Below are 228,607 nucleotides of genomic sequence, written 5' to 3' on the forward strand. Positions count from 1 at the left end.
GGTATTCGTGTCGGGCTGGGAGGACCGAATACATTTTACAAATTAACTTAATGGGACTAGCTTAAAGGACGCATACGCACTCGATCTAGATCATATAGAAACGAATTCTTTGTTTGGTGCCTGGATATTGTAAGAGAAAGGGTCAGGTCGCTCCAGAACAGAGCCAAAGAGCGTGATTTCCTGTAGTGGACAAATGCACTCTATCGTTACTCCCATCATCCCAACAAGTTCCCAAGCATAAGTTTTCCTGGCCAAACGCTCCAAAAGCGACTCAAAAAAGGCTACGAAACATAGGCGATAGAAAAACGATTCCCGTTGCACCGGTATGGCAAACCGGACTCAATACGGTGGATCTTCATTAGCAGCTCGGTAAAACATTACCAGGCACACTTTGAAACCGGGCATAATAATGTAAAAGAAAGAGCTGACCATTCAATAGGTACTTATGCCGCATACGGGCAACATATCGGCAACCCGCTTCCCGCACTCGGGGTGGATTCGATTGTAGGCCAATTGTAGGGCAAATGATGCGGCGTCGATACGAAGACCCTTGTGCTTGTCCTTCTTGTGAGCATCGAACAGGCGTACGAAAAAAAAAAACCGGTAAATCTAGAACTGTACGGTGCGCGATTACTGCGAGGCGTAAAATCCCGTCCTAGAGCTGGCCATAAGCAACTCCTGGGGATCGGAAATGTACGTGAGGAACAAATGATAAAAAAATAAGGACAGCAGGAAAAACCTCAGGCTGGCTTTGATGCGTCTGTGATAGAATAGAAGCACAGCAGGAAACTTGCCACGTTTGGAGATTGTGTTTGTCCATCGCCGACGGAAGCTTCTTCTATCGATTGCTGAAGAAAGCAACAACAAAAAAACTCGACTGGAACGATGATATCACACTGAGGTAATTGTTGAAGATTAGAAAAGTTCGATACGTGCACCATCGTCGAGCGCGTGTACACACGGATAATTGTTGGCCAGCAGCCGATCTGGTATGTTGCTTTCGCGCTCCCTGGTGCTTCCAAACGGTCGAAACACATTCATCGCTTAGCGCGAGAGGTGAAATGTTGGATGAAAAGGGAAAAATAGGGATATGAAGAACAAAAAAAACAAAAACAAAAACGTTCCAATATTCTACGTGGCAAACAAGACCACTACTCATGGGTGGATTATTATCGTCAGCCTGAATCGATAGAATAATCGCGCCAGACGAAGGGCGTACAGAAGGACTGGATTACGAGTGTGCAGGAGGATCTCACTCGTGCCTCACCACTTATCGATGTAATATTTTAATCTTTCAATAAACTAGATAAAGATAGGCCTTTTACGCTACGTTGAAAGGCGTGCGTTTTGCACTTGTTTTGAACGTCATAATTTTTTTTGCTTCACTCCACTATAAACCGATGTAATCAGCAAAGAAACGGTAAGTTAGTTATGGTTGTTGGCGATTGTAGTGAATGGTACGTTGATAAAATACAGTTAAATTGTATACGTAATAGTTGGAGGCTGGTTGTTGCAGATGATCGGAGAACTTTTGTTGAGAGAATGTTGGAGCATCTGGGATATAAATTGTGAATGAAGCATTTATGAGAACGATTGTTGCGGTTCTTCAATAGTTTATCGTTTAAATGTATTGAGAGTCATAAGCGATCGCTTATGATTTTGATTCTAATTTCTAATTTGAATTTGAATAGCATTTCTAATATGTCTCATAAATTGAATTATGATGCAATAAACTGTCTTTTGGGCTGCACGGCGATGTATGCGACCCTGTTTTAGTTGATAATATGTACTCTTAACTAACTTTATTCCAAAGAAAAGTAATTCAAGATATTTCTGTTGCATTGCTTCTTTCTTGCAATTACTTGCAACAAAGATTCCTCCAATGACTAATTCCAATTTGTCTTAAGCAATTTTAGCCTAGAAATTCCAATGCTATACATAACTTCAACGCTGATCTTGCACAAACAAACCTCCAAGACATTCCAATAATCAACGTACGCGTAACCGAGCACACACAATTCATTTTGAAAATGCCATATCCTAGCGGTATGTTCCGCTTCCCCTAACAGCAGCTGATATCCGACCGGGGAATCGATTTGTCGTGCTTCCTCTCGCAGCCACAGCAAGAATAGCACACAATTAATAACAATTACTTTTAATTACGACAAAACCCGAGCCGCTAACGGGATAATCGCTGTTTGAAGATCCAATAAAACCTACCCAATAATTCCACACTCGGCTGAACGTTTGTTTCCATTAATCGGTCGGTACGGTACGGGTGAGTCTAGCTGCTTCATGATGTTTGCTGCCTGTAAAGAAACAGTGCAATCAAACCCCACCACAACACCCAATGCGATGAAATCAATCGCTCACAATCGACCACGCTTGTCACCGGTTCTCGCAGCAGTTGACCGATTTGTGCCCGGTTTTCGAGATGATCTAAAAGGAAGCTGTGTGTGTGTGTGTGTGTGTGTAGAAAATACCGATCAGCCGAACAAGCGGAAAATCGAAGCCACCATATTATACCGGCATCACGGGTTGGAGACGCACCAACCTGACCCTTTAGAATCCAGCCGTCCCACCTTGAGGAACGGTACGGAAGGAACCTGTTTCGAACCTGGGCGACGTCCTCGATTGATCTAATTAACTTTATTCAACGGAACATAAAATGACGATCAAAACAACTTGATATGAACGGGACGCGATGGAACGAGAGGCCAACAAGAGTACAACAACAAGTGGCGTCGTTGGGGAAGGTTTTTTTTTTAGCGCACTGGTGCAGTTCGATTCTGCGGCGATTCGCGCTAGTCCAGGTTTATAGTCAGCTTAATCGGAGCTGACGGACCGTTGACAATGGCAGGGTGAGTTTGAGAGGCTTACCCGTTTCTGCAACGGCTAGAATATAAGCTGATGAATTTAGATTGATTCTAGGATTTGCGAAAAGAAAGGCAAGGTTTATGTCTTATTCAATCAACGCAAGCGGATTAACGATTGATTCGTAATCTTAAAGAATTGTTCCGGAAATAAAATAAAAAATGTGAAATTACTTCAGCATTATTTACTTTTTATCTCTAAATTTGTTGTATCATTAAATAAATCTTATTTAATTTAATGTATTTTAATGATAACTTTACCAGACAAAAATATAATATTTACTGCATTCCTTTCCCGAGCACTTAATGACAGTTATGAAGCAAAACCCCATTAGCAATGCCTGCCTTCGGTAACTATATTTACTGACTTCAATTCTCGCCCAGCCAACGTACCCGCTGATGCACTGATCTTGGTGAGCAATTCTGCGCGTCGGGCTGAGATTGATGTCGCTCGAAGCAGGTGACTTAATTATGCAAAACTAGTCTTCAATATTGCTCATTATCCTGCAGAAGGCAAAAACAACAGCCCTACTCTGGCGGGAAGCTTCAGCCCTATGGCAAACTGTTGCGATAAAACTGGTATCAGCTAAACCAGGGGAAGGAATAAGGAATTTTTTCATAATTACATCTTGCCGGTGTGTGTTCTTGTCTGCGCAAACATGTACATAGCAGGACAAAAATATGCAATACGAGCGAACGAACAAGAAGAAAGGTATGTGCTTAATTGCTGTTTATCGTTCAGGTGATTATGATCATCGGGGGCGATCAGGAGTGACGAACTCGCCTTAGTCAAAGGGGCAATTTTCACTGAATTTTTTATCCCAGAACGTCACACATCGTGTTAATGTGACGCAGCTCACATCGATGGCAGTTGCTTAGAACAGAGTAGAACACATTAAATGAAGCATTTAAAACAAAAAAAAAAAGGGTTTAACTAAAGATTTAAGCAAGACAAGCTCACAAAATGGGACATGCAATCAAACCAATATCGCATGTCTAAGCTGTCAAACGACGATCGGGAAATGGTTTGCATTTTCGTATCCATGTTCGGTGACAGCATAATGGTGGTGGACAACAATAATCCTGCCAAAGCAATCGCGTAGCACATCTGACGTCCCGTGCGCTGGACAAATTTATGCGTTGTCGGCTGTTCAATGTGCGGGTCCAATGTCGTCAACTCAATCATCTCAATCTCAGCTGTGCGGTGGTAGGCGAGAGCAAAAAAACAGCAATAAATACCGATAGTGTTTGTTTTATTTCGTTGGAAGCGAAATTAAAATGATCTCAAATGATTTTGAGGTGTAGGTTACTTGCAGAGGGTGAATGTGAAGGAATTATCTCATTGGAAGGCCAGCGAATTCGTTGGGTAAGATAAGCTGAGTCCCCTTTATTCTATTTCCTGTCTGATGTTTTGAAAAGTTTAGTCACCCTCATTTGATCGTACAAAGATGATCATTAAGATAGTTTTTATGAGGGAACCTCCCAAATGCTAACATGAACACGATTTTAATGTTATAGAGCTGCAACACATGAAAACCAGACCTAAACTTTGGATATTGCTTTGGCTAGGAATGATCAGAGTTTAATTTTTAAAGCAACAACCAATTGGATCATTTGACCCGTTGGTATTATTGTTGAACAGATAAATGTTTCATTTACGCCTCATTTACCTTTATTCATTTACCTCTCTTTAATAGCTTCTTTGCCTTTGGGGTGTAATTGAACGATTGAAATGTAATGTCCATCAAAATTTATGTTCATGAGTTACAGCGAAAAAAAGCTTTTTACTCGTAAATGTGGCAAGCGTTAACAACTCTGAGAATCGATATTTATTTCCCTCCTGAAGAAAGATGACTTTAACCGAATCAGATATTATTCGCAAAAACATATTTCCCTTCGGGCATAAGTGTATCGAACCCCGGTATCAACGGGGTGGAATCTCGTTAAAACGGCAAGAATTCATTACAACCGAAATTAACGTAACTTCAACCAACCAAGCACACATCGAAGGCGCCAACATGGAATTAAAAGATTGAGATGCTAAGATAGCGAAGAAGTCTCACGACGGTTTTGCCGATTCCGATTCTCACACAATGCGTCGAGCTGTGATCAAGCTTTTGAGGTTACGGTCGTCCATCATTTGCTCACTGTTTGCTCGCACGAATCAGTAGCGAGCAAAAGGGCGTCGTAAACAGCAGGCCCCCAAAAATGCGTTAAATCAGATGTGAACCAATTTAAATGCTGACGGTATAACTGCTGCTGATGATTTCTTGTGTCTGATGCTGGATTGTAACGCCTCGCTGTGCGTTTGCCTCAAAAATACTAATTAATTATGCTTGCTAGCCGTTCCGTTTCGACCGATTGGTTTGGGAACAGGTGAAATCAAGCCGCTGGCAATCATTCAATAATACTTAGAGCGGTCAAACACATCGGACGGCTGCAGAAAACATGAACGTCCGAGGCGATATCCGCGACATCAACGATGTAGTGCAACAGTTTCTCCTTCGCATCCTTTCGGTACTAGCGGAACCGATTCGTGTGAGGTTTGACATAATTTAATGGCTTCTTATCTTCACCATAGCTTGCGGATGCTTTTAGTGAACGTGCAATGTCATCCTGTCGGGTTTATAGAGAAAATCTGCGGACAGCTTTTTTGAAGTTGTAGTCGCCAGCGGCACCGCTTGCTTATCGGACCCAAAGATGTATGGTGGACGTACCGCTTAATGAGGAGAAATTATGCAAACGGTACTAATCGGATGATAAAAATCTTGTTCGCGCATACTATTTACTACAATTTGTCAACTTCTGGTTGTCAGATTTATCGCACTAATGTGCATGTAAGCAAGGGCCTGTTTTTGATAATTGATATTGCTTTATCATTAAACGTGAAGCGCTGTGGCCAATACATTTTGTTAACGAACGTATATGAAAAGAGGTACAGACCAGAAGGTTATTATCTGGTTGTTTATCTTCACTTTTTTGTAACAAGACTTTAAATAATCGTCGTTTATTAAAATTGTTTTGTCCTTCAACTTTCTTTCATTTTTTAGGATTGTTCTTTGTCTTTCATTTAACGTAAACAACCTACATCTTAAATGTCCTGTCAATGACGCAACTACTTCCAATCCTTTAAAAAAAAATTCTCTCACCTTCCTAAACCCTCCTTCTGAATAATAAGTAAATAAAGCAATCAGTCCACTAGTTATTGTTTTCAACTGTATACTTAATCGCATCTGTCTGCCATGCAAACAAATCGTAGCTTGTGTGAAAAGTGACAGCAACATGACATTTCCTAGTTCATTCGTCAATCGCAAGTAAACATCTTGGCACACTTTTGGCGCTCGCCAACGCACCGCAGTCGCACAGATTGACATTCCAACATTGAACCAAAAAAAGTAAAACATAAATAAACTACAAGATGTCTTAAACAAGACAGGTGTTTTGAATTTCTTCCAACAAACCTTTAAAAAAACCATTCATCCAGTTTGCTTTACGTGTTTGTTCTGGATCTTCATGGCTTTTTTTCTCCCTCGCTCCCAAGTGGCATCAGAAAGTTCGACCAAAGCGCAACAGCATTCACTTGGCCCGTTCATTAATCAAACACCTTGGTCAGACGGATTTAATGTGGGTTTCTTTGGGAGGCCTAATTTAATATTTACATAATCTTAATTGATCTAGATCTCGTACAGCTCGGCGAGCGTTCTAAATCTGCATGACAATTTAATGCCTGTGTGTGTGTGTGCCTGCAGCAAAAAAAAAGATGCCATGGGAAAAATGATATCGGCGTCAGATCGATCACATTAAAATTGGAGAAAAGAGATGCCAAGAAGATGGCAGATTGTTACGCTTGGTTGGTCAAATTTACAAGTTCATCAACCATTGAGGGATGTGTGTTCGACGGGAAATTGATGACTCTATAAAGAGCGTTTCGGTATTTCCCATCCCAGGGTACAGAAGCGCACAAACACTTTTGCCAAATCATCTGAGTAATTACGAACGGTTACAACTGGGCTTTAGGGCACGTAAGCCTCCAGCAGGACCGACGGGATTTTGCGTTCATTAATCAAATCGAACCTACCGGTACTGACGATGAACTTGGCCCTCCGACCTGTGCGGAGAGTGTTAGGGCCTCCCGTACGTCGATCCTCAGCCGGTGTAGGCATCCGCAGAAGCTGATGGATCTTAAATTATCTTCTCAAAACGGTATTTAGTGTCTTTGGTAGGCATTGTTCCGTTTATTGCTGTTTTGTCGGCTTTACTTTGTGGTGCGCTCCTCTTCCCTCTGATTACGTGAATTAAATAGATGTGTTATAATATTTATTTTACAATTGAATATGACGGTCCAGTGCCGTATTGTAGATGTGTTATAATACTGAGGAACAAATTTCTGCCCATACCTGTTTAGGCACCCCCTTCTATCCAATGCTTCCTATTACTGATCGTTTATTTTTGCGTTTTATCTCTTTTCTCTTTGTGTACAGCATTTGCAGGATTTTGCACAGTAAAGGATCAGCTCGTAATACATCGGTGGTGTAGATGAATGATCACCGGCAAGTCAGCGAACCATGCAACAGCCGCCACCGCCGGCAGCAAACGGTTGCTGACCATGGCGCGGCAGATGATCCTCGCGCCCAAAAGTAATGCCGAGGGCAGTACATACCGTCACCCGGTCCGGGATGGACACCCGGACACCGATGGACGGTCGGAACCTGGACGTGATAATTACACCGCATTACCGACACGTACGACGAAAGTTGGCCGATGTCTGCTGTTGGCGCTGTTGCTGGCGATCAGCTGGACCGGGTTTGGATGTGATGCGGCAGCAACACCGGCCAAGAGTCCAATGCCCGGGTACGGTGGGCGAGGTCCACCAATGTTTAAACGAATGGGTGGCCTAACCGAGGCGAGCAGGATCTCCAACCTGACGCGTCTTCACAGTGGTGATCTGTTTTATACATTTGGTAAGTAACATACCACCGGGATGCCCTTGAGACATACACATACGATGACACCCTGCCATCATGCTGTCACCTTAGCAAAGTTGCGTTTTTATTTAATGCTTCTTTTTATGTTGTCGGAGAGATTCGTTTGTCGCTCGGATCTGGCTCATCTAGCTAATGGTGCACGCGATTCGGTGCAAAATGACACGCAACTCTTCATCAGGAACGCTGTGTATCCGGTCCAGTTTTTTTTATTTGAAGAGTTAAGTCGCCCGCTAGAGGTCGCTAGTGATGTGACTAACGTGGGAGCGTTTGTTTGCGTGAGAGGGGATCGTGTTGATGGCGTTGGAAAAAGTAAATTGATTTATCTGAAATGCGACCAAAGTGCACGCAATGGTCACGATCGGTTATGCAATATTGGCACTGGTGATGGTGTGGCGTTGTGCGGTACACTCAGCATCAAATGCTTCGATCGAACTGGGCTGGTTTGAACCTCATTACATATCAATTTCCAAACGCACTTTCAACACAATGAATGGGAGCTTTCTTACCATACCTCTATAGACAAATATTGACTCTTTACCAACTGTTTGCTTCACAATAATAGCCCCATTTTTTGGGGGCATCATCAGCTCGATTCATCATCGAAACCCCGATCAGAATTGTACCGACTAACACACGACACCGACGATGACAATATACTGAACGGTTAAAAATGTATCGTTTTCCCCCGTTTCAGAATCGGAAAAATGTGACACAGATACGTGCGTGGGGTTGTCGAGCGGTACGGCGGAACTATCGATTGGTGGCGATCGGACCGGCACCGGTACGGTCAACGGACCGCACCGTATCCCCGGAAGTACGGACCACATCAAAGAAATTGGTAAGGCGAAATGACAGTTTAATTAGGTTTAACAAAATCCACCTGATGGGCGGGGATGGGACCGTGACGCACTGTGCCAGCCCCGTTAGGTGTGATCTATTTGGTTCCCAATTTTTATTGGTTCACTTCCGGGTTAGGTGTTGTGCGACACCAGCGAGTGTATTATTAGTACAAATTGTTTTTTAATCTCGTGCTATTTTGCTGCCTCTTCCAACACAGACATGTCATCGGATGCGGGCATCGAGTGCAAGTGTCAGTGTTTGCCGCACCTGAGCACCTACCGGGAAGATCTCGGCATCTGTGTGGACGATATTAGAGGTAAGTGGGTGGGAGATGGGTGTCGTTTTTGTTCGCTGGGCCTGGTAGCATTGGACAAAACGATTAGGGAGTCCACCGTTCTATTATGAGGCTCATTTTTCAAAACTGTTGTCGTTCATCGTTAATAACTATAATCAGTCTTCCTTTTCGGGTTTTCCTCTTGGCCTGTGCGTCCGTAATCATAAAACGAATAAGCTAATGTTACGGAAGGAACATAATTGTTTCCAGCCTCCCTACAAACCCTCTGGAAGCCGACCCGACAGTGCATCTGCATTCCAAATTCCACATTGAACACCCATCGCGCAATGGTTTGCTGCATGGTATGGAGGCGGGTGCGCATCATCAGCAGTAGAGTGATTATGATCGCTCGGTGCGCATTTCAATTGGAAGTTTACCGAGCGAAACGCGCCAGAACGGTTCTGAAATCAATTACAATTCTCCACCTCTGCTCCGCCTGCTACCCGTCCCGAACACGGCTACAGCTTTCTCTGCCAGCATTGCGCAAAGTTCAACGTCAGTGGTAGCCGGTGCAGCATTGGCGTTGGTCATTACATTCCTGTACGCTTCTATGCATGCTCAGGGTGCGCGCTCTAGTCTACAACAAAAGGGAGACCGAGTGAAAAGCGAATTGGTAAAAAAAACTGTGAACCATGAAGTGTTGTTGGACTTGCATGAGATTGCATTCCAGCTCCAGAACACACGTTCGTGCATATGGGCGCCCTCTATTACGCCCATTCCATTACAACACGCAATCGTACTATTTGCTGCATCTCCCTCATATGCCACCGATGCTGTTCAATGGCTAGGATGGTCTGCAAGACCTGTAGAGATTTAGGTTTGCACACATATTACTCTTAAAAAATGAATCATCTATAATATAGCTCCGTAATTTGCGATCCTTATTCCAATCACTATCCTCATCAGGTTGGAATTTATTTCCATCTACGATCTACGAACGTGGCGGTAGCAATTGAATGTCGACGTGTGGTTTATGCCTCGAATAGCTTACCGCGATAATCGTATGAATAATTTGTCTTATTAGATATAGATTCCGGGCGAAATAGATGTTCGACGCACGCGACTTTGGTTGGGTTGTGTTGAGATAGAATAATGGTGTTAAATGTACCACCATTAGAGTAGCAATTGCGTGAGCAATTCATTTGATATCTAAATTGGAAAAAAGCTCATGTCATGATAGAAGAGATCCAATTAGGTTTTGTTAAATCGATATGCAATATTCTCAATTATTTTTGAAACGCTTAAATTTGAAGGATCTTCAGATTATTTCAGGCAGGACTCCACATCATTTGCTGTCAATTTGAAAGTCAATTAATTTCGTGATTGACGACCAAGTAAAAAAATATTAAAGTATTTTAAAAAAAGAAAAATAAATTGACACCGTTTTTTTTTAAATTTTCTAGCTAAATATACGTTACTTGCTTCAGAACAAACTCTTCCAAACCTTCCCCATGTTTCGGTACGCAGCAGTAACAGTTCGTCTACCTTTCCTTCCGTCGGACAACATTTGACATGGTGCGAAGACGTTAAATCCACTTCGTTAACCGCATTAAGACAACCAAACAACCTGCCCGCCCGCTGGATACGCACAGCTGCACAGCTCGACGAACAGACGAACGGCATTCATAAAAATAGAAGCCACCTGAAGCGTCCAAAAACAAGGATTGTTCGGATCCATACCGTTGCCGGAACATAAAAGCCACAGCTTAAATCACATTAATCGCCACATTACCCGAGTACACGGTGCCGTACAATAAGCCATTACCAGGCACCGTTTTTTGGATAATCTGCTATTTTGGAAGAAGCAGCTACATCACCTGGACCTGCTTTCCACTTGTCTCGAAAACGCGCAACAAAAGCGATGGAACTTTTAACTATGACGGATTAACGTGCAAAGCGCCAGCTCCGTTGGAGAATAGCACCAGAACGGTCCATATACGTCTAAATTTCCGAGCCAAAAGTACACACCGAGCCGAACAGGCTCAAATTGTTGTTATTAATCCAAAGATGTTGTTTTTATATCGTGCCTACTTCTCTGGTGTGCCTCTAAGCGAAATGGCCCATTCCCTTCGGGGAGGGTTCGCTTTTTTTCGGGAATGGAACTACATTAGCTGAGGCGTTTTGAAAACGAGCTGAGCACACGGTAGTCGTAATTAACAATCTTTACTTCCAGTGCCAGACAATGCTTATCGGGAGTTAATTTACGGAGATCCTTTCTAAGGTTGAGCAACTTTGAACAACGAACGGTTGCAAATGGATCCGAATGCATATGTGCGTAAGCAAAAATATCCCGTTCTTGTTTTTTTTTTGTTTAACGTCACTACATATGAGCCTGTATTGTAGCATAAAGTGCCTCATGATTAACCGTACCACGAACAATAAGCGCTTTGATTGGGTTAATTATGTTATCATGTTTATTGCTTTCCACTTTCCAAACCAGTGGTTTGGCTGAGGCCAGTTTGACCTGAACTTGGTTCCCTTTGAAAGTGCCCGTACCAGAACACCGATAATCCTTCGATAAATTAAAGGCTTTGGATATCGGAGCGAGCCCGTTAGCGAATGTTGAACCAAGAGCAAATCCTTGCCCACTAGCTATCTCACACGCCCGTCTAATCCGTCATAGGTTTTATGGGGCTTGAAAACTGAAAAAAATAAACTCACAAGAGAACATACTCTTGCGTTCGTTCCTGTACCACTAAGGGAAGAAGCTCAAATGAATCCCCGCTTGTCACTCTGCTGCTGGGAAATTTATTAATTGAGATAATATTCAGGCGACTACACGCAGCACCTGAGCAGCAACGGGAGAATGTCTTTAAGCGAGATTCGCACATCCAGTGACCTTCCGCGTTGCGTTGAGATCGAGGTTCGAGCTCGCTTTGCCACTCCAGAGGAGAAAGATACTTGATCGAGTGGGTACTTGTGGTTCAAGTCTAGCCAGGGTCCGAGCGCCCGCTATCAAGGGTAATATGAATTATGATCCAGCTGCGTGCGTTCTCGTACAACAGCCCGGGAGGTTTAAGTGGGTAAGCATTAAGAAACGTTTCTTCTAAGGTAGGAAAGGAATGTTCTAGCCTTCAGGCTCGGGGAAGTAGTTACCACGTAAAGTGTTTGTAACATATCTTCCTATCCTTGCAAAATTTATTCCCTCCCTATAACTGTTCTGTTCGTCGCTTGTTTTATCGTTGAAGTCATTTCTCGAACCGGGCACGCATTAGAACCGATAAGTAGATGTTGATATAAGCCTAAAGACTGCAGGGCTCTGCTAGAACACATTTGTTTTGCGTACTAGAATTGCACACCTTAAGGTCTCGCTTCCTATCAGGCTTAACCGGTGTGAACTCCTTGATGGCTTTATTCTGTGACATGATATATGTGCTCAGATAGTTTGCCAGTCGATTACGATACTGTGCGTTTCGAGCATTCCAATTTGAAGCGATAAATTTTGCGCCCACAATGTACTGCTTAAGTAATTTTGCCTCTTAGCACCAGCAATCGCTATTTATCTGTTTTTGGCTCAGCTCAAACTGCTCGTCTACAGTCTAATTGCCATCATCGAAAAAGCATCACACCTCACACACGGTGAGGAAGGCTCAAGTTTTACGGCTCTATTTATGGTGCTTGCGTATTACACGCCTGAATGCGTCCCCGACCTCAACGACGTTTATGAGCATGTGGCTAGATGACTTGCATCGCTCTATTGAGCTTGCAACGGCTGTGACTTCTTGCACAATCATCGGTTGGGGTGGACTGTTGAATCCGTTCAGGCTACTGGTTGTTTGATAAGCGGCACCACGGCCCGACCATCGCCCGGTGTAATTGGGCGTTAGCGAAAGCGTTCGTTACGCGGCCAATGATGTTTACCTGCCTGCCGATGCCGGTCGGAACGGTCTGTCATTGAGCGTCATCTGAAAACGATCGATTGGATCGCTCGGCCGATCGGCAATTGGCTAGTCATTTCGCAAAGCATCAGTTAAGATTCCGTCAGCGTACGGTCGGTAGATACTGTTCTGCAATCATCGGAGGTGCGTTGAAGCGTGACGTGATGCGTACGCATGCAGACGCTGATGCCTTTCGGTTCAGTAGAGCGTACGCTTAAAGCTGGGGCGGCAGGTTCTCCGCCGTCGACCTGTAATGAATTCAATTTATTAAGACTTCCGACTCGAAATGGTGTTGATGGACGGCTGAATGACGAAGGTACACCACCTGTACCTAATGAGGTGTCTGAGCTGCAAGAACTTTTCTTCTAGACGGTTTAGCATAGCATCAAGTAGTTGGAAAAGAATTGGCCCGTAAATGGGCATTCATAGGGCCACCAAACGGGTGCCGATATAAAACCTACGAATTAGATGCGTGGCACCGAGGTTCGGCGGGACGCAAGGATTCTGAAGAATTTCTTTCCAGTCTCCAGTCGGGTAAAACGATGTTTGTTTGCTGGATCGTAGCTGGATCGTGCAACATTGCGAACACGGAGAAATCGCGTGCATGTAATTATTGCTACACAAGTGAAAACTGCTACCCCAGAACCTGAAGAAGCGTGGCCACTTCGAACGAGTTCGCGTAGTCTGTCGTCGACCGATCCAACGTCTGTCAGGCAGAACTCCGCTCTGATCTGAACCTCGCTACCCTGCTGCAGGGAAAAAGCACTACCATTAACCTTCACCCGGCCGCCAATCACACCTGCTCAACGACAGCGATCCGAAGAGGTGAGCTACGATTAACCTTGGCTGGGCGAGTGAGGACGGTCCTGATTTAAATGCAGTCTGTTTCATTGCTATCAATCAATTTGCCACGGTGCGTTGCAACTGCGGAAGCCTTCGCCAGTCAGAAACCACCAGCGACATAATGAAAGTGTGCGGAAATCGACAAGAAGTGTGTCCTGTGTGTATGCACACGCTCCACATAAGTTTGTATGCTTATGGTAATTAGCCGGGAGCACCGGATGGGACTAATTATATAGGTTTACTGTGGTTAGCCCATTTCGATCCTTCTGTGCGCGTGCCACTCAATCAGGGCCCTAGGTTGGCTGATCTATATTTAATCGATCGGACAACAACACATGGTTTAGCATCCTCCGCTACTACATCGACACGTTAGCGGTGTGATCCACGTTCCAAAAATAATGCCTAAACTGTCCCAATCTCTGCTGCCGGCTCGGTTGGTATAATTTCTCAACCCGAAAGAGACGAATCTCCCAATGTGATCTCGTTAGGGTGGAGTCACTAACGGACCATATTTAGAGAAAGAATAAAACGATCGGTAAGCGATAAAAAGATTGAAAAGGGAAAAGGAGGTTTTCTAGATTAAGACATTTTCTTAGCACCGTAATCAAATAGTAATCTCGGACGCTAGACGCTCAGTCAGTTTCTCTCACTAATGTGTGAGCTGCATTCACACATTATAAAAATCAACCGAGAAGCACAGAGAACTTGACATTTTTAAACAACCTCCACAGGCTGATGACGGCAGTCATCTTGTGAAAGGAAGGTGTCAATTTTTCTACCAGAAGGAAATCTTTCCATTGCTGCTGCTGTACCATTAATCGAGAGCTTCATCGGAATGGGATGCCGTTAACGAAGGGTAAACAATGATCAAACAAATGGTCTCAGCGTTTAACAATTTACGACTTATTGGAACAAGATTTTTCTTCCCTCTTTGCTGGTGGGAGAGAGTAGCAGAGCTTTACCATAAATATGACGATCATTTAGCTGTTTCTCTTGAGCATGATCTGCATAAAGAAACGTTTAGTAGCTGATCAGCGAATAATGAACGAAATACTTTCTTACTCATAAAGGGGTAGCATTTGATTAGACACAGTAATTTTCTCTTGCATATCATAATTAGGTATGAAATTATGAACAAACTATTGATTGCTAACTGGTTTAGGTTTCATAAATTGAGATATGCTTTATAAATTTGATGCAATTAAAACATCACTTCAAGCTGAGCCCTTAACGGGGTTTTACAATGGAACCGTGCAGTCTCCTGACGCTGACATCATCCGAAAATCGTACAATCTAGGCCTCAACCACGTCTGAAAAAACGTAGAGGTAATTTAATCTCGCACACGTTGCTTGTTTATTTTTCGCGCCTCTTCACACTTTCTTTTGGAAACCTAGTCTTCCTAAGCAACAGGAAATAGCAGACACTAAATCCCGTCTCGTGTGATGCAATGCTCATTCGTGCACAGTTTTTCGCTGAATGTTTTGTTTTATTTGTTTGTTTTTGTTGCTGTGCGGTATATAATGTTTTGCTAGCAGCAGCAGCAGCATTTCAGTGGGCGGTTGATACGAAACATATGAAAAGTAAATAAATGTTTGATTTACAATGAAAGGAAGAAGGATGAGAACTAGGTAATCGCTGTTGTGGTTGATGTAATGGGTGCGATCATGTATGTAATGGAGATGGGGTTTGTTTTGGTTTTTGAAACAATGTTTATACACTGTTACAACACGATCTGTTTCTTTACTTAGGTATTTTGGACACTTCCATCTAGGGTCGTAGTAAAGTATCGTATGCAAATGTATTCAATGTGATCGTTAGTTTTGCTTCTTGCTCGTGTGCTCCAGATATTTTAACCGCCGTTGTTCTTGGGTAATTATGCCTTTATACACTAAGTGTAATAATTATAAGCTTATGGTGCATCACAGTATTATAATTTATAGTAAACATTAAAGCACATCGCATCAAATGTTTACATAAAAAAGATTAAAATAAGTTCTTAAAAAGTATCGGTTTTCTAATCTATTAGCTCATTTTCGGAATATAATTTTGCTGTAAAATAAAACTTTTTTTGAGAAATAATCGACATAAACTTTTACCGAGTTGAAAGTTAGAACAGTTAAAATTTTCTTTGATGTAACGAACGACTAACAATGCTGCTAATTTAATTCAAAATTTCTTGTTTGGAAGATCCCAAATATTATGCCCATCGTGAACAAAATGTTGTTTATCAAAATACTGATACAACCCACGTGATTTTTATTAAATTCCACTTTAAATTGTTGAACTAGCATCAAAATATTGCCCCAATTCAATATCGAAAAAAAAAATGTGCGTTTACAAGAAAATCGTTCGCTGTAACAGTAAGGCAAGCCATCTTAAACGACTTACAATCTCGTCCACTCGAAAGGCAACTGGTGTACTGCACCGAACGCTTGCTTATACAATTTACCTTGACCGTTAATGTGCTAAATGTGTATCACCAAACGTTCGTCTCAAGTTCTAGCTTTCTCTCAACCCCCAAACCCCAGCGGAAGTCATTGGGCCTACGCAGCCCGTGTACGGTCTGATCGGGAAATTTAATCCACCTTTGCTTACCTTTGTTGCTAAAAGGTGGCTGCTTCTGCATAACAACATGACACTTGGATCACCGGGAGTTGCCGCTGCCCGAACCACCCCACACAGTCCCGAACACAGTTAGCATGCCAATGTGCTATTATTTTGCGACGCCAACGAAGATAGAACGCTAGACAACGACGCTATTTATGTCGTCCGATCACGAGAGATACGCTGCTCTACGCCCTAGTTCGTTGCGGCCAGTTGCGGATCGATTTGCGTTGTTAATGCGATCGTAAATGGCTCCGAGCACGTTGTTGTTTCGGTGTCCGGTAAGCTAGACCGCATCCCACTGGTGTGTGGTTCGTTTGCCGTCCGTACACGGTTGTTAAGGGTTATGTAGACCTAACAGCTTAACCAACGCTTAGGATGCAGGATTAAAGCTAAAATGTTGCCATTCTCGGTGACGTCCGATGACCCACTGAAGACACGGCGTGCATGTTCTTGTTGCAAAATCGATACAAAACGGTTTCAATGGCCCTGGACTATTGCAACTGGGTTGTTTATTGGAAAATGATGCGTGTAAAGTGACTATTTTATTTGACTGCTCTGCTTGGTAGGGATCCCATTCTCCCGGTGGGTTCAAGGAGCGCTACATAATCGAATAATCAGAACACACACACACGCACACAGACGCCCTTCTTCGCCTTTATTGGGCCGACTCATAATCGACCATGATCGTGAGCGGATCATATGTGTTAATCTGGTTTACGTCGATTCGGTAACACGGACAGCCATGCGAGAGGCTGGAAGTGTAAGGTTGTTTGAAATTTCTTTCTCAGTTGTTGAGGATCGAGCCGTGATCGCGTGTTTGCTTGTGGATACTGAAGTGAGGTCTTCTCATGTTTCGCATATAATTGCATATAAATGCACCCTAGTTGCAGCATGAAGTAAAGCGCAGCTGGTCTGGTCACTAAGTTCATTCAGCAAAAAAAAAAACTCTTCCGAAGGTGGAAAAACATGCTACAAAAAGCCGACAGGGGAAATAGGAGCAACACAAAAACAAAAAAGAGCACATGTTTACACAGCGATCCGCTTTATAATCCGCGAAATGGGCGAAAGACCTACAACAATTTGCGTTCCAATGCGCGAACAGAATCGCGGTACGTGTTCTGGGTCGAACGGGAAATTGATTTTCCAGCCGAAGAATACGAGCGTTTCAGTGTTCCGGACGTTCGCGTGTACTGTTGCAAGAGGCGACCTAGACTGTCGGTAAATGAGATGAGTCTTGTGCAAATGCAAGCAACTCGTGTGTCGTCTAGCAAAAACTCCGCTTCTGTCGATGATAAATGTTTGCCAGCCGTACGACGAGGCGGACACACGATTGACGCGTGTGGAATGTGTGCTCATACGCGTGACCACAAGGAATGTGTTAGCGAAAAGCCATGTTACCTTTGCCTAATTAAAGGCACACATCCGCATCTCAGCGCTAAATTATGCCCCACGGGAGGAGACAAGCGGTAAAGTGAGCCATAGAAATCAATACGCAGCAACTTATTTCAGTATTTCTTCCTGAGGGTTCAAGTTATTGGAAACGAATTTACCCACTTGTTGGACGCTGGTTATTAACCATAAAGGATTAATCTGGACATGAAGACGTGAAGATGGGCGTAATCACCATACTTGTGAAGATCCTAGAAGTCAGATCCAGGGTTAACGTAATGGGGAACAATTCTTCTTCCATTCTTAAACAGCAATCAACGCGCATCACAACCCGGTGTGCCGTTACGCTCATTAGTGGTAACAAATTGTTCAACAAATAATTTTATTAGAAGCGTAGAAGATGCGTATTGACTGGTGCCGAAAAAAAATCTGGCTCCATAATGAGATCTTCTTATTCCCCGGGGGAATAAAGGCCAGCACGTTTAAATGAATCAACCTGCCAACACGCTGCGATCGAATCGAACATAGGCGCCACGGTGTCGGTTTATGAGTGGTGTTTATGAACTTACACTCATCCTCTCGGCCTCCGAACACTCGTTTGGACACACAATAATCCACACGCACACACATCCGTTAATGCTCCATCCAACAGGGCAGGTGTGAAAATTCTCATCGGCTCAGCCGATCTCTAATGATGTGAGACAATATGCTCCAATTACTTTACGTCCCATCCCTTCAGATGTGCGCAGAGTTGCCCTTCAAAATTACACTTCACCACAGCTTGTTAGTTAGTCTGGGGGGTCATAACCCGCAATCGACAACGGGTGAGATTCTTGACCATAGGTAGAAGTTTATTAGACGTCAGGCGGCCCTAACCTCCGAAGGGGTGATGCGCGAAGTGGTCGAGAATAGACGCGAGTGCCGACTGGGGCGAGCTTTTTCACACGTTTATTAAATCGATCGGCACGATTTTCCTACTAGGGCTTAAGTAGGCAACCACTGCAGGTAGGAATCAAATCGACAGGTGATTTCGATGTCCGAAGTTGGAACGAAATATTTGCTGGAGCACTGAAGTACCAGATCCACTTGCAGGCTGGTGGTTTCAACGAAGAAGTGTTCAAGTTCCAATTTCTCATTCTTAGTTACTTTGTGGCTCCTTCTCTTACCTCAACAGCAAGCTTTGCGCGGTGTCGACCGATGGAGCCACCGAAAAACAATACCTAACCATAGGCCAAATGGACAGGAATTTCCTTTTCGAAAAGATCACCGCACACTCTGAAACTGTCGATTGCAACGAAAGGAAACGAGACGGAATAAAATGCTCACCCAAACAAGTACCTTTTGGAGAGGTTCATCAACGAACAAACAACTGCCTGCCACTCTTGATGCTTTCCCAGTCTTGCAGGTCATGAGAAAAACATTTATTATACAAATCTCCTACTGTCTGTTCTCTCTTATACCTCCAAATCTCTAAACCATTTTTAAAGTGTGAATTTTCAAATGATTATTGCGATTTTGGCCATATGCGCCTTGTGATTTTTTTTCCACCTGCGAAGTAACTTAACACAATCCATCGAAAAATAAGCAAAGGCAAAAAAGGAAAACTTCTAGTCACCAAGTGAGTAATGATTAAATCTATTGGGGAGGCATTTTTTCATTTCATTACTTACAACCGGCTGTGCTGGGTAAAATGGACTAGACAGCAATGAAATTAAATAAAAAAAAAATGGGAGCAAAAAAATGAGCTCGTTCCACGCCCAGCTTTTAGCCGAATGCGAGATTCATCCCAAATGTTTAGGGCGAAATGTTTTGACGCCTTTCAGTTTTTTTTCCTCTTTCTACTCTACCTCGCTTTATTGGGACCCAATTCCCAAAATTACCTTCCCAACTTAAAGAGGGAGGGATAATGCTCTTTTTTATTTCGGAACTGAAAAATGGAACAATTTTGCATCGATTACCACGCACAATGCTGTGTAGGTTTGGGGTGGCGTGTGTCTGCAGTAGTAGCAGCAGCAACATCGAATGCAACATGTATGCGCCTCCACCTCCCAGAAGCATTTCTTCGTTTGACCAATTTTGTCAAACGCTCAATAATGTACCACCCAATAAAATTGGGTCAATCTCGGTTGCTGAAACATAAAGTGTCCCTCCATTTTCCCATAATGTGAGTGCACTGCACTGGTGAAAATCGATTGTCAAATAACCGAGAGTGGAGACAGAGAGAGAGAAAAAAAAAGAAACAAAAATACAGGAGCGATCTTCACGCACCATTACGGGAGTAATTCAATTTTGTATCCCCATTCCAGCCCCAGTTTCAGTTGGCCGATCTACCCCGGCATCATGTCCGGTATGTGGGTCCCAAAATTGAAAACTAAAACCTACGCTTGAAGCGTGCGCGGCTGCAGATTTTAAACGCTCTCGGAACGACTGCACAAGCTACATCGGCTTACCGTTCGCCTGCGCTAGTGTTAGGGCATCGAACGAGGCAAACACTAGTTTTCTCGTTAGCTACGGCTAGTGAGTGTTGGTAAGTGCCGCATTGCCGAGAAGATTCACCACAGAAACGGCTTAATTATGCAGAGAAGCGTAAATTTCGGTACGTGTAGTACAGCGAGTCTTGTCTGGTTGTTCGCCCTCGAACCAGCAATCCCATAAGGTCCATCCTGTTTTTGAATCCCTTCACCTAGGCTGCGGGATCGACCGGTAGCCGTGAAGTCTGGGTGAACACGAACTCTAGCGGTTCTTTCGCGATGTTCATTAAAGCGAGCCCATTTACGATGGACTGTAGTGCTGCTGCTGGTCCAAACCAGAAGCGTACAGCGCAAGGAAATGAGATTTTGCTTAACGCATTTAGCGCTTTCTTTTGCCTAGATTCGGTGATTAATCCAAATATACGCATTTGGCCGCCCCAGACTGCTGGTGGTGCAGTAGAAAAGTTCATCTAATTCGTTTCCATTTCCACGTCTCTCTTTCACTGCATTACTCCGTGGTTAAAAGCAACAAATTTCGGGAGGTTCCTTTGGTAAAAGGTTTTCTGGATATAAACTAAAGAAGAAAACCGAGAAGAAACAAGAGCATTGTTTATGAGGTACGAAATTAATGCCAATCATTTCGCACTGCTTTCCATCGGGTGTACAGGCCCGTACAGGGTGAAGCTGAATATTCCCTAGCTTGAACAGTGAGCCGGTGGCTGGTTAAGTTTAAGGTTATGGACGTAAAGCTTTTATTGGTGTTGAAGTGGGCGAAAGTTACTGGTCACCTGCCAAATGACAGTTGTATGACAGTTTTGCGTTGTTTTTTAGTGCTCGCTTTTTAATGGAAATGAAAAATGAAGCAATAATAGCGCCAATTGAGCACTGTCACCAGTAATAATGTTTAGAAGGGGAGGACAGAATTAACGAAAAGATGGATCGTTTTGAAAAGTAAATTTGGAGAAACGGTGCAACAAACAATTGTGCTGATTGCGATAGATTTATTGAGTGGAGGATGGTGGGTTTTTGTTTGGTGAAAACTTGTTTTTGGTAGAGAAATTATGCAGAAATTGTGAGTGTAAATCATTATCTGCATGTCTTAAGACCTATTAGAGTAAATAAAGCTTTAGGAAAAATAAATGAATATTCTTCTTTTTGGCTTAAAACGACCTGCTAGGTGACTATCCCAACTGCAGTGGGATAGTCAGAGCTAACCCTCTCCAAATAACTCTTGAATACTAGCAAAAATGTGGAAAAATCAAATTAAAAACGTAAGTTATTCAGACTGACCAAGCCTAGGGCTGTGTTACACTGCTCAACCTTCATATTTTACTTGCAACCTCGAGAGGAATTCTGACTTTCCTTGGCATCATTTACCCGTTGCTGAATAGTCGACCCTGCTTTGGATTGCCTCTGAATTCGAACAGGATCGATATCTCGGTCACCGGACATGCTAATATTTTTAATTATTTGCAATTTGTTTATAAAAACATTCTAGCATTCGTTTTTTTTGTCTGTCGTTAATATACAGCAGCAAATTAAGGACACATTTCTGGTAAGACCACCTTTACGCCACCCAGCACAACGGATGTCATTGTTTAATGCACCCTGTGTAAAACACGTTTTCTATTTACCCATTTGTGTAAAAGCATTTGCACTTCCTCACCGAACGAACGGTTTACCACGTACAAGACGTGCTGCTCTAACGAATCCGCACTTTCCATTAGACGGAAGCCACACATCTGTGTCGAAAACACGACACTTTCACATCCACCAAACAGCATCCACACAGCATCGCGATCGCTCAATATTCGGAAAGCTCATCGTACGATTCGCTCAAAATTGACATGATCCGAACCAGCTCGCCATCGCTTCGGGGCGGGAACGGGCGTCTTTCTGCTAAAACATCCCAAATCGCTATGCAAACAACCGGGCCTCAATGTGTACCACCCAGGTGTGGTGCGCAGCTCGATGACGATGGTCTTGACTTCCTGGGGACTTACCTGGACCCTCGGATGAACTCTTGCGTTTCGTTCGCATCGATAGATCCGGCGAGATATTTATTCAATTCACCGTGAACCGCATCGAAATCGAGATGCTTGCGAGACCACGTTCGGTGCCCGAGGAAATGCCCCAACTCGAAGAGGCAGCATCGGGTTGCAATCCACTCTGCGATCTGCTTCGCGTTATACCATCAACCGGCGGAACTGATCGTGGGTTTGATCTGCCTAACACCATCCACCCACCAACCACGGTCCCGTGATATAGTTCAGTCCAAGTTGGTTTACATTGGAAATTCTGCTCATCATTTTCGCTGTGCATTATCGTCGTCACCGCCACCAACGGCTTCCACCGACGTTTCACCGTCAACCCAGTCCACTTTCCAACCTTCTTACCATATTTCCCACCGATGACAAGTTCGACTCATCGCTCACCGACCCACCGCCACCGGTCGTGCAACAAATTTGTGTGAGAAAATTAGTTCCCACCACGCTAGGGCGTGTTGTCGGGTCAGCAGCCAACGTTACCGGTTAGGTTGTGTTTTGGTTGGCTTTTTTTTCGTTCAAAACCATGACTTCCCATAGCCGCTCTATCTAGCTCGGCTCGTTTTGTTGGGCAGCATATTAGCGTTTGATGGAAACGGTATGAGAGCTAGGACCGAAATAGAATGATGGAAATATGTACATTTCATTTGATTAAATAGTTCCCCGGTGAAGGTGAAATACACAAAACAACACGATTCACGACGCTCGCTTTAACTCACACTGCGAATCACGTTTGGTAGCTTCCGGGTTTGAGTTGGAAGTTTGACGGGATTTTTTTCTGTCTCTCTCTCGTATTAAAAGCTGACCATCGTGTGGCCTTTCGTGGGGGGTCAATATTAGTTTCGGTGGATTTTAAGCTACCATACAATGGCGATGAAATGGAAAGTATCCAACTCACCAGCCTTATGGAGACAACCAACGAACAAACGAACCATAATCGTTTCAAACTGTTTGTGTGCCTTTACCAGCAAAAATTCTTCCCCCGGTAGAGCGTTTGGGGTAAGGTTTTTTGTTTTGTAAATTCACAATCAAAGTGTGTTTTAAGAAACAAAACAATGCATATTTATGCTACTGTTAAATAAATATCAGAGCAAGTGCATTTGCTTGGATTTATTATTTGTTTGTCTTTAAATAATGATAATGATTGCTAGTTTTGTGTTAGTTTTTGTTTCTGACCCACTCATGTTTCTTGCGCTTTTTTTAGTGAAAGTTTTCGATACGTTTCTCACACATAAATCACAATTTATTTAGCTTTTTTATTCAAATTTAATCTTTCTTTTTACGTTTTATACATGAAGGGTTAATGTTCTTATAAGAATTTTAGGCGTTTTACAAAATAAAAGACATTATTTGTATGATTTAAACGGCTTTCCAGTTGATTTTCTTAATTTTACATTATGTATTTTACAATTAATTTTATCCCTTTTTCTACAACAATTTTATACCAATTTACATAGTTGTTTTGCTGTTTTTATTTCAATTTTGTATTTTTACTTCACTCCTATAATTTAAGTCTTTTCATTTAAACCTTACATTTTTTGTATGTTCGCTATACAAATTCTAACCTGTTCTTTTTCTTCTTTACTCTCACCCGTACCGTACAGAATGCACTCTAGCGCCGTTCATCAGCGGATCAAGCTCGGAGAAGATACCGTTCGTCTTTTTGCCTCACCGTGGCCAAATCGTTCATCCCAGCCGCGAGATTGGATTTCCCGGTAAGTCGCCACAGCATCCCAACTAATCTTCGATCTCGACCGTCTTCAGTGAAAGATTCTTTTCGTCCATTTTTCGCTCCTCCTTCCAACCCTACCACATCTTTCCCTTTCAACTATCCCTCTTGAAAAACAGCACAACGGCACTTGACTTTAATTTAGCAAACAATTATTACACCTCACTTCCACGAGTGCCAGGAGCAGCATCACGCTGCTGTTCGACAAAAGCTTTCATGCTGGCCTTTTAAATGGGCCAAAGATTTGTTAGAACACCAAACAACACGAACCTTGATCCGTGCAACCCCATCCCCATTTTACTGCGCCACGAGTGTTTAGATAAATTTGCTAATGGTTGTGTATGGCGGCTGTCTAACGATCGCGGCCGACCGAGGCGCACACACACACACACCTGTTCGCGAAAGGTGCGAAGTGTTGGTGCACCAATGCAAGACTTTCTGACCTTCTGTCAAGTGGTGCAATTTGTCGAATGGTGCGATGCGTGTCAATGCACCGCTGCTGTTGCACCGTTGGGGTGGTCGGCCAAGTAGCTGGATGTTTGCCTCCTTTGCCCCGTGCTCTACCGGATGCCACCGAAATGTGTGCAGTTGCCCACCGTTATAATACACTTTCCGGAGCTTCCATTTGCTGCCCTCTTACGCGCATGCGTGAAATACACACTGGAGCTGCATCTCGGAATTAAGACCGTTCCAGACGACGCGTGACAACGGTGGCATGCGTGTACAATTTAGTAGCGCAAAAAATCGCTAAGAGTTTTCCTCCGAGAATTATAAACAGAAGGAACAACAAAAAAAAGGTAAATTTTTGTCGCTTCTGAGCATTATGTTTTGTATGCTCATACTCAGTCCAATACACACTCGGCACGAGGAATGTGAAGCACGAGCGAACGGGGCAAACACCGCATTTGTGTGGCCTGTCTGGCCGGACACAATGTATTCCCGAACGAACGACCCCATTAGGCGGGTCAGTAGCCGGGAACGTGTCGTATTTGTCGGTTTGTTCGCACATATCTGTACATAAAATTACGCGGCAAAAAGCAACATTAGCTTCTGTCCCGGTGACATTAAGTCATGCTTTTAACGGGTAACGCACTGAATCGCGAAAAATATAAAACTGACTGGTTAAGGATGGTGTATGATGGTTGAATGTTGTTGGAGAGATTTTTATGATGCTTGTCTTTCTTTTGCAGAATGCAGTGATATGACTCATAATTCCCCCTGCACAGTTTTGAATCCAGAATATTAAAAGTTTTGCTCAAAAATATATTTCACGCTTTTTTTTTGTAATGCTATCTTATTAAAAGGTAATTTTGGACATAATTTACAATAACTTGAAGGAGAACAAAAGGAACATTAGAAATCAATTCGTATGAACCGCAAAATGAACTTTTTCTTGTTACAACAATTTAGTAATAGCAAATGATGAACAGGGTAAAATGAATTTAAAGAATAAAACGAATAATTTTATAATAAAACATCATCATTGTAGCGAGTAGCGAAGTACGAATGAAAATTTATTTTTTCGTTGAATATATTCATAAAAAGAAATTGAAAATATTCGATACAACCATGTTTCTCAAGTGGTTAACCATTAAAAAACTTAATGTACTTTCAATTAACATCCTTCTGGCAATTGAATGAAAAAATGAAGTGTACACTTAAAGGTTGTTTTTGGTTCTAAAAATATTTAAACTCCTATACCAGCAAAAGGAAATAAACCAAACGAATCATAAGCACGATGAACATCATACGAATTTTGAACACCAACAAAAATATTGCATACAATTGTCCATTTTGAATTCTTTAAATGATCATAAAACAATAATCAAAAAATCTTTTCTTTTCTTCTATGCTAATGGACAATCAATTCGAATACCTCTAATGATTGAATTAGGAAATGCTCAGTGAAAAGCATAATTATTTTTACAGTTTTTTTGCTATGTTTATGCATTCGATAATCGAAAAAAATTTAATTTTTATGAGTACTAATCGCCCATGTAGCAAAAGTATGCAAATTGCAATCTGTTAAACTGCAGTTATCTATCACCGTGGTGTGATGTTTTGTTGTTGCAGAAAATCAACAAAGAAAAATTTTTGCCCAACATGAAACTTTGTGTTTTTATTGACCTTTCCTCACTTACATCTGCATCTAATACGGTCAGATACGGTATTTAAAAAAAAACCTTCATTTTACCGTAAAGCTTAACGTTTTAGGTATTTAATTTGCTTTTATGGGAAATATGCTCAACCGAAAAAACGATGCGCTTTCCAGCACAAATTGCATCCCGAAAAGCAGCATCGAGAAAACACACGGTTGAAATAATTAAAAGCTTCGCTTGCGATGAGTTTATAAAAGTTTCGCCTTTTTCCTTTCCCATAAATTAGCACTGGTAGAATAATGAATGCTCCGATGTTGTAAAAAAAATCCTTTTCTGAGTCTTCGTTCGAACAATAAAACGATCATGTGCAATAAACTGTGAAAAAAAAGAACTGTTTGTGCGAGAAGCATAAAACCATTTCGTGAATTTCGGTTTTGCAAATCCGCGCATTAAACACGGACCTTTCGTCGATCAAAAGGATCCGCATTCACCGTTCGGAGTACAATCCTGCGAGAACCTGATTTTAACACCTCTCCGCTTCTTTGCTCGCGAGTTTTGTTGCGCATGTCGTGAATGTGGTGGACATTCCATTTGGAAGAGATACCGCAATTTCTGTGTATCATTGCTTTGGTCAAAGTTTTATTCGGATTATCACAAACCGGTACAGTTCTATTGTAATTTTCTTCCAATCTCTTTTTGTCTAACGCCACACACAAACTCGAGAGTAATAAAATGAACCTATGATTTATACCCTCACGGACACGGACGCACGTCAAAAGAGCAGGGCTTTGGCGAATCTGTATGATATTGTCATAAATTCGTCTAAAAATTGATTCGCCTCCACTACAGCAAACGATGCTCGTCTCCGATAAACAAACGGAGATACTTTTGTCAGTGTGCCAGGTGTGTAGATTTCGTAGGCCCATTGTCTTGATCATTCTGTTTTTCGTTGTCCCGGAAAATCTACATCACAATGTAAAACGCGCCAGACGAGAGCGCTCTCAAAATTAAGCCTTAAACGTAACTTTTGAGATGCAAAATTTGCCCGGCATTCCCAGCACCGGCAAACAGGTTCTTCTTCTCACTGTAGAGTAAACAGAAAACAAAAAGCAGACCTACAAATAACAGATCAAACACGCACTACCCTTGTGCCCTGATGGAGCCTGTAAACATCGCCCAGAATCTTAAGACAAATCACAAATCGGTCAATCGTTTGCTGGAGATCAAATGCAAATTGAGCTATACAAAGCGAGTGGCCCTTCCCTTCAGGCCGCGAGTGAAAACTTGACTCAAAACGGTACAGCTTGGAAAACGTGAAGCGACTAATAAAATAATAACAACCTTCGGCTCCCAGTCCGCCCTGCTCCAAACTGCTGCCCTATCTCCCCGAATGGAAAACAGTAATTCTATAATAGCAATAATCATGCCGTATCGTTCAGTGATAATCGCGCCCAGAACCGCGTCTCTCGCGGCGGCGCGACGTGCCGTCAATGGGGTGTATTGGAATGATGATGGAGATAAACATAAAAGAAGGCAGCTCTGGTCGCTCTTCTGGCGATCGAACCGTCGTGGAAGGGTTTGAAGAAGCGACCGACACCGGGCAGTTTAACCGTTGTACCGTGTCAGGTGGAATTCGCTTCCCGGTTTAGCTCTTCTCCGGCAAGAAGTTGCGATACGACACTTAAGAATTTCGCGCCCGGCCCTTTTGTTGCTATCGCTTGACAATGGGTAAACCGTCGAGTGCTAGTACTCGATGAAGTTGAGACCCTACTCTTGGAAAACCGCAAGCTCTTGAGATGCTAGGTATCAGAGGATCGAATGAAGACTTCAACCTAGGAAAGGAGGTACCTTACCGGGACACGAACAAAGCAAAAAACAATAACGATCAACAACATGTTTAGAAAAGCAACAAAATCTATTGAATTTTGAAGTTGCGTGATTGGTTTCAAGTGGAGTAGATTGCCGTCAATCCTTCTATTAGGCGTTAACGGATACCGCGCGATAGTTGTTTACAAACTTTCCACTCCACATACACGCAGTACCGGCGTGGGTTGAATGAAAACACAGCGAACAGGTTTAAGGACACCGAAAGTATCTCCAAACTTTGGTGTTATTGCCGTCGTCAAAACTGTCCCTAAATTATGCCATGCGATCCACAAACAAAAACCAGTTCGCATTTTCGTTGTACCTTTCTCGTGAATGCTCCCATCCCCAATTTAGTGTACCTGCGTGTACAGGATACGCGTTCAATAAAGCGCCAGACTTAAATTGGGACCCATAAAATCGATAATGAACGTAAGCAGGCAGACCGATCCACTTGTTTGGTTGACCGTTTTACGATCTTTAGCGGAGAAGAAAGGATTTACAAAATAGCATTCCAGCCACGAAAAGGAGGTGCAAAATACACACCCCGAGCTTCCAATTGCGGTGTGAAACATAATCAAAAGTTACACACACACACGCACGCAGAAGAACACGCACATAATTGTGTTTCGTTTGTTTGATCCGGTCCTATAAAGTGCACTTTCTAGAGTGCACTTTTGGTGGTAGAAATAAAAATGCTGCAGTTTAACAGACTAAAAGGAACGCGATCGATATTGTGGATAGTTTCACACGTCCCGCGATGTGTGTCGTATGGTATTATTTTGCGAAAGTGTACCGTTTTTATTGCTTTCCAACGAGGGGGGGGGGGGGGGGTATTTTTTGTTTCAACGATGTAGCTGCAGTCGCTGCCGAATAATGATATTTAATGTGTTCAGCTGTTCGATTGTGACAGAATTCAATTTACTTCTTGCGTGGAGAGTGAGTGGGAAAAAAGGGTTTGATGATGCTGTTGAACTTTATTGCAAGCTTCTCTCAGGAGAATAACTGTCAAAAAAGTCAATTTATATCTCTATAAAGCATCGAGAACTTACTTATTTATAATGCAGGTTCAAACTTGAGAGCAAAATTTAATTTGAAACACGTTGAAAGAAACACAAAGTATTGTAAATTTCAACAACATGCTTTTATTGTTTATTGTTATTGTTTTATTTACAAGATTTCATAAAAGATAAATGAAGAGCTGCAACATTTTAGATTAAAGTATTTCAATATAAATATCTTATGAAATGAACAAATACACCATCACGATTTAATAGAATGTAACAAAAATTGAAGCCAAAATTTTCTTAGTTTAAACTATTTTTGCTAATTATCTCTATTTATTGTAAATTTTGTATTCATTTCAATTAATAGTTAATAGTTTTTATTTTCATATTTTATTTATTTGAAAAATGCTCACCGTTATCACAAATTAATTTTTAACTTCATTTAATTGTTTCAATCATTCGTCATCTTCCCTAACTACCGATCATTAACGATCGTTATAGCTTGTTTATCAAACTAATCACCTGTTGTGTATGTTTTTTTTTTGTATCTCCACCCGTTCACTGTTTTGCAGGTGTCAAGATGCCGATGTGTGCCGTATCCGCTGCCCAATACCTCACCACCAACGGTTGGGCAGAGCTGCGGAACCCGATCGACACGGACGTCCCGTTTCGGTTGTTTCGCGACGAGGGCCGCATCTACCTGCAGTGGCTCGGTGAACCGGAGCTACGCCAGCGGATGCAGGGCCGTCTGGTGCTGGTGCATCTGATGTGCCGCGACATGACACCGCGCCTATTGCTGGAGGATGGCCGGGCCGCTCTTCATCACGGTACGTTACGATATGATTCCAAAGTTATGCTCGTTTTTTTTTTTCGTTTCGTAATTATTTACCTTTTTTTGTGTAAAAAAAGGCACACAGCCTAGAGTTCTTCACCCTCGCGTAAGGTTCCCTTGATTAATTCTACAATTTCCAATTCCAACACGGTTTGCGTTCCTAGTGCCGTTCCGGGCGGCTAGCATTCCGTTGCCGACTGTTACAGCCCGGTGCGGTACACGGACACGTCTTCAGGCCGCACCGGTCGGTGTTACAATATCGCACGCTCGCCTGAGCATGAGCTCTGATGGGTGAGGAAGAATAATTAGAACCGCTTGTGATTTTCCACTTCTTTCTTGAAAAAAAAAAAAACGGAGTGAAACCCTTCTCTCGGGCGGACACTATTGTACTATGTTCTTCCCTTCGCCGCAAGCGAGCGTGCGCGCGCGCGCGAGCTCATGTCAAATCTTAATCTTAGACAATGGACGCACCACAACGCCTTCCACCCTGTTGACTTGCTCCAGCTGGATCCCGGTCACCTCCCTCGGCGCACATGGTGCGGAAAGCGAAGCGCGATAAATTTATGATGAATCACCACCTCACCTCTTTCGGTACGAGTAGCAGAGGAAGGGCACCTGTATTTTGAACCCTACCCAGCCATGATGGCCTTTTATTCTGGTCAAAGTGCTCGCTTATTTTGGGCTCCATAAATTCATTAGTTTGTTGGCTTTCGTGTTGTCGGTGGTGCTGAGTGGAATTTGTTTTCAACTCAACGTTTGGCACGGGCACACTCGTAAATAGGTTACACATTTACCTCGCTTACTGGCCCTGTTGTTGTTGATGATGAGTTGCTGGACGCTTATCGCTGCGCGGGTCGTCTATTTATTTATTTTCTCGTTCAATTTCGCCGGCTTTTGGGGGCTTCTACTGTTATATATATTTTTTTAATTTCTCCACGTTTACGCTCCACACGTGCCATGCTTGGTACTCGTGTATTTTTTCGTTGTTGTCTGCGGGTTACTTGTTGCGGCTTCAAGCAGCGTTGATTGGTCGACTTTTATCCGATTGCGCTAAATCGATAAGAACAGCGTGCCGGATTTTTATTATTTCGGAAGTTCAAAGGCAATCGGTTGTGGTTGGTAGGTAATTTTTCTAATGCCATATTCTATGCGATCAGGGGCAATTTTTTCATTTGCTCTGACAGTAATTGTTAAGAATAGATCGTCCGAGAAGTGGTTACGGTAACCACCGTACACCGTGGAGCTCGTAGTGCCAGGGTTCAACGCATTGCCATGGTAAAAGGCAACCGGACGCTAGATAAACATCAGCACCCTCCGTGTCCGATGATTTCCCGCAGGGTGCGCAATATTTCACCCGTTTGATCGTTTTCTATCATTCATTCCGTGTTCTGTGCTTCTTCAGAGTCGCCGGAAGTGTTAGAGCACAGTCCGGAGAACGAACAAAAAAAAAAGCAAGAAGAACAGATCACTTTGGCACTTCAAATTAGGGATTTCTGGATGGTGGGCGGCTTTGAGCAAAAGCAAAATTATAAAAGCATAAATCAATGATCAATCAATTTGTGGTTCACAGAAGATAAGATGGTTCTGATTTAAGATTTCGATTAAAGGATTTAACAAGAAGTGTTGTTTTCTTGTGATGGTGATGAATGTTAGCGTTGAAAAATCATGTTCAAGCATTGAAATTTTCATTCATTGCATTTCTATTGTAGTCGATTTTGACGCATTTTGATGTTATACAAGGAGATATGATAAAGAGCCTGAGAAGACTCGGAAATCAGGATACATTTTTGATAGGCTAGTTGGGAATTCAAAGAAAAATGTTGATATACCAGACTCATCTAGACCTCCTCTCCACAATTTTCAGGTGGATATTGGTAATTTATTAAACCACTAGAAATCACGCTTTAACCAGATTTTATAAGAACCTCCTCTATCTGCAAGATATAATTATATGTTCCTGCTAGATGTATGTACTATCAAACTAGATCCCGAAGAGAAAATTATCGTTCTCTTCAGAGCTCCTCACTGTAGAGAATACTTTGATCATAGGATTTTAGATCTTTACCAGATCAGTAGATAGAGGCATTTTAGTTACAGATGTTTCTATATTAGAATGCATCCGAGGGTTTCACAAATAATCCTATAAACGTAAGTAATTTTTAGGTATCTCATTGTCCTGTCACAATCCAGAAAATATTTTAATTCAAACGCACCAAAAAATCCAAACATCTCACAAATAAAGCCCACAAAGTTAGTATCTTCAAAGGCTAATATCTTCAAGAATAATTCAACAACCCTAGATGGAAAAGACTTATTTGCATGTCTTTGCATGACTTCTTTCATATGATCTGAAGGAATGAGCGCAATGTGCCTATGAACTTGCTTGACAAATTTAGTGATTTTATTGAAGATTTTAGCAAAGTTTTTTCAATTAAAATAATGCTCTTAAAAGTATTTTTTTTTTTGCATTTTACTCCATTCACCCGACATTACTAATTTAGTGATTTATCGGGCACGATTGATTGCGCGTTTATAAAATAATTCTCTCTTTCAATTAGATAACTTCTAGTATGAGTAATCGCTTTCCGCCTTCAAGCACTAAAATAACGTTTATCAAACATAAATGTATCATACTGTTACCCACACCCACACACAAGGTCAATCAATTTCCCCATTCCAATTTCCAACTCGTATCAATTTCATCATAAAAAACCTACACACTTTCATACTCTTGCCCGCTTTAGGGCTTACAGACTTACACGCGTACATACATCTTTTTTTCCCGGTCAGTTTCCATTTACTGAAAACCACTTCAAATAAATGGTGCGATAAAAACGGATGACACCGTTGATATTTTGTAATCAGTGGCGTAAGTTAGTCGCGTGAAGGATGCTGCTAGCCCGAAGCGAGAAGCCATACACATTGCACTGCTACTAAGTCTTACCTTCGGCCCTTAGGGCGATAGGGGAGGATGATGGAAAGGAAGCCCATTTCCCCCTGCGGGAGTCGTTACGGATCCGAGCAGCTCGTCAATGGTCAGCGTTCCATTGGAGCTGCCAGTCGTATCGAGCCTGTGCAGAACGGCTCGGCTTAGGTGGAATGCAAATGTTAGGGCATTGCATATGTTGAGATGGTTCGTAGGCGGCCTCCTTACGGCGATATGCAATCCGTTTCCGAGGTTGCTTAATGGCATCGTAAGTTTTTCTCTTTCTTCTGTTTGAGGTTTCTTTGTGTGCAAAACCACTAGGCTAGTGGCAGAGGTTTTCCTTTTATTGCCAGCGTCTTAGATCGCACCGAGAGTTTCCCTCCTTCCTTGAGGTCTAATCAAGGTAACATATTCGCAGCAAACGTAACATAAAAAATGCCGGAGAGCCAGCATGTGTGCACCAGCAATGCGAAACGCGATGCCCCTCTACTGGTTAGGGCGATATTAATTTTGCTCTATTTATTATCGCTCGTGTGGGTCCACTGTCCAGTATGATGCGCCCCTTCCGATTGGGTTCATTTCAACCTAGCTCTAGTGGTGGCGATCGGTGATTTATTACTTGCAATAGCACAAACATCCCTCCCACATCGCGTATATGCAACGAGAGAGGATCGTGATTAAGCTACACGATGCAGTAGCTCGTTCCATACGCATGTACTGTAAACTTCTGGTTTTTTTTCTGTTTGGTGCATCACCCTCCCTTATCTAGCGTCTTAATTTCAATTTACACTGCGCTCAGCCCACTCAGGAGAGACACGCAAAATTAGCAGAAATTTATTGCAGCGATGAAGAAAATTATTATTTATAAGTTCTCTATCATGAGCCAAAAATCTCAGCCGCCACCGGTCAACTACTTGCCATTAAGTTAACCTGTACAAAAAAAAAACTGCATTTGATTGTGCTGGTAAATGCAGTTGCATCGTGAACGTTTTTACCACACCATTCTCAATTTAAGACTCCGAAATATTAAAAAAAAATGAACAAGCACTCACCCTCATTGCAATCATGGCGCAGAAGCATGCAGATCGATACGATCGCACTCGCGCCTTCCACCGAGGATACACACAATTAATAAAACACCAACGCACCTCGCACCGTGGTGTCGGTTGCGGGTGTTGTAGTAATAAATTCAACTTGTCCTGTTCTTCACGATCTTACCACTCTACACCATCTTACTCGCCGCAGCCACATTTCTCGGTGGCTCTAATTTCGCGATCGTTGGTTTGTTTGTGCTTTTATTTGTTTCTTCATCGTCGTTTACTTTTGCATCGCTTGCTTATTTCTTCTCATTCTGCTTTCTTTCCACTACTTTCAGATGACATGCAGATGCCGAACCAAAACATCTTCACACCGTGCATCGCCTTCCGCGTCGTTGGGACACCGATCAAATACGTCACCAGTGAGTGTTGTTGCTCGTTTGTTCTTTTGTTTCCGTATTTATTTTTGTTTTATTTTGCTTTTCTTGGTTCTGGTTGTGCTTTTGTTATGAGTTATTTTGATTGCTGCCTGTTTGCACACACAAAGTGGTTGTTTAATTTATTTTATAGCTGGTGTTTTTTTTACTGCTTCTTATGTAAATGTGATTTCTTTTCCTTTTTGCCAACTTCTTTCTATATCTTCTATATCTGTCGGAAGTTATAAACATTTTCATGGTTTGTTCTTTTAATGTGAAATTAGTTTGTTTCCTCTTTTTCGTTCTTTACTGTACCAACACGTTTGTTGAAGTGTTTTAATAATTAGTTAGAACAGTTACCTGTACTTTTTGTAATTTGGATTTTTTTTTATTTTTCTTTAAAAAAATTAAATCATTTTCGGATGTTACTAAAACGAATAAATTCAATTCACGCACCCATAAATCACGATTAGCAATAGCTTAAAGCCTTTTCTTGACTTCCCGTGAAAAAAAAAAAAAAACATCTGCAATTGTTCAGAAAAACTGCACTTTATCCACTCACCCAGCCATACCGAAAGCGAAAGCCACACTCATCGAAAAAAGCTCGCTCGAGTTCGATTTGTTTCGTTTGCCGTTTGTTACATTATTTATGTTTACGTACGTTAAAACAACTACCACCCAAGAGGAAAAAAATCCTGCGTTAATCACTTCCTGCCATATGAGGGAGGGAGGAAAAACGGCCCACAGATGGAGTACACAACTCCAGAGCACGTCAAAATACATAATAATCATTCATAAAAGTTCATCGGACGGCTCAGTGCGATCCACGCACACCCATTCAGCACTGGTAACATGCTCACTGAATCATGTAATTGATATATTTGCTTTGAGCATTGGCGTTCGTGCTGCGAGAGGTGGCCGTCGCCACCTTCATCCGAAACCGAATGGAAGCACACGAGATGAAAACCAACAGCTCTTCAGTTGGAAAATAATAACATTGTATGCAAATATCCTCCCGCATACCAGCAGCAAACAAAAACACACATCGAGCCATCTCCCTTTACGTGGAGCTTGGAGGCTTTGCTTTAGGCCATATGACTGCTGGATGGTGGATGTACATTAGCGCGAAGATGGCTACAGCCTCCTTACGCAGCATATGGTAATGTTTTGTGTGCGCTCGGCGTGCTTTGGAAGATGTTCCCTTGCGCTTGCGCTTGCAAAAGGACGTCGTAATGAAAGTGAAAGAAACAAAAAAATCAAACACCCCAATTAAAGGAGAAAGGGTGTGTGTTTTTTTTTTCGTGTTTAACTAATTATGCAGTGGCTAAATTAGGACCGTAGCCCAGCTGTTCCGGCTTTGAACCCAGCTGGTCTATTTGCGCACGTTTTATATGGTAATAATAATATGCGTGCGTACGTGCGCGGTTCAAACTATTTTAACATATTTCCCTTTCAAGCAGTTAGGTTTTTCATTTTTCTTTCCTTTTTGTGAACGATTCTTTGCGAAGGTGGTAACGATGGCTATCGTTTAGGAATTAAAGATCACGTACCGGCATCGAGGGGGTGTGTGTGTGTGCTTGGGTAATGAGCAGTTGAGCCTTTGGTGGTTGAAAAAAGATTTCACTTATTTTGTGGTTTTTAGTTCGTTGTTAGCTTTCAGAAGAAGAAAAACGTGGATCCTCCCTTTTTTTTGTGCTGATGAGCTGAAGAGGAAATGTGTTTGTGAAAGTGGAGCGATTGGTGACGTACAGAAAGCGAAACCAAAAAGTGATCGAAATTAAAGTACGCAGATGTACGGCCTCCCTTTTTTTTTTTTTTTTAGGGTCGAATAATTCATTCATACCCTTTTAACCCGTTGTTTGTAAGCTTACAAATAGTGCGATGAGGAAGCAAAAATGCTACCGACAGAAAAGCTGTAGCAAAACGAACACATCGTTTCATACAGTGACAAAACGGAGCACTTGATCGTGTTGACCCTGCCGGATTCGGCATGGAACTGACCATAAATTATGAATGGATCGCTCAACGCTTCCTTCCAATTCTCCTAATGTTTTCGTGCGGTTCGGTGAAGCCGTTTTCTGCTGTCCCACCTACTTGGTTTCATATTTCAAACGTACGGAGCAATTACTCGCACCACCACTGGTACCGATGAATATATGGCCGATCATTTACACACAAATATACGATCGAGAAATTGCTTGAGTGGAATAAATCGGGAAAGGGGAAAGGGGTAAGGTAATTGTGAGAACGATTGTGACCAATAAAGTGCGATTCTATCACGACAAAGCCCGCAAAGCGTCGCGCCGTATACGTACGTAGAAGGTGATTTTCATCCGAGGGAGACTTCGTCTGCCGTGAGCAAGCGACGAACCCGGTTCTTTACTTCACACGCTCAGTACAGGAAGGTGATTTGTTTTCTTTATTGTCCCATTAGTGTGACTTTATTAGCCGCCATTCTAAACCGACGGCTCAATTCGTTGAGACCACATTCTAAACCATTTCGAGTGCGTGAAGAATTTGTTGAAAGAAAGCGCCGTTTAACACACACACACACACACACAGGCGAACAACCGGGAATTCTAATTCGGGTAGCAATGGTCCAGAAAATTTCCTACTGGAGCGTGAATAAATCAAACAAAGTGAGTTATTTTGATGTGTAGAAATTTAGATTTTCTCGTTTTTCTGCGCTGCATGAGTGAAATGAGTCTACCTTTGGGAAGATTAAAACATAAAATTCCCATGTAATGCAATACTCATTAGTTGATCTTTGCTGCCTTTAGCGACCAGTGCAATCATGCGCGAATGTACACTAAAACAGTTGCTATACCATCAACAAATATAGTGCTCGCAAGCAGCATTTCATTTCAAGGCGAATAAAACATCGATCATAAAAAAAGATCGTTCACGATCGTGTAGCGTTCACACTGCCGCGAGACATTTATTGAGCACTCAATCGCATCCGATTGCCAATTAGATTGCTTGCTTTTCCGGCAATGCACCTGGTGTAAAGACAGTGCATCCATACTGTACTGGGTCGGGTGCTATAAATTTAGCTATTAATTTATGGTATCGATTTGCAACCGCTCATCAACCGTGTTAGGTGTTCTATTATTTATGTTGCAATCCAACCCCCGACAGGAGGAAGTTTTATGCGCATCGTAGGGTGTAAAAGTACACACTACTTAAGGTGAGAAATAAAATTAAAACATGTAGAAAGCTTCCCTTTAGCGACGCGACTAGGAGATACCGTTCAAGCGGATGGAATCTTATCCAGAAAGCTAACTCAGTGGTTTATGCCATGATCAGTCATTAGACGTCTCGCAACAAGAGCGGTCGTAAATGTATGCTTTACTGGACTGGTTCCGATCAGGATCTACGCAGGGGTGTTATAAATTCCACTGCTGCTATGATCTGGCAATCAAAAATTTAGATCAAATCGTTGAATTTTAAGAACCACGTAGAGAGAGAAAGACTGATTGGGAAAGACAAGAAAGTGGTAGGGAGAATGTTTTACGACTCACGCAACATTGATGGGTTGTGTTGAAGGTGTTGTAAATCCGTCCCGTAAAAACTGGAAGGTTGAACGAAAGCATGAGATAACGGCCTATTATGCGCAAGTCGGTGTTTAGGTAGCTTTCATCGCACGCACTTCTAATCCTTCCTTGTTAAACCGGAGCAACGCATTTGAAATTATTCCCAGCCCAGAACGCATATCAACAGAGCTGCTGAACATCCAGTTGTGTCTTAATTAATAATATTTGATGGTGCTCATTTGGGCATCCGACCAATCAGACACGAATCCCTCAGTTAACCCGAGACGAGGATGATGCAACCGGTCTAATCTGGAGCATGCAGAAGCAGCATTTGCATTTCGATATCGGTTTTACAAATTAAAACCCGTGCAACTACAACCATCATAATCAGGTTGAATTCTTGCTCTTCTGCTCGGTTACAACGTTTAGTTCTTCGGCCTGGTTTTTTTTTTTATGGAAGCCAACCCGGTTTTCTTTATGGCACCGATTTATTTGTTTATTAGGGCGAGCACGGGTATCGGATTGTTCCATCCAACAAAAAACAACTTACGACCCGAGAGAAGTTTTCCGTGGTGGGAAGCAACTTCGTTGGCCGCAATTAGACGCGTTGTTCTTGGGTGAGCTAAAACATCGATACCTTACGCTTGGGTCAGACTGGTCTGGGGCGCCCGTACAGGGGTCAGGTAGGAAACGTTAGCTAAATACTGTTTTCCGCCTCTTTCGTTTATTGGGCGTTGTTTTGGGGAGAATTTTATTTTTTCGGGATGATTGCAAATTTACACGATCAACCGGTTGTTGATTTGATGGTTGATTTCATAACGATTTCCGTTTTTGTGTGTACTTTTTTAAGTGTTTTTTTTTTTGGAAGAATCGCTTGCTAAATCGGGGCAGTAAATATACATTTAGCTTAGTAGCTGTTTTAGTGATTAGTACCGGTGAATGAGGTTATAATGAACGAATAAAGAATACCGCTTAAGTGTTTGGTATTGACACACGTTGGGTTGTGCTTTAACAGGGGGTTTTATTTTGGGAAGAAGTTTCAGTTCACAATATTGCTTCACACTTAATTATTCTTTTTTATTAGTTTTATTTTCGTAGTTGTTGATCTTTCTTTATTATATTTGTCTATTTGATCGTTTCATAATTTTATAATTTTCTTCTTTTCGTTTTTTGTTGGCCTATTTTCTTTTATTTGAATGGAAAATCCATCGCTCTCTACATGTTTTTCATTTAATTTATACTTTTATCTTCCGTTATATTGAGTTTTCATGTTTTTTGTTCATGGTTTCGTTACTTTTCCTTTATTATTTTTGATGTTGTTTATGTGAGATTCTTCTTCTTATTAACTTAACGACCTCTAAGGTCATGCCGGCCATCGAAATGACTTACTAGTCTGCAATCAGCAAAAATCATAATAGCGAACAAGAATAATTGCATCGAACCAAAGCCTAAGCAAAACAATAAAGATCATTGTCTTCTTATCACAACGCTAGTAAATGTTTTGCTCCTCCATTCCATTCCATTCCTTGCATCGTTTGCATATTATTTAATCTGCACCGGAAGAAGCACATGAATTACAAAACGGAAGATCAGCCAAATCGTCGTGATGCAATCAAACTTTTTTTTTCTACCCCATTTCCATCTGTTTCTTAATTTCGTCTTTCATTTTTCGAAGTGGTCGGAAATGTTTTGAATATCTGCAACCTCTGTGGAACCGAAGCCCAAACCAAAACAACAAAACATATTCACACGCACACACAATCTACCTTACACTTTTTTTTTTGTGGCTGGTCAGTGTCTAACGCTTTACCATTCCCACCCGGCACACGCTGGGAGAAGACAAAAAGCGGTGCATATTTCACGTGCAATTTGAGCACTTTTTTCGTGTAGCTCATGTACGAACATGCGGTGGTGTAGGAGTGTTGCGGGTGGAGAAGAAGTTTCACTTTCAACGGAGAGGAAAAATGAAAAGGAAATTCACCTGTGACAACGTGCTTTTCGCTCTCTTTTTAACAAACATCCAAGCTTTTCTTACAATAGGCTTCGGACTGGGCTCAAAGCAGATAGGGTCGCGAATGTCATAATTCATCCCGGTAACGATGTGTTCCTTTGCCGCCAATTTCAACATACCGCCCAAACCCCGGTCAGGGTTCCTTTTTAAATCACAGATTATGCTAATTGTGTGAAACGATCGCAGCTCGGTGTGCGGTTCGTTTGCTTTTTGTACCGTTCGCGCCCGGTCGTCTCATGCTGAGCTCGAAGAAACGTCACCGACAGAGTGGTGTGAGAGCATAGGGCAATTCGCGATCGTAAATCACACACCTTCAAAATAGTGTCGTTTTTCCATTCCACCACGGACGGGCGTTTCGCAGTGCTTTCGGAGGGAGTCATGGCGATCTATTTAAACGCGCAAGTGATTTTACTGTCCAGCTGACATCGGCGCTGACCTGTGTGCTTTGTGTGGTCACACTTCTAAGCTCACGCAATAGAAAGGGAATTTTCCCAGCGACAAACACCTGCGGGACCGATTGCAAGGTGTGAGTGTGAAAAATTGAAAGTGTTTGACTGGACCGGAGTGGCGCTGACCGGATGCCAAACGCACCGGCGCACTGGTGTTTCAGTATTATCACACAATTATGAATATTATTACTCAACTGGCCGCTGGCCGGTTTGGAAAACTTTCACTTTTCGCTGTGCTCTTAACGGCGCGCAGACACGATAACGTTATCAGCGGGCAGGGTAATGAAATAATCAGTCCACGCGTAGAAGGGTACATGTGCGTTACGGTGTCTGTAGGCGCAACGTGATGCAATCATCTTTAAGGCGGTGAGGTGTATCTCTTAGTCTTGCTTTTTTTTTCTTTCATCTGCTCGAATTTTTTTGCAGACCAATGGCGAAACCAATGAAGCACCTACGGCGATTCATAATAATGGACGCCTTATCTGAAGTGCAAATCGGAAAAAATGGGTGGAAAATCGGTAGGCAATAATCGACTAAACCATTGAAGCCCTTTCAAACTTTAACCTTTTGCTCGGCGTTTGAAGGGAAGACAATTCCTAGGTGCGTGTAACATCGGATCACTAGCAAGTGATCACACTTTTCCGACGCACCTTACGGGAAAGTTGGGAAATGATTTTTAATGAGTTTGCTTTCAAGCGTACAATGATGATTAGGATTTAATGAGTGGAAAATCATTTGAAACAGTCAATTCCTAGGAGGTGATTAAGTGTATCATTTTATGGGCCATTTCGATAAGGGTGTTGGTGACATAAGGCAAGGGTTGAATGAGTGTGAAATTCGTAAACTTCGAAATGGTGTAAGGCAAGCAACATTCAATGTCTTTTCTTTAGTATTTATGCGTTTGATAGGGTAATTAATGTTAGATCACAAAATGCACTGAATAGAAAAGTGTATAACAGTCGCCTTAACATTGTATAACACTTTTAATTCTGTTGGTTGGATTAAAAATGAATAAAAACAGTAACTGAAAAAAATGAATAGAATTTAAATCTCCCCCTCCACGTCTTCCTACAGATGTAACTGAGGTTTCGTTCGCTTCCGAGACACACATCGAGCAACAGTCTGGCCTTTCCACCAAGGAGTACATCGTGATCGCGGTTTGCAGTTTGTGTTTGGGCCTGATCTACATTGCTTCGGTTTTTCTCTACATCCACATGAAGAAACGGAAGAGTAGATCGGGCTCGAACGATGATGGCAACGGGTTAAAGAATGACTACTCCACCTACCAGCAGAATGATCAGGTAACGTTCGGTGTCGGGATGGGTGCCGCCGTTAGCCCTTTCGGTGGACAGGCTCGGGCTAGCTTCATCGGACGCAATGCACTCGGTGGAAGCCAACGGCAGGGCGGTGGACCGACGATCGGTCCGCATCGGGGCCTGACGAGCGTGGGCTTGCACGCGGAAGAAATGGGCATCGTAAAGAACAATCCGCTGCTGAAACACTTCCCGAACCTGAGCGACAATTCGGGCTTCATTAGTGACAATTCCAATTCGGTGTCGGAGTTTGAGGATGATATAACGACCGACGTTGAGAAGCAGGTAGGTAACACAAGCCGGGCAAAAAAGATTCAGCATGGGGAGTAATCATGTTCTGTTCCGCTAATCGCAGATGCAAACCGGCAAACATCAGCCAAAAAACTTCTCAGGGCGTACCGAAATGGATGGCGAACTTCGCCTTCAGCAGCAGCAGCAGCTATCCCAGCAGTCCGCCCTGCTGCTTCATCATCACCATCATCTACAACAACAGCAGCACCAACACCAGCAGAATCCGCTGAGTACCGGCGGCCAGGATACGGAGTGCCTGCCCGAGGAAAATGTGTCCATTGTCGAAGAACTGAACAACGAAGAAAAGCTCGAAAGCATGAAGTCCATCGTGAACGGTACGATGCGCCGGAAGCTATACTTCAATCCCGCTTACTTCGAGCCACATCTTCTAGTTGTAAGTATTCGAGCTCGAGCTTCCCTTTCGATTGCAATTTTACTCACCGTATTTCTCTCTCTATCTCTGAATCTCCCGCTTTCCCTCAGTCACCTCCACCGGCAGCTATCGAATTTCTGAATAAGATCCGGGAAGTGATCACGATCGCCAAGTACAAGATGTCCTCGAAACGGTTTCAACCTTCGCTAAATATTATACCGGAGGAGCAGCAGCATGCAGCCGGATCGGAAACTTACGCCGCCGTACAGACTGCACCGGCTAGCCGTCGTAGCAGTTTGATTAGTTCCCGCAAGGATAGCTCACGGAAGAGCGCATGTTCGGGATGTCCCGGGTGTGAGAAGAAGGTAGCAACGTCCGATCCAGTTATGGTGCCGTCAAGCAACTGTAAGAATTGTGGCGACAAGCAGAACAGCATTCGCAAATGGTTGGAAGATGTGTCATCCACCCACGGAGACGGTATTGCCGAGGCAGATATCTATGATAGCAAATCGAATCTGCTTGCCAGTGGAGGAACATCGGAAACGGATGGTACGACTCCAACACCGAAAGCGGATGGAGCGGGCATCGCAAACCCTGCTTTCGTAGGTGATCAACCGTCAATGGAGTCACTCAAATCGCAAGATGATCGAACGGCCGCACCAGACTCTTTGCCGATTCGCCCGGACATTAAGAAGCAACCGAAAAGTCATCGACTATCGAAGGCGGGGAGTTTGCACAGCGACAGTTCGTCAACGTCGGACAATGAAACGATCGTAGCGAACAGTGTGAAGGAACGATCCTCGGTAGTACGCATACCGTCCGCCAGCAAATCGGTACGCTCGGACACTAGCTCAGCACCTAAAATTGTTTCTCATAGCTTGAAGACGGATTTGGTGAGTAAGATGAGTAAGTTCGGCCTGCAGGAAGGTGGTGGCGCGTTGATGAAAAACAGTAGTTTCATCTACGAGGAGAGTCGATCGGTTCAGTCAACAAACCAGGATCTGTACATCAAGAATACGAATAATTCGGTTGCGAATCTGGACACGAACAAGATGTACGATAAGCGGGATCTTTATAGCATCGCCGGAAGTGAGATCTACAACAATCCTCAGTTTGAGGCGTCACCGGTACTGTCACACAAGAAGTTATCGGTAACACACCCGGCTCATCATCATCATCACGGACATGACAAGAAGGCTCCAGCACAGAATGGTTCAGTAAGAGCACATGCCACTCCACCGTCAGCAGCCTTGGTGCCCCTCGCCGCCTCTTCCAGCAAGCGTCGACAGGAGGTACTGGATCAGTACGCAAACGTCAAACCGATGAAGCTGCGCAACATTAATCAGATGCCGGACATGGTGTACGAGGCACTTGCCATGGATCAGCGCAAGATTCGCTCGTGGTCCGAACGGCATGCTGATCGATTGCCAATGCCACAGCTGGAATCGATGGACTACAATGTCGACTCATCTGATAGCCGTTTTAGCAGTATCGATCGCCACGAACGCTACCGGAACGAGAAGTTCTTTCATGACTTCCTAAATTCGGACCAGGAATGCAATACGCTCGGGAATCGGTCCGGTAAGAACTCATACACCAAGTATCAACCGGACTCGCCGATCTATTCCCGCAAATCGCCCCACTATCTGATCGTGGATTACGAAACGGATAGCTTGGAGCGAGTTACCTCCAAGACACCGATGAGCTTCAATACCTCGACGACGAACAGTAGCGATCCCGGTTCGCAACCATCGCCCTCGCTCAGTACCGCTCTCCCACTGGAGGAGGAGGTCGAAATACGCAACGCCATATACGATCGGGTGGAGGGTTTTAGAAAGGATACTGACACGATCAAGACGGAACGCGAAGCCGTCAGTATCCGGTCCGATGAGTATGAAGACGTTCCGCAGACTTCGTCAGTGGGCAACGCACAGCTCAGTGTCGGTGGCAAGGCGAAGAAAAAGGTACCGAAGATCAAGTGTGACACGCCATTTCAGGGGAGCATCACGATCGAGGTGGAACACAGTCCCGACGATTGCGACTTGTCGGCGACGGACAGTGATCAGTTCGAGCCGGACACACTGGACCGTAAGCCGAAGAAGAATGGGCAAACGAAAGCTGCCGTAAGCCGTCATCGGAGCAATGTGTGGGAGAGTGAGCGGAGTGGGCGAGGTGAATGCGTTGGGATCGAGTCCAGTCTAACCTCACTGCCAGCGGATCTGAACAGTCACTTTGTGCTGAAAACTACCGGTTCGTTCAAGCACGAAACAAGCTTCGGTAGTTTGCGGGAGATCTACGAATCGAAGAACCCAAAAGCCACCGGCCCTCCGGCCATTCGAAGTTCGCTGAGCAACCTGTCCGAGTTGGATGTAAAGTCGGGGAAGTTGCTTACGCTCGAGACGAGACACTCGCGCCGTCAGCGTACGAATGTGGGCGATGCGTTAATACCGGCACCCAAGTTAGTCCCACCGGATTTGATCCCACCGGACATTGCCCGTCAGACTACCGTGTACGATCATCCACGGTTACAGCTGAAGAAGGTGGAGGATTATGGTATTGCACCGAAAAATTTGGCCTGCTGGAGCAATAGCGAGAAGTTGTCTAACCCACCGACGGGTCCGGCACCGAAGCCAAACTTCTGCACCCAAACCAGCGAGAACTACGAATCGATCAACAGCTTTACGGCAGAAAGTGACTCCACGCAGTTCACGGGTATCTCGGATAATGATCGTACGGCTTCTGGTGGTAGTTACGGTAGTAGTACGAGCAAAAATCGTAACTCTTCTTCGGGTAAGCTTCCCAACTACAGCCACGTTCACAAGAATCCTACCGAGCAGTCGCTCTACATCACGGAGAAGACGGAGTACGCGAGAATCGACGAGAAGCAGCGATCGCAGGAGGAGTTGAGTGGAATTTTAGAAAGCTACATGACGCTTGGAGAGATGAATAGCAAAAACTTCTTGCAGCAGGTGGACAGCAAGATCTACGATCTGCGCACTCGTCAGTCGCAACAGCAGCAACAGCATCAGCAGGTGATGAGCAAGGCAAAGTTCATCGAGGATATCGATAAGATCGAGGTACTGTCGACGAAAACGCTCTCCAACTACAGCTATCCGATCAATCGAAACGGGCCCTCGATCAACCCGAAGGATGCGGAAGATGAAAAACCATCCATTTACGACATCAGTGGACCGATTCCGATCGGAACCTCGCCCTCGGGTTCTCCCACCACAACGAAAGTTTTCCGAGTGGAGCTGAACCAATCCTCAAACGGTATGCAGATCGCTATGGGTCTAAGGGATCGCGTTAAAAAGTCGAAAGATTTGAAGAACGCATGGAAAAAGTTCATCGGAATAGCGACGGCTAAGTTTAACGGGAAGTCAGGTGATCCCGATCTAGAGAAGACATCCGATTCGTCCGACATACTCGAGAAGGACGAAGGCATATCATCGTTGATCGATGACTCATCCGGTAGTGGTGTGTATGGATCGCACTACCAGCAACAGCAGCAACAGCTGTTGCGTCCTCATCATCATCATCACCACCGGAAGTATTCTGTCCAGAGGCCAACTGCGGAGGACGGAGAAAAGCCATCAACGTCCAATCCACGCAACATCACGATCGTGCGGAGTAACTCACGATCAAGCACCAAGGAACAGGACAGCGGTTACATGAGTGCCGATTCGAGTGAGTCAAAGCTTAACGGCAAGAAGATCTACGAGCGATTTAACTTTAGCTCCCAATCCCCGGACGGCCCGGGCTCAGAAGGGCCAATCCTCGAGGAGAACAAGTACGAGATCTGTGCACTGCAGGAATCGAACGAAAAAGCTCCAGGAACTCCGGATGCTACCGGCACCAATCGTAGTGGATCGTCCACGGGTGGCTCTACTGCAGGTGGGTCCCGTGCGGACAAAGCAATCGCTCGTCCACGCTCACCACCACCACCACTTCCTCCACCGAATCCACCGCCACCACCACCACCAACGGCCACTATTCCGACGAAGAAACCATCCACCGGCGTACCGGGTGTCGCTGTGAAGGTGATCGAGAAACCTCACAGTAAACCACCACCACCGCCGTCACCACCTTCCACCTCCTCGCCCTCCTCATCGTTAACGACCATCGCACGGACTGTGGCCATAAATCGGGGCGAGATGGAAGCGGGTCCATCACATCAAAGACTCCAATCGCCTAATGGCGTGTTCTTCAACACTTCCGACGCGATCAGTGTCCGGGTGTACTCGTCCGATGATGAGAAGTTTGACGCTAGTGACGATGCATCCTGCATCTCGGATGATGACGATCTTGACTCCCATCTGGACGATATCTCCGAGTCTGGGGCGGAGAGTGTCGAAACGCATTCGGTCTTTTTCAAGAACATACGCAAACCGGCACATCTGTCGGTTGCCCCGAGTGGGGATCGTGCAATGGCAGCAGCAGTTCATTAAGGGAACCGCTGAAGCTTTTATGTAAATGCAATTCTTTGCTGCAATAGTTCGTGCAATAATGCTGTACTGTTAGCTAGTATTTTTTTCTTCTCTCCTCTGATGTAGCTTCAGTAGTAAGTAAGATTCTAGGCATTCTGTAAGGCCAACTCTGTACATTACATTCGACCCGGGGGGACACAACTGTTTGGCAGGGTCGCACACCGTTCGAGATTATTGAGTTATTGTACCTCCACAAGTATTGAGCTTATCCTTGAAGTCTGCTCGCTTCCTCACGTTTAGGAGTGCAGGTTGTGCATCCTTTCGATCGAAGCGGACACGTTGGATAGCCGTCTAGGTTAGGTTTTAGCATTAATCAGTAGACTAATTCAGTGGCAACTGTGCAATTTGATTTTAAGTATATTTTGTATGAATATTTATTTTTGAAGAGTGTGTGAGAGAGTGTGAGAAGGAATGTACGTTGAATTGAGTGTTGTTTGAGCAATTTTTCTTTCACTTAACTACTGTTGAGTTACTGGTGCATTTTCGCTTTGCCGTTTTCATCTTTGTTGTGTTTATGTTTTTTGTTTTTTTTTGCATTTAATTTATTTGTTATTGTTTACTTACTTTTTTATTTTTTACGTATTTTTAAAAATCCTCTTTTTGTTTAAAACATATTTAACTGAATGTTAAATATGTTTTAAACGGGTTTTAAAATTGAAAGCGAAAATGTAATCTGCTGTAGCATCGAATGTGATACGCGACCTGCATTTGCACGTCCTTTGCAATAATAAATGGCAATGTAAGTTTAGTTATGAAGAAGCAATTTTAGGTTTAACAATTCCGCAAGGAAATTCGTAATCGTAGAACGGATCCCCATCCAGTTCGGGTTGTTCGGGTCTCGTCTACATTACACACTAGGCCGGATATGTGCAATAAACTACAACAATCCGTGTTAAGGTTTACTAGTGTTAAGGAACACAGTGTACGCACGCAAGTCGTAACTGGAAGCGATACAATTGAACCTAACTCATAAGTCGATCGCTGGTGGGTAAGGTTGTGTTCTGTAAGTATGGTAAGGTATGGTAGTTGTAGCTTACATCACGGCTATAATACCAAAAATGGCTTACAAAACTGCTTTTGGCTATTAATATTGTAACCTTCGCCTAGCGTCTTTGCAACGTTGGCGAATAATCAACGTAGGTATAGGAGGTAGCGTTTTAAGTCAATTTTAACCCATCCGTGTTTTAATGGTTTAAGATACACTCTTTCAGTTAAGCGATTGCAAGCCGATACTCTATTCAAAAGAGATTTTCGGGCGACGTTAGCTTCATAAGTACCTGCCAAATTAAAAAAATATATATGTAAGGCGACCTGAGGTTTCCTCAGCGTTCCTTAACGCAATAGTAGCGAATAGTAGTTAAATTTGATAGCAATCTTAATATAATGCATATTTATTCAAATTTGTAGCGTGTCTTAATCGGCTGTTAGGAAATATCTTGTTAGAGTATTTAGATTTTTGTTCATAAACTGTTTCTTTTTCCTCAGTTTTTACTGTACTGTTTGTTTATCGTGAATGCCTTCTGTTTATAATATTATTGCAAACCAAGCAAGGTGCATTATTAGTGTCTGGTTAAGGTATAAAATTTATATAGTTAGTAGTACCATTGAGATGTGCTGTTTATGCAATGGAGAGGTGAAAGACAGGTTTTTGAATAGTGTCGTTTCCTGTAGTTTGTAAGTTTAGCTAAAATGCCTGAAGTTGCTCATCATTTCGACATTCGTAAGCTTACGGGCCGTGTACAGTGCTGGGCTCGGAGAACGAACGTAAGCGTTTTTTTTCCTTCTGATTGACCAATTTGTGTTTTAGCGAGTAAAAGACTTCTCCCATACGACTGTAATTGATTTTATGAAAATGAAACGAATAAAGAACTGTTTTTAATCATATAAAGTGTTTCATTATTTAAAAGCAACCTACATCCGAAGAGATATTGCTTTTTGATTCTGGAAGGATGGCCTTTTCCTCATCCGTGATGAAGAAGTAGTACGGCAGAGTACACGTGATGTTTAGTAGAACCACTGGTAAGCACTTCGTATATATGCGCTGCGTGGCAGCTAATGTAAATTAATGGGCGCATAAGTTCGAATTCAAGGCTCTGACTGGTGTTTTTGCAGTGATTAATTTTTTGACAATAATAATACAATAATAACAGGACAACATTGTTGCTATGGTTCACAATAGATTCACTCACCTGCAGCCACTTACCTTCTTACACAGTTCAGTTCAGTATTCTGTCCCAGGGCACCAAGCTAAGACGCGTCGCTGTGGTGTTTGATTCTCCTGATGTCAACAGGAATGCAAACATTCGCATCACCGGTGTTTGAGCTACATCCTCGTCGAACACCACACACGACACTACACTCAACACCGGCCACCACTTTACAACACACGCACACCAATTCCCATCGATCACCGCGTGCCCCAATTCGCGCGCCATTTTCACCAGCTCTTGCACAGAATTTCATATAATTTCATAGAACACAACGCGATCGCACGCTGAATGATTCCACCGTCATACCGAACCTAACGCTCGTTGAATTCACTAAATTGCACTATTGATCACTGTTGAGCTGCATTTAGCCAGCGACACATTTTTCACAGTTTTTTTTCACAAATAGGCGCCGATCTGTTCCGCCCAAGCGACAATATCCTCGCTTCTATCACGCTGAAATTACGCTTGGGGCCGCAAGTACCACCTTCGCTCTTCTATTCAAAACGGGCGAGGACTGCGCTCGTGTACCGATGAATTTTGACTACCTGCCATCGGGATCTGATTTCGATGTAGTGGTGCTTGCGGAAACCTGGCTAATATGGTGCTTGGCGTCCTCGCTATTCTTTGACGATAGTTTTTCGTGTATACCGCTATTGATTGATTGCCTTCAGTCTTTGGCGTCATGGTAATTCCTATTGTTTCGTTCGTCGAAAGAAAATGCTCGGCTTACAAATCCTCGACTTTTTTCTTATCATCGTGGCTTGTTTTCTCCCGCTGCATGCAGCAAATGTATCAATGCTTCGTGAATTGTAAGGCAGAGTCTATTCACTATGCTCGCCCAATCATTCTGGAGACAGTATCATACTCAATGACGGATTGGCCTATGCGCGGAGTTGGCGGCCGCCAGCAGCCTCGCCGGTAAAAAAATCCCTGTAGCCTTAGACTGATTAAACCAAATCTGTAACCCCTTTATTGGCCTCGATATCCATTGCTTTCTAGGGCCTCCGAAAAGCTTCATCCAACACTGATCATACTGCTTGGGGACTTCATTCAGCTTCGTTATGCGTCTCAATATCCCGTTTTGGTATTATGAGCCACGTACGAACTTTGTACGCTCCGATTTTTTAGAGCAGTGTTGTTGCCTCCTCATGCTCACCGATAGCCGTTTGCACCAAAAAACTGCGTACTGTGACTAACTGATCAGGTTCAGGTGATCCTGTGCCGACACTAGTAATGGGAGCTCCGAAGTGGAGTAATGAATCCACTCCGACACCGACGCATAAAAACAGGAGTATACTCTGGAATAAATCCGAGGAAAATTCGGAGTCAACTGCTGATTTCACTTCGGATTTAAAACCAAAATCGCTGTCAATTCCGGAGTGATCCCGCATTCTCCCAAACAAAAAAGTAATTGTTCTGTTACACAAATTTGTTTATTTGTTGATAACATTTTTTCCGGACTACTCCGGAGATTACTGCGAAGTAAACTCTGAATTACTTCGAAGCAAACTCCTTACTCCGGAATGTTCCGGAATATGTGCATTCTATTACCCATTAACAAATGAACGAATGTAGAACAAAATGACTGCCTTAAGGAAGCCATGTCCCCTTTGAATGTGAAATTAATTATACAATTATACAAGCACATTTACACATAGAGAAACGTTTAAAATTATATTTATTCGTCTAAGTTTTTTTTTTCGCAAACCCTGGCATCCACTCGCTTTCACACTAAACCTTGGGCTTCTTTGGTAGTGATCCGAACGCTGAAATAACGGTCCCTTTCGTACCGGTAGCCGTGGTTGTGAGCGTCTGCGGTAGTATGCCGGCTGGTTTCAGTGCATTCACCATAGCGACCGCAGCCGCCGCTCCCAGCATACCAGGTGCCGCTCCCAGCACGCCCGGCTGATCCCATTTTGATTTGCGCTTTTTCGACTCGTCCGGATCGACACGCTTGACGCCGGTCTGTATTTCCGTTTTGGTTGCTTCCTTGCGCGCTTTTTCTACCTTTTCCATTTCGATTTTCTGTGCCTTCGCCAGTTCCTCGTAGTATGACTCTTTGCCCCACTGGAAGGGATCAAATATTTCGGGCGGATAGTTTGTGCCCAGCTCGTTGATGTCACAGAAATGGATCAACTTTTCGTAGATGCTCGGGTTGCGAAACTCTTTGCGTTCCTGAATGATGCGGTTCGTGTCCATGTTGGAATTTTTCATCCGTTCGTGCAGTGCGGCAATTTTATCCTGCAGCTCCTGCGAACATTTGCCTTTCGGTTCGGGCGGCAAGCTAAAACCGTACAGTTTCGCCCGGTCTACCTTTTCCGGCGAAGGGCTTCGCTGTGGTTCGGGTTCGTGCTCGGATTCTACTGGTTCTTCTCGATCGCTGCGGGCCGGCGAGTTGTTTTCTTCGTCCGTATCAACTATCGTATCGTCGATGTAGCTAACGAGACGGAGGGCTTTCTTGCGCGGAGGCCCGGGTGTTCCATTGTCGCTGGCACCGCTTGGTTCAGCGGATTTGAAGGGAAGGCTAGCAGTGTTTGTTTGGGTCACAGGTGTGCCAGAGCTTTCGGACATCTCCCGCAGTGGTGTTTGCTGGCGGGAACGGATCTAGAGTGGAAAAAGAGCAAGGTTGTTACATCTATATACCAGACACTTCCTACACGAGACAACAAACCTGTGACACGGAACTTCCTCCTTCGGATTGAGGAGAATCATCGTCGGAACGACGATCTTCTTCATTTTCGGAATCTGTATAAGTGGCGGTAAGTGATGCAAGGGCCGAATTTTTCGAACTCATCGTGTAAAACTATTTAAATACTCTATATTTTAGGATTTTTCGTTTTCAATGCACGGAATGTTTTGTTTGCACGCACTGCTTCTTTTGTTTACAGCATTTTATTTTGACAGTTCCGTACAGTTGACGGAACACCAGAACATTACAACAGTCGTATGTGGTTCTAAAATTGGCTAAACCTAGAGAATGAAATTATAAAACGAAATTAAATATTAAATTAATGCTTTAAATGTACTTAAAACATGATTTACGATCGGTCCAGCGTATACAATAATATACAGAGCTCGGGCCACGGAAGATTTCAAAATGAAGATTTTAGGTTCTCATAAATGTTTTTTTTTTGTCAAAATGCGGTCTCAAAATTTTCGCTTTTGAGAGCCTGGCGCAAATAGAGTATCGATTTCTACAGTTTGAAATTTTCCGTGGGCCTTTTCGTGACCGATTTATTATACGCTTTTGACAATACGGCGCAGGCCGTCATACTTAAAATATATAAAAAGACTAATATGCTTTTTATTTGCAATTTTAGCTAAAACCAGATATTCTTTCAACACAAGAAAGATTATGAAGGAGTCATTCAGACAGCGCACATTAGATTAACTTTCTTTTATTTGATCAAGAATTACCTGGATATCGTGTTTCATAGTTGACTATCGTCCGGATGATACAGCTCTCCTATCAAACGGTAGATGTATGAAGGAGCGTTCGAGCCACTAAAAAAAGGATAAATGATTAAAGTCTATTCTCTATCTGTCTAGAGCTCTTGGCATACTTATTCGTCACAAACAGTGTCACCAGTTCCGGTGGTACGTAATCAAACAGCGGATTGTATGCTTTTGTGAACCTTGAAGCCAAACTTTTGAACGGTAGTACCGCTTCCGTATTGCCCAGAATGTTGAAATCACCCTGCTCGTAATTGCACAGATGCACCGGAGTTAGTTTGTACGTCGGCGCAAGCACAATCACGGGCACAGAAAAGTGTTTCGCCGAAAGTGCTAAGCTGTACGTGCCACAAACCGCCTGTAGTCCACCATTAGCCAGCACCGAATGCGTACCGATGATGATCTTATTGATGCGTGACATGATCGCAAAGATTGCCGCATCGGAAATGAGTGTTGTTTGTATCTTGGCCCGTCCCAGGTTAGCTGCCAACTGTTGACCACGACAATCCGGTGCACACTCCACCACTACCACCTCGATCGGTCGAGTTTCGGCTGCTTTACGCAAGAATTTTTCAACCGCACGCGAGTACCCGATCGTCATGATCAGTTCCGCTGAATGAATGTGTTCAGCTGCTTGGGCAGATATCGAATCGCCCGTCGTTTCTAGCTCCGTTTCTATTTCCGACAAATGGTCCACTAGGGCATTCTTTAACCCAGGCATCGGTTTCGAGTAATCGTCCCGTTCCGGGTCGGCTGCCTGTGTTACCAGCTTGTGAAGTGAAAGGATACTTTGACCATCGTCGAAATGCACCACCCGAGAGGAATCATACTCTTCGCGTACTATTTTCATCACGCGCCGAATGCTGTTTGCTACGACGATATCGTGCGGGAGTGCCTCGGCCAAGAAGCGACCTTGCGTGCGAATGAGCGAGAGTAGTTCTTCAGCCGTGTTCCATTGTTTTTTCGACACCAGATCCATCAACAGCTGGAGGGTTTTCGTGGCAAGCTTAAGCGATCCAGTGATTTTGCTGTTTGGTGAAAGCTATGATGAAGTTTAGGTTAACAGAGAAACGGGTTTGGGTTCTTACCGGAGGCGAACATCCTGAATATATTCAGCAATTCCTTCGACTGGGAAGACAGAAGAATCCTTTCCTAATTCCTTCATTTTGTGCGGGTTCTCTTTTCCTCTGTTTTTGTTCTGCAGCACTGTGCTGTGGATTTTGTTGACGTTTTCTTGGAAGAATAAAGCGGCCGTCTACACGGTGCCATTTCAAGAAGGCTTCAAACTGTCAGTTCAGCTGTCATAACATTGAATCGTGTGCACGAGGCTTAAGCGCGCTCTTGCGTCTCAAATTCATAACAAAACACAAAGAAACAATAATCTTTTTTAGCAAGAACTGCTCTTTCGGATTTATAAATCATTCTGGAGGTTCTAAAAACGATTAACTAACAAACACTAGCAGAATTTCGGTTTTCACTCTCATCGTGCACGTGTTGAAGAAGAAACGGTACTACTAGTGATTCACGAAAGCGAGACGAAAATGTCCGCCTCTGGACCCACATCGTTGATATCGACGGCTGGTGATGAATCGTTTGATTTCCTGTTTAAAATCGTACTAATCGGAGACTGCGGCACCGGCAAAACATGCATCGTGCAGCGATTCAAATCAGGCAACTTTATCGAAAGCCACGGCAACACGATCGGCGTCGACTTCTCGATGAAAGCCGTTTCCGTCGATGGGAAGAAGGTTAAGGTAAGATAAGAACGGTGCACGCTAATCCCACCGGAGGAGGCCAAAGGGCAGTTGCAGCAATATTCATCATACCACGCGACGCATTATTCTTAATCACCTCGTTTTTATTTTAGCTACAAATATGGGACACCGCGGGCCAGGAACGTTTTCGTACGATTACGCAAAGCTATTACCGATCTGCTAACGGTGTTTTAATTGGTGCGTAGCGTTATCGAAAATGGAACTGAACGAACAGGTGTGCAACAGTCTCATTGTTCGACAATTTTCTTTTTTCTTAGTGTACGACATCACCAAACGATCATCGTTTCTCAGTCTGCAACGATGGATCGACGAGGTGCGAAGGTACACGGCCTCCAATGTGATGATCTTCGTGATAGGCAACAAATCGGACCTGGACTCGATACGGGAGGTGGAGTTTTCCGAAGCCCAAAACCTGTGCCAGTACATCCCCGAGGTGATGTTCGTGATGGAAACGTCGGCAAAGGACAATCGCTGCATCGATGATGCATTTATGACGCTGGCAACTGAACTAAAGGTTCGAAAGTTCATCTTTTCGATGACCCTACACACCTTCAGGGACACTTTAACTTGCAATTACACAATTCGCTTTGTTCATTACAGAGGCGCCACGATGGAATCAATGCAACGGAGGACGAAGAAGGCATTACGCTAGGTCAGAGCAAAAGCTTATCAACTAATTCGTGCAACGCGCTGTGCAATTTGGCGTGAACAGCGTAAATTATCGCCGAACAAACGCTACTCCGGTACCTGGCCAATGCCCAAGGACCATTGCGAACCAGAACTGTTTGACGGCCGAGCAGTTGAAACAATTTGAAGCTAATTAATCCATCCTATAATTTGAATCAACGATTGAAATATGCCACTGTTAATGCCATTGTTTTAAGCAATTCAGCAAACCACAACATCAGCAGCATGGTGTCTGCGTTAGTCTGTAAGGTACCTTAAACTAATCTGTTGCTGTTCAATGGCTATGTTTTCAAAATCTCTTCCTCCCTATTCTTTCGCAGACCCGTAGGCCATTGAATGGCGACGAAGGTGACACAGTTTTCCTGTACATAATTGGCATGGTACATGTGTGTTAACTAATGAGTAGTTACATTGACATTAAACATTAGCTTTTCATCTAATTGCGCCCTATTCTCGAACATAAAGAAACTCTCAGCAAGTAAGTGAGCGTCGAGTTGAATACGTATAATTAGAACACAAGTAAATATTTTATATGATCTATTTATTTATTTGAAGAACTCTTAGAATGAAACTATTTTAACAAGAAAAAAACAGTTATGTAAATATAAAAGCTATTTTAACTGCTCCCCTTCGGTAGCGAAAATCATTTTTGTTATTTTTTTAGAATATAAGCTGTACCGCATGGTTTTTGTAATCGCTGATGACAATTTCCCAATCTTTGCTAACACAAATGCCCGAAATCCAGTTAAATTTACCCGCAGAATCACCCCGTGAACCGAGCGCGGTAACAAATTGCCCGTTTGGGCGATAGACCAGTATCTTTGCATTACCTCCATCACCCACAAGGATGAATCCGGCCGGATCGACCCCGATCACCTCCGGATACTGGAACTGTCCGTTGATTGTACCGGTTTGGCCGAATTCTTGCAACTGTTCGCCGTACTTGCTGAACAGCTTCACCCTACGATTGCCAGCGTCCAGTACCAGTATGGCGTCTTTCTGCACGGCAATGTCGGTAGGATTCTTCAGATCAACCATCCGGGAGGATATCTTCGCCTGCGATCCCTTAACGAGCTGATCCTTTGTGAGGCGTCCGAATTGGGAGTGGACCTTACCGTCGGTACTGCTGAGACACTGTGTGAAGGTAAGACGAAACCCCATCAGCTATTAACTAGGATGTTTATTAACTCCTCTCACCTGTATTCTATCGTTGCCAGTGTCGCACACGAAAATGATTCCATTCGTGCAGAAAGCGATCCCTTCCGGTGATCTTAGTTGACCAGCCTGATCACCCTTGGAACATAGTTTTCGTAGCAGCTGACCTTCCTGGGAAAACACAAAGATGCAGTGCTTCCACTTGTCCGTTACAAACAGTTCCTTCCGGTCTGGATCGAACGTGATTCCTTGTGGATAGCTAAGGTCTTCGTTCGTTATCTTCTGCACGATGTGGCCATTAGTTCTGGTTAATAAACAGTTTTTGTATCGGTAAGTATTAGTAATAGAAATTTAAATATAATTACCGCCAGACATTACTTATCTATTCCGAAAATGATACGACATTCGGATCCTGCGACATAAAGCAGTGGCTTCTCCAACCCTTCATGGTTCCAGGGAGCAAAACCAACACCGGTCGGTCGTTGACAGTGATTCCACAGTAGTCTGGGTTTGTACACGTGGCCTCTAAAAGTTTGGAAAATCAGTCCAGAGTTAATAGCGTCTATTTGACACTTAAAACATAACCTACTTGTAAAACTGAGTTACCGAAGCCTCAGATGAATTCGGATGCAGCTGATGCTTGGGCGTAGATTTGATACTGGAACTATGCTTAACGGTTGGTGTAGTTTGCGTGTCATATATCGACTCCACCTTCAATGTATCCTGTGGAAGAAAGCTTCTATAATTACAACGCATCCTAACCCCTTTCTTCTGACGTTTTTACTACCCGATTAAAAATGACACGCTCCCGTCCCCACAGCGAAACCTCCTCCAGTATAACCGACATGTCCTTGTGCAACTTCAGATACAACTGGACTGGATCAACTGATCCCACAATCGGCCGGCAAATCGATACCAGTAGCTGGTCAATTTTCTCCCTCACCAGTTCGTGCGAACAAACCGCATCGTTTAGTATTCCTTGCGATGAGTCTTTGGGCGATGAGTTGGGTGGTTCGTTCATATAGATTGACGTATTCGCGTAAATCAGTAGCCCGCACGGGCATGACACATTTGGTGCGATATTTTGTTGTGGCGTGAAATGAAAATGCAACAGCAAAAAGGGACAACTAATAATGAGCAAAAGCACAGTGTAGAACGTGCGGCGCATCGGTAAGGAAGCGTCTGGCAAGCATTGCACAAAAGCGATCCAATTCCGGTAGCTACGCATGACTCCTGGAGAAAGGGTAGTAGAATGGCAATATTCACAAAAGAAAGTACAATCAATTTCACCTAATAGTTTCGCTTGTTGCTGTTGAAGGGCGTGTATTTTGTCGCGAAAACAAACCATTATCTCGTCGTTGATCTCGGAAAAGCGGCTCTGAAAGCATGCGAGAAGAGTTATTGGTGAAGATGGGGGGCGAATGTGTGACGTACATTTGCATAAATGATTGTTTGTTCACTTGTGTTAATATGTTAGTATTCTAAGCCAGACCTTCCGAACACGATGTTGCTGGTAGAGAACGGCTCCAGCATTGTAAAGCGAACCGTTCACTCAAAAAGCTAAATTATGTGTGACTCTTGCATTTGTATAGCGAACTAAAACTGGAGAGTAAAGAAAACTTGAAAGCAGCATTCGAGATTTTACGCTGAAAAATTCAAAAATGGCGCCAAATATAATTTAAATATTTCATCGAGAATCTTTGCTCACGTGCGCTGAAATTTAAAATGCTTGTGGAATTTCGAGACTCCGTTTCAAACCTAACCTAATTTATTAGCACATATCATACGGCCCAGTTTGTACGAATTTTTTTTAACATTCTACCCCACGGAGTAAGTCATCCGCCTTACATTGATTGGAACAATTTCACCGCAAAACAATCGATCGGAACTTTCGTTTCGGTGGAAGCATTGTGGTTTTGCAACCATTCCCCTATCGACAACATATGGCGCATTTTTGTGTCCGGGCCACGGTCGGAAGCAATACTTTGCATTCGCAATGAGTCAATCGAAAGGCAACGCCGAAAGTAGCGCCCGCATCGATAGCAAACGGATCAAGCAGCGGTAGATTAACGGTCATTTCCATGCCGCGCACGTGCGCGACTATTTTCAAATTCACGCGCTACCAGAGCTACGAACGGTGGGGACCTGCAGCTACTTTAAAACTCACTCATTGACCAAATATGAAGGAAAGTTAATTTCTTACATTAAATAACCACCGTTTGCAAATGTGCGCCTGATAAGAAAACACATGCGCCACTCGTTTTTGACAAGACATCTATTTTTTTTTTGTTCACCAATATGAAGCCTCTGCTACAAATCCGTCAATCAGATCCGCCTGTACCTACTTTCTTCCGTTGCAGATTTAAAAAAGATAGTGCTCGTGCGCGGTGCATTCGAACGATCATCCGTGACCGGCTTCAGCGTTTGTACTGCTTGACGATCGAATGATAAGACAACATTTTTGTCATCCACCGTGACCTTATTTTCACTCTCGATCACACGAATGGCGTGTGCACACTTTTGGCCATCAAAATTGCTCTATTCGCAACCTTACGGTTGTCCTTTCTTCCAGGCAAGGTTAAAGCGGTGCCGTGATGTTTGATTCCTTTTTTTTTTGGCGGAAGAAGACGCGTTTTGATGCTTCAATCTCCGGCAACACCAAGTATTAGTCCTGGCGTTTGATTTTTGGACTGGGCACGCCACCCAACTTTGCCCAGGGCATGGTGAGCCGGTTTTTTATTTTACCTTTAATTTCACTTACCTTATATTCGATCATTTTATGATTCAATTTTTGGATGGCCGACTTTAGCTGACCCTCGAGCTGGCCGACTTGTCGCCCCAGCTCATCCACGTGAGCGAGCCAACAGATTGCGCACAGCATCTGCAAACGAAAACGAAAATGGCGTGCATTCATTTTCGGCCGTGCTAATGATACGTGTTCTCGTTTTGTTATCAATTTTGTGTGCGTTTTTTTGTTTGATAGCTGAAAGATCAACACGCAAGAACTTGTTTTGTTTGGCAATTTTCTTTTAAAGGGTACACCCGAAGTTTGCAATCCAATTAAGAGGCCGCATACCTTCTACGGGATATTAAAAAGACACGGATCGATTCGTGCTGGATGGCATGCGATTCCGGTTTCAAGAATTTCTTTAATTTTTTTTCAATTTACTTATTACTCTTTTCGTGGGAAAAAAGGTATTTATCAAACAAAATTTTGTTTCAAGATAGGAATAAAAAGGTATACAAAAAAAATAAATTTATAAATAAAAAAGTCAAAACATAGTTAAAAGTTTTTCAAATAACAAAACTTATTTTTTTTTTATAATTGATTATGACGTTCCAGTGCCATATTGTCCACACCGCTTGTGTTGAACAAATTCTATAATCATATCGATAAGGCATTTCCTCCTTATTCCTTGCCTTATCCCGTGCATACTTGGTTAACTGAAAATTAAATACTAAAATACTAAATAAAGCAAACACTACGATTTTTTAAAATAGATAAAAAAAATTAGATAACTACAAAAAACCATAACCGAGTATGCCCGGGATAAGACAAAGAATAAGGAGGAAATGCCTTATAAATCTGTGAAAATCTATTCAACACAAGCGGTGTTGACAATACGGCACTGGACCGTAATAATCAATTGTAAATAAATAAATAAATAAATAAATAAATACAAAACAACTTCAAACTTCAAAGAAAAGAACAAAAAAGTCAACAGCAACTCACCGACATACAGTGATCACATTTGTGGAGAGCCGTTTCCGAAACAGTTTGACACTTGGAGCACTGTAGAGTTGGGGCCACGTTCTGAAAATGCATAAGAAGAAAAAATACCAGAAAAACATCATCATTCTGGATACAAATTGCGTTCCGTGCCTTAGATAACGGGAGAATGTTTTCCTCCCCATCATTCCAAAAAGCATGATAAGTGACCAATTAATTGGTGGTCAACATAATGTCGCTGATAAGATGAACGCTTACATTCTCCAACTGATAGCTCCCGACTGGTGTTGGAGGAGCAAGCGAAGATGGACAGGAAGGTGCTGGCTGCATCATCTGCAGCATGTTGTCGATGTGCAGGTTCGATGGAAGGGCGGTTAGATCCGGATCCTTGAGAAGTTGCTTAGTGCCACAGGTAACACATCCGATGTAGCCTGTGGGTAATGAAATTCGCTAGAGTTTGGATAATCAAATCCTAAAGTTACATAGAGAATTCTTACTCTTATCGGCTTGTCTGTGAAGATTCTCTTCCAAACATTCAAGACAGAATGTATGCTGACAGTTTAACATCTTTGGCACCGTAAGACGAAGCTCACAAAGTCCACAGATCAATAGTTGTTCGATGGTTTTGGACATGTGTTCTCTAGCGATAAAGAAGGAAATATGAAGTTCATGTTCAGGGCAAAAACCACCATTTAAACTCACTTCCTACTGACGGGTTCAAAGGAGTTCCTGTACGCAGATGTTTCCGAAATTCGACTTCTATTCGGCACTGCCATTGGCGGGCTTCTAGCAGTGTCATCATAGGAAATAAGACGACTAGTACGTATCCCTCGATTCATTTCAACTGTTTCCTTCCACTGGACACTTTTTAACGATCCAAAAAACCATTCACCTTAGAGCACTTCACAAACGATACTGACTCAATCGAACCAGGAACTTCTTTACAATGTGGAAACCTATCTCGGAGATCGGCGATCTGATAAAGAATTGTTATCTGGAGGACTTGTTGTTGTTTTCCGCCATGTCTACAGAAGATATCATGCTGTTTTTATGGACACTGACAGCATGACCACAGATAGGCCAGTTAGACTATTTTAATTTTCCCTTACTTTTTTTAAATTTTATTTTATCACTTCCGATGTATAAATAACAATTCGCAGTACTGATAAGAAGAACGAAATATTTAAATCTCCCCCACAAACTGTGTAGAGCTTTCACTTATCGACCAACCCACAACGAGAAGCCATGTATCTGCTCCGTGTCAGTAGTGCGGAAGGATTCTTGATTCGCTCTCGCGTCCACATCGTCATTCTCCGGGGAAGATGCGCCCATCGTACCCGATGGTTGCCAGGTGTCGTGCAGCAAAAGTATGCAGCCAAGAGAGTGATATGCAACTACACAATCAGCAGCAGTACACCCTAACCGGTCCGTAGCACCACCATTTGCCCATTTCTCCTTCCAAGGGGGGGAACTGATTCGCATTCGAACGTTGGGCGGACGGTCAACCAGACCAGACTCCCCGGACCACGGGAGCCAACTTAAACTCTTTTTTCCCGCCGTGACGCGCTTTAGTCGAGCTCGGAGCGCATAGCGAAGCGGCACGCCAGTACGTACGCGGTTACTTGCGGCACAGTTTGTGGTTTTTTGGTTTGGTGTGTTTTGTGTGTGTTCATGATCACTACGGGGCCCTTCCGTTTTCGTGATACGAGTGCTACCGGAATCGAACCGTACGTTTCGCTCGATTGATTACTAACCGTCCTTCTGTGGAGTCTTATTTGGTAGTTGAGTGGCGGTGAGAAAAGGAGAGTAGACCTGTGGTAGAAGCAGCCAACGGGCTTGCAAATTGATGGAGTCTAATTTGGTGGTTGGTGGAGCCACGACGTGTGAAAACGATCGCGAAATAATTGAATGTTTGCTCAGGAGTAGCTCGTACAGTGGTGGCGTGCTGTAGGGAAGGAGATCACGGTGTGACACAATTTGACTTGAACATCGGTTTAATAAGCTCGATAGATATCGATGAGATGAGTGAGAATTTCTGGAGCTAGTGTCAGTTTCACAAGGTGACCCAGTTAAGCAAAGAGACCTTAGACAAAGTGTTCGGTGTTTGTGTGCCAATGATAACATAGTTTCCGTATGTTTGGAGGTGTGTTTTTCTTGATCCAGAGAGCAAAATCAAGTGGGCTAAAGCATAAAGAAAAACAGCGACTCTGATAACATCCGACACATCCTGAGTCAAGAAAGTGTAAGTGTTCTCATCCTACGATGACTCCCTCCGCTTAGCTGAGTTATTCAGAAAAAAATGCGTGTATAGTATACGTGTATGCTTGTAGAGTCTAAGAGCAGGAATCTTCCCACTTTTGCGTCGTATTTCAATATCCGGATAATGTTATCTTACTTACACTAAAAGATGCTCTGCGCAACAAACTTAACCAATACATATCCGGACCACAGTGTGGATTTTCCCATTTTAGACAACTCTTTTCCAATCACTCGCAGTCACACATCCAGTTCCTGATGGCGGATTCACGACAGTTTTCCAGTAAAACTCGCGCGACCAATGGGGTGAAAAATTGAATGCTCGAGGAAACGGCAATGTGCACGTGTATGTGCACAGTTTTCCTATTCCGCACTTTGTCACGTATCCGGAGAATCTAGTCCTACCCCCTAGGACTAGGGGGCTCTGGATCTGGTGCAACGAGAGTGAAACCAATGTCGGCCATCACCAGAGTGTCGCTTTCGTTCACTTGATTGTGAGCACGGTGAAAACGGCCAGTTTGTTCGAGCTCGAGAATCAAAAACACATCGCGTTAGGTCATATCGTGTTGCTGATTGTTTTGTGTATTTTTTTTTTTGTGGAGGTTTCGCGTGTAATGTGGCATTGAAGTCTTTCGTTTTGAATGAGATTAGATCTTTGATTAAATTTATTTCTGTATGTTTGTTACTTTAATTTATTGTTTTGGAAAATTGCATATACATTTATAATGCCCTATAACTGTAAAAATTAAAGAAAATGTTTAAATAGAAATTGTTTGTCAAAAAACATAAAAGATCGCTAATTCAATTCTCATAATAATGTTAAATTTAAAACATAAAAACAAAAGATGAATTAAAATTGATAAAAAGTCATTTTATAAGTGAAATTGTTAAAAACAAACTTGAAACTATTTTTTTACTACGTCAACATAATCCTCCATGAAACATTGCAATCGTTTAGGAAGGGAAATTAAGCTTTTTTTTCGGAATGCAATAAATCAAGCTTCAACAAGATGGGCATCAACCGATGGGGATGAACGTAAAGTGGGTTTTCTCTCAACTACGACACACATGTCCGCAAGTGCAAGTGCAATGAGGCTGTGGAATGAGGCACAACAAAAAAAAAAAAAACAAGACGCATGATCCGATGGTTGGAAAACTCGTTTCCGCCCCAAACCCGAACAAGCACACGCAACGTCTTGCTGCGCTTCACCGTTGTGCGTCCTGGTGCCGTGATCTCGTGGTCACTACCGGTAACCGCCAGTGTATGCCACTCCCTCCATCCCACAATTCTTGCCGGCTTCCGGATCGATCGTCTGGCAACGGTGCGGTGTGGCTCGTTAGTCACTTTCCTTTGAAGCGTTTCGTTCGGGCACTGGTTGGTGGAAACCTTGACCCACACTTTGGGCCGTCCAGTGATCCAGTGACTTCAGGAGGTGGCATTTTATGCACGCACACAAACACACACACGCATATGCCATACGAAGATATTAAAACACCGCATGAGGATGATGATGATGATCATAAGCTACACGCCTTTGGTGAGCATCCCGATGCGCCAAAACGTCATTCTTTGGCGTTTGAGACGAATGCGTGAAAGTGCGAATACCGATGGGACGCGTGAATTGCATTTGGAAATTATAAGCGTGCCCGTCGGAGGCTGGTGGGTCATTGCGCCCGATTTGGTGCTAATGTTTGCCTCATTAGCGTGTGGGTATAGGTTAGGAGGAAGGTTGGTACCTACATCCCATACGGCATGGGATAGCTAATTGCTCTGAGGCTTCGCTAGATTAACGCTGCATCAAGCGTAATCAATTAAATGTGCAGTTGCACCCAGCACCAGCTTTGTGCGGATATTTACATTGATTGAAGTTAAAGTGAAAACTGTGTCCGTACACTTTCAACTGATTAGATCATTGGGTCATACTCGATACTTTGTTGGACATTTCATGGCATTTTTTTTTTTAAATTGTCCGGTCTTGTCCGGTGGCAGAGGCGATAGCGGCATTAGCCTTCATTCAACTTTCAGTCTCTAAAGTGGTATGGTTTCACACGGCAGTAACGAATGTAAAATCCCGTCCCTACCGTCTCCCCGTACGCATGGCTAACTGCATACCATGACCTCTATACGTTGAAGAGTAAAAAAATCTTAGGGGCTACTGTAACTTTGTTTAAACTATTTTAAGCCTACTGCAACTGAGAATTTTAAGAAGAAGATCCTCGATGAAAATGACTTCCAGATCGTTCAGAACTTTTTGATTCCTAAACTTCCTAGCCGACTCAGGGGTTTACAGCAGTCCTTAACTGCTGTAGAAATTCGAGAACATGAAATTTGGCTTATGTTTCGACCAGATTGAGTTGACAAGAGTGGCAAACAACACTGTAGACGCTTTTTAGTTATAACAGAATCTCCCAACTTCTGCAATCAATAGATTTCTTCTGCAACCTCAATTAATAGACCTTTTTGAATCACAATGAATTCATGACGGAGGAGGCGGTCCTTTGGCATGGCGACAGTGAAACCGATCTTCACACGGCAAAAACGGGGATCTGGATATCCAACTACGTGGTATCAGCAAGTCTAGTTAGTCATTAGATGGTCAGCGAGACCTGGTCGTTTGGTCAAGAAGATGATCTATAGCGATCTCTTAAACTGATCGCTGTAGTCTTAGTGAGGGACTGATGAATTTCTTAAATAATTTATTTACGTGACCAGCAAAACAGAGCAGATAATTTATATAAAATGCTGTGCTGTTTGAGTGACATATGCTGAAAATAAACCTGATGAAGGTAACATCTTATTAAACTCATACAGTAATCTCGACTAGGCTAGACCATTATTAAACTGAACAGAATAATTGGTTGGCTTAACGATCCACTGTAAAAAATTTTTTTTTATAATGAGTAACTGAACCGAATGACAGTTTATACCGACCGTTTACAAAGGAAAGAATAGGCTCTTTAACTCACCGTTAATGTTTATACACTTACAAACCAACTGCACATTTGTTCAGTGTTTAAAATTCTTGTAAACAAGAATTCCTTTGCGATTGCCAAAGTGCTCAAAAAACGTACGCTTGTTGACACAAAAAAAGGAGAAATCAAAATATGGGCGAACCTCGAAAAGCCCCAAACTACGAACCTTATTCCTTCATTATCCGGTTATTGTTGTTTCTACACTGCAGCCATCCGTTCATATTCTCAGGTGCATCACATGCGATTTCGCACACAGCCCATGCAATTTATCGTCTCATTTCATGCTCAATCGGATTAAATTGATATCGCTCCGGGAAGCACACAGTCACGGTGGACGGTTTCTCTTTTTTTCAGCTTCTACCGTGCCTTTGGCTTAAAGTCTTGTCTGATCCGTCTTGCTCATGGATGTTGAGGGGTGGCCCGCCAGGTAAAGCTGAGTTCCGTTCCCTATATATGGAATCATTCCTGCGTCATGTACGGAGCGCGGTTTTACGACGAGAACATTGTATGGTGGCGTGCGTATCAACTGCGTGAAAAGTGGAATAAGAAGCTCATCGTCAATTGTCCATAATTGATAGGCGCGGACAATTTATAGCACGCCAATAAAAGCCCCAACTAAAGGCTTCAGATTCATGCTCAGTTTTTGGGTGGCGAAAGTGCATGCAAAATTATAGACTTCCGGGCTAGCAGCAAAATTGCATGAAACCAATAAAGTGATCCACAGTACCAGTAGTGCCAAGTTCAAGGTCGATAAGTGTTGTTTTTTTTTTTGAGGAAGGGAGAATAAAGATGCTTTGCCAGTTGGTGCGTCACAACGAGTTAAGCGATCTTTGAACTCCTCCATAGCGATCTTCGGTTGTAGTTTTAACGCACGCACGAAGACGCGGTGAAATTGTTGTCCGAAAATAAGGAGGTCATCCAAGGAGTTATTGAGCGAACCACCCCATGCTGCCGGGGCGTTGTCATCGGTCATTGCCTACCGTAGTGGCATTCGTCCTAAATTTCGAATTTCACCTCCAAGAGGACCATTAAAGTATGTCACTTGCAGGATGTACTTTGACCGAAGTACGGAGCAAGATAATTCTTCCACTGATCCAGAAGTTTACACATGAAAGGGGTCGTGAAAGGGGTCGAAACATTTTTAACCAGGGGAACCACCAAAAAGTAAGTAAAGAAAGCGACACACTAGAGAGATGACCCGGAAAACGAAAGTGCCCACGGTTGGTCGGTGTCATAGATCATACACACGGAGGTAACGATGGATGCCTGAAAGGGAAAATGCCCGAAGTTACCGAAGATGAAAGCGTCTGCTCGTCCTGGACGGTTCGGTACGGCGTTCCTGTCCATACACTACCGGCTTGGTAGACCGACACGGTGCGGAAAAAGAAACTTTCGTCTTCACTTTCGTTCAACCTGGATTGTGGAGGGTAAGAACAAGAAGACGCCACGGTACATCGTATCGTCTTCTTCCCCCCGTTCAAGCTTTGTCACTTGTGTGGAAAGGCCTGGGAATGTAGGTTCTGGCCGACTGTATCGAGTGTGGGTCGTTTAGGGAATCGTGACTGGAAAACTGGTTTTTCCGGACATATTCCACCGGTACGATCAGAGCCGATAGCTCTGGACCCGTTCTACGGAGACTAGGGATGTTGACAGGGGGGCGGGAGTTTGCAAAGCTAACTTTATATGGCATACTAACGCGAAATGCCAATGGATGATTATATCGATTCGGGCTTGCGTGAAAATCTGGTAGCAAATTCAAAACGGTGGGAGGTGGCTTACTAGACAGATGCCAATAGCTCTGTACACCTGGTATGATCAATGAGCCTGGATGCCGACTTGGAGGTGGACAGTTTGCGCGTTAGCGGGTAATTGAGATCTTAATTTACGGTTTGTTACGCGGAAAAGGTGTGAACTGGAAACGGCAAATGATCCAGATAACTGTTCTGATGTAAGATGATGATCATGCATAAGAGACGGCTAGTTATGTTATTTTGATGTTCAGGTGATCGAATATTACTAATGAACGAGGTTTTGCGTTGATATTTCTTTTGTCAGTGATTGTCGGTAGCTGTTGCTTGGAAAACCTCCCGTTGCACCTTAATCACCTTTCACAATGGAGATCCGGTGGATGTACAGTATTCAGCTGGTACTGCTTCTAACCCTCCTCACCATTCCTATCATCCGAGCGTCATCGAAAGAACAAAAGCACCAAGAAAGCTTAGAAAACAGTCGTCCCACAGCATCCACCCCGTCAAGCAAATGGGACTCCTCTCCCAGGGTAGAAAGCGACACGCATCCCGATTCCGGTCACTTTCGATTGGTAGACGACGAGCTAATTGGTGCGCGTGCGGCTGCTACAGAGTCGTCGCCTTCGTCGTCGTTCACGCACAACACCCAACCGAAGAAGCGCCTACTGGGCAAGGAAAGCAAAAAGTACCGGAAAAAGTACGTGTCCGAAGATGATTATCGAAAATCGATGCCACACGCCGATGACCAACAGTCGGCAGGGACGGTGGCCGGCGGTGATACCAAGGAAAAGCAAACGAGTGGAACAGCAGCCAAATCCAGCGAACCGCACAGCAGAAAGAAGCGCCTGATCTGGGTTACGGATGATGGTCGGTTAGCATTGCCGCCCGGTACGTCACTAACGATTGCGCCGACGATCGCGCTACCGTTTGTGCGTTACCCGCCGACCGGCTTTCTGTCCAACATCTCGATCAGTTTGCCCATAACGAGTGAGTAAGCTAAATCTGGATAGTAGTTTCATGCATTTGCAATCGTAATGACACGCGGTACGCCGTCCGTTGTCCATTTCAGTTGACTTCGATAAGCTGGGCCTGACGGATAACCAGAATCCGCTCGGTGTGTTACCGCCACTATTTGCAAGATCGATGGGCCAGGCAGCCGGTTCAGTACTGGCGGACTATGTGTCGGACTACATGCGATTGCAGAGACGGAAGCGTAGCATTTCGAGCACGGCGAATGATCACTTTAAGATCACGACAAACCGGTTGGATGATGAGGATGGCGATCAGTCAGTGCCACAACTTCCGGCAGAACATAAGCATGCCTTCCATGGTGGAGAACGGTAAGGGAAACGTTTCTACTGGGAGAATTATGATCTTATCTGTTTTTTGTGGGATATTATCTTCCCCAACAGAGCGCTCCTGTACGTGGTGGTGGAAGATTTCATCGCAAACTTTGGTCTAGATGGGAGAGCATGTATGCTTCGTGCCATATGTGAGGTGCATTCGAAATCGATCGAAAAGTTTGGCCTGATCGGAGAGATGTTGAAGCTATTCTTTACGTAAGTGGTTCTCTTTCGGGTCAGAAGTTTCATAACTTAAAAAAAAAAATCATCAATTTTGTACTCCTATTGTACTGACTACTTCAGAGCCTCATTGTCGCCATATTCCGAGCATTTAGACGAGTACGTGACGGCGGAAAAGGTCGGGCGGGGCCTGGACGGGCCTGGCGAATGCTTCCCATACTACAAAGACTGTCCGCGAAGCTTATTCCGTTCGTCAAATAACCCCCAACATATGTACCAGCAACCGGAGCAACGGCACCGTCCATCGGACATTGATCGTGATGTAGACGATGAGGAACACTTCGACAACGAGATTCCAGGTGATCCAAGGGATGAATATCCGATGCGTGAACCACGTGCCTCTAGTTCGCTAAACAGCAACACCAAAGAAAACACGATCGTACAGCTGGAGCAGCGCGATCTAGCGGAGATGGCAATGTAGTGAAGTAAATGCAGAGACAACGCAATCTGTAGGCAACCATATCTCGGGGGTTTGTAGTTTCTGGTGCTACAAAGCAGGTGTTCCGGTTGGGATAGGTTAAGAAGAAACATCCGACCAACAAAAGGATATTAGAGTGGGTGAGTGGTAGACACGTTCGAAATATTGAGAGTTACTGATGTAAAGCTTAGTGTAATAGAAATCGAGGACAGAGATCATGAAATGCTCGGTCGTTTAGATAGAATAGTAATTTATTCCTAATTGTTAGGCCCGAACGTTGTTAGCGGGTGCATGTTGTTGAATGGACGATTGGTTTTCGCCGAGCGTATGGACGACAGAATGTGGTCAAATGTAAGCTGTCGTACGATGAATAGACAGTGTTGTTTTTATTATTTATTGTAACTATCTGCAGCAACAGGTGCCCATAATTTTGAATTAGTCGCTAAAGCTAAAACAGGGAGTACGACGAAGCGCAATAAAGTGAACCGAGTCGTGTAAATATCAGCAAAATGTGTGACTTTGTACTGAATAAAACAATTTACCTCTTGAGAATAGCATCCAGGTGAATCATGTTAAGATTTTTGGTAAGTAATCTGTAATCGAAAAAAATATATATAAAAATTTGAGTAGCCTTAAATCAGCTTTTAAAGAGCGGTTAAAACCATTTCGGTGAAGTGTTGTCTGTTTTGTAGTCATGTACACCAAACTGACCATCTTAATTGGGGTAAATTAAGTCAAAGAAGGCGGAAATGGAAGGCAACGATCTTCCGAAGTTGTAAAGCCAAACAAAAAAAAATTAGAAAATGGATAATGAGAACCTTAAATAAGCTTTTAAAGAGCGATGCTTCCCTCACTAAGCAACAACCGCTTTTGAATACCTTCTAATTATTAATAATTAAAGTCGCAAAAAATTTAACATGAAACTACTTATTTATTCTCATGACAAAAATTATTATAATATATGTAGATAATTGTGTCCACCTTACCAGAGCATAGTGCTGTCGAAAACAATTCTTTTCGTTAAATGTTTGACACCGTTGATGTTTTCGTTCAGTTTTCCACTGCCAACTGTCAGCGGCTGTCGTTAAAAGCAAGGTGGAAACTTCTAAACAATAATAATACCGCAGAATCTAATCTTCACGCAAATTATTGCTAGCCAATACGGTCCAGATGTGTTTGCCAGCACATCAAACCGTGTGAAACCGATTTGCGGGTTACCGAAAAGTTTACCCTTCGAAAAGTAAGAAAAACAGTCCGCATAGTGCCGTTGCTCCTGCCTCTACCAACGCCGAGTGAGCAAAGCCCGATTCGGTAAACGTTTTTGTTTTGTTTCTGCTATTTGCACTGGCCGGGCGTACCGCGTAACTAACGAGCAGTAGCAGCAGCAGTAGCGAAGGAAGGCGCCCAGGGTTGGCATTACTGATAGTGGTGTGCGGGCTAGCGTACACAAAACACAGACCGTGAGAGAAAGTTGGCTGTGGAAAGCTAGGTGTTTTGGGGGCTGCTGGATCTTTTTTGGCGAAAGTCTTGGCCAACGAAGCGCAGTGCGAATCGAGCGAGTGTGTGTTTGTGGGGAAAAGCTGCGTGAAAACCGCTCTGTACCGCTATAGCCTGGGACGCATTGTACTGAACGATGGCCGACGATTACTACGGGCAGAACAATTCCAACAGTGATGACTCAGAGGTAGAACTGAACTTGCGGAGCCTGGAGCTGCAGGGTTATTTGAGCAAGTGGACAAACTACATACACGGCTGGCAGCCGCGCTTTATCGTGCTGAAGGATGGGACGCTGTCGTACTACAAAAGTGAACAGGACAGTGATTTTGGATGTCGCGGTGCGATCAGCTTGCAGAAGGCAACGATAAAGGTGAGTCAAAGTGCAATTGGTCGTACGATCGGGCTGACCTCGACCGCATCGAAACCGATAAAGGTTGAACGGGCATTGGCTGTTGCAAGTCACCGAAAATTCTTACTGATTACAACGTTGGTCGAGCATCGTAGATGGAATATTTATCGCCGAATGCAATTGACTCTATTAACCCCCTGACACACGTCCGCGCGGACGATCTTCTTCTGTGGAGGATGTAATCGTGGACGATGAAATAATTCTTCTCTTCTTTTTATTTGTTCTCCGCATTATTTCACAGTCTCACGAATTCGACGAATGCCGGTTCGATGTGGCGATCGGCCAAAACGTTTGGTATCTGCGTGCCGAAACACCGGAAGACAAGGGGAATTGGATCGAGGTACTACAGTCGTACAAAACGGATATCCCAGAAACGGTTAGCTTAAGGCGCCACGGAAGCACAATTTCACTGCAATCGAACACTCTGTCCACGGCCAGCGGTAGCAGTCTGAAGCGAGTTAGTCGCGGACTGCGAGAGAAGCTGCACGAAATAGAAACCTTTCGCGATATCCTTTACGGACAGATCGACACACTGCAGCGGTAAGATGGTCTGCTCTACGTATGAAATCATTAAATCTTACAAATAATATTCCGCTTGTACTTTCCGCAGCTACTTTGACGCTCTCCACGCCAAAAACGAAGATCAACCGCCGCTCGATTTGGGTGACGGGCTGAAACCGATAGATTTCCGCGGTGAAGCAATAACGTTCCGCGAAACGACTGCCGGCGTGCTCATTACGCTGCAGCACTGCCACGATATTATCTCGCAGAAGGAGGAAAGCTTCAAAAAACGGCTCGAAAAGGAACAGGAACGGCGAAGAAAGGCGGAAGAATTGTACAGGTGGGTGTGTCTGGTGGAAAAGCCGAGTTGAAAGCAAGTTGAACACGTGTAACAATATTGCTTCTCATTTATTTGTTTGCAGAGCTTGTAAAGATGAGCTGTCGAAGAATAGAAACTCTGTTATTCCTGGTCCAGATTTAGAGGTAAGTGGTGACGATTTTCCTGGTGGGACTGTTTTGTTGTTCCATTACTCATTCGCTGCTGGTGGGTGGAACAAAAATGAGGCACGTTTTGCGATAGCGGTGTTGCAACGTGTTCCAGACAGAAGCGGATGGCGTGTGTGTGATTCAACAGCATTCACGACGAGGCGTTCAATTTGTTGCTTTAGAGCGAACTGATAAGCGGCGATATCGTATGTTGGACCTCCTCTGATGGTGTGTTGTTTGACCCATTATCAATGGAATTTTATTCCTACTGTTCAACGGTATTCTTCACGAGATTTTGCTTTTGCGGATCAATGATTCAATTTTTTTGAGAGTTTAAAAATGAAATTGAATAATTTCAACACTCACAGTCACGGTAACAAGATTCTTAAAAACTATTTTCCCGTGATCATCATCACAAGCACTCCATGAACGTATGTTTACAGCAGAAACACCAGGAGCAGGAACACCTCGCATATTTAAATAAAAATATTAACATTGACCCGACTTCCACAGAAATGAGAATATACTCGTCACTAGAAGCGACGAATGAAGCAGGGACTTCACCCAACTAATAGGACTCACATACGCCCTACTGAAACATGTTTGAATGTGACAAATTCCTTTTAACCGCGATGGAGTGGAAATTGTTCAGCAGAATGTTTGGCCCCCTATATGTAGAAAAGGAACAGTCTGCTTAGCGTAACGAGCTGTTCGGTGATCTTACGATCCTGCAGAGAATTGGATTCTCCAGGCACTCTAAAACGAGCCAGTGCGTAAAGTCTTCAAGACCGTCCACTAGGACCGAAAAGGCGTATTAGTCCCAGGTTTTGAGATAGAGTGTTGGCGTTAATACGTCCACCGAGAAGGTTGCGATATTGGATTCGTAGGGAACATTACTAGACTGTGAGCGATTTAGAGGTTTGCTGCAGCAGGCCAAGAATCCCGTAGATAGTAAAAATGGTCAGGTGTCACATTTAAGATGGAATGAACTGTAGTTACGTACACGTATTAACGGCTTATTTTTGCCACACCATTCGCTGATCAGTAATTGATTTTTTGTTGTTGTTATTTTTCAACCCATGGCACGTTAAGCATACTCGACTGAAGGGCACATTTACGTAGGTAAATCTCTTTCCCGTACGAGATGGGGAGAAAAAAGTACCTTTTTTAGCATGGCGCTTCGGTGGCATTCAATAGCCAAATAAGCAATTTACCGTTTGAATGTTCAAGTTCAAATCGACACTAGATATGGCTTATCGTCTTGTTCGATTGAGTTTAATACTCGCTGAATTGCTCAATTTCTCAGGAACACAACGATAAACCCTTCTTTTACGACCTTCCAATCATCGTTTTAATCTTTTTACATAAATTTAACCACATTTACGTGCTTCGTAGGTGCACCGCGTACTACCAGCGGAATGTAATTGGGAATTTTCTCACCTATTTCTTACCCTTCAACGGCTTTGACCCTGTACCGTTTGTGAGTCAGCCGTTTCAGAGACGAGTTCAGTGAAGATCGGACTGCCAAAAGGTTTGTTCGCGATTAAGTCAAACCCCTGAAAAACGTTACCAGTCATAGTCTTACTTAAGTATGCGCGTCACCCGATAAGCGAAACGGGTCCTCCGGGGTGCGATAAAAGCTGAACACACAATTAACCCTGAGCCCCCGTACCGAAACACTGTGCTTTCGTTAGCTTAACAGTGGCCAACGATGAAGCAAATGCGCAATGCATTGGTACGTTTTCCCCCCTTCTTGCTGTTATTGTCACCAAACCGGGCGGGCGTTTATGTTGGGGTGTGAATTGTTTTCGACTCTTGCATACAACGTCGAAGGGCGATGGCACGCGCGTCATCAAGAGCATCATCGGAAATGAACGCACACTGTTCGTCGACCTAACGGAAACCTGTTCCCAGATTATAGGTCATGGTTCCCGGTTATGGGCCAACGCATGCCGAAGGGTAATTTTTTAAGCAATCGATAATGTGTGTGTTTCGGAGGAGAACTCACGCCCTAGATGTTGCCCTTTCTTTGCACCCACCCACTTTTTGGGAATGTGGAAAAACGTTTGCTACTCACTGGATGGATTTTTCAATCGTAAATACGGGTTTTGGAATTGCACTCTGAACAACCGAACCAAACCTGTTTGTCATCTCGGTTGATGCGCCGCCGCTGCTATCGTACGATCGTAAGGCGATCGATGACCGTCAAACTTAAAATTCACCTAACGCTCGTAGCCTCGTTTCGCTTTCGTTGGGTTTGGTCTCGCGGTCGCTGGACGCATGGGGTCGCACGCGTAATCCACGTCGTGCGGGGTTGGGGTTTTTCAGTGTAAATGTGTGTATGCTGTTGCGCTTAAGGGTAGTTTTGGGTTGGAATGTCTAATAGTTCGATCACTCTTCCCGTGTCAGTGGCATCTCTAGCATGTCCCGCCTTTAGATTGTTCGGTTTTGGGCTAGTTTCGAACATAACTAAGTTTTGAAGCATTCGTTCCACAATTGTCGGCTGTTGAGGAATCGGTTGGAAGGTGTCGGAAGTTCCTCAGTAGCTCGTTTGTGGATGCAATAAAGTGAGGCACACATAGAAATGAATTATGCATTGTTGATTGTTTTTTTTCGCGGTTTTTGAAGCAGTTCCTTGAGCTTTTAGGTTACATGAAATATTTAACGTCGCCACCCTGTTGTCCAGTGTCTGTCTTGTGCTTTCCTAACCTAACCTAACTTAACCTAACGTGCCAGTTTCCTATGCATGCATGCATTAAACTTTCTGTATTATCTTTTACATCGTGTGTTTTACGTTATCAGATGATTCAATTGTAATTAACGAAAAAAGTAGAAGCACCACGTTTAAATATTTGTTCGTATTATCAGCTCTTCCCATGACCAACAAAGTTTGAGATTGTGAAGCTTTTGTTGACCATCGTTGAAAGGTTTTTGAAACATCTTATCTCTTGTAAACAAAAAATAGAAATATTTAAAGGTACCAGAGACTGACAAACCAACACTATTGTAAGATCATAATATGCACCACAAGTTAAAGGGACTTGATGAGAAGAATCTAGGACCTATTGGTCTTGTTATCTCTGACAAAGTCCAGACGGCAGGTCTGGGAATCAAATTCTGACTTTTCAACTATGTGGTATCGGCAGTCTAGTAAGCCATTCGATGGCCGGCGTGATTTAGTCAAATATCAAATATCAGTAAACTTCCGTGAAATATGTCCTAGCAGTGGAACTTCAGGCAGCATTTTTTATTGAAAGGCTCTCAAATTTAAGAAGAATTTTTTGAAATATTTATGTATAATTTATATAAAATATTCATATTATGATAATATCTCATAACAGAAGTTATCGTACAATTCCCTGACTTCAAGGAACAACTTGTCCCGAAATCCATCTGGTCATCTTTTGAAAGTGAAAGGATTTCGAAACAGGCGCAATGTAGGTCAAAGTAAGATATGTTGGATAATTGTTTCGTAGTGTTTTACATCTACTTGTTTTGCTCGATTTTTCCAGTGTGCAAAACTCGCCTTTTTTATTTATACATGCTTACATGTTAAAGTAGAGATGGAACTTTCGTGAAAATGCTTTAGCGCATCATAATAACGAACCGTAGGTAATTTGCTGCTTTTTTGCAAACGGTTTCCCAATTTGCCACACTGGTCCGCATAACTCTGATCGGTAGCCTAGGTCAAGTCGGCGCCCTTTATTACATCGCCCCTTTCCACCGCTGGTCGTGATCGCGATCGAATGAGTTCGAGAGGAATCCAGCAACCATTTCCCATCTCCTCCTGCCATGAAATGGGAAGGAAAAAGCATGCCACCACATACACAATATTGCTGCAACCTTGAACGCGATACGTACGTGTGTCCCAAAGTTCGTTTATCTCACGATGGCGGTGGGACACAATCCAGCAGTTGCTGGCTGGATGGTTGTGTCCCCTATTGTTTGCTCTCTGTCTCTCTGTTGTCGGGGTCTGCCGGCTTGCTGCTTGGCACATCTCGCTATAATACGCTATAATACGGACGCGTTAATACATTCATTTTCTCAATCTTTTTCCCCGTTTTTGTTACCTACCCGTCGATTTCGGGTTATAAACAAACGTTACGCAATTTTGTTGCTGGATGGCATCCATGCAGAAGTAAGCCAAAGACTTATTTTTTGTGAGGAGATTGAGTATTTCGATTTAGTAATCATACTTTCGTTTTTGATAGTATCAATTATGAGTGGTCTTATATCACCGTAGAACTCATACGATAGGTTATTATCATTTTCTTTTGTTATCGTTTTTTATTATACCGTCGGATACCAAATTTCAAATTTATCTTGATCTACTCCTTTTCTTAACGATTGTATGATCATTTCAAAGACTTTATATACTGATCATTCTGGCAGAAAGAATATCCATTGTATGTTACCTACTACCCAATGGTCACTTCAGTATTCGATTCCACACAGCGGGGAAACATATTTCAGTAGCGTAATTACAATTGGTCAATGAGTTTATATCATTTCCCAACATCCAATTCGCGTGTGGCGAGCTATCCTTCAATACAGTGTCCAAGCTTTTCTTCCTTTCTGTTGTAATAAAACTTATTAAAGGTTGGGTGAACTGTTGATTGATACTTTTGTCATAAAAACCGACCTGCAAGCCAACCGTACTTTAACGCGCGCGCGCGCTCGCGGATCTAATTGCTTTACAACCGAACTACACCGAACACAGGCAAGCACCGGCCAAATCTGCACCGGCTAATGGATGTTTTACAGTACGAAAAAAGGGGGCGCGTCGTACGATTGGACACACGCCTGCTGCTGCTACCGAGACGACGGTTGTAATGAAAGTGAAGCTGGCTGGTACGATTTATTGTGCAAGATGCATGCCGAATTGTTTACAATTGTGTTTACATCGCCTGCTGCTAGTGTAGTTGAATGTTGTTGAGCTGTTATTATTAAACAAATTTCTTTTGCAAATTTGCTGTGGGTCTCCTACAAAACTTGAAGAAATTTTTAGGTTAGGTAGCTATTCTTAGGTAAGCAACACAAACTGGTGCAAACTTACATACGCTTCCAAGAATAAAAGGAAATTAAAGAATCATGATGAAAGTGGGAAGTCTTCGTTCGGTTAAGATTCGTAGCAAGAGGCGGACGGCCTAGCTTAAGTAATCGAGTTATGTCCAGGGAAATTCATTTTCCGATTTCATTTGGAGATCAGTTCGTGGGAGCGTAGTTGATTGAGCGTTTTCTGGTGCTTCATTAATTATATAACGGATAATTGGAAGTTTTACGCTAGACTATGTTAAAAATCTTGATATGTAAACATTTTGATGGTTGAATTATCAAAATATATCACAATTCTTTAATGAGAAAGAAATTGCTAATGATAAATCAATACATTTTCGTGGTTGCTCGAATGTAACGCACTGTTGTAATAATCGGCCGTTGCCCCACTTAAGAGATCTGTATAAACCATCGGCACCAAATGGAATGCGTCTCAGCCCGTGCCAAGTGGCATACGACAATGCTAAACTTCCCGAACTCTTCGAACGGTCTGCCTAATCTGCCCTGGTGCCGCCACAACATGCCGACGATCTCGCTTGTTCGCGCTGTGAAGTAGTTGTTTGGGCAGAGCGACGCAACAGCAACTCCGTCACCAAGCCAAGCGCGTCAACCGCTGGTTGTTGTTACGATACCCCACTGTCACTTTCGATCGTACCGTCGTGCGGAACAGACAGGCTTGAAAGCTCTCTCTCCAAACCGTGAATTCGCTGTTCAAAGTCTTCCAAATCAGACCCGGGACCGTTATTATTGCGTGTTTAGTGTCTTCTTGTACTATTCCAATCCGCATGCTCCGCATTGTAAAGTGCAGTTTCCCGCTCGATTATCGACGACGATACGTGTGTCTCTTTGCCAAAACTTCCAAGGCCGGGTACCTTTCGGGCACGGGTACGCCGAAACGTGTTTGGGAAAACTTTTACCCAAAACCAATCTCTTTCTCGTCGTAACATTTATCAGTCGGGGTCGAACCCCTCACCAAATTATCAAGTGTGTAACCTGATCATCCGAGAGTGAAGTTGTAAAGTTGTTGCAACAATTTGCGAATATTTAAGTGCAGATCGTGGTGATCGTGGTGTGTCGATTGTTTGGAAAAGTTTGCAAGTGGAAGCTCGGCTGCAACTCGTGCGAAACATGCCTTCGCTGACAACGGCTCGATTGTTTAAAGGGCTTCTGAGGAAGGAAATAGTAGGTGTTTTATTTAGAGTGTAAATTATGAATGTTGACAAAGTCAACGGTGAACATCTGTTAGCTACTTATTACATAAACAAAGACAAGGACTTTCACAAGGTTTGTCTTCGACTGTGAACTGCGCGAACTGTCAGGTTTTATGTCGACATGTGAATTTCTTTTACAAAATGTGTCTCAAAAAATAGTTTACGCTATAGTAATAGTAATACCACTCGTATTTCTAATCTTGCATCGGGCAAGATTAGAGACTTAACGTTCTCCAGGTCAAATATTCGGCATCTATGTCACTTAACAATGATGAAAGGTTCCGCTGGCCCGAAATGATCACCGCCAATCATTACTTATGACTTCACAGCGTATCGAAACATGCCATTACCCTTTTTGCTACAAAATTATGATCCATTCACTGCCGATACCCGCCCCGGACGAGGGAAGAAATCGAACATGTCTTTACCAAAATGTAAACAATTGTTTTCGACAACTGTGGCCCACCCGTAACCCTGGCCCAGTTGGCGTCGTGCGGGGTATCCATTAAGGTTCAGTCCGGTGACGATGTGTCTGTTGGCTTTGGTCGGTCAATTTTATTTGCCCGCCATTGCCATTTGGCTCAATACACTTGCTGACTGTTTCGGATAGCGTACGATAACAGTGTCTAAAATGTAAATTCGATCTCGATTTTGACGAAAAAGGAAGGCCCCGATCAAGTGCGGTTGCGTTGTTTATTGCGAGCTTCGGTTTCTTTTGTTTAGCTTTTTATCCGGTGCGTTTAACCGCGCGTGTTGATATTACCCTGGCAATGATTTTTCGTTCCTCTCATATGTCTTCTGTTAATGTGCGTTAATGGGTGTTTTTTTCGTAGGGAAATCATGTAAAGAAACGGGAGTGAGCGAGGGCTGTATCGCTGCCCTTTTGAAGAAATTAAAGAATATTGGATTTAAAATAATTCAAAATTTGAAATCATACCAATACTACCAGGCCATTGTCACGAGATATCTTCAAAAACTTCGTAATTTCTTCAATTTAATTTCCACGAATTTTGAGTTGGAATTGCATAGCAGTTGTGGAGCTAGTTTTGCTCAAGATCGTTGTGCAATGTACAAGGGACTCATTATATAGTTGCGGGTCTAGCAAATGACGCGTCAAGATCTCTATAGTTCATAACAGCAAATGATTAATAAGAATTCGAAGGGATCGAACGATTTGTGATCATCAAAAGACTCTGTTCTAATTTTTATGAGTAATATTAGGGAAAAACATATTTTAATCAGTCTATTGTTAGCTATTATTCTCGTAAAATGTTGTTGAATTGGTCCTTCCAAGCTCACAAATTTTTCAAAACGTCATATTTGTTTGAACCTCGTTAACTGTTGAAAATATAAAAAAATACCATAAAATGGATTGAGACGTTTAGAATGCTAAACTGTCCAAGTGTTGTGTATTTTATGTAGCTTCCGTCATGATCGTCCATATGTACTCCACGTATTGTTGATCCTCTTTACATGCGCCTTATGCAATTGTTTATGTTTGGAATTTCAATGATGAACCTTGAGCTAATGTATTTTTGACGGAAATTCTATGTTTTAGAGGATTGTCGTAAACTAAATGTTTGTGCTGCAAATACGTAATTTCATCATATTTCAATGCGTAAAGAACGGCCTGGTCGTAATGCTAGCTTCAAGACTTATCTTCAAAGAAAATATCTTAAGGACCCATTCAAACCGACTATCAGAAACCTGTTAACGATTCAACAGAACCAAGTAATATTATTCAAGTTCACTTTACTGGCATTCGGTGGTCCGGAACTTGGAATGATATGCAAAACGTCACTTCTTGCTTTCGGTGTGCGATATCTTTAAAAAAACGCAACCAATAAATAAATGTGTCGGTCTCCAAAAAATCAAGCCAAGGCTAAGGTCATCAAACGGTGTTGCGTTTTCTCTGCCAATGGTGGTGGAGCACTTTACTGGCAATCCTCGTGACATCGAAGCCACTGAAGCATATTCGGAAGATCATCCGGAAAGCAAACGTGCAACTATCACCCGGCCCGGTGCGATGTGCGTGAGTGACACACCGGATAGATCGCTTCGATGGTCACATTTTGGTAGAAGTCTACTGGACAGTGTAGCGACTAACTTTTGCACTAGACGCGTTGCCGTTCGAAACGTTTTGTTTAGCATTAGGAGAGGGTATTTTGACAGAAAATCATCCTCAATTTGACAGAGGGGCATACAAGGCTAGCGTCAGGCTAAAGAATTGATTAATTAGTAGCGTCCGAACTGTTGAACCGCGTTCGCTTTGCATTTCGTGTTGAAGGTTTATGTGAAGATAATTTTTGGTGATTAGTTCGCTGCTGATATATCCTTCCAAAGTGAAGCTAATTGATTGACAGGGTTATACGAAGGAAGCCCTCTCAAGATCAGGATCCGTGTTAAATCACTCATGTCTTATGTGTTTCTGTTTAAAGAATTTGAGTCTAACATGGAAGAAAAATAAAACCTACTATCAGCTCTTAAATTTTTTAAGCTTTGGTTAGTATTTAATATTCCTCGTTTGCTCGTCACTTCGCCAATGACGAATGCGTCCACGCGATTCATGCCCATGCTTGGACGATCGATGTCGTCACCGAAAAAACGTGCGCCCGGTTATGAAAGCGATTAGTGTATTAATATTTTCGCTTCGTCCCAGATGAAATAGAAATTTCATGGTTGCAGGTTTCGGGGACAAAAAAGGAAACATTCTTTTTGCTGTGGGATTGAGTCTGGGCGCTACTGTGCGATGAATGCTTAATTCACTGTAGCATTTCTTCGGGCCGAGATATGGAGACTAGCTGTGTAAAGAATGTGCAGATGCGTCGATATGATTAAACAATTAGATCCGGCAGACGCTCGGCACATAAGGGTGACTCATTTGTTAGTCGAGAACAAGAAAAGTTGTGAGATTCTTGTTGGATGATGCTGTTTGCAAAATTGTGATGAATTATTTTTGAATCTTTATCGTTTCTTAGTTAGTTAGTACAACAAAAGTTGATATTACAATGGGAACTCAAATGTAGTTTGCATGATCTCCCTAACATTACTAATGACTTGATGTTTGCTTTATCTGTTCGCAACTCACTTAGGAAGGGCCTCATTCGACTATCCCGGAGGATGAGTTCTTCGATGCGGTCGAAACGGGATTGGATAAGATCGAGGAGGATCGTCAGCTGCGCGTTCGACTGAAGTACCAATCGCAACAGGTAATGCAAAACATGTCTATTTAAGGCTGACGTACGATATGTTACTAATGTTCCCCCAATTTTTCTCTCCCCAAAAATGTCCAGTCGCAGATAAGCACCGTCAGTTCGCTGCACAGCCCGAACGCCGAAACGGAGGACGAGATACCGCAACTGTCGGAAGATTTCGGTACCGGTGCCCAAGCGAAGAGTCACAAACTGTGGCCAGAAATTGATCGAATCTGTACGGAGCAGCTAACGCAAGCCCGACAAGGTGTCGGCGAGGATGGGAACGGTTGGCAACTGTTTGCGGACGAGGGTGAAATGAAGATGTACCGGCGGGAGGAGGAGGTCGACGGTATGGTGATTGATCCGCTAAAATCTTGCCACGTGGTAAAGGGTGTGACTGCTCGCGAAATGTGCCATTACTTCTTCGATCCGGCGTACCGGAATGATTGGGAAACGACGCTGGAGGATGTACAGATAGTGGATAACGTTGCACCGGACACGCTCGTTTTTCTGCAGACGTACAAGCGAATCTGGCCCGCCAGCCAGCGGGATGCCCTGTTTTGGTCGCACATGCGCCGAATCACCGATAATGTGGATGCCGGTGCGAATGATGTGTGGATCGTGTGCAATCATTCCAATCAGAACGAAGAGTATCCGGTAAGTTGTTGTTTAGTTCGTGGTCTATATTTTGTGTGATCGTTGGTTACATGTTATAATTGCCACATAGCGTGCGTTGTGCTATTGTGGGATTTCAGTGTCTCATATGGGTGGGTGGGTTTATTTTTATGTGTGTTAATCTGGTTCGCGTATCTTGTGCACTCTTCCGTAAAGTGTTTTGATTTTATCTGCTTTGGACATCTGTTTCGTTATATAAAAATGCACCTATCGTTGCGTTGGAATGTGTTATGGAATGATGCGATCTACTGGCGTAAGAAAGCTATTATTTTGCATCGACGTTATCCAATCACGTTTTTATCGATATTAGGAATATACCGGAGTTAGTTTTTTTAACTTTTATAATTTTTTATTTAATATTCCTGCTTGTAATTCAACTTCAAACTATCACTAATGCACATTCGAATTAAAAATCTATGGAAAATCAAAGACAAAACAACTGCTGGACGAGGTCTAAACATAAGGAAAACGTCAAAAAATCTTGGGGAGAAAACGGACATATTTGACCATGGGAAAGCGTCAAAAATTCTCGGGATACTCTGTAAACACCTGAGCAACGTTGGTAATTGCTTGATTATTTCGAATGCTTCCATCTTTCAGCCCGCTAACCAAGGCAAATGTGTACGAATCTATCTAACGGTGATATTAGTATGCCAGACCTACCTGCCACCGGGCAAGGACAGCAAAACGGCAACACGAGACGATCTGACCTGCAAAATTACCTACTGCTCCACTGGTATAGCATCATTTTTTCACTGATTGCTTCAACTCCATTGAAGCATTTGGTCCACTTTTCTACCCCAGCTAATTATATATGTGTGTCCATTTTTTCTCCTTTTCTCCCATGAAACAGTAAATCCTGGCGGCTGGGCCCCAGCAACCGTGCTGCGCGCTATCTATAAGAAAGAATATCCAAAGTTCCTTAAGCGTTTCACCGGTTACGTTGTTGATCAATGTAAAGCAAAACCGATCATGTATTAGAATCTTCGCCCAGGATAGGTGGTTGGCTTGATTGTTTTTTTTGTTTACTATTATGATATGTTTTCTTAGCATTTAAGGAAATCTAGATGTTGTTATACATATGTACACATACATACAGAAACAAAAAAAGAAAAAAGAACGCAATCAACTGTTTGATTCTTTCCTTTGTGCTCGTGTGCTGCGTTCTGGTTACGCAAAATTTAAGCGAGAAAAGTGAGATAGAGAAATTTAGCAGCAGTGACGATAAAGGAAATTGTATAAATTTTATCCCGAAATAATTTCGGGTGTATTGTTTGTTTGCTGTGCAGCTAGCTCACGTAGTGGCAAAGGATATACAGGGGTACAGTTTACCCCCTATCTACCAGAAGATTTCCTTCCGGTTGAATCTGTCGAACATATCTTGATGAAAGCGTTTAGGGAGTGGTTGTTAGAAGTTAGGTTTGTAAAATAGAGATTGATTGATGGGTTTGCCATCTACGGGCTGTATAGTGTGAGCGGAAAGAAGATTGTGAGATTGTTGTGAGACGTGAAAGGTACTGCCTGTGTTTACACTTGTTTTCCAAAGTATATATCGTAAAGATTCTCACACTAGAGTTTCGGTTTTATTGTGACTGCTCCTCGTTTGCAGCAGAGACAGATAGGACAATGCAAACACCTACAAAAAGAAACATACAAAATAGCAACAAAAGTTAGCAAAGAAACATAGAAACAATAACGAGCAAAAACCGGCTCTGCGGTGTTTTGAAGCAGCGTGAAACATTTCAACTAAACGAAAGAGTTCGGGCGAAATATTTCATTTCGTTGCAACGCATCGCTTTTGAACCGGTAGCACGTGGTGGGGGGCTTAGAACGTTCAGTAGCTCCTACTGCGCGGCCGATCAGTCCCTTCCAGTGACATATACGGGTGTGTTAGAACCTTTTTAAAGATCAGATATAGATAAAAAAAGGAAACATTTTGGAAGATCTGGTACAATGGTGGTATAAGCGTATGTAATGATGATTATTACGTTATTAGTGTTTACGTTAAGCTAATCTCGGTGCAGCCTTATACTTCTCGTAATATCTTTCTTTCCTTTCTCTTCCGAGCGGCACTATCCGTGTAGTGTAGTGATGAAGCAAAACCTGTGAGCATTGTTAGATATTGTGAAATGGAAAAAATATATATATTGCAAAAAAAAAAATTATCTAATGTATGTCACTAGCTCGAGTTCAGCTTCTTACGCCACTGATGGGGAAAGAAAACGCAATCGAATTTTAGGTTTTAATTTTTTTTATTCATTCGTGTCTTTTTCTGTATCGTTCTTTATTTTTTATCAATTTTGCTTCAGTAGACTGATATTTGTTCTATTGTTTCTTTGTAGTTTTTTGGCTTTTTTACTTTTCCACCAATCCCATCCATCCATTAAAATCGATTCCTTCACCTCAATTATCGCTCAAAATGGCACGAAATATAGCATTCGTTCTTTTTTTATGTTTTATTTTCTATTCGTTTCAATAGTTGCTCGTTTGGCATCGCAATCGCCGTACGATCTTCGATTTGGTTTTAATGGTCTGTTTTCTCATTGTTAAGAGATGTACATGCAAGTTGTTTTCCCTTTGTTTTTCCCATCGCTTTCGAATAACTTTACAAGATTTGCAGAATTTCTGTACGATCGCAAGCAGTCATCGCCGGAAAAGGGTTTTTTCTTCTTTGCTATATGTTAGTGTGTTAATGGTGAATTTCTATTCGATGCATTTGTGAATGATTGGATCAGAAACAAAAATCAAAGTGTTATCAAATGACGTTCATACCTTGCTATTTTCCACCTGTTTCGCTTGGTTAGTTTGCAATATAGTAGTTCGGTGTTGAAGAGTCTTTCGCTGAGGTTGACAATCTGTTTATTGTAATGGTTGGGCTGTTTATCTTTCCTAACTCTGCACTATGTTTTACGGTACCAAATCCTTCCAAAAGGCTTCATTATAGATCTGAAAGTCCAGTTCTTAGTGCCCTTTTTAAGTGTGTTGCTATTTCCAACGTAACCTTCATTCGGCTAACCGTCCTCATTCGAATCATACTCGTGCCGTTTTAACTTTCGTCCTACGTCTCTCGTCATTCATCCTATAAATATATGTATTTACAAATATAACACGTATCTTATCATATCGTTTCCGATTAAAACACAAACGCAAAATGTTTAGCAACTTAACGAAAACAACGATCGTTCAAAACAGTCGTTCCGTTTTACGATGTATTTATGCATTTGGTTTTACGCTCTACACACCTGGAATGGGTTCATTCGATATTGTCTCATTGTTTTTTTTTTCATTTTACTTTGTTTAGCCTAGTTTTCTCACACAACAGACACAGACACACAAGTATGTTGCGTAGCAAACTGCTCTGGTCTTTCGTTCTGGTCTCTCGATCACGTACAACACTTACTGGCTACTGTTAGCAGGGGGAGCTCAACAGGCACCTCACCCCGCACAGTTACTTTCTAGGCTTTTAGTAGTCTGCTTTGGAGTTTACATTTGGTTGTATTGGTATGTGTCAGGGGTGCTTTGGAGTGGTGAATTACTATTTTCTTTTCTTTTTATTTAACTGCAACACCAGCAGCGTGTGCAGCTGGTTTGTTTGTGAAAGCAAAAACAAAACTCAAATTGGTTGATAGTTGTAGAATAGATAAATTAAAACAAAAGGTTTATATTGTAATGAATTTCCATTCTTCTTCTACACGACGGGATATGTTATTTTCGGAGTAAAGGGGTTTTTGGTGTGTATTTGTTTTTATTACTTTGAGTTTTGCAGATGGATTACTTATAGCATGTTTTTGGTTCAAAGTTGTGTCAGTTCGAGTGTTTCTGTTTAAATATGTTTGAAGATCATTAGTTAAAAAAAAAACGGAAGTGGTTGAAGAAGTCGTTAAACAAGTCAGAAGTAATGTAATTGAAATTGAACTCATAAATTTAAAGTCGAAGTAAAACGAACATACTGTGACAGATGTGATGGAAGATGTCTCCATGAACAGCCGAGAATGTAGTTTAATTAGCTTTCTATTGAAAGTGTTCAGTTTAATGTAACGGTGACGATAACAGCCTTATCATTGCCCCACCTTAGAATGGTATAAGAACAAGAAAAAAGCGAAAGTGCGTACAGCAAATCAGCTGTGATCGGTTTTTCTGGTACAAGGCACTGCTAAAACGTTAGATAAGAAAGGAAATGTAGTAATTCACAAAAGGAGAAACCAAGAAAAAAACGAGGTGATAATTGGGCTGGCATTTGTGTATCGTAGTGACCTTGGTGATTTTGTTTGTTTTGTTTTGCTGTTTCCTCTTTTTCGTGCTATTCATTACTCAACGTCAGTTCCTTATGTACACAGTAATTATGCTCTTAAAGAAAGGGCCAATTTTAATCGTTGTAAACAGAAAAACTTTAATCTTTTATCATTTTTACAAACAAACAGGGTCTTGCTTTTCTTGAGCCTTTAAGTAAACCTCGTAAAAGTTTAGTTTAAACGGTGATTGAAAAACATTTTTCACATGAGCCTATCATAATGTTTCTTTCTTTTTTAGGAATTTAATATTATTTCCAATTCATAACGAGTGCTTTCCATAACAAGCGTGATCCATTCGTTCGCCACCAGACTTGCTTCTACATGCAATTGAGGAAATGGTTTGCTCGAAGCTTTCAACACATACATCCACGTTGGGAAACCCTGTAAAATTGTTCATCGATCAACTAACAGGCTAGTTATGAAAGGGTTTTGGCAAGTACTCGGAAAATGTAACTTACAAAGATTGGTTGGTCCAGTTTTGTTTCATGTGAAGCGAGAACAGAGAACACATTGCTGTAGTTAAACTATGACGGGACAAGATTCGTCAAACGTAACAATGCATAATGAAGTTGAGAAAGTACGAGGATAACGATCTGATCAGTAAAAGTGAGTACAGCAACAGGCTGTAGCTGTCCTTTGAAAACGAGATTGTTGTGTACTTCATTAGTCTAGTATCTCTTTTAGAGCTAAATACGTTTTGTTTGTGAATGTGTTGTATGCGTGTTTTTTTGTTTCGTTTAGTTATAATTTCTAATCAATTTGTTTGTTTCAATTTGTTCTCTTTTATTTCTTCCAACAAGACTATCTAGTGGGGGATTTTTCTATTTACGTTTTCTTTTCCATTTGTTGTTGATAAACTCTTTCATACCCATGTTTGTTATCATGTTTCGTTTGGCTGTTCATTTGTTTCAATTTGTTTCTCTTCTTTACTGGTCTTTTCAGTTAGTTTAATTTTAACTAACAATAAAACTAGTGATTTTGGATCGTTTCTTCGTTTGTAATGTGTATGTGTGTGTTTTCGCATTGTGAATGTTTTTTGTTATCTCTTTTTATACGATTTTTTGTTCAATTCGCTTATTTATAAGTTTGCTGTTTTTCGGGTTTTTTCTTTGACTATATGGCTTTTGGGGAGGGAGCGTAAAGCAAAATGAGCTCTAGTGAGATGCATTGGTTGATTAACGGCTTTCTGTCTGAGGTGTACGTATGAGAGTCTGTGTGTTTCTTATGCGAAGAAATTTCGTTAATATTCTATAAAAATATACGTATAAAACACTCATTATCCAAAGTTGGCTGGTGATCCAAATGGCGTCCATTTTGGCTTTTCGTGTTACAGTAGGTCTCGGGAAGCGTGTTTCAATGTATAGTTCTGCTGGTTCATAGTCCGTTGTTTTTCGATACACTGGAGCGAGTGCGTATGTGTTTTTTACCGACGTTTTTAGCTGGAAGATTTTATTAACTGGCACCAAAGGCTAATAATTTGTCGGCTTTTATACGTCGTTGTACTGCTTTGAAGTTACTTTTTGCCGGTGCAGTTCTAACTGCACCTTTACACATTAATCTGAAACGCTTCCCGTTGCAGTTTCTGATTGGCACGTGGTCGGGGCGAATGGTTGCTCGACTTTTTGCCCACGACGTTGCTTCCGATCTCCGTGGCACTGCCCAAACTTGATGGATTTACGGACGATACGGCCAGCGTTGCATCCCGGCCGAGCAGATCCGAAAAGCGGGCCGGCGGTGTTATGTGATCGGAATAGTTAGGATAGTTCGATATACTGTTTTGAAAAGGGGGAAATGGATAGAATATTAGTAACAATGATGGCAAAAAAAAGGAAAAAAGTCAGAACGGTGGCTGAAAAGTCCTCCGAACGTAACTACTTACCTGAAAGTAGTTTCTTCGTTGTGGCTAGAGTACCCGCTAGAGCTACGCACGTGCCGCTTCGGTAGGTTTTGCGACTGTGCTTTGGCAGACTTTCTCGGTGGATAGGGTGGTTTGGATTTTCTCGATATGCTCGAGGGAGAGTTTTCGGAAGACGAAGACGTTTCGTCTTGCGTGTCTGTGCAGGATAGATTAGTTTGAAAACGAAAACGAAACGAAAGGATGGAAAACATAAGAGATAAAACATAGTGAGTAAGAAAAAAATGCAAAATAGTGAAGAAAAACAATTAGACATAAATATAACAGATTGAAGAGGAAATAATGATACGAAAAAATTGAAATAATGAGCAAATTTTGAATAAAAATGTTAGAAAAATCAAAAAAGGTTTAGAAAAGAGAAGACAAATTGAAATTGAATGATGAAAGAGATAATGAAAACCAAGTAGGAGGAAGAGAAAGAGAGAGAAAGAGAGAGAGAGAGCGTGTTGGTGTGAGTGATAAAGCAAAAATGAAGCATTTGCGCGGTGTATATTATTTATGTACTCTTTTTTTAATTAGCAGAAAGCTATTTAACAAAAAAAGTAATTAAGGAAAATTTATTTGTTTGCATGACTGGGCGCATCCTTTACAATGCGTCACGCTCAACAACGATTGAAAATACAACACGATTTTCGCACAGATTGCCAATGTTACGGAGCATCGGAGCTGTAAGTTAAAATACGCGTAAACAATTTTGGAACCGGAAGTGGTCAGGGAAAAAAAATGCGAAAATCAAATAGCTTTTGTACAAACTTAACCAAACAAAATGAAAGCAAAAAAGCTTTTTTTTTTGGGTTTCAATGAAAGTTGCCCTGTATTGCATACGTACCACGATGGTGACGGTAGTTGGACTGGTTGGAGCGCGAGGCAATATCGTTGTCAGATTCGGAACCGAGTGTATCATATTCTGTAATCGGTATATGAAGTGTTAGTATCTTCCTAACTTCGGAATCTGTGGATCCGGGATTGTCTGATTCTATAAATTGATTTATATCTAGAAATGGTCGGCTTTATGGAGCAAGACAGCGAGCAAAACATCGAATCGGTTAGTCGGTGCGAGCGTACTCACCTATTGGTTCCGAGGTGGCCGGATCTCGGAGCCGAGATCCGCCCTTTCTGCGTACTTTCGTGTACTCGGGCTCTTTGTTCTATTTGGAGTTTGGGTTTAGTTTTGTGGGTTTGTTTGTTTTGGCGCATAAAATAATTCGATGTTGTGTGAGTTTCGTATTTTTTTGGAGTGCGATTAGTTCGATTTCCGATTGGTTCGATTTCAGTTCATCCAACGGGGAAGACAGCAACAGGCAGGATATATTTTGTGTAAAAACGGGAAGAGACGTATCGTTAAGAAGATGGGAACGAAACACCAGGTACGACGACACACACACACACACACAGAGCACCATCACCACCATCAGGAGATTATGTTATTTTGTTTTTCCAAAGACCGATCAAGTGATCGAGGGAAATATTGCGAGGGGTTGATTTGATTTGGATGGGCAGAGGTTTTTCGTGTTAAATTTTTGATTGTTTCATATCGTACGAACAGCCACAGAGAAAAAAGAGAGAAAGAGAAAGAAAGAGAAGAGAAGAGATAGAAAGAAAGAGAAAAAAGAAAGAAAAAACACCATTTGGGACATTTGATTTTCTCGGTATATAGGGTTCGGCGTGCTCGTCTCGCCCGTGGTATATGTTGGTGAGCGGTTTGTTTTGGTTGTGTGAGTTTATTGTGTGAGAGCAGTTCGAGATACTATTTAGCTAGGCTAGCAGTAGGCTTGTTGAGTTAGTGCGATAGTTAGCATCGCAAAACGCTCAGATGATCGTGAGATGTGATCGTAACGAAAGCATTAAACTCTAGTGCCAATTGATGAAGGGATGCGATACGATCGATATGGCATGAATCAAAACAAGTATGAGATGGGATCGAGACGGAGAGCTTGAAGAGCTTAAGAAAGAGATTAAGAAAGAGATTCTTATTGATGCCGGTAATTGGCAATGAAGTAGCTTAGCATTCTTGCTAGAGAAAGAATTAAGAATTGATAGCTCTGGACATTGGAAGAGAGACTCAGAAAAAGGTTGTAAAAAGACAACGAGCAACGAACGGAGAATGAACCAACGACGATGGATGAAGTCGACGATCATGAGATGAAGAGATGTGCGTACACTATTAACGAACACAATGGCTTCCCTTTCTAGAAAATAGAATGAACACAGAGAGATGAATATGAGCGCGCAACGGAAGCAGTAGGAAGTATTAACACATTGGATGATGGATGGCAGGATAATTGGCAGGAAATGGATGGAGGTGAGAGGCATACAAGAACAAAAACAAATGGCATCGATGGATCGATCGGTTAGTATGTGCGCTCGAATAGTCGTTTGATATGATACCGATACAAACAGAAAGTATGGCATGTTTAGAAGAACAAACGAGATGGCATAGAAATTAAACTTACATGATAGCTTTCGGTTTTAACATCATGATACACAAATGATCCTCTTACCGAGTGATATGGTCCACTGTAGACATTTCCACTGTATGAACTTTCGCTGTACGTTTGCTTGTTCAGCTGAAAGGTTGCATACGGGCAAATGTCTTCAATATACTCTGCAAAATTGGAGAAGAAACATGGTACAGAGTACTGTTTTAGATGAAGCAAAAACTGTGATCAGAGGGTGAATGACACCGTAAGGGATGTGTTTGGAAAAGGGCACAAAGCAGACAAACGATTACCATTTCCCTCGGCTTTATAGCTGCCCGAGTCAACGGAGTTACTGTTACGGCTTGCTTGTTGGGCCCTCACCGCCAGATACTGCTGGTCCCGGTTGTGCTTATTCTGGATGTTCGCGATCGATGGAGATTCCGACATTGAGGTTGATGGAATACGGTTCTGGTTGTTGAGCTCTGGGGAGGTAAGAATTATGGAAATGATAGTAGTCATATGAACACTCCAAAATCTACCCTTCTGTATTACTTCTCTTCCGTATCAGGAGTGCCGCAGCTACGAGGGCAAACAGTATCAAAATCGATAGGCATAGTGGTAGGATGACCTTAAAGTTGGCATAGAACGGATTCTCACCCATGTGCGGGGAGACTGGATTGGTTATGTCAGGATACACCATCACTAGAAATAATCGATGTAGAATTAGAATCTGCTAAGAACCTCGTCCATTCCAAGAATTGGAGAACTTTATCCTTACCACCCTGTGCGGTGAGCGTGGTGTAGTTGTAAACAGCCATCGTTGCCCCAGCATTATTGTAGGCCGTAACACGTAGCTGATACTTTGTCGCTGGTTGCAGATCCGTTACAGTAAATATGCGCTCGGTAGCTTCCACATGGCTAGCGATCATATTCCACTGCGCCCGCCCATACAAACGGTTCTCGATTGAAAAGTGCAGTATGCCGCATCCGCCATCACCCCACGAATCAAGCCAACAGGTCACACTGGTCGAATTGTTGGTGATCATTTGCGAATGTTTCGGCTGTACGGGTGGCAATCCCTTTGTGTGCGAATGAACGATATCACACGGCAGTCCAGTGCCGATCTTGTTGTAGGCCGTGATGTATAGCTGATAGCGTGTACCACACCAAAGATTCACCAACAAATGTGTGTTGGTTTTGGAATCGATCTGTAACTCTTCCCAGTCACCGTTCTCACGCTTGTAGTTAATGACGTACCCAAGCACCGGTGATCCTCCGTTCCGATTATCCGTCCACTCAAGCAACAGGCTATCGGTGTACGTGTTGACGATCGTTAGGGTAGGAGGATCTGGTGGCACTCGGATCCGAATGCGATACACAATCTCATCCCGGCCCCAGGTGTTTTCCACACTGCAAGTATAATTTCCCGCATCCGAATGCTGACAGTCCTTGATGTAGAGCGTTCCATTCTTTGCGATCAGTTTGCGAGTTCCGGTGTCCATCGGTTGATCATCCTGTCGCCAGATGGTAACCGGTGCTGGAACACCAACCTTCCGACAGGGTAGAATCAACGTTTCCTTCCAAGGTGTTACAATCTCCTGGCTGAAGGAAACTATCCTTGCGGGTACCTTGTTGTTAGGCGGTACGGTGATTACTTCAGACTTTTCACCTTCACCGACTTTCGTAGAAGCTGTGAGCCAAAACTGATAGGTGGCGTGTTCCTGCAGCCGAACCGTTTCGTGGCTTTCGGCGTACGGGACGAGTGAGCGTTTGTGAGTGCCTTCGTCACGGCCCCCATCGACCAGAGACATGTAGAAGGTGTAGCCGGTGATGAGACCATTCCGATGGGCAGGTGGCAACCAGGAGATAATGATCTTGGTGCTCGACGATGGGACCGCTTTCAGTGCACTCGGAGCACTTGGCACTGGAAGTGATATAGTCAAATATTAAATAGGGAATTTAATTCTATATCGCTTGTCCACTTACCATCCTCCTGAGTGATACAGTGGAACGGATTCGTTCGCACACCGTCTCCAACTTTCGTGAATGCTAACACCCAGAACGTGTAGTTGGTGAACTTTTTCAAATTCTCCAACGTAAGGTACTGATTGTTGGTTTTCGATGTGTACGGTTCTTTCTCTGTAAGATAGAAAGCTGTGATTACTACGAGCTGATATACCTTGCTTAGTCGGTCACACACCGTAAAGATCATCCATCTCAATGTAGGACACTTTATAACCCCGAATCTTTCCGTTCTGTCCATCAACCGGCGGTGGAGACCAGGTGATGTAGATCGAGGTCGAACTAAGCACATCACACTTTGGACTGTCCGGCGCACTGGAAGGTACATCCTCCAATGTTCCGAGCGAGATCTCCTTGCTCGGAGGTCCGCTACCCTGGCTAGTGTACGCCTGCACTACTATATTGTACGTGGTACACTTGTTAAGGTTCTGAAGCGTTGTCTCACCACCAAAATGACTCCGCACCTCAACCGTCTTAAAATTAAATCCTTGAGTCGGATTTATCTCACGATCGTTCGGATTAGCTGCCACCTGATACCCGACGTAGTAACCCAACAGGTTCCCATTCCACTGATCCCGATCGGGTGCTTCCCAGGAGAGAAAGATTTCGGTGGAACTCTTCGGTTCACCCTTGATGTTAAGCGGTGGCCCCGAAGGTACTTCTTCTAGCGTTGTAACCTGAATCACTTCCGAGTACTCCGAAGCGCCAAGTTTATTTTCGGCCGAAATGCGCAGATGGTACGCTTTAGCGGGTTTAAGGTTTTGCAGCGTGATCACGGTTTGTGTACCGGCGACGGTGATGTGTTCGGCCGATTGCCACGGTTCCGTTACCAGCTTGTACTCCACGTTGTACTTCTCGATAGGACTGTTACCAGCGAACGGTTGACTCCAGGATAGTTGTAGTGTGCGTGATTGTTGCGAGTTGATGCGAAGGTTCTTGGGTGCTTCAGGCACTTCCTGGATAACCAGGTGGATCGACATTTCATCTTGACCGAAAGCGTTCGACGCTTGGCATATGTAGACGCCGGTATCTTGCCGATAGGTGTGAGAGATACCGAGCTCCGACACCATCCCATCGTCCAGCACTTGCTCCCGGATGTTGTACCGATTGTCGAGCGATTCATCTAGCTGCTGCTGGGAGCTTTGCATCTTCCACTTGATGTCGATCGGGTTGTCACCCTGCACATTGCACTGGATGTGGATCTGTTTATTGCGCGGTGAGGTGATTTGCTTGTTTTTGGTGGTAAAATGAGCAGGCACTGCAAGGTAATTAGACATTCGAGGTTAAGAATCTAAAATAGTAACCAAATACATATAAAGGAATAGCAATTTCTACCTACCATTAACTTTAAGGAAAATAACCTTACTAACACCGGTCCCGATAGAATTTTTCGCCTCACACAAAAAGTGACCCTGCGAATCTTTGGCTATTTTACGAAACTGTAACGTCCCGTTCGTATGCAACGATACGTTCGGCTCATACAGGAAATCCTTATACTCGCCCGGCGTATTTCCGATTGCTTTTTTCCACGTTACGGTCGGCTGTGGATGTCCACCAGCTTGGCAATGGAGCGCCACATCTTGTCCCGCTTGGGCACTCGAATCCTTAGGCTCAAGAATCCACTTGGGAGGAACATTAACCGTAAGTGGCACAGTGAAACTCTCACTGCCAGCAACATTACTCGCGATGCACGTATAGTTCCCCGAGTACTCCGACGTAATGTGTTCGATAACCAAACTCGTACTATACTCATCTAACCGTCGGATCACCTCATTCCCGGTACCGAGTACCGGTTTCCCGTTCCGTTCCCAGCGAAAGTTAACCGGCAGGTCACCCTCCAATATTTGGCAAGAGATAGCGGCACGCATACCCTCACGCAGCATGTTTGTCATTGCCTGTATAGGCATAATCTTCGGTGGTACGATCACCTGTATCTCGACATTTCGCCGTGCCGTTTGTTTCTGCTTATTCTGGGCCATGCAGGTGTAGGTGCCGGCATCTTCTGCTAGCTGAAGCTGCTCAATGATTAACGTACCGTTGTTGTAGGCTCGTTGGCGTCGGTTTATTGGAAGCGTTTGACCGTCTCGCTCCCAGTGGATCTTATCGATTGGGTAACCGGCGACCGGGCACTTGATGATGAGATCGTGTCCCGAGACGCCAGTTATTTTTGGCATCTCGCGTATATATGGAAGCCCATAGATGTTCACTTTGGCACTGTGTGACACTCTGTTTTTACGGGAGAAAAGCACAAAATGGGGAGAAAAATTGTTAGAAAATGTTACGATTCTGTGTGATTAGTCTGATGCATCGAATATCTCCGGGGAAGAACCCTACCGAACCCAAAAACCCCGACCAGTCCCGATCACCCCGGCTGGCATAGATTGTGTAATGCATTTTTCATCATCTTCCATCCATATGGTGTGGAATTCCTTCGGGGAGTTTTGCAAACATTTGCCCACTTCCATCCACCACCCTATCTATCACAGACTGTTAGAACGGTCGGGACAAAAACCCCTTGTCAGCTACTTACTTTCCTATGCTGTTCTGTGCCACGCACGTATATTCGCCACCGTCCTCCTCCTTCACGTTCGAAACGTTCACGTGACTGATGACATCGTCGTGGATGGTGACGTACTGACCGACTACAAACCGTGGACTATCGGGAATCTGTGTGAAAGTGGTAGAAGCATGCGGTACGCGTGTTACGAGATTTTTTTTCCTACTCATTATGCCTTCACCAACATGTTTCGGTTTGTTTCTTTACAAACTCGATTTATATCCCACGCATATAACGGATTCGCACACGGTGGGCATCAAAGTGGGCAATCCGATGCTTCCACTACTTACCGGAAATCCATCTAGCTTCCAAGTGAACTGAGGTGGCGGGTTGCCGGTACCCACGCACTTGAGCGATACGGTCGGTCCCGGTTGTAGCGTTTGTTCCGAGAACCAGTAAAGTAGCTCGGGAGTTGCATCTGGGAAAGAGGGAAGAGTGTGCACGACGTTAAGTACTTACTCGAGGGGATGACGCTTTTCCCTGGGCACAAATGATCAAACGAGGGGCATTTTTTATGGTGTACTTGCTTCTTTTTCTGTTCTAACGCTGGCGCATTTAAGGTGCAAAATGGAGGAAGCGAAGTGAATGGGAAACGGGGCAAGCAAAGGGGAAATAATGTTCCCTGTCCTAATTATGGACGCTGGATGATGAATATTCTTTCGGGAATACATGTGCAATATGGGGGATTTTTTTTTGCCTGCTCTTTTTTACTTCCTTCCTGTAGATGATGGGGTTGCATCATGAGCTTGATGCAAATTCACTTTGAAATTGACACAGTTTTCAGATGAATCTTAAGATAAAAGTGTGGCGTTTTTTAGGTGTAATGCGAAAGTATGATGAGCTTCATTTTTTATTTTTTATTGTTTTTCTTTAACTGTGCTTCCATTGCTTTTATTGAAGATTCAACGTAAATTCGTATCATCGTATCATTGTAAATCACACCACCATAATGACACAGCATTGGTAGAAATTTATTTCAATCAATATTATTTCAAGTTGTGTGACTTTTTAGTAGTATATCTAATAAAGTATTTGTAGTAAAAATAGTAAAATAATGAAATGTATTGTCCCGGTGACCATACCCATAAAATCCCGGGGTTTCAAATTCAATCAGATCATGAAAGCCAAATATCGGTAAGCTGAGACCTTTCAAAGTTGTAGTGCCAAAAAAAAGTATTGTTTGCTACTCTTTCTGGATTTGTTGGAAATCTGAATAGGCCAGTTTGAATGCCTTCGAATATGAGGCAAAAGCTCCTCCGTGAAAGAGTTCTCATGAGTTCTCCTGAAAGTTCTAATTGATCTCTTGGGACGGTGTGATCGATCAAAAGACAACTTATTTGTTTGCTAGCTTCTTGCAGGCAATAGTTTCCGTCATGTAATCCACACTCGATATGATACTGATATCAGCATTTCTTGGACCATGAAAACAGGCCTCTTTAAAGCGAGCAAAACGAGTTTCGTTATTAAATGACTACCCAAGCGATTCACGCAACAGAACCGCACACAGCCCACGATGGACAACCTGAGGTAAAGCGTCTTTTTTTAAGGTTCTCTCCTCATAAAAAAATAGCTACGAATACGGAAGGCTGTCAAAGTCAAGTTCCTTTTTTGTAATTTTAAATATAATCTTTTGTTTATTTTATTTTATTCACTTACCCCCAAGCTGCAGCTCCGCCGTTGACTGTATCTGCTCCCATTCGTTCGCCACAAAGCACTGGTACATGCCCTGATCCTCTTTCTGTACACTCTTGATCACTATCCGCGGCACATCGGTATAAATCTCGATCCGGCTGTCTCGCACGATCGGTTTCCCATTATGCATCCACAGCACCTCATGTGCCGGAAAGCCCGATATAATACACTGAAACTGCGCATCCTTACCAACGTCCACCGTCTGCACCTGCGGCTGCAGGTGTGCCGTTAGCGGTGCCGTCACCGTCAAGGACACCTGTATCGTTTCCTCCCCGGCAGTATTATTCACCCAGCACAGATACTTCCCACTGTCCTCGAGCCGTGCCTTTGCGATCTTGAGCAAACCGGCCGACACGATGCTGATGCGTTCGTTCAGCTGCAGCGGCATGATCTGGTCCTTTACCTCCTTGAACCACCGGTAGGTGGGCACCGGGTGGCCCTGGGCGACGCAGGGCAGTGTGACGGGTGCGTTCACTACCACGTGCTTGAGTGAGTGTTTTTCCACGTTAATTCTAGGTTGTACTAGTCCTTTCGGTTCGGTCACTATCACTCGACCTGGATATGTTGATATTTGTATTTCACCTTGTAGGAAGAAAAGGGAGAAGGAAAAAAAAAGGATATTATAACAGGTTGGCTCATAAGTCCCCGGTCTAACAAAGAAAAACATATTTTTTTGTCAAAATTCGTTTTTATTATTCAACATAGTTCCCTTCAAGAGCGATACAACGATTATAACGACCTTCCAATTTTTTGATACCATTTTGGTAGTACTCCTTCGGTTTTGCCTCAAAATAGGCCTCAGTTTCGGCGACCACCTCTTCATTGCAGCCAATTTTTTTCCCTGCGAACATCCTTTTGAGGTCTGAGAACAAGAAAAAGTCGCTGGGGGCCAGATCTGGAGAATACGGTGGGTGGGGAAGCAATTCGAAGCCCAATTCATGAATTTTTGCCATCGTTCTCAATGACTTGTGGCACGGTGCGTTGTCTTGGTGGAACAACACTTTTTTCTTCTTCGTTCTTTTTTCGTTCGTCAAGCAACTAAAAGTTGGTTGACAAAAGACGCTCTGTCTCACAAACTAATTGACATACAGATGTCAAATTTTGACACGAATCATTTGAAGGTTGGTGCTATATAAAAATAATATGCATTTAATACAAGCGGTGCATTCTATGTGTCAGACTGGAGACTTATCAGCCAACCTGTTACGGAGAGCAATGGAAATCGCAGCTGTATATTATGCGGCCGTGCTTTTAATCGCCTTTGAACTTTAGGTCCTTTTGAGCGAACCCACAAAAGACAAAAAAATTTGCTTCAAACGTTTAATTTAAAATAAAGATACATTTTACCACACGAGCAAACATTCTCAAATCACCAGCGTAACGTGTAAGCTTTCCATCCGGGTTTGCTTTACAAAAATTAATGCGCACGTGCACTCACTCACACACACACATAACAACAACACTTAACTGCTTTGAAAAACTACACGAGTCCGGGGTTTGAGTAGGTAACAGCTTCTTGTAATGCAATTTCAGCGCATTGTTATGCATGGTGCTACGAGCTTTTACTGCTTGTAACTGGTGCATATTTGCACCGCACACGTACACGTCCATCTGGCGAACCGTGAAAATGAAATTCCATTTACCCACTCGGGGATGCTGGGAACGATTGCTTTGGTAGCTTTTAAGCAACAATTCAGCCACTTGGCCAAAAACATTCTTTCTCGAAAAACGTGCAGCCGGGTGGAGGGTAAAGGGAGTCGCGATGCATGAAGGAAATATCCCTTAAACACCAGCATACCATTGCACACCTCGTACACATCGTGCACCGACACGATCGATCCCGCATCTCCACAGGGAGCGGTAGTAAAAGGGGTAGATCTTGAAGGATTTTCGATTGCTCGCCACGCTCACTACAAAGCGTGGAAACTCACCGCGAGATTCAGATAGTTGTGTGTGTGTGTGTGTGTGTTTGTTTTTTATCATTATTTTTTACAATTTATCGTCCCGGTGTGCTCCGTATTGTTCTAGCGAGCTTTTGCTTTCCACAATTCCGTTCACACATTCTTTCTTTCGTGCACCGCGTTCAAGTATGCGCATTGTTCTGTTTGGTTAGCTTTCGGAGGTGGACCACTGGGCAACAACCATCACTACCACCACCATCAATCGCCGGGCACCAGCATAGCCTTTCCTCGTTCCTTTTGCTGCCTTTTCGCAGATCGATTTCTGCTTCGCTTGCGGCGGTAATTACTGTCGCTCGGTAATGGACGCTACGTGACTGCAATGCTCGAATGGAACGCTCGCGCACACACACTCGGCAAAGCTTATGCATATCAAACAGCAACGGTAACCGGGCCAACCGTGCTGTGGCGCAACGGCAGGACAAAAGGCTTTTCTTGCTTTCGCCTCGAACGAAATACGATATTTTTATACTGCGTGGTGGAATGGAATATGGTGCCTGGTCCGGTTCGTGGAAAAACCCTGGCATGGGGAAAAATGTACACACATACACACTATTTTGTAAGCTGTTGTAATGCGGTGTGGGTTGGAGAATGTATGGTTCCAGCGAAAAATACCTTCGGACATGCATGCATATCTTGCAATTAACGAATGGTGCAAAATGGGTGAAAATAGATGTTGGATGTTCTTGGCAGTGTGCGAGAACAATGCAAATTTTGAAGTAGGGACAATGACATAAGATATCGTTTCGTGATTCGTTACACACCAATTATGAGATGCAATCGGGTACAAACCAACGTTTTATTTCTTAATTTGTGATGGGAGGATTGACAGAGGATTGAAATATTAGCTAGAGGGTGTCCAGGGAATTGCTCCGGTAAGCGAAAACAACTTTTGTGAATTTAACATTCTATAGAAGCTGTTTTCGGCGATCGCCGGGGCAAGTAGCAGCGCTGGTCTTCAGACGGAAGGGACGGGGAGCGGTAACTACGAGAAATTAACAATTCTAGTTTGCCAATCGATAAGTTAATCGTTAAGAAGCCAAAAAGAAGACACATTAGCCAAGAAGAAGAAGTAGACGGTAAAGTTCATGAGAAAAGTCTTTTCCGTTAGAATTGTAGAACAGCTTTTTTCATTTAAGCATATATTTGAAAAAAAAAAACATTTATTGCCGAAAATAATAATTTTATCCATTCTGACTGATTATTCTGCCAATTATTTACTCGATTTCTGGAAAACCATAGACACAAAACTGTTGATTGATTATTATGTTTGATTGGTCGGACCTGTTTTACTTGTCCACAAGGAATCAAAATGTTGGTGCAATAGACCTCAAAGAAAATTTTGAGTTCTGCAAATCACTCCAACAACAGCGAGTAGGGTGCGGTAGTGTTTAACGGGTTCAGTATTCAGTCTCTTTTATTTGCCTCAAATTTACCAAAATAATAACAATAGCCCATCAGCAACAACACCACCACTAAACTCAAATATTTTTTACCGAACATGTCCGGGATAAGGCGACAAAAAGATGGAGGAAATGCCATGAGATTAATGTAAAATATCAGCGTGTTATAAGTGCCGAAAGGTGCATGGTGCTGTGCTGTAATATTTAAAACTAAATAAAATAACCAGATAAAGAAGTCAGCATATGAAAATTGTGCTCATTTAGGAGCGTTTGCTTTGTGGAGACATGGCAGACAATTATCGTTTTCTTAAAATTAAATCTTCGAGTCAGAAAGTACGAATTTGAAATAGCAGAGTGTGTTCCTCCATTCTTCGAATGGTGGTTGGATATACCCAGTAAATCGCTTACCTGTTAGTCTATTTACAGTTCTGCATGAGTACGTTTTGTACGCATCGCTCGCACCGGCATTGTTGATGTACAGATCGCCATTCGACAGGACGATGTACTTGCCACCGATGTCCGTGTTCGGGTAGAGATGGACGCCCGAGTCCTGTACCCAGGCCGTTACCACCACAAAGTCCTGTATGTAGCTTGGCACCTGCAATTGAAAAGGAAATATGAAAAGATTGATAAAATACGTATCCCTTGTTGATGGTTCTGTGCAACAATCTTCAACACGTTCTTCCATCTTATCGCAAGTACAATTTCATGGACGAATTAATAATATTTAAATAGCTGCTTCGCTGCGTTCGGTAGAACGCAACGTGCCCAATTACGTTGCGGTACGTCAAGCAATTTCTACACACCGCAAATAACATTTAATTACTCAAAATTGCTGTGCGTGCGTGCATACCATTCGGAGACATGAAATATTTTCCTCGCGAGACATTTATCCGCTGCATACCGGTTCTTGTAAAGCCCACAGAAGCAGCACCCCGGCAGAAGCAGCACTAAATCTTAATCGTGATCGAAATTCCAGTACATTCTAAACGGAAACGAAAACACAATGATGAGTATGAAAACTAAGCTTTCCTGTCGCTGACAAAACAATCACGAATGGTAACTAACCACACCATCTCATCCCACAGCGTGTGGGACAAGCTTCTGCATGGTGGGTGGGTGTGTACGCTTAAGAGAATACGTGTGTGGGTAACCGGTGTGGTATGTGGATTGTTTTTCCGAGAAAACTTTCATCAAACAAACACGTGTCACTGAAACTGTTGCGCGTAATGGGTGTTTAAGGTGGGCGAAGAAGCAAGTAGGAATTTCGTACTGAAAGTTGCGGTTGTTTGGTGTAAAATGGGTGTGTGAAGTGTAAATCCCTTCGGGTGCTAACAATTGTATTGACACACGAGGGAATTTGTAGTAGTTGTTTAAAACAAACCTGGTATTGATGGACATGAACGTTTTAAACAATTATGGCGAATATAGCATTCAAAGAATTTCTGAATTATGCCCTCTTGAAACTACTACGCTTTACAGATACAAGATACAGATAGATATATATAAGATAAGGTAGATAGGTAGATAAGTATAAGCCCGGTATAAGAGAGCCTGTTTTGTTTTATGTCATCAAAGACCTAGGTGTTTGATTCTACTCTGGTCTTACTTTTTTGCACCATATCGTTGCTGTTCTAGGCAGTGCCTGAAAGATGCTTGGTTTGTTAAAATCACGCACCCTCGATTTCTCTGCATTTCTCTGCCCGCGAAGTCTGCAGGTTCTGTTCTGCTAGTTCATCAGATCATTGACGGAGTACTGCTTTGATTATTACACATCAACCTCCTTCAGCTCCCACATAAATAATACTCTGTTAGCTTAGCTATTAGACTAGGATAATTAGTTACTATCCCAAAAATTGAGGGCAGCTAGTCAAATAATATGTGCAGTCAGTCCCAACTTGAACGAAAAATCTTGTAAATATTTTCAATGTCAGCAATACGCTAGACCGCAGAATATAAATAAAAATGTCACGTATATTTCAAATAAAAATGTCACGTACTTCAAGCATTTGAACACGCTTTGAGAATAATATGTTCTTTGGCATACGCAATTACAAACGATTAGCAATATTTCTCAATCCATAAATCATCTAAAACCAACAACCTTTACTGTACAAAATTTTTAGACATTTAAGGGTTGGCTCATCATCACCGTTTATCTGTTTTCTGACAGTTTTCTTCAGGCAATTTGAAGTACAAACTTTCGTTTTTCCCATTCGCGAGGAAATCAAACTCCAGCCAGATATATTTTCCCAACAACATCCAACCCATTCGACAAGTGTTTGAGTAGGTGTGTCTGTGTATGTTTCCAACCACTATCCGTTTTTACTCAATCGAAGGACCCCCCTTTTTCCCAATAATCCCCTACAACGGCAACGAGTGTTGAAAAACCTTTTAATTGCACTAATTGTGTTTCGCGTGTAGTGCGAAGTAGCGAGAACCGAGTGGAAACGGTATGGAAGAGGGTTTCCTGCCATCTTGATGGGTTTTGCGGTCATCTTGAAAATGCTTCCGGCCAACACCGTTGACAGTTGCAGCAGCTGCAGTACTCAGTATCGGGAATCGATGCATCCCAACGAACGAACGTGTGTCGTTAAATGTCTAATGCCATGTTGTTTGCTCGTCGTGGTTGTAACGTGCGCGGTATCTGGTGGCGTATATGTTGGAGCGCTTTGCAGCGCTGGTGGAAATTTAATTATGAAGCAATTTTGCGGTTAACACACCACTTTTTGCTGCTAATGGGGATGTCGTGATGAGTGGTGATAAAAATGGTCATCGTTCGATTTGGTCGGTGAATGGTCGGATGCGAGCATGTGTTGTACGTTAAAGTTGTTTTCCACACTTGAGATAAAAATTTGATAATTACGGTTTTTTTATAACAGTTGAATTTTTAAAAAAATATTTTACAATTGACACCAATCTGACAACACTGCAAATAGTTTATGTTTACCTGTGTTGTTAAATAGACAGGGAATAATTTTGCTTGCACATCCGAAACGTACTCAATACCCTACTCTTCCACACTAGCTTCCCACCTGCAGGATGAATGAACAACGTAAAGTAAATGGCTTGGAAACCTCATAATTCATTACAATCATCATCGGAATTTCATCATCAATCCCATCTCCGGCTAGCCGTTAATGTTTTCCAATGGTTACGCGTCCGAAATCGGTCGGTTTTCGGGCTTGTAAGGCACGGGTCCGAGCGAACTTTTGTTCTAATAGCGGAAGGAGTTTAGCGAGAAATTTAATATTCAAACCGAGTTGCTGTTAGCGACGCTTATCGGAAACACGCTGCGTCTGGGTGTGATTTGGGTGATTTTATTCCACCGAACAAAGCTATCGATTACGGTACGGTACGGTAGAAATAATAATTAGACGGGTTTCAAGAATTAGGTGGTTTGTACCCTGCTGAATTTAACGCTTCTTTGATAATTTTGCGGCGGGAAAATTAAGGATGATAATTATCGGTTCAAAAAATAAGGCCTTATCTGGGTACAACGTTCTGCGAAAAGTGATATGAAATCGGAGTAAATTCACTTTTTGCATTATATCAATAAACAACAGTCTGAAATTGATCTTGTTGAGTCTTATCAGAAGCAATTGAGGTGAAATCATGTCATAAAATTATGAAAAAAGGGTCGGAAAAAGAAATTCAAAATTTACAATTGAATATGACGGTCCAGTGCCGTATTGTCAAAGAAATTCAAAATATTCAAATAATTTTATATGATGCAACAATTTGTCTTATTTGAAGCAAAAGCATTTCCAGGTGGCTTTATAGGTCAAATAAGATTGCCAATTGAGCAATTTTTTTATTTCAAACAGTAAGTTTTCCTACATTCTTTTCAATGATTATCGTACTTGACAACATAACTGCAATTTTTGTTCATCAGCAGCCAATTACATGTAATTAAATAATAGATAAATTTACAAGAATCTGGATATAAACTCACGTGTATTGCATCACGTGTTCAACCGTCATCAAAAACGTTTGACATTAGTTATAATAGCATTCAAATTATCATAAACATAAACATCTGATTACTTTACGATCGAGCTCCCATTACTGCTCACTTACAACCTATACAAATAAAACTGCTGCTCACTCTCAAATGCTAACTCCCACTGTCAGTTCAAAAAAAAAAATGCTTGTTCTACTGTTCACAGTTTCACCAACTAACAGTTTCATTTTCTACCCATTCGCTTGCTTAAAAATTAATTAATTTACCGTCTACCCCAATCATAATGCGTACCATTTAAGCGCCATTCAATTCTTTTTTTTACCGTTTTTTGCTGGATGCTAGAAAATGGCCATCACATTCAAGTCAGGTTCATCTTTCCGAAGAAATGCAAAATTTAACGAAATGAGCCAACGTCAAACGATGCTTAGCTTCCGGGACGCGCGCGTGCTGCTCGACTCGAACCATCGGCCTGGCGCGCACGTGGACCTGAGAACCGAAGGGCCAATGTGGCTGGGAGGTTGACAGGTTTTGTGATGAAATTTATATTACCTATCCTTGAGACGTGATGAAATTATGTAAATTACAGCATTATGAAACGTGACATCCGTGCCCGTGGCAGGGGAAACGTGCGAACACGCTACAAAAGGAATGCTATCTGCCGTGTGAATGGTTCTCACCGCGAGCTCTTTCATCTCAACCCGCCCCGTAGGATAGTGAGGTTCTTTGCTGGTAGGTTGAGAAGTGCGAAGACAGTTTCCCTAAAAATGTCACTCATAAATTTCGTTTTCGTAGTTGTCATTTTTGTATGTGCGGGTGTGTGCCTTTTGCTTGTGCTGTTCTGCAGCTGCTGCCCGTGCAGATCACAAAGTGAAGTTCATGCATTGGCGGATGAAGTTTGCTGCAGCGAAAGTGCAACCTTTGGATACCATTTTTCGGTGACTATTCGGGTGATGTTTCGCTGGCTTGTCATAACAAATGTCAACCGACACCGGTCAAATGTCGAATAGCAACAAAACCGAACGGCTTGACCCGGGATGCAACCCGATGGAGTGATATGTTCAACGTTGCACTGGAACGGACGCAGCCAACAACGGTTTGCGATGAATATTTATTTCCCTTAGACATACAACGTGGTGTATGTGTGAGCTGCTGAGCAGGGGGGGGGGGGGGGGGGGGGACAGCAACATCATAAATCATCCGACACTTCGTAAGCTGTCGCACTGTCCATCTCCGACCCGGGTACAAGGGGGCCACTCGGTCCGACCCGGCTCGTTTCTAGCCAATCCAGTCAACGCCTAAATGGCCTCGACATAGTGAAAATGATGAATGGTTCTCAGTTTTCATTCAATTTCCTCACATTTTGGCATCCATCGGTGTGGGCTCGGGAGAAAAAAGGGGGAGCGTACGTTTTTACCCCCTGGGGTAGGCTTTTTGGGGACAAAGATGAGCTCAGTTTGTCTTGCGTAAAGTTAGGTAGAAAAGTAGCTAATTTTCCTTTCCCTAACAGTTTGTCCCTTTCCGGGAGGGTTTTTTTTTTTTGTTGAGGCCACTTTTTGTCTCGATATCGGGAAGAAATATTGAGAGTTGTCTCGGGATGAAACATAAATTAAGCCACTCGGACGATGAAAAATATGCTGCCGGAGGTGGTAATTTCTTGGACGTACAGTGGAGTTCAAAGTAACACACTACAATGGTGTACCATTTTTTAAAATATAACGCAAATCCATCATTAATGCATAAATTGAATAATCCTGTTATTTAGGTAGCAGAAATAACAATCAAAACGCATGATAGTTCCCACCAGAAAAGAAAAAATTCCTGTTCATTTTTCAAACATAACTATAGTAACTTGCTTCAAGTACTGGGCGGCTCCATACTTGTATTTTAATTCAACCAAAATCTAATGTTTCTTTTTTAAACACATCATACATCATCAAAGTATTGTATCACAGCTTTAGTGTTTATTAAAAACTCTTTTGTGTTACAATTGAAATGTCAATAGTCATAATGATTATTAATAATGAGCCGTAAACCTTTATATTGCTTATTTGTTTAAAGTACTAGGCGCCTCCATATTTTTAGTAAGGTCTACGTAAAATAATTAGTCTATTTAAATATAAGAATTAGGTATTTATATATACACTTTAATTAGTAAAAAAATGTTTAAAATTTTAAGCTAACATTCCACAACCCATGTACCCAAATATTTGCTTTTGCTAACGCCATTATTGAATCTTGGGCGACTCTATGATAGCATCATGGATTGAAAGATTCAAAATCAAATGTTGTTTTTTTTAAAAGCATTAGAAAGTAGCGGACTTTTAGAAAGTTTTTTTTCTAAAATTGGGACTGTCATTGCTCTTTGATGTAATATAATTTTATTTGTTTAAAAATCGAACTTTATGAGTCAAGCAACAGTAAAAAAAACTTTCCGGATTTGTGAAACGATGTCAAACATTAACTCTTATACTTCTGCTACCTCTTTGGCCATAACTGTAATGGTATGGCATTTTCAAACGTGGAATTCATCAAGGACACAGTGTCCGGTTGATGGTGAACGAAGTTTTGATTAATACCATCTAGTATCTTTATTGAGCAGCCACGTGCAGCCAAACCTTAGCAGTTCGACGAAATACTTTACTGTCTTAAGAGGTGAAAAATATTCCATCATAAATAAGACGGTTTAACGTTTGCCCGAGAGGAAGAGAAGCGATGTTAACGCTCTGAAACATTAGACGGCGAGAAAATCAGTTACTGTTGTTTGCTGCACAACGAAACTGAAATCCCCTGCTTACCGTAGTCGTGTGGCAATTATAGTTGGTGCAATATTTGTACCCTTAATAATTACCGGAAGGTAATTATTAACACAGCCCGTTTATTAAATGAATAAAATGGATATCAGCATTGCACACAAATACAAGCAAACGAAGTGGAGATTTGATATAATTTAACCTGAATGTACAAAAAGCAATTGCCACATTCGATTAAATCAAGCCTTCCACGAAGCTATCAGCGATGAAAAAAAAAGCTGAACGGGGAAATACTGAAAACGATTACCCTTGACGTGCTGATACCTTCTGGGAAGTAGGTAAATGGCCTCTCTTTTATTTGTACACCATTTTGTACGTGGAAAGGCGTTTACTTTTCATGGTAGCACCATTTCCGTTTTTAATTCGTCTATTTTTAGATGTTCCTTTTTTGTGTTAACTGACTGCACTGAAATGACAGGCAATCTGGAGACGATAAAATTTAATTTGTTGCAAAAAACGGATTTACTGTTGTGATGAAACTATACGATGCTATACGGTCACACTCACCTGACACTTCAAAACGGCCGTGTTTCCCGACATCACATACTCATCGTGCACCTGAATGTTGTACTTTTGGTTCACAACTGTAAGGAAAAGAGAGGGAAAGAACGAGAGAAAAAAATGGAATTATTAAACTAGCACGGAGCGAACGAAATGGTACGGTTAAAGTAAATTGTGGTACATTCAATAGGACAGCGTTAGCGCTAAAGAAACACATCATCAAATAAAGCATTACGTCTGCACACACAGCATTTGCCGAGCGCAGTAACAATTAACTGCTGGAAGAACATAAGCTTGAAGCACAACGTCCAACTTCCGTCACCGAGTGTACGTAACATGACAGCTTTAAGCTCTGCTCTGGTTACTGCCGAGAAGACAGCAGTCTGACTGACACAGTAGCTTCGCTGTTGCTTCCCGACTCCGACTGGTTTCGGGAGCAGCGAACAAAAGTTCGTAATCGTAATTTTATTTCGAAACACAAATCACACCATTAACCTACTCAAATCGAGTGTGAAATTAAATTTGCTTCCCAGAGTAGACGGCACAGAACGACGTCGAATTCTATACCGTTCGGTGCTGCCTTTGCTAACTGCTTTCTCAAGGGCAGAGAGTGAAGTTTTGGTAAATGATTTGGAAGTTGGTTTTTCGATTTCAGTTTGTGTATATTTAGTTAAATAGTGAACGGTGAAGGTGTTGTATAAGGAATATTTTTTAAAAGCAAACTTGAAGTACATATAAACCTTCAAACGCATATCAGGACATCATCAGATAATTATCATATTTGAAATATAAATAAATATTTATTATTATTTTAATGCTTTACATTTGTGTAAATACTTACAAAATGGTATTTAAATTACACTTGTATTTTCTATCATAAATTTAAGTAAATTTCCTTTGCAACGCATTGGAAAACATTTTACGATCTTTTTCATATTTATCTTTCAAATTTTTGATATACTTAGCAAAAACTAAGTGTAACATTATCAAAATTACTTTAATTACGTTTGGTTAACAAAGTTTTCTTTTTAGTTTTAGACAACTTTTCTTTGCCGAATTACTTTTAAATGAGAGGTTGAATTTAAAATTATTTGTATTCTTCCGTTCTTCATGAATAGAAAAAAAGGGCAAAAAGAAGGAGTGGTCAGCATTTTTATCGATTAGTATTTAATCAACCGAGAAATAATATTGCAAATGACGCAAATTAAAAATTAAAACGCTTTCCTTAATGCATATTTCATACATTCTTTATGCTGTATGTACATCAATAGAGTCACTTAAGTACATCCATCAAAAGCTATCACTTGCAGTAGAACTAAAGAACACAAAGCCCTTTCACTCATCTGCTCACTGTCTTCCGCTTGCCTTAATCTCACCTGCCAACGGAATTTCGATGCGATTGTTATTTCAACCATATGAAACTGTGCAATGAGTTGAGTAGAAAATGAGTCTTCTCGGCCTGTTCGGACACACTTTCGCTTCCGGCACCAAGCAGAATGCACCAGACTTTATCCGAAACTTTCGCAAGTAACTTTCCACGTGTGTGTGTGTGTGTGTATGTTTCCAGCCTCATGCTGGATTGGGGATTCGTTTTTCCCCAATGGAAGCCGCAATCAACTGATTGCTGCAATCGAGCTCATCACATTTGGTTCGTACCCGTTGGACGCCTCGAAACTCGGGAGGAAAAGTTTAAATGAGTCTTAGACGATGGGCTATCTTTTGATCGAGACTTATGACAGTGTTGGTGAAAGTTTGCACCCGCCTCAATCGGTACATAATCAAGGCAGCTTTTCAAGAAGCGTACGATATTTAGTCAGAAGTAGTTGCTTGTGGGAAGAAGTTTTTGAATTTGATCAGTTCATAAATGTGTTTGTGGTGATGTTAGATATCTAGCTGTGAATGAATCTGCAGTTACCATTTAAAAAACGGGATAGTTATGGAAGGAGTCTTATTTAATGGTTCATCAAAACAGCAAACTTCACTCTATTTAGATTTCATCTGAATGCGAAAAACACGAATCCGTTGCGCCATCTTCCAAAACACCTTCCTATTTCACTCTCGATTAAACAAACTGGAATGCAATCAGCAGGAAAAACAAACAAGTACCACGTACATCCAGGTATTTTCGTACTTCCGCACACACCACGTAAGCATGTTGTTCTTCATTCCCAACCAAAGACTCGCCGAAAAACCCGCAAAGCGATGATCTACAAATTATAGCTTTCCGTGCACGGTTCAAAACACCAGCAGCCACCGGCAAGACTAGTTCTTGGCGGGCGTGTTGCGTGCTTTCCTACTCCTCTGAAACCGGGGAAAAAACATGACTCTCGGGTCTTAAATGAATTAGTTTATCGCTTAATCAGAGATCCCATCAATAAAAACGGTTAATGCTTATCCGATTAGTGTGACGGTGGGTAGAGAGAAAGCAACAAAAAAAAGTGGGAAAACTTTTCTCTCGTCTTCTACTCCGAAGGAATGTTCCTGTGAGCTTCGAGTGAAAGAGTTCCACGTATCACGCATGTCTTGCTCTGTGGGTGTATGTTTGGTTGGTTGTGTGTGATTGAGGACGTGATAGGGCTAAAACGGAAACTTTGAGCTGAAGGAAAAAGAACAACATTGATCTAGCTGTAGCGTAGTCAGCTCACTAGATCATCATCATCATCATCATCACTATTAGAATTGGATGAGGTACCGGTGAACTTGGTAGATGAATGGGACGGTGCGTTAAAGGACCACATGGTGTGCATTTTCTTTATCCTTCGCAAAGCGCCCATTACATCTCCTGTTTTGTTCGGATGTTCTTCAAACACCCGGAATCCCGGAATTGGGATTGTGTGTATGTTTTTCTACATCAAACACTTTGTCAACAAAACCCTAATCTGATAAGCGAAACTTGGAACTCGTTTGCGCCGTACCGTAGCTCTAAATCCAGAACCTGAATCTGAGATTCCAATGCTACAAGGTACACGGTACGGCTGCTCGGCGTATCGAAAGTTTGTTATATTTCCGTTTTTTTTTCTTTTGTTCGTTCAAAAAGTGGACCCCGAAAGCAAGCTTGAAATAGAAACGTTTCTCGGAACAAACATGGGCCGGCTGGGAATTGGAAAAACTGGAACTTACTGGAGCAAAAGTACACAACTAAACGTACCGGCTAATGATACGAGCGCTACCAAGTCTAAGCTCTCGGTTAGATTGTGGAAACAAGCCTCTCAGGGGACAGCAATGATAGCAGAGTGTGGCCACTGTTTACTTGTCACCCAGCGTTGACCCATTGAGCAAACACATTGGCGCAAGGTTTGCAGGTCTAATGTCCCAACCAAGAACTAGGGAGCGCTTAGTGTAGCGGTCTCTGTCTGCATGTGTTTGCTGGAGAATTTGTACTTCCGGATTAAAATTTAATTATTCAACTCATGTAAAACGCAAAGCGACACGCTTGCATCACCGAAGAAAACTTTCCATCCATCCTTCTGGGCCAAAAGAGATGAAAGTGAACTATCGGCAGGCTGTCTACTGGCCGGAGATAATTTCTCGTCCTTTCATCCGGGCTTAGCAAACCCGGCACAGGGCAGAAGAAGCGAAAGAAAACGTGTGTGTATGAGCGAAACGGAATCGTAAAACATCAAAACCCACGAAAAAGCCTTCCCGGTTGGATCGTTGGTCTGATGTCGCTTCCCAGTAAAGACTCACTTTGTTTATTCAGTTTTACAGAGCAAATTTATGGTGCTCGTAACATTGGTGCTACGTCCACGGCACTTCTGGGGGGGGGTTTCAAATGGGAGAGTAACTTTTCCCCTACTGAAAATGCAAAGACAACTTGAAGGAGGAGGAGAAATTCTTGCCCAGTGGCGGGGGTGAGATTGGTGGTACAAACTTTCACCATCCGATCCGAACTCTAAAACTGACGAGGGAAAGCGCTAAGGTGCGTTGCGCTGCAAGTGTAAAGGGGAAAAAATAGTCTGCGGGAAAATATGTCTTTGCTTGCGTGTAAGAGGATCCGGTTGCGGTGGATCCTTACAACAGTAGTGAAGTTGAGCCTTATGAGTAGCATCCAGCATTCGCTTTGATGGGAACAGACGAAACCTCAACGGAGTTCCGAGTGATGTACTGAGCTGTCGGACGGTAAGGCACAGGAGAAGAAGGAAACTAAAGCAGAGTAAAAATAAAAAAGAAGCTCAGATAAGGCAGGTCCAGGAGGTATAGCTCCCTCTTTCACCCGTTACCGGTTGAGCTCAGAAGTGAAGCGACTGGTAACTTTGAGTAAATATCTTCAACACCATCATCTTCAGGTTTCACCGGATCGCGCATGCGAGGGGAGGGGGGGGGGGGGGTGAAGAAGCATCTACGGAACTACTACGACAAACTTTATCCATTTTGACTATCTTGCCGTTCGGCTGGGATGAATCGTCGACGTAATCACAACGTGGTGGCGTAACTTCGTCTCAGTCGTCCTTAGTTGGCTGCTGTTAGCCGCTGACAATGCAGCTAGGCGAATGGTGAAAACTCGGTGGTAACAGAAGATTGTTGGTGGCCATCCTTCACACACTCACACACACACACACACACACTCACACAAACACACATAACTCTTTGATTACTGTAGACGATTATAGGAGCCTAGGCTTAATGCCACCGTTTGACGTGGAACTGGCTTGTTGGGGAAATGTTCACAACTTCATCAAACGCGCACACAGAAACCAACAACAACCCGTAGCTTGTGAATTCTTCGAGCTTTGAGGGATTATCAACTGGCTGTCGTGCTGGGTAAGTAGATAGTGGTAAGTATCTTCTTCCTCTTGCACTTGCAACTGCTAATGTTGCGGTGGTTCTTGGGATTGCACACAGCAAAAAAAAATCCATCATTTCATCGGAGTTTGTCGCAGCCATCTTTCATCCAATGGAGAACATTCCACTAACGAGGAAGGTGGCGGGTATAAGCGAAAAGGTTTGGAATGAGAAACTGTTTTCCCGTACGAAAGATGGTGACAAACTTTGACGTCGTCAACGGTGCGCTTAATCCGGAACATTGCCGTGTACACTCAGCCTCGTGGCGGGAATATGGCGGTGGCGCAACGTACGTGCTATACTGTCCACGTTTGCCACACCGAGTTTTTAACTTATTGCAAATGCTAATGAATGGAAAATCCGTGTACGGATCTCTTGCCCTTCCCGTCCGGTTCTCCCTGTACGATGCTCTGGGGAAATTCAATTCTAAAAAGCTTCGGGTCCTCTCCAAAAACCTCTAACCGGTGTTCTGTCGGAAACATAGCTTCCGATACTACGGTGGAACGGAGATAGTAGTACCCCTCCTGATTTCCAAAGCAAACCCGTCTTAAAACGATTCGTCCATGGCTCTTCTTGTTCCGTTTTTTTTTTCTTTGCTTGAATACCGATGAAAAGTAAAATTTCACCATGTTTTCCAACTGATTCTGGTGGGCTGAAAACTGCACTTGCTGCTGTTTGCTGTTTCTCCAGCGTAATTCCGGCCATTCCTGCACGAGCCTGCCGTCCCCGGCAACCATCCGACCGTAACGAAACCAAACAATCAACTTCAAACAACTTTCCTGTTTGAAAATGAACCGAAAAAGGCTCGGAAAAAGGCTCGCTCGGTACCGAGATTCTGTCTCCGATGTGCGTCCGGTTTGCGGGCATTGTCGCAGACCACCGCTGTCCCGTAACTAAGCCGAATGAATGCAGAACAAGTAAATCTGCCTCCTTCTCTCACTCTCCTTCCAGCTTAAACTTTATCAAACGAAACGCTTCCTTCTTCCAGTCAAACGACCAGCAGAAGCAGCTTGGTTGGCAGTGCAAAATTTATATGTAAATTGTTTATAATGTATTCATGAAGCAAATTGCGTTACTTTTCCGCGAGCATCTGGACAGTGTATGTGTGCGCGGAATCGCAGCTTTCAGTTTCGCGGATTGGCACTGCTCTCAATGCGTTCGCCCGAGATATCCACCACGATTGGTTTTTAGCACCCTAATCGTGGAACTTATTATTTCCTACCATCTTCTGGTGAATTTACAGTTCCCATGGTGGTTTAATGGATTCCCGTAACAGATTGCCTCCAACCACGTGAACGAGTGAAGAAGCGTGGGTCTGGAGAGAGGGTTTGGAAAAGTAAACATTTAAATTGGACAAATCATTCCGACACGTAGTTCGCATGGGCGGCTGCAACTGGTGTAGGCGCACCGGTGGGGACAATCGGCTCGAAATTGAACCATTTCACGGTCAATGTGCTGCAAATATGATTCTGTTAAGTGAGGGTGTGTGCATGGGTCGTTCTGGATGAAAGGAGACTTACAAAATGATGTCAGATGGAGAATTTGTTTCATAAGCACTGTAGTGGCGATGATGAACCCGTAGTGTATTGACGATAATTGACTTTGCTGAAAGCTTTGAAGGAAGTTATTTGAAGATACTGAAATTGTTTGGGTTATTAGTTGAAATGAACTGCACATAGCAGATCTGACGACAGAGAATTTTGCTTTTTAGTGGCTCTGACCTTTGATATGTCGGTTAAGGAAACTAAAAAATAAAAATAAAGATTGCAGTAACCTTGGCTCTGTTATGGTAATGGAGTTGGAAAACCTACCTTTAATTTTCATAATATAATTTGTTGACGTGGCAATTAATTTTTAAATTTTATGGACCACAAATCCATGTTAAAGCATCTTAAAGCTGTCTTAATTTAGAAAACTAGAAAACAAGCCGTTTACGTGTACACGGACTCACGCAACGGGAACTATTGAAAATTATGATGCACCGGGAGTTCTCGCTACCGCAGCTTATCCAAGCCAAGCACAATGATCGCTATAATCGCTTGTGCCGCGCTGTAGATCGAGCAGTTGTAGGCCACCAAGATCAAACTACACTGTAGATCTTGCAGCAGGTCAATAATATCCCCTGGTGACTTTGTGCTTAAACTGGTAATAAAAGGTTAACGAACATTACAAGGTCCATGATACAACGTTTACGTTCGATTGCTTAGTTTGTAGGCATAAAGCAGGACTCGTTATTTCAAAACTGATAATAATTTACTATTGTTATTCTGACAAATTTACGTAAACGTTTATAAACTTATTAGTTATAACTGGTTGGAATTTTGCTTTTTTTTTGCTAGAATAAATGAGTCAGTGAGTATTAATTTTGAGCTAGCGTAATAAGTGTAACTTAGCAAACTAAATCTCCTAAGCTCAGGATTCAACTGGTCAATCCCTTTCAATATTCATATCTTCAATCAGAACTCTATGTGAGTCAACTTCATGTATAATTTCTTATAATTCCACTCATATCAGAAGGCTAAGCTGAGAGTAATCTCAAGTGTTAATGATCCAAAGAGGACCTAATGCAACCAAAGCGAACATCTACACAATAATGTTTGGAATCAGTACCCACTAAAAGTTTTATTTATTGTGTTATATTTAAAGTTTTTCTGCTGAAAATCAATTTGTTTTTAAAACATTCACCTGAAGAAAGTCCAATGACCTACGCAAGTGTTTTTGTCACCACAGTGTGAACCTCTCAAAATATTTTCCTGAATCTTAGCAAAGGTTTTATATCGACTGGTCAGTATGAGGCCATATTTCTAGAGCAAAGTATAATGTGGAGAAAAAAAAAACTCAAAACATCACAAACACTACCGTCTGTTGGAAAACATCGAAAGCTGTAATAGCAATCATCCATTAGAAAACCGTGCTAACATGAATGCAGCAAACAGTACGGCGATAAATTCAACAAACAAAGAAATTCAAAGAAATTGCTTCCCATGATGTTTTCAATGCTGAAGCATTGAAAGGATTTTTTTTTTGTTGCTGACAAATAAAACATTCCCTCCGTGTACGCCTCATTTCCAAGAGCTACAAACGCAAACGATGTTATCAAAACGAAACAGCACAAACAACAACAACAGCAACGATGATTAGATTATCGTGAATTAGATTGAGCTTTCAGCACTGTTATTGATGCATTCTGAGATATGTATTTCAATACCCGTAGTCAAATGGACAAAGATACTTAGAACACGCTGAAAGGAGCACCCAGATAAGAAAAAATGTATTCAAAATGTGAATTTTGAAGTACAGAAAAATGGTCCTTTTAGTGCCATTCGGTAACTCGTAAATGTTGAACCAAGTTTTCCACATCTCCTTCGTAAAGAAACATTATGCGTCAATTATGCTTACTGGTTGCAGGAACAAACCGGACAGGAGGAGTATCAAGCGGGAAATAAACGGCACTTCGGAACTAACGACAGGCGCTAAAGAAGAGATTTACCGCTGTGCTGCGGTCTACCTGTTAGTGTCAACCATTAATCATCTGTTTTATCCTTTTTCCTTTCTGTGTGTGTGTGTGCGTCCTATGGCTGGGTTTAACTTCCGCAGGGGTTGCTTTCCACGCTTGTACGCGTATTCGAGCATTAAGCGCTACTTGATCCAGCCTCGGTGTCACTTTCTTTCACGCGTTTGTTCTTTCACGCGTTCGTTAGATGCTTTATTAACCTACCGAAACCTCTACCCAAAAGCGAGGTAGTAATTTCTTCTTGGTTACAGCAAAAAAAGACATTACTGCCCAACTTTTATTTTGCATTGTCATAGAACCATTTATATTGTCTCTCGTTTTCTCGTTCTCGCTTTAGCCTAAACCTTTCTCAAAATTCTTTATCATCCTTTCGTGCTCGCAGCAAAACGCACCTGTATGCGGCCCTTATTTACTGCAGGCGATGATGGAAAAACTGTTTGTTTTCTTCCTGCTGAGTGATCTTCTGATTATGATCACTCTTGCGACGCATCAGTTTGGAACCGGTTTGTCATCAAATTTTTTCCAGTATATTTGATCTTCTTTCTTTATCCCTTTTCTGGATGTTTCCGGTGGTTTTTTTCGGGCATGATGCTGAAAGGTCCACCCGGAAGGCAAATAATGAAACAATGAAACTCATTTCAATGTTTGTCTCTTTGCAAGCCGTATTCTCCTGTTGTCTTTCTCATATCTTTGGCCCGAGATTTTTTTTCGTTTTTTTCGAGCTCTCGCTCTCGAGGCGTATTTGGTTAGCAAAGGATTTACAGTAGGGTTTGGAAATTACACGGAACTAGAACCGCTTACTTAGCTTTTTCATAGCAGAAAGGTTGATTTTTTTCCCCCCAGCATTAACTAGAGTACAAACGAAAAAGCCTTTTCTCCAGAACAACTTCAACAAAAGCGAACGTGGAACTCATTTTAGCTCACTCTGTTATCATACCAGTGCAATCTTGTTGCCTTTTGGGGCGGAATGTGCTTGCCTTTTCGGTCATCGTCTCGAAGTAGATAATCAGCCAACACAAAAAAAAAGCATTCCTCGGCCTCGGGCTGGAAAATCTGTTGTCAAATCTTGTTTATCAAATTGTTCCGGGAAATCGATTTTTACTGTCATCCCTTGAGGATCGTGCGGGCACAGGGTGTGTGGAACGGGTAAACGTTTTATGCACACGGTAAGCATAAAGCGCCGTTTAAAGTGCTAGAATTTGTTTCACTTGACTCATACGCAGCGGGTTCACGATGCTCTTTGACAGCCTAATTGACATTCGCATTAGCGTTGTACACAGGAGGGATCAAAGTAAGCTGACCACCCGGTTGGTGGTCTCTTCTCGAACCAAATGGCTCACATGTTGGCTGTTTAATTTTAACTGTACATCAAACAAACCAGCAAATGGCACGTTTGGAAGATCGTTTTACTTTTTAAGGGTAATATTTTCGATGGAATCGGCGTTATTTGCCTTTGGTGTATGAAAATGGTTCAGTCTGTAGGCGTCAAAGTTTGTGCAAAGTTTTTTCACGCTGTTTTTTAATTGATTTTTCGTGTAGGTTGAGATAAGTAAAATAATTATGCTCTTGTGAAGGTGGGTTCAGATGTTATGGTATAATTAACTTAGACCAGTTGTTTGGGAGGATAGTTATTCGTGGATTCCCCTTATCAACTAGAAGACCTCCACGCTTTCGTCTTTATAATTCTCATTATTTGAAGGCTTTTTTCTCAAAATCTTGGTAACATTTTAAGCCTCAAAGAAGCATGCTATCGGCGACATGACTTGTTGATTTATCAAGGTCTAATAAATTGTACCGAATAGCTTCGAAGCATTCCACTGCTGAAATGAGAACTACTCCCAAAGCGAATAGAACGTTGAATTAATCGATGAAAGCACGCAAACACAGTCGTCCAAGAATATATGCACGTGATTTATTTCTTTGCTGCATGGGACAATTCTCTGTCTGTGTAGGGGCTTTTTTTTTGTTCTCTCTCGTGGGATAGACTTCTTCTAGTGATTTTGAACGCCCTATTTCTGTTCACATTCCCTGTCCGAGGCATGTTAATCGCTGGCTTTGAACAATCCTTTGTATCTGGAGGTCAACGAACAAAAAAAAAAAAAAGACAAACAGCGAAGTGTTTTGCTTTTTGTTATAGCTCCAAACCAAAAATAAGGGCTAGGAGATGGCATGTTCACACCAGCTAGATAGACTAGAGTTTTTGTTTTTGAGCTGCACGATAATTTTGGTGTTTTTTTGTTTTGTGTACCTCTTCTCTCATGACAAGCGTTTTTTGTTGTTGTTGCGTATTTTGCTTTCCCAAACAACTCACCCAAATCTTTCTAATCCTGCAAGATCAGCCGCACATCCGTTGGAAAGAGAAAGAAAGAGTGAGAACCATTCGTCTGGCTGTTCTGCACCGGAACGACAAGTTGCTTTATTTTAGCTGGCAAAACACAAAAAAACCAACATCCTTGCAGAGCATTTTTCTGCAGAGGAAACTCTGCTCTTTTCAAACCCAAGAGACCAAGTATAGCAGCAAACGGCAACGCACACAAAAAACCTACGAAATGGAGTTAGCAAACGTATCCTAAATGTCGCTAACGCTTCCCCGCGACGCAAAAGGGACAAGAGTAAAACGGAGATGACAGCAACATTTCTCAAATGATCCGTTAGAATGTTGCTGTCACTGCGTCCCTCAACTGGTCCCGTGGGGTGGAAAGCAAAACCGTCGCGTCCGTCCCGGCTCAACAACATACTAAAGCAAATGAATGTGGACAGTGAGCGACTGGGTGTGACTGGGTGTCCGAAAGCCGCCCTACCACACCGAGAGCTTGAGCTTGTGTTTTTGGGACATCTTTTCTTAAGTCTTTTTTTCTAGCTTGGTTCTGTGGACTGCTTCGGTGCATGTGCCCGTTTGGGGCGCACAATACAAAGCGAAACCGAAACAGTTCGTTAGGTAATTCGGGCGAAATTACTTAGGCGTAATCACAAAGCGGCTTAATTAATCATCCGGCTGCGAGCCGCGTTACGCGGTTGTTGGTGCTGTTGGGTTTTGGGGGTGTAGAATTAAAATATATACGCGTAAAGGCACATTTGCTTTCGAATGGTCCTGTGAGGACAGTTCCAAGAAGTACTTTCTCTACAGGGATCGTGGCCGTCAGCTAGCAAGTATGGAGCGAGAATGCAAGAGAGAGAGAGAGAGAGAGAGAGAGAGAGAGAGAGAGAGAGAGAGAGAGGGAAGGCACGAGTGGAACGACAGTTGAATGGCGATGAATTGGCAGAATCGACAGGCTTTGAACGGTGTCACACGGAAGGATACAAATGATTTGCGATTTTTCACTCCATGATAACGAGAGGCTGCAAGTGTTACAGATGTGGTAGATTGCTTTCGGGATTAATGAACTAACCTAGAGGCTTTCGGTGGAGTAATTGAAAGAAGACAATAATAAATTTATAGCCATTTTTATGATCGGTCTCATCTGTCAGACAGGGAATTTGTAGATGTTTAAAACAAACTGTATGATTCTAAAACGATCTAAAGCCCGAAGTTCTAAATACAAAGTAAATTGCATTTTCATCAACATACAAATATGTGAACTGCTTGTTTGATTTTGGTTACTCGCTTTATTACTTAAAAAATAGTAAAAGATCTTGAATTGTTTTCAATTGCCGAATCTCAAGCGATAATTTGGCGTCTAATCGTAATTGACATTCTGTTGTTGTTGAGTAAAACAACAACAGCTTAAAACCTCAACAGTACCATTCAACGTGATATCATTTAACGACGCTCCGCACATATGTAAACGAAAATAATAGAACAAACAGTTCTAGTCGAGAAAGTAGACCAAATGCACGGAGCGCAACCGTTTTTGCAGTCAAATTAACAACCTTCAACAGGGACAATGTGTAGGACGCCTGCAGACATATGCAGCCGCTTCCTAGTTCATAGTGGATGAGTTTTTTGATATTTATCTTCCCTACTAGTTTACTAGCCTACCTTGTACCGGCTCAAGTAGTGCTGTAGCTCTTGCACCAGAAAATGGACGAAACATTAGCCACCAGGGACCAAACCGGACGTAATGGCTGGGACGAAACCAGCCACCACGCGCCTCGGCTGTGGCGCGTATTCATAACATGCAGCCGTAAATTAAATGAGAAAGGCAGAGATAGTTACTAAAATAATGGAGAACAAAAGCAGTCAGAAAAGGTTTTCTATTTGGTTTTCTTCTCCAAAATACAGAAAGCGTTAAAAACGCTTCTCGACCCATAAACAGCAGCAGCGTGGAAAGCATACAATCATTTTATCGCTTCCTTTAGCACTTTGCTTTTCATGTTGTGGGTTGGAAGGACTGCAGGCAAAGAATTAACAAAGGTACCGCGATACGGTAGGACTCTTTTTGAAAGACTTCAATCGGTACATGATGTGTGCTGATGAAAGTCACTTGGATGAGCTTTTAGCATTCATAGGTGTGTAAAGCATTACAGAAAAGAAATGTGCAATTAGTGAACGCATGAAAGTATATGATGAATGATCATTTCTGTAAAAATGCAAATGTCACGTTGCTCGGCAGCTGGGTTATTGTATTTGGAGCCTGTAAATACTATGAACTTACTAAACTACAACCACGTTTTAAAATTTCGACATTGTTTCAATCACTTCTAAAACATTTGAATTACAAATTCAATCACCCGTAGAACGAAAGAATGAAAGACTTCGGCGCCAAAATGTATGCAAACTAATAGTTCCCCGTCATGGCGAGTTTGTTAACAACTCACTAATGATTTCTTACAATTTGTTAGCTCGGCTGTAGATTACTGGTCGATCAAAACAAGGGGTTCCAAAAGGCAAAGTACATCCATGAACCTACCCACGAACCTGCCCTTGCCCAATCTTCGCCCTCATTGTCGGCATTCCCGAAGGACACGATCGCTCAACTCTTTCGCGCCTAATGAGATCATTATTGAGAGGATGAATGGGGCGATGATTAAACAACTTCCGGCAGTGATGAGAATTTGTGCTTGGCTGCATCCGCTTTCACAAGAAACAATGCTTTTCAGTGGTTTCAAGCAGGGTGGAAGCGGAGAGCTGGGCTAGGCTGAAAGGAATTTGGTTACCGAGGATAAGAAAATCCTTTCAGACTTGCCATTCGCAGCGATGGGGACACAAACTCACACAAACACATTTTCTTTTATTTCTGTGTATTTTAGCTTTTTTTCCCTTTCCTCGGTCCCACGGAAGCCTATTCTTTTCGTTGCTTCAATTATCTGGCATTCTGGTGGTCTTTCCTAACGTTCGTTTGTTCAAGCGTCGTCGGTCGGTGGATCTTTATGCGATGTAGTGCTGTGGGTTTGTCATCGCTGGTGATGTCGGTGCGATGTGAAATATTCATCATCAGTATCTCTTTCCGTGATTTGGTGCCATTCTTTCATAGTTTAGGCAGCGAAATATCCTTTCTCCGGCATCGACATTTATATTTCGGGTTGTCTAGATAGCCTGTAGTGTGCATCAAAAGTCAGACCACACAGCTGCTGCTTGTGGACGTGGATGACGTAGTAAATGCAGACTGGGTGGTAGCAACAAAAAAAAAAAAAAAGGAAGGGACCAAAACGCAAAAGAGAAACCTCATGCCGGCAGAAAACTCGGTTCGTGAAAGAAGAAGCGTTTTGTTAATAAAAAAATATGATTCCCTTCCCTGTGCAGGGTACGACTTTACTGTAAAGCCTCCTGCAAGAGCATCTGTCACCAAGCGCCACCAAGACGGTACCTAAACCTTAGCCGGCCTGATATCCCCTTGACAACCTACCCCATCCAACGTTGATTTCCAAGTGTATTTATCGTCATCGAACCGGAACTTGCTGGTAATAGCACACACCAGCACATCCGCATCAAACATCGAAAGATCGAATCTGGCTTCCCGGCTGACATCAATCGATTGTGGGGACCAACAAAAAAAAAAAAAAAATCCTGCCTTTGGAAGGTCTTCCTCGCAGAAGAACAATGGCACCGTGCAGAACCAACGCCATAACACTTGCATTGTAACGATGACAACCTAATACGGGGCCGCTCGGCACACATCAGGCGTAGTGTTTTTCAGGCTTGCCCTTGCTTACACAAATTATACGACACAATGTATTATTTTTGATGGGTTTGCGTAGGGTTTTTTGAGTTCGAGTCGTGTGCGTCTATAAAGAACGGTTGTTCCATGGCGATGAAATTGAAATTTATACGCCCCGGTATGTGCTGGTGCTGGCTGCAGCGGTTACAAGATGGCTACCGTTTGACCGTGGAAAACGGTATGATAAAAGGATTTGCTGTTCCTGTTGTGCAGTGGAGTAGGGTAAGCGGTCTTAGAAGAGGGTCATTGCTGCCATTAGCTGTCTTGGTAGACCGCAGAAAGGGTCTCGTTTTGCACCTGTGTTTGCTATGGGTTTATGGGAGATGATGGTCCCAATTGTAAGGGTTCAGCTAATTATATTGTTCAAATAAAGAAAAATTTTCTACGGCATAGTTTGTGTTATGCTGAAACAAGTGTGGTAGTAGTAAATTTCTTAAGAAATGTTATAATTAAAATAAGTAAATTAGTTTAAGTTCAGAAAAATAACGATCACAACTATCCCACTTTTACATGGTAACTGTCCTGATAACGTTCGATTCACCATATTCAAAGAGAGACAAATATTATGCTAGGATCCATTATCTAATAGACGCCCTTAAGTGCCATGTTTTTAGCTCATTTTCCCTCCATGTTCTTCTGATGTGTCTATTTTTGAAACTGTTGAAGGTTCAACTCATAGATTAATTATAAGTTTCACTAATATTTTCTGGGTTATTCAATTTTCAATATTAAGTAACTATTTTTGAAGATCAGATTTATAGAACAAAACCTGAATTTTAATGTAACGATGGAGAAAAATATCAAACAAAGCCAGTTTTTAATCGCATGTAGAATCTTTGGAAATGCTATATAAATTATGGCGCGAATGTTTTGTCAAAAACTTTAGCCTACAAGAGGTATAAGAGGATTGAGCCTCTTCGTCGAAGATGTGTCCCGCACCCGGTTAGTCCATCAATGGCATCAACTCAAGCAAACGTACAGAAAATCGTGATGAGATAGTGGTTGAAAATTATCGTTTGAATTTGAGAAAGATTGCTAATGACTTAAACGTATCTCAATAAACTAGATGAACGCTTATTTTTTCAAACTGCAACTTCTTTAATACTTTGCAGACTCCGTTTTGAGTCAGATAAAAGGCATTCCTTCAATCTTTTAATATTGTTATTTCTCAAGTTAACTAAATAACAAGCATTTGAGAAAAGTGTCTTCGAAGAACATAAAACGATGAGCCATCGAAAAATTCATCATAAAACCACCGAGCTACCTTACACAGAACAACTAATTCCGTTTCTTCTATCATTCAGTTGGTTTGCTTAATGGTGCACCACCAGGAAATGAAGTAACAAAAGCACGGCCTGCGGTTCTTTTGTGTTTGTGAATGTATGTGCATCTGCCAATCCATACAACACAGTGGAGAGACAGGGGAACAGAGGAAAAAAAAAACAGTGCCACAACGCCACTAGACCATCCTATTTATTTCCTTTGGCAACATTTTCGTTTGCCATTGAGCGTCAGCCTTCGAAAGACAGAAGAATTGAAATAAAACTCCAACCGTCACTCGATTCCATCCGTCTTTTGTTGCACTAGCAAGGCTACAGCAACTCTAAAGAAGAACTAAAAACAAGCCACAAAGATCGGATTGTGGTAAACGCATCCTCTTGTCTTTCGAGGGAGAGAGAAATTCTTTCTTTTTACCAAAGGAGGAATTGTTGGGAAGACAGAAAGAAGGCAGATATGGTTTTTTTCACCGGTAAAAACTTTCCACCCATTGCTCACGGTCTTCGGTCGCGGCTTGGTGGCATTTTAATGCCATTCGGCGCTTGCGTTGGAATGCTGGCTGAATTCATTACGCCAAGGAAATCCGTCCTTCGTTATCCTTTTTCACAACAACCGTCTGTCGTTCCGTGTGCGATGGTTGCGTGTGAAATCCGGTTGAATAAAATCGAGCACACAACACAACCACTCGAAGCGTTGCCCCAAAGCGACTAACCTTGGGAAGGTTTGTTCGTAGGCAAAAAAAGAAACGGTTTACTAAATAATTCCGTTTCATCCCGTCCAGCATCAGGCACGGTTACGGCTTGCTAAATTGGAACCTTCGTTGTGCAATGAGCGCCCAATGGATGCGCCCCATTTAGTGTCGGTGGGATAATGTGCTTTAAATACAGTATAGCAAATTAAACACCATATCCGGACCGGTTAGTGCCTTTCTCTGCTTGATGCATCGCAACAAAGCTTGCGTTGGTTGCCGTATGAGCCATCCCGGAGCCATCGGGATTCGAGTGTAAGAAGCTCGAAGAAGCGATACAATAAATTGCACTTTAGAATTGCATTCTTCCAAGCGCGAATAACGTGCACGCCTAGCGAACCGCATCCACGTTTGCTTCTTTCTTCCCGCAAACAGTAGCAGCGCAGTCTGGTGCAGTTCATCTAAACGGTGCAAATGGAGGACGGGCAATTAATTTTATGAATATTTCCATTTAATTAGTTCCACTTTCCATCGGCTGCTTGTCTCGTCTGCCGTGTATTTCGCTGCGATTCGATAACGTAACGATAGTTTTAGCTTCATCCTGCAGCAAACGGGCCCCGGAAAGTTGTGGCAGCGATAGTAAATAGAAAAACCCGACGTAAATTGGAAACGAATTTCCGCCCTGCCGTAATTTTAATTGCCTTACAAAAACGTACCCGCAGCTACATGTGCAACCGTACTACTCTGTGGGACATCCTTCACGCTTCCTCGTTGCTGCTTGGGCTTCGATCGTGTGTACCACGATCTATCTGCGGCGGTCTAACTTACTAACCAAGATGGAACGAACCGTGCAGCTGGGGCGCTGGTTTTGTACGGTGGGATGGTTGTAATTAGTTCTAAGATTGAGTGGCCTTGTATCAAACCACTGACTGATATCACGCAGCTCACGCACACAGTGCGAATGGCGTACGTGCACGGGTTTCGGTACGTGCTGCAGGGGTGGATTAGAGATTGGTTTTTCCTTCCCATAGGGTGAGTTTATGCTGAGAAGTCGCAGGCAGGCAATAATGTTTATTTACAAGCCGACGTGTGTTGCTGTGTTGGTGAGTTGTTCAATCATTTTGTGAATGATAAATGAGTTTGTTTCGAGGAAACTTGTCTTCAAGTTTGGTTACTTTAGCAAAAGTTTCAGCCTTTATTTAAGAGATTAAAATATTGTAATGATGTTTTTTTTTTCGTCTTTGATCCTAAATTGAATCACTTGATTGATGATATTGTTTGCCATGTTTTGTTTTACATGTTTAGACTTTATTCATTTTTTTCATAATTTTTATATTATTCTACTTTACAAACTGTTCCATGAAATTTGTTAGTTTAACTAGGCGGGTTTATGTTTCTGTTTGTTTGGTGTTGTTTTGCTAAAACTATTAAAGTCTTCAATTAACGTGTGTTGGCACTGCAAGCAGTGTCAATAAAATGTAACCCGAAAAAAGAACTACACAATAAAATCCGTAAACGATATCCTATAGTAAATAAATCTCATATGGTGGTAATTATTGTAGCATAATTTAACCAAATGGCATCAAAAGCTTTTATCTTCTGATTGTTTTGTTTGCCTGTGTTGTAGAATGGGGACACGATAATTATTCCTTTATTCGAACCAATGACAGATCATATTTCACCTGTCAATGGGGCAAATGTAATTGATATGAGCTACAAAAGAAGGTCTCGCTCATGAGTGTCATATGATCAAACAATTTTGTTTTGTTGTATGAAAAAAGCCTGGTTGTAAAATGTTATAATACTATCGTAGTAAATCTTACCTCGTCACGAGAATGCATTAGAATAAATATTTTTACTTGTTATATGAATGTTCTGTTTCTTTTTTTAGAAAAAGCTTTTTTTTTTGAAAACATTTAAGTTGAATTTCCTGTCAAAAAATGATAGTAAATCGGTTGCTGCAAGAGCTGCCAGATTTAATTTTGCAACACAAAAAGAAAGAACAAGTGACATGATTTACCGTCCCACTCAATAGCAATTTGCAACAATTAGCTTCAGCACGCTTCCATTTGCTGTGCGATGGTTTTTTGATGACTGTCGGTTTTGGGTTTTCGTTTCCCGACAATTTTTCCACCCCATAAAGTAAGATATGTCCCCAATGGTTCCACTTACTACTTACTTTTCCACCAATTCTTTCTCCCTTTGTGGGTTATGGTATGCGTTGCGCAGTGGAAAAGCGCTAATAAATAATATCCCTTAAAAAACAGAGAACAGTAAGTGTACGAGTAAGAGACACGAGTGATAACTTAGATCGGCGGTATGGTAAAAAGGTCATCATTATTCTGCGTTGTTCATTATTCGCTCGACATCGTCTTCTTTAGTCTTCTCCAAAGGTGGTTCCCTTTCAAGCTTCATCCTCTCGATTGGGCCATTCAGCGTTCGAAAAGGCACCTGATCTCAAATTCAATTTAAACGAACGATTTCACTATTCTGGGCGGCGTTTTTGCATCAGCTAAAACCACTTCCAGTGGGGCTGTTTTACACCCTCGCAAGAGGAAAAGCAAGGTGAAAGATGGACAAAAACGTAAAACAAGTGGCAAGCCTACACATTGTCTTTGCTTTCCTTTCCTGGACAGGAAATATTCACCTGAAAAGCTGTTACCCTGACCCTGTTCCGGTAAAAGCCGTCTGTTGTCATTTTCAGTTGACTTTGCCATATCAGTTCGGTATTGGGATACCGAACGCAAAATAAGAGATGAAGAAAAGATGAAAGGAGATGTTCTTTTCCTCTCATTTTCAAATAACACAGACACGGCCAGCTTCGAGAAAGCGTAAAATGGTGCGGCAGAAGATATGAGGATTTATTTTCTATTCCTTTTTCGTACGAAACTCAACAAACACACAAGGCATAAAAGTTAGTCATCAAACATTTCACGACAGTAAATTATGCACGTTTACACCGGTGAGTGGAGAAAAAGCTTTTTGGAAAAAAAAAACTTTACGCTATGCTTTCCACATCTGCCCTTAGTAAAGAAGGTAACATTTTAAGCATGTTTATGAACAGTGTTCCGGGTTTGTTCCTTTTCTGGACGCATTCTCGTGCCGCAAGAGGCGAAAGGAAAGGAGAGAGGGAAAGCAAAAATGTAATCTACGAAAAGTTTTGTTTTCACGCAACACCATTGCGCATATTTTATCGAAGATAATCGCTGGATATTCTCACAGGTGGTAAGCAAGCGTGAAATAATAATCTCACTGCTGTGTGTGTGTATTGGAGTTGGAGCCCTGTACCATATTTTGTGTGAGAGCATTAGATGGGTTACGCGGAAGTGCTTTCGGTATGCATGTTGATTGTTAGAAGGATAAAAAACCAGATGGTGGAGACGATAGTATTTTTTGAAACCATGCTAATAATATAGAAAATGTGTTCAAAATGTGTGCTTTCTAATAGAATCATTCGAAGCGCTTTAGTGGCCTATAGATAGCAGTGCAATGTTTTGATTGGACTTGACTAGGTATTGAATAGTAACTAGTTTATTTTCTTCTACCAAACAATTTGATATCAAAGCTTAGTCTTATGCGCAATTCTAGTAAGTGAGTAGTTTTAGGCTAGTATGCTGACTAATTTAAAAGTTTCATTCCTTCATATACAAAGAACCATGCGTCTCCATGTAGTTCATGTTAAGCAATGTTTAGTAAAGGAAAATATAGCAGCTCTTAAATGTGTAATAGTTCAAGAATCATGCATTGAACTTTTATTCTATTATGGAAGACCAACAACCACAAGCCTCAGAATTTGTTTGAAAGAAGCACAAATTATGAAAACTGCTTTAAAATGTAAAAAGTTCTTAAAAAAGGGAAAAGCATCTAACAAATGGTCATACGACAAATTACCAATTAATTACCAAATATATCTTTAGACAACCAGCACTTCGATACCACCGTAACTATTCCGAACCTTCAAATACAACCTTTTGTACCATCTTCTTAGAAATACGTACTACTTCGACACAGTTTCTGTGCGACATGGCAAACAATAATTGCAAATCATCACCAAGTGCAGCTAATTAGTGAGCATCAAGAATACTTTTTTTTAACTTTTTCCCTCCTTAATGAGATTGTTCAAATGTTCCCAATGGCAGCATGTATGTGTGTGTTTGTGTGTACGCGTTGAGATAAAGTACCCTTTACTCCTTTCAAAAACAGTGGTTCGTACGGTACACGTGGTACAGCACAAGCCTAACAACTGTCGCGCCGACTGTCACGTCTTCGACCTTCGTAACCAGCCGGCTGGAGGATGGAGGTTTAATTTTCGGCGCGCGCCCGACAACACAGCAACACAAAACGCGTACCAATTTTCCACTACATTTCCACGTGTCGGTTTTGTTCGTTGGAAAATTGTATCACCGTCAGGCAACCGCCACAACACTGGCAAATGACGTGAAATAGCTAATGAGAGACTGACAGTGCGAGTGTCTTTTCCGGTTCGAAGGAAAAGTAGATTTGTGTAAGTGAGTGAGTGAGGTATGTGTGTGTGTGTGTGTGTGTGTGTGTGTGTGTGGGTGCATAGTTGGCGAGGAAACATGTAAGCCATCCTACGCTAACGGTAGGGTCCTGAAATAGACCCTTCAGTTACTAATCGAAAACCGTTCCATTTTCCACTCGCTCGGCAGAGCGCTTGTTTAAGCGTGTCACAATGGAAAATGGGATTTCGGAGCTTTTGCATGTAGGTACGTTGAGTGTGGTAGAAACGGCCGGGACAATCGAAACGCAGCGCACGGTCCAGCCGCAGGTCTACTATCATCCATTGCTGGAAGAAATGGTTCCAACCTTTAAAATAGTCATCGCTAACTCAGTGGCAATTGACAATGATTGGCTCTCGGCAGACGACAGTCGGCATAGAGCGAGAGCAGTTAGACCCGTGCCTTGTATAATCCAATCGAGGAAATGTTGTGTGAAAATTAATTAAATTCTGGTACTTTCAGCACGAATGTTCGCGGGTAGGGAAGTAGGCTAGCGATGGGAAGAGGTGTTTCCCTACCGAACCACTCTCTACCTAGCCATAGTTTAATGCAACATTGTGGAAAATTACGAACAAACTTGCCCGCTCGAGAGACCGCTACCGGAAGACCAATTTTTCCCGGAGACATTTTGTTTCTCTGCACACTGCAAATGCGTACCAGCGCCGAAAAACTAGCCCCCTGTGAGCGTTTACAATTTTTTTTTAATTCCATTTTTTCGAGCGAGTTTTTCTTTTGCTTTTGAAGGGGGGAAACATACACAGTCACTGGACAAACCAGCAAGCCGACTCAAGCTTCGCAGCCCAACGTTTTTTCACTGTCAACGTCGACGACAGTGCGAAGTCGGTTGCCTTCTTGCTCGTTAGGGAATATGTGCTGTCATTTGCACTGACAGGCGTACCGCGTTGTGCGGAGAATACGGACCACTAACGCAAACACACAAAAAATGTCGAGCTGTCCCCACGGCAAAGGAGCCTCATACTGTGCGCAACCAAAACCATTAGCATATTGCAGCATCCCGGTAGTCGGGTGGTACCGTTTTAGGTTGGGTAAGGAACGATGCCGTTACGCTCAGAGAAAGAAAAGCTCACAGCGAAGGATCTGAACGACATGGTAAAAAAAAAAACAGTTCTCCCACCCAGTAGATGATTCTTTTCAGTGCTGTACCGTTTAAAATTGGACCATTTCAAACTTGTCAAAATGCTATGTACGAACGCCCGGTGTACTGGGTGAGCCTTTCAAACCAGGAAAAAGCGCAAGTGAAGGTGATTATTTGTAAGGTGCACGTTATGCCATCGAGGGAGAGAGAGAGAGAGAGGCACACACAGACAGAGGAACCGTTTTCGTGGAAAGTGTCTTTAGGCGAGGTGTGATAGCAGTTGGTGAGCATATTGTCAGCAATCGCACTCACATCAGCATCAAATGCAATGATTTGTTGCCGATTAAAGAGAAGTGGCATGGGGAAAGTTTTCTTTTTGAAAAATATTCAAACACAAGCAAAATCAAGAGAGCCACAGTTGGAATATTTGGACGGGAAACGTTATTAATTAATCTTTCTTTAAACATTTAAAAAAAATTCATATAAGACGGCCGGGCTACAAGCTTACACTTAAATTATAGTTAAGATACACCTCGGTTGATTTTTTTTTTACATTTCTATCCAATGAAAATTATTATTCTACAAAACTATTAACTTTTTTACCATTATATAAGCCATTTGATTCTCTTTACAATTACCAAACTTACTGTTAAACCTGCTATCAACTTATTCCCGAGCTCGAGCATGCAACATTTCCTCATATCATCAATTTTAAACTTCTCCTCCAAACGTTCTATGTAGCGAACACCATTAAAACTGTCCAAGATTTTTCTTGCTGTTGTCCAGTGGCACAAGCAGTGGACACTTCTAGCAGTGAGCGACGCACAGGGAGAAAACGTGTCCGTTACTAAATTCGTTATTTCAACAAACGTGCCAGTGCCGCTGTCCTGTGCGTCGCTTTTGATGTGCGTCGAGACCCGTCCGTCATGTGAAGAAAATCTCCGTCATTCACAACGGTCCTGCCGGACTCGCTTTTACTGCCAACAGTTCCGTTCGGAATCATGACAGAAGCAATCAAGCCAAAACCCGTGCCTGGTAGCGCGCTTGGCACAGTGAAATGTGGCAACCTCTTTGACGAGGGAAACACTGAAGTTGATATCTTCCGGACTGTTTATGTATTTTTTTTTCTTTTAATTTTCCGTCAGGTGACCGACAGCCGTGATCTGAATGCCTTCCAATCGGTTGTTTTTCGTTTCGTTAGTGATCTTTGTTAGTGTCACGTGCATCGACCCACAGTCAATCAACATACAAATCAGGTACAGTTTGGAATCAAATCATCTATGGTTAGTGATATAAATGGTCGGACAACATTTCGCATGTGCGTTTGGTTAGAATTCGATTCAGTTTGCTGTTCGTGCTGCCAATGTGAAATACTTAGACGATGGAAGAAATGTTTCATTTTTTCTTAATAAAAAATGTACTTTTATGATTTTGAAAGAAAGAAACGTAGACAATGCAAGAGCACTTTAAGGCCTTCATATCTGCTCCAGACAGCTCAAAATTTGAAAACCTCTCTTTTATGTGACAAGAGTCCTTTCCCTCCAAATATTTGTATCTATTCTGCCATTACAAAACTCGCCGAAAAAAGGCATCACAGCTCACTTGTTTTATCGCGAGCTTTATTGTGCTAACGGTCACAAACCTTACGACCGATCATCACCGGACGTCTCAGTTGCCGTTCTAACGCATCCCACACTGCCTTCCTCTTTTGCACCAGAACCGGAGGGTCAGATTGTGTCTCCGGTGCGCGTAAGTACGTGTTTTATTTGTAACACACTCAATGTCAACTCCTGCCAAACTCCAAGAAGGTTCGAAATGATTCCTTTCTTCTTTTATGTGCTCATGTCTTCAGTTTTATTTCACTCCATTCGAGAAGTTTATTTTTTCGAACCTTCAGTGTTCAGTGTTGTGATGTGTGTGTGTGAGAAAGAAAACGATCCCATATGGTTTGTTTTATTTTTGGGTTTTCGTCCACTCACTGTACACCGACGTACTTATGAATGTGCAATTTTTATAGCAAAAACAAGTGTCATGTTTTAAGCACACGAGCTAGATCGTTCGCTACTTTATTACGGCACAAATAAACGATGATGACTTTTGCCACAAGCATGGAAACGGAATAAATCTAGACAGGCGGCAAATCACATAGACACGAATGGAGTTGGGGACCGAAATTGGTGCAGTGATTGGAAAATAAATGGTGTATCATATGAAATAATCCGGGCTGGGATCGATCAAAAAGATTCGAGGTGCTGCATTGATTGGTTATATGACACGAAACGAGATTTAAAATTGCTGATGTCATTGGTGGGGTGGGTTGTACGGTAAAAAAAACGTACGGTTGTACGGTTGTACGGTTGCAAGTACGTTTCGTTACTTCAAAGCGTGAGAAGAGTGAAGTATAAATTACAACAACACAGTGAAGCATACACAAAAGCTTTTTGTTATCAAATTTCTTCCAAAAGCTTACAAAACGGCTCAATTTGTCACCCGGAAGGGCACAGATAATTCTTAACTTCCCTAACATTTGCATAATGCTGACTTGGTGGTATAAAATATAAAAATGAGCGAAGTGAAAGAAGCATAACATTTTTTGGTTTTATGTTTATAGCAACTCCAAATTGCACCCTCATAATCCGACCATTCCCTTTCCTCTGTCTGGCACCGTTTTTGTTACGCTAACGCCACAAAGATAAAGAAATAATCTTACGTACCGAGTCAAATTTGAGTGTAAAATTTTTAAAAGCTTTTCCGCACACTCATTGACACTCGTCCTACTGAGAGAGATGGTGAACCTCTAAAGTTTAAGATACGAAGAGAAGAATAAAAATAAAAATCTATCCATCCATCTACCCCGAAGACATTTTCTGCGCTGTCATTCGAATAGCGGAAAAATAAGCCATTGTGAATGGAAGATCCTGCAGTGGCAGTAGTGGAGGTGGTGGTGGTCGTGCGTAACTTTTTCGATTGTCCACCAAACTCACCGAATAGAAACATCGCTGCCGTGCCGTGCTTTGCTAGCAGAACTTTCACAATAAAAGTCAATTCCAAACTGCACCGGCAAAGTGAACCGAGAGTCGGTAAGCGCCGGTTCTTTCTTTTCGGATTTTTAAACTCTCAACGAAAGCCATCCAACATCCAGAAGCTAGCGGTGCTTGGTTTCAAAACAACTGTGCCGTTTTCCGGCAGCAAGCTTCACCGGCACGACGATAGGAAAATGGAGACGCCCAGTACTTTGTATCGCGCGCAATAATAAAGATCCCGGTGTGGTGGTTGCTTCGAACGAACGGACCGTGGTAGCCATTTTGTATCATCTTCGCCTCGTCTCGTCAACTTGACTTTAGTGCGCCTTCTGCAACATTATACGAGCCATTTTCCGGCGCGTATGTGTGTGTGTGTGTTTCTGTGTGTATTTGGTGCCGTCCGTCGACACTGGGCTTTCCTGTGTTTGGGCAGGAGTTAGTGTTTAACTTCGCCTTTTCGTCGGAGGCTTTGGGTTTATTTTATCCTTGTCGTGTAATTTTTCTTCGTTTCTCGTTAGTGCAAGCGTGTTTGCTCCCGGCACAGACAACCGGTCGGGGGGGACACACACAGACTTTCACGATGCGATGCTTTTAAAAGTACGTAAACCATAATAAACACATAAAAAGGCATAATTTATGGTACAATGTTATCATAAAAAATCGTTACACGCTCGGAGTTACACTCGTAGCTGGGACATTGGGAGTGTGTGTGTGTTGGTTTTGCACATCACAACTCGGACAGTTTTCGGTCGGTTCCGTTGCTTGAGCTAGTGGACGACAGTGAAAGAAAGGAAAAAGGCAATATATACATGTGTCTGTTTCTAAATACATTTACCATGCCCCAGCGTGTGGTTGAAGCGGCAATGATGATGGTAAAGTTTCGTGTACCTTAAACTTTAGCTTCAAGCCATCCGAAAAGGCCACGCTGGCCTTGGGAAGTGAATAGCGTAAGTCCATTTTCCACCGAGCAAATTCTGTAGGATGTATCCTACTTGTGTAACGGACACTGGCAGACATACACACTCACTTCCGCATGAAAAGGATACTTTCGGTTCCGTTTCTGCTAAGGAAAACAGATGAACAAATTCCTTTCGCTTCGGTGCGTAGTGTACAAACACAGTGCTGATCACGATGCACGATGGTGGGTTGATTAAGGCGAAACAACAAATCCCAAAGCACAACCGAAAGCTTAAGTTTTATCGTTTGTTTGTCAACGTTTTGAAGCGGGCATTTTAAAAATAGAGCTCGTTGAGATGGGGTTTTTCTCTTTTGAAAAAGATTTTACTCATTTTCTGCTTCCGAATGGTTGGATGGATGATTTTTTAACTAAATTTGAATCAAAAAGTTCTCCATAAGCATACCGGTAATTGCAAATCATATCCCAGACAATGTGTAGATAGCTTTTATTAGCTCACGTGCTATTTTTGCCTTTTCATTCACTAGAAATTTTTTTCATACAACTTAGTTTACTGTACAAATATTTTACTTCTTAAGGCTTAAAGTAAAAATTGCGTGTAAAAAATCCTGTAAAGTATTTTATTTTATAGGTTTTGCTACGAGCATTCTTAGTTTATTCGTGAATAGTCTCTCAAAAGTCGTTGCAACAATTCAATTCGAAATAATAAAAAACTTAGCTTCACGTAACTTAAGGATATGCCTTGCAATATTCATTTGATACAAATTTAGTCTCAAAGTATCTATGTTTCCTTAATGAAACGAATAATCAATATTGAGTGCTCAGATAAAATAAATTCAGATAAATTAACGCTAGTTCACTGACATTTTGGATCATTTTGGGATCATTTAATCGAATTTCAAATTTAAGGAAAATAAATTAAATAAATTTTCCCCTTCACATATGATTGAGTGATGCAAAAAAATAGATTGTTTGCAGATATTTAACCTGTAACTGAGCCATAAACGACTCTACTCTGACAAATGACAATAAAATAAAAGAACATTCGTTGGAAACTTCAAGTGGCCATCAAGAAAATTGGTAAAAGCTTTCCTTACGGATGTTCTTTGCTATGCTTACCTGCCAAGAGAGTATTCGTACAATGAAACATCTTAAGCTCGACAAATGAACCTTCGATGACAAAACTACCCGGCAAACAAAGCGATGCCTTTCAAAATGTGTATTGTCATTTGCCAGTACGATAATTAAACGTACTCATTTGCACCCCTTTCCTTATTCGATGGTGCTTTACCTTATGTTATCTGCCCATCAAGCGACTAACACATTCAATTGCACTCCTTCTCTTTCTCACACTCCCTTTCTCCACAGTCTCCTTGACCCATCGAAGTGATGAAAAATCAATACTCTGGTAGAACACGAAATTCAACTATCTTGACTTGTTTCAAGTTCACCCACAAGGCAGGACACCCTTGCCGTTGGATTTGCGCCCACGGCACCGAACCATTAGACAGCTCGTTACATAATCCGGCATCCATCTGGTCTGCCCGTTACTATCACCATTAACCCTAATGGAAGCCTATCAATCCATCCCGACTACCGAATCCTGACTGTCCGTCGGTGAGTTGGCGAGGTTGGATTCTATTTTTTTGGGGGATGGAATCGATCCAGCTTCCAAAACTGTACGTCTGTTTTGCTGCTTGCGCTTTTCAACAGTGGACGCACACCGTCCGTCCGGTACCAACACGGTATAAAACCTCAGATTGCTCGTTAGACACGGGTCCCGTCTGGAGGCGCGTTTGCCGATAAGAACGAAATTGTGTTTGCTCGTGAAAACGAATTGCCGTACTTTACACCGACGCAAAGAGTGTTGTTTTAGCGTGCAGCAACTGTAGCGTGGTGGGCGTAAGCAATGGAATTAATAAATGTTAAGACACTCGCGTGAAAGCGGTGTGATTCTTACGCATCGTAGAGTCGACTAGCAAGTGTGACAGTTTCTTTTGCTTTAATTTTTCTTTTCTTGGGCTGTTGTTCTAAATGGTGTTTACCGGTGGAAAGGAGAAAGATTTTTTTCCAGCGATTAGACGACAAGCACTTGTGATTGTGTATAGAAGATTTCCTGAATTCTACTGCGTTCGAAGCTAATCTTCATCAACAGATTAGGTTGACATTTTTCCATTCCATTACACCGACCACAAGAGGACAAAAGTGTGTGCCGTGTAAAATAATTATTAACAACTTATAGGGTCGGGTCAAACAGCGAGGTAAACTTCGCGTGAGTGCCCCGGAGTACGATGGCCCAGTTTGACATTTTAATGCATTTTCTAAGCTTGTGGAGAAACCTCAGCTCTCGTGGGACAAACACAAAACATTAAAAGTTTTATATTGTGTTTTTATACGGAAAATGAGTTTGCCTCTGTATGGCAGTGGGGAAGGGACATTGAAAAAACTGTTTTTTTTCATTTTGAAAGCAGGTTTCGTTCTGTTTAATCGCTTGGTATGTGCGGGTATAGCGTAGAAAATGGCCAACGGACCGGAGTGATATTTGTCTGTTGTTATCACCTTTTGAGGGAGCCTTTTTAATGGGCAGTGAAGGAAAACATACTCTCAGCTAACATAAATTTCCTGTTTCAGGTGTCCACCGGGTGGGGCATGGTAAAAGCACATATGGGGGAAAATAACCAGCTAAATCTAGCACGTTTCACACATACATTTATTCACATCATTGTGACGTTCTTTCAGGGGGTCATTGCATAGAAAAATGGGCATTTGTCGGGAGTGAAAACCCGGAACAGCAGTCGTGGCGTGAAAAATATTGTATTGTTCTTTAATTAAACCGCATGTATTAATATAAACTAAAAAATGTATTCACAGTTCTACGTTAGAATAGAGTAGAATTATCAAATAAGAAAACTATCAAGACTCAAAACTGAGTGCATCGTGGTGATATGAATATGGCAATGATTTTATTAGGAAATTGATGTCACAAATTAAGCCAAGTTCGTTGAGAACTGTCTTTTTACAAATTTGAATAAAAAATTGTGATTGTCCGATTGTTTGCCTTACAGTTTCTCAAACAATATCCATCATTAATCATTTAAAAGATACCATTTTAGTTCATTTGTAACGAAATGATGAAATAAAAATTTAAAAAAATCAGGCTTTTAAGACATTCTTCTTCCCATTTTTATTCAACAAAGACTGCTTTACAAAGTATAGAAAAACAGTCGTTCTGCGAAGCAGAGGAGCAATTGCGAAGGAACAGCAATTGCGTCCATCTAAATGAAATTCAATCGTACTGAAAGCAGAGTTTAGGTGTTTAGCGCAGTAAGAAAAAGATCATTCATCTCGTTCGCTAGCTCTGGATGGATCTAATCATTCATCCTGTCGACGGAAAGTGTGTCCATCTTACATTCGTGCGACGGAGTGTAATGTACACATGAGTTGTTCCTTTCTGTATCGCATCACTTTTTTCAAAAGGACATCATTACACAGGCTTTTCTATTAATATTTTCAGTAAGCTTTTAATTTTTATCACAGAATAAAAATCTTTCTGTGACACACCTCACTTCTAACCGCGTTTCAGAGCTTCATTATAAAAAGCTACGAATAAATCCCACAGCGCAATTCAGTGCAATGGACCGGGCTAAAGTGATTCTAATTATCACTGGAAAATACGCGTGTCGGCACGATATTTCGTCGTCTTACGTTGTTGCGTAGCCACAACAGCTTTTCCCAACAGCTATTGTTGCTCTTTCTGCCACGCGTTTCGCGATGTACTTAGAGCAGCTGAATTTTCATTCATCCTTTCCAAACCAAGTCCCAGCAGCTGCAGCAGTCTCGTGAATTATTCAACACTGAAGCGATTGTTTCTTCCACCAATCTTCGTACCCTCCTATGGACGCGGGATTGGTGGTGGTGAAGGTCCTTTCCCATCGATCCTCTGCGCAACGGTGGAAGCTTTTGTGGACGAAAGTTTTCTTTCCTTCCGTCGGTGCGGAACGCTGGTTACGATAATTAAATAAGACACTGATAGAAAAGGATTGGCCACAATCGTTGGGCGCGAGTGGTGCTCGTTAACAGGACGAAATGTTGTTTGTGGTGTTTGCGGATTACACTGGTTGCTTTCGTTTCGTTTTTGTTTATGTTTAGTGTGCACTCGGTGGACCAGAAAACGGGACAGTATTTGTGGCAAGTGAACAATGAACGGTGACAGTTAGTGCAGTGGCGTTTAAAAGCGTTTCTTAATACTTATTTATTTTGTGTGTTCAGCTTAGGAATGAATTAATGAACAAATGAGGATTTTTCAGTGAAAATTTTGTTTCTATAAGTAGATTAGTTTTTCTGGGTAGGTAAGATGGCAGAGGTTTAAAAAAAAGGTTGTTTGTTTGTATGCAGCTACCACTAAACAAGAAACAAATGGCTCAGCTATTATACTTAAGAGCGATTAAAGTCATCTTCAAAATTATGATTATTCATGTCACGAAGAGTGAAATAATAATTAAAATATGCTTTTATTTAATAATTAACGTCAATATATTATAAAGTTCACAGTTAAATCCTTGATTAGAATTTTCAGGACTTTAAATTTCAACCAATTTTCTAATGATAGATGTTCCACCGTGTGCAAAAATTTGTGATATGCAAAATATGTAGCAAAATCCTACTGAATTCTGACATCTAATGATAAATTAAAAATCCATATCTGAAATTTCATTCCTTTTTTTTCTATTTGTAACACTACTCAATCCACTCCGCTGCATAAAAGCTTTCGAAAGTTAATCACTCAAACGATCGCGCTCGTCAAACAAACTTCCATCCAATTAGCATATTCTCAGATGGTAGGCAAATGTTTCCAGTCACCAAAGGCAACTTTGAAGGTGGAAGCTGGCACGAGCTTGCTGTCGCATAAACGCTTCCGTACTACTGCTTCAAGCTACATGGCAGAAACAGGTTAGCTTTTCCATCGAACTGAACATTCGATGGTGCTTCAATGTTCTAATAAATTTCGGGTTAATAACGCTAACGGTACAATGTTTTCTATCGCGAGTATGTTCATTGACGCTTTTCGTACACTTGCACACAAAAAAAAAAAACTGGTGGATGAAAAAGCTTTGACGTAACGAAATACTCCCTCACGAAAAGTAAAAATAAAATTTATTCACCACTCAGAATCGTCCCACAAAGTAACGAAACGAATGAAACGAACCATCAGGCAGAATAGCAAAACCGGGTGAGGAAAAAACATACTTCTAGAAGCTGAAAATTGTTTGCCAACTCTCGACTGAACTGCGCTAATGAAGCCGTCCCTTAATTAGGTAAAAGTTTTCCAGAAGTCACTCTCGCTAGGGTAGAACTGTGATGGTTTGGCGAGAAATAAAAAAAAAAAACAAACGCTCACACACAACAGCTCACGCTTAATAGGACAGATATCTCCCAACCTGGGGTAAAAGCTGTCAAAAACTGGTCTAGAGTTTGAGGGAAAACGTTGTCAATGGCCTTAATGCAGATAGACGTTCTAGAAGGGGAGATTTTTTTTAACAATTTGTAGAATTTAAGAGCCTTGTGAGCGTGCGTAGTAGGTTTTTGTATAAATATTATGACACATTAATTTGAATGAAGCAACCCATTGCAAATGATTGTAAAAAAGAGAATCATTGATTGATGGCTTGAAGATGTCTTATTTTCGCACTACTAACTATCGTACTGTCCAGCTTTACCGTACTTTATCGTTTTTTGTTGTGGGTTGTGGTCGCATCACTTACCTCCTTTGACGTGCACTTCCCGGCTTAAGATAGTACCGACTAAGTTTTTTAATTTACATCTGAAAGTAAAAGAAAACGGAGCATGATTTACTTTCCACAGCCGTAGCGGCAGGCAGCCCACCGTGCTAAAGGAAATTTCCCCACAAAAAAAAAAGAACACAAAAAGACAGACGCGATACAAACCACTGCATAAACCACCACGATGTAAAACTACAAAAGTACAATCAGTTATCGGATCGGTTGGAATTTAATTAAAAACTTTAAAGCATCGCTTCGGGGGCCGAACGAAGCGAAGAGAGCGAAGCGTACCGTAGTATCTCTTGGTGCCTAGCGGAGTGTACGGTAAAGGTGTGTGGGTTTCTTTCCCCGTATTTCTTCTACGCCTTTGATCGTCCAACGTCAACCACATTATACCGGAGAGTCCGGGCGACGGAGACCAGCAATATTTTCTACGAAGTCTTTCGCTCCTGGCTGTGGATGCGGTTGGCCGTTGCGGTTTTTATGGGCTGAGTGTGGTGAAGGACAAGGTAAGGCGCACGCCAAACACAAGTACATTATTATTTCTGCCTAACAAGCGTACCGGGAATGGTGGAAGTTATTAAGGACGTGAAATGATTCTTACAAAGACAAGGCAACACCTGCCTGTCCAGCAAAATGATGATGATACAAGCTTTGTCAATTGCTAGCTTCACCAAACATGAAAGCAAATCGATAAGCAATCATTACTTAATTCATTTGAACGCTTCATCTGTTCACAAAACTTTCCTTCTCGAGTGCAAGCTTGTACATTGCGCAGTAGTTTACAGCTTCAAGCTGGTAAAATAAAGCAGTGAACAAAAGGAAAAAATGCTGCCTAACATTTGCCTACATTTGGGCGTCGATGGTTCGATGGAGCAGCATAATTTCACGTGGTACGATAAATTATCGAGCCGATTTTAATTAAAATCTTTTTCAACGAAGCTTTCGTGCAGGCATCGCAGAACATTGTGTTCAATTTTGGATTGGTAGTGTTAAAAACGTATATTTTTATTTTTTCATCATTAAAAAGAAGATCGAGCTGAAGAAAAGGCGCCAGGCACGCCTTCTGCCTTATCCCATGTCGAAGTTAAACAATAGGTAAGCAAACTTGATACTTTTTAGATTATAGATTTATTTGACTATTGTTTTGAAAGTGTGATGTTTTTAAATCATATTAAAAACAATTTTAAAGCTGTATGAGTCCTAAATTCAGATTTTACTTTTGTGAAATTGGAATTTTGAACGGAAGTATCAGGATGTAGGCATCTTCAGGTAAGCTTTTATAACGAATAAAAGCTTAAAATAAATAATAAATAAAGCTCTTCTATACATGCGCCACAACAAGAATATTCGACAAAAAACGTCATTTTGTGCCTCTGCTTCTTCTGTGATGACTTGGGCGGATGTACAATCGGTCGGATGTATCTAATGAAAAAACAATCTCCTCATATCATACTGTTACATGAATGCTGTCCCTATCCGATTTTTTATTCATACTTGAGGCTTGACAAAGACATAGTTTTAACAGCATAATGATCATTTTTAAATGATGTGTCGAACTGTTTACTCTTCAAATTAGATTTACGAAAAGGCAGTAGCACATGAAAACAATGACAATCAATAAGCGAACGCTGACAATTACTGTCGTTATCATAATTTTTCGAATCGATTTTAAAACATAACTTTACGGAAGCATGGCCTCTCTCACGTTCACTTGCTGACATTAGCATTAGCAAACTCTGACAGCAGCAATTTACAACCGGTTGTTAGAGTGCTATAATATTTTTAGAGCAGCATTCCTTTACTGTCGGAGTTCCATTACGTTTGTGCGTTTATATATGAATCGTAAATCGGTGGCTTTTCTCGAAATCTCTAAGTTACCTCAAAGCAAGGAGCAAAGGGAGCAACAAAACAAAAAGAACTATACCCATCTGTGTCTGATGGGGACTGTGGACCTAGAAAAAAAAAACCTAAAACATTTACCCACGAAAGAAAACACATAACAAATGACGATAATGATGGCAAATCAGACAAAGGAATTCACGTCCCCGTCCCGGCGGTTGACGCATGGGGGTGCGTAAAGCAGTTGAAGAAATATCACATAAATCCTTAAGCAGGAGCGGAATTTCAGTCGGATTCCACCAACCGGCCAACAACCGGCTAGTGCGGACCTCGAAAAGGGCACAAAACGAGTACCGGAGGAAGGAAGAGCTACAACCGAGTGGAGGACAAAATCTTCCCTCCCGTTGTAGGTGGTCCAGGCATTGTCATGTTCAGGTGACGCACGGGAGAATTTCTTTTGAAGCAGGAAGAGCATTTTTCTTCCTTTTTTTCCTTTCTTCAGTACTTTTTCTAGTACGTTTTCCGCTCGTTTTGCTCCGTGACTATCGTGAGGCTCTAAATCCGGGACGCGTGAACCCTGGACACAGGAATATAGAACGTTCCTGCTTTCATCCTGGCCTGTGGACTTCTCTTTTGCTTTGCATTTTTTAATAGCCATCGGAGCCTGTCCTTTCCCAACATTGTTGTGGCACGTTTTGTGAAGGTTTTTACGCGATAGCATCACTGTCATCAGCATCATCATCATCATCAGCAGGAGCAGCATTGTCATAGCTGGTCACGGGGCCTTATGCAGCTGACATTTGCATATTGCGATCGTAAGGGGGAAACAAGCGCAGAAATCAACGTGGCTCAAAGGCGAAAGAAAAAAAAAAGCCGAAAGAAAGGACATAATTGTAATGGTCTTTGCTGGCAACCGTTGAAACCTCTTCGTATGATGGAGCACTCCGGCAGGGGCAAGCAGGGAAAAATGGTGTGTGAAAATGGCGCAACCGAGACAGGGAAACCACTTCCAGCAGTGTAGGCATCATCCGCAGGGTAGGTGACTTGGGAAAGAATTATCAACTAAGAAAAGCCAGCACAGAATAGATAACGCCAGTGAAGAAATGAAAAAGAGAAAAAGAGAGAAAGGGACAAAACCTCAACCCCATACCCATAAGCTGCAATGGAAAATGGCGCACCCGTCAAACTTACCTATACACTGTGGAGTGAACTTCGTGACGAAATTTGTCCGCAGAAAATGGGTAAAAAATCAGACTTCCGTTCGGCAGCGTGTAGACCAGCTCGTGGTTGGTCGTCGCTACCGACCACTCGACCTGGAAGAAAAAAGAAACGAGAGAAACGGAGACAAAAAAAACGAATGAAAAACATTGTTCAAGTTTAAGTCTGTCCGAAACGGTAAAGTGAAAAATTGATGAGTATAGCCTCGCACAACCAGGAGGAAGGTATGGTCGGTAAGGGGAGCACCGGGTTTCGGAAGTGAATGACCCTTGGAGGATTAGCAACGGGGAGGGATGGTGCGGGGAGTGTTAATGGGTGTGGAGGTGAGCTCTGGTCTAGACAAACGATTTCTGGATATCATAGCTGTATCAAAAGAATATGTTGCAAAATCGAAGGATAAAGACGTTAAGCTGCTTTTGAATTTTAAGTCCAAACTGTGTGTTTGGCTGTATGAGTGAATTGTATGAAGCGCCCGAAATTCACAGTTTAGTTATGACGAAACCTTTGGAATGCTTACGTTAGAAGTGAATATTTATTACGCACTTGCATTATGGATACTTATAATCCCACCAGTCGGATTTGGTGACATTATTTCAAACTTTCAATAAATTTAAATAACGGAAAAATTGATAGAAAACCAATTTTTAAGTTTGAAATGACAGAAAATTTTCATTTCAGTTTTTTGAACATGAGTAAACGTTCAATCTTGTCTACTACGTCCGGTGGTAAGCCGACAACGGCGCCGATCTTCACACTTTAGGACCGGGGTTCAAATCCCATCCGGATAGTTCACCTGTAGGGAGGACTGACTACCGAACTACTTGATCAGAAAGTCAGTAAGTCCAGTCTAGTAGTTCTGTAGATGTTCGGCTTGACCCAGAAGGCCCGTCAAGCCAAGAAGAATCTTTAACATAAACTCATACTTTAGCAATTGTGACGCTTATGATAAGAAATCGGTTCCAAGCAAATATTGTTTTCAATAGCAGCGAATATTGTTAAATAAACAAGTCCCTAATTGAGGTCACTGTTACCAGGAAAATTATAATAATTATTCTTAGAACGATTGAAATTCAATTGCTAATAGCACACCTTCAAGTTGAAGTGAATCTAATTATAGAATTCATTTTTCAATTCATAATTGTAAAGTGTAAAACAAACAACACAACAACCAGTCAATTATCTTAAAGCTTTTGATATTATGTGCATTACAGAGCAGCGTTCAAATTGTACGGAAATCATTCAACTGTCATTCACTTCCTCCAACATTACCGTCTTATTCTCCACCCAAATGTGACTGTTCCGCCTTAATTTCCTCCCCCGAACAGATTATGCTCGACACAAGACGGCGGCCGGCAGATCGTTGTGGGGAGCATCATGATTTCGTTGATCCTTCCGTAACATTAATGATAGCCCTTGACACTCGCTAATGATTTCTAATCCGGCACGTTTCAAATAAGATTAATCAGAATTGCCAATTTGGTGTTTGCAAACGTGTACATGGGCTTCGTAAAATGGAAGCGAGTCAATGATAGTCCCTTCCGTTGGTGCTAAAGGGAGAAAAAACAAAAGCACACACACACACCCGCACGTAGAGAGTCTGGAAATTTTCTTTCCCAAGAAAAAGACACGTCGTTTAGGTTTTGATAGTTTTTTCCGCCTGTGTCCGCCTCTGCAGCGGCATAAAAAGCGATCCAAAACCCATTATGGTGTTTGGGAATGGGTACACCGTAAAAGAAACGAACCCGGCGGAGGTAGTTGTGGCATGATCGTTTTTATGGTTATGATCATATTTCCACCCGTGCGATGCTGGGCAAAAATGGTTCCCCGTCTTGTAATCCGCGTCACCGCAAGCATGGGTTATGATTGCGTGACTAAAATCCGTTTCCCAAAGCCACGTCCTTTAATCGCTTCTCGGCACATGTTGCATGGTGCAAAGTTTCGGTGTGTGTTTGTGCGCGAGTATAAGTGAAAAGAAAACGGAAATAAAACCCCAAACAGGAGAGAGCAACAACAAAAAACTCGTTGTGAAGCGTATTGTTTTTATATGCTGGTTTCTTCTTTTCTTTTGTTCCATATTTTTCCTCATCCCATATATGAAGGTAATGAAATAATCCTCTTTTTGCTTCGCTTTGGATCATGCGACGACAAAAACGTGCCCTGGGTTTCAGGCTCGGGTTACAGAAACATCGGAAAGACGCTACGAAAAGCGTGCAACGAAATGAACGGAAACGGATGGGAAATTCCAATTCAACAATTACGCAACGGGCCAGGCATTTTCTTGGGGTTCTCGAAAGCGCACAGCGCAGTGGCAAACGGTGGAAGGGAAATTGAAATTTTTCCTTCCTAAGCTTGCTGGTTGTGTGCTGCGTTGTTTCGACCGCCTTGCTCGCTGCCATCCGATTTGAAATTGGAAGCGACTTTCCATGGAGATGAAGGGAGGAAATTTTCTTCTTGCGGTCGGCTTTAGTGGAACACATTTTCCACTGCTTACATCGCTTTCCTATCTGGCCTTATTTTCCCACACCAGTTGGCAAGCTCTTCAGAATCGATTTCCTCACGTCAGCATCACAACCAGCACTTTGGTAGCACAAGCAGACACTCCGTAGAATAAATCTCGGGAAAGGTAGAAGGATACGAGTTTCATCATATTTTCCTTATTTTTTCTTTGCAAGGCTTAAGAAAACAAAGAAGGGTGACAATAGTAAGGGCGAATAGAGAGAGAGGGAGAGCGAGAAAGAGAAAAATAAGAGAAGAAAGAAAAACAACCATCACGTGCGAGGAAAGCGATGAGAAGAAAATTAATAGGAAATTATTGTCGTCAATCAATCGAAGGATTAAAAGGATGTGCAGGTTTGCTCGGTCCTTCCTTTCCTTTTCCTAGCTTCTCGCACTGGATATCGGGAAATGGAAAGCAGAATCAACCAAGGCAAACTTTATCGCCTACGAATGGTGCCCGTTTGCCAGTTGTATGCACGTTCCCAGTCAGCAGTCATTTGCACTGACGAGAAATCCATTGCCAGCGGGAGGGTATGGTGAAGGTTCGATTTTCTTTGTCCTATACCGATGGTGTTACGCAAACATGCGCACCCTTTTGTGGATGAGGAGTAAATTAGAGTTACAGCAAAAGTTAGCTATGACTTTTGTGTGTGTGTGTGTGTGTGTGATTTTTTGTGGATGAATTTCTTCTGTTTCTTTGTCGTTTTGCATTAAAACTGTTCCGTTGAGCAATCTTGGTTTTGTGCTACGTGTTTCACGGGCTTCCGGATTGGCTTTGACGTGTATTTTTGAGAACTTTAATTGAAATACTTTTTAAGTTTAATCCTTCTTTCAAAGGCTGATGATGGGTGCGAATGAATCTTTAAAGGGAAAGCTCTTTATTCAGGGCTGATTGGATGGTTTGTTTCATGACAGTTTCTGGTTTTTGAAGAAGAAACTATCTTTGATTTTTTATTCGTTTTTTTTTAAAGCTACTAGGCGTCTCCATTATTAATTTGTTATTACACTTGGTGACGTTGTAAGCGCCTGCATGACTGTAGCTTGATTGGTGAAATTATTGCTGCATTTTCGATGTTCCCAAGTAGATTTTATTCCTGTAGTGCTTTTGTTGAGTGCTTATGACATTTTTGATGGTTTATTCCCATTTGACTAGCTTTCTGCCATCGATTGCGTCCAAATAATAATTCCTATTGTTGATTAGAACGATAGCCACAATGTGAAAACATATTTAATGGTGACACTATACCAGAATCAAAAACAATTTGCACAATCTGGGCTATCTGGAGGCAATCTAAAGAAAATATTCATCAATGTTATTATTTGATGAATAAAAACGATGCCGTTTTTGTTCTTATATCAGGCGTTCGATAAATTAATTTACAATTGAAAGCTCTTTTGTGTGGGTCACACAGAATTTATTTTATTCAGAAGCACCCGTAGAGGGAAAAGAGGAACATGTATTAAAATTACTCGGAAGCGTGTTTTTCTCGATTTCGAAGACTCCATTTGCCTCTTGGAAAAAAAATTTAATTGAATATCGATCAAATTAACATTGGAATTGGATTGAAAACACTACAAAAGCTTTAGACGTTTATTATTTTCCTAAACTATAAGGCTTATCTATTCTGCTCATCCAGTAATATGCACAAGGCTTCATTTTGTTAAAGCCAAAAGAATTATTGTCAACTGAGTTGATATAATTCTAGATTGAAAATGAGACTATAGAATGTAAAGATAAAAAGAGAAACCTATCCTGTGTGTTCGGTTGATAAATTATGACATAAAATTCACTGTTTTGTTACATGCGAACATCAATAACCCTGTGCCTGTATTGTTAAGTTAATTGTTTTTTTTTTTTTTACCAAGGTTATACTTTAAGGAATCCAATTTCAATTCAAAATGGACCTCCACAAACCCTTCCCCAAAATTTCAACCTACACCACACTGGACCGGAAAATATTTCATTTCTCCATTCAGCTACATCCAATGCCATCCATTTGATGCTATCTAATATTTCACCATTACATTTGATATATCTGCCGGGCAAGGGCACATTCACACCAATTCACCCAAAAAATGATGATACCATCAAAGGGCCCGTAAGCAATTCAAAGATGAGACGGTTTTCGCAGAAGTGCTCGCTAGCCAACAGCACCACCGAATGCGAAAGCCTATCCATCGCTCGGTTTTTCGTTTTCTATGCCTCAGCACTACAGCAATCAATTGTAAAATGATTTAATATCGCAGCAAAGAAAATCATAAATCAACCGTAGCGTGTGGCAAGAAAATGATGGTGTACCGAAATTGATCGGCCATCTTCACTCACAAGCTTATCTAAAGCTGAGGTCAGTGAAAAGGGAGTAACATGATAAAAGAGACTTTCAAGTCTGGCTTGCAGACAAGCAAAAAGTAACCTTCGCTAGAAATGGCAAAAAAATAATCTTGAAAGCTTTCTACAGTTCCGCAGAACAGTACTTACATCCGGTGGAGGGCTGCCATGTCCGGTGCAGTCGATGAGGCCGCCCGAGTTGTTGGAGAATTCTACCTTGTACGGCGGTTCGCTCAAGAACACTGGTCCCTGAAGATCGAGCAGAATGACGCCTGTGGGAGAGTCGAAATGGAATGTTAAAAATTATTCGAATGCAAACGGAAAGAGAAAAAAAAATACACCAAGCGTGCACAATGATATGGCCCCTGCAGTGGAAACACGGGAAAAACTGTCCTCAGAAACTTTTCTCATCGCCCGCATTTGTTCGGTAATGGTTCAATTTGCAAATGGCGTTGGCGTTCCGAGCATAAGGCGTGTTGACGGTTAGGTTCGGCAGTGGGGGTTTGGTGCAAATTTATTAAAAATATGTTTCTTTTTCTCGTAACTTCAAATAGTGGGACGAAAGATGGCTAAACGATTTTTTGGTAAAATCTTTAGAAAATATAATAAAGAACTTTAAATAAATCTAGTAATTTATCAAATAAAATTTAGAATCTTCTTCTCAAAACAGCCACAAAAATGTTCGACGGTACTTTGCCGTATTATGACAAAAATCTTCATTCTCATGTTTTTTGTTTCTCTTAAAATTTTTCACAACATCCGTCCAACATCTACCCGCTGTGCGATGTTCCTTATACCGCAGAGGAGTTAAGAAAAATTGCTGTTTTTATGCAATGCGGACAATAACTTGTAACCAAACAGCCCACCACCCGCTTTCCGATTCCAATCGCTTCACCTTCCAGTGTCCGCAAGCGCCTAATGTTATGCACGAAAAAAGTTCAAGAAAAGTAACTTCACATAAGCAATGAAGCGGTGTGAAAAATGATCACCAACGACACCTTCTCGCAGTATTTTGTCTATTCACCTGTGCAGCAATTCCATTAGCTGCAAACAGCTCTCCCGGAAGAGATCCGAGCGACAAAAGAAACAATCAGGAGTATCATTAATTATTTTATTTTATACATTCATGGGCGGTCGGAGTGAAGGAGGAGAATACTTTACAGTATCCAATATCCACTTGGTAGTAGTACTTACAGCTTTCTACAGGGGATACTCACAACTTTAACCGTTTAAACACCACCATTGATGTAAAACACCGTATTCTCAAACACCGTAACTGCGACACTATCAATTGTAAGTTGACGCCAAGTGGGCTTTTAAACCGTAAGTCGTAACTGAGCAACAACTTCGATAAGTCTGGCTTAAACCGGTAAGGAAGTGTATTTCTAATGGCAACCGAATCGCCCAACCATATCAGCCCGCAGTAGTTGTTTGGTGGTGAGTGAAATTCGTTCGTTATGAAATATATTTCGTAATAAATCAGCCCCTACAGACACTTTCTGACGCTCTGGTAGGAAGGTTTTGTGCGGTAAGCGAAGCTGGATCCGGTGGTGAGAAATAGTCATAGTCGAGGCGTGTTTTTCAATCCAAAGTTCAAGGTGTCCAAGGGAAAACGGGTGCGCGCTTTTCGTTGGCAAAAGGCAACGTGCTAGAAAGTGGTGCAAGAATTTTAGCTATTTTATTTACATTCTCTCGCTTCACCGAGCACATTTACACTCCGTTAGCTATGTTTGTATGTGTTGCTGTTCCACGAATGGAATTGAATACATGTGTCCAGTCCGCTGGCTCTTCTTTTCGTGTCCCCGTTTTTGTCCAGCACATCAACCGAAGTGGACTATGTTGTGTGTCTTGCCACTGTTTCCATCTTGGCAGAGACACGAACAGCTCAACACCGTCCACATCTCTTTCACTTTGCTATGTCCTGCACCTTACTTCTACAGTCGGAGAAGAAAGTAAGAACATTCAAAGCACATCCACCAGTCATACTACACCATACGTGAGTCTTTTCCATTCGGTTTCTCGAGTGACTTTGCTCGCATGGAACTCCGAAGCTCATCATTTACGTTCTCTGTTTGCCTTCTTTTTTGATGCTGTCCTATGTGCTTCTATCCTATGCAGGAGGCGCTATGGGATGATTCGGAACTGAAGTCAACATCACCGAATGCTGCTGTTAAAGTGAAAATCGAACCTTGCGGGATTTGTTGTATTCGGTCGCGTTGGTTGGTTGGTGTGGAAGAACATGCGCGAGAAAGAGAGAAGCAAAAAGTCGTTCTACCTTTGGGGGATGTATGAGTTCATATGTTTACCTTGTATGCTTCGTCCACAAAACAACGACCAAACAAAAAAAAAAAACTAGATGGAAGTCAGAAATACAGGATGGCAGCATTGGGATCAGCACGGACCATTACCAGACTGCGAGATAAGACGATTGAATAAAAATGAGGATATTACTTGGCCCCCGAGAGTATCGTACAGGGGTGGTTTTCCTTCAGGGCGTACCCATCTTATTGCGGAGGACGGTCTTTGAATGCTCTAGCTATGCGTGTCTACCGTGCAGTACATAAATTTAAGGGCACTTTCTTTTTAAGTATAAAAACTTAAACTAAAAAGAGATAAAAGTACGTGAAAGTACCTCGTGAAAACTTGCTGAAATAATCAGTTTGTTCTGTTGTGTTTTCATGTATTATCAACAGGTTTTCCAAAATGAAATTCAAACCTAATCCTGTCATGTGAGCAACCAGTATTGGTTGCTATTAATTTATTTCAAGATCCTTTCTATATTAGTTTTCTCTTGAACTGTCCTTTATGTAGTATTTTGCACATGTTCATTCCAATTTAGATTTTAATCGGCTTTCTTGCCCAGTTTAAATGAGCCTCAAAAACAAGAATTAACTATCTTTTAAAATAAAAGCACTGCGAAACACTTTATAACTCTCTCAAACTACTTTTTTCTAACTCGTCAAAGAATATATTTTGCTTTTCAAAAAAACGAATACTTCTATAGTTACGCTAACCACTGTAGGTACGAATTGTGTTTTTTGTTACGTTTTGTGTCACACCGCTTTTTGTGTGTTTAAGCGGTGGGTAGCATTGTGTCACCGACTGTACCGATATATAACCGAATCAGTCCTATCGTTGTAACGCAGAATGTAACGTGCAGCGTGCCATAAATACTATTCGATATATTGTTGTACTTACAAGATTATAGACTTTTGGTTTATGGCAAAGGGCATTATCGACGTATGCTAGAGGGCGGTTACGGTCGGTCGTACTGCTACTGTACGTGTCAATTCCAATCAGAACCGGGCAAGACTATTAAAGGGCAGTAGTGTATGTGGCGTAACAATAAAAAAATGTAGCTAGAAAGAAACGATCATGGCACAATCGGGTAGGAAGATGCTGCATGGTGATGAGCAGCTTTTTCTTATTTATTTATTTATTTTTGAACACTATCATCTAGTGTTTTTTTAAACGAGCTTGAGAACTGAACTTTAGAATTTACATGATAAATAAAAATAATGATTTTTATGGTTTTTAAAATGTTTAACTTTTTTTGTGCCTTCATCTCTCCTGGTACAATCTCTGTCGGTAGTCACATATTCAACAATATTCTTTCACCCCCTGGTGCTGATGCTCACCATTACTACGATTCTCTAACTATCGGTCCCAGGAGAAATCAATGTGATTGCCAGTACAATCTTCCAATGGTGACGTCCCCGGCAAGCTTAAACCCCCCAGAGAAAACCACCCGTACCGACGCCCGGTGTACAACCTGTTTGAGATGTATATAATAAAGGAAAAGCCCTGGCAAGTACCTATTATGAAACGCTTTCAAAGAAAATCCGCCCACCGGATGGACATCTGGCGTTCACTTCCATTACACAAGTGACTTCGATTGATCTGTACAATTTCTTGTCTTTCCTTTTTTCGGCCGGTTTCTTGCTTTGTTGGTGGTTGAGAGCAGAAATCGAACAAATAAACGCTTCTTTAAAAATGGAACGCATCATAAGCTCAAATAAAATTGTGCCCCACGAAAGCAGCCTCCCGTACCGGTTTCAGTGGAAAATGATACTGATGTACTTTTTTTTCTTGTACTTTCTTTCTTTCGCTTCTTTTCCCTTGTTCCTAACACTCCAATCATCAAATTGCTTCAACTGAATGCTCCGGCAAGTGCTCGGAAAATGATACGAGTGATGTTTCACCGCCACGACGAACGAAGCGAAACGGGGCGAAATTTTCAATAGAAAAATACACCTTCGGGACCACCGGGGCAGCGATCGCGAATAATAAAAAAAACCCCACCGAAAAAGGTAACCGGATCGAAAAACACCGGAAATTGGTACACGATTTTGGCGACAACTGAAAGGGTGAGACAGGTTTTACCACGACTTTTGCCTTTTTTTCTTGCTGGTCGTACCTCGAACTCACATTGTGTCCATTGTGCTTGAGTTTCTTTCTTTTACCAGTACAAATTCGAGTTCGATGGGGGAGAGGGAAGAACACTCGGAACGCAGGAAAAAGTATAAAGTCGAGAAGAATAAATAATCCACCGATCGTAGCCTGTGCAACGTGCTCTTTCGGTTGGGCAAAGTACAAAAAAAAACGACAAAAGGAATAAAATTGTATTCTGTCTATAAAATTCAAGAACGTAGGAATGGCATTAGGGAAAACCAGGGGAGAACAGCGAGAACTGGCAACAAAAATATAAAACCATGCTTCTGGTTGCAATAAGCATGTCTCTCGGCTGTCCTCAGCATCACCACTCCCCTTGTTTTGCAGCTAGTGAAGCAAATGAATGGAAATTCAGTTTCTGGTTGTTTATTTTATGAAGTTATCAGTACGCTGTTCCACTGCAGCCAATCCACCCGATCGTTCCGGTTGGAGAATAGAGTACCTTCACGATGCAGACTGTTTCGTTCTGTATCGCATCGTGATAATGGTTATACTTTTCAGCAAACTAACTTTATCCCGCTTCCCCATCCGTTCGCTAGGTTAGCTTTGTGTAGCGGAAAACTCAAACAGAGCTTAAGCATAAACGCAAAAAAGTCCATGACGCTGTCGGATTCCGTTTCACAAGTAAACGTGGTAGCGTGAGTGTACAAGCGACGAACCCTGCAGCATCATTACCACAAACATTTGGTTTTAGTGAGAGAAAAATATGAGATTGTAGAAGAGAAACGTGAAAGGGAGAGAAAGTCGACAAGAAAGGGCAGAAAATACGAACAAAACCACGCCACTGGCAACTCAGAATCATATTCGATAGGATCGGTAAAGATTTGCAGATACGGAACAATAACAATAGTTTTTCGTTGTTTTTATACAAACTCACACACACACACACAGACACACCCAGCATCAGTTCGAAGCCAAACAGTATCAAGTAATGCAGAAAGATTGTGTTGTTTGTACGAAATAAAGCTTTCGGCTTGAGCCGGTACAGCAACCACAAACTTGTGCTTAAATGTATTTTCCATTCTTCGGATTTGGATGCTGTTGCATTTTCTTCATCAAAACTTTCAACCACCCATTACCCGGAACAGCAGCTGGTGGAAAGGAAATTTGCTTTATCGTTGTGCGCATTTTTATCGCACTTTGTGTTGGGGTTTCATTTTATTTCTTTCCAGTTGCGATGACATTGCAAAGCTTTCAGGATCATCCACTTGCAGGAGTGGTAAACTGAAGCCAACAACTGTGTGTGTGCAGATGTGCACTCCCGAGTGGTAAAAAGTAATAAAATTCATCCCAACTTCCCAACCCACAACAGGGACAATTTTCCACAATCGGATTGCACGAAACTTGCTAATAATGATATCAACAGTGCCGTTTTCAGTACCGCACCAAGGCGCCAAACTGAGCAGCACACGGTCCGTAGGAGATTTTCGCCAATCGTTTGGCAATGGTGAACTGTTTACACGCTCGGGTGTCCACCAAACTTTACCCCGCAAAGGATGTCTTTTTTGTCGGTTCGCGGGGTGAAGCAACTTGTGAATGCTGCTCCGTGGTGGTTACGGTGGAATGTACGCAAAGATAAATATCGAACACGCAGCAAAAAGTTTTGCACGCATCAACCGGTTCGTTTGATTTCTACCGAGCGCGTCAGCGGAAAAGTTTCGGTCAGTGGGGAAGCTCAAACTAGAAACGGTTGCACAATCTCACCAAGGACGACCCAAGATATACCAGTGGGGAGTGTTGTGGTGCTGAAAAAGGCATGGAATGGATTTGTTTTTCGACTCAATCAAGTACTGTTTATGTTTGGTTTGGTATTCTTATCATGACTCAACATACTCCTTCTGATATTTGATGTGGTTAGTTTGATTTGCAACCTTATATAGAATGTTTCTATGCAGCTAGCTAAAAATCAGTTTGATTCTGTGGGTGTTTTATTTATAGGATGCGTGGAAATTTATTTAAAGTACAATGTATGAGCCTGATCACGCTCAGGTGCAAGACGCTGGCAGATTAAACGCAGTTAGCAGATATGAATATGTGTGCCAGCAGACATTTTTTGAAAAGAACAAGACCCTGCTACCTCTGAAAAAAAGACATGTTAATTTTTGTCTAATAATTAGCTGAAACTTTTATTATTTATTTTATTAATTTATTTAGTACGCTCAAGTTTCTGCCAAGAATGACATAACAAAAAAAAAGGGAAACGGAGGTAGAGGGTGCTAGGAAGGATTATGAAGAAAGGAAGGAAAAGAGACAGAGATACATTGTAGTCAAACAGATGATATGTGTTGTTTAAGGCCGATAGAGCGCTGATGAAGCGATCGTTCGAGCCGTAGAGAGGTCTATCGCAAAGGCGACGAGAAGGGGCGTAAAGGGGGATAGCGGTTTGGAAAGACGGGACATCTAGTACATTTAACAGGAGCCCTGCAATGAAGCTAGCACGGATATGGAAATGTCTTTCTTCCAAGGGCTCAAGCCCAAGAAGGCGACAGCGAACAGGATAGGGAGGGAGAGCCAGAAGCGCTGAACAGCTATACGCGTAAATTTGCGTCGATTGAACAGTAAAGGGACTTCAGACAGAAGGTAAAAATGTAACAGGGAAATGTAACAAGCCAGGTAGCAGCGATTGTCTGATCGCAACACCAATTGCAAAAGAGTTACCGGAAGAATTCAAACTGGGATTTATATTAAGTTCAATACACAAAATGAACTGTAGGTTAGATTGCATTGATTCCCAACATTTGCCCCATGCTACAGATCTCATCGAGCGTTACTAAAATGGATTTATGCAAGAAGAAGCGACCCTCGACCTCACTCTATTTTACGTCATTTTATAGAACAGTGTCCATCTTTCTCTAGAATTTCTTTATCATTTATACCTATCTTTTTGGTTTGAAATGCATCGATTTTTTTAAAATTTCTTTTCTGATCGTGTTTTTATTAATGTGTTCTTATATATACAAATTTTTAGAAGACCTGAGAAAATGTAGAGTCACTTTTTCTTTATCTGTAGTTTTTAAACTATATTAATACTTCCTTATATTGTTATAACTCTTTTGCATGATTTCAATTGCTGACACGGGTTTTCGAGTTTTACATATCACTCAGTTGTTTTAAACCATAACGGATTTTAATCTTTGAGACAATTCGTCTGGTTTGCCAATCAGTATTTCTGGCACACAATTTCCTTAAAAACGGTCATTTTAAAACGCATCTTATAATGCAGCTTATGCAAAGTTTTGTTGTTTTTTTTTTTTTTGCCAAACTCCCGTCCTTTGCTTCCCACTTCTTAATGGATTTGGCTTGTCACTAGCATCAGTTCCAATCAGATTATGCTGCAGCAGCTAATAAAATAAACATTTCGGGCAAAACTTTAACCCACTGGCCGAGTTTGACTTCATGGAAAAGTGGGAACCCAGGAACAAAAACCACCAGCACCAGCAAGTAACCGTAACAGGCCGTAACGTTTTGAAACATCATTCCAACCATCTGTTCACGGCAAACAGCAACAGCAAGCACTGTCGGCACAGACGAAAAGCTGGTCATATTTTGCGAACTTCATTCCGTATGCTCTGTTTTCTAGAAATCTTTTTTTTTTTGTCTCTCACATTTGTCCATATGAACGATAACACACTCCATCTTTTTCGCTCCCCCACACTGGTGTTATGCTACTGAGCTTTTAAAGATCTGCTCGAGTTGGAAAATACTGGTGCAACACATACACTTTTTTTCTCCCTCCAATCCGGATTTGTTGGTCGGTTGGTTGTTTGTGAAAGTTGCGCACTATCCTTCAGTTCCCACCGAAAACCCCGAAAGCACAGGCCATGAAACATTCATCTACTTCTGACTCGAATCAGCCTCATCGCCGTCTACGTGCTTTTTTGTGTTTGTTTCTGTTTAGCATATAGTATGTTTTATGTTTTTCCTTTTCCATATTACCCCAGGTTTTTTGCACAGCCACACACACCGAAAAAAAAATAAGGAAAACTTTTCGTAGTCAGAGTTGTTTAAGTTTAAGCTGATGTTTGTGCTGCTGCCGGTGAATATTTCCTTAACTTTCCAACCAGCTTTTGCACATACTATCAAGTGAACGTTGTGCCCAAACTGTACCCAGCATAAATATGCTTTTTTTTTCTTCCCATTTTCTCCAGTAACCAACTTTTCTCACTTGCAACACCACATCCATTCCCCCAAAACGAATTGCTCCCATAGAGAACGCGGGGGAGGCCCACAAACACAATTTTCACTATAAATTATGATAATGTTTGGATTACTGTATGCCAAGGCGCAAGGCATCATGTGCGAACGGGAGAAAAACGAGCGTTTGAAGTGTTGCCATCGGAATACGAAAGCGAACTTGAAAGTGTACACCAAGGGCTGGGGAGGTGCGGCGGACGGGAGGCCGGAGTGGCTGAATTCGTCGTCGACTGGATGTTTAATTTGCGATTTGCATCTAGTGTATGGGTTGTATTTGAATATGATTATGTGTACTTCGTCTTTCCGCTGGAACGGTTGAACGAGTTGGAAAGTTATAAAATTTGTTTGCTGAAATTATGTTTGTTTACATTGGCGAATAAATAAATCGCACATTTTATAGTATAATATTTCTTCCAGAATAATGTTCTGCACATAATTAAGAGAGAATTTGTTTTCCGTTATGAGAAAATAAAGATTTTATGCATGCATTAATTAGAATATATACAGCGAAACGTATTCCTCCGAACCTATTTCACTATACCGATTTCAAATATGATTATTCGAGAGCAGCATATTATTTTTATTTCCATTCTACTCTCGCACCGCATTGGTCACCGTATCTTCACCAGTGCTCGCGTGCCAGGTCTAGCAAAAAATAACAATAATAACACTCACCAGGTGAAAATAAATAAAATGTGGAAAAATGGAAATAAGAAACCGAAAACAAATGGCATCCAAACGCACTCACGCTCAGTACCTAGGCGAAGGAAAATTCCGGGGACACTACGGTACGCTTTGATATGCCGTCTGTTTTTATTTATTCATTCCCAAGCTCCGATGAATGCGCCGTGGATGAATTGTTTTTATCTGCTTTCCATAAAGTTTCACACATCCAGCAGTCCGGTGCCGTTGGGTTCGTTCGTACGCATTATTTTCTCAAACCCCGTTCATTCGTTGCATTGGATCAAACTTCCGTAAGCAATAACATATGCGATGCTGGTGCAATATTTTTATTTCCACGGCACGGTGCAGTAGGGCAGTGAAAATAAGTTGCAAAAGCTTTTGCATTCGAAAAATAAAGGCAATCTATAGGAGGATATCGTCTCACGGCCCAGCACGGTTTTCGGAAAAGTGGTGTTTCGCAACAATATTATTCATGCGAATCGTGTGTGCGTTTGGCGAAGCAACGATTCGATTCATAACCATTTTAACAGTTCCAGGAAGGAGGTTTGTTTTGGATGATTTGATTTGATTATTTGATGAAAAGGTAGAACTTGCATATTATAATTTTAAATGTCTAATACGTTTGATTACTTCTTTTAATGCCTAGGTAAACCTATATCAACTGTAGCAGAGTCTGTGACTCTTGCAGTAATGCATGAAGTTAGGCTTATCGCAGCGTCGAGATTTCAGCCATCACGCTGAAGGTAAGCTAAATCATCTGAAGATATTAAGAGAAGAGAAATATTTTAGAAAAAAATCCCTTTGAACTGCACCACCAACCGGATAAGTTCACAATTCAATTAAAGCACAAATTGGCAGCCAAAATGTTTTATAAATATGGTTGTAAACAGCTTGTTACAGAGTCCATCGTACTACTACGACAATCCAAACCCCTTTTGTGGCGCTTAACGCTTTGTTTAGTATGACGTTAATGACGTTGACATCTGTCACCCGTAATAAACCCATCCTTGACACGATCTAATCAACGGTTGAGTGACATTTCACTTATGGGTGGGTTCCCGGACACCCCACTGAGGAAGAATAACCGACAAAGATGAACGGTGAGCATAATTAACGAAACAAAACGTCGTCAGAATCCTGTCCAACAGTTTGTGTGTATGTGTAAATGTAGTTTCCCAGCTTCCCGGTGAAACTTTGCACGGCCAGGAAGGAAACACTCACCGGTTGTTGGTTGGTTGGTTTGTAACAAATTGATTCCAAATCGCAGGTGAAAGGAAATTCCTGTACCGGCAATCATAAATTGTGCCGCATGTACATGCCGAGTCTGCAATGCGAAAGAAACTTCTTCGCAGCGGTTGCTTCCGTTGCAGTATTGTGGTATTGATTTTATGTAACCACCTTACGTCTCCCATCGTTCGCTTGAGCCTGAATGATGAGCCGATGAGCTGAAGACGACCGTACCGATGACCGGGACCAAACTAATTTATCCCTTCAGGCGAATGTTCGTGGAGGTGTCTTATTGATCTAGGCATTTATAATGCAAATATCTGCATTATGCTGGCGAAGGTTGTATTAGTCAGTGGAGTCAGCAGGATAAGAGAGACGATAGATTATGGTTGTTTCGATGGTGGGAGGGAAGCGAGAGGGTGGTAGTTGATGGGAAATTGGATGTTATACGGTTACATGACCAGGGTTTGCAATGGTCTATCAGATACGGACACTTATCATTTAGCGGTCATGATCCGATGCCCGTTTATTGTTAGTCGTGTAGCTTTAGATGGATCTAACAAGCGTTTATTAAATTGTATTTATTATATTGCTTTAAGTATAGCATCATAGGGAGGCAACAGCAGCGCTGGTCTTCAAATAACTGGAACAGGGTTAAAATCCTATCCAGACCATTCCCTCCTAGTGAAGAATGACTATCCAACTGCACGGTACTAAAAAGTCTAGTAAGTCATTCGATGTCCGGTGTAATCTAAAAGCTTGTTAAGCCAAGAAGAAGGTAGCATTATAGTTTAAACATAGACATTCGATCAACCACGTATGCCGTTAGAAAATGTATAAAGAAGAGTGAGTTCTTAATTTAGGAGACTCCAGATGGTACCTCACAGTGCCTGATTGAAGACAAAACCCCGATAGTTACTAACTGTGGCTGTTAATAGACTTTTGTTTAATTATAGAGGATTTAAGCCGTATATCTGTTTTTGCCTCTCTGATAAGAGATAGTCTCTCGATAGTTACCTACAATTCCTAACCAAAAAACACAGTTCTCGTCTAGAATGAGAGCTGTAACATGTTAAGTTGTTAAAAGAATATAAATCATATGATTAGAGCATTAAGAACGCCCCACGTAGTCCGATGAATTAAATAAACTAAATACTAAAAGATAGGAGAAGCCACTGAAGGAAAGGTGAAGGAATCAATCTGTAAAAGGACGAGAAGATGTAGGTATTTTAAGAATTTTAAAGTGTTATTTTGCACTGGTACGGAGCAAATTATGTTGAAACTTGTCAACTGAATAAATCATCACCACATGTCGGCTGTCAACACGGGTAAGATACATATTTGTATCGCATCCCTTACCGCCCGCGGAAAGAACTCCTATTTTTGCTTCCTTCTCAAATTAGAACTGAAGTTTACAAGTGATCCTTCCTACTGTTAGCGTGGCACACACTGCAGTGAAAATTGGTGTGCTGCAGCTAGGGATACTGTTTCTGCATGAGCGCCTGTTTCGATAGGACCGTTCATTACAAAGCAAGCAGCCTCAACGGAAGTGCAGTTGCAAACCACAGGAGACAGCCAACCCGGCTCCGTTCTCACATTTGCCATCGCCACAGGTAAAGTGCACTGAACGCCAACAAGCATCCGACGAAACGAGGCATTACTCAACCCTCTCTGTCGACCACTCGAAAATGTCACGCCATCGTTGCATCTTGAAGACGGTTCGTTGGCTTCCTGATGGTGGGTCGCATCCATAGCCACTGTCGCCCGATGACACGTCAGCATAAACACGTGCCGGGAAGGTGCTTCACAGCCGGCCGCACACTCGACATCGTGTGTTGTGGTGGTGGTGGCGGTGCTACCGATGCACTCACGCCCGGAGTTTATCTTTCTCATTTATCTTACATCAAATTAATGTTTGCTTTTCTTACGTGCTCTGGGTTTGGGTGAAAGTGCATCCTGTGTGTACCCCTTATGCCGGTACCGGTAAACAAAACGCTGTACAGCTGTTCACGCCCGGCGTTTGGAGCAAAGTTCGTGCGTAATGGCTGTTTTGTAAAGTGTCGTAAAGAGGGAAAAATCTATTAAACGGATCGTTGAAAACAAAAAGCAGAAACTCAATGGATAATGGAGTCTTAATGGTTGTTTTTGCATTGTGGTGCAAAATAATGATGGTACGGTAGGTGGGTCATGTTCTGATGAAGATTTCAGATCGTTGATTGATGAGTTTCAGTTGCTGTACCAGAGTTTTTGGTGTATTTCCAAGAACGAACTTATTTTTCAGGTTTTAGCTAAATTGGTAGCCTCAACTTTATTGTCAAGATTTCCAGTTTTGGGAAATTTTGTTTCAGCAAATGTTATAAGAAACATTCTATTGAGTTTTATACACAAAATTTGCAATATCACGACGACGTGCCCTTTAAAAGATCAGGCCAACATGATCAACATGACACAAAATACGCGATAATACTGATCGGGAAAAATGCCTAACAGTATGGCAATCATTCCAGCAGGTTGTTACTACCCGTTTGATATACAAATAATTTATAAAATGGTTTTGTGTGAATTCTGTTAACATAGTGAGAATGTAGTATTAGTTCTTATTCATTTTTAAAGTTTTATTTCTAATTGGATTTGCTGTCGATAATTGCATCCAATTACTTACAACAATGTATATGTGTACGTATAATCATTTACTTTTTTGCTCATTAAGCAAACCTTTACTGCTTGAAATGAAACTGCTACTTTGAACTGTAATTTCTCTGTCGTTTTGATGCTACTAAAAAGATCACTTAAGATTTAACGACCTTTGCAGAAAGTGCAGCACGTCGAAAAAGTAACAGCGTCATAATTTGTTTTTCATGCTCTCATAAATCAGAAAATAAAATCTCTTCTTCCCTCCTTACAGTGGAAAACACTTAAAAAAAACAACAAACGAAAAGCTATCCCAGTTGATTACTACCATACAGACTTCAGAAATGAGGTAAGATTAAATGGATAAATAAACGCTTCTTAAAAATGTCTTTATGTTAAGTGGTTTTCACTTTACGATCGAAATGCCAAATTATCTTAGCACATAAATTAATATTACGTTTTTAAGAAAGCATACAGAGTGTAAAAGAGAATTAAATTTATTTATTAGTTAATGAACACAGGATATAAAATTCACAAGGGATAGTTACAGCATGTAGTTTGAAATTTACTTTAATAGTTTAGATTAATCAATTTTATTATATGATAGGTAAAAGGTTTTATACTTTAACAACCCACTTTAAAGTATCTTTCTATTAACTGCACTGTAAACTGTATACTTTTCCCGCAAAGCATTGCTTTCTTTGCCTTTGCTCAAGGTGTGTTAGTGGTAGACCATCCGACAGGGAGTTTCTTGAAGGTAAATAACCATATATAATCGGAAAGCATTACGAATTCATAATGTATTTGTTCGGGTAGGAGCTGCACAAGCATCCCACCACCAGCAGCAGCAGCAGAAGCATAACCGTACCATTTTTTCACGGTAACCCAACAGCACACGTCGGTTGCAGGTGAGTAACTGCAACGCCCAAACCTTTGGGTGAATAAAATTATCCAAAAATGTATTATTTACGCTCAGTCACAACCAGATACGCATTCCACCCAACCCAATACGAGTACTTCCCTTCCACGATTTCTCTTCTTGTTCGCTTGCAGAAAAAGGTTTCCTTTGCCCGCATTTCGCTAAGCAAGCGTTCTCTGTATTACCGTAAGTTTAGTCCCAAAATTCAGCACCGAAAACGCTGCGATTGAGCAAAAGAGTGATGCAAAAGCTTCAACCTCATGCTGGGATTTGCCGGAAATCATCGTCAGAGCAGTGAATAATGTTCGAAATTAAGATCAAAAACCACAAAGGCACACGAGCGTTTCGAATGCACAAAGGGAAATGAATTTCGGTTGCAATCAGACATTCTTAGCTTTTCAACAGTATAAACGATTTGAGATAGGGTGATGAAGCTGTAGGTAAGTTATGCTTAAATTACTTTCGTACCGTGGGTTTGCATGCACTTGTTATCATCGTGCTGGGATGATTTGCATCGCAATTTTAATTCCTTGCCTGGTAATTTATTTCATCAGAATTGGGTTTCAGTTTTAGGAATCATGTAAATGAACTGTTCAGAATTTGTTGTATATTTTGACCGTTGAACATATTTCTGGTAGATCACAAACTGCTCTGCAAACAATAAAACTTTCAAATCTCGCACACGAATATATTGAATAATTTAAAAAGCTACCAAGTAAAAAAATGTTGAGTTGCTATCTTATATGTTGAGTTGCCTTGAACAATCCCCAATAGTAAGAACAATAGTTTACTTATTAGCAGACACAATAAGGTTATCAACATAAGAACACAAATCAACATCATCTTCACAACTCGAAACGTATTTATACTTAAAATCTTTGCATTCTACAACGTCCTCTGCATTCCAAACATCCAGTAGAACGTAGAACATCTATGTAATATTTAGCATTATGGTGTGTTGTGTACATGGCAACGAGCAGTAACTTCAAATTTCCCATCGATAATGCATGAAATAGAGACGCTTCGTGTGGGCATACAGTTCCACCGCTCTCTAATAATGAGCAGCATTTCTTCTGCTCAAATCAAATCGAATCAGCAAAAACATTCAGCTTGAACATGAACGGTGTTCAACGGGTACTGCCGGTCGCTATGTGAAAAACCCCGTTTGCATACATAAAGCTTCAGCCGAAGCCACTCGATCGTTGCATAAATCCTAGCAAAATCAATAGCGATAAAAATGGTAAGCTGACACAGTCCTTTCGCTTGCCTTCCTATCCCCTTTCAGTCACCCTGAGCCGCTTCACACCGTAATGAATATTCATTGCACATACATGGATAGCAAACGAGAGGAATCAAACTCCCGGTGCAAGAAATCTGGTTCACTCGATGTGTGTGTGCGTGCGAGGCTTCGGATGCGATTAGAAAGAACACACAAGTGTAAAGCTGGCACTGCTACCGGTTACCGATCGTGTGTCGTTTCGTTTGCATGGACCTGAGCAAACACTGACACTGAAGCTGATGAAATAGGGAAATCGGCCCAAGCGAAGGACGAAAGCCTGAGAAGCGTGAAGTACAAAAAGTTGGACACGGATTTACGAGCAGCTGCTGCCGCTGCTGCTGCTGATCCATAAATGCAAAGGTCACATCTCCGGTCCACAAGATCGGCCCGGCACTGGTAGGCAGGCACTCATAAATAACGCAAGATAAACTGACACGTCCCGTTTTATAATCTTGCCCCTCCTACGTCAACTGGAAAATGAGTATCGTGTTGCCCGGTTTCTTGCGTACGATCGATCGATTTCGTAAACCATTCCGAAGTAGGATGGTTCGAGCATCTTTTATTTCTCGCATGAAGCCACCGTTTGCCGCCATACTTTGGGGAAGTAAACTTTCTAAGCTCATCCCAAATCTACCGGCACCATTTTACCCGCGACTAGAGCTTTTTGCTTTATTTGCCGTTACAAATATCCCTACAAATCCTGCCTAGGATCCTTGGGTGGGGGTTTTTTTCTCGCATCGTTGAGCATGAAGGTTGTGCTTGAGGAAGGTTTTTGATATCCCTAGGCAGGGTTTTAACGCATCACTTCAAGGCGGTAGCCTAACGTGCGAGTGGAACCATCTTCAGGCGTCCTGTAGCGTTTACAATCATCACCTTTATCAACTGGACGTGTGGTGAAGTTAATGCAAAAGGTAAATGTAATCCTCTACTTGTACTGGTGTCACATGTTTGATAAGGAAGAATAAACTGTTTGAAGTTGAGTCTAGTATACTAGTTTCAACATTCAACAGTTACAGTTTGTACCCCTGAAAGGTATGCGATGCCTGCAAGGTATGCAATATGTACTACACACGTTGTTCATAATGAATCTAACCTCTAGTAAATTAAAAGCTGTCCATCGTGTGAAAAGCATTTGAAAGGTTTTTCCTCAATCTTAAATTTCATGTTGAGACCATCAAACTGTTCCTTCCCTTAATCGTTACGTACACCCAGCGGTAAAACTTAACACCCTTTCTTTATGTCAGGAATATTCACCATCCAGCATCAATCGGTGTAACATGCTTCCTTCTTATTTCAGCCCTTTTTTTCCTCTCAATTCTTCCACATCTACGCCCCACAAAAGTGGGCTGGGAGGGATAAGCGGAACATTCGTTAGCATAAATCTCTCACCCGAACATGCAGTAGGAGCAGCGTGCCGTGTTGAACGAGAAAATTGATTTAAAGTAAAGTAATCCCGTTTCAGCAGGGTGCGCACGTGGGATGCAAACAGTTGCTTAGTGTATTTGTGTGAGTTTGTGTAGGTTTTAGTGTGTGTATATTATGAAAAATGGAATACTTCTTTTGCTCTGTTCGGATATGATTCAACCCGCTTTTTTTCTTCCATTTTCTACACCCTAAATAAACTGCATTACAGTCCACAGGTTGGATGTATTTTTTTTGCCATTTTAAATTTATCTTCATCACTTTGTTTTGTTTTCTTCTCTCAATTTTTTTTTTTTTTTTGGAGATCGCAAAAACTTAAATCGCTCTCGCAAAACTCTGCAGCAAGAACAGCAGCCAAACTGCTGATGTCTGACACAATTTCACCGCTTGCAGAGGCACTTCGTTTTGCGTACCGTGCAAACTTTGCAAACTTTATCCAACAGCTACCCCGAAAACGGTTAGTAGCAAACGGGCAATCCATCTTTTCACCTGAGCCACGTAGCAGCAACTTCAGTACATTGCTGCCAATGCGGTTGTGCTTAGGGAAAATCCAATTTTCTTTATCTCGACCTGACCATATGCTTTCCAGCACTGGCTTACATCAGTGGAGCTTGCATAGATGGGGCTGCGTGATGGTTATAAGCTGCTACTACCTGTTGTGAAGTTTTTATGTTTATCTTATGAAAGTTCGTCCGAACATGAAGACTTAAGGAAGTGTAACGAGTGTAAGAGCTTTTGTAGACGTTGAAAATAATATTATCATTAGACGAGGTGCACGCTAGAACATAAGCATCGAATAAAGTCAATTTTGATAACAACTAAGTTGTATGTTTCGCCATCTCTTTACAGTTCTTCTTCTTGGCTTTACGACCATCTCTAGCTTACTGGACTTATTGATACCAAGTAGTCGGATAATCAGTCCTCGCCATGGGGAAACTGCACGAATGGGATTTGGACCCCGGTGACCCCTATGGAGCACCAGCACTGTCGCCTTGCCACCGAACTGCCGTCATGTTAGCTTATTAGACTTCTTCTAACTCGCCAGTCCTTTTTAAGGAGAAATGGTTCAGACTGAACCCAATATCTAGTCCTGGCGTTTGAAAGACTGCTGCTCCGGCAACCAGACATTCCAAACCTTACCGTCCTGTCTGTAGGTAAAACACAATTCAAATATTTCTTCTCATTCACTGACAGATTCATAAAGTGATGAACGACTTTACTACAACAGCTTCGCCCATTTAAAAAAAATTTTACCTTGGTCGTAAATTGACATCAGAATCCTGGATGACGATCACAAAACAATCTACGAGTTGTTTTGAATATTTCACCGTGCAAGTTCCAGTTTCTGGCTTAAAAAAACACGTGAAAAAACTAAACTCCATGAACGTGGTGGACGTTGAAACACTTTCCATGTTCTCCACCAACATATTTCCAACCACCAACCAGCACAACTGTCAAGCGGTCCAGGTGTGTTGGTGTTTGAGGTTGTGGTTGGTTTTGCAAAGTTCATCGTGTCCGTATCCGACTGTACTTTATAGTGCTTTCCGGCCAAAATATCCTTCCACTTCACCTGTTTTGGTACGTCCCGTAGAATAAAGCGACAAAGCTTGGCAAAGTGAGGGTTTACTTTCCACTGTCAAATTAAGAACTTTCTCACATTACTAATGCGTGTGCGGTTTTTCGTTCCAAGAGTGTTTTTTTTACATCAACTGTTCCTTCCGATTCGTTACGGTACTGCCCCGTTAGCGTTACAAGATGGCAGAAGGCTACATGAAGAGGAAAAACCAATGGAAATGATTGAAATGAAAAAAGTTTTTCCTCTTTCCCGCAGTCAAAACAGAACCGGAAACTGTCGGAGACGACTTAACTTCTTGACTCATACACAAATACACACGCAAGCAATCTTTTGCTTGTCTGGATTTCCTGAATCAAAAGAAAACCACCCAAAGACCACCCCTTCGAGCAGTCGCAGTACAACAAGGGCGAGACAACAAAAAAAAGAAATACATTCGCTTTCCACACACCCACAGTATGGAAAACGTTCGGAGATGTTTCACTTTTCGGGCTTTGCTTTCGATATTCGCTTTTGATGGTATTATTTTTCCACTCGCCCATTTTTCGTCCGTGCTTGGCTGTTGATTTGAATCGCAACAAGAGGTAGCATTTCTTCCTCCCTTTCTTCTTCCTCTCAGTCCCAATAATATCAAAACGATGGCACGATTGAGTCGGATATGTATGAGTGATTTTCACACGCAAAACGTGTCATCGATTGAATGCGTCCGGATGATTTTGGATTTTGCCACCTTCGCTTTCATTCGACCCGGCGCCGAAGCTTTTTCCTTCTCCATTATCTATCAGCAACTGGCGCGTATTCATCTCGTCTAAAATCTCATTCCAAACCTCACTAGTTCCTCTCATCCATCCTCCCCTTCGGTCCACCTTATGGGATGATGGATTTGGTGAAGCAATTTGTTTGGGTGGAAGAATAAATCAACACCCTCGGCTCGCGTTTCCATGTCCCGAACCTTCAACTGTAGCAACTTTCCTCCATTGGCAAATAATAATACCAACACGGGAAAAAAGGGAAGTAAATAAATTCCAAGCACGACAGGCTAACTTTCTTTTAACGGAGCGAACCCGCGTACGTAAACAAGGACATCCGTCTCGTACCTCGCGCCGGGTAAAGGTGTCTCATGTTTCCTTTTCTGATTTGTTTTTTTCTTTTGCTTCTCACAACTTTCATTCTCTCAGGTGGTGTGAATTCGAAACGTTTTCCCTACTCAGCTTGGTGAATGAACACACAACGATGGGCTTCGTACAATTTTTCCCAAAAGGTTTTGATATACCATGATGCTTTCTAAATATCCGAAACAAATGGAGACGCCTGGTTGTTTTCGATGGTGGAAAAAGTTTTAACTTTTTCGTTTGGTAAATCGTGGGGAGGAAAAATAGCATTCAAGCACTTTTTTCTCTCTTCTTTGCATAAGTATGCCCATTTTACAGCCCACCAAAAATTAACTCAATTGTTCCCTCGTCTGCCTGACAGTTTCCATGTAAATTAAGCTGCCATAATGGTAATGGACGCGAGTGCGTCAGACCCTTTGCCTTCCTTTTGCAGGCGGTAGGTTGGATGTACGGCAGAGGATTGTTTTTCTAGCAAGCAAGTAGAAAGGGAGGTAATTTATTTGACATTACTTTTCACGCACAGGGATAAGTGCACGGGAATGAGGATAAGTTGCGAAACGGTGGGTCGGTTTTCTGAACCCCAATGCCTCGCTGTCTCATTTTCTCCCTTTCACGGATCGTAACAAATTAACGTCCATTGAAACCGGGACACAACCGAAAGATGGCCGTGTGAAGGGCGCAATTTGCATTAGTTTGTCGTTTAAAATGCGACGTCGCTTGCTTAATTTGACCCGCTTCTTCAGGGTTGGTAGAGGATAGCCAGTAATCAAGCCAAGCTAATTGATGGTTGAGCGATGGCTCAACTGGCTGATCCTTCGATTAATAATTCAGCTGTGCCCATCACGCAGCTGAAAAGCCTTGCTAAAGTAAAACCTACGCTTATCGGATCCATTCTAGGAAAAAAGGATAGATTGAGTTTTTGCCAATTGCAACAAGATTTTAGAAGTATCACTTATAACTGTGGTGTCAATTTTTAAGAAGAATATGTACAGATTCTGCACTGTATATTTGTAGAAGCAAAAACATTTTTATATAGAATAGACTGGCCGTTTTGATAGCAATTCTGAATGTATTCTTGTTAGGGAATCTGTAAGCATTTTTTTCTTTTATGCTATGGAGTGAAAGTTATCCGAATAAATTTGCTTACTTCGTTGAAGTACTACGCATTACTACGATACACGTATGTCAAAAATAACTACATGAAATTCTTAGCGGTATAGAATATCTTTTCAACAGTTATCCTTCAATCAATTTTATTTTTGCTTACGCACTTCTTCTTTTTATACTTCGTTTAACGTTTCTCTGAGGTCATGCCGACCGTCTATTGGTTTACTAGACTTATTCAAACTACGTAGTTGGAAGGGAAAAAGGGATGCTCCTTGCGGTAGGACGGTTCAGATGGGATTGATCTCCAATCCTACTGAATAAAAACCACATATTTATCAGCTCAGTCAGCTTTATATATCAACATCCCATAATACTTTGCGAGAGTGTTAAAGACGGAGAAGATGAAGTACTATATTATCAATAATTTAAGAAACGACTCCAACATGATCATACTACTAATAAGATTTTAGAAATCATTAACACTCAATAACTGCTGTGTACGTGCTCAAAACTCCAAGCTCTCTGTTATCTCCGACGATGGAATACATTTGACCTTCGGAGTCTATTCATCTTTCGCATCTGCAAACATTCCTCACTCTCACCACACAGAAAGAAGGAAAACCTCACCCCAATCCCTCAAAGACGATGCATTTCATTCTTTCACACCGATATCAATAAAATTCCTTTCACCGATGGTGCTTCAATGGCACCCAACAATCCTAACAACCTTCAGCGTAACTTGGGCAAGCTAAAATACTTGATCTCCATTTTGCCCGGCAAACAGAGTGCAGGAATTTCTTCATTAAATTCTTTTCCACGCCAAACCGATACGCAACGAGAGCTGTAGGGTTTTTCGCACGAAGGAAAAAGGCTGTGCTGCCTGGAAGGAATGTTCTTGATGCTTGTCTTTAGCCCCATCGGCACACTAATTAAACGATTGGTTCATGCATTCCACCCCAACTAAACGCTATCCACTCGGATCAGTTTTATCGATTCATCTGACTAACATACTAGACTTCAAACGAACAACCTGAGACAGAATTCCGTGCTTCCATCGATTCTACTCCTTCAGATCACGCGGTCATAGAAGCAAAAAAAAAGATCACCGATCAACGCTCGGCGTAATTGACTTACCTTTGAGAATGTGCAGCAGCAAGATGCCCTGGGCGAGGCCGCGTACATCCATTATGGCTAGGACGCGCCCGCCAACGGCATAGAGCGTGGTGAGCGTGGTGGATGGGTCCGAAGATTTTTGTTACGTTTTTGCGAAACAATGCCGCGCAAGAATCGTCACCCTTTAACGCCTTCTAAACGATGCTGCTAAACGTAGGCTTTGCATTGTTGACTGTTGGCGTGGCTCGTGTTTAAGGCTGAAGAAACATTTCACAAACAAATTGAATGGGTTTGCCGTTGGACAAGTTAGTTGTCTTGCTTTCCCTTCAACAAGCAGTGACAATTTAAAGCTCGCTGTCGTTCTGCGGAGGTTAGTTTATTTAGTGAATTTTAAATGTTATTTACTTGGAATCAATCGCTCCTAACAAGACATGCCACCACACTTGTACACTTGAAACACAGACACAATCAAACTACCGACCCGGAACGCGCACAAATGCCAATTATGCTTGACACACACACACAAACACACTATATCTCAGCAAGACATGCACTTCCTTCCGAACAGCTTTCCATTTTAACGCGCTTCTTCCGGCAGCCAAGTTTCACGCCATGCACGGTATTCTTTCTAGCGTAATTAATTATTCAACTTCTCGACAGCACTTGGACGAGGTTTTTTTTGCATTGCTAGCTTTTTTTTTTCCTTTTATTTCACCGGCTCACTGTACTTGCTCTTCACCTCGCTCACTGCACAAATCTCACTATTTTGCACTGACTGATTGGCACACACACTCACACGCTTTTCCCTTTTTTCTTCTCAACATGGCATCTCACTGATGTAGCAACTGAACTGATGGAAAATGGATAAAAAAATTTAGCAACGAAAAATTCAACAAAACTCACTCACAGCGTATTAAATAAATATCCAAAATTAAGTCGAACAGGTCAAACTTTTCAGCGACGAATGAAAATAATTGAATTTGACTAAGAAAGACAACCGGAATAATAATGTTCAGACTATATTTTCGATACTAATTTTTCAAGATTTCAAAACTTTTTCTTTAGGTATGGATAAACTAAACTGTTTCAAACACTAGGTCTTAAATGTATTGAAGCTATATTGAAGAATAGCTGACAAGTGTATGGTGATTTTTTTTTCCTTCGAATAAATCACTGGCTGATACTGCAAAGAAAAGAGAGAACGAGAGAGCGAAAAAAGTACTTTAGTTAGGAAAAGAATTCTTTGTACTTGTACATTCGGTTTTCATTATCTATTCTTTTTTCTGTTTTGTTTAGTTTTAAGTTTAAAACAGTTCTACCGCCTGCCATCACTCAAACTAAAGGAAAAGTTAAATGAAACGAAACAGTTGCGATGTTTGACTTTTTTGAGAGCTTATCCTGATAGCTTTGAACAAGTTTCGTTTTTTTTTACGTACAAAGAACAACATGCCATACGAAGCTAGTAAGAGAATGGTGAAAAATCTTCCTGTTTCCGAAACAATCCGAAAGGAATTAAAAAGTTCTCTGTACTCCTGAAGTTCTCTCTCTCTCCAGCAGGAAGAAAGCGTTCTGGAGAAAGAAAAAGACGGTGAAAGGAAAACTCCTTTACCACTGCCGCCCAAAGCCCAGGCATGCGGTGAACAGAGCAACGCATTTGCATTTTGATGCAAGTATTAATTCGAGCATAAGACGTTTGCAAAGGCACACCAACACGGAAAGAAACATTTCTCCCCTGAAACCTTAGCGAGCGCGTGCTATGAAAAGTTTTTGGCCGAAATAAATCCTACTTACGCTTACGGCTTGTCAAAGTTTTTCCACCACTACTAGCTGTTGGGTTGCGGGAAAAATGAAAATGACTTGCAACAGCTTTCAGCGTGTGTCGCACCCACCCTGCAGGAGACACGTTTCGGGGACACTTTTCTTTCGTATGCTAAATCGTCGCAAATGAGCAAAATCCTCGCTATGCTGCTTGCCATTAATATGGCTGTGCGTTGATGAGAGTTTCGATGTGAGTGCTTATCATGCAACTGGCACGCTCGAGCAATACGATAATTAAACAAGACAAACTTGCCTTTGCAGTTCTTCGCCTTAGCGATGGAGAGCTGACAATCGAAACAATTTAAAGTGTCTTTCGATGAAAGTTTTATAGGCAGGAAGACAAGCAAAAATGGGGACGCTTTCACCAGAAGACGCATTGTGGTGCTGTTGCAATTTTGGTGCAATGAAAATACGGAATTTTCTCCGTAATTCATCTTACAACCTCAAAACCCATCCACAGTGTTGAACGTGCAACTCAATTTATCATAATACCCATGCACCGCGGCTCTTCCCAGCATCCAAACTTTTAACCGGCACCAAACAAGTCCTGTAGGAATGTAAAAGAAAAGGTAGCAAACACAAATGTACGGCACACGACAAAGTGCTTTTATTTGTCAAACGGATTACTGACGGAAGCGTTCGCTCGCTCAAAGAAACATTCGGCATTCGGGCCCCGCTGTTTGCGGAACGTGATTTTAAGCCCAAGCTCATTCGTCTTCGATTTCGTGCTTCGACCGAGTGCCTCTGTTCCGGGCTCGAAGTTTGGTGTGCAGAGCGTGGAAGAAGCGGCAACGTGCATTGCTGGAAGCGTATTTTCCACACCCATCGGTGAACACTTTGTGGAAATGTGTGTTTTCCTGTTACTCTCTTTTTATTTCGTGTTTTTTATCCACTCCCTCACTTACAAAGACGTTACCTTTTTTGCTCGTTGAAGGCTGGCGAAAGCATAAGCAAACACGATACAAATGGGAAATTGATCTATGTCTTCATCGTGCTCTCGGGTGTGCTACAATCTTTCCGTTTTCCCCTTTTTCCCCCTAAGATCTTCTTTGTCACAATCAATCCCGTGTAGCTTTTGCGACATCACCGTCGGGCGAGCCCGGAAGAAAGACCTTTGTCAATGCGAACCATCCTCCCTCCGTTTGCCCAAAATGTATCCGGAAAAACGTTTGGTTGCCTTTTACCTATGTTAACAGGTAATCCGTTTCCTAACGTTGAGATGCTGCCTGCGTGGTTAGGTGGTTCGTTGGGTTTTTAACGGCGTTCTTTAAATTTGGCACGCTTAAAGGCAAATAAAGTTGTTGATTGATTGAGGATGCTATTAAAAAACATGTGCTTTTTTTCTATTTCGTATAATAATTGAAGTTTTTTTTATTAATTTAGAACGACCCAGCCGTATTGGTTGATGGAAAGAATGTATTGCAGGGAAAATTCGTTAAAATAAATAAATATCCCCTCCTTGGTTTACCCCCCTTCTAGGTCATACCGGCCATCTAATGGGTGTACGAGACTCATTGATACCTCTTAGTTGGATAGTCAGTTCACACTCCGGAGGAACGATCCCGGTGGGATTTGATTTCCCCTTTCGCCTCAACCGCGGGACTAACAAATAAATGCTGATTTTTTTTCTAATAATCGATGTATTCAGTAAACTTATACGCCTAAATGTATGCAGTAAGTATTTATTTTTATTTTTCTACGGTTTTCGATATACTTCTGCATTCTGGGAGGGTAAGCTTACTCTCATTCGAAAAGATTTTATGAGTTCAGTGGCTGTATTGCTAACGCTATATTTATTTATTGAATATATGGATACACAAAACAAGTAAAAAAAAAAACAAATATAGCTGCGATACTCATAAATAAGAAATAAGAATCAGTAGTTTGAATTATTTGAAATTCCTTCACAGTTCATTGAAGTTCTTAGGGTATATAAAAAGTTGCATAAATGTATACCATTGATTCATTTGGAAGTTCTTGTAAATTATACAGTAGGAAAAAAGGAAAGAAAATATGAAAGGGATATTTGAAACATCAAGCTGTCAAATTCGCTTACTAATTTATAAGTAAGGGTTTAAAAACCTACTGCATTATAAACTGAAACAATTAGTAAGTATTGTTTTCTGAGAAATCTGATTAATAAATGCACCCTTTTTCCTCACTGATCCCCACTCCCACTTGTTTTACTTTCAAATCTATTCTCTAATCACTCACAGTCTATCCTACCTCCACCCAACACACTGTAGCATATTTTAATTATCGCAACGAATTTCTATACCAGCAACAAGAAGTCTTTTACCCGAACAAGCGTAAGACGCTCGCCGTGTTGCCGTTTCGCGGAAAGTCTTGCAAGCAGCGATTACATTGCACTGTGTTTCTTCACTGTCCGGGTAGCAAATAGAACACTCGCGCGCTCCAGTCGCACCGGGAGACTGCATAATAAATCTATCTTAAGCTCCACGCGGTACTCCCGTGTATATGTGTATAATAAATTAATCTCCTGACAGTTCACGGCACACAGCTCCCGGGTGAGCTAATTGGAGCGAAAATTAAGAACCAACTTCACCCATGTAAACATGCAACCCATCGCAAACCGCGACGGTGGATGCGCTGAACGACGTGCCGAATGAATGTACGATCACGGTGCACGCAAAGGGTTATGGCCCCGGGGGCTATTGCCGATCGGTTGATTCCCGCCATCAAGTGTGGTGGTGGTGGTTGCCAGTTGTGGTTAGAAATGCATTTCCTTTTGGCACTTACGCTCGGTAGCAAGAAAAGCGGCTTTCTCGTGCTGTGCTTTTGTAAGCTTTTGCTGATGATAAGAAGGGCAGCGTTCTCGAGCAAACGACGATGTGCCTTGAGGTCTAAGTGAAAATCTGCTTATGGTAGATGCAATGCTTTCCTATCCAATTAAGTATTCCTAAGAAGTGCAAAAAGCTTCTTGATTGTGATTTAATTTCCATAATTTTTAAAAGTGCCTTTTCTTTAACACATGACCTTGAACTTTCTTTTGAACACATGACTTTTGAACTTGAAAATTAGCTATAGAAAAATTTTGTTTCTGCTAAGAATTTTACAGAGCAATATTTGAAAAAAAATGAGAGTCTTGTTTTGCTGTTTCTATTATGCCAGTTGAAAAACATCAATTTACGGCTGAGATACAAGCACCAACCATAATTAAAGTGCTTCAAAGCTTCAATCATTGCGCAATGCTTGTTACTTGGCTGCAAATTACACAAAATAATAAATCTCAATTATCTCAACAATAAAGGCATGTTCAACGTCCAATGCTTCCTAACACTCACTCTAACTACTCCTTTTACACGGTACACTGCCCACAGACATATTGTAACGGATGGGTTGAGACGTGACTGTAACGTCACCTGCTGAAATCGTTTACCATATTTTCTCGCTGCATCAGCTGGCTCTTGAGAGTAATGGTGCAGCAAGCAAGCAGCAATACGTGCGGTGCAAGCTGTGCAAACAGACCGTTTTAGTTTTCAATCTAACTTAGATTAAATTTACCCTGAAATTGCAAGCCAATCTTATTACGCGGCAAACTTTAGCGATTGCTTCATCAGCACTCGCTCGACCGGACGCACGACGGTGTGAAAATCGAATTCGCTGCTCCGTTCTTAGTATAGAACATTGGAAGTACCCTCTCTCTCTCTCTCTCTCTCTCTCTCTCTCTCTCTCTCTCTCTCTCTCTCTCTCTCTCTCTCTCTATCTCTCTCTCTCTGACTGATGATTGATAGATGTAAGCGTGAAGTGAGTTTTTCAGTAGCAAACACTGCTGTGTATAGCGTATTTTGTATTACAGGAAGGAAATCAATTTCAGGCTACAAACTTCTAGTGCTCGCAATCTGTCTACACTTCCTGGAATAGATTTAAATACGTAATTAAGTTTATTGAAGCATTTTGTTTCAAAAATGCTAAATAACTTTGCAATCCTGAAAGGACTTTGTGTAATATAAACACGTTATTCAACTTGACTTTTATTTTTAGCCGGTTTCCATGTAAATTTCAAAGAACAAAAAAATCATTAGCAAAAAAAATGGTTATTTTTTTTATTTTCCCCTCGTTACAAACCACATGACTGATCCACTAGATGTTACAACCGATAATCGTTTAATCAAAGCACGATCGATCGATTTGTTTGATTACATAAAACACACTCAATAAAACTTGTTATTGGGCTTACCAACTACCGGCATACTACTGGGACACGTATTTCATATTCAATTTAGCATATAAAAAAAAACTCTCACCAAACTTCCCTCCAAGCACACAAAAACCATCTTCAATCCCTGCGGAGATCGTTCACGGATGATCAACTTACGAACTAACTTACAAGTTCGCCCACCCGACCATGAGCATGAACTCCAAACCAAACAACCAAATCCCTAACCTGTCACCTACAAGCAAATGGTCGGTCGTTCGGTCGATTCGTTGGTTGGTTGCTGTTTCTACACATTTGATGTTGTTTTTTTGTTATTCCGTTCATTTGCTCCACAAACCCATTATCGTGTTTCAAAATACTTCATAAACACCGTGAAACAATGGCAACGAGTTGTAAACTTTCTTTCCTTTCGCACATATCTGTACATACGTTCTGCTTCTATCTATCTCTGTTTCCCTTTCTCCCTCTGATCCACGTGCAAAACATTTACCGACTCAAACAAAGTTGTCGAAAGTAAAGGGCAGCAAGTGTGCAAATGGCATCGCAACCTACATAGAATCACAACTGGCCTCGGTCGAAAAAATAAAACTTCTCCCCAGCACCCACACACGGGCCCGTTTGTCGTCGTATTTCACGACCGCAAAAGTTAATCAAACAAACGAAACTCCCAAACTCGGACCAATATGGTTCGTCGTGTTTGTGTGTGAGTCCGTAAATACGTACACACTGCACGTTGGATTGCACTTGCTAGATTTCGACCCGTACCGTTGGCGCACGGTGCTTGTTGTCAGCCAACTACTTCCGGATTCCTGGGCTGGAAGCCAGAACAGATTTTTCTACACCGTCTCCAATTCCAAATGCGAACGAGATACTCTGCAACCCTCACGGGACGGGAAATGAGTTTTCCATAAATCGTGCAATGGCGGATATTTGCATAGAAAGCGGTCAACAACATTTCAACAGCTTTGCAAACGTTTCTTGATACTTTGAACTGGCGGGGTGAAGCTTCATATGTAGTTTTTGTGTGGGAACTCTTCTTTTTTGTAATATTATATTCTGCGTTAATCGACCTTTCAAATATAGCACCGAAACATTGTATTCTAAGTCATTTCTCTCTCTCTCTCGATGCCCTCTTTGGAAACCACAATTCATAAATTTCTCTAAAAGGATACACTCTTCCGACCTCGACCTTCTTGCTCGAGTGTTGTCCCGCACATTCGAGCGGTCATGTTGCAAGATAAAACGATGCACGCCTGCCCCAACCGGATCTGGCGCTTGTTTGTGCTTACTTCAACCCTTTTAGTCACGAAAAGGATGCTCTACCCTTTTTCTCTCTGTGGCTAGAACGTAGAAGCTTTGGGTTTTTTTGTGGGTTGAATCTTCCGCCGCTTCCACCGATCGGCACGGCAGAGATGCTTCGTGCATGAATTTATAATGTCAACAAATGTGCGATCGCACGGTGGTCGCTTGCGCCTCGGTGCCGCCGGGTATGCCGTGGCGTTTGCTGCAGGATGCATGTACGTTCTTCACATGTGGTTGACTTTACTTTTGAAACCATCACCCCGGACGGTTTCAAACATTTATAACACTTTAAATATATGCATTTTCTAATGCAGGCCTGGCTCTTTTGAGTATGGGTTCGGATACAGGAAGCAGCATTACCGGAAGTTGTATGAGAAAGAGAAAAGAATTTCTCTCATAATTTTGTTTAGTGAGTATAAAGTATGAGTTGTTGAGTAGGGTTAAAAAGTGTGTTTTAACTGTGTTATATTTTATTTATTTATTTATTTAGTTTATGTAGTATGGCTCGGAGCCGCATTCTCGGCTCTTCTTGAGCTGATTTTGTACAAATATATCAAAGCATTTCCTCCTCATATCGTGAGCATCCTCGGTTGATAATATTTTTTCAATTGTTCTGAAAATTAGCTATAGACAAATTTTATATCTGCTAAGAATTTTACAGAGCAATATTTGAAAAAAAAATAATGTTTTTCTGTTTCTATTTCAATTCAATCACATGCGTGTTAAATGCGAATTTATTGCATACTTATTAGGCGCTTGCGATCAACAAAATTAGAGACCGTGATTGGGCTGTTGATTATCACGCTTTATCACTTTACATTTTAGCAATAATAGTCACTGTAAATACGCGTTTATTAAGAGTGAAAACATTGGTAATTCATTTCTACAAAATATACATAATTATGTGCCCATAACATATGCACTGTACAATTCGCCCGAGGTAAGTAATTAATTGATGAATCGAACGACTATTAATATTACAATATAATAACTTTAATATTTTTGAAAAATCTTCCTTCTCAGCGGTACTACTCATTAATTCAAAACTTACACTAGAGTACTTACAGATTCAGTTACAGATACGAACAGAAAGCGCTGTAAAAACTATTTCCCAAAACTTTCATCAGTTCATAAATTATTCATAGCGTTAAGTTCGTTTGATTCGCTTCCATCTCCCTCTCATATACCATCCACATTTGCACTATTTATCATTCGTCTGGTGATGAAAACGAAAAATTGAGAAGAAAAATGCAACCCATTTCTATATTCCACACCATTTATGCACATGTTGTTTAGCTTTCCGGTGAAGCTTTCGCCTCCATCGTACCGATGATTCATTGCCCAACCGCTCTGACTGTGATCGATTTTATCACTGGCTCGATGCTGCTTGGCACAGTTTCTCTTACAGCTGTACTGGTCCATAGCCCCAGGCTGCCATGAAATAGCGCTACCATACAATTTATAAGCGCTGACGTGGCGAAAGCTGTCGTTGAATTGATTCAAATGTATCGACATTGTACCTAGTATTGCACCGGCACCACCTGACTGGTAAAGCTTTTTTCCCCCCGGATGCAGATTCTGTGATCTACACCTTTTGACCTGCTCGATTTGCTGACCGGCTTTGATTCCCGTGGCTGTGAGAGCAGTTGGCTTTTTCCAAGAAAACCGATTATCCTACTCATGTTCAAATGCCTACCGAGCTTACATGCATCGAACTGAAGGTAGTGAAACGATCACTGCTTGGGCCGTAAATTATACGCTTTTTTAATTTCGCTCTGCTAACGATGCGCTTCTGTGTGTTCGTGTTCCATTTAGAGCGGCCATGTCTCTCTCTTTTTTTTTAAATGGCAGCAAACCCTTATACATACAAACACTTGATCGGAGCACTGGTGCACGGTAAGGAGGAGGAAGAATTACAAGAGAAAATTTATGTAATGCTGATTCACCTGCTACGCGACCGTTAAGTGGAAAACAGGACCAGTGGAACCATGTACAAGAGATAAGCAACATACCGCCAGAATGGGTTGGCAACTTCGACTCTGGCTACATCTTACGACCCGCTCTTGTGCATGCGATATGCACCGACGGGCATCTGCTTGGCATCAGGGTTGGTTTTTGGCCATCCGCACACATACCGGTGTTGGCTGTGCAAGTGTGGGAAGGAAAACATCGGAAGTCCCACTGCTAATGGTGTGGAATGGAAGGAACCGGAGAACCTCTTTGCCACGAATGCAGATTAAATCATGATGCACACACACACACACACACAAACACACATGGTGCACCCCATGAGTGCAACCCGGGATGCATAAGTGTGCATCCCTTACAGGCGATGGGTACCCGTTCAGGGTTTCCCGGTGCTCGTTATCAGCGTATTAATAAGCCATTCCCTTATCGATCGATCTGAATAAGTAGTCTATACAGAGCAGTCGTTCTGTTACGTGTAGATGTTGTACATCGTTTACTTATTTTTGTAGTAAATTTTTTCTGCTTTTAATTGCCTTTTTTGGAAGAAAAAATACCCTGTTTTCCATTGCTCGAATTCGGAAAATGATTTCTGAGAATGGAGATCGCAATACGGTAGAGATTTTTCCTTCCTAGAAAGATTTATGGTACGACCGAATGGTAATAAAGCCTTATTACATTTCAAACTACAGCCATATCCATGGATCGTTATCTTGAATTTAAAAGCATACTGCAATCAGAATACTGTACGCAATGTAAGCATGAAACGGATAATTTCTTTCAGGGTACGTGCTCTTTTAATTAATCAAGTAATTTGAGGAAAACAAAGTACGATGAAAGATTTGGCACCCTGCAAAATAATGGATTGCTACGAAAATTCTACAAATTTTACTTGAAAATTGTACAATAAATTTTCCCTTTTTTATTTAATTTGAAATATAAGCTATCGTGTACTAAAGAATGTAAAAGACTGTATTCATTGCTTTCAATTTTCCTTGTTAATCACAGCTGTATTGAAAATATGATTTTCTGTCCATTCCACACCGATAACATTGATAATTGTCTACAAAGTTTCACAGAAATTTGATTGTGTTGAATATATTTTCTTTGTCTGCAACACAGCAACGAGGTTTTGATCTGCCATTAAAATTTATCCATTTGTACAGCCTATACTGCCTTCCAGGTCTTCTCCTTCTCCTCATTGGCTTTTCTTTTATTCGTTAATTCGTAACTAAATAATAAATCCTACGTAAGAAAAACGATACACCAGGACGGCCCAGTGGTGTAGGCGACAGCGGCACCGGTCTTCAAACGGCAGGACCGGGGTTCAAATCCCATCTGGACCGTCCCCCCGTAGTGAGGTCTGACTAACCAGCTACGTGGTATCGGCAGTCTAGAAAGCCATTTTCGATGGCCGGCGTGACCTTAGAGGTCGTTACACCAATAAAAAGAAGGATAAGAAGAAGAAGAAGGGAAGACGATTCGGATGAGATTGGATAACCCGTTTTTTTCCAAGCCACAGTTTACACAAAGAATTTAGATTGACTGTGACTAAGCTTCTATTGTAGACCTTGAAGAGTACACTTCGAAATCCTAAGAACCAAGGAAGTTTCATAGTTTTTGATCTCAAAGCACACAAACAAAGGTGTTACACTACAGCCGAAGGAAATTCCTTCGCTTGAAAAACCTGTTCCACGTATGAAACTGAAACTGTACAGAATTTTTACGTTCCATCGTCTCTGTGGCTCTGTCCAAAACAGACTAAAACCGGAGTAGAATTTCAAAGAAAGTTTCTCGTAGGGATTTTTGGATTTTGATGCATCAGATTTATAGGAACATGGGCAATAGACAATTTTTAAACTCGTATAATGCCTGGAAAAAATCATATATTAAGGAAATATTTTAACCCGTCCACGCAGACAGAGATGGCCAAACATAGATCAGCCAGTAACGCCAGTAGCCAAATTGCACACAAAACCGCTCAATTCTAATTGCTCTTGTTCAGAGTAGTAGTATCACTTATCATGTAAGTAATAAAAGGTTTTCATTGTTGCAATACAATTATGCCCCAAAATAAATACAAAACTTGACAAGAAAAAACGGCTAAAGTACAACGTTTTCTCATAGCAAATTTTCGCAAACCCCAAATTTATAGCGCCAAACAGCGTGCACGCGCTATTTGTTCAACCCGACAACAATGCCTTCCAGCACAACTTCATCCATCCATCTCAAATTCCTTGTTCCACGTTCCAAGCTTTCCCGTAACATTACCCGTCCCGCAACCGGCATCCCACTCCACTGTTCAGCTTTATCCAAGCACCGGTTCCGATTCAATAGAAGGAAATTAATAACAAAAATACTCCAAACCCACCCGACTGCAATATGAATTCATCCGATAAATGCCGCGTGTCCCGTGCTCGTGTGGCTCCGCTCATAATTCAGCCGAAAATAATAGAGCAAAAAAGACGACAGCGGCAACATTGGCAAAGGAGTGTGTCAAAGGAATGAATGAAGCAGCGCGAAACCTATCCAAAAGTACCTTTCGCTGCACCGCTTTACGTGTAGCTCCGTCACCCGGCCAGTCATCGTCTTCAATGGTGCGGGAAATCCAATTTTCGCTCAAGTGTCGTCTTTGCGTGCCGGAATCCAGCCCGCTGACGGCCAATCTTCAAGAACACGAGCCACACAAAAACACACACACATACACACACACGCTGAGCTAGACACACAATGGTTTAGGTTGGGGATATCTTTCTTCTTATTTTTATCCTTTTTTTAGGTTTCTTGCCGAGTTTGGTTTTCTCATCCGTGATTGGCACACAAAAACACACCGAATTTTTTTTCTCTTCTATCTCATCCCCTGTACTGCCACCCGCCACTGTCACTCCCTTCAATATCCGGCATCAAAACGGGAAAAATTATCACCACTTTTCACGTCACCTTTCTTCTTTCCGTTTGTCCTGCTCTCGCCCGATCAATTCGATAGCATTTTTGTGTGAAGTGTCCTTTCCACCCAAAGCACACGAAGTCGTCGTGCGTTGAGGTCACAGTAGAATGATGATTTATTAAATTTGGTTCGTTCCGCTTAAACCTTTTGCACTACCACAGTTACTGTTTAGCGAAACGCACTGTTTGGAAAGAGTTGATGAAACAGAAAGAAGGTGATGATGATAATGTCGTCGTGATGATGCCGATACCCGAACCAGTGGCATCCAGGGAATGGGCTGGCCAAGCACGCTTCTACCCGTATAGCCGCTCCCTGGCAACCACTTTTGCCGCAATTATGCTTCGTCTCGTGATGTGGTTCATAAATTTGATAGAACACGACAAGTGCTGCCCGGTTCCACGCTCGTTCTGGCAGGTCAAACTGTCTTGGCTTGTGGTCGTGATTTTCGTACAGGACGAAAAAGGGTAAAAGATCAAGTTTCATGACTTCAACCGGTGCCACGGTGTTGAAGGTGGCGGGTGAAACATTAGAACACACACATATACACACACACACTGATTTTCTTTGCCTTCTACCGTCCTCTTCTGGAAACTCGTTGAGTGTTTGATAAATTTTGAAACTCGTTTTGCCTTTCACCCACTGGTTGTCTAACGTGCTTTTCGTCACCGGCTTTCAGAAGGATGTACGGAGTTTTGCTGTCGGGATTTATGGGAGCTAATTTGATGCAATTTTACCGTGCTTAAAATTGTCCTTTCCTTTTTTTTTTTGCACTACACTAAAACGGTCATCATGGTCTTGGAGACACAAAGTTGAGCAGACAGCACGATAAATGGACATCCTTTCCTACGCTTAAGAGCGGCTCATTTGTCAGAGCTTCCTCAGGAGCTCTCTTTCCGGTGTTTGCCGAGGTAGTTGTGTTCATGTTCACAGAAATGTAAATAATAGTTTCACCTAAGCTTTCCACGTTTAGTTAGGGGGTGTTTTGCGTACCTGAATTTTACTTCAGAATTTAAAATTTCTTTACATAAAATCCGATGGAAGTTAACCTTCATTTTTACGCGTTACAAGAGCAACTCCAAGAAATACAGACTAGTCAACATGCTACACCGAAGGGGACCGAACCACACTTATCACGTTCACCGCAAGTTTGCTTCACAAGCACCGAAGAAGAAACGCCGTCTACCGCCTCGTCTACTGCTAGTTTGCCAAACCGTCGCGACGAATCACAGGATTCGAACTGAACTACAGCACCGACCGGAGGCATCGACCAACGTGACAGCAACAGGATTCCGCCACAACCGAACCGACGTGCAGATAACCGTACGCTATGATGCTGCGAGATACGAGCGTGAGATGAGATGAATGAGTGAGAGAGGGAGCGAAAAAGGACACTGCTCTGGGAGCAATCCTCGGGTAAGAAAAATCACTCACACTGCCACGAACACGACCTACCTTTCCCGCGGGTGGTATTCGCGTCTGCGGCAGTATCCATCGCAAGGGGACTCCAAAATCCCTATACACATGGAAGAAAAAAAAAAAAGGAACAAAAGTCTTCTCTCCAGCAGTGTGTCCGCCGGTGAAGCAATTGATCCAGAAAGTCTCAAGGCTATGCGAACCATTAGAGTAACCCTTGAAGACTTATACTCGGCAGCCCTGAGAGAGAGCAAAGAAAGAAAAATAAACTTCCCACTGAGGGGTTTTTCTTCCTTGTTTTTTTTCTTTCCTCATTTTCCCTTACATACTCATTCGTATTATCAGCCGCTTCATCACATCGGATTTTTATCGCAACAATTCACCATCCCGAGGCAACGCAACCCCTCGGCGTGAGCAAACCGGGGGAAAATTGTGCGAGAAAAATACTCACTTATCTAAAATCTCAGGAGATGAAATGAGGAGGCTCTCATTTTCCTTTTTTTGAGTGGTTTTTTTTCTTCTGTCGTGCTCTTTTCAATTCACCCCCATTATCAAGATTTGGTTCGTACTTTTAAATCACTCACGCTGCATTCGTAACCTCTCTATCAGACTTTCTTGTTCTCGCTTTCTCTCTCGCTCTTTCTCTTTTTATTCTTTGAGGCTTTCTTTACTCTTTTTGTTACCGTTTTAGCCTACTGCAATGGTTCATTTGTAAACGTGTTTCCATGAAAGACAAGTGAATTTTTTGACGCTTATTCATTCTCCCCCCGCGGCTGCACTGAAACGGGAAGAGATGTTGATATTTTCATTTTTCCGTCTATTTTATTTATTTATCTACATCAATCACAATGCAACAATGTATTGGCAGCTCAATTAATAAGAACTTTTTTTGTGTCTAAATATAAAATTTTTACAGGAAGATTTTTCATTTTCAATCCACATTCATGCATCAAGAAACGCTTAAAAATGCACTTCCTTTCAGGCTTTTATTTTTGTCGCAGGGTTGTATGCAATTTCAATTCAAAGTCACGCAGCTTCTCTTCAAAACTGTCACCTTTCATTTCTCACCTATTTTAACGAACAAACAACGTGTCCTTAGCAAACAACGGTTGAATAGATTTCTTGCCTTTTTTTTATTTTGCCTCGGCTTCTCGTCGTCTATCCGTCCCTTCTCTGGTCGATTACCTTTGCATGAAGCGTGCACATCATAAATGAGATGAGCAGCACCGAAACGCATTGATTCGTCAACAACCAACCAACCCCATTTGGTTGGTCACGGTGGGTCGCAAATAAAAACGGAAGCGCGCGTTGGCTCCTGTCAGCTTGAATATGCTCATTAGGCAACACACGCGACATACGGGAGAGAACACACGTGTGCGTGCGTCGGTATGTATGTGTTTTATTTTTTGTTCCCCCTTTATGTTTGCCCTCGTTCCACAACGTCAAGCAGTAACGCGTACCTGGCCATTAATATGACAGCTTTGTTTTATGTTAATAGAGGAAGCAGAGAACAGTGATAGGAAACTGGAGGGAAATATGTACAGGCATGAGAAGGAGAGTTGGTTACGGTGTTACAGCTTATCAAACTTAGAATGAATGTGCATCTGGGTGCTTGTGTATATTTTTACTAGAGTATTTAAGAATATTTTTATAAGAGAAGGGTGTAAATTTTAAATTTTTTAGGCCGCAATCCAAAGAGATTCAAGAGACGCTTTGTGAAAAAATCTAATTTAACAAAAATCATTTTAAAATAATCTTTTCATTGGGAAGACTCGTCCTTTTTTTGTCCTCCCTAGTTTCGTCGTCATATGGTGATTGCGACGTCGGTTTTTACATGGTTGGACTAAGTATCGAAACTCGTCCGGATTTGGAGTGCTTTTATTTTATTAAAATGTTAAGATGATTGATTAATAAAAACACAACGTTGTAAATTAAGGCATAAAATCACCAGGGCAAATAAATGTTTTAGCAAACATGATCACATTTCCTTTAATCAAATGAAAATATTTTCATGAATTCAAGCTCCTTGAAATGCGTTTTCTTCTCAGTGACCATGGTAGCGTGGAGGCCTAATCTTACCTAAGGCAAACAACCCTCAACAAGCATTAATTCGCTACCTAATGTTTCTACACATTTTATCTACGTCCTTTCATTAGCGGACGGAAGAAAACATACCATTTCCATCCACCATTGCGTTCGCGAGAGTTCGTTGCGAGACGATTTAAAGCACCACACTTTATGCACTCGCACAAAACCTCTCATCTATCCGCTTTAATACGACCTTAGACCGGAAGACGGGGGACACGCACCATGCCCACCCTGTCCTGCCTTCACCATCTTTAAGTTTGACTTTTTCCTCCGCTGGGCGCATGATTTGACTTGCTTTTTATTGCACAAATGCTGAGTGTTTGCTGTTGGTGTTTTTGATGCTTTCTTTTTTTTTTTACCCTGCACAATCCCGGAAGGACCCCCGGGACTGCGAATGAAACAGATCAAAGTATTTAGAGAAGTCATTAGGCAAATCGTGATAGCTCTTGAGCGCGTGCGGGAAATTGAATTATTTTGACAACGCTCAATTACCGACCATCGAATGGGTGGGCTGAGATACGGCACTGGCATACTTTACCACTAGTCAAATTTGAGTTTTTTTCTGGAATTTTTGATGGACACTTTTGTGAGTCTTGATTATGAGATATTGTTATCAATATTGTGAGGTGTAAGATGCAAAAATCGTATGACATTTTATGTATATTGTACAACATTTTTGTTGGTTTTTTGTAAAATAAGAACATATCACCTTAAGGGTGACGTCCATTATTTTTGTGTTAGCTTCATGAGGTTTAGTAAGATTATTTTGACCACTCAAATTAGGGTATATAAGTAATTTTTCATTCCAAACTTGTTTTGCTTTTTTAACGTTTGCTCATGAGTGATTGAATACGTTTTGATTTTTTTCCAAAAATAAATAATTCTTAAAACATCAAATTAATTTGAACAAAAAAACTAGAATTCATTGTAAAGGTATTCTCATTTTTTACTACTTTTATGATTCGTTTTCATAAAACTTATACCGGTCGAGCCAAATCTGATAAAATCTCTTTATTTTTTAGCACAGTAGTGTTTTTCTGAATAGTTTAAAATGTTTTTTTACTACTATAACAATTTCGAGGAATTACTACTCCGTCCATACTTTACGTCGGGGCACACTTACATAGTGCACAGAAAATTCCAGGCAAAGAATCAAAGTAATAAAAAAACGATAAAGTTCCTGCAAGCTTACCACATTCCTGTACCACTGGCAGGACTTCAGCTGGAGGTGGGTTTTGGAAAACTGGCATGCCACGGTGAACATTCCATCCTCACAGTCGCTCGATGGAGACGCCCGGTCCATGGTACCATGGAATCGAACTTCTGCTTCATACGCACGAGTGTGAAACTGTGTGCGTATGTATGTGTGCCTCGTCGATCAATGTTCCTCTTCCCTTCTTCCCTTTTGACTACCTTCTTCCTTAAATTGGAGCGGTATGAGTACACGGTTGCAAAAGTGTACCGTTGCAGGGTCACGACCATTTTCCGTACCATCAAACGCTCCTGCAATTGATACTGACATTAAGTGAAGATGATGGTGGAAAATGGTTTTTTAATTAATATGTAAATTTTAAATCCCACTACCATGAGGCAGCTGCATATGGTTGGCTCACCGGGGACGCCAGCTCAAAGGGACCCCGGATACGCGGAACCGTGGCGAAGGACGATGGCGGATTCGAGCAGTGAATTTTCCATTGAATGGAAAAAGCGGTTCCGGCGAAGGAACGCTACTGTTCGTGGGATATCAAAAAGGTGTATGGGAAGGTGGAGTAAAAGATCGACCAAGGCAAAAAGTGCTCGGCCGGATACGATTCCATCCGGTGCTAAACGGTTCCGATTGGTTCGCGCTTGTTTGCTGTTGCTACTCTTCAGATTTGTCTTCCTCTTGTTTGTTGTTTCCCCCACATGTAGTCCTTCCACTTCTGCAGTTCATCTTCCCTTCGATGGATCTACTATGGTAGTAGTTGTGAAAGAGGCAGGAAAACGCTTCCCTTCATCCGCTTTCCACCAACGGTAGGGATCCGGTTTTGATGCTACCTACCATGTGGTACGGTCGACCCAGGCATAACCAGCCTGGGCACTAAGCTTGACATCGTTTTCCACGGCACTAATTCCGAGGAAATTAATTATTGTTGAAAGGTAGTTCGAAAACTTTACTTTTGCATCGTGGCACGCAAATGAACTTAAGCGTGGCCGGCGTTTCGTTCAAAATAAAAGTACCCGTACACAGAGCAGCAAAAGCACAACGGATTTTTCGGAGGTTCGAAAAATAAAAAAAAAACACTGTTGGTGTTTTGCGGATGGCCGAAAAATGGGCGTATGCTTTGGGGTTTTTGTTGTTGTTGTTGCGAGGGGTTAGGTTGAAATTCGGTTGGTAACTGGGGACTGGGGCCGAGCTGAAAAGATTAAGCAATTAGTGTACATTGCCGTGCGCCACGCTCGATCAAAATGCAGAAGGACGCTTGGCAGAATATAAAACAGCATCCAGTACGTACGCTAGGTGACGGCAACTTTGTCATGATCGGGAGAAAGTTTTTGTGTTTTGCGTTGGGGTTTGCTGGAATCGATTTTTAGTTTACGCTTGTTAAATATTCTGCCCTGGCTTTGACGTCAGTTTTAGAGGCTTTTTTGGAAGTTTTCATTCTTCTCAGTCGCTACTGGGAACAAAGCGTACAATAACACTGCGCGAATACTTGCTACTTGAGAATTTAATAAAAACTTTTGATTGATGGACAACTAAAGAAAATAATTCTTATGTAGTTAGTAAGACAGAAATTAAAAAATTAAATTTCTTTTTAAGCAATTTAAAAGCCAATAAACGTCCAACTTTATCATTAAAGGGGGGTTTTTCGAACAGACATTTACCACATAAAACAAGGAATCAGCCAATGTATTAACATATTTTTCGTCATTCACTAATTAAACTTGAGAAAACGTATTTAAAAACAAAAAAATGGGAAAGGATACCAGTCCAAACGTTAGGGCCCAGTCGGTCAATGTCACATAGAATGACTTAACGACAATTCTACAGTTAAAGATAGCGATCAAAGAGCAAAACGTATTACGATAAAGTTTTCCATCAATAAGCTTTGGGTAGGATTAGGGATTCGATTAGGTCCGTACTTCTGAAGCTTTTTATAATTCTAAAATTGCTTTGAAAAAACCCAACATGCTTATTACATTCTTCTGAATTAAAAAAGTCAACAGCTTTTTAAAGATAAAGTACGCACACTTGTATCTCAGATCGATCCAAGCGATCGGAGTATCCGATAACATTTTGCTCGCATAAAATAAGATTTCTTGTTTGTTTTGATGGTTTTCCTTAATTCTGGCTGTGTTTCGGCATCGTTTTTACTTTTAGCTTTTTTTCCAGAAGCTCACTTTCATCTTTTATTCCTTTCATCCACCTTCTTACAATGACAGTATTTTTTATTTCGTTATCTTCCCAAACGCTGCCCTTTAAAATGAATAAACCAAACAAAAGCGAACAAACACAGCGCTAATGTTGGCTGCGAAAAGAGTAAAAAAAAGGAAAAAAAAGTCTAGCGCTGCCCCATCGATAACGAAGCGTATGTAAAAGGACGACCTGTTTTGCACAGCTGTTTGGAAAATGATGCCACTGATGATGTTACAAGTGCTTTTGGTGCTGCTGCTGCTGCCACTGCTGTTCGCAGATACTGATAACAAGCACAATAATGAGCTCGTGTTCTCTCTCAGCCATTGTGCGTATGGCGTGCGGCGGAGCAAACTGAAGTATCTTGCAGCGAGCGAGTGCGTTAGGCTATATTTAGATGCTTTCTTTAATCACACCATACTGTACGGCTGAAAATTCAATTAATAAGCCATCAGACTCTACCAATACATCTCACACAATGCAGCGTGCTTATCGAAGCACAACAATACAACACTCCGTAGCACTGATGACTGAGTAAGACGCTTCTTTGAAAATTAGCAAGAGAATACAAGGAAACCGTTTTTTTTATTTATCATTCAAAAAACATACATTCTGTTAGACTCACGCTAGTCGCCCTTTAGCTACATCCAGTTCTTAGTGAAACATGATATTCTTTCGAAGGAACATACCTCTTGAATTTGCGTGCTTCGTTCAGTGTCGGATGATACTCAAGATGCAAACACAAGACAACAAAAAGCATGGTTTGATTATTTGACTTAAGAACTAAAAAATATATTGAATTCTTTCGAATGTTTTCTACCAATGCATCAGCAGCTCAGGTTTTAAATATTTAAAGGAGTCTTTTGATCGAACTTAACGTGTGTGACTTAAGAAGAAAAACATTCATGTTGCATACCTTTAGGCGTTATTTAACTCAAAACAGTTTATGGAGTTTTTCATACAAAGTTTTTCATTTCAATAAAAAGTAAAAGCAAGTTACTGTTGTTTAAAGAAACTTCCTTCCTTAACGACGGGTTCGAGAAACTTGGTTTCAACAAAACTCCCAATTCAAACAAACATTCTATGACATTTTCACTCGAAAACAGATTCCAGTATTCTGTCTCAAACCTATTAAACACAAACTAATATACCAACAGTTTCCTGCTCACAGTTTCATTCTTAATCAACACAACCCCTCAACCTTCTGCTTGGGGGCAAAGTTTTCTCAGCAATTCAAACGATTAGAACAATTTACAACTGTCAAACAGAATGGAGACCGTTTCGGTACCAAGATGCTCTAAAAACGGTCTCTCCCTAGCCATCTCACTCGTTTCCACAACTCACACGTGCTCAAACTTTTCACTATCAACTTTATTATCAACCGTGACAGCAATTCGTTCGTGCGTTTGAGGAAGAAAAAACTAGACGAGAAAACGTGTGGACGTTCGAAACGATTTCGAAAACTATCCCATCACACCAGCGCGCTCCTAACAGCACGGCGGCTCCCATGTCGTCCCGATCAGTGAAGCGCGTGCTAATGGCATGTCGACTTTAAACAAACTTTAAATTGAACTTCCTTCCGTTTACCCAACCAGCATACTCCAAACCGATTTAAGTCGACCGATTTCTTCAGCATCTACTGCTTTTTCCCTCAGGTGTCGCTTTTCATGTGACGTGTAAAAAGCATAAGCGAAAAATAAAAAAAAAAAATTACGCTACTAACTTAACTTATACATTGGAAGAAGGGGGAGGATATGGCCACTAACCATTCCAATTTTTCTGTTTTGTGTTGTACGCACGGAAAGCTCACCTCACCTGCGAGGCTGTGGTGAAAAGTATTTCAACACGAAACTGTATTTCCATCATGCCAAAGCGATGTCTGTATTTAATTGAGTTTGTGCGAATTGCTCCTCGATTGCTCTGAGGAAGGATAAAAAAAAAGGAGCGTGAAAGGCGGCAAGGAAGTTAAGTGTGGAAGGTTATGGTGATTGAACGAAACTGTTTCTTGTAGCAAGATCTACCTCCTGTGGTGTGTGGAAAATTGCATTTTCTCATAAAGCTTGCAGAAGCAGCAGCAGTTGTGCGCTTGTGTGCGAAAGGTAGATTCGATCAAACGCAGTGGTGCCTTATGCTTCACCATATCAACATTTCGCACGGTTGCCACCGGGGGAACCCATCGTATGGAAAAATCAATGAATTCCTACCCTACCGTCCCTGTCAGAAGCTCGAATTTTCCCACGCTATTAAGCTGTCCTTTTCCTGACCATATACAAGGTAGCTGCTTCACACTATAAATGTGCTTTTGCTTCGTCACACAACTGTACACAAAAGTGCAGCCTGCACCACCTGCAAACTGCATTCGGCGATGCGCGTGTGCGTATACTTTACCATTTCTACGTGAAACAAGTTTGCGTACGATACAACCCCTTTGCGTAGAGTGCGTAGAGTGTGGTTGGGAAAAAATGCATCCCCACACGCATCGGAACAAACGCACACACTTACGGGATCGGTAGAATTGCCGGTTGCACGCATGCCTTGACTTGTAGTGTAGTAACCAGCAATTTGAGCCTTCTGTTCCTGTTTCACTAGCACCAACTCACACACACACACACACATTCATAGGGAGAAAATTACTCACTTTTGAGAGTTGCAATGCCGGCATCAATTCTAACCATTGACTCCCAATTTTCCCACCACCTTCAACACCGTCCGACTCATCTTCCAAGTACGAGGGAAACGTAATCGAACTGCCCAAAAATGGTCAACTGGCTAACGGTACGGCTATGATCATGTGGTACTAACACACTCACGAACCAACTGGCAACTGCAAAGGTACGAGCTTTCAACACGGGCACACACAAACATGCATCCGGGGCCGGTTTTTCCGGAATGGGGGGGACAGAACGGCGGCGATAGAGCAAATCAAATGTACCGAATCAGAAATTAAATACCTTGCTCGGGTTTGGTCTGGGCACATAAGGTACAAATGGGCACACACCTACACGTACATACAGGACACTCTAACATGCAAAGATAGATTTTTCCAAAGCTTCCACTCTTTATTGAATGAGTTTTCTTTTTTCTTTCGATCGTATTTTGTACGGTTGTGTGTGGTTTTTCTCGGTGTAAAAAATCCGAACCATCGAAGCCATTCTGGATTGGATGTAAAAAAAATTAAATGAGAAATTTTCATTACATCCTAAGCTTATATGAATTTTTTACATTAGAAGTGTAATTTTCTACCCTGTAAGATACAACTATTTATGATAAAATATTTATTAAAAGGCAAAGTAAGGGAAAAACCATGAAACTAGGTGAATAAAATATAAATAATGCAAATTTCTACAAACATGTCTCAAAAAAGTTTAAGAAATTCTAATCATTTGAAATTTAAAACATGAAAATCTCATGAATTTTTTTCTTTTTTAATAGAAAACAACATTAACACTACATAAATTGGATATTGAAGAGACGAAGTGGATGGAGCAAAATGCATGCAGCAATACGCTTTTTTACCAACACAATTTATTACATAGTCAATATCAATAAAAAGGAAAATTGTCGATTTGAACAATTAATTTTAGTAATGACAACACGGAAAAGAGCCTTCATACTCCGATATCAGTTGTCAGAAATTATGCCTGCCAAAACAATATTCATTAGGTTGATAGTTTGGTCTTAAAAATTCGGCTAAATATGATACATTTAACAGCTCTAATAACAAAATCAGAACACTCTATTAGCCAGAAGTATGTATATCTTCAGTACAAGAAAAGTTGTAAAAACTATAAAAAATATAAGTACTAAAACTAATATTAAAAAATACAATCAGCCTTCAAAGCTTTACACTTAGTATGACAACAAACAAAAAGCAAACATCAATTGGTTTTTCTGCAAATTTCTAACATAAAGATAAAAAAAAATCAATGCAAAATAACAATAATCGAAGGAAAACCGAAACCTTTATCCATATCTCACTCACAACCAATTTACTTCCACTTTCACGCACCCAGACACAAAACACGCATCAATGAAGGTCGTTCACTTTTCATTTTCAATCATCGTCCTCTCGATCCTTGCTCGGTCGGTTCAAAGTGAAACCGTACCGGACAAAAGCAATAGGCTTGAATGCTTGTTTCCCAAACAAAAAGATTGATTCGACAATTTGAATTCGCATGGAAGGTAAAAAAAAACTTCATCAGACGTCGTTCGCTTTGGGGCTCTTTGATGATTAGCACTGTCTAGTCGGTGCACCAGACACGAAACATTGTCTCATTTGGAACAAGGTTCGCATGCAGACAGCAAGACAGCGTCAAGGTACTCAAACAACAAAAAACTAATCTCAATATAACACCCGATTCAGTTGGTTGCAAGCTGTTAGCTCGACTGCCAGCAATCTGGACTGATTCGATGTCTGGTTTTTCAGTATTGACTTATCGCCGGTTGCAAATTGCAAATGGAAATCGATTTTTTTTTTCTCGAGAAACAAAAATTGAAATATTTTCTAGAACAAAAATTGATATCGTCTCACTCACTCACGCTTTAATGCAATTTTTCTCCAATTTAAGTGAAAATAAAGCATCCAACATAATCTTTGCATTTTTCCCTCTTGAACTTTTTATTTAAAAATCGTCTCGCAAAAAAGTATTTAAAAATGTTTTACCTTCCAGCGAAAAGCTAGATAGAAAACGGCTAAAAAAAACAAAACTTTGCCTTCCACTGGCAACTCATCGACACACCATCAATCACGTTCAAGCGAACATTTCGTACGTGCGAAACCATCGTTTAACCTACGACTAAATCTCTATGCAATGTCACACGGCTCCACACTATTGATTTCAATTTTGTGACACTCGTTTTTGCTTTCATAGTCCCTTTTTTCTAACCCTTTTTTCTTCTACTTTTTTGTGATGTAACTTCATGCAGAGCTTACCTGAACTCTCCCATCATTTCTGGTGCGAATTCTTTCTTTTTCTTTTATATATTTTTGCTTCGTTTTCTTCTGTAGAACAAGTGTAGCAACATTTAAATGATTTCTGGTTCTTTTACGCTGTCAAGTACAGCCACCGATTTACACACAGACACACACGCCAACGCACCATCACACAACCGGCAAAACCCGGCAGTATAACAAGGACGAGATTTCCGAAAAAAATCCCAATCTCTGGCCCACTACTACTACTACCACTACTATACAGGCACGTGCTTTTTGTTCTGGTTATCATCAGCCAAGCCATCCACTCTACCGAAACACGTGAATCGATGCACTGACGCCAGCGGCCGAACGGTCGTCAAGTTGCGTTTCGGGTGTCGAGCGGGAAGACCCACTCTAGTGCACCAAAAGCCACCAACACCACTAACGCATTGTGCCGGTTACACAAACACACCTTCAGCACCTTTTGATTGGTTCGCGGTAGCGTGCAAGCACTGTGAGTTCCTGCACTCGGTGGTATGCATTTTCTTGCAATTTCTACTAGCACGCGGACAAAACAAACACTTGCATGCTGGCTACATCACACACTCACAGGATGCTGCCGAGCGTTTGCAAGCCACGGAAAGCGAGAGAGAGAGAGAGAGAGAGTGTGTGTCTGAGAGAGACAGTGAGTGAGTTAATTGAAAATGCATTTCCATCCTTTCCGTCCAGTGCTTTTCGCAAATGGAGGCGCCCGGTACCCGGTGTAAGAGGAGCTTCTTATCGTACCGTGCACCAGAAGCCTTGTGAAAGCCAAAAAAAAAAGTTCTTATCGATCTCCTACACGATGGTTCAAAGTATGTGCTGGATGAAGCGTTTTCAATTCTACCATAGGAAATGCAGGACTTAAACTTGAAACTATGTGGAACGTTGAAAAATTTTATGCATCAATAAGAGCACTTCAATCAATTCTCACTCCAATAAAGGAAAAAAAACGCACCAGTATTCGACAAACTTAAATCACTATACATGATAATATCAGCATACTTCTGATAAAAGTTTCACGCTACTAAGTCACACTTTTTCAATTGCACATACACTCATTCATACGCACTTATACACATTCGAAAAGAAGTTTAACATAAGAAGAGGAGGAAGCTTACTGAACACCAATTTTTTGCCCATCCGAAAAGCATGATAAGCATTTGCACGTTGCATCACCGTCTGCGATAGGTTCAACACTGAGCGCGCGTAGCACTAAAGCACCCAAACTTCTCATACTTGTTCGTTTTGATCTCAGATTTCTTGTTTTTTTTTGGCTCCTCCAGGCAGTGAAAAGTTCTTTTTTGTTTGCTTTTTCCTTTACTATTGCCTTTCTACATGCTTCGATGCGGAATGCAGTGAGCAGGGATTTTTTATGTCTGCTTCGAAAAACTGTACTACCTATGTGCATGTGATTGATGCGAACCTGATCCCGATTTACCGGTTACCGCGGCACTAGTGAGCATTGGGCAGCTTACCATCTCGTGAGATGAGATACACTCACAAGCAGGAGAGAGTTCCACTCGTTCGATCGAGACACTCACTCGCTCACTTGCTCAAAGCTCGTCACTCACAAGCTCACGCTATTCTTGCTCGTGAAGCTCTCTCGCTCTTGCTCGTTCATCTGGGAGAAGTTGTTGGTTAGCACTTCAGACCCCTGGTACAGCGTCCTGCAACCGGAAGTGCATCGCTTGCACTACAACAAACCTTTGTTATATCGATTCAACTAGCATCACCAAGAACGCTACATAAATCGTGCACGAGATGAGTAAAGCGCATGCCTTCGGTTCACCCAAAGCACAACCGTATTCGTACCACCGCTCGGCTACACAGCCACGAGGTCGTGACGATCACACACAGAGCGCTTTTTACTATTTACCGAAGCCGAAAACACCGATTTGGAACCATCAATGACGGGACATGCCTACCATTTACCACAGTCGGAGCAATTGCATCCCTCTACCATGCTTCGTACCGCATTCTAGTGTAATGCCCCGGGTGTATCATCATCATCGTCATCAACCATCAAACAAAATCGGACCGATGCGCGTCACAGCTTCACTCGCTACACGCTTTTAATGAAAGCATCGAGCCATACACATATCGTACTCGGCGCACGATGTACTCGTAGTGTCGCCGCTATCCTGCGTACTATTTGACCTCCCACTCGTATGTCTACACCGCTCCTCGCGTCCATGACTTTCACAATCCGACGGGTGTTTTTTCTTTTTTGTTGTTTTTGGGAGGAACCGGCTGGACATTATGCGGCCGGTGGTGCTTAATACGCGTCACTGCAACGAATTTACGACGCTTTATCCGCAAGGTGTGATGCGTCGGAGAGAGCACCGTTTGTCGTAATGCGTTTTCACCAAAGCCCACTGAATGGGTTGCATTAAGCAGGGCGCTTTAAAACTCTTTAAGGGCACACAGGTGCGTTTGTGAGCTTGATGAGGTTGGACAGGGAGAAAACAAAGCATTGTCTTTAATTTAAGCATAATATTTTTACCTTGTTCGTATTTATATTTGAAGAAAAAATGAAGCTTTTTTTGTAAGGTGTAAGGATCGTTTTTGTACATATCAACAAACCTTACATAAAATTGGAATCATTGAAATGTTTGCTGAGGCAAATAATATTTACGAGTTGCTAAGCTACGACGGCCATGAATCTGTTATCTGAAGACTTGTCAAACATATTGTTCATACCACGCAGTTGAAAAGCCTATCCTCACTGTTTGGACATGAACTGTCTAAGAAACTGTATCACAACGTTATTTTTCTTCTTATCTCCATTTTACTAAAATCTCACCTCATTAAAATCTTTCCTGAATGGAACGAAACCAATAACTTATACCTTTAAAGTTCGAGCATTATTCGCACGAACAACTCTTGCTACACTCCAAGATCCAAGATCCAATTCGATTCCAATCAAACGACAAACTAAATGCGGGGTACTGTTTAACGTAGCTGCTTCTCCAGAAATAGGACCAGTACAGCGGTACAATCTCATTAAAATATCCTTTCGCCCTTCCACCACCAACAACATGATTTCCAGCTACCTATAAACGTAAAATTCGTATCGTGTAACAAGATGAATCAAATTTCCTTTCCCCACGCACGGATCACGCTGATTGAATTCCTTTTCCCGGGTTAAAAAGTGTAATTTCAAGGTGGCCCTAGATACAAGCTAAAAGGGGTGGAAAATGCTCTCAGCACACCTGCACCCGATAGAGAAAAGACTGTGAAAGATTAGAGAAATGATCAAGCAAAAACGTAACTCGATTCGATTGCACGGCTCTTGCATACAGCAGCACGGCGTTTCTTGATCCATTTTCCGCATACAGCTGCGTTTGGGTTGAGAAATGGAGCGAGAGCGCGGATGAAATGGAAAAAATGCATTGAATTGTGTTATTCTTCTTTGTGCAGCAAATAACCGTGCTGTGGTGTTTTAAGTTGAGAATTGCATCGAATTAAATAAAGCTCTTTATGATTGTGGGTATTCTTTTTTATTTTATTTTCCATTTTGCACTCATTTCTTACTCATAATCTCATCAGAATCATGCAGCAAATGCTGCGCAAACTAGTCTTATTCTTCGAATTCAACGTCATCATTTTTGTATGCCTTTTCGCCCTTTTTCGCCATTGTTACCGTCGCTTGTTTCGCTCTCTTTGCCGGTGAGCTTCTAATAAATTACATTACCTCTTAGTCGCTAAACCATTAAGCCTTTCGCCCAAGCCGTCCCACACTGCCGAGCGGCACATCGTAAGACGTGTAGGTTCGGCGTCTTCGTTCGTCAAACAGTCCCTGCCGGACGGCTTCATCGAACGCACGCTTTTCTTGGGCATCGTTCAGGTAAAAGCTAAGTGCCGGTACTACCTGTAAAACGGTAGTCGTTTTGTACCGACGAGCACTCACGCTAGTTGGTGCCGGGATCGCCGATAGCTCATCGCTTCTGCGTAGTAGTTGCGTAGTGTAAGGTGTATTACTGATGACCCGATTGTAGCCCACCGGAACTTGTTGCACCATGTGCTGATGAGACGCGGGAGCATGTGTTCTACCGTGGGTCGTATAAGGTAAGTTTTCCGGCCGGACATACGTTGGCTGAACCGTAACGGCCGCATTTCTATGCATCGAGGGCGTTCTGTGCGTTGAATAAGTTGTAGGGTAGAAGTTTTGCGCCTGTGTGTGAGAGTTGCTTTGCATCTGGTACGAGTTTTCCGGTACAACGGTCACCTTCTTGATGGGGAGCACTTTGCGCACTGGAGCAAACCGATGGGCAGAAGACACCGTTGGGTCAGTGTACTTTCTGTTTCCACCGATCGAAACTGTGCGTGGTAGGGTAGAGGGTGGAAGAACACCGGTCGGTGGGAGTATTGGTCTTTGCTTGAGGACACTGTGAGTTGTTTGATGGTGTTGTTGAAAGGGTGTGTACGGTGCAATTGTGGTTTGCTGTGGGAAAGTTCGTGTCACTGGAGCTAGTTTTAAGGGAGCTGGTTGATCGTTCCAGGAATGCACCAAATCTGCTTTGACCAGTTGAATATCCGTTGCGATGGGTTTTGTATATTTTGCTTGATTCTGAAAAATAAATAATTTAGAAGACGTAGATAATAGTTATTATAGACTATTTTACAAACTTGGCAATACAGTAACGTGCTCATAAAATATATTACTGATGAGGGGCAGTTTTATTGATTCTTTCTGGGATAAATATAAAACGAGGAAACGAAAGAATTGAAAATCATATTCCTGTTTGTTTATGTCATGCCAAAATATCGTCTCAATTTAATGGCTGGATTCCAGTGGAGATCATATATCAAACTCTGAAAATCAGAAAACCTGTTTCCTTCTATGTGAATATGATCAGTATCATCGTGCATGATGAAAAATGTCTGACATCGAATCGTATCCCAATTTATCTGATGCATACACGATGAATTTTTCACAAAATTTCTAATAGCTGCTGTCAAAAATCTAAAAGTGTGTTGTGCAAAATTTACTAATACGAATTAAAAATACTTAAAATACTCGATGATACTCCAGACAATTGTCATTATTTTGTATTATGCAGCGGTAAAATTTTTGTTTTCTACCATTTATTAGACTAGAATTATATGACGGCATTTTAAAGCATGAAAGGCTTTGAAATATCTTCACAGAGTTAAATTTACCGAAATGTGTTTGTCCAACTATGAAAATTCCGATCATTTTGGGTTAAAATACTTTTTAAATGAATAAACTATTCTAACTTCTGCACTCATCGTCCAGCTGAATCCATTCTCATCTGTTTATTGCATTAAATTATTTCCCTGAACTTGTAATCCGCTGTATTCCCCCAAGCACTTTCCGGGACGGACATATTGCCACTCATGCTGTGCAAAATGTGCTTGGTCACAACTTTCACAACACACTCTACCTTTTTCCCATCCATCGCTTCGTACAAATCCTGTAAATCATCCCTTCAACTTTTGAGCGGGTGCTTACTCGAGAACTAACCCAAGCGCACAATGTTTCAATCATACATTTCACCAACTAGTCATTCTCCGATAGAGGATCCCCACTCACATCACATCCACAGACAGGATACAAGTTTCTCCGTCGTTTTTGCTTTATTGTTAGGAATTAGTTTGTGCAAAACTGTGCAAACAAAGTCTCCTTCGCCGACTCTAGCCACCCGTTCCACCCATGTTGCTTCAAAGCACTAGCACTCGATTAAGCACTCCTCAATGATGCTTGACGTTCTTCGGCTCTTTTTTCCCCGGTCTTTTGCAAAATGGTCTATCGACTTGCTTGAAGTTGGATGTAAATTTCACACTCCTAAAGCGAAAACCCACCCTCCCTTACACCCACTCTTTAAGCTCTATCTAATCTGCAGAGCCCAACCGATGGCCAAACGTTCACACTGCGGTGTAGAACACAGTGAGAGTGAAAAACGCTTACGCTTACCCATTTGTGCTGGCCCTCGGCTCATTATCATCTCTCATCTGTATGGTGCAGAAGCCGAGTCGATTATCGGCAGGGATACGGGAGTTTTTCGGTGCCGTAAACTTTCAATGATACGGATCGGTGCCAGTCAAATAAGTGTGCCGAAAACTAAAACTGTGTCCCGCAAAACTTCCCGTTCGGGTGATAAATTAAACTTTCAGCTTATAATGAACCACCATCGTCACATTGGCGTGACAAAACCACAGCTATGTTGTCATCGTCGTCGTAGACGACCCAAACAGCTGAGACGTGCGAATAGCCCAAAGGGTACGCTGGTGTTGGGAGTTTTGTGTGGGACATCATAATCGTCTAAGCTGTCGAAAGGAAAGCAGTTTGGTCGAGGGTTCCTGGCTAGCATCGTTTAGCATAGCTTAAGACGTACCATCATATTGACATTCCTTTCCAGAACCGAAGATATCATAAACCCTAACACCCGAGAGCTGATGTAATGTGATAAAGGTACAGAAGTACAGCCAGCACAGTTTATCGGGTATCGAGAGTCTACGATATCGTAACAAAAGTTTTGGTTACCACATAAACAATGTGTCATTATCGTAAAGAGTAGCTCTGCTACTCTTTGGACGCATTTGCCATGTGGCTGACGTTCTGGATAAAAGCTTTCAAATTCATTGCTTATACTTTTTGGGTGTTGAATTTACGAGTGACTTAGATTACGATACAGCTTTCAAATTGTGTTTAAAGTTTGATCAACTTTTAAAGCTAGCAGTACCGATATCAATAATCACAAAATTTTTAATAACTATCCATTATCGAGAAAAAAATTCCAAGATATTTGTTAAAAAGTATACGAAATAAGTAGTCAAAATAATGGTTGATAAATGCTATTTTGAACATATGTAATCTGGTACGAATTTTGTGTCTTCTGACTAGAACTTTCATTTAAGCAGCTATCTGTTAAATACACTACAATACTCACCACATTGCTAACTCCGTACGAATCCGCTTGAGGAACTGCGGCCAACTGCGTTACATCGTACGCAGTTTTAGCAAGCACCGTTGACCTTGCAGGATCAAACCCAGAATCTGGATCGGTGGACAATGTTCCAAGACTAGATACATACACATTGTCCAGCATGGGTCGATATTCATTCGACGTTACTTGATCCGTTTGAGGACCTACGGAACTGCTGACATCCGACTCGTAATTCGTCACCTCTGGACTATAATCGTCTAAGTTTCCAGAATATCTGACATTGGTCTGTGTTAACGGTAGTTCCAGACCTACTCCAGGAGTCACGTACCCATCGCTTCTACCCGATGGCGGAGACACTTTAACCTGCTCTTGCGGCCGCTCCCCTTCGCCACCTTCAAAACGTTCCTCAATCACTCCAACTCCGTCCATCATATCCATCAGCGAACGCATCGGGTAGGTAACCATTGACATGACTACGTTCATCATATCCCGCGGATTATCACTCACCATCGACCGCCCACCCATCATTTGGCCAATAGCTTCGTTCACGTGGTATAAGCTCTCGCTCTTCTCGCACCGTACGTTCATGTACCAATCACAAACCAGATGGCGCTGGTTGAAGAGTGTGCCGTTTGGGCAGAGGAAAGCAAATCCACGCCCGGTAGAATCGGTGTTGGCGCACACGCGAAACACTTGGCATCGGGCCTCAACGTCGGCATAATAACCTGATCAAACGGGAAAGAGAAAAAGATAACAAAAAAGGTGTGAAAACGATAAGAAAAAAAGTGTTGCGGCTCATGAAATAAAAATGGCGCCCCAGGGCCCTTTTTCGTATGCTAATTTGCATGCGCTTGAGCCTCTCGAATATCTTGTACGCTGGGTAAGAGAGATTAGCAATAATGAAGAAGCAAGATAGGTAACTCCCTCCACCTCCCTTTTCTCCTTGCTGCATCTTTAGACACCAAATGATGGCAAATGATCATCGCTAAAGCGTCCCCAAAGGCAGGTCGGCACGAGAGGCAGTAGCAATTTCGTAAACCCACGCATCGATACAGATCTAATCGCAAGTTGTGGCTGACTGGTGTTTGTTCATGTTGCCGGTATTTGCTTTCCTGCCAAGCGCAATATATTTATACGCATCCCACAGGCCTAGACAAAACGATCGTTAATAAATCATCCTGTTTCGTGTTTCTGGGGCTGCGCTTTCGATTTGTTTCCATTTCGTGTTTTAGGCATATTTTCGAAAAAACCACTTTAACACAGGCACGCACAGCCAGGCAGCTAAGAAGTCCATCCGTATCAAGCGCGGGCGAGTTCATCGTTTGTGACATCTTATTTATGCAGCATCGCTCTGTCAGCTGTGCGTTTTGCGGAGTCGGTCGCACGGCCGTCATGATCGCTCCGGGTAGTAATAATGATGGATGCCCCAAAAAGTAGTCTAACATTTATAACGCGCCCTTGTCAACTGGAGCGCAACACAAAACGTATTCATCTTGTGGATGAAGCTCCCGGTAACCTTTTGGCAGGCATAATTAATGTGCGATGATTTTAATCGTAGCAGGGCGCTGAGCTTGCTAATGAAGCGAAGGGTTTTGTTTATAATGAAATGAGATGCAAATGGATTGTGGAATAGTTTTACAGGATTGATTTATCTGTCCATTGCTTATGGGTTCTTTTATCTCTGATTGCTTGATGAAACAATTAAGTTGATTGGTAAAAGCTTGCAAGAGAGGCAGAATAGTTGAGAGCTTTTTTAAAGAAAAACAATGAAATATTATCATCGTTTTAGCACTAAATCTTTGGAATATTTTTAAATAATATTTATAATAATAATTTATCGAAAACTAGTTCTAAAAATAAACATTCAAATTATAACATATAATAAGAAATATAATCCCGATTTCGGCTGCAACCGTAAGCTTCATATGTAACATTCTCTCAGCTTTACTAAATAGCAACAAATAATTTCAGTTTTAAAGATTATTATCTTCATCAATTACGCTCGATAATTTTCAAAGAAAAAAAATTCTGGTCAAGACACCGATCGACTCATGCAGGATCAACCACCTTTTGTGTAAACTCCCATTTTTTTCAATTGAATTTAGATTCTCTCCTCCTAGCTACTCACCATGATGGCGCTTATCGCAGCTAAACTGAGTCGTTGGTACGCTGCCCAATATCGGATAATCGACATCCGGTTCACCGGGTAGTGCTGAACGAAGCCGATCCGTCGTACTGCTGTCCCGAGAGAAAAAGAAAGGGCACGAAATAAAATTAAAACGAAAGATAAAAAAAAAAATTCTCCAACCGCTTTTCTTTCCCACATCCTAAACGCTTTCTTCCTTGCCACTCTAGAGATCCGATATGCCACAAATAAATGTCTGAAACGATCCTTTCCATCTGGCATTATGGGGATTGTGTGTGTGTGAGTCTGATATTTTCACCTCTTTAAATGAATCCAACATTCACCGTCCATTTCATTACGCTCACCTGGCGAACTTCCATCTTGAGGGACTGACTCGTGGCACATGAACTGGAAATACCATTCCCTTTCAACCCAAAAAACTCACCTCCCATCACTGGCAGGCCCTCCCACCCGACCGGATGCCGGAAGTGTGCGGCCGACATTTTGTGACACCGTTTGATCCGTTATCGAGGTCGTTAGGGACGACTGCCACCGCTTCAGATGCTGCTGCTCGTTTGCTGGCGTCATTTCCTTTCCGTTGATTCGTGCTTGAAAATTCGTTCTCGCCATTGCCGGCACCACGGCCCCCACAAGACCATTTGTAGCGACATTTTTCTCTAATGTTTCGCTTCCCTTATTGGTCACCGCAGGTCGTCTACCACCACCATCACCACTACCGGCTGTCGTCACTTTGCCATCGGAATACGAAATCAAGTTGATCCTGCTGCCACCGCCGCCGCCACCACCACCACCACCGTCCGACACGCTCAATACTCCCCGAGGTTTATCTCCGGCCGCAACACCATCTGGATGTTGCTGTTGTTGGTCGGCTTTTCCACCGAATGTCACCGACGATGGTAATGGGACGGCAAGACTCTGTCCGGTTGAGCCTTTCCGCTGCTCAAGCTGCAGAATCTGGTCCGGGCTCATATGGCCCGGGTCGAGTGGAACGACGGAGTAAAACTTTGGCGGGAGAAAAATACGAGCCGGTTCCCGGAAGTCAAAACCACCGTTTTTCAACATATCCAGAATGTTCCGATTCAGCATCACCTCCATCAGATCCATTACCGTTTGCACGGAGTTGCTGCTGCTGCTGCTGCTACTCGGTTCGCTCACATGTCCACGTACTTCCCCGCTTCCGGCCAACAGCAGCAGTAGTAGCAGTGAGATGAAGCGCAGCAGCCTACAGCCTGGAGAAAGAAGGTGTAACAAAAAAAAATGGTAAAAAGAAAGGAAACGAGTGAATGAAAGTTTTCTACAAAATGGAAATGAATCAAGGCATCGTTTCGTGAGACGGATGTCGAATGGGTCAGTTTTCCTTTCCCGATCCCGTTCGGTTCATATTTCAATCAAACGTTCGCTTTTTGCCGTTCTTATTTTTGGGGTAGCTTTCTTCCCGATAACGGAATTTCCTTCCCAAAAAGAGGCAAATGGTGTTAAAAACTGGAAGACTTTCTGCTGACGTTGCAATTTTCCATTTTGGGGCAAAAATGAGAAAGCGCGAGAGAGAGCGAGAAAAAACAACAAAAGTGGCCCAACTAACTGTGACAATCTAATAAACTACGCACTGTCATCCCGTGCAACAGCGAAAAGGATTCTCATGTAGTTCCAGTGATGTTGCCATTTTTGATGACGCTGCCAGAATATGTTCGAGCCGGAAATAATGGTCCCATGGTGTGGACAATTTCTTCTACTTTTCTGTGCATGAGTTATTTCTGGGTCGTACAATGAAGCTGGTGGGGAAGTGTATAATAAATTACCTTCTATAACAGGGGTAGAAGAAGGAAATTAAAAAGAACAGATTTTTTTTAACAAACAAATAGCTAAATTTGTGGAGCTTAAGTATTAAAACTATAGCAATGCACCTTTTTTCCATATGTTTTTAATGATTCCATCATTTAATCCTTCATTGCTAAAGTAGCTTTGAATTCTCAAAATTTGCGTTTATTTGTTAATTTATTTATTTACTTCGACGGACCAAATATGGTCCTCTCGAAGCTATCTTTTATGTAACGCAATTACATGATAGGAGTTGTTATTATGATGTAGGACTTACAGGACGAGTTTTATTTAAAAACACAAGACATTTTAAAAAGATTTCAAAACTGAAAGCATAACGCAAAGAAATCGCGACAGCAAAGTCTATCACATCAATCATAAAATTTTGGTAATTTTTTGAACCGCAATTTCGATCAATTTTGTTTCGTTCATCTTCAAACTAAAATATTTCTACACTCATGCCTCTTAACATCACTTTAATCTTCTGATTCACCCAGGTACACTTTTACGGCCCAGCCACCTAGCTATCTCGAGCATCTCATTCCTTATCTTGGTATCGAACATAAACACACTCAGCCCCATCCAGCTTTATTCCAGCGATTCAATGCGATATCAAGCCGCTATTTATGTCGCGCTGGCCGTAAACGAGCAGTTCAAACACCTCCCATTTCGAATGAGCCGTAACATCACACCCGGATGTTGGCAGCCATTTTACCCATTAAGATTCAGAATGCTCCGCGAAACTAATTAGAATCCCCGGCGAACCCGGGAATCGACCTGCACCCTGTCGTCCTTGGAGCAGAATTTACATCCATTTTCACCGTGCGGTGTGCGGGGTCGTAAAAAATTACAACACAAGCATTAACGAGCGATTCACCCATCCTGACCCATCCCTCACCATGGCGGTGAGCGATACAATACGCCCAAACCTTCTCAAAGTTGTCCTCAAATTCACCCTCCCGCAAAGACCCCGGCGAGCCAAACAGAGCAGCTTCCAATGGATTGTGTTTGAAATAGATCAACGTGTGCTGCTGTTTGCTGTGCGCTTATGGTGGAAAGTATAGAGCATTGAAGAAAATGGATTTGAATCCGATTCCAGACCTAGCAAAACAAAGACATTCCACAAATTCTCGTTTAATTTACCAATTTGTGGTTTTGTGGCTAGGCGCCGAATATGTGAGCAGCCCCCGCATTCTTTAAGTGTGTATATGTGTCTTGGTGCCACCGTTGCCGATCAATGCTGAGTGTTGACAGGGCGAAGAAGTAAAATGGAAGTGATAGGACACATTGCCAAGATGGAAAGACGTATGGCAAAATCGTCCCACTCCTCAGCTCTTGCGACAGCACACGAGCCCTTTAACACGGCGAGAGCAAACAAGATAAAATCAATTATGCAAATGAATGATGGAGGATTCGAATCGGACATTAAATTATTGGTGATAGGCAAGCGAAGAAGAAGTAGATCCATGCTGGTGCAACAACCGGAGCCGTTCCAGTTCTTTTTGGCAGATGAAGAATCGCTCCCAAAAATGTGTCCGAAATGTGTCCCGCCAGTATTGATTTTTCCCATTTATTTGACAACAGTTCGAAATTGGGGTCCCGCCGGCTCCATCGTCTCGCCACCTGCTGGGAATACATGGTATCTTGCTGTGAAAGCTCCGTCCTTAATCAGGGTGCCTTTTTAAAACGAAGGGAAATTAAAGGATTGTATTTCATTACCCATCGTCCGTGAGATTCGCCGAAGAGCATAGATAAGGCAAAGGCAATAAAATGTTGGACACTTTCGGAAAAGGGACGTCATAATTGAAGCGAGGGATAAAGGTATTGGAGCTTTTTCATTAGCGAGCGCTCAAACAAGATCGGGCAGCTTTCGATAGAAGCGTTAATAGTGGCTGCTGAATACGAATTATTATGTTCGTCGTTTTATGCTTCTTTTTGCTCACAAAGCTGACGGAAATTATGGCGAAGGATTGAAATAGTTAAATAAAGAACACCTGACAGCGAAACATAAATTATTGGTAACCTCAGATATCTAAACAATAATTTGATGATACATCTTTCATGATTCTAACTTTAAAAATTAAGCTATTTTCTATGTATTACAATAATACATGACGATGATGAAGATGATGAAAACATCTTCAATCAACCTCTATTAATACCTTTCAACTACTTTCTGAAGAAGTTTCTAATGTTTTGAAATACATCGACAAAAGACACATAGGTAAATCATGAAATAAACGTTCAGTCTTTCCACTACAACTTGCAAAACAAAACGGACGATTAAGCTGCGCTAAGATAATACATCATAAAATATTTTAAATAGTACCTTCTCCCAGTAGAATTCTACTCAATTCTTCTGCTTGTTCTTCTTTTTCTTGTTTACTTAACTCACTCCATAAATCAATAGTGGGACCCATCTCACTTAAAGCATTTTTCTGCGAATTTCGAGCGATTTGGAATGCTACCTTCCTTGTTCATCTAACTATCCAGCAAGCTTGTGCAAAGCATATTAGTGCTGCCATAAACATAAACAAACATCTTCCTAATATGACAGCATCCTGCCCCTTTTGCACATTACTGCTCCAAAAGAACACGAAAAAGTGATTTTGAGTGGGTTTGAAAATTGTCATAAAATTTTATGCTATAATAGTTATGCTGACAGGGAGCGATTCGACACACGTACAAAGTGCTATGCCTCTGGATCATTAATTTCTTCTTCAATCGAAGTCAAAAGCCACACCAAGAAAAAAAAATCTACATACAGTTGAACGAATTCCATAAAATAAATCACAGCCCTATTTGGTCTCCCTCCCTCTCTCACGCACAGACTTTTTTTTTAATTTGGAAATTTGAAAACAAAACAAACCGAAAAAAAGCGCTAGAAAATCCGCATTCAAACAAAACGATCACACTTACAATGTGACCGCCGTGCTTGCCGAGAAAGAATCTACAACACGCTCTACAACTCAATAAACAAACATGTTGACACACATTTGTCAGCCATCTTTACGACGTCCCAAAAGGGTCGTAAACATTAAAGTATGCTCATTTGCATTTTTACTATTTATCATAATTATGTACATGCCGGTCGGGTTTAGCTGCAGTACGAACCCCTTCGCGATGCCGTGCGGTGATGAATTAAAACCCGTCTCAGTGTCCGTGTCGCTGCTCAAGTCTTGAGAGGGAGACTTGCGTGACATATGCTACGCGCAGGCGACGAACTCGTTCGCTTGATCGACTCCATTCGATCGAGTCACTTCGTTCGCTTCGTTCCAAAAGGGGTGAATGTGTGGATTCGGGTGGTTTCGTTTTCATGCGCATACCTTTCCTTTCCCTTTTTTATTCTCGGCCAGTTTTTCATCTTCTTTCTACCGAAACCGGATCTTTCCATCCGTGGCGTAGTATGGCGTAACCGTTCTGGCGCCAAACGGCTCAAGAAGCGGCTCGCAAGCCGGGCGACATTTTGTTGTGTCTAGGAACGAAATTCTAGCATTTGAAAACATTATTCACACATCCGCCTTCTACTGGGTGGGAGGTTTAAGGAAGCTCATCGATCGATTAGAAGTGTGAGCCGTAAATTCATCTCCTGGAACTTAAACCATTCCTGCTTTAAGGTAGCTTGTCAACCGGATCTTAAGGATGTGGCTAGTCGGCAAAGTGTTGATTGATGGCAACGAGGGAACGAGAGGGATGTGATGGCAAGTTAGCGATTGTCCATGTGCAAACACACACGCGCACACAATCAATTGTGGGAGAGAAGTTAAACGATGAGCCCAATGATAAGCCGCCAGCCGGTGCGGTTTGGGCGCAGGCACTAAAAGCCTAGGCTTAGCATAAATTACACCACCGTATGGGGTGAAGAAAACGCGCTGAGAAACGGTTCGGCGCCAACATGTGTTAGAGGAGCATGATATTTTTTTGAATGATGGACCACCCTTGTTGCTTTAACGATTCATTTTTAAGCTTCAATAATTTTCGTTTATGATCGAATGCACAAGGCATGGAATGCTGTTGAATGTACGTGCTAATTGTTAACTTCCAGCGAGTCATTAGTATTATGCTTGATGATTTAAATGATATTAGAATATTGAGACGGTTAACACCATATAATTAACAATAAGCCTAAAATGGCCTGGCAAACGTATCCACCAAAGAGAAATGCAATTAAAAAGCTCCAACAGATCCAATTAAAAGATTCCTTCTTGTTTGATCGACATCCCGCAGTGTAAAGCATTAAATAAAATGAATTCCACTTCAGCAGTCGAATAATAAAAACCTTATCATCCAAAATCGAAACACTTTACATTGCTCCCAAAGTCAATGCCAACAAAACGAAAACCAAAAGGGCAATTTCTTTGCTCGTAAAACCAACACCGGTTTTCTGCGAGGTTTCTGGTTTTCTTACGTGAAAACTAATGTTCCACCTTAACGATCATCGCTGCCCGGCCCGCGAAAAAAAAAACACTCACATTTTTCGGTCATTCTGCCCAGTCAGAACCTATGGGCAGATGTCCGATGATTGGTGGAGCAAAACTGGTGTCCTACAGCCAGCCCGGAATAGATTACCGGCACCTGCCGATTTAATAAAACTAAATTCCAGGATTCTTCTGAGCGGTGGTTGAAAGGTTTTTGCTTTCCGGGTGCTAAAAACGAGCTTACAAACTATATTCATTATTTGATCGACTTAACGATAACCCATTCGTTATTATTCGAATTTCTGGACACCGTTCACGGAACCTTGCTCCGATTGATCTTTCTTTTATGGCGACAGACCTGGGCGGTAGGGACCAAAAGCATTCGATAGGCATCCATAAACGGGTCAAATAAATTTAGTAATAGGGATAAAAGTACTAAACCAATCTTTGTCGGCAAATTTTCGGCTCGGATGCAAAGCTGTTCCATAGAAGAGAAATTATCCCTTTATGGTTTAGATAGGTTTGTAGTTTTCTTTTTTCTTTTTTCTTTTTTTCAGAGTTATAAAAGCTTTTATAACTCTGTTTCGTTAAGGTGAGATCAGATGAATTTTGTTCCTTGATTTGTTCATGCATTTAAGTTCCCCTTTTTCCTAAATTGTGCCGTGATAATGTACAAAGGGCATTATCTTCTATTTTCCATCAAAGAAAATTCTTCTTTTTCTTCTTTTTCTTGTGACCTTCTAGGCCAAATCGGCTATCGAACGGCTTACTAAAATTGCTGATACTACGTAATTTAATAGTCAGCTCTAACCACGAAGGAACGGTAAAATAGGATCTGTCAAAAAAGGAAGAAAAAACTTCTTAATCAACTCATAACCAAACAAAACGAGCTAAAATACACTAAGAAACAAAGATAGTTTACACTATCCAAGCACGAAATGGAAGTCCATTGCATGAGTACGTAACAAAACATGCAAAACAAAGCATTCAAATTCAACTGTACATCATCACAATCAGCTCGTTCTACACCTCAACTTAACAAGCAACAACTTATGAATGGATTGTTGGCATATTCTGTGCATTTACTTCTTTCTGTGCAACACACATCCCCGCATGTTGATGATATACCTAAGGTTGAAAAAACCAAATCATGCAAATTGTTTTCGTGAAGATAGAAGAAGCAACAAAACACAAACGAGTTTGGGAAAAGTTACCCACTTTATGGCAATGCTCTAGCACCGTAACATCATAATCTACCAACGATTGAAGACATCAAGCGTATTTTTTAAGCAAAAGGTGGTTTTTGCTTGTCCTTCCCTTCCTTTACCTGAATGGATAAGTTCTAAAACGGAAAAGCAACAACAAGAAATTTCCCAAAACAGACAGAGAACTTCCTGGGTAGAAGCAAAATTGATGCACCTTAACTTCCCGAGAGAGAAGAAAAAAGAACAAACCCCGAAAGCAACCCATAACCATGCAAGACAGATTGAAAGACATGAAAAATGAACCTCCCGAATCCTCGAACACGGCATGCTCACCCTCCGAAGAAAAGGTGATGACGGATAAATAACACTCTTTCCCTCTGTTTCCGCCTTTCCGGTAAGAAAAAGGAGGAAGCACAAAAGTCAAAAACTGGATGCAAACATAACCACAAACAGCATCGTCCAAATTCGATTCATCTCGCACGGATCATGCAATAGCGCGCTGTTGCTCTAACCAGCAACGAAACGTTGCACGGTGGTTTGCACTGGAGCATTCTGTTATGCTAATTTTTCCAACCGATCCTTTTGCACACCGTTAAGCTTTTCCGGCCTTCCGTCGGGTTGTTTTGTTCCTTCATTTTCTCGATAATATTTCTTAAACTATATACGTTACTTACAGTTCGCCATGCAGCCAGCCACCAAACATCGTGGCATCGTTGGTTGACTCCTTCAGCAAAACGCCTTCCGGAAAATTGCTACAATCCTGCACGAGAAAAAAATAAGAAACGGGAAACAACCAGGTTGATGGGAAGGAAAAATCGAATGCACTGCACCCACGAGAAACACAACCAGAACGAGCCGAAAGCCAGAAGAAGAAAAAAAGCACGACCAACGGATGTTTCGGATTGTACGTGGAGATTGGTGCTCGAAGGAGAGAAAAAAAAACAGTGACACGAGAAAAATCGCTCCGGGAAAGTCACTTCTCTCTGCTCGAGGCGCACAGACACACACGTTCAAATATCTTGAAAGCAGGAAGACTGTGATGATGCACTTTTCCAGCAGTGGGAAACACATTTCAAACGAACCGGAAAAATCGCACCAAATCTTCGCGACGTGTCGGTGAGGATTTGTACGTGTGTTGGTGTGTGGTTCGCGTGCCACCCTCGCCGTGGAACTATCCCTTTATACAATAAAGCACTTAAAAATCCATAAATCTAATTTCACTCGAAATTCGTCCGGATTGTAGGGTGGTAGATGGAGCCGGAGTCACACGATTTTCGCATCGATGCAGCGTTTTGTGCACCTTCACTACCAACGTGAATCCCGGCATGAAGTTCCAAAGGAATTTTCCACCATGATGCTACCGCTTGGAGAGAGTTTCTTTGGAAGGAAGGATTTTTTCTTAGCCTTTCTACATCGTATACCAACAAAAACCCCACCGTTATGCGCCTTTTGGATGTTTTACAACTTCACCACCGTTGCATCCAGCGCACAGGGAAGCAAACCAGTCCGGAAAAACTAAAATCAAAATGCCACAACACACACAACGCTCTTCCCGGGTGAAAAATGGATGCTAAGATTTGCGGTCGAAACATTCGCGCGTGACTTATGCTTTCGTTCGGTTTGAGCATCTTCACTTCAGCCGGGTTAAGTTGGGTAAGAAAATGTTCACCAGATTTCGATGTCTTTCTTTTGGATTTTTTTTCTTCTTCTTTCTTTGAGTAGGATTTTCGGAACACCATCACACATGAATCACGCCAGTAAGCTCTATGGTTCGATTATCTCTTTCTCGGCTCTTTTGAATACACCTGCCTTAGCGTTGGTACCTACTCGATGAAATATTTCAAACCAGTGCCAGGATAACAACGTTCGGTCGTTTAAGAGATTTCTCCTCTTGCGCCCTGCGATACTGCCGAACCAACGCGTAACTGAACAGAGCGAACTAATGGGGCATAACTGAAGCACATCCGCCTGGTTGTTTAAACAGATACGGTTCTTTTTTTTATTGAGTCCATAAAAAGGGCGCAGGATGAAATATTTTACGGGCGATAGTGATCAAGTGTTTGAAGTTTGAATTTCACATTTGTACTTCGTTTTTCTTTTGAAAGTTGAACATTTTTAAACACTCACTTCCTACCGATTATTTACACTACAGTTTACTCAAATGAAACATTAGTTAAAGACACTTTTTTGGACTTTTTTTTTTCGTTCAACTCACTCACTCACCGAACAAAAACTTTACCCCGGTTACGATCGTCGAAGGGTTCGTCGTTTGTTGCCCGGATGCTTACCGCTTGAAACGCCACGATCGACTGATGGTGTAACGATAAGATGGTGGGACTTTTTTTCGGTTTTGTCGAAGCGATTGATCGCCACTACACGAAACATCCGCGATCGGCGTGTTCCGTGTAGAAGTAGGCTCGCGTATACGCGCGCTATCCTCGGCTATTTTTAGGATGACGGATCAGATGTAACGTAGGCAAGGGTGGGTGGATTTGTGTTCGTGTTGCGAACCACTAACGCACCATAGCGATCGTCGGCGCAAAAGCTGGGTTTGAAATTTAAGCGTGGTTTTGCTGAGTATGGTAGAGATATTACAATTTTAAACAATGTTCCAAGACATTCTGTATTGATGTTTTGATTGCTACACTTATCTCTAACTAAAGTCATATCTGGTAATCAGTGTTTAATATAGAAAATTTGATTTGGATATGGTTTGATCGATGACCTTCAGAAACACCCATTTAAGCGGACTGGAGAATCGACTGCAACGCCGGTCTTCACTCGACAGGACTTGAATTCACATCCCAACCGGACCGTTCTCCCGTAGTGAGGATTAACTACCCAGTAACGTGGTATTAAGCAGTCTAGTATGTCATTCGATGAACGACATGATCGAGCGGGTCAAATAGTTCGGAAGGAGATTACTTTTAGCCCCTAACAGAATTTTTATCAACTGTAAAAATATATTTTAACAACAAAAAAAAAGCAAATTAATTTTTAACAATAATAACTGTCTAAGTCTAAGCAATACGGCCTGGCCGTCCTTTATGAATAATAATAATAACTCTCTAAGTACAAGTTCTAATTCGCATAATTTAAATTACACTACGACTTCTTACTTTAAAATTATAAATTCGCTGACAACTTTTTTATGACTTATGTTTTATTCATTTGTTTTTTCTTTTCCTAAGCAATTCTTCCATAACAATGGTATCCTCTACCTTCACCATCTATCAAAACCAATAATCGATTAAAATATGCATAATTTGCACACAACCAATCATACCGAAACACACTTCTTGACACAACCAGGCGTCTCCACGCAATTAGCGCTCCTTACCCGATTGATTGGAGAAAACTATCCATCTGATGGAAGGCCATAAATAATATCTTCAGTTTCATTAAGCTAATCCCAAATTCCTTCTTCTCTAACATCTCCAGCCCGATAATGTGAATAGTTTGTCACGTTCGTAAGTAATAAAAAAGCTGGCATTAAAGAATGTTGCCCCTGGAAGCCGGATACATCACGTTTAAGACATTGGCCTGGCCTGAGTAAGAATTGAAAAGATTTGTAAATAATAAGCTAGAATCGGGCATAACTTCGTTCGCTATCTATTTTTAATATTCAGACACCCGGAAGCGTTACCGAATTGCGGGTAAACCACACGGTGGCGACCACATTCCAATCCGCTTGACGCCACCGTTACGGTGGAGCACATTTTCTTCGAGTGGCACTTGGAACAGATTGCTGCTGTATTTTGCTTAAGAAGTGGCTGTCCAGTCGCTCTTTTTCTTTTTTGGCCATAAGAATTCCAAATAATTGGACGAGAGGAGCCACCACCGCAACCGGTCAAGTAACCGTGACGGGATGAATCTATTTTTGGGAGCAGGTAATCGAAGGCACGCGGGCACGCTGCTTTGTTTTCCGTCACCCGACCGACAACTTCATTCGCTTATTTGTGCAAAATTTGCAAATTCTACAAAGACGAGTGTCGTCGCCACAGAACAGTCAACAATGGATTCCACTGAGGGTGGATGATGGTAATGATGGTCGATTTGGCGTCGCCGCAACTGGTTTTACGCAACGAACGCTCGGTTTTGTTTACGGTCGCGGAATTCTTGCAGATCCGTAAATGCAAATAATGCCATTACGCACGATCGAAAGTCGTGCCAAACGTTCGTCAGAAGCTCTCGAGCTTCGATCTCGTTTAACGGTGTCGTAATCGATGTTAGTCATCTTGCTTGATCTTCTCTTTTTGCTGCTGCAGAAGATCCAACTGAGTAGCACGTTTTTGGTGGGGTTTGTTGTAAATCATGATTCAGTAGCAGAATGTGAAATTCCATGAAACGATGAGATGCGATCGTTATGTTGCGGCTCAAAATGAATCAAACATCTATGTTGCTCTTTACATCAAGCGCCTCAAGATTGAAAATAAAAACTAACGTTTGTCTACACCATTCCATCATCACTATCGCCAACGAAAGATAACCGACACGGCACGAAGATATCACAAAGATCGAAGCTCAAAGATTTGGAAATTCCATCGAACGCCCGTTGGCCACCGATGGGTTCGGTTAATGGGCTTATCATCCTTCAACACCAACCACAACAAGGGAACGAACACTATTGCTTAAGCTGTTCACTACTCCGGTTTTGATGTTTCTATTTTGTTTCGTTGCAAGAAAGATATCACAAAACCAAACACTGAATGCTGAAAGTATTTCGTTGTTTTCTCGATGAAACAAAGTAGCGTTTTATGTGGAACACATTTAATTACAAGTGCGGCGCCTGATGTCACGAAACTGTGGTGCGGGCCTTTGTATAATAATCTCGACTAATCTTGTACGCATGATGGACACTATCTTGACCGTGTTTCTTCATCAAAAGGACCGAGAAAAATTCAGAAAGATGCTGCTGTTTGTGGTTGCATGAGTGAGCAGCATTAAAACCATAGAGCAATCCTCCTACGGAAGCTTTAAGCTGTTTTGAGTTTAAGTAGATCAATAAACGTTCAACTGAAAGATCGTCGATCGCTTGTACATTTGAAGCTGTGGGTGGATTAAATTAAGAGCAACGTTTTATCGATCCAATTTGTTTCGATAGTTTAACAAGCGGTGTAGAGTCGATTAATCAGCCATCGCTTGATTCCATCATTAATTGGAAGGATGCTTCATTTAAAACAAAACAATACATTATAAATCAAAAAAAAAAAAATTATCAATCTGCTATCTATGCCATCGACCTTCAAAATATTAGAATAAATAGCTTTTGACATAATGCGTGACCCATTTTAAAATCGGTTACAATACAGATTGAACCTTACGAAAACTCCGCCATGCGAAGCTGCACGTAGGGCCTGCAGAATTCACCCTCCAGACCGGTAGTAAGAGGACAAGCTTCAGAGCCGTCAGACACGATACCTGATACGTCTAAAGCGCCACTATCAGCCTCAAGAGATGAATGAACCCCACAAGAAGAAGCTTCCACCAACCAGAAACCCTTAAGGGTCCATTCTTCACCACACAATCACACATACACACGAAAATATATGTAAATGAGCGGTCCGATAATCAAGAAGAATTAGATAGTCACAGTACAGCATCGCTCGATGGAGGGATGGTAAGCCGCAGCACAATGATGTCAACAGTCGGCTATGTTGACCTACGTCTACGGGCGTCTTCTCCCACCGTATCTCCCCTATGATCTCCCCTACCGAGTTGCGCTCAACCCGCTACATATATTTCTTCACCTCGTGCAATATGTCACAAACCGGACCGATTCCGTAAGCCTGATCCAATCGAACCGTCGGCTAAACGGTTCCACACATTCCTGACGGCTGTATCGTGGGTGAGTGGTTGAGAGTTCAAGACTGTGCACGATCCGTAACGACCCGTGCGATAAATAACCGCCCTGAAGCCTGCTCAATCTGGTGAATTATTTTATTGGCAAATTATGCTCCTCCTCAAACGTTGGAAGATGAAAGCTTGAGCAAAGATGCGAGTTTTGTTGTGCTGTTAGTATTCGTCAAGGTCAATTCCCATTTTCAAGCATGAAAAACTCCGGCAACCGGGCACTGCACTGCCCACAGTGTGGTATAGTAATGATGAGCATAAGTTAGGCTGGGCAATAATATGATCAACCTTTCGGGCTGATTGCTCATTCGTGGTCATGATGATTTTCTAACATAAATTTCTAGACCTTATTCATTTTAAATCAATCGGCAACTGAGGTGAAGGTTAGAAAATAAATAAAATGAATCTGCTGACTGTACGGCATTACGCGAATGCTCGACTAGTGGGGGCACATAATCACATTAAACATGTCTTTTTAATGCTAATATTATTGACCACAGCTATAAAACATACCGTTTTATTCCCTAGCTAAATGTAATTAAAAGCAACATGATGTTTTAGGCAATGAAGTTATCCTTCAATACTTTTAAAAATAAATTTCAATGTACAATGTCGCTTCATCAACGGAAAAAAGCACATTAAAAGCTTACATTAATGGTCTAGAGGGCAGCACTATTACGTAGCATAAACAAGCTTAACAGAAAGAAAGGGCTTCTCGCTTGGACAGATATATCCCTTGGACAGATAAAACAGATATATTTTAACGTCATTTTATAATATTTTATTGAAATGAATTCTTTTTTTTAAACTGAGATTAAGTTTAGTGTCTACAACACATTTACATTGGAAAAAAACTTGAAAAGACTCTTCATAGAAAATGTTCTGCAAAGCGCTGTGAGCAGTTAATTTTTTTACACAGTTCGTTTTGAAGGTGCTCAGAATTTTTCAGCTTTCTTTCTATAAGAATGTTTCAAGAGTCGAGGGCTTGTTAAGGGCCAAAGATGGATCAATTAGTCTTTTGCTCGGTCACCTAGTTGTGATGTGTTTGATCGGGCAGATAGAAAACGTATTTCTTGGAGTTAGCGTTTTAATTATTTAAGTTCTACGATTATTGTTGGATGAAACCGTTCGTATGCTTGAAAAGGGCTTCAAACATAAATTTACAAGTAAGGTCAAAAAATAATTAAAAATTTATAAAATCTTCCCAAAAAATGGGTTTGACATACCCGTTCTGTTGCTTGTCATTAGCAATCGACGTCATCAACACACTCGCAAACAACGCCATCTCACGCCGCTCTGCGCCACAAGAGCGAAAGAGCAAGCATGAGTTTGCTCTCGCTTTTTCCTACACAACGAGTACGAGCTGTCAAAAGTTTGCGCTGGTTGGGCGATACAAAAGAGCAGTCAATCTCGCACAGTTCCTTCATCTTGCACATACCGAACGGACGCGTTTGTGGCCGGTGTGCTCATAAAACATTTCTATTCGACTTCTTCCATAAGTAAAGCTTTAGTTCATTATCGTTTGTAGCGGATACATAAAACAAACATAGAATGAAGCTTTTCATCGTACTGAGCGTACTGATTGCCGGTGCGTTGGCTTCCGGCGATGGCCCAAAGGTTACGGACAAGGTAGGCGACAACGAAGGTCAACAACCGGACCTTCCGAGACAGCATCAGCTGCTTTGTCTTCTTTCGTTTGTGTGTGTGTGTTTTTCTGTGGCGATGAAGAACCATTTTTACGACGCGTTGGGCCCTAAAAACGCATAACCTGCCACAGCCGGCATAATGTTTATGCTTATCATAGCTGGCATCAAGTGTGACGTGGTCGTTATGAAATGCATCAACGCCGTGGTGGTGGATTGATACGAAAGAAGTGCTTACGTGTCCTTCTGTAATAGGAGGAAGAAGCGCACATCCACGCGTTCTTTTAGGATGCCCAACAATAGTGATGTGTATGTACGGAGTTCATAATTAACATGCTTTTTCCACCCATTTGCAGGTTTACTTTGACATCACTATCGGTGGCAAACCGGAGGGACGCATCGTGATCGGTCTGTTCGGTGGCACTGTACCGAAGACGGCACGGAACTTCAAGGAACTGGCAGAGAAGACCACACCCGGCGAAGGGTAAGTTTCATTATTTGAAGCGAAAAGTAAGGAATCGCGAGATGTGAGCACTTTGCTTGGGAAGGTATAAGATTTGCATAATTTAATTACACGCCGTACCATCCCACGCACGCAATTGTGCGTATCGTAACGGCCGCCATTCGGACAATTCAATGTTTCAAGTGTAGAATTTTATTGCCTTTCAAGTGCGAAAGGAATGGCGAGATAAACTGGAATTGACTATGGTGTTGCTCATAGCTCATTTGTGCGTTCTTCTTTGTTGCGTCTTTCCCAATCCGATGCGCATACATTAATGGATCGACTCTTACCCACTCCAGCATCCAGCAGCGTGTCTAAACTAACCACGCACCATCTTTCGCATCTTTTTCTCGTCCTCAGTTACAAGGGCAGCAAGTTCCACCGGGTGATTCGTGACTTCATGATCCAGGGTGGAGATTTCACCAAGGGTGATGGTACCGGTGGCCGCTCGATCTACGGCGAACGCTTCGCCGACGAGAACTTCAAGCTGAAGCACTTCGGTGCCGGCTGGCTGTCGATGGCAAACGCGGGCAAGGACACGAACGGTTCGCAGTTCTTCATCACGGTGAAGCAGACGAGCTGGCTCGACGGGCGTCACGTCGTGTTCGGCAAGGTGCTGGAGGGCATGAGCGTGGTGCGCAAGATCGAAAACACGGCCACCGATGGGCGCGATCGTCCAACGAACGATGTGGTGATCGCCGACAGTGGTTCCCTGCCCGTCGATGAACCGTTCGCAGTGGAGAAGAGTGATGCCACCGAGTAAGGTAAAGCGCGCGGGATGGGAAGTGTCCAAGACTTGGATTTTCTTACTGTTCTTCGTAAAAAAAAAAGATAAGTGGAACGATAAGGGAGAGTAAACAAACAAAATGGTAAGCAACACATTTTACACGATCCATTCATATCTCAATCAGCGAATTGCCTTACTAACTGGAGGAACGCGACGATCGAGCGATCGCGATTACGAAAGGATGATGATGATATGATACGGAGGATGCGTAACTAAAGTGATCCAAAAAGCATTAACATTAGCAAACGCATTTAAGAAGAGAGAGAGAGAGAACCCATTCGATAAGTAAATCTCTGAAGAAAGTTTAATAAAAAAAAAGAGACAAGAAAGGAACATATTTTTTATGACAAATTTTACACAAAATCAACGCCGCAGTGTGCGTTTTTCTTTCCTAAAGTTAGTTTTGAAGGAAAAGGTTTTGTTCTTGGGGACAGATATGAGGAGAACTGGAAGGTCCGAGGACTCGATCAGCGATGGGTAAACGCTACCAAACGCATTGCTACTTTGTGCGTTGCTTTCGTGCTAATATAATACAGCTTTCGAGTGGAAAAAAAGAAGATGCAATGCATGTATTAACATTCTCCTGCACTGCAAAATATCTGCTTTGCAATTTCATTTGAACTTAGGTTCGTTCGTTCCATTGTAGGAACGGAACGAACCGCACAGGTTCGTAACGAAATTCTCATCACTAGTATCTAGCCAAGCTGCTAAGATAAGAGACGCTTTTCTTTTTGGTCGTCATCATGATAAGCAAGGTACCGATAATTTTACGCCATTTTACACCATGACCGCAAAGGTCGGTGTAATTAGCAACGCAAGCAGGAAGCTTGTAATGCAATAATTAGCTATCGATGTAACCATTTAACCGATATGCGCCCTGTAGTGACTTTTTTTTTTGCTTGCATCAAAACTCCGAACTCTTGTATCACTGCCAAAGCGTAGAGGAACTAATTGTAGACTCTAACAGTGTCCCTCTATCCGGAACGAGTGATGCTTGTGCGATTGTTCTCATTTCCGGTTCTGTAAAAGTGACAATATTTAATTTAAAATTTTACACACCGTGATGAAAGTAGCTTTTGTTCTAGAAAGACAAAAAAGATAGCGCCAACAATAAGCCTATATACACTGATGAGATCTAAAGTGATCATCAACGATGTGTTCCGCCCGTGTGCTGATCCGGAGCAGTGACGGCAATCTGTTTTTCACATTTCCTACCCCAATTCTACTCCGCCATTGTGCTGTTCTATTTTGTTCCCCCGCGTTTCTCATCGGTGACGTACGCACACGCTTAATTATAGCAACGCAACCTAGGACTGGGGAGAAATTTACATGCGTTCGCCGCCAACCGGCGTTACGTTGTGGGTGGCCTGTGGTTAATTGCGCGTGCAATGCGAAAAATGGTAATGCGTGATAGGTACCTACCAGCTTGCCAACCCAGACTAGACTCGGTCGAGCCCTTTGACGCGCGCTGTGGTAAATATTTACTGACTATTGGCATGCATTCTACCACGGTCTAGGTCAGGGATGAATGAACAGGGCGCAATTCTTAGTCAACAACATATATAACTCATCCGGCGTGCTACGTACGCGATGTATTGATAAACACAGCTGCGCAGTGATACAGCAAAGGAAGAATAATACTTTCCCTTTCTTGGGACACTCTTCTTAAGCGAAAGCGGAAAAGTAAATAACTCCACTAATCGAGTAAATTACAATGCATTGCTTCATTGTATCTTTTAATATTTTCAGGTTTTTATTACTCTTGGGTTTGGGTTTTTTTTTCTTTGTTCCTATGTACATTGGTTTCGTTCTTTGTGTTTTTTGTTGTTGCCTTTTTTAGTTTTTTTCTTCATTTTCTTGTTGATATTTTTACCCCCTTTCTAGCGATCTTCACTCATTTACCACCACGTTACGTTCCGTTCCTCTTTCATCGTTGAGCGCGCTTTTTACTGCCTCATATATATATTATGCTTTCTCTTTATCTTTCTTGCTCCCTCTTTCTCTTTGAGGATTACACAGCATTCTATTCATTCGTTCAATTTATATTACTTGCTTTGTTTGTTTTTCGCTTTTTTGTGTTTGTGTCGCGTTCTTAAGTTATCTGCAAATTTGCATTATTTGTATATGTATATGTATAAGTATGTATATATAGAGTTTTTTTGTTGTTTAATTTTTTGGTATCTTCTAAATAATTACACAACCTTTCAAATCTGTTTTATTTTGTTTTGCTCTATAAATTTCAATATTTTGTCTTCGTTTCATTTGTTATTCGTTTTGTGTGACCGTTTTTTTTTTTTGTGTTGCTACTTTCTTTTCATCTGTTTGTTTGGTTTTTTGAAACACATAGCAGCCCAATTTTCCGTTTTTTTATATTTTATATCATCCTTTTGTTGTTTAATTGTTCTTTTTCTTAATCATTTATTACCTTTGTTTGTTGTTGTATTATTTTCTTCTATTACATGAACGGGAATGTGTTTTGGATTTCTTTTTTGTTTTATTTTTCTTGCTTTTTCGTTTTGTTTGCTACGCTTGCTTGGCTTATATATATATATAATTTAACAAAATTCTAACTAACTTTCTACAATTGTTCGCTTCCAGTTATGGTTTCAGCTTTAATTTTCCTTACCATCTTGTGTGTGTTTTCGTAAATGTTACAATGACTATGTTTTTTTCTTTAAACTCTATTTTAATGCGATGTTGTAATGCTTTGTAGCTTATTGTTTGCTTCTTGTTTGTGTTGTTTTCGTTTAAACGCTTTTAAGGTAGTAGACTTCCATTTTCCATTTTTCTGTAAATGCTTGTTGTGATTTGCACCGTGCGCTCATAATGACCACAACAACGAATTGGATTATATTGGTTCAAAAAGTTGTTTGCACTGAGTGTTTTGTTTCATTTGTTGCTGATTGTTTTCTTAGGGAGGGTGGTATTTTTTTAAGGGGGACAAGCAGAAGATTGTTTTTGAAGTGTTTTTAGTCATAATTATCTTGCTTTATTGTGATGTATGTGTATGTTTTTTTTTACATTCTTTTCATCTTCAGAGTGATGGTGGTAGATGTTGAATATTCAGAACATGAAAGCAAACCCAACTTGCTCTTGGAGATTCGTTGGAATCAATGATATAGATCACTTAAGAGGAATAAAAAAATATTTTACTTTTATTCCATTTAAAAGCAATTTACACCAGCTCGACGATCGGAAGAACGTTTAATTGCTTTGTGCAATTTGATCAAAACACTGCAGTGTTCCTTACCTTACGTCCTTACTTATGTTTTATATTTTACCTTCTTCTGCAATGTGTTTCTGAAGATACAATTTGTGTCAAACGTTTTTTTTTTAAATGCATAAAACTACGTAACAAGCGAAAGGAACTTAAACTAAACACGTAATAGGATTGTTTTTACATTTTATACCCATTTTCATTATGGCAACGTGTGCAACTGTTATGACTTATGGTTACGCGACGTGATTTTACAACTACGGTGCACTATCACGAGAAATTCGCTCAACATTAACTGCAGCTAACGAGGTTTTGTCAACTTGGTTTGATGCTAATGGCGGTTGTTATATGTTTTACCTTACTATTCGAAGCGTATTTGTTGGTGCAAAACTATATGTTGCGCTGGTTTGTTTTTTTGTTTTTTAGACTTGGAATTTGTTAACTGTTGAAATGCATTACCGTCCAACATTTCAAAACTTACAATTAAGCCTCTGTTTTTAGAGCATTGCTGCGACCTCCCAACAATGACAAAAATGGGAGTTAAAATATCAGAAACAATTAAATAAATTACAATTAATTGACATTAATTGACAAAACAAACACAGCTCGATACGAAAAACTTCTTTAAAAACAATTCTTAAAAATGTTAAAACAACTATAAATACCTGTTAAAACTTTTGCCTTTTTTCTATGTTATCAAACATTAACATAGAAAAAAAGCAAAAATTTTAACAAGTATTTATAGTTGTTTTAACATTTTTTAAATTTGTTTTTAAAGCAGTTTTTCATATCGAGCTGTGTTTGTTTTTACATGTTGAAGTTCTGCGAGAAGGGTTAGTTAGGGTGTAGAATCGAATGTCAACAAAATACTTTTACATCGGAACTGCGTCTACTTTGTTTCTAATTTTCATTAAACTAAACTAATTTTCATGTTTTTTTATTCTTGCGCAATTTATGAACATTTATTTATTTATGGATGAAAACAAAATTGTTATAGATAGTTCAGATTTTGATTAACATTCTACAAAATTTCGTAAAGTTATAACTTGTAGAAGTTTCGAAAGCAGCAGTTTAAAAATCGGTTTTAAAAGAGGTCTTAATTAATAGTCAGTTAATGTAAATCTAAAATCTACATTAACAACTAAAGATTGTAATTTTATCATAATTTTATTATTTTTTTAAATTTTATTTATGATCTCCACGTTTTTAGTTGTTGCTTATTATTTGGTTGAAGTTTTGTCTTCAATTTTGTAGCAAAAGTTAAAGTAACTTAAGTTAATATCACGATCTAACTCAAGTGAGTGCGAATTAAACTTTAAGTCTGTAGAAGCCCTGTGTTGACTTTTCATTCTAACCCGATAACTCCCGTCGACGAACTTCGCAACGTACTAAGCGAACGAACCAATTTAAACGGTGTCCAACGCTTTAGGCCTTTAAAATATAAACATCCCTGAAGAACGTACTCGTATGGCGTAACATAACAAGATAAAACGTCACGATATGACCCGCTCTCTAAGGTGATGATGAAGAATTTTCGCAATATAAGCGACAACATCGCTACACGCTCGCGACATACTTAACGCGCAGCAGGAACGCATCATGCCTACAAGATGATCACCGATGCGCCCGCTTGAGAAGACCTTTCACCACCGGCGGTAAGTTTGTGCGTGTGTTGCAAGGGACCAATTGAAGGCAATCAACCTTACCCGCCAAAAAGGAGCGGACCTCCTACTCTCGGTCCTTCAGCTGATAGTAGTACCGCTGAAGCAGATTGCACGTAAGTGTGTGATGATGCGCGTTCAGGCCAGTCACGATCAATGTTGATTGGTTAATTTGATTGAACGCGCGACAAGAAGTAGATAATCACCTATCAAAGCCAAGCCAGGGAACGAAGGAGGACACACTAAAGGGGTAAAGCTTTTGCATATTTTGGGCCGATAGGAAGCCTGGGAAGTGATGGATTGGGCCGGTTGGCGCATATAATGGTGCGCTTTAGTGGCTATTGTCATTTATTGCTTCGTTGCTCTATTTACGGTGATATACGCGGCGCTCCGGGAACTTGGCTGCGTCCGATGTGTTAGGCAAGTTTAGTTTGGTTTAGTTCTCGCTAAGATGGTTGCTAGACTGAAGTCTGTTTGGAGCTTCAATCGTCAGTTGGAGTGTCTCGTACCTTTATAAGCATATAAGCAAACTAAACTACTAAGCAAATGGTAAGAAAGAATAAATACCACAAGAATGTTTTCGTTTTGTAAGGAGTAATAAGTATTTTATATAAGAAAAGTAGCATCCACCATTCAAGCATAACGATCGGTGTGTTACATTTCATAGGGCTCGCTCCGTGTTTGGCAATAAGCATTAAATGTGAAGTTAATGTAACAATACTTTCTTGTAACACTTTCCCAACACTTTCTATGTACAGACACAATCTATCTCGATTTGCATTTGTTATAAGATTTCTTTGTCTTTTTTTTTTTTTGGTGTATAACTCTTATTCGCTTTGTCAACACGTAGAATCACACGGGTGACGATCGAACTGTGACAGAAGCGTAATCAGTGAAACTGAAACAAAACCCAACATCGACAACGCAATGGTCGAACTAAACACGAACATCAGGGGTTCAGATAAATCGTTTTCTGCCTTTGTTTTCTTTCTCTTTCGTTCGTACTTTTTTATATATAATCTATTATTTGCTTGCACGATTGTGTGTTTCACATTAGGTTAGAACTAAATCAACAACAATCTATCCCGTGACACACACCTAAGCCGCGGGTGCGGTAAACACGCGCTCTGTGTTGTATGTCATTATTATGTTCTGTTTAACAACTGTTATCTAAGAAAGTTTATTGTTTGGTTTTCTTCTCCATTTGTTTCTTGTTTTTTTTTGCTACACGAATGTTTATATACTTTTATATTATTTACTTCTTTTTTTTTCATTCGCTCGTTTGCTGTTGTTTATATTTATTTCAACGTTTCATTTTTTTTCCTTTCTTACCTTTTCTCTTATTGCAATGGAATGCTTTGTTTTCTTCTTAATCTTCTTACTGTCGTGATTATATTGTAATGTGGGGTTTTTCTTTCATTGTTTTTTTTCTTTTTGCTCATTTAATAACGTGTGAGTAACGTGGTTAATAAATATGGCGGATGATTTTTACATTTTACATCCGTTTCGTTCTATGTACATGTCCTATATGGTTAATTTGCTTTCCGAGTTTCTTTTGTTCATTGGACACCTTCTTACTAGTTTTGCTTGCTTTTTCTTATACCATCTATCATGCCTAACATTAAAGTTGGAAGCAGCGATTTGGGAGATATATTGCTCGTGCCCAATTTCGGGTATGTGTATGGCGACCAGTATGGTGTCGTGAGCATCATTCGGTTTTGCCAGTTTCTTAACTTACTAAATTTGACATACGTGATCGCGCTATTACAACTTCTCCAGATATATCTACGTTTTAAGCGTATTTACTTACTCGCGGGTTACAAGTTACCGTTCACTAACCACTACGCAACCATCATCCGGTGCAGCACAGGACCAACCGTTTTTTTTTTATTGGATGGGTTGCGATAGGGTAAATTTAAATTAGGTTTTTTTTTCATTAAACAGCCGTAATCTGACTGAGCTTCTTGGTTTGTTTTGTATACAATGTAAGGAAACGGTTTTATTAGTTGCCAACGTTGTCCAACATCCACTGTCAATTGATCAACTTTTATACTTTATGTTCGGACGACAACGAACCTTATGAAGACCAGTATTCCTTTGTGTGTATGTTTTGTTGGATTCATTCTTCTTAAAACTACATTCTAACCTAACAACAGTATTTAATTACGTACTAGCTTGCGCGATAACAGCCCCTTAAGAGGTATGTTACGCTCGCTTTCTCTCGAGAAGAAGCATTGAGTCACTGTACATAACAACACCGTGGTGCTGCTTAACAGCTTCCTAATTGGATATAACTTCATTTGAGAAACGTTAGAATGGAATGGAAATTTAAAACCATATATACCTTATCACTACTACAAACCTCCACCACAAGTGAAGTAAGGAACAGTGGTATGTTTCTACCACCGTTCCTGTTGGTATGTGGTATGTTTTCAAACAAATTCTATTTTTATGTTAAGATTCTTTTGTTGCTAATTTGTACAAACAATTAGAATATGCACTTTACCTATTGCTTCTACACTTTGTTTTTTCTTTACTATCGGCGCTAATGTGTATAAATACATCGTTCATTATAGTAAACGTGTGGTGCACAGATTATGTGGAACTGACAGACGGAAAACTAGAGCCAGTAGGTGTTGCTAACCGTTTTCAACTAACAGTGGCTACTGATAAATTCGATTGATGATTTTTAGGCATCGCTTTTCAACTTGCATTCCCTTTTTCCATCGGGCAATAGTCAATGTATGAGGTAACGCATAATTCAAAGCAATCGAAGAGGATAGTTCGATAATGAAACGCAATTATCTCTCCTTTTCTGCTTTTGATTATCATACTGTTGTGATTGTGTTAAATCCGATAGACAAGAAAAAAATATTTCTCCATTCATTTTCCATCCATCCATCAGAGTTCCAGAAAACTGGACAACGGCCCAACACGTGCTCCTAAACCTTTCGTACCGATATACTGCTCTGATTCCAAAAAACTCTACTTACACACTAAAATATGCATAACTGCAATTTAAAAAAATATATTCATATACGAAAAGCATCTGTTTCGAGATTGCTCGTTCCCATTCTAATCTCTCCACTCTGGAGAGTAGATCCATTCCAGTACATTACTTCTGAAGAGATAAATCACAAACTGATATGCAAGAAGTGTAACGATTTTACCAACAAGAGTGCGTCTGTGTTTTTGTGTGGTTTTGAGTTCTAGTCAAAATTGGTAGTGAAAGCAAAGTGAAATAGAACAATCGATTGAACACGCTTAGACGCAAATGCGAATATAATCACTCGTTCCAAAGAAACTCCCTTTCCTATACTGCTATATCTAACCCCCCCGGTTTATCCCCGTTCCAGTAACGCTGGCTGTACAGTTTGCTGTTTGTTGCCCTCATATTAATGCTCTATATTCGAATTAGTTTGCACTAATCTGTTAACTAAATCGTAACTGTAAGGGAACTGTGCTAGTTATGTTCTAATGGTACTAGGGACTCTTCTACTGATGTGAAGCAATCTTTGCAGTAATGCGTGTCATGTACATGTACACTCTACACTCTCGGTATAGTCACTTGTAGTGTTAGTCGTGTCTCCAAAGATATATTGCGATTTTTTAATGCTAATTGTTTCCATTTCGCGGCTTGCCTATCTCACGCCGAACCAGAGCAATTGTATGATACTTGGCCAAACGGTACACTCATGAAGTTTCTTGACATAAGAGGCGAGAATCAAACTTACTCAGATAGTAGATTGTCAACTGTCATCTGCCGTTTTCTCTTCGTCCGAGATCACCCGCTCCGATGGTCAGCTTGACGGTCCCTCAGGGAGATCTTTTTCCGCGTAGCTACCAGACCGTTCACCAGTTGGTTCATCTTGACGACCGCTAGCCGAACGACTCGCCTTACACGGCATCTCATTCGTAATCTCCACCGTTACAGCCGGATCGTACTCGGCCTTGCTCAAAGCGCTACCATCTCCGGAAGTAGTCTCAGCAGGTGTAACACCAGCATCAGCTGCAACTGTTGTCGATTGTTCATCGTAATCGTAGAATATATTGCTCGTATCACGGGGCAGATTAACATCGATCGGTTCCGGATCGATCGGGATCGCAACTGTTCCGGTAGCTCCGGCTGCATTCCCATCCTGATCCGGCGATTCCATCGGACTCTCCACGCAGATCGTAACGACGGGACGTGGGTCACCTTCCAGTCCACCTAGAATTTGATAGTCAACGTTCGTGCCGGGTGAAAGTTTGATGTCACTTGCACGGGATGGATCGCGCGGTTCTTTGACTTTGGGTTCTCCTATTTCGGTTGTTCCGGTTGACCCGAAGGGTGTAGGTCGATAGGTAGTGAGCGGTCAAAGAATCACAACGCACAACAACAATGCACACAAGAAACGCATACACACATACATCGATTACGGACAGATTCGGAACGGAAGAACAGCGAGTGGTGTGTTGGGGATGGGAAGAGAAGAGAGAAGAACATAGAAAGAAGAAAAAAAAGAAAACACATTTACAGCAAACACAGAGGTGCATATAGGGCCGGGTGGCAGCCGGGTTCCATTCGGTGGGTGAGCTTTTCTGGTGAGCGGCTACTAGTAACAGTTGGTGTCTGTCTCTAAAGGTGTCGCACTCAACTTAAATATTGCTGCTAAGTGGATGTCTTTTGTTCGGGTTTAAGGTGTTGGAACAAACAATCACGGTGATGGGAACGCGGAACAGCGAACGGCTTACCTTTCTCGTCCAGTTCCGATTGATACTCTTCACTCTCGCGGTGCACCAGTACGTGTACGAGTGTTTCTCCCGGTGCGGGAACGGTCGGTACATCCGGTGATGGTTCCGTCACGAGTATACTCACGTCAGCGGCAGACGTCGAGAGTGTATCATCCGCTGGAATGGATTGAAAAGGTAGATTTTACCAATTTACCAGAAGAAATTTTACCAGAATTCTTGACTGTGTGAGACAAGCACCGATACTCACGCACAACCGCATTACGATTCAGACGTAAAGCACTCTGGGCGGAAAATCCTCGCTCGAGTGGAGGTTTTTTCTTCACGAAGCTTGTGGCACGCTTCGACTTTGGCGTCGTTGGAGGCGGAACTGGCACCTTCTCGAGCGAGGTGGTAAGCGACAGGTTCGTGTCACTGTCTTTTAGTGGCCGCTTCTGAGGCTGCGGTGATGAGGTAGACGTTTCCTCGACGGCGTCCTGGTGACGCAGGAAGAAGGGGAAGTTGTAGAACGATTTACGACGCTGTCCTTTCACATCCGGTGCGTCTCTGCGGAAAATGAACATTATGAGTGACAGTTGGTTGCTGTGCTAAAATCTCAACTCATACTTCATCTCCAGTCCATTTGAATGTTGCTGCTTAACATCTTTCACCATGTCGCTTGTTCCTGACACTAGCATCAGCGGTAGATTAAGCCACGGACCTGCCAACTCACTCAAATCGGACGCATCGGATGCTCGGGATGACTTCCTAGAAGAGGCACGGCTCGAAGTAGCCGTTCCACGACGGTGAACTTGCAGATGCAGGAAGTTCAAAGCGGACAGTTTACTTTGCCATCCTCCTGGGCTAGAAGTTTGTGTGTTTTCTTCGTCCAGAGACATCGGGGAGCGTTCTCGTTCACGCTTCAACCTAAAATATGCGCCGAAATGGTAATATCAATAGAATTCATGCAACGCAGAAACAAAATGCTACTTACCTGACGTATTCGCGCCATGCCGTCTGAATAGTTTTCGCCGCCTTTTCCTGACGTTTCCAGATCCTCGTAGATGACACAATCTCCAGCTCTTTCCTGGTCGGGAATTGCTTCTTAAACTTCTGATCCATCTGATCCTGAAGTTGCTTGAAGTTGTCCGTTTCCTCCACGTGCCCCAGTACGTGTTTAACCAGTGCATGCAGTAT

The 228,607-nt window shown here is 41.8% G+C and overlaps 11 protein-coding genes across 19 annotated transcripts in view; 5 read left to right on the forward strand and 6 right to left on the reverse strand.

Moving 5' to 3' along the window:
- Positions 1 to 7,413: 7,413 nt before the first annotated feature.
- LOC126561023 (uncharacterized) lies at positions 7,414 to 46,593 on the forward strand. The gene is made up of 9 exons (XM_050216972.1): positions 7,414 to 7,834; positions 8,553 to 8,696; positions 8,916 to 9,014; positions 23,871 to 23,981; positions 29,537 to 29,791; positions 34,098 to 34,181; positions 41,243 to 41,766; positions 41,837 to 42,166; positions 42,256 to 46,593. The coding sequence occupies exons 1-9, from the start codon at positions 7,414 to 7,416 to the stop codon at positions 46,591 to 46,593; spliced, it is 6,306 nt and encodes a 2,101-aa protein (XP_050072929.1).
- Positions 46,594 to 48,443: 1,850 nt separating this feature from the next.
- Positions 48,444 to 53,474, reverse strand: LOC126562516 (translation initiation factor eIF-2B subunit beta). Of its 2 annotated transcripts, XM_050219052.1 has the most exons (4): positions 53,384 to 53,474; positions 52,406 to 53,323; positions 52,260 to 52,346; positions 48,444 to 48,501 (listed from the first exon to the last, which is right to left on the reverse strand). In XM_050219052.1, exons 1-3 carry the CDS (start codon positions 53,458 to 53,460, stop codon positions 52,274 to 52,276), a joined length of 1,068 nt encoding a protein of 355 aa, XP_050075009.1. In that variant the 5' UTR covers positions 53,461 to 53,474; the 3' UTR covers positions 48,444 to 48,501; positions 52,260 to 52,273. The 2 variants fall into 2 exon arrangements, with proteins under 2 accessions (XP_050075009.1, XP_050075008.1); XM_050219051.1 differs by lacking the exon at positions 48,444 to 48,501 and having other exon boundaries at positions 52,239 to 52,346.
- On the reverse strand, positions 50,574 to 51,670 carry LOC126562581 (SAP30-binding protein). Its single transcript, XM_050219130.1, has 2 exons — positions 51,514 to 51,670; positions 50,574 to 51,446 (listed from the first exon to the last, which is right to left on the reverse strand). Exons 1-2 carry the CDS (start codon positions 51,634 to 51,636, stop codon positions 50,574 to 50,576), a joined length of 996 nt encoding a protein of 331 aa, XP_050075087.1. The 5' UTR covers positions 51,637 to 51,670.
- A 339-nt stretch (positions 53,475 to 53,813) lies between the features above and the next one.
- On the forward strand, positions 53,814 to 54,808 carry LOC126562974 (ras-related protein Rab-43). Its single transcript, XM_050219582.1, has 4 exons — positions 53,814 to 54,049; positions 54,163 to 54,247; positions 54,328 to 54,584; positions 54,671 to 54,808. The coding sequence occupies exons 1-4, from the start codon at positions 53,837 to 53,839 to the stop codon at positions 54,776 to 54,778; spliced, it is 663 nt and encodes a 220-aa protein (XP_050075539.1). The 5' UTR covers positions 53,814 to 53,836; the 3' UTR covers positions 54,779 to 54,808.
- Positions 54,809 to 55,417: 609 nt separating this feature from the next.
- Positions 55,418 to 60,278, reverse strand: LOC126561884 (RING finger protein nhl-1-like). Its single transcript, XM_050218245.1, has 10 exons — positions 60,140 to 60,278; positions 59,901 to 60,073; positions 59,646 to 59,726; positions 58,674 to 58,793; positions 57,203 to 57,290; positions 56,700 to 56,902; positions 56,502 to 56,635; positions 56,291 to 56,437; positions 55,955 to 56,216; positions 55,418 to 55,891 (listed from the first exon to the last, which is right to left on the reverse strand). Exons 1-10 carry the CDS (start codon positions 60,273 to 60,275, stop codon positions 55,418 to 55,420), a joined length of 1,818 nt encoding a protein of 605 aa, XP_050074202.1. The 5' UTR covers positions 60,276 to 60,278.
- Positions 60,279 to 66,984: 6,706 nt separating this feature from the next.
- LOC126562203 (uncharacterized) lies at positions 66,985 to 68,626 on the forward strand. The gene is made up of 4 exons (XM_050218647.1): positions 66,985 to 67,606; positions 67,689 to 67,959; positions 68,032 to 68,178; positions 68,266 to 68,626. Exons 1-4 carry the CDS (start codon positions 66,985 to 66,987, stop codon positions 68,621 to 68,623), a joined length of 1,398 nt encoding a protein of 465 aa, XP_050074604.1. The 3' UTR covers positions 68,624 to 68,626.
- Positions 68,627 to 70,253: 1,627 nt separating this feature from the next.
- Positions 70,254 to 82,666, forward strand: LOC126561911 (ceramide transfer protein). Of its 2 annotated transcripts, XM_050218279.1 has the most exons (8): positions 70,254 to 70,487; positions 70,768 to 71,066; positions 71,137 to 71,367; positions 71,450 to 71,510; positions 80,872 to 80,988; positions 81,073 to 81,630; positions 82,249 to 82,384; positions 82,502 to 82,666. In XM_050218279.1, exons 1-8 carry the CDS (start codon positions 70,254 to 70,256, stop codon positions 82,627 to 82,629), a joined length of 1,764 nt encoding a protein of 587 aa, XP_050074236.1. In that variant the 3' UTR covers positions 82,630 to 82,666. The 2 variants fall into 2 exon arrangements, with proteins under 2 accessions (XP_050074236.1, XP_050074237.1); XM_050218280.1 differs by lacking the exons at positions 70,254 to 70,487; positions 70,768 to 71,066; positions 71,137 to 71,367; positions 71,450 to 71,510 and adding an exon at positions 77,691 to 77,750.
- A 4,820-nt stretch (positions 82,667 to 87,486) lies between these two features.
- On the reverse strand, positions 87,487 to 168,613 carry LOC126561301 (cell adhesion molecule Dscam2). Of its 7 annotated transcripts, none has more exons than XM_050217355.1 (20): positions 168,497 to 168,613; positions 146,913 to 147,034; positions 141,911 to 142,032; positions 138,860 to 138,918; positions 107,189 to 107,265; positions 100,316 to 100,505; positions 96,511 to 97,128; positions 95,145 to 95,272; positions 94,828 to 94,964; positions 93,637 to 94,523; positions 92,476 to 93,555; positions 92,262 to 92,414; positions 91,054 to 92,199; positions 90,828 to 90,977; positions 90,587 to 90,757; positions 90,357 to 90,460; positions 88,925 to 89,003; positions 88,685 to 88,762; positions 87,820 to 87,994; positions 87,487 to 87,712 (listed from the first exon to the last, which is right to left on the reverse strand). In XM_050217355.1, the coding sequence occupies exons 1-20, from the start codon at positions 168,546 to 168,548 to the stop codon at positions 87,487 to 87,489; spliced, it is 5,754 nt and encodes a 1,917-aa protein (XP_050073312.1). In that variant the 5' UTR covers positions 168,549 to 168,613. The 7 variants fall into 7 exon arrangements, with proteins under 7 accessions (XP_050073312.1, XP_050073310.1, XP_050073309.1 ...); XM_050217353.1 differs by having other exon boundaries at positions 88,685 to 88,831; XM_050217352.1 differs by having other exon boundaries at positions 88,685 to 88,849.
- A 27,585-nt stretch (positions 168,614 to 196,198) lies between these two features.
- Positions 196,199 to 209,748, reverse strand: LOC126561648 (uncharacterized). Its single transcript, XM_050217925.1, has 5 exons — positions 209,708 to 209,748; positions 202,021 to 202,818; positions 201,579 to 201,685; positions 199,454 to 200,175; positions 196,199 to 197,109 (listed from the first exon to the last, which is right to left on the reverse strand). Exons 1-5 carry the CDS (start codon positions 209,746 to 209,748, stop codon positions 196,252 to 196,254), a joined length of 2,526 nt encoding a protein of 841 aa, XP_050073882.1. The 3' UTR covers positions 196,199 to 196,251.
- Positions 209,749 to 216,408: 6,660 nt separating this feature from the next.
- On the forward strand, positions 216,409 to 217,802 carry LOC126563032 (peptidyl-prolyl cis-trans isomerase 5). Its single transcript, XM_050219640.1, has 3 exons — positions 216,409 to 216,519; positions 216,890 to 217,017; positions 217,396 to 217,802. The coding sequence occupies exons 1-3, from the start codon at positions 216,442 to 216,444 to the stop codon at positions 217,796 to 217,798; spliced, it is 609 nt and encodes a 202-aa protein (XP_050075597.1). The 5' UTR covers positions 216,409 to 216,441; the 3' UTR covers positions 217,799 to 217,802.
- Positions 217,803 to 226,409: 8,607 nt separating this feature from the next.
- The window catches only part of LOC126563482 (sodium channel protein 60E), a 106,520-nt gene continuing 104,322 nt past the window's right edge, over positions 226,410 to 228,607 (reverse strand). Inside the window, exons 29-33 of the mRNA XM_050220126.1 lie at positions 228,405 to 228,607; positions 228,038 to 228,337; positions 227,682 to 227,977; positions 227,435 to 227,590; positions 226,410 to 227,000 (exon numbers count right to left, since the gene is read on the reverse strand). The exon at positions 228,405 to 228,607 is cut by the window's right edge and continues 633 nt beyond it. Coding sequence (XP_050076083.1) covers positions 226,501 to 227,000; positions 227,435 to 227,590; positions 227,682 to 227,977; positions 228,038 to 228,337; positions 228,405 to 228,607 — 1,455 coding nt within the window. The 3' untranslated portion in view covers positions 226,410 to 226,500. The remainder of the gene's footprint in view (positions 227,001 to 227,434; positions 227,591 to 227,681; positions 227,978 to 228,037; positions 228,338 to 228,404) is intronic.

This window comes from Anopheles maculipalpis, chromosome 3RL (assembly GCF_943734695.1).
Source record: "Anopheles maculipalpis chromosome 3RL, idAnoMacuDA_375_x, whole genome shotgun sequence".
Lineage (NCBI taxonomy): Eukaryota > Metazoa > Arthropoda > Insecta > Diptera > Culicidae > Anopheles > Anopheles maculipalpis.

Bases quoted from the DNA above. Each gene is read 5' to 3' on its own strand.
- LOC126561023 (XM_050216972.1), top strand. From the start codon at position 7,414: ATGATCACCGGCAAGTCAGCGAACCATGCAACAGCCGCCACCGCCGGC. The intron at 29,792-34,097 runs GTACGTTACGAT...CACTACTTTCAG, and splicing joins CCGGGCCGCTCTTCATCACG to ATGACATGCAGATGCCGAAC. The intron at 42,167-42,255 runs GTAAGTATTCGA...GCTTTCCCTCAG, and splicing joins TCGAGCCACATCTTCTAGTT to TCACCTCCACCGGCAGCTAT.
- LOC126562581 (XM_050219130.1), bottom strand. From the start codon at position 51,636: ATGAGTTCGAAAAATTCGGCCCTTGCATCACTTACCGCCACTTATACA. The intron at 51,447-51,513 runs GTTTGTTGTCTC...TTTCCACTCTAG, and splicing joins GAGGAAGTTCCGTGTCACAG to ATCCGTTCCCGCCAGCAAAC.
- LOC126562516 (XM_050219052.1), bottom strand. From the start codon at position 53,460: ATGAAGGAATTAGGAAAGGATTCTTCTGTCTTCCCAGTCGAAGGAATT. The intron at 53,324-53,383 runs GTAAGAACCCAA...TTCACCAAACAG, and splicing joins ATTCAGGATGTTCGCCTCCG to CAAAATCACTGGATCGCTTA. The intron at 52,347-52,405 runs GTATGCCAAGAG...TCCTTTTTTTAG, and splicing joins ACACTGTTTGTGACGAATAA to TGGCTCGAACGCTCCTTCAT.
- LOC126562974 (XM_050219582.1), top strand. From the start codon at position 53,837: ATGTCCGCCTCTGGACCCACATCGTTGATATCGACGGCTGGTGATGAA. The intron at 54,050-54,162 runs GTAAGATAAGAA...TTTTTATTTTAG, and splicing joins TCGATGGGAAGAAGGTTAAG to CTACAAATATGGGACACCGC. The intron at 54,585-54,670 runs GTTCGAAAGTTC...TGTTCATTACAG, and splicing joins CGCTGGCAACTGAACTAAAG to AGGCGCCACGATGGAATCAA.
- LOC126561884 (XM_050218245.1), bottom strand. From the start codon at position 60,275: ATGTCCAAAACCATCGAACAACTATTGATCTGTGGACTTTGTGAGCTT. The intron at 60,074-60,139 runs GTAAGAATTCTC...CATTACCCACAG, and splicing joins TCACAGACAAGCCGATAAGA to GCTACATCGGATGTGTTACC. The intron at 56,217-56,290 runs GTAATGTCTGGC...TTTATTAACCAG, and splicing joins ATCATTTTCGGAATAGATAA to AACTAATGGCCACATCGTGC.
- LOC126562203 (XM_050218647.1), top strand. From the start codon at position 66,985: ATGGAGATCCGGTGGATGTACAGTATTCAGCTGGTACTGCTTCTAACC. The intron at 67,607-67,688 runs GTGAGTAAGCTA...TGTCCATTTCAG, and splicing joins GATCAGTTTGCCCATAACGA to TTGACTTCGATAAGCTGGGC. The intron at 68,179-68,265 runs GTAAGTGGTTCT...TGACTACTTCAG, and splicing joins ATGTTGAAGCTATTCTTTAC to AGCCTCATTGTCGCCATATT.
- LOC126561911 (XM_050218279.1), top strand. From the start codon at position 70,254: ATGGCCGACGATTACTACGGGCAGAACAATTCCAACAGTGATGACTCA. The intron at 71,368-71,449 runs GTGGGTGTGTCT...ATTTGTTTGCAG, and splicing joins AAGGCGGAAGAATTGTACAG to AGCTTGTAAAGATGAGCTGT. The intron at 81,631-82,248 runs GTAAGTTGTTGT...TCCATCTTTCAG, and splicing joins ATCAGAACGAAGAGTATCCG to CCCGCTAACCAAGGCAAATG.
- LOC126561301 (XM_050217350.1), bottom strand. From the start codon at position 168,548: ATGGATGTACGCGGCCTCGCCCAGGGCATCTTGCTGCTGCACATTCTC. The intron at 97,129-100,315 runs GTAAGCGATTTA...TCTTCCTACAAG, and splicing joins AACTGTAAATAGACTAACAG to GTGAAATACAAATATCAACA. The intron at 93,556-93,636 runs GTAGGTAGAAAT...ATTACCTTGCAG, and splicing joins TATTTTCCTTAAAGTTAATG to TGCCTGCTCATTTTACCACC.
- LOC126561648 (XM_050217925.1), bottom strand. From the start codon at position 209,748: ATGCCACGATGTTTGGTGGCTGGCTGCATGGCGAACTGTAA. The intron at 202,819-209,707 runs GTAACGTATATA...TCCAGGCTGTAG, and splicing joins GGCTGCATGGCGAACTGTAA to GCTGCTGCGCTTCATCTCAC. The intron at 197,110-199,453 runs GTGAGTATTGTA...TTTATTTTTCAG, and splicing joins CGTACGGAGTTAGCAATGTG to AATCAAGCAAAATATACAAA.
- LOC126563032 (XM_050219640.1), top strand. From the start codon at position 216,442: ATGAAGCTTTTCATCGTACTGAGCGTACTGATTGCCGGTGCGTTGGCT. The intron at 216,520-216,889 runs GTAGGCGACAAC...ACCCATTTGCAG, and splicing joins GCCCAAAGGTTACGGACAAG to GTTTACTTTGACATCACTAT. The intron at 217,018-217,395 runs GTAAGTTTCATT...TCTCGTCCTCAG, and splicing joins AAGACCACACCCGGCGAAGG to TTACAAGGGCAGCAAGTTCC.